The sequence below is a fragment of the Anser cygnoides genome, chromosome 11 (genome assembly GCF_040182565.1).
Source record: "Anser cygnoides isolate HZ-2024a breed goose chromosome 11, Taihu_goose_T2T_genome, whole genome shotgun sequence".
NCBI classification, from domain to species: Eukaryota; Metazoa; Chordata; class Aves; order Anseriformes; family Anatidae; genus Anser; species Anser cygnoides.
Window position 1 is genome coordinate 8,334,519 of NC_089883.1, and position 272,122 is coordinate 8,606,640.

The window sequence follows — 272,122 nt, forward strand, 5'->3', positions numbered from 1 at the left end:
CAGAGGCTGTTTTAATAGCCTGCAGCCGGGCTTGCACTCACAAACACGCCTGCTTCCTCCCCGCCACCTCAACTCCTGCACCAGGAGGTAGAGCTGAACCCCCCCGATGTTCTCCAGCTGACCTGCACCAGGTTCCTCCTTCCCCGCCTGCAGATGCAGCACCTTTTCCACCCCATCCCTTCTCCTTGCCATAACCAGACAGCTCAGCAGTTCGGCTCCCCCTGCCACAGAATTTGTGCTGCCACTTATTCAATGTTTTTTTCTCCCCCCAGTTCTCAGATCTTGCTCCTCGCTGACAGGTCTGAGCACCCCTGTATAAAAGGCTGCCATATGTTTTACTTCTCCTTCCCAGCAAGCGGGCAGATAAGAGTTTGCTTTGCTGTGCTTTGTGGCGGTGTGCTGAAGAAAGCTCCCTGCTAATAGCCAGGTCAGAGAAATCCCCAACAGCCTCAAGGCGCTACGGTAAAAGCCTTGCCTGGAGGCTCAGCACTGCTCCACTGCTTATTTTCCTGCAGTTTGCCTGGGCCCACGGTGAGCAGACAAGGTATAACTGGAATCAATCGGACTGCAATTGCGTGTAATCAAACCCAAACACATTCTTCAAATACTTGGTTAAGAGGCTGATACCGGAAGTTTATCTAATCAGCCTGTCTTGCGGCTTGATCATAGGCATAGCTCAGCAGACCTCAGCCCAGCCACGTTAACGCCGTGTTTAATAACCACCACGCACCCTGGGCATTTTTACAAGGTTTGTTAAAGGCTGAAGATGAGGAGTTCGGCTCCTGCTTGACCGCAAGGTGCGGGATCGCTCCTATAGCGAGGAGAAGAGGCACTGAGACGCTGCTGCTGTACCTCTTCCACCTTTTTCGGCTCAGCAGTCCCCGTGCTGCCCTTCCCCGAGCTCCCTCCTTCGCGGTGACTCAGTGCACGGCAGTTACTCATCTCTCCAGATACACAACTCTCTGGAAAATGTGACTTGCGCCCTGAAAGCTTTCTCGACGTAGGAAGCTCCAACTGCCGGTAAACAGAGGAGACGAGATGACTGAAATCAGGGAAGGGATTTTTCCACCCAGTTACATAAAGTGACCAAAAAACATAGCTAGGAACAGCTGATGCTACTAGGACTGTAACATGTTGCCCTTTTGGGACACTCTGAGAGGAGCAAGTTGATAAACATCGCATTGCAGACATTTCTTTCGTTATTATTTGTTTTCTTTCTGTGCCTAGACCCGCAGGCTGTTTTTGGATGGGAGGATTTTGCTGTCAGCGAGCCATGCCACCCGTCCTGCGGGAGGCAGCCGGATGGCTCCCCGGTGTCTCTGAGCGGCCAGGAGCCCTCCTCGCCCCTCAGGGTCACGTTGGTCACGCCAAGGTGGGCCCCTGGCCATGCACTGTCCTGGTGGAGCTGCAGCCACCATTTTGGAAGTCCAAAATGGAGCACATCATTCTCGCTGTAACCACCTGAAAGGAAGGTGTGGGGAGCTGGGGTTGGGCTCTTCTCGCGGGTAAGTAGCAATGGGACTAGAGTGAATGGCCTCAAGTTGCGCCAGGGGTGGTTCAGGTTGGAAATGAGGAGACATTTCTTCTCAGAAAGAGCGGTCAGGTGTTGGGATGGGATGCCCAGGGAGGTGGTGGAGTCACCGTCCCTTGGGGTGTTCAAGGAGAGGTTGGACGTGGTGCTTGGGGACATGGCTTAGCGACAGTGGTGGCAGGGGGATGGTTGGACCAGATGACCTTGGAGGGCTTTTCCAACCCCAATGATTACATGATGAACCCTAAGCGACCATTTTTAATCGCCAGGCAGCCCTACGCCGCCAGCACTTCACGAAGGAACAACCTTTATTGCACACCACCACCTCACACCCCACTGGAGCTGCTCTGCTCCCTCAGCAGAGCCCAGCCCTGGGGCCACCGACGGCCGGGCGTGCCCCGGCTCCCTGGGCTGCCCTCCCCAAAACCGGGGTTCAGGCCCCGGCGACAGGGAGCGGCCAGCGGCGAGCAAAACGCCCCAGCCCCAGCTGCCGCCTCGCCCCGCGGCCACCCCCAGCCCGGCCCCGCTCTGTCATGGCGGCGGCTCCCCACAGCCCCACTCAACCCCGCCCCTCCCCCGGACGCCAATCACGGCCGGACTGACCGCCGTCCGCACCAATAAACCCGCAGGTCCCCGCCCCCCCGCTCCTCAACCACCCAATGGCAACCGAGCCGCTCCAGCTCCCGCCCCCTACCCTCCTCCTTCACCAATGGGCGCGCGAGCGGCGGGGCGGCGCTGCCAATGGGAGGACGAGGGCGGCTGCTGAGGGGCCGCGGGCGGCGGGGCGGCCGCAGACGGGCGGGAGCGGTGGCGGAGGCTGTGGGGCCCGCAGGTGAGGGGGTGGTGGCGGGGCTGGAGCGGGGCTGGAGCGGGGTCCCGGCACCGTGATGGGGCCTGGGGGGCTGCTCCGGCCGGGGGCATCCCGGTTTCGGTCCCGGGAGGGGTTTAAAGGTCCGCCAGGCCTGGGGGGTGGAGGCTTCGCGGCGCTGCGGTTTGTAATAAGCGGCCGTTTCCTCCTGCTGGTGCTCGCTGCGCAGCCTGCTCGGCGTCCTGGGGGCTCTGCCGGGTTCTTCTCACAAATTTAGGGGCGTCCCGGGTGGCTTGTGCGGCTACGGGGCGGGCAGGTGGCCCTATAGCAGGTATGGTACGTGTATAGCCGGTACGCTGCGCCTGGGGACAGCCCGCACCCCATACAGTAAGTTTTTAAGGGGTCTGTTACCGGTGGCTTTACTCCTACAGCTGTCCTTGGAAGGATCCCATCCCCTTGTTGGAAGGATCACGCTGTCATTAGAAGGATCTCCTTGGAAGGCTCGCATCCCATCATCGTGCTCTCAGGTGAGTCTCTTCCAAAACCATCCATCAGCTCCCTCTCGCCCTTGCTTTACGCTTGTCCCTGCCGTGGTGAGTTCCAACGATTCCTCTCTGCCCCTTGCAGGTTGTTGCTCACTTCCACATCATCAGTGTCTCCTAATGTAATAAATGTTTGTGGGTTATTAATCAGCTCGCTGGCACAGTGGGTTCACGGTGGTTTACGTGCCTCATTTATCAATGGTTATCACATTGAGCCGTGTCCGTAGTACTGCTTGGGTTGGCATGTTCTAGTCCTCGCTGATACCGTGTTCCTAGAACGCAGCGTTGGGCTGTTTGCGTTCTTAATATCTCGGTTTCACACCTTCCATAATGTTTATTTCCTGCGCCTGAGTGGGGAGTTTTGTTACTGACATCGCCTTTGTTCCATTGGTCCCCTTGCTGGGTTACCTACTTCTCTTTTCTGAGATGCTTGTTCCTGTCTCGTGTCACAGGAGCAGCTTGAGTAAGTTATTGTCTCTTCTTGGATCAGTGGGCATACAGCCTTCCTTAGAGCAAGAACAAGAAGGATGTTAAAGAACTGAGAGGTAACGTTTGGGTTCTCCTGTCTTACTCTTAAAAACAGTCATTTTTCAGCTTTTGCCTTGGTAGGTCCTCAGTGTTCCTGAGTGAATTAGCTGAATAGGGCACGAGGCTGACCTCGGATTCTGCCAGATTCTGTCTTTTCTAGGGGTGGAATCTCTTCCCTCTCTGACCGCCAGAGAGCCATGGAGGTTGGGGATAACACTTTCCATCTTGCAAAACCGTTTCTGAAGAAGTTAAACTAAAAACCGGTTTGTTCTACTCCTCTTGTAAAAGCTATGTTTTCCCTTCAGTGAATAAATAGCAGCTTAAGCTTTCAGCGTTTCATAAAGCTGCATTATTAAACTTGTCATGTGAAAACCCAGAGATTAACACAGTGAAATGGTCACTGTTTTGGGCTGTGGTGTAGAGAAGAAAAGATGGCAAAACAACAACACTTCTCCTTGACAGGCACATGGAGAGGTTGTCCAAACACAAAGTTTCAACTGCATTTATAGATGTCTTTTGATGCATCGTAGAAAATGGTGGCTTTAGAGCAATGATTCAATCATTCTGTAGTCTGACCTCACCCAATAATGGAAACGTTGGTGCTGCTTGTCCTTTTACTCATCTTTCTTGCTCTCTCCTACCTCTTTGTGCTGCCAGCCCTGGCAGTGCTGGAACTTGGATTAAGTTAACAAACAACAGGATTTACCAAAGTCTGTAGTAGGGGGTTGCATGCTGAGGTCTTTAGTGTCCCAGCTGAATGGTGCTGACACTACCTAGACCCAGCAGATCTTATTTGTTCAGGCTTTGGGAAGCACGTCAAACACCACACAAGCCACTGTGTATGGTGATGAGTTGGGTGCAGAAGGGAGCTGCATTAAAACCAGATAAAATTGGCAGGTACGAACCAGATCCATAGCATAGCTGGCATTATTGAAAGTTCTGGCTTCTCGTGCCTTCTTGTGATTGTGTTGTGAGTTAGCAATTTAATATTTAATGATACACTTCACCTCTCTGGTCCTTGTTTGCAACATGTCTAGACTAATGCTGCCGTTAGTGGATTAGAAACGGCCAAGTGCTCAGCTGTCTACCCTACCACGGGAAAAGCAAGCTGGCTTTCCTGCTTGCTAGGAATGGCTCCCAGTGCTCTGAACTGGTGGTATGGACTTCCCAGCAAAAGCATGAATCTTCAAAGATCTGGTAGCGTGTTGGAGTCTGCATTTATATTTGCTGAGCTTCTCTGGAAGATCTCGTTTCGTGGTGTGTTAGAGTACAGCTCTGAGCAGCTATTTGTGATGTGTGCTATAGATCAACTGTTTCTATATATGGCAAATGAACTTCCCTACAAATATTTGCACTTCCTCATCCCAAATGGCTCTTGAAGATTAAGCTTATAGGCAGTTCAAAGAACAAACTGATGAAACTCGTCTGACTTTTCAGACATTAAATTTAAGACTCGATTGACTTCGTTACCAAGCAGTTTATTTCCTTTCAATGTGCAAGGGCAGTCTGACCTTATGGAGAAGACGGTCCTGCCTGCCCAACATACCTGTCGTCTGGTAACGCTGCTAACCTAGCCAGGCAGACATCACAGCCTCTTTCAGCTCTAGGAAGCCTTGTGTGCCCTGAGGCTTGTCTCTTCTCCAGCTCTATCAGTTGACTTGATAATAAAAAAAATAATTGTCTGGCTGCCAGCTTTGCTCATCCAACATTGGGCAGCAATAATCAAAATTGCTCTACAGAGCAGTTTTGTACAAACCACCTGCTTGAAAACATCTTTGCCTGTGCTCTGTTAGAGGTAAGGGCGGTGGAAGAAGCGTTGCGCTTTACAACATGCAGATGTCTTCATCCGTATCTCTAGACTCACCAGGAAGTGCAGCTGCCTAGCTCTGGAGACCTGTTTTACTGTTGAGAAATATTTGAGTTTCTTGTTGTCATAGATTCAGTCCGACAAGAATAAACAGCAATAGCAACTTTGTCAGTATGGACTGAGCTCCGGCAAACACCAAACCCTTCTGAAACTCCTGTTGTACTTGTTGCTCAGATACTTGGTATAAAATTGTGCTTTCAGGGCACCGAGTGCTTGGTGTGATGTGGGCTCCCTGCAGAAAGGGCCAGCTGGGGCAAGTGGCTGGCTGCTAGTGAGGGTTTTGCTGCTTACCCATTCACCCTGTTTCTCTCCTAGCTTCTAAACTTATTTACATCTTCCAAAGATGCTTTTGCATCAGGATGCAGGTTCCAGAAAGATTACACCGAGGGCATTCAAATCTGGCTGTCCCTTAACTGGAACACCCTGTTCTGTACAGTGTGGGCCGGGCATATGTGAATGTGGAAGGTTCGTACCAGAAGGAGCAGATGCACAAAGCCAATGTCCTGGTAAGAGGTAGAGAGAAATCCCTAAGAAGTGTGGTTGTAATCTCCCTAAATTCCCATTCCTGCTCAGCAGGACGGAGGGCAGTCGAGCTCTCCAAGGTTTGAGTTGTGGTGACTGCTCTGATGCTCCACAACCTGCTTGCTTTAATCAACATCCTGATAAAAGCTGCGTTATTTTTCAGTAGGGGTAAGTATGTGTTGGTCAGGTCCTGCCTCCTTGTATCCGGTTCTTTTCCCCTGAAGCTTTGTTGTTTAATTTTTGAATGCAATGATGCGAATCAGCCTTCTGTCTGTTGTGGGCAGCCTCAGCGTGAATGACTCTGCAAATCTTCTGTGCTGCCGTGGAGCAGAGCTGCTCAGCTGGGGGAGAAACAGGCAGGCTGCCTGAGGACTTCAGAGCACAGTGGCAGCTCAGCTTTGTTTCTGTTCAGGTAGAGGTGTTTTCTGACTGCGTCAGGATTAGACCAGATCAAGCACTGTTGGCTGGCTTGACTCGTGCTTTGCTGATGGATGGTGTTCCCTGCTGTGCAGCTAAAGTGGCGTGGAACAGGCTCTGCTTGTGCAGCTGTGCTCCCTGCAGCTGGGCGAGGAACAGCTGGGATGTGCGTGGACTTCAGGCTGCTCTTCGAGCTCTGACAGTGCGGGGACAGAGGGAACGAGTCTGAGGACAAACGAGGCTTTGACAGCGTGATGCTGCGTTTCAAACCGCAGTGAAGGAACAGAGCCGACTCCTCTGGGGCTTTTCAGTCTAATGCAGTTCATAGCAGCTCATGTAACTGTTTGTGGCTTGTTGGTAGTATTCCTCTCGCTGAGTGGGGATCATCAGGTTCTCTGCAATGTTATTCAACTTCTTCTCTTGAGCTTAAGGCTGCCCGCTGACCCCGGGCGATGTGGTAGGTGACACCTGCTAATGCTGTCAGACCACAGAAGGGTGTTAGCCAGTATTTTTCCCTTCCTACAGTACCTAAAAGTAAGCTTGACCGCTTCTACGAAGAGCTGAACCCCTGCAGCTTGACGAAGCAGTAGTTAGGGTGTGACAAAGTTCTAAGTCTCTGCAGTAAGCAATGAATTATGTTTGTTTAATAACATAAGCCTTTCTCTTAAGATAAGATGCAATTAATTGATTTCTATGGAGTCATCAGAGCATTAATGGTCTTGTCTGAGTTTAATCTTTTATATCAGGTGTGTGTAATAAAAGCTAATAAAGTTTTTTCGATTCATCTATGACAAACAGGATCCAGCTAGTTTGCTGTGCAGCCTCCAATATGTGCCACCTTTCCTCTGAGGTAAGATGCAGAAGCTGCCTGTCGTGCAGCAGAACTCTTCTGATCAGCTGAAGAAACAAAAGCAGTTCCTGGCAATCGGAAGGAAGTGAAATTGAAGGCTCATTTGACTGTAAATTAGTCGTCTTGGGGAAGTGAAGGAGCTCTGGAGCCTTTGGCCCTGTGGGCTGTAGAATTATTTTCAAGCGCTTTCTCAAGCGAGCTGCCTGGGCACGTATACCCAGCCTTCTGAGGGGCTTGGCTTCTGCTCTGCAGGTGCTGGATTTTTCAGAGTCAAAGAAAAATAAAAGCTCCAGTTAGAGGCAGCTGTCTTTCTGGCCGCACTGATGGTGCCTCATGCTATGAACTTTGTCCCTGTAGCCTCACAGTACCTCTAGATTTAGTGCATGAGCCAAATATTGTATCTGGTGAAAAGGTCAAATTCCCATGAAGACAGCAGCCAACAAATTCTTGTTGGAACAGGGTGTAAACAGTACCTGCTGCTTTGTACACTCACCAGCCAGCCAAATCCTGGCCTGGGAGCTGGCTTTGGCACAAGGCAGAGGGATTTGCACTGAGGACCTGTGTGCTGTATAAATAATGTTCTAGTAAGCATCCCGGCGATGGGACATGTCAGCGTGCCCCATTTGTTTGGAGATAAAAACTTGTCTGATGACAAATCCGCAGTGGGCTTTGCCAGACTCCTGATGGTCTGGTGACTTTCTCCCTCTTGGTCACATCTCCTGAAAGCCTAAGTGCTCAAAGTGCTCCAAGTGCTCAGCTAATGCTTAATTAGTCCCTCTGTGCTTCGAGGTCTGAAGCTCAGTTGGCTCCTGTAAATGGCCAGAAGTACTGAGGAGCACATCATGATGATCTCAGTGGTTCTGATGTGTTGTCTTCTAAGCCACCCCTGCAGATATCAGGAGGTTCTGCGGTGTCATGCCTTGCTTTGTGCCCCTAAAATGATGGGGTTAGTACTGGTGTGGCCCTAAAATATTTGTATTTGTGTAATTCTTTGGAGAGCTGAAAGTAGCAATCTAGGCTTAATGCTTTTTGCTGAAAAAATGAGCACCTTTTATATAAAAAGTGCTCAGTAGAAGACAGGATACTGGGCTGTGCAGTAATGCTTGAAGCTCTTTCATTGTTCCCCTTTCAGATTCCTGTACTCGGGTAGCTGCTGTGACCTCAGGCTGTCCTCCAGTGCTTTACAAAACCTTAATCCCGCAGTTGTTCTTGTCAAGAAACAGCGCTTCAAGCTCTTTCCCTACGTACATTTTCATCTGGATGGTCTCTAAACATCTCCCTCTGCATTTAAACATCTGGCTGAAAGCACAGCACACTGACGCTTCTGTATGCTTCCTGGAGTGAGTTTCAAGTAATCCTCTGACGTAAAGCTTGGCTTTTTCCCTTGTAGTGCCCTGAGTTCCCACCCTTTCCATAGCGAAGTTCCCTTCTCCCTAATGCAGGCCTAAATATCCTACGTGATATCAGCAGGCCTGTAACCTCTGGTTGTGCGGTATATCGTGTGGGAGAGGTGTGGGCTTTGACTCATTGATTTCCTGGAAACATTTCCTAAAGAACTTCAGTGAAGTAGCCTTCCTTCTCCCTTCGGGGCGGGGGGGGGGGGGGGGGGGGGGGGAACAATAAACCTTACTTCTGATATGAATCTTTCCAGGCACAACTCTGTAAAGGAGAGTGTTTTGCTTCCCTTGGCTAGTAGACTTGCTTTCAGAATTTTCTTCCCTGTGCAAGCACCAAAACCAAATTAAACTAGTCCAAGAAATGCCCGATAAGTTAGTTAACGAGGTCTGCCTGCTTAATCCATTTAGACACAGCCTCTTTGGCTCTTTGAATCGTAGTGGGGAAGAAAGGGCATTGTGATTTTTGATAGAAGCTCTAAAAAAAAAAAAGCAAAGTTTTTTTTTTTAATGCTTTCCATCTTTGCCAGACATGCTTCAGTGTTCTTCTGTCAGCTGAGCTCCGTAAGCGCTAGCAAGCTCGAACGCAGATGGTTAGAGGGTATCTGGGAGGGTTTTGTATCAGCTGTCCATCCTGGAAACTGGATTCCTCCAAGATCCTTCTGTAAATGAAACAGAGTATAAAATAACTTACTCGTAGAGTAAGTAACGAGCTGGCCCCTTGTTTGGTCTGTGGACACTTCCACCCAGCTGCGTCTTCCCTTCAGCCCAAGGTATTTCTAATGCTTTGGTAAAACGGGTGCCAGGCTTCCAGTTCCTCGTAGGAAGGCCCTGAGGGCAGGCCCCTCTGGGAGCGGCGTCCCTTCGTGCCTGTGGCTCTCCTGCACGCAGGGCTGGGTGCAGCTTTGGCACGGGTGGAGGAGCTGCAGAGCTCGGTGGCTACCAAATCCTGTTTGGGCCTCCTTGAGTCATGGGAGTGAAGCGACCTCTGTCCCTGCAGGAGTCTCCTCTCCCCAGGGAAGTTGGAACAGAAACGTGTGCAAGTCCAGTGCGTTGTCAGGCATGACTTCACTGAGTATGCAAGTAAATATCTGGGTGGTGGCTTTCCCAAAGCCCAGCATCTTTGAAGGCATACGTAAGGAATTTGCTGTAGCTTCTTGGTACTTCCTTTTCTATCTGGAAAGCGAGATGTTGCTGTTTTTTTTTCTCTCCTTACACTGGTACAAGTGAGATGCACTCTGTTAACAGTAGTGCTAAAATAATTATTTCTTGCTTGGTTTAAAACTTTTTATTCTGTGATGAAAGAGCAGATGAAGACTTCACAAATCTAGCACTTGTTTTCCAATGATGGATTTTTAAAGTTAGTCCTAAGTCACAAACAGGACTTAAGTATACTGATTAAAGAGCTGTAGTTCATTAGGGATGTCATGCCTTTAAGTGATTTATAAATAAATAAAAAAAAGGAATTGTATACTTCAGGTTCATCAAAAAATAACATCCTTGGCCCTGAGGGCTTCAGCTTCCTGGTGTTCCTCCTTGTGGCTCTCAAACCCCGTGATGGCTGAGAAGGCAGGCTTGATTGCTTCCAGCAATGCACTTATTGTCCCTCGCTAACTTTGGCTAGCTTGCTAAAAACGAATCCCATGTTGTGTATACAGAAAAGGGCAAATGTCTGTTTGCTTGTATTAGTGCTGACCCATTTAGAGGAGATTCGGGATTAAAATTTGACTGGCTCAACGCTGTAGTTATCTGTACTTTTTCGTAAACCCGCAAGTTCATTGGGTCAGTGCAAAAAGGGTTTACCAAAACCGAAGCAAGGTGACCTCATCCCTGCTCGTAAATAGAGAGACATTTGTCCTGTGTGATTAGAGGCAGAGCTCTCAAATCCATTTCAGTAAGCTAAACCTTTAAATTTCTAGAGCCTGAGTACTCTGGCTCAGTTCCTGCACATCTGCTGTGGCTGAGGCAGGCCTAGGTAGGTCTTCGGCAATACCAAAGCCTCGAGGAAGTGCCCTAAGTGCTGCGGGTGGGCTCAGGGGCACCGAGCTTAACCAGCCTGGGCTTCTCAGGCTAGTTTCATTGCAGAAATCGATCTGCGCAGCCAGCCATCTGTCTCCGTGTTGCTCGTACGCACTGATCTGAGCCTGTGGGTAAAGATCCTGGCAAACACATCACCATTTAGCACGTGTCTGAGGTGTCTGCATCTGCTTAGAACATGTTCGGTGAATGTGGCTTTAGACTCTGAAGGGGAAGAATATTTGTGTGTAAGTGACGAGGATAGCCCTGCCTACCAACCAGCTGGTTTTCCTCTAAGCAACTCCAAGCTGGTATGCTTTTAGAAGGTAACGACAGGCAAAAACTGAACCCAGCAGTACCTTGAGGTGGTGTGTCTGTAATCTGAAGTCTGGGAGAGGAGACTCGGGGAGGTGCAGGCTAGTTGGGTGAGTTACACTGAGTCACTTTTACAAAACGCTAATGACTAATTGTGCCCAGTTTTATTTTTAACAACTTCACTAATGATTGAAAGCTGTAAACAGCAAACCGGCCTGAGATCCGTGTGGCAGGAAGGTCTTAGGTTAAGTTTGTCTTGGTGTCTCTGTTACTTTTCTGAATAAAACAGCGAAGAGAAGAAGCCAGCAGAACATTATACTTGGACTCGCATGATCTTCTGATGAGAAGGAAAGTGTTTTTTTAATAACCTACTCTTTTCTCCCCGCTCCTATGAAGCTTGGGACTGGAAAACCAAAGCTTCAGAACTGTCCAACATTCAATGTCTCTGCAGTCCTCACCCTCTGTTCTCTTGCAGCACAGATGGCTGTGGTGGCAGAAACTTGTGGCTCTCCGGCGTGCTGCTGATCAATAGCTGATGTCAGCCTTGTTTTCTTACGAGGGCTTTTGGTGTAGCTGCATTGAGTACAGCGAGTACTCCTGAGATTTTTGTCATCCTGATAGGAAGCAGAGTAAGGCTTCAGTACGGCCTGTCCTGTTGGCATGTTTTCCAAGTCAGGAGGAGCAGACAGTTCTGGAGCTTTATCTTGGAGGTTCCGATGCCATATCGGTTTATTGTGTCTGTAAGGAATCCAGTTCTAACTGTACATATTGCTTCTGCTCTGCAGTCACAGGCTGGCAGCACTCTTTTATTGGTATTATCAAATTTCTGCAGCGAGCCTTGTGCATGTGCAGCAGTGTTAATTAGGTGGCTGTGTCTCAGCCTCCCGGTGGCTCTCACCTTCTTGTTGAAGTGTGGCATGTGTGATATGTTCTAACTCCTCAAAAAGCAAGTGTGGAAACAGACAGAGGCTGTTTGTAAACTTGTCTGCAGGAGGCTGCCTTGCTAAGCCTGCCTGAAAGTAGCAGGAAACTTCTTTCCGCCTGGCTTTGCACTTCAGTAATTGTGTAGGTACTACAAAAGGCTGAGAGGAATGGTGCTGTGTTTCCTCTAGTCTTCTAAAGGTGCAGAGATTTGGGCAGCTGTTGGAACTAAGGAGAGTGCCACCATCACCATCTGTGCAGAGATAGTGACTGCGTGGTCTTCTGCAAGTTCATAACCCTCTGAGTCGCTTTATTTTTCATTGCTGTTGTCTCTTCTCATGAAGATATCCTCATGCTGCAGAGGAATTAGTATGCTGTAAGCAACCGAGCTAGTCTGGAAACTCTGCAGGCAAGAGGTTTGCAATGCAGATGGGTCAGAGTTGAAGTGGCTATGACTGAACACACAAATCAATTGCAAAGTCTGTGAGGGGGCCGCTGTATAAATTTGTGTTCTTCCCTTGCAGCCAAGAGATGCAGCCTTATTAGTAACAATCGATTTGTTTTCCCTCCCTTTGCAGGATAGCTCGGCTAGCACGTGGATCCAGACAGTGAAAATTCAACAGAGGACTGGCTATTATTCCTTGTTTGAAGAAAAAGTGACACTGGTAAGACTTCACTTGTCAGTTGCTATCTTACTTGCATTACCCATGTGGCAGAGGAGGGTCCAAGGGGAAAAAAAAGCGTCCCTTCAATACAGATGAAATATCTCTGTAATAACTGCATCCAGTTATTTGAACCATATGTTCAAAAGCAGCTGGCTCAGTTCAAGAATTTGATTTCAAACTGGAAGGATATTGTTATATTGCATTTCTTTTTAATTCTCCCTCCCACCCGTTCCCCGCTTCCTTTACTCTGAAGCCCTTGAAGGGCTAGATCTTAATCTAGTCCTCCTTTAACTGTGGAAGAACAGTGAATTAAATGCTGAACTCAGTGATATATATACAGTGACCACCTTAAACACATGCGGGAGTTAATACCAGTATAGCTAAGGACCTACCGCAGTAGTTCTTTCAAGTTCTCCTTTTCAAGCCTGGCTTGTGCATCTGGGAAGAAGCATCTATCCCAAGCAGCCAATATCCCTTTTATAGCCTGGCTAGGTAGTCTTGGCCAAGATCCCGAAAGCATTGACTGGCTGCAGTCTGCAGGCTTTGACACCTGAGATACTGTTACAGTCCTAGTCCAGCACTGATTAGGAGTAAATCTCCTTTCCAACGGGTCATCCAGTTTCCGTTCCTTTTGGTGGTCAGGGTGTTTAGAGCAGTACAAAATAAGTTTCCTTTCATCTTCAGAGTTGCTAGACTGAGCTGATATACTAGGATTTAACTGACAAATTAAGGTGGTTAGCACAGTTTTGTCTTCAACATGGCAAGTGATATTCGTATCCAGCAGTATACTGTAGAAGGCTTTAATATTGCTCTTTATCTCCAGGTTCAACATGAGTGTGATGCTGGAAACCCCTGAGCTGCCAGCAGTGTTTGATGGGGTGAAGCTTGCTGCAGTCGCTGCTGTTCTCTATGTTATTGTTCGCTGCTTGAATTTAAAAAGCCCAACTGCCCCTCCTGAACTCATTTACCAGGACTCTGCTTTGTCCCGCTTCCTACTCAAATCCTGCCCACTTCTGACCAAAGAGTAAGTAGGAGCTTTTTCCATGTTGTCCTGTGTTGTGGGGAGCAGAGCTGCGCTTAGGCATCCTTCTGCCTAGTGTATTTCTTAATTATGGATACTAATGAATGGCAGGGTATTCTCTCGAAGAAATAAATGTCCTAAGTGCAGCACTTCATTACTGTTAGTGTTCCAGGTAGCTGGGTTAAGACCGACCCTTGTTGTGTGGGGCTTTCCACAAATATATGGAAAAACATGTCTGTGTCCCTCTGTATAGAATCTGTATGCTGGTACTGCAGTGTACAGCCTGCTGTCTGCGGAAACGGCTGAGGGATGGATGCAATCAGCACTTGTTCCTGTTCATGTACTCTGCTATCTAGTAGAGAAGAAATCTATCAGGGCTCGCAGAAAGGAAATATTTTCAGTGTGGCCATGTGCTTGTAATGAAAATGGGGATGGCTCTCAGTTGTAAAGTGCCTACTTCTATCTGAAGTGCCTTAAATTGACTGAAGGCTAATGAAATCTATTACTGGATAAAGCACATCATCATAACTAGTTTAATAAAGTAACAACATACTGGACAGCTCTAAGAAAATCCTGTTGAATTCACCCTCAATTTGAAGATTATATCAACTGTATATTTGAGCAGATTGATCTTCAGCTTCCTGATCTAGGACCTCCAGAACCAGTGCAGTTGCCCTTACCTTCACCAATAATATGAAGCATTTACTACAACTTCATGAAGCTGTAGAGGGCCAAGGGCTTTGACACCGCAATCACCCTGAAAACTTGCAAGTCCTTTTTAAAAGCCCTAAATGCATCAATTATTTAGTAAGTGCTAAGTGCTGCCAGATGGACCTTCCTTTTGGATTGCTGAAGTCACGCTGACTTAAAGATAGTTATTTCAGGGAAGGTGAGTCTTTTAGCAGTGCTGTTGGGTACCTTGGTTACATAAAGTGTTATGATCTTAGACCATAGGGTTTGTAAACTCGTAGAGAGAACAAAGTGTTATCTGTTTTAAATTGGAGCCCAAAGGGTATTCCCTGATGCACTCTGACTTCGGTAGTAACGTATGTCTGAAGCTGAGCATTGAAGGTGAATATTATTTCTAGTACCATAACTGCAAAGCAGTTGCTTCCCTAGAAAATGTCAAGTTGCTAGAACCTCCTTAGTCCATTTTAGACACTTGTCATTTAAGAGCTGGCACTCTGGATGGACGTGTCCCTAGTCACTGAAAGAGCAAGCATTAAGCTGTGCTGATTGCCGGTCTTGAAGATGTATTAATAACAGGGTAATCCTTAGAAACTTAGATGGATGTGCTTGTTGTAGAGTATTTCGGAGTCTGTGTTACTGCTATTCCAGCACCGTTCCCATGGCACGAGCTCCTAAGTAATACCATATTAGAGCCATGTTTTGGACTTCCACGCAGTTGAAGAACAAAGCATTCCCAAAGGAGTGAAAATGCAGAACATGTCTAAACATTGTAGTACATCTGTTGTGTATTAGTTACAGGCGTGAAGAGCTTCTTGCAGAGCCCTAGCATTGTGTTCATTGTGTGCACCCTCGCGTTGTTTGTTTTTCTCTGGATCAACTCGGAGCTCACGCTTGCCAGCTCCTCTGAATACTGTAGCCGTGATTTCCAACACCTGGTTCTTGGGCAGAATGTTGCGGGAAAGGCTTGTACCACCCCGGGAAACAAACAAATTAGAATAAAATACGTCAAGTAGTCGTTCAGTCTTGCTAACCTGTATAGCTCTGCTCAAGCAGAGGGGGATACAATGCTGTTGGTGATTGAAAGGGCTTACTGGAAGGAGAACTCAGTTGTAAAAATAATGTTTGAGACTCTGCTATTCTGTTGAGGTTATCGCAGACTTTTTTTAAATGCAAATATTGAAATATCAAAGAAGCCCTGTCTTTATGCATCAAAGTCACCTGGAGACTAATGGGGAACAAATATATTTAAATTCCTGCAATTATGCATGAAATGGTTTGTAGTACTAATTAGGAAGAGCTATGTGGAAACATCTTGTGCTATACTCCACTGAAAAATCTTGTAAGGCTTTGATTGCTTGCTAATTATTCAGAGTGTTAGGAAAGCTGATTAAGCAGCTCTTTACAAATTCTACCATGAAAGCAAAATAAGTAGCCCAGCAATCCCTTCTGTTAGATTGGTGCTGGGTTTGTTGTAAGATCTCCCACTGATTCTTCTGCGCAGATGGAAACTGTCTTTCAGATGTGGTGTGTTCAGTGCCCGTATGCTCAAGAGAGGAAGGAGTGAAGGTACCACAAACAGGGTGCCAGGTAGAAAGAAATAAGCAAAAATTATTCTCTCTGTGCAGCTATTAAAAATAACTGGAAAACACTTGTATTGTATTTCCCCTTCGTTGCATCATCCTTACCTATGGACTTACTCGATAAGTTGTAAACAGAGCGTCATTCAGTAAGCCAAGTGACGGTGGATGAATAATTTAAGAGCTTTGGATAGTAAAACTGCCCGAGATGGCTGTGTGCCAGGTACCTTGTACTTGCAGATGTCAGTACTGCTTTTTACAGTTCTCTGAACTGCTGGGAGCTTTCTACATATCTATCAAACACTGGTAAACAAAAGTTTTTTCCTAGATCAGAAGGAATTCTCATCTGTTTCCCTTCCTTAACCAGTGTCCAGCTCTGTACTTTTGCTCACCAAGTGGAGTAGTGTAATCAACCCCTTTTTTATTCTAAGATCTGCTTCTTGCTAGAAACCTCTTGCACATCAGTTCAGCTACTGGTACCCTCAAGCACTCAGGCCTATCCACTGGTGCTCTACTTTTTGTGTCTTTCAAATTGGTACAAAAAGTCTGCTGCCTCTTATTCCTGAAGAAATGCAGCATTGACTCTTTTGCCTCACAAAAATAAATTTGGCCAGTGTTTGCCTTCCTGGGCTAGAGATTTTTTGGCTGTTCCTAATTCTTCTACTGTCAAGTGTATGTGTGTCTAGTCCTGCAGAGCCATGGCACAAGCATCATCCTTATGGAGAATAATTTTCCTTGCCTCCTGCACACTTATATCCTTAATAAAGGATGAGGCTGAAGCAAGGCTTGATTTGTAAATCATCCTTTAAATACCTCTGGATTGGTCTGCAAAGGGGAAGAAATCGACCTGTCACCTGTTGTAATGCAGGTGGCAGTTCTCAGGCTGTCCCCTGATGGGAACAAATTGTAGACTGCTTTCTTGTCGTTGGTATCCGATGTACTACAGCACATCAGAGTAGATGCAAGAGTTAATGTTTAAAGTGTTAATCTCCTCGGTTGAAATGAAGTAATGCTCCAAAAATAAGCCTGTTGCTGAACTTCCACTTCAGATCTTTGAGGATCTGAATGCTGATGCTTGCTAATAAAAATAGCACGGTTTTTATGTGCTTTGTTTGAGCTGCTTATGCAGCTGCTGCTTTCCTAAATTCCTGTGTGCTGGGAGATGTACGTGCTCTAAAATCATAATCTGCTGTCCGACAGCCGCTAAAATTTAATCTACAAGCACAGATTGGAATTATTTTTAATCATAAAAATGCTAGGAGAATGTTTTTGAAACACCTAGGAGCTGCTGCTCGCAGGGACTGTTGTGGATAAGATATCCTATCACGACGTGGGGATGGGCTCTACAGCTAAAATGAATCACTTGGAGATAAAAACGCTCGCATTTGTGAGCAGATTGATGTAACTGTGAATTCATTTGGCCAGTTAAGGCACATGACATGATGAGTACATAGTTCACTAAAATCGGTTTCCATAATAAGTAACTGCAACCCCAGACCTGCTCTCCTGTCCGCCTTCTGCTGCAGAATCCCGCCACCCAAACACTGAGTCCAGTTACCAGAAGTCGTAGCTGCGGGAAACCTGACCTGCCTCAGATGCTTCTCTTCTGCCACAGTACCTGCTGTCTATCGCAGCTCACCGAATCAAAATGGGAAGTCACTCAGACACGCTAGCTGAAAGCCTTTGGATCTCGAGCAAACCGGGAAGCCATTTTTTTCACGGAAGCTGAGATTTTTGTTTCCGCCACAGCGCAGCTTTGTGTTTACATCTCCCACGTGTCAGCATTTGGTCGTGTGCTCTATTGTGATATGTCATCCTCGTCCTCGTGCAGGCAAGAGGTCTTCTGGCGGCTGTTCCCCGCCCGGCTGTCTGCTCACACCTTGTTGTCTTGCTCCAGTAATCTCAAACTGCCGCTGCAGAGCGGTGGGAGTGCTGCCCGTAGGTAGACGTGGTGCCTGTGCCTGTGAACAGCTCGGCTGTAACAGGGCACGCCGAGGAGTGCGTGGTGAATCATCTCCATACAGTGAAACTTGCTGGCCTGAGATAATCCCTACAGGATAATGGTTTGTTTCAAAACTATTTTGGTCTGCAGCAGGCATTACGGAGGAGCTGAGGAAGTCTGTCTTGTCCTTGAGCACTTTTCCTCTTCCTGCTCTCAGTATCTGAGGGAGGCCACCTGCTTTTGTGAGTGAGAGCCCTTGTTTGAAAGACACGGTAAAATTTAGCAGTAGTGGTAGTTCCTTTGTTAAAACCTAAAGGACAAGGCTTGAAGGCTTCTTGAACTGAACACTTATTTGCTTGCCTTTAAGAGCCCACATGATACCTAGCACATGTTTTCACGTGTCCCACCCTGCTGAGCTTGTTTGCTTAAGGTAAGCCACAAGAAAAACAGCCTGAGTACACGCTCCCCTGCCTACAGGGGGATTGTTTCGGAGGAGCATCTTTTTTGAGCTGTTTGCCATGAGGAATGTTGGCCTCATTGTAAAACAGACTGCGCTAGCTATAGCTATCAGCACTGGATATGGTTAAGTGTTTTCAGCTGGATTGAGTATGAAAATATTTCTGGAACTGATCTTTACATAATATGGCTGAAATAAAATGTAGCTTATCTAACCTGCACTTTTAGAGGGTAAGGACTCTTGAATAATTCCTGGCTAGTGTTTTTTTTTCTCACCGGTGTGGTTTCATTTGCCTTTGAGATTAAAGAATTCTTTCTATACTCTTCAGTAAAAGCAAGCTGAAAGTCTGCCTAAACCCTGAATAACGACACAGGTTTTGTCCTTCAGTCCTGTGCAGTCTCGCACTGCAGTGCTCAGTATTTGGTCTTAAAAGTTCTTGTGGACTTCCTTCCATTGAAAGATGCAAAGTCACTCACAGGAAGACTTTCAAAACCAGGTTTATCTATTGCCAAAATAGAGGGTCAACAAAAAATAGTCTCAGATCTTGTGCTGCTACATATTGTAAGGATGCTTTGCAAAGTCCAGCTTGCCCATCAGCTGAGCACAGCATTTTACTGGAATGCATCAATATCGACACATCCCTTTGCTACTGCCAAGGCTTTATAGGGTTTTGTAGTAGGTCAAATTGGCAGCTTGTTGTCTTGGTTAAAAAAAAAAAGTCTAATATTTTAATCACTGTACTAGCTGGCTGCTTTTGCAGCAATCTGTTCTGGTGAGTTTTAATCTGGTTTAGTTTTTCACTAACTACGCAGGATTTATGCAATCTGGGCAAATTCTTTCCACACTCCCCGTTGAAGTCTTGTGATGTTCAGTCTCCTGGAGGCTGGAAACTAAAGGGACTCAGAGGTTATCTATCTTGTTCTATCCTGTAGCTTAAAGGTCAGTGGGCAGTAGTAAAAGAAAAGGTGGGTGAGATAACAAGCTGTTGCCATAACACTTGTGTGTATTTCAGAGTTGTAACTGGTTCTTCTTAAATGCGAACACCAGAAATTAATGTATTTAAGTAAGACTAAGTGGGAGTAACAAGTCTCTGCATCACAATAGTGTCCTATGTACATTACTCACGCTGGATTTTGACCTTTGAATATTCATCTAGAAGTGTAGTTACACGCAGGGTGACTAATGCTAGCACATCTCTGCTGCAGGCAGAGTCATGCTTAACTTCTGTCAGCTGTTTAAAAGATAAGCTGAGCATTTTTCTTCCTCTGTCTATAGGATGCTCAGAAACACTGGCTCGTGCTCTCTGAAGGGACCAGGCAGTGAATTCACCCTTTTCTGTAAGGCTTTGCACAGTTTTAGCACAGATGGAAATGTGAAACCCATAGGCAGCCGCTGTCCCTTGTTATAGATGGAGTCGTAGGGATTCCTGCCTTGTTCTCGGTCCTGTAACAAAGGATCTATCAGGGAAACGGCGTGTGCTCTTTGCCTATCAGAGAAAAAAAATGGCATAAAGCTTTGACTTATTGAAGATCAGTACTTCAGGCAACTTCTATACTCAGATTATTTGAAGGCAGTCTTATTTTTTCCCCAAAGAACCCAGCTGTGAGTTGAGGAAGCAGGCTGCACGCTGTTGATAAACAGTACTCTCGAAGCCATTTGTCTGCGTTTAAACTCCAGCAGTGGTGGGCCTTGAAGACTCTTCTAATTTGCTTTCTAACAATATCCTGTGGTATGTGCGGCTGCAGCTGCTGCATCGATTGCTCTGGAGCACTGTGACTTACAACCGGAAACCGAACTGCAGATAAATGAGGAGGGATTTGGTGCTTACACAGATCTTTGGATTTTTCATCAAAGTGGCAGCATTAATCAGTCACAGCTGTATAACTTAGCTCCTGTAGCTGGAGAAATGGCTTTACTATTAGCCCTGCTGGGTAAGACTTCAGATTCTACATGGGATAATTTTGACTTTAAGAAGTGCTGTGTAGAAAATCACCCAAGCTTCCAATGTCCGTTCTTATCCTAAGGTTAGAAACAACGCGCCGATGTTGATGTCAGAGTCTCTTCTGGAGGAGTTGCAGATTCTGATGGGTTGTATTTGGGGGGTGGGGGGTGGGGGGGAAAGAAAGCTACTAGCAAAATGCATCAGCAAAAGACTTCTGTAAAAAGTCAGGCGCCATCTAGGTATGGGGTACAGCTACTGAACTGCTTGTGACGTAAATATCTGGGGTGAAAGTAGCTGCTTTGTGGTCTTCTGGAAGAGCAGTGTCACCTCCATCTGGTGTAATAGTTACAGGAGCTGCTCAAAACCCTCTGCAGTGAGCAGTATGTGACCTGAGCAGAGCCATCCGTAGTCCTTGTCCCGCCTTGTTCATACTAACTCTGTCCCTGTGTGTGTCCGCTTCGTGTTAGGAGACAGTCCGCTCCCTTCTCTTCACCTCTACCAGCAGTTACAGAGGACGAGCTTGCACAGTCCCCGTCGTTGCTGGGAATCTGCATGGCAGGCGTGCTGCTCCTGGCAGGCGCCTAGCTGCAGTGTGCCTCCCGGTGTAGAGATGTGGGGCTGATAAAAGATGGGTAGCGCTGCCAGTCTCATTTAGACTGTATGAGAAGCCTTCCAGGTGAGTGAGAGAATCCAAGAGGCACTGGGGGCCGGTTTACAAGGTTACAAGCATCAGCTGGCAGCTCTCATAGCTTTTTTTTTTTTTTGAAGGGATATCTACTTCTCTGGAAAGCTGTTACGGGTTTCTTTGGGAACTACACTGGTAAAAACTGGGTGAAACTGTACAATGGGCTATTGCTGTGTTGCTTTGACTTGGAGAAGGCGCCCTTATGGATGAGGGAAGAGAATGGAGAACAATGAGTATCCTTCTGCAGGAACTGCTGCTCTTGTCTTGCTAAACAGGCACTGGGAGTTCTTCTGTACAAAGTTATTTTTAAAGGGTATGTAAGGGGGACGGGGCTACAGATGTGGCACTAAGAGCTGCCATGGGGAAGTAGGTCCAGTGGTGATCATGTCAGAATAAAGCAAGGCTTCTGTTCAGTCACACCCTGATGGGTTACAGCCTTAAGGAATAAATTGGATGAGCCTAAAGCTGCCTGGTATGCTGTGAACAGGGAGAGACATGAAAGAACAGGATCCCTGCTTCATGTGGTCCCAAGCAGTAGATGGGAATAAGTGCAAGAAGCCCTAAAAAAAAAAGGGGGGGGGGGGGGGGGGGCGGGAAATGTGTTGCTGATCTCTCGGGATGCAAGGTGGTGGGGGCAGCTCTCAAGTTTGTTCTGGATACCCAGCCCTGTGCAGCAGAGACCACAGCTCCTTAATTGGAAGCATGTTCCCTGGGGCAGCTCTTCTCCTAAATAATGAATCATTCACACTTTCCTGTCAAGAGCTGATGTAAGCCTCATTTTCAAGGCAGTGGCTCAGTCTCTCCTTTGCGGAGTGGCCAGGTGAGTGCCCCACCAGCAGCACCTCTTCTGTTAGACCACTTGCAACTCTGCTTGTAGCAGCGGAGCAGAGAGCCAAGCTTTGAACCCCTTCCAGCTAACGGCTGCTTACACCAATGTCTTTTTGGGGACCGCTAAAGCCAGAAAGAAAAAGGCAGTCTGTTTGGGCACCTAGCTTTAACATGCCCTTGGTAAACAAGGTTGGTGGAGTGCCCCTCTTGTGGTGAAAGGGGTGGATTTATTCAGTGGTGTTTTTCTTGGTCAGTTCTTACAGGTCCTTTTGAAACTGGTCCTGCTTTATTACCAAGCCCTGCTTGAGAGGCAGAATTTCCCCATACCGTGCTCCTCATTCAACTGAGAATATTTCTGTAGAAACTTGTCGCAATGAGCAAGTCTTGTGGCTTTTAGTCTTTCAGACCTTGCTATGAATCCTCTTGTTTCTACTGCTGACTTATGAAATCGAGTGCTTACACAAGTCCATGTGGCTCAACCCAGCAGGCTTCGGTGCTTCAATTAAAACAGATTTACAATATTTGACAAGTTCTGAAGGTCAGGTTGGTTGGCTAGCAACGTGCTGTTCCAGTCTCAGTAAGACAGCAGGTCTCGGCGTAGTCTGTGAGAAGCATTTGTGCACGCAACGTTTCAATGTGTAGGAATGTCTGTGTCTGCGTTTTGGCCTCTTCTCTTAGTGCTGATCTCTCAGCAGGGGTAGCGTATCAGTCTCTCTGCTCTAGTAAGACTGTGAAGAGCGGTGCTGTCGGTTCAGTCACAGCAAAAACAGTTTTGCGTTTGTTACTGTGTTTGGAAATGAGGGGGAGATTTGTTATGGGATTGCTTGTGTGTTCTCAAAGCTTGTTAACGCAGCAGGGATGTGTAACTAAGTGACTCCCTCTTTCAGGTACATTCCACCCCTGATCTGGGGCAAGAGTGGACATATCCAGACTGCCCTTTATGGAAAAATGGGGAGAGTGAGATCACCACACCCGTACGGACATCGCAAGTACCTCACCATGCCAGATGGAGCAACAGCAACCTTTGATCTCTTCGAGCCGCAGTCTGAGCACTGCACCGGAGGTCAGTCGAAGCAGCGGCTGGCTGCGTCTAGCTGCTGACCTGGGTTCTGTGCTCTGGGGCACGGAGGGGGATAGATAAGAGCCCTGGTGCTTGATTCTCAGAAAGGATAGCTGTTAATTTTGGTGGTAGGAAGGGGGCAGCCACGCAGTACTAGCCAACCTGTGGAGGCTGTGAGACCATCTTGCTGTGCACTCGTATCTCAGACAGCGGAGCAGGACCCACTAGACTATTAACCTTGTGTGGCGAGGGGTGGACATTAAGGAGCAGCAGAAGTGTTCCATAACCCCTCTGTATGAAAACAGTCCGTGTGCTTAGGATATGAAGGAGTCTACACTATAAGAGAAATCTATGCAAAAAGTAGAAAATCCCGGTGATCTACTGCATTACGTATATATACTCAGAGTGAATGTCAGATTTAAAATGCACTATTACTAGTGGTAACAGCAATACTTAAAATTGAGTTACTGTGACTCGACTTCAGTAGTACAATCTAACCTCTGCTGTAGCTGATTTCATTGTAAGCCCACGACTCCCATTTGGCCTTCAGAAAAGGCCAAATTCTTAACATTATCGGAGTTGAGATCTTTGTGGTATAATGCTGTGCTGCAACAGTTTCTGTTGTCCTTATCACTGAAGAGAATCTGAATAGTGCTCTCCTAATGAGGCAAAAACGCACAGTGGGTAGAGTTAGAGCTTTGCACGTAAGTGCAAAGAGTATGATAGCTAATTGGAAGTACATATGCTAATCCTGAATATATTTTACTGTCCTCACTTGAATTACGGTAACGGCTTTCTTAGCTGATAAAATGATACCTTGTTAAATTGATGAGCAGTGCCAGCAGATCAGATGTTAGATTAGCATCAAAGCAGGTGATGGCTAATGTCAGTTGGTCAGAATTTCTGTGCTTAGCAAAGCTTCATTTTGAAGATCTGGGTTGTGCTGGATTCTGAAAGGGAAATGAGAAAAATAGCTTAGTGTGCCTGGTGCATGAAGAAGCAGTGGGCTCTAGTGCTTCCACACGCTTAGCAGTCTCAACAGGGGCTGTCAGAAGGCAGAACGTGTGTGATGTCAAACATCTTTCTTCAAAGGGAAGGATTTTCCCTTGGTCACTAGGCAGTTTCTGTAGAACTGTTTGGTCAGCCTTCCCCGAAGTTAGAAAATTGTTCACCTTTATAACATGAATTACTCGTTATACATCTTTAGCAATAGAGCTGCTAGTCTTCTGTCCCACACCAGGCTTTTTGAAAGAATAGTAGGGTTTTTACCTTTCTTCTGGTACGTGGTTTCCCATGGATCTGAAATGGAAAGCTTCTGAATTTCTTAATTTGCATGAAGTGACATTTACTTAACTTCCCTCTCTTTCTGTGCACAGAGGATGTCACGATGGTAATCTGCCCTGGGATTGCTAACCACAGTGAAAAGCAGTATATCCGCACTTTCGTTGACTACGCGCAGAAAAATGGGTACAGATGTGCTGTTCTGAATCACCTGGGGGCCTTACCGAACATCGAGCTCACTTCTCCACGCATGTTCACGTACGGTGGGTACTGCGACAGCTGACGGCTTTCGGTCTTGTGGAATTTCTAGGACTTGATCAGGCTCCTTCAGCACACCACAATTGCCATAGGGGAATTAGGCTGATCATTTTATACTGTTTCTTAGGATCTAAACCTAACTGATGAGGAAGAAAGGGGCTAATACCAGGATTCAGTTTTTCTTTCTTACATATGTTAGGACTAGGATAATTAAGGAGACCGTTTTTGAAAGAAAAATTGGGAAAAAAAGCACTCATGGCTACTGTGAGCCTTCTCAAATGACTGGAGAGATGCTTAAATGTCAGTTTAGTGGGCTATGAACAAACTTGGCTCTGTAGGATAAAAGCTATTTCTGACACTTTGGAAAATGTAGTATGAGAAGGAGTGTGTACCAGCTTATCCAGAAAGTACATTTCTGTTGTAGGAAGGACTTGGTCAGATTGGTCCCTGAATGTAACGCAAATGTCAAGGAATGGCAGCAGCTCTGTGGTCTGACAGTAAAACTACAGAAGCGGTAGTGCTTATCTACTGTGATGTGGGGCTTTCATCTTGAATATAAGGAAATCCTTCTTAACCTAGAAATCAAAAGGAATGAAGTACTTTGAGGTGGGTTAAGAGTGACTCTAGTTATTCTTAACTGCCCTGATAGTGTGTGATGTGATCTTGGTAGAATGTGGCCCTCTTGCCAGGGACCTGATCTGCTTGTTCCTGAGTTCTGTTGAGCCTTCATGTCCTTTACCACAAACATCTATAGTTACATCAGGAGTCAACTGTGGGTACAATAGACTGGTGTTGGGTTTCTTTATATTTTTTTAAAGGTAACTAAGATACTTACTGCTAAGAGTTTGGATTAATAGCTTGAATGTTGATCTTGAACACTTGAATTGCCAAAACATCTTGTGCTTGGAAACTCTGGGTCTAGCAGGCAAATAGGCAGTAGGTGCTTCGTTGCTTGTTTTGTAGCTATTAAATCTGCTCCTGAGACGACAAACACTTCAGGAATACCAATAATACCAATAGCCTCAATTTGTAATGAGGTCCTAGACTGGTGGTAGTTTTGAGTCTACCAAGCTTGACTTCCCTAAAGCATTTGCTTTTTTGATAGAGTTTGAGAGCTTCCTTCCAAAAATAGTACCTTCCTAGGACAAGGTACAATCCCCCAAATTTGCTGGCTGCTCTCTGAAACTTTCGGCAGTGTCATGCTAGCTTGATACCTAAAAATAATGCCATAGCTTAAATTTTTGAATAATTAGCTGAAATAGTTAATAAGGGACTGGGGAGGAAGGGAAATAACACCACCATCAGGGTGTATAGATCTGCTACCACTCTGCCTGGTGCTGTTTTGAACAAGATGGTGCTCTAACTCTTTCTCTATCTAGTGTCAAATGCAGTCTAGATTTCCCAATCCTCCTCTAATTTTCTGAGAGTTTGCTGGAGCTGATGGCAGATTGTTCATTTCATGTAGCTGTCCTTTAGACCTTAGGGAGCTATTTTGCAGTGTAGCTCTGAAGATATGCCTTTCTAAATCTTTTACAGCCTTGGGAAGGGCAAGGAATGTCTAGCGCTTCCTTTGAGTAAGACAGTGAATCACTTAACAAGCAACTCTGCCAAGTGTTGTGCCAGCAAGACCCTGCGCAGACTTTACTCTGCCTCCAGCCCAAATACCCTGTTGTCCTTCCAGCTTATGCTGGATTCCTGTTGCATTTGTTGGGGAGCAAGTAGCATAAACTTGATTTGCTGAATCCCCGAGCCTTTATATCGAGCTTGACCTGTTGCTGTTCTAGCTTCAGGTTTCTGAAAGGGCTGCCAGCTGCTGTCAAATCACGACAGTCAAACACTAGTGTTTTGACCACTGGCTTCTTCCAGAGGAGACTAGAGCGATGCAGCATTTGTCATCTTGAGGAAAATTGTCTATTACCAATGTTCACAAGGAAGTGCCCAAGCTGTGATGAAAGGCTCGGCCAGAAGCCTCCGATTTCACTGAAGCAAACGCAAACTGTAGTGCTCAGCATCTCCTCCAGAGCTAGCCAAAACCTGTGCCTGATGTCCAGCAAGGATGTTGCTTTTGGGGTCAGGGCATACTGGAGCAGCACTTGGGTGGCACAGTGTACAGTCCAAACCCTTTGGATTTACCTTCCTGGAGCAGCTCCGCAGGACAGAGCTGAGATTCTGGCTCTAAACCGGAATAAACAGCTGTAGTTTTATTGCTTTTGTTCATGTGATGCCTTCTGTGCGGTTTGAAGCACTGAGTCCAACTGGAAGGCTAACAAAGCGCATAGCCTGTTGATACCATTGTCCTAATACCCTCAGTTTGGGAGCTGCTTCTCTTTGTCTCCTCTTTCCAAACTCAAAGGCAGGAGAAATAGCTGTAGGTACTGATATGCAGAGTTTTTGCATAGCAATGTCAAAGCCAGGGTTATTTGACTTCACTTCTTCAGTTGCTTTAGAAAGGAAGAGTTTGGATTGTCAGACTGGCTGTTCCAAGGGTTAGATTTTTTAGATTTTATCTTTGGCAGTCAGTCAGACAGGCATGAGCTAAGGTCCACAGGACTCATAAAACAGACATGAACATGTGTGTGAATCAGAGCCCTTAAAATCTTGAGGTTATTGAAAAGTCAGAAAGGGGAAGAAGCTGAGCTTAAAGCATGCAACTGGAGTTTGAAGTAGAAATCTGGGGCTGTTGGAAGATGACTCTTGACATTGTCCTTATTTTTCAGGTTGCACCTGGGAATTCAGTGCGATGGTTAATTACATCAAGAAGACCTACCCTCAGACCCAGCTGGTTGTGGTAGGCTTCAGCCTGGGTGGAAACATCGTGTGCAAGTACGTGGGGGAGAGCCAGGCCAACCAGGAGAGAGTCCTGTGCTGCGTCAGCGTGTGCCAGGGCTACAGCGCGCTCAGGTGAGTCTGCAGTGTCTCTGCTGGCCTCTTCTGGGTGGGGAAAAGCATGCTGGTTCTCTTGCACCTAATCAAATTAGTCTGAAGGACTACAGGATGCCACCTTCCTGAAGCAGCAGTCAAAGCTTTGTTGATCAGCAGCACAAACAAACAGTGTCAGCAATACAAATTAGCTTTCTGTACCTGGCCAGGTAAACGCTGGCAGCTTCTGCGCGTGCGAGTTGGCCTGCCTGTGTCGTGGCAGAACTGCTGGTGTCATAAGGAGAGGCATTCCCCATGCAGTCCTGGTTAATTAAGCAGGCAGGCTGGGCAGTGAGACAAGCTACTGAGCTGGTGCCAAGTTGAAGCAATAGTTTGCTTTCTCATCGCTCTGAGGAGTATCACTTAGTCCATAATAGCTTTCCTGGCTTCGCTGCGGAGTGTCATCCGGCAGCTCTTATCTGGGGAGGCTGGAAGGACACAGCTCATACTCTCAGTCCATGCTCCCCTCTTTTTGGGGGTGCCACTGAAACAGGCAAGGGGCTGTTGGGAGGATAAAGAGGCTCTTGCACCCTCTGCTATCTGCCTGAAATGGGGAAGGTGGGGAGGCTAAGGCTTATAGCCCGAAGGGCTGCCTAAAACATTAACCTGTTGTTCCCTGCCTGGAAGCCGAGGCTGTAGCACTTCACAGGAGCTGTAAGGGCTCCACCTAGCGTTAGCACTGACATTCACTGATGGGGGGGTTTGGGCACAGCACTGCTGCTTGAAAACCGGCAGCCCAGCTAATGTGCAATAACTTCCCGTGTGCACAGTTACTGAAGATTAAAACAGTGTAACTCGTTAAGCTAATGCTCCCAGTTCTTGCTGTCTCCCCATATGGACAACTACTGAGGTATGGCTGATTGTACGGTAACTTAATATTTGAAAAGCAGAGAGGCAATTGTCATTGCTCAAGGGGCTGTTGAGGGCAGGGTGTTTGTGTCAAGATCCTTCGGGCAGATAAAGATGGAACTGGCAGCACTGCGAGGGGCTTGCTGTAGAACTGGGCCTCCCAGCCTGGTGAAGCTAGCCGGAGCTCTCCGTGCTGCTGATGCTCTACCTCTGCTGTGACTGGTTTGGTATTCAGCAGTCTGAAGGCACCTTTTGTAAGTTAAGCTCTTACAGGTGAAAGTAATAAGTTTTTTCTGGAAGCATTAGGCGTGGCTAAAAGTTTGATAGACAGTTCAGTAACATTCCGGGGTACCTCATGCCTTCTGAGACTTCAGATCAGGTGTGACTATTGCTAACAGTGTGCAGTCTACTGCTAGGTCCCCAGGAGTTCACACCCTTAGAAATCCGAACAGATGCGTTCAAGAATAGTCTGTTTTTGTTTCAAGTAAAATGTTGTTCGTTGTCTTGAGGTTCTGGCACAGAGCATCCTATTGAAGCCTGCTCCTGAAACTGTTTTTGTAGCCATCAAACGGGGTTTGCAAGGATTGCATCTGGCCTTGGCCGGTTTGATTTATCTTACACAGTTATGTAACGTTGTATTTCTGGTCTCCAAAACGTTCTGAGTAATTCTGTTCCCTGAGCTGATTTCTTAGTAGTATGTCATGATGTGCTGGTGAAATGGCAGGGTAAGGACAACCTGTTTAACAATGCTGCACTTGGATATCTGCGTGGAAAAATAACAGCTGCTCGTGTGAGTTTAATGCAAGTCTTCTGTGGGTTCTTGTGGATTACTGAGCTCTTGACTCCACCTGCTGGGTAAACATCTACTAGTAAGTCTCCGGTCACAAAACATCTGCTGTGCATTACCATGCACTCAGCAGGAAGGCTTCTCATATCTTGTGTCTCCCTACCTAATATTTAGTGCTGCTTTTAAATGCTAATTAGACAAAGAGCTAGGGGAAAGCAACATCAGTAAATATCCACGAAGTAAACGACAGCATAGGGTGGGCCTTGTACCCCTGGCTATAGAAGGGGGAGGGAGGAGGTACAAAGCATCTCTAGGTGGAATGGATAAGCCGTAGCCTTCCTGGACTTGGTCTGCTAGGTGAAAATAACTGGTTTGTTCCCTCTGAGCTACACAAAAGTGGATTGCCCTGGTTAGATTACAATTCCTCTTTTTCTTAGCTTGTACAGCCTTTATCTGCAAATATCTTTAGGAAGTAAAGGGGAAAAAAATAGGAAAAAGTGGTGTTGAGCAAGATGAAGCAGGCACTCGAAATTTGAAAGCCTTTCCAGGGCGCTAAGCAAGTGTCCCATAGAGGGGCATGGTAAAATAGAAGGCTCTGCTGGTAGAAAATGGGTCTCAGCTTAATGAATTAACACAAAGTCTGGGGAATTTGTTCCCTGAGGCTAAGCAGGGACATGTCTCCTTATTCCTTAATCTCTGCCTGCACAGGCTTGATTCTGCTTCTTGATCTTGTGGAATGCATCTTTAGTGTAGCTACAGGCTGTGGGGAGAGTCCCCACCTTTGAAACCGGTGCAGTCCTCAAAAATACTGGAAGTTGCATTTTTGTCAGTGCTTGCAGCCCTTCATATTAGGAGCCCTGTTGTCTGCCATAGTAATTGTGGGGAAATGTGGTAGTTTTAACTTTAGTTGTCTTGAAACGACTTTAAAGATTTGCTTGGGAAATCTTTTCCTGTCTTTATTCCCCTGTCCTGGTGTAAGCATGGTAGCTATAGCCTGGTTAGACAACAAGTCCATATTGCAGCATGGCTTGCAATTAGGCAGCTTCCTTATGCTCTGCTAGGAAACCTGCAGCTTGTGGCTTGGAAGGTTGTGATAAATCCACTGTAGTTCTCATGGTATGTTAATGTTTAAATGGGAGTACTTCAGTAGCTGAAACTGCCTGCTCCCAGCATTCTTAGGTGGCTCAGTAAATGATAGTATGTTTCCTCAGTAACAGCAAACCCTGGTAAGAGTAAAGCTCTAACCTGCCCATGACCCTGCAGAGCCAAGGAGTGCTTGTATCTGGCAAAGCTCACAGAAGTCTGGACGACTTTAATTCTGTTTTAACAACAGATAAGCTGTGAAGTGCTGTTCTGCTCTGAGAATAGGTAAAGGCTTCAACTCTGATGCCACTTGCAGCTGCAACGAGTATTTATCCCTGCAGTTCCTGCCAATGAAGGTAAAACGATAATAGTGTATGTAAATATTGCAAACATCTGCACAAATGATTTCCTTTGCAAAGCTATTACACACAATTAACTTTTTTTCAGCAACAGGTTTTAGTCCTTTCCTTGGTGGTTCCATTAAGTAAATTGCATTCAACTTATGCGAAGGGATACCGAAGTCCTCTTGTCAGTGTTGCAGATCTTGACTGATGGCTCCTAAATGCTCTGATCAGGACAGCTAATTGCATTGTGCAAAATGAGACTGCAGATCTGTTCTCTGATACTACCGAACTTCATCAAAGTAGAAGTCATTTCCTGGAAAAGGTTAAGCTATGGCAGGGAAAGCCTGGAGATTTGTTTACTTAGCCTCTAGGCTGCAGTGAGATGTTACGGTGTATTACTCTGATCTTTCAAGATCTCCATTAACAGCTTAGATTGTTTTGCTGTGTTTTTTCTAGGGCACAGGAAACCTTCATGCAATGGGATCAGTGCAGAAGATTTTATAACTTCCTCATGGCAGACAACATGAAGAAGATCATCCTTTCTCACAGGTAAACTTGCATTGGTGCTGCTGATTGGGTCAATTGCTCTATTGGATTTATCTTCTCTTCTCAGTCAGACTTTGAAAATCAGACTCCTGAAAGATTACGCACAAATCCCCTGCTCAGTGTCTTTTAAGTGCAGCAAGAAAAAGAAGGGGAGCCCATGCCAATTGCGTATGCTGTAAAATATACAAATAAGCTCTGGTGATCCTGTTAGAAGAAAGCAAGCTTTGTTGTGGTTTTTTGCCTTCTGAGGAGACTTGCTTAATGAATAAACAAGATGAGCACAGGAAAACATTGTAATTAAACTTCAAAGTAGAGTATTGTGCATCTGTTTCACTTCTAGCTAAAGAATCCTCTATTCAAGGAGCCTCTGGTTCTGCCACCTACTGGAGGTAGGATTAATCTTCAAGATCTGCTGCAAGGGGCTGCTGCTTATCAAATAAGCAAACAGTCATTCTGTAGATCTGGCTTCTAGTTTTCTTCTCCAAAGAGCATGTAGCCAGCAGAATACTTAGTGCTGCTCTTCCTAGAGTGCTACCGTCCTTGCAGTATCCCTGTGCTACTGTTGTGATCTGTGGCTCTCAGATTCGAAAGGAGTGTGTTTGTTAAACAGGTGACATGCTCCGTGTTGTTGTTTCCTAGACCAAAAATGATCTGGGTCCTTCTAGGGCAATGACTATGGAAGTACCTCATCTGTGGATGCTAATTAAGGCCCATTCCAGTGAGGAGCATGTGTCACTTGCCAACTTTTGGTTCATAGCTAACACTCCTGTGCAGTATGAAATACTCGCAGGAGGAGTTAGGACAACTGATGTGTAGGATGATCCACGTAATTCACTCCAGACTGATAAATATTTGGACAACTTGACCAGATTATACATGTCAGGGTATATAAGCCCCCATGAAATGGTGCTTAGATTCATAAGCCAGATAAAGGCAATGCTGGCTTGAAGGAGATTCAGTTAAGTAATCTTTTTTTCCACAATCGTTTGTGCTCTAAGGCAGCTCCCCCAAGTCAAGCCTAGTCTCCCTCCTGCTCTGCCCTGCAGCTGCTTCTAAAAGGGAATAAAAATCCTCTCCAACTTGTGGCCTTTGTTCTATTTGTTAAGGGAGTGGTTTGTTCTGGTGAAGAAACACATCCTCTCCTGAGGGTAATAACTAATTATGACAAGTGTCCATAGTAAATAGCTTTCTGCTAAGGTAATGCCCCCAAGTAATTTCTGCTGGATGAGCTAACCTAATATCTGTGCTGGGGAGACTTCAGGACCAGATGGTGACGGGGCTGCTATGCCCAGGACTGCTAGTGCTCTCCCTGAGCCACCCACAGGTTTGATCTGAAGCCAGAGGACCCTCCCTCCAACATGAAGCCTCTGTTCTAAATCCCCCTAGTGCTGTCTGTTCTGGGAAGGCTCTTTTTAGAGGCACCTTTTGCAGTTTTTCAGTATAACGAGAGCGTTTTTCTCTGAAGTGGCTGTTAGTTTCTGTTGTACCTCATTGTGAAGGGAGGTGGACAAAAAAAGCTGTGCTTGTTTCCAAGAAAGCCTCATGTATGTAGCCCACTTCTATTCTTATCTTGTCAAGGATTTGGTAAACTCACTTGCCCTTGAGCAGGTCATGGCCGTGCTGCACTCGTTATGGTGTTTGGATATTTATCTTGTTATTCCTCTTTCAGGCAAGTTCTTTTTGGAGATAACGTGAAGAAGCCACAAAGCCTTTCAGATGCTGATCTGAGCAAACTCTATACGGCAACATCCCTTATGCAGATCGATGATAATGTTATGAGGTATGAAGGGGGACTCTGTGCTTCTCCGTGGGTCTCTAGAAGTGCCTTCTGTTTTAAGTGTTACTTTTGCATGCCTCTCGCTGTGCCTGTAGGAATCTGCTGAAATGCAGTGCTTACAACCCCAAATCCTTCCTCATCTTTACATGGAATAAAACTACAAAAACCAACCAACCTTTATTTTTGACAGTCACAGCTTCTGTAAAGTCATCCAGGAGGCATTTATCTGTAACATCTGAACCTGCAGCCCAGAATAAACTAGGAAGAGGCAAGCCCTTGCCAAGAGGTCTACAAAAAAAAAGGCAGAATGTGGAAAGCATCTCAGAACTGTTCATGAGTGTTTTTAGTCCTACTTGAATTTTCAAAAACAACCCTCCCCCCCCCAGAATAATACCTTCTCTGTGAACATTAGGACTGGATGAGATAACACGAACTTTTTAACTTGTCATACTTACACCTAAATTAAGCTCTCTGCATTATTAGGCAGCAGTCTGTTACTGCCTGTGTCCTTGAAAACAACTTAGTACTTTGTTCAGTGGCTGTGATCTTGCTGTGGCATGTTCTATATCAGGCATTGACACCTTTACAAAACGCTGAAGCTGTATGCTGTCAGCTATACAGCTAAAAGGTTTTTGGAGGACTAGGAATATTGCTGTTTGTTGTCTTTCTGAAAGTGATTCCTAGGGGAAATATACTTGTCCTTCATCTCTGAGGCCTGTCTACTTTGGGCCTACAGCTGCATCTGTGTCTCCTACCCCAGGAAAAATAAAAGCACTTGAGTATAGGCTTACCGAATCCTTGGTTCGAGATGAAGGGCTAAGGATATTGCAAAGAAATGGAACCACAGTGAATTCTGGGTGGCTTGTAGGCAGGCCCTTTTGTCCAGTATCTTTGAGGTTTGTAAGCTGTGATGGTTTTATATTTGTAAAGGCTTTCAGGCAGTGAATAAGTTTATAAGTAATTCGTACAGAAGAAAGCAAATTAAGTTTAAAAAAGATGCCTTTAAGGCTGCTAGACTTCCACTTAAATGTTTAACTTGGTATGTGTAGAAGAAACAAATCCTGCTATCAGTGTTTGTGTAAGCACAAAGCATAAAGGCATGTGCTGCCAAAGGTGAATTTTGCAGAGATGCTGGGTAGAAAAAGGCATCGTCCTTAAAAATACGGGTCTGGGCATGTATGTCCTTACCTGCAAATGGGAGTCAGGTGGATACTAGAAACATGATGGCAATGACACTGTCCATTCCAGGAAGTTCCATGGATACAGTTCCCTGAAGGAGTACTACGAAGAAGAAAGCTGCCTGCACTACTTGCACAGGGTAAGCTCTTGCAATTGACTGCTCTTGTACTGTCTTCTTCCTACTGGAGATAAAATGCTCAGGGCTTTCTGTTGCTGATACATAGACACAGCTGTCTTAGCTTGGACTTTTAGAAGTATTCAGACATGGTATTTTGGAGTGGGATTCCAGTTCTTAGTACTCCCAATACTGGTTCTAAATGCTCTGGGCTCTTTAGAGAGTGTAACTCTGGGTAGTAGCATCCAAGTGACCTAGGTAAAGCCAGAAGTTCAGCTGAACCCCTCTGAGTGTAGGTGCATAATGTGGGAAACGGGTGGTGGCATACAGCCTTCCAGACAGAAAGGACTGGATACTCTGGAAGAGGCTCAGCACGCTATCTGGAAGGCAAATGCCTAGCAGGCTGAAGTGCTGCAGAAGCAGAACTGGAAAATTAATTCCTTCTTGATTTGCTGAACCAGAGGATGGAGACACTCCAAGGGAGTTTCCTGGACTTTAACCAAGGTGTCTATAACAGCTGGCACTAGCTGCCTGATGTGCAAAGCAATGTAGAGTAAAAAGGGTGTAGCTATTTGAATTCTGAGAATGGGGAAGATCTGTGACTTAATCTGTGTTTGCTCTGTTACACCCGTATCACTTTTCATACAATTGAATTGGAAAAAAATAAAGTGCTGCAGAGTACTCCATTGGTAAAAAGCCACCAGTCTGAATTTTTGACTGTTTTGCTGATGGATCTCCAGATAAAGGACAACTCTGAAATAAGATGTCTGAATTGAGCCAAGCTAAGAAGCTTTATAACAGTTGATAGAAACTCAAATACCAACCCCTAACTGTTGTTTTTTCTCTTTACTATGTTTCTTGATGCAGATCTATGTTCCTCTTCTGTTGGTTAATGCTGCTGATGACCCTCTTGTGCATGAGAGCCTTCTATCAATCCCAAGAGCTCTTTCAGGTATGTTGGAGCAGTCTGCTCCAGCAGTGCATATTTGTGTACCTGCAGCTTCCTTATCTCATCATGATCCGTGATTACAAAGCAGCTTGACTTGCCTTATTATGTCCGTAATCCTGTGGGAGGTGTACTAAGCCTCTTTAAAACACCAGTTGCTAGAACTAATGAGGTTCTTTGTGAGGAGGAAGAACTTGAGTCCTCCTTTCGGGCATCTTCTGCTGTTTAGGCTTGTGTTGATAGCCAGCAGTTCACATTCAGGTTACTTTCTTGAATGGAGAAAAAGAAAATGCTTCATGTTTTTTTCCTCATAGGGATTTACTAGAAAGGTGGGTTATTGCAGTGATAGTTTTGAACAGCTATAGATGAACAGTCCCCTTCCCTGATGAATGGAGCCCATGCCTAGTTGTGTTATTTGATAATGAAATAAAGTGTGTCCTTTGAAAGGAGTTCTGTCAGCTGTCTATCTTCAGCCAAGAAGAAGTCAAATAGCCTTTAGAAGCTCAGAAGAGCGAGCCAGTTGCTGTTTCTCTGCACAAATAGTGCACAGGGAGGAAAGCTGGGTTCGTTCTTTTTCTTGTTGAAAGCTATGAGCAGAGGATTCATCTACAGCTGCTTCCAGACAGATGCAAGCACAGGGATTTTTTCTGCTGTATGTAGAACAAAGTGGATAATACAATGCCAGGGCTTTGGTGCAGCTCAACATCATGCTAACAGTCCTAGTTCCAGTGTACGTGAATTAAGAGAGATGGAAGGATGTGACCTGTATTGCCATAAGGGCCCAGCCAGCAGCACTTCGTGGGCAGCCTGGTTCCTGTTGACCATCTTGTTCTGTGAAGTTGTAAGGTTATGTGCTTTTGACTTCATATTAGCTGTGGCCTTTGTCAGCACACTTCTGCTTCCATCATGGGATTGTTCCTTTTCGTTCAGGCCCTATGCCGAGGATCGGGTTGATTATCACAATTTAAGGTGGTTTAGTTCTCAGCTCCAAATCGCTAACCTTCTGGAACTGTGTGCTTCCTTTTGTTTTACAGAGAAACGGGAAAATGTCATGCACGTGCTGCCCCTTCACGGAGGTCACCTGGGCTTTTTCGAGGGGTCTGTACTATTCCCAGAACCTCTTACCTGGATGGATAAGCTCGTGGTGCAGTATGCCAATGCCATCTGCCAGTGGGAGAAGACAAAGTCTCATTGCTCAGACACAGAGCAGGCGGTATCTGGCCAGGAGTAATTGACCCAAAGACTCTGGATCACTTCAGTATATCTCCCCCTTTGGGAACTCTTTGTTCCCTCACCTGCTGCTTCAGGTTTCCATTCTCCTTTGATATCCTATGGCTGGGGTTTGATCACAATGTTTCCCTCTGAAGTGGAGTTAAAACAGAGGTTAATGTCTGGTCAGAGGATCTTTGCTTATATAGTCACTTGGGTTTGTAATTTACTGCTCTGCTTGAAGAACTAGATTCTGACTGTGACTTGTTACAGGGTAATTGAGCTAAAGACAGTTTGTTTTGATGTAACAGAAGTTTCAGATGCCAAAAGCCTTTCACCTGTTGGTCAAAAACTTGATCTGAAGCATTTGTTGAGGTGTAGATGACGAGGTAACTGACCTTTTCAGTCCCTGTGCTGGAAAAACCCTGTACCAAGCCACAGGCCAGTGAGTGGTTCAGTCCATGAGCCACTAAATAGTGGCTTGGAAAAACAGATGCTTGACTGTCAGTGGAGTCCTAATCTTACACCATCTTAAGGGAGTGTTTTACTTCCTGGGAGTGCAGTTACACAAGTCAATCACTTTGAAAATGCTTAACTTTTCCATGCTTCAGATATCTGTGGGTTGGAGTATCTTTACGCTGGGACTCCAGGTAAAGAAAAGCTGCGGGCTGATAATACCAGTTAATGTTTCTCTGTAACCATATTCTCACACCAAGACCAGACCAGTCACCTTGTCATATTTGCCTCTCTTTTAAACATAGTCATGTTTTTAGTACTGGATTTCTTGTTTGACCCAGGGCTTTTTAAAATTGGCTCTGGCTTCCGAATGGAAACCAGTGATTAAGAATCTGCAGGATCTTTTTGTGAGCTCAGTATATTTTAAGAATATTTCATAGTTATGTACTCTGTTAGGGATTAAATTGTAGGGTGGGGGGGGAATATATCTAGATTTACTCCCCTTCCGTCAGGGTAGATTATACCAAAATTCTCGTCCTTAATTTTCAAAACATTGAATGGTTTTCAGACATGACTTGCCTTACAGTTGGTGGGAACTTGATGGGTCTAGCCCTGTGCAACTAAAATACCTTTGACTAACTACTTCTGTATCTGTGTAAATGCTGCAGGATTTTACTGGCTCCAGTAAGACATTGGGCTCCTCACGTGAATTCCTTTCTACATGCCCAGACATCCTCTTCTAGTTGTAATGTGCAAAGTGAAGTGCGAAAGCACCTTGCAGGAGCGATGCCTCAAGTGGCTGTTATGGCCGAGGTGGTTATTAAGGGCTCTAGTCTGTCCCCTGGTAGGAAAGTTGCTCCATGACAATCTGGAAACTGAATTTTTGTGGTCACAATCTCTTTTTTTTTTCTATTTGCTCTGTCAATATTGTAGTCTCATTAATCCACCCTTGAGACTTCTTTGTCCCAGTGTCAGTGAAGTTCTTTTCCCGTCACACTTCCTGCATCCAGCGAGCACTTTATTGCTTTAGCCTTGGTTTGTGTGCCAGGCACTTCAGTTTATAGTTGAAGGGTGAAACAAGCTGCAAGACGTCAGTGTGGTAATGCAGGGGAACAAGCCTTCTGGACTGCCCTGTCCCTGAACTTCATTCAGTAGGTTGCAGAGGTAGCTTTTCATTTTAATAAAGCAATAATTAACTATTGTAGCAAAGGTGCATTATCATATCAGGAAATTCCTTTCAGTTTGCCTTAGGCCAGACACCGCAGCCTGCTAGAATGAACTGTGGGTATCTGCGCGTTGTCCGTGTTAGTAAATAAATCCAGGTTTCCTTTTGTTCCTCAAAGACAGAGACGTGGCCAAGTAAAGCTGTAGCAGTACTTGGCCGTGCTTGTGGCTGTTCCTTAAGAACTATTTTAGGGCATCAGTTAGCAAGGATATTCTTAACTGATGGATATCTTGTCTTTGTGTTGTTGTTCTCTCATTCATAGTGCACCTGTATATCACTAAAATCTGTCATACAAGACATTCAGAGTTTTGCTTAAGTAGCTGCTCATGCAATTTTTCCTGGATGTGATGTAAATGTATTCTCATTTCAACAGAACTGGAGTGTAAACAACATTTGTATGCATCAACTAGCCACAGTATGAATTTAGGTGTGTAGGGTATGTGTTTTTTTTATCTCTAGTGGGTCACAACTTTAGACATGTCTCAGTTTTCATGGCATACTACAACTGCAGCTTCACAGGTCACGGCTGTCTGCCTTGAGGAAGCAAAGCTGCTCTTCTCGTGGTCTTTTAAACATGCTTCATGTCCTGCTTCAGTCCAACTTTACTGTGCTGTGAGTATCAACTCCGAACAGGTTTAGGGGAACAGAAGCTTCCCTTGGTAGTGATCCCACTGTTGAGGTGAGGAGCTCATCATATGACCCAACATGTAACTATGAAGGAAGGACAGTGTGCATCAAGCCTCCTTGGAGATCAGAATACCGTCCTTTCTCGGATTTCCTCAAAGTTCCTCAAAAGCAGGGGCTCCCTGCCCAGCTCCCCACGTGGCTGAAGTTCTGCCTCCCTCCCAGGACCCCAAACTTGCAGAAGCAGTTCAGCTGTTGGCTGCCCCAGGCAGGGAAGTTGAAAGTGAGACAACGGTGGTTGGCTGCTGTCTGGAAAGTGAATGTTGAGGCAGAGCTGGTGTTTGCTTGCTTCTGAGTTGGGGCTGGGGAGCAAACTGCTTTTTGGCCAAGACATGCCAGAGTAAAGCTCCACTTTCAGAGGAACTGGGAAGGTTTTTATTGAAGAACTTTTCCTCATTCCTTTTTGTGAGAACTGTTCTTGACAGACCGGGTTTTGAAACATTTCCTGTTTCTGAGATACGAGGAAGTTACCTTCTCAAGTGTACCTTTATTTCAAACTGACTTTGCTATAGTAGATGGTCAATCAGTGACTTTTTAAAGCAAATCTTTCCTAAAAAAAAATGAGGTGAGCAGCTGGGCAATTCTCAAAGCAGCAAGAGCTTTGTCTAATCAAATAGGGATTTTGGTCTAGTGTTTGAGTTTTTTTCAAGGAATACTATATCTTCCTGCCCTATAACTCATGAGCCTTCCTATTTCAGAAGTGCCAATGCTATGGACTTTCTGAAATTCAACTAGAGAAGTAGTAGGGGTCTGTCCTGCTCCTTTGACCTGTTTTTGCACTTGCATCTACAGCTGTTTAAACCGCTTGTGGCTTGACCAACTAATTCTAGTCTGTTTGGGGAGGAAGAGCTTTGTCATAGCTTGGTTGTGCAAGGGTTCCAGAACCCGAGAGTCACCTTACTAACCTTATTGTAGACAGAAGCAGTAAAAATCTGTTCTCCCCATCCCACCCAATGTGCTGCTTTTAAAGCAACTCATGTTGTCAAACCTGCAGCAGCAATTTTGAGATCTCAAGGAAGCAGGAGAGGAGGAAGTGAAGCTGCAGTGCATGTTATCTAGAGACCTTCAAAAAAGGAATCATGTGTTAAATATTGCTGCTGACAGATTGGCAGCTGATGCCTAGTGCCAGTACCACAAGCAGGAAGGGACTTTGTCCAATCCTTACCTGAAATGCTTTTCTCTCCCAGAATAAGGTAATACTGGTTTTGTGATGTTGGCAGATGGTCTTCACATGCAATATGAACTTTTAGATCGTAGAGGTGGAGCAGTGTTTTCATCTCTTGCGAAGACACGTGAGGTGGTTGAAGTGTGTGCTTGTAACCCGTTACAGTACAGCCTGGTAGTGCAGTTCAGGACTACAGCATGATGAATCTGTCATGAGCTCTGTTTAGTTTCAAACTGGGATTAGAAAAGGCATTAGCAGAGCTCTTCATTTATTTTCATGTGGTAGACACCCCTCTTCCTCATCACTGTATGTAAAAGTAACACTCAAACGTAAACCCCAAGGACCGTCTCAATCAGATAGCAAGTTGCAGAACTGTTACTTTTTGGTGGTTAGGCTGGTCCAACCATCTTCGTCAGTGTCTGGAGACACCTGAAACTTGGAGGTGAGCAGCTGGGACTTGCTCTTATGGACCACAAGGAACTTGCAGCTTCCACGACACCAGATCTGCCAGCATGTTTAATGATCCCTTGGTTAGATTCTAAATCGAAGGTGTTTTCAAATGGGTCAACAGTGTAATAGTTGCACTGTAAAGACAGACACTTGAACCTCCCAGCAGTCTTGTCCTGACCGTTTTTCTGCAGTTCCTGTTTTATGAAGGTGCAGGTTACAAAGACGGGGCATTAAGCAGAGATGTTAAGAACTATTATCTCCAGTACTGAATTTAGCCAAGCTACCTGTGTGTCATCTGTCCTGGGTCTGTCACAAGTTCCTAGACCTCAGCCCTTTGACACGTGGTGCCTTGCCCTTTTTCTCCTCCTCCCTTGACATCAGCATATCTAGAGACTTCAGCAACAGCTCTGTCAGAGCTTTTGGGCTTTGCATTTTAGTAAAGGATTTCTCATACACCAAACAGTGAGACCCCTCTGGCAATGTACACTGTACAAGCGTGTGCTGACTTAAAGGACCTTTGTGGGCAGCCTACAACTAGATGGTCTATTTTAAGGCTTAAAATAGCAATGTATGTAAGCAGTGGATCACTTTTCAGCTCTGTTCCTCAAATTTGCCTCTAGCCATAGGGATTGAGTCAGAGGGAAGGTTTGCTTAATATGTGACTTGTTACCTTATGATCCCCAAGTTCTTGTGTCTGACTCTTCAGCAACGGAGCTGGAGGTGAATTGTGTAAGGGGCTACATCTCAAATGAAAGAGCAGAGTGGTAACTTCAAGAATTAATTGCTGAATGGCTCAGTCACCTGGTTTGCTTCCAAGGTTTTTTTTTTAGAAATATTATGCTTCTCCGGAGGTTATTGAAATTCTTCACAGCCTTTTTCAAAAAGACCAGAAAAGGCCCTAGTCTTGTGCCGTGTGTGTAAGTCATTTGTTGTGAAAAGCATCGTGTCAAGTCGTGCTCCACGTGTCCTTAGCCCTTTGGCAGCTCTGTCAGTTGGGTAGATCCCAGAGCCACGGTGATTCAAAGCAGGGTCTCCTTCAGGGCTTCTAGTTCTAGGCAAAAAGCAAACAGCGCTTCGTGGTGTGAGGACTTCCTGAATTGTCTACCAGCTTAGAACGCCTCAGAGCTACCCAGACCTGAGGAGGGGGGTGCCTTGTACCTGCACCCTTTTATTGCTAGTAGTCTCTTACACCAGCCTGGACTTCTCTCAGCTGGTAGGGAAGCTCAGGCACAAGTGTCATCAGTGAGTCAAAGCAGCTGCCAGCTTTCCACGCTGCGGTGGAAAGGTTTCTGGGATTATCCTGAACTATTGCATTTCAAACATCTGTATTCTTGTATTTTTTTCTGGTTAATCAATGGACAAAAACACTGCAATCCAGGGCAGCATTTATCTGGTTGGATCTGCTGGTATTGAACAACCTTCTCCAAGTCTGTCTGATAACACTCTCCAAAAGCTCCAGCCCTGCATCCCCTGTGGATAAAGACCATGTTTCTCCTTCTCACCCTATGGCCTTGCCTAACGCAGGTGACTTTAATACCAGCAAGGAGCCTGATGCCACGAGTGGCTCAACACAAAGCCTTTTTGCTTTTGTCTGAATGACGAGCTTGCGTCGCCTGCCTGCAGTCATGCAAGAGCTTTGATTAGATGCAGAATTTCCTTGTGAGCTCTCTATTATAGCTCTCCTGGGATGCTGACCCTTCTGTGGCTCCTGCCAACTGGGATGTCTTTAAAAATAATAACAATGAAAAGTGTATTTCATGTAACCAAACACTACTGCTTAGCCCACGTCAGCAGCTTTCCAAAGGAACGTGTTTTCTCATTCCTGACAACTTGTCCCAGTTTCCCAATGATGAGAAATCCTTTTGAGAAAGCGATAACCTCTTTGCAAGAGGGGCCCTTTCTCTGGAGATGCCAAGTTGAAGAGGTGTGTGGAGACCTGAGGAAGGCAGACCTGTGCCCTTCTCATGTTGTTGCTGCAGCTGTGTTAGAACAGGCTGAGTGACATCTGATGTTCTTGGTGAGCAGTGCGGTTCATTAAGGATATATTCTCCAATTGGCAAAATTATCCTCTGGAACAATCTCTAAATGCTGCCCTGAAAAAGCGTGTATACCGAGATACCCTCCCTGCTGCCACGTTCTGAGTCAGATTCTCTGAAGCTGACAGCTACAGGGGAGATGATTTGCAACTAGCAATGCAATTTTTCTATATCTGCTGATGTTTACCTTTAAAATTATATATATAAATATATATTAAAGTGTCTTTGATTTTTCTTTTAATTTTTGTTCTTCTGTGTGGTGTAAAATGGAAGTCATTGCACAACAAAATGTAATTTTGTTATCTTTGATTCAGTGGGATTTCTTTATTTAAAAATAAAGGACTTATTGAAGTCAGTGCTACGTGGAGTGCTGCGTCCAGTGTTATTGGGTGGGAAAGTCCAGCTGTTGTTCTTGACAGGTAAAGCAGCCCTACTGTCTTGTTTTGTCTTCAGTGAGGAAAGGATTGTCTGATGTGGGAATATACTGGGCCAACAAGGTCATCTTCACCAAAATGCAGCTGGGTATCTGAACACCTTCCCTCAGTCACAGCATTTAGATTAGCTCAAGGAGGAACTGGAGCAATCCTTTGGCCCTAGCCCTTAAATGTGAATTTAGTGTTTGATGTTAAGGCTTCTGTTCATTAGTGGTCTAAAACACGAGTACCTCAGAGAAGGGCTGTCCACGTGTCCCTGTGGTGTACACGAAAGCAGGAGCTGCCTTGCTGCTCCCTCTCCTGTCTCCCAGGCAGGAAAAACCCTTGTCAGTAATTCCCATGTCATGAACTCTAGTCCTGCATCTGGGTTTCTGACTACTGCTTGGCTCCTCTGGAGGTGAATGCAGGGGAGCCGATTGTTCCAGGAGGTGTGGGTGGCTGCCGCCTTTGAGACAGAAGCCTCAAGCTTGCACTCTTCTTCCCTGCCTTGGGGAGAAGCTCTGCCACTCCTATATAAATATGTATATAGATGGGAGCATCTCAAATAATTGCCCTGGCTCGAGCAGTAGCTAAGCATGGGGTGTCTAGCTGTCCCCTGAGCAAAGCCATGCGTGGCTTTATTAGCGGCTGGTGGCTGTTTTGTTCTGAGGCTGGTGGCTCAGCCTGCCCCGAGACTGAGCGTGGGGAGCTAGCTGTGAGTTTATCTTCTCCCTGCCTTCCCTTCCAGCACGTGTTGCAAGCACAAGTAATGCTCAAGCCTTTCCTAGTTGCTTTTTCTTTCCCCAAAGGAGGTGTGATTGCTTTGCGCCCCGAGCAAGCCGGGCTGTTGTGTTTTTCACTGGCCCGATGGCTGCAGTGGTTGTCGCGCGTGGCTTCCCTGGGGCTGCTGCGGCTGGTTGCTGGCCCTGCAGGGAGCTCGGCACAGCGAGGAGCCAAGCGGAGCAAAGAGGCGCCTTTCAGCCTTCTTCGGGGCCTTCGCACAAGGTTGGTGCAGATCAGGCTGGGGTTGCAGCAGTCTGTGGTGCTCAGCGAATCGGCGGCGCTGCTGAGGCTGGAGAAAAGGGATTTCACCCAGCCCTCTGCCCAGACAGGCCCCGTCCTCCCGGCGGCTTTGCAGCCGACGTCCTGTTTGGTTTGAGCCTGAGCCAGTGCCCTGATGAATGCAGCTCTTGTCAGCACCCTCCGGCTCTGGATGGGGCTCTGGTCCTCCGCTTTGCTAATGAAAGGCGCTGGTGTGTGGCTGTGGGGCTGGGGGCCAGGGAGGAGGGGGCACGCCGCGCTACCAGGTCGGCAGAGGAGGAGGTAAGCGTCGAGTCCTGGGCAGGGAACGGCCACTTGCTCCTCTCCGAGCCCTGCTGCTCTCAGGGCTGGTGGCCACGTGAGAAGATGGGCTGGGAACAGGTACCTGATGGGCTCCTTGGATGAGCTTCTAGCTATAAACCAGGGCGCAGTGCTCTCCCCGGGAGGAGGCTGCTTCCTCCTCCTCCCCGTGCCATCACCTGCCCTGTGCTGACTCCAGACCAGCAGCGCTGCCACCCCTCGCTGGTCCTGAGCAGCTCTCGTGCCCTCCTCCTCCTCCTCGGCTGCTCTTCCTGGGGCTTTTCTGATGTGGACAGCTTTGATCTGAGCTCCTTCTCAGATGCAGTGCTGGGAGAGGCGGCTGTGTTAAGGCTTTCAGGGGATTTGCGAGGGCAAGATCTGCTCATCTTTCACTGTCCTGTGGTTAAAATTCATCTCTGACCCTCAGTGGCTGCTGTTCTTTCTCCCTGACTGCCTGACAGAGTGAGGATTAGGTAGTCAGCTCCATCTGGGCCTCTGCTAGGGTTCCTTGCATCTTTTAGGCTGTTTTCTCTGGCTAGAGCAGAGGACAGAACTGGGGGTCCTGGTCCAGCGGAAGGAGAACCCTGGTTTGGGATGCAGGGAGGATGGAGAAGGACGGTTCCTTGGCCTCTGTGCCAAGAGGCCTGTTCACATCAGGGCTGCCGCTCCACGCCTCCTAACAGAGCTGTGCAGCCAGTGCCTGTGCCCAAAAGCTTCCCCCTGTCCCTTGCCGTGTGCCACGAGGGACCCAGGAGCTCTGCTGTTAAACATGTCTTTATTTCTCTGCGTACACCTTTCAGCCAGCCCCTGGCAGGGGCCTCCTGCTGTGATGGCCTCCAGCTGCGTTACCCGCACTCTCCTGCCTGTCCCCCCTGCTTGCGCTGCTTCCCCTCCAGCTGAAGCCACCCCAGGGGCTCCCCAGTGCCCCGCTGCAGGTGCGCAGGGCTGGCCGTGGAGCCCCTCTCCGGCTGCACTGCCCCGCAGAAGTAAAGGCTAAGGCTGAAGCAGAGCAAGGCACGTCCTACCTGCATCCGAACCCCTGCGGTGTGCTTGGGGCAAAGGGACAAAGGGAATTCTTCCTTGCTGTCACCACCCCCCCTTCCCAGCATGGTCACTCCCCCGTGCCCCCTTTTTTTTTGCAGGAGCAGACTGGTGGCCAGCTTCCTCTGCTGGCTCCCAAGGAAAGGACCCTATTCCAGGAGGGACAGGGCTGCCGGGTCTGGGGATGGGGACAGGCACGGGGCAATGCACCCGGAGCGCCTCGTTCCGAGCAGTGACTCAACCAACGCTACGGGAAGGAGGTGGTTGGGGTTAGGGGACCACCTCTGAGCCTATGTTACGGGGGAAGGGGAGCGGACCCCGCCTTAGAGAGCCGTGTCTTCAGCTTCGATGCAGGGCCCAAAGAGCTTCTCTGCAGTTGCTTTGCCATCGTACTTGGGCAGGTTGCCACCGAAGTCTGCCGGCAGGATGTCGGCGTCGATCTCCTGGTAGAAGGACTCCAGCTCCTCGCCGTGCACAAAGACCTGGCAAGAGAGGAGCGACCCTCAGCAGAGAGCCGGTGACCCTACACGTGACAGAGGTAGCTGAGGGACACCAGCAGTGATGCGAGGGCTGCCCTCCTTTCTCATCAGCGCAACCGCAGCCGTGCCTAGCTGGAGGCTTGCCCCTTCCCGGGGGAGCCAGCAGCAGCCCCTGGCTCTTCCACCTCGTCCCCGTGTCCCCACAGGCTGGGCATGCAGAAGGCGACAGATTTCCCCGTCTGCTCAGCTTTACCCAGCTTTACCCAGCCATTCTGCTGGGTAGCCAGTCTGCTCAGCTTTACCCAGCCATTTCCCCCGGGTCCCCTTCCCGCACTCACCCTCTCCAGCAGTTTGCTTTTCAGGAACGGTTTGACCACGTTGTAGGTCGTGGTGAAGTACCAAGGCTGGTGGATGAAGTGCACGGCCTTGAAGCGTGCTGGGAAGGAGTCCTAGGATGCCAAACCCAGACGGGGCCAGTTACAGACCGTGCTGGCCGCGTAGAGCCAGGAGAGGAGGTGGGCAGCAACAGAAACCCCACACTGCCTCCGCGCCCCTTCCCCAACCTCCCTTTCTCCCTCCCGTGCTCCCTCTTTTGTTCTGACCCAGAGGTTGAGCCAGCCCAGTCCCGGGAGCAGCAGGGAAGCCGCAGAGCCTCCCAGATGGCTCACTGCTCCCATCCCACAAGAGAGACCACATCTCTGCTGTCCTCTCGCCCTGGGCAGAGCCAAATGTCCTCGGCCTCTGCATCCATCTTGCAGGATTAAGCCAATTAACGAGCAAGGGAAGGAGCATGTGATGGGGAACAGCCTCTCCACAACGGCAGTCCAACCCCCCTGCTAGCCCCGGGCACGTTCTCTTCCACCTCACCTGTAGCATGTCCACCATCTTCTTGAGCTCGGAAGGTTTGATCCCTGATGCCTGCTGCATGGTGAAGCCCTTGAAGTTTTCAATGATGCAGAACCCGTTGATCTGGGTCTCTTCGTTTTCCAGCAGCTTCTCCAAGATAACGCAGTAGGCACGAAGGATCTGGATGGGAGGAGGGACAGCAGGGTCTGCTGTTAGTGTGACAGCAAGGTCTCACCTCCCTTAGACCCCAGGATGTTCCCTGGAGCAGTCCCATGGAGCGTTAGGCTGGATCTGCTTAACTCCAGAACTTGTGATCACGTGCCTGGAGGCTTCTTTGTCAAGAAGCCCTTTCCATGCTCTGTGCCTCCATTTCCTCCTTTGCCCTGCGGGTCCTGCTTTTCTAAAGCCCCCCCGATTTAGCGGTGTGGTGCCCCCCTTCACCCCGTGAGTTATCTGGGCTGGGAGATGCACACCCTGTGCCCTGCAACCTGCACCACATCAGGAGGAAAGAAGGGGAGCTCTTTGGGACGGACCAGGATAAATTCAGAGTTTTACTTAAACCCGGACAGCCAGAGGGTGTGAGTGCCCACATGTATGCATGTGTCTAAGGGGTGCTGTGCTCAGACTGAGTGGAACAACCCCAAAAACAGGCCTGCTGACCTCGTCGAAGGTGATCTCCTCGTAGTCCCAGTTCTCGATGTTGAAGAGCATCACCACCCGGCCGTACTTGTCCCTGCTGGCCAGGATGCCGGGGTAGCCCGCCTCGATGGTGCTGCGCACAGCCTCGGGGGTCAGGTTGTCGAAGAGCTCGGGGTACTGCTGGCGGAAGTTCACGTAGCCTGCAGGGAGACAGAAGCTGCTTGCCCGTCCTCGGGAAGCCAGCAGAGCACGGGGTGAGCTCCCCGCCCCAGCTCCCCTCCCCTGGCACCCCGCAGGCACGAAACGTAGAAACGTGCTGGGAAAATGGGGGTGAACAAAACAGCTCGTCCGCGAGCCAGCGCTGATAATTACAACTCATTATCCACCCGGCAGACACAAAGGAGAGCAGAGCGGAGCCAGGCAGGACAAAGCCCATGGCCAACCCCGGGCTGCCTCCTTGCTCCCCGTCCGTCCCTGTGTGCCACCCCTGGTGTAGGGAGGGGGTGCCACAAGCCCCCCCTGCCCTGGAGCGGTCCCAGGGGTGCTGAGCCCACCAGGCACCATGCACAAAACGCATCAGGATGCGTGCAGAGACCTCCAGCCCTGCCTTTTGCTGCTGATGCTCTCTCCAGTGCCCTGCCTGTCTGGGAAGGGGCAGAGGGGGATCAGGGCACCCATCCCCACCCAGCACCACAGCCCCCACCTTTCAGCAGGTCGTAGGCCCTGTGGACGTCGAACTTGCGGGCGCGGATGAAGCGGAGGAAGAAGGAGTCGTCCTTGCCCTGCATCTTCTCGGCCACCGCCTTGCAGACGTCCTCGCTGCCGGCCCGCTCCTGCACCAGCTCCCGCAGCGCCCTCACCGCCGCCTCCCTCTGCTCCTCGGTCTCGTTCAGCTCGTCCTTTGCCTGGGGGGGAGCAGGGAAGGGCCCTCAGCATCCTCACAACGCCCTGGGGACCCTGAGCCACCCGCGGAGCCACCGGACCCAGCACCATCCCCGCTGCCTGAGCACCCCGGTGTGCATTTTGGCACAGAAAAGCAGCCGGACGCGGTGCCGCTGACTGCAGGTCCCCCCCTGCCTGTCCTGCCCCGCTCCCAGCAGGTCCCCGGGGGGCTGTGCCTCACCTTCTGCAGGGTGTGCGGGGGGATCTGCTGGCACCTCCCAAAAACGGGGCCGTGGTCCTTGGTGGTGAGGCGCTCCAGCTTGGTGCGCAGGGCCTGCTCCTCCTCCGAGACGATGCGGAAGGTGCCCGTCTGGGGGCGAGGAGAGGATGGGGGGCTGATGAATCCTCCGCTCACGGCCCCCCACCTCCCTGCCCGCCAGCCCCACGAGGCTGGGGACAGCCCCAGCGCCATGCGGGTCCCTCTGGGCTGCACCCCGGGGGACACGGAAGGGCGAGGGGTGCCGCAGCCCAGTGCTGCATGGAGGGGCTGCTCAGAGCCCGGGGGTGGGCAGTACTCACAACAGCAGACATGTCTTCCTTTAGCCTTTATCAGCTGCAGGACACTGGAAGAGAGGAGGAGGAATTACCACGAGGATCTGAAGTCCCTGCAGCCCCCGGTGCCCCTGTCCCTCCTGCCCTGATCCCGCTGCACTGGGGTGGAGGTGGGTACCCTGCGGGCACAGCGCCCTCAGCTCCATCGCCCACTGCCCGTGTCACTGCCTGGGGGAAGCTGAGAGTGTTTGAGAAACACCAGGGCTGTTTGCAAAAGCAGATTAAATACGTGGGTATTGGTCACCTGCCGCCTTCAGCGTGTTTTTTTTCTGGGTCTGCATTTTTGTGGGGGGCTGTGGGCAGGAACACCCATGGGTCATGGGGACCCACGGCCCCGTGAGCTCCTCCAGCACGGTGTCACCTCTGACCACATCCAGAGCAGTGCGGGGAGCACCAAGTGCTCCCAAAGACCTGGCTAGAGCAACATGCCCCAAGCAGCACACAAGGTGCGGGTCCTGCTGCCCTGTGGGTGCCAAGGGACATCGTGCTGCTCTGGGGAGTCCCTGCAGGATGGCCCAGTGCTGCCACGGCCCTGCTGAGCTGGTGGTTTGGGGATGTTTGCGGGAATGGGGTGTCCTCCTGCTCCCCAAACGCTCCCCTTGGCCCTTGGGCTCTTCCTGCACCGCTCCAAGGCTTGAGTCATTGAGGGCAATGCAGAACGACCTCAGGCAATGCTCCCACCTCCTCCTCTTAACACAGAGCTGCCTTCCCTGCCCACCCTGTTGCCTTTCATTCCTGGCACGCTGTCCCCACGATGTCTGACAGACACCGGAGCCCCTGCAGCTCCAGAGCCCGTCCCCAGCTGTGACACCAGACCCCAAGCCCCTCAGCATCTTCCCAGCGCAGCCCAGAGATGTCCCTGCCGGGCTGCAGAGCCCCGCTTGTCCCATCACCTCCCACGGGCTCCCCCACCAGCACCCCCTTTTTTGAGGCACGGCAAGCAACCCCAGCCCTGGAGGTGCCAGGTCGAGGAGGGCTGGGCTACAGGGTCTGATGCAAAGTATTTCAGATACAAAACGTCCCCCATACTCACCAGGGACAGGGAAAACCGAATCGCCTGCAGAGGGTCGCTGCACGAGGCTGGGAGTGCCGGAGTGCAGCCGGGCAGCTGGGCAGCGAGGCCGGAGTGGAGCAGCAAGAAAGCCAGGAGAAAGCTTTGTAGAGTCACCGGGTTGGGATTAGGCCGTCACAAGGCATCAACTCGCTGCAGCTTTATAATTAAGTCCGTGCAAACCAGGCAGGAAACCCCAGTAAAACCTTACAAAAGGCAGATGAGGAGAGGGAAAGACGGAGCAGGAGGGCTGCAGGCCGGGTGCACGAAGGGGCGGGATGCTGGGCCCGATTAACGAAGTATAAAAGCTTCTCATTGTGTAACTCCCTCATTAGCGTGGGGCCGGGGGTGGGCAGCGTGCCACCCCCCGCCTCTGCCCCCAGCTCTGCAAGCGCCTGGAGAGAGCACGGGGTGAATTCGGCAGGGGTGCTTGTGGGGCAGGTGCGGATGCACCCATATCCTTTCCTTCTCCGCCGCCACCTCCCTGCAAAGCAGCGTTTATTTGATTTTTAAAATAAAAATATGTGGGCAAACAGTGTCCTCGAATGGTGGCTGGTCCTGCGCAGTGTGCCCGGGATGCGGTGAGGGGACAGCCCCAGCGTGGAGGCTCACTGGTGGCATCCCGCACAAGGAGGAGACAGCCAGGGGACAGGGATCACGGGTGATCCCGGTGATCCCGGTGCTTGGCTGCTTTGGGAACTCGAGGGCAGCCCCCCCTGGGTCCATGCTGCACACACCGAGCTGGGCAGAGCCAGGGGGACGATCTGGGGACAGCGACACGAGGCTTTTTGGGGTGTCCACATCACCTTGTGCCCAGGCTGCTGGGCGCTGGGGAGCTCTTCCAGCCTTAGCTCTCCCTTCGGCCAGGCTTTTGGGGTCAGGACGAGGACGGTGCCATGCACGGCTGCTTTTTGCAGCCCCGTGGCTCCTCCAGCCGCTGCCTGGCGTCGCGGGGAGGGAAGACAGGAGCCCATTGAGAGCCCGGGGCTTGGCCGCGCTCCTGCAGCGCTGGGGATTTGGGGGGGGGGGGGGTGGCCAGGAACGAAGGGGCTTACACAAGGCATGTTTTGTAACGCCGTGAGGATTTACGGATTTGGATTTCACCGCGCTGCCCCGCCAGCAGAGCCGAGACCCCTCGGTGAGGGAGGAGGAGGAGGAGGAGGAAGGCACGAGGCTCCCGATGAGGGGCAGGCAGGGAAAATCCGTGCCTGTAGCAAGCCCCCAAGTGACGCCACGCTCCACCAGGCCTCACGCCAGACCCACCAACGGCCCCGTCCCTGCCCCGTGCCGACCCCACACGGTCCCGGCTGTGCCCTGGATCTCTCTGGGTGTTTCTCCACAGACAAACCGGGCGCCTCACGCCCTGAGGGGTGCAGGGGCCTCCCTCCTGGCCTGCTGGGCGCCCTGTGGGGGCAAACCATGAGGATTTTTGAGTCTGGAGCCCCTAGGGGAGCACCAGGACAGGTCCGAAGACCTACTCCGAGCTGTGTGACCCCACTGAGGGGCTCACAAAGCTGCTCGCCCGGCTCCAGCGGCCAAATCCTTCCCCAGGGGGAATCAGGGCATTGCACCAAGATGGTGCCCCATGCACTGCCGCTCGCAGGTGACAGCGCTGTGGCCAGGGTGGGGGACGACGCATGACAGGTCGCTGCGTGCCGAGGGCTCGGCGTGTCCCCACGCACCCCACAAACACCCAACGCCACAGCCCCGCACCCCGCACGGCAGCCGGGGGCGGGACTCGAACCCGCGACCTTGGGGGTTGGAAGGCGGGGGGGGGGGAGGAGGGGGTCGGTCTCCCTCAGGCCAACGGAAGTGAAGGGCGGGGGGCGGGAGCTGTTGCCCGGGTGACGGGCGGCGCTTCCGGGCGGGAGTTTCGGGCTGGCGGGCAAGATGGCGGCGGCCATGGCGCAGCGCGTTCTGGCGCTGGCGGCCGAGGAGGGCCCCGAGCGGCTCCAGGAGGCCCTGCAGGGCCTGGGGGAGGGCGAGGTGCGCGGTTGTGGCCCCCCGTCACCCCCTCCCCCGAGCCGGGGGCCGTCCTGGCGGGGCCCGGGGCGGCTGGCAGCATGGCCTTCTCGTTGCAGCTGGGCGACATGGTGACGAAGCAGGCCCTGAGGGGCAGGGAGACGGCGGCGCTGCTGAGGGGGATCTTCAGAGGTGGGTGGCCCCGGGGCTGTGTCCCTGCAGGCGGGCACGGTGAGCTGGCCGGCTGGGTGAGGGCAGCGGGCAGCAGCACGGGCTGTGAGGGTCGCCTCTGGTGACGGCTAGGCGGGTGTAAGCGGGATGTGACACCAGAAGGTAGTTATGGGGGGAACGGCGAGCTAGAGTAACGCGTTTTTGATGACCGTATTCTATATGGGTTTTGCTTTTGCCAGCACGGAGGTGTGTTTCACCAGCTGGCCGCTGAAGCTCAGTTCCCAAGTGGTTCACCTCAAAATGCTGCCACTTCCCGAGCCTGGAGGGCAGGTCGGCAGAACCGGTGTGTGATAAGACGGCTGAGTGTTTCGGCGGTTTTATCCAAGAGATTCTCATTTCCTGTACTCTGTTTTTTATCTGCATTGTCAGAGATATAAAACGGGGAGCTGCAGCTGAGTGACAGTTTAGCCCTGCAAATTTCCTGTTTAGTAACGCGTTGTTATTTGTGTAACCTTGTTTCCATTCTTTGTCTTCCTTTGCTTTCTCATTATTAAGGCTCCCCGTGTTCCCAGCCGAGTGGCGTTCTCAGGAGGCTGCAGGTTTACAAGCACTGTGTCCCGCTGGTGGAGTCGGGGGATCTGCACTTGAGCAAGGCGTCCGAAATCATAGGGCTGCTGATGCTGGAGGTAGGAGCTCCTTTGGGCTGGCTCTCCTGGGGTCTGCCGCCTGTCCCCTAGTAAGTACACTGAGTACTTCACCACTGAGAAAAATGAGCTGTGGCCTGCCCACGGATCTGCCCTGGATTAAGCTGGTCTTGGAACTTGCCGTGTGTGTAAATGTGATTATCTTTGGATATCTAGACTTAGACTCCAAAATCGTAATTGCCTTCGCTTGATTAACTGCTCTGTTCTGTTAAAGACAGCGTGAAATAGAGGTCGTGGGGCGAACTCCCCCTTTAGACAAGCTGCACTGTGAGAAATGTCGTCCTTTTCTGGTGTTTGGTGACCACGCGGACACGTATGAGGAGTGCTCCTGTGTCTGCCCTAGGCTCTTTCATGTTATTCCATCTTCTCCCAGGTTCGCCAGCTGCCAGGCCACGCGTTGGCTGAACTTGCCACCCTGTTTGTTGATGTTATTAAGGGAGGCAGCCTGTCTAATGGGAAATCCTTGGAGCTGTTTTCCACTGTTCTTACTGCATTGGCCAGCTCGAAGGAGAGCCTGGCTTATGGGAAAGGTAACCTCCTCTTCTCCTTCTGCCAGCCTCTCCTCTCTCCCTCTGGAGTGTACTCCTAAAAGACTCTTGCGTTTTTTAGGTGAGCTGAATGGGGAAGAGTTTAAGAAACAGCTGATAAATACTCTTTGCTCCAGCAAGTACGTACCTCTCTGCCAGCTCCGCTGTGTGTTAGTTTGGTAAAAACTCAGTCAGGGCCTAGTTCTGTCTGGGCTTTTTACAGAATTCCCTGTGACACCCAAGAGGTGTGGTGAGAGCCAAATCTGCAGTTGCTAGATGTGTCCAGAGCCCCGTCATCCCCTTAGTTACGGGTCAAAACGGTGTGTTTCGTGTTGTGCTTTGAGAAGGACACCGTGACGAGTTGGATGGCACTGTCTGTGTCCTGTTCTGTCGTCTTTGAATCTGTGCCCTCTCTGACAGTGTCCTCTCTGGCTGGAAAGGCAAAGGAACACCCTGTTCCCAGGTCTTGTAACAGTGTTGCGTGAGTTGGTCTCAGGAAGTGTTTGTTTTTATTCCTTTCTTGATATTTGTTGTTGTGGGGGCCAGGGCAGTTGGGAACCATTCTAAGTCTGGGTAATTTGGGTGACAGTGGTGATTTCGGGTTGGAAATTTGGCTCCTGATCTTAATATCAGGAAGTAACAAACAGGGAAACTGAGTAAAGGGATAAACAGTAATTCTGCTTCCACTCAGTTTTCTGGCAAACTTTTGTTTTATCAGGTGGGATCCTCAGAGCGTGATACATCTTGCCAACATGTTCAGGTAATTCTTTTTTCCTTCAGCAAGCGTCAGTGCTTTCTTGTGCTGCAGTTGTGCCTGTGTCCCATTTCACAGGTAGTTTGGGGAAAGTACAAATTGTCTGAGCATGCCAGGCGTCACCCCGTGGATGTTTCGGTCAATGAACGTCCACATCAGATTGGTTGAATGGTATCCTGGGACAGTGCTTGGGTATCGGGTGGTCTGTGTTGTGGCGAGAACTTTGGGAGCACTTGCTGCCTGTCTGTACGTTAACTCTTTGTCTAGTTATGGGTTGAATCTACTGGGGGATTCTGAAGGAAATTTATGAAAATGATCAGGCTGCGTCTTTGGCCCAACAGGGATATTCCACTGTCAGGAGAGGAGCTGCAGTTTGTGGTGGAAAAGGTCCTTAGGATGTTCTCCAAATTAGACCTGCAGGAAATTCCCCCCCTGGTCTATCAGCTGCTGCTGCTTTCTGCTAAGGTAAAGGCTCACGGGAGATGGCCTCCTCCTGAGCGTGCATCACAGGAAAAAATATACACAAGCTGAGCTACAGGCTGGATTTTGGAAGGGGTTTTGATTGCTCCCAATGTGCTGTGGGGAGCAGGACACAGCAGGACATCATTGTTTTGTTGTTGTATTTTTTTCTCCTCTATCTCCCTCTAGCCTGAAGAAGCTGAATGCTCAGAGGAAGAAATAACCTTGTTCTTCCTTATGGGGAACTGTAGCAGGGAACCTTTGGGAAGTAAGGGATGAGCTCAGAGCCAGGAGACAGCAGAGTGGGTTGTTTTCAGTGTTCTTAAGCGTGGCTCTGCTCACTCTTTGTGGCCTGCTCGCTTCTAGTGTAATATTGGCTCGTGCAGTATAACTCTTTTGGGTTGTCCTGTGACTCGTACTGGAAATGTCTCACCTCCTGTGCTTGTCCTGCAGGCGGAGGCTGCCAGCGACGTATCTGCCCTTTGTCAGAGCGATCTGGCTCTTGCTTTGTTTGTGACTGAGTACATGCCAAAATGGTCCAGACAAAGACAAATTACCTGTGTGTTACAGGAGGTCATTTGTGTCCACTGGCCAAAATGTGATTAAATATATATGAAGTTAGGGGTTTTAAAACCTTCCTTATTGATTATAATATAAAGGATCCTTTCCAATTAATAAAAAGTTGGAACAAAACAAAAAGCTGTGAGAGATTCAGCTTCTGCAACTCTTCAATAAGTGCGGTCAAAAGAAGGGGACAAACTAAAATCATCATTCGTCATTTCATCTGGAAGCGAGCAGTGCAGGAGCCTTCCAGCACCTCAGCAATTTATGAAGGGAAATAAAGGATACCATGACATTTGTAATTGGTGTGGGAATAGAGTGTAGCTCTCCGGGATCTTGCAGACCATGCAGCTGCATAACGTAATGTCCTTTCTCGCAGGGCAGTAAGAAGACTGTTTTGGAAGGAATCATCAGTTTTTTCAATCAGTTGGACAAGAGACAGAAGGAGGAACAGAAGGTTCCACAGTAAGTTCTTTCTGTCATCCCCTTTCTTTACAGCCTGGGTATTTACAGTCACCCTTGTCCTGCCCAGTACTCCTGAATGTGTCAGATGTCGTACAAGTACATACTCCCTGATGCCTAAGAAATAATTTGTGGCATTGGATGGCTCTTTTCTTTTTTTTTTTTTTTTAATCTGATAAACCTTACAGATCAATGGACCTTGAGGTAGCCACAGTGCCCCTAGACCAGCTCCGCCACGTGGAGGGCACTGTTATTCTCCATATCATTTCCGTTATCAACCTGGATCAGGACCTAGGCGAGGAGTTAATCAAACATCTAAAGGTACGACAGAGATGGAACAGGCGCTGTTCTTGAAGGTGTTGAAGCAGAGCTTTTAAAATCAACACTGGTTATCTTCAGAAAGGATTTAATCATTTTTATGGGCATTTTATGATTTCATGAAGTGTTATGTGTAAAGAGACATGTTCCCATCTGTGCCACAACAGCAGTGTGGTAGGAGCCTGATAACTTTCTTCGATTTGCAGGATGCTGCAGGTAAAGATAGCATGTTTTCTAACTATTGCGTACTATTTTCTAGACTGAGCAACAGAAGAACCCTGGTAAAGCTCTGTGTCCCTTCAGCGTGGCTCTTTTGCTGTCGGTTGCAGTAAAACACAGACTGCAAGAGCAGGTACGTGTGATAAATACACAGAGAACTTCAGTGGCAGTGTACACAGCCTTGTACAAGAAGGGAAGAGCAGTTAGATCATAGTCTCATCAGGATCAGATTAAAAGTGTTTTTGGGATGCTAGGAGGGAGGCAGATCATCAGTACACTGTAGTTTACCAAACACTGTAAAAGACTCGAGAACAATATCAGAATTTTCCAGAATCATGATGCCTGTGGGCCAAATGTAGGGTGAGAAGAAAAGCATTGTCTTCCTTCTCTAACGTTTTGGCTCTGTGGTAGACACCTGAAGTGCATCTGGCAGCAAATTACCTTCTCTGAGACACTTAATGAGGTTGGTGTATTTGTCCTGAGAAAGAAGTGAGTTAAGGTTTTTGGCGGGTTGTACTGAGACTTGTATTCTGCCTGGTGCTTGTACTGGAACGTGCCCAAGATTATACAGATCCCATTTCAAAGATTATTTCCTCATGCTCAGTGATTTTATGTTCCAGATATTTGATTTCTTGAAAACATCAATCACGAGAAGCTGCAAGGACCTGCAGTTCCTGCAGGCCTCCAAGTTTCTGCAGGACTTGTTTCCTCAACAATACGATATAACAGCTGTGATTCTGGAGGTGGTGAAAAATAGGTGAGTTGTTGCTGTGTGCTGCAGAACGCTCAGCAGGCTTGGGGAGGGAGAGTGTTCCAGCCTTGCTGGAATGCTCTGGGATCACATGTTTGGTGCTGACCTGTTACCAGCAGGGACCAACGTCAAAATCCAAAGTCTCTATCTTTTTGCCCAGAGAAGCTGTGGATGCCCCATCCCTGGAAGTGTTTAAGGCCTGGTTGGATGGGGCTTTGAGCAACCTGGTCTAGTGGAATAGCAGGGGGGTTGAAACTGGATGATCTTTGAGATCCCTTCCAACCCCAACCATTCTATGATGTTACGATTCTATCACAGTTTTCTACTGGTGAATTTAAACAAACAAACAAACGTAGATGTATAAATGTGCCTCCTCCACCCCAAATCTCAGCATCTGGTGGTACAGAGGACTACACTGATCAGAACCCTGTCTGTTTCTTACTAGGAAAGAAACTGATGGTATGAGTCATGCTGCCTGCTGTAGTTTGTGTTCTGATCAAGGGATGAGTGATAGGTTCACTGTTTACTTTCCTCCACATGGTTATTCCTTTAAACATCCTGTGGGATAGCTCTGTGATCTGTCATCAGTTGTCCTTTAGTTTGATGTAAGGCATTCCACTTCTGCCTTCCTCTGTGCCTTGAAGACTCAGGATCTGTAGGATCCGTGCATCCAGACTGCAGCCCAGTGTCTCACTGAGATGAGATCAGAGTGCACACCACTTCCCAGAGGAAGGAAACCTTTGGATTGGAAAAGAAGTCTGATGGCTGAAGAACCAGGAACGCAAAATGTGTGGGCTGAGCACCTGCCCCTCAACCTAAGGATAGTCACAGGGCTGAGAGGGATGGTACCTTCCCTGGGGTGAGCAAGCATCTCTTGCTGCTGCTCTGCGTCTGGAATGACTAGAAGATTTTAATACAGACTGCTCTAATACAAGTATTTTCTGTGACTAAGTTGTTTCTTTCCTGGTCTGTTTAATGTTTTCCCCAGTGCATTTGGCTGGGACTATGTTACTCAGGGCCTGGTGGATCTCGGCTTCAGCCTAATGGAATCGTATGAACCAAAAAAGCCCTTTGGAGGGAAGGCAGCTGAGACCAATTTTGGCCTTTCAAAAACACCAGCCCAGCAGGCTTGCAGACTGGGAGCAAGTATCCTGCTGGAAACATTTAAGGTAGCGTATGGTTTGGAGAGTTTTTTGCAGGGGGAAACTGTTCTTATTCTCCCTTGGTAAATGGTGTCAAAACCTTGCCTACAGTATCCATCATGAGCACTTCACAGACAGGATTTGGTTTCCTCTTTATTCCTGTCCAGCAGGAAGAGGTCATCTTCATAAAGACCGAATCCTAATGTGTTCCATCTAGCATGGTGCTTGTGTAATCACTGTTACACAAGAGAGACTGCAGAGAAGGTAGAGAGATTCAGAGGCACAAAGAAAATGTGGCAGATGTGGGATTGAAACCAGCATCTTCACTGAAGTGGTAAATTTGCATCCCACAGACAATTTGACCCGATTGTTTCAAGTGTACTGTGTGTGCCTCGCTGATGGGCTGGTTCTGATTGGACCGGGATGAAACCTGAATCAGCCTGTCTGAATTCAGCTGAAAAAGGGACTTCTGACAACCAGTCCCAGTTTAGCCTTTAAATCTGGATGGATCTGCTTTGTACAGGACAATGCTTGCGTTCTGGTGTACAGGAATATCTTACGTTTGTGTAGGTTTTGATTTTATTTGTTGTTGTCTGTCATTTCAGGTCCATGAGCCCATCAGAAGTGATGTTCTTGAGCAGGTCCTGAACAGAGTCCTCACGAAAGCAGCATCTCCTGTCAGCCACTTCATAGGTAACAGGAAAGAGAGAATTGTGTACTGCTCTGTGAACACTTCAAAACATAGCTTCTCAGAAGCTAAGTTCCTGCTGAAGTGACCCGAAGCCAGGAAAATCTGTTGTTGCTCCTCACTGAGGTGTCAGCCTCGGATCACCTTGCGTTTGTCGCAGGTGAAAAATGTTTTCGGGCGGTTGCCGTGGAATGGCTGACGCACAGAAAGTTGGTGGCCATCAGTTCCTAGGCTTGCCTTCCTGTCAGCCTTGGGTAGGTGCCTGGGAGTCCCTGGGCCTGCCGAGAAGCCTGTGCTGCAGCCTCTTCTCTTATACCTTAGTGCCCTCTGGTGGGGCGAGGCCCTGCAGCCAGGCTGCGAGTGTGTTGCGCTTTGTGCCTGCCGTAGAGCTCAGATTATCAATGCTCATCCTATTACGACTTCTCCAAGGAATGGAAGGGCTTTGATTATTCTGTAATTGTTAACCCTACAGAAATCTTTTGCTCTCTTTCCTAATATAGACTTTTCTGGCCCCTTGGCAGCAGCTGCTCCTTTTGTCATTTTATTTTTCAGACTTGCTGTCCAATATTGTTGTGTCTGCTCCTCTTGTGCTTCAGAATTCATCCTCCAGAGTCACAGAGACCTTTGACAATTTATCTTTTCTGCCCATTGACACAGTGCAAGGGCTCCTCCGGGCAGTACAGGTAAGGCTTTGCATTTCTCCATAAACGCCCTTGTTAGTTTAGTTCCAGCGATAGCTCCAGGCCACAATTACACGCATGATCTAACAACCTTTCTTGTAAAATAAACCTTAATGCTCTGCTGTAGGTTGTTCAATGTAGCACGGAACTGTTCTTCAAGCATGGGTATGCACGTGCCCTCTAGCAAAAAACATGGTGCCGTTTGGAACGGTGCTGGAACTGCTCTGTGCTGACCTTTCATCTGAAAGATGCCCACATGCTCCACAGCGTAGAAACCTAGGTATATCGGTCCAGATCAACAGCTGAAGCTGCCATTGTTGTTTTTTTCTCCTTCCAAGCTCCATGTCAGTATTTCTCTTTGACTGGGCTGAGATATTGCCCTGGGGTTCAACTTCTACCTGTTTAGTCCAAACTGGTTATAGCAGTCATTTCCCAAACCCTTGCACTGTGTCCTCACTAACCTGCTAAGGTGTCCTGCTGCTACAGCTCTCTGGGTTTAATTTTATATTACACTGTTTTGACATGTTTTGGTTTCCCTACTGTACTGATGACAGTATTGGAAATGCAGGGCCAGATGGGCCTGAGGAAGATGAGCTCATATGCACCAAGGGCTTGGCATGCCTTAGTGCTTTTCTCTCCAAAGTATATTTTCCTTTCCAGCCCCTGCTCAAAGTCAGCATGTCAGTGAGGGACTCCCTGATACTGGTTCTCCAAAAAGCTATCTTTTCCAGGTAAGCTGGGAAGGTCATTCTTTGAAAAGATTTCTGCAACTCATATGTGTAATTTTTTGGAGCAGAAGAATTTTTTGTTTGCTTTGGCTACGTGTCGTCTTACTGTGTTCTTCCAATAATTAATGGTGACATCTGTCCCTTCGGCCTTAGGGCTGCAATACAGTCACAGCTCTACGCGCTGAGAGATCCCAACCCCCACATGAAAGGTCTTTGGAAATTCAGAAAGTTGTTGGGAACTCCAAATAAGAAGGCAAAATTAAAACCAATCCTATGCTCTCTACAAATGAGTACATCCAGATGCTAGGGAGAGTCTAGAAGGCACCACTGACTCAGAGGGAAGGTGGCATCTCAGCATTCTGATCTCTTACAAAATGGTAGAGAAGCAGGCTTGTTGTCTTGGTAATGCTTTGAGCAATAAATACATCCTGCTGTCTTCGTAATGCTGTGATCGTAGACTGGGTTTTGTGGGGCAGTGGCTGCCTGGTTATGAAAACAGAATTCATAATTCAGCATTATTATTCAAGGCAAGGGACTTGGTCTTGGGAAAAGATCTCGGGTTTCAGTGAGCAAAGCAAAATAGCTTTTTTTTTTTTTGAGGAGTTTTGTACCTCTGAGAAGAGCTCTGCGAGATGCTCCTATTCCAGTTTTCAAGGGATGTTCAATGCTTGTGTCTGGGGCTCTCCCTCAGTGTGAGCATTGGAAGGGCAGAAAGGAAATAAAAAGCTGGGAGTGTAAAGCAAAGGAGTTCCCAGCAAGCTCCCAACCTCTTAACTGCTTGGGGGTGTGCTGTCCTCTTGGGGAATACAGAGCCAGTGGGCCCGGGCACTGTGTTTTTGTGGACCCTTTTTCATCGCTGAGTTGTTCTTATGTTGTTGTTCTTGCTTCCTTTTTTCCTTATGCTTCTCTTTTCTCCCCCTGACTCACAGGCAGCTCGATGCTCGTAAAGCTGCAGTTGCTGGCTTTTTGCTTCTGTTAAGAAATTTTAAGATTCTGGGCAGCTTGACTTCTTCCCAGTGCAGCCAGGCCATTGGTGCCACTCAGGTAAGTGCTGTTCTGCAGTCTCTGGTGCAGGTATGCGACAGTCTTGCATCTAACAGACACAGTTTGAAACAATTTGGAGTGCTGTGTTTCCCCAAAATGGAGATATAACTTGAGTAAGGGTTAGTCCTGGAAGCGGAACTTTTGGAAATGCAGCATGCAGAGACAAGCTGGTCTGGGGAGGTAGTTTCTCAGAGTCATTATCTCTTACAGCACGCTGCCGGGCAGCATGCTTATTTCATGACTATTTCAGTGACTGTTTAGGGGTCAGGCCCCTTTTCACCTTGCTTCTGTGCTATTTGAGAACCGTAACCAGTATAACGTGACTAATATTCCATCTCAGGTCCAGGCAGATGTTCACGCCTGCTATAATTCTGCAGCTAACGAGGCCTTCTGCCTCGAAATCCTGGGCAGCCTGAGGCGATGTTTGAGCCAGCAAGCGGATGTCCGACTCATGTTATATGAGGTAAACACGGTTTCTTTGGCCTCCTTTTAAACAGTCAGTAGCTCTTCTGTAGTCTGGTTCTGCTGTAGCCCCAGGTAAATAATGATTACGTTATTGTAGAAAATGACCCATCGTCTCAGTTATGTTCTTCTTGGGACACGTACTTGTACCAGGGACTGGATAAAAAAAAATACATTTCTTTTTTCAGTCCTTCTGCTGTTTTTTATTTTGGACCATCATAAGCCCAAAGGCATGTTAATGTATTTTCCTTGTCTTGTGCATTGCTTAAGAGTAAAAATCAAAGTCTCTCTTCCTTTGGCGTGGCCAAGGAAATGGGAAGCATGTTTGATGCCCAGTGGGGAGCAGTGTTATGGCAGGCACTGGATGGAAGCAGTGTAGCTCTGTTAACACCGGGCTCCAAAGAAAGCCCTCCTTGGAGAGTATGGGGAAACATCCTTAAAGATTGCATCAGGGATCTGTTTTTTCTCCTGTCCTTTTGCAGCCTCCTTTAAAGGTTTGTTTTTCTCTTAGATTTCTCGTGACAACGGGCCTAATATACAGAGCAATTTGTGGGTGCATAACTGAGGTAACTGTGGGGTACCAGCTTGAGAGAAGTTAAACTGTTCAGATGAGAGAGATTTTGTTTCCTTCTTGACTTGGTTGGACTGACCTTTAGTGAGCTGCAAGTTCTGTATGTGTTTTTCAGTGTTGCTATAGAACTTGTGCTTGTTTTATCCATCCACTGAGATTTCTCAGTCTAAAGGATTTTTGCCTCCTACAGTTTCCCCACTGACTTGTTTTGCCTTTGAAGCAGGATTTCACAGTTTGAAGTTGGATCTAGTGCTGGTGTTAAATAGCAATGAAAGTCACTCTGGGCTTGATGCCACTGCTGCTAGGGAGATACAGCTTGTGAGAGGGCTCCTGCAAGGAAATATATGCTCTTTCTGATTCATACCTTCTTTCTGTCGAGTCTTTGCTTTGCCAGGTATGGGGTTTTACACTGAGCGCATTGTTGTTTGCTCATGGTTGCTGCTAAAGGGTCATTTCTGTCTTGTGACGCAAACTGCTTTTGCATATGGTTCCTTTTCTTTGTCAAGTAAGCCAAGTTGTCCTTCCTTCCTGTCTTCAGGGTTTTTATGATGTCCTTCGCAGGAACTCCCAGCTGGCCAGCTCTATAATGGAAACACTCTTGTCTCAGGTGAAGTACTGCTCTGTGGCCGTGGCTGCAGAGGCACTAAGAATTCCGCACTGCGACCGGCATAGCAAGCAATTTAGGTTAAATATCAGGAAAACAGTTCTCCCACGCACTCAAAAGATGTGTAAGTGCTGCGGCACTTCTACAGAGAGGTGTTTGAATCCCTGCTATATTGAGAAAGCGGACTAGGTAAACATCTGTGGAAACAGGTTCATATCCTGTCTCAGGACACAGGATGGAAGAGAAATGATGTCTTGGAGCCCTTTACAATCCTTGACACTTCTTGCAGCATCTTGGAATTGATGCCCAGAGAAGTGTTTTGTGTGCTCCCCGTTCCATAGCAGTGCACAACAGTCAGCCTCCCATACATCCCCAAGGATATGTAATTATTATTGCTGTCCTCCCATAGGGAGAGTACCCAAGTCCTTGTAGGATCTAGGAGGATTAACTCATCCCCCAACAGCGTTGCTCATGGCAACAAGGCAATCACATTTCCTCAATCCATTGGACAGGCTGTGCTTTCTTTGAGACAAATAATTTTCTTCCCCTTAATCATCCATAGAGTTCATGCTGACTAATTCCAGCTTTCCCACACCAATATAGGGCCTGAGAAGGGAACAAGAACAGAGCCAAGGCAGCTTTTGGGTAGCAGAGGGCAAATAATGGGAATTTGGTGCAAATGGGTACCATTTTATAGCATCATTATATGCCAAACTTTCCCTATTTGGTTCTATTCCTACATCAGTACTTGGAGCATATCTCCTTCATGTGCTGTGCTGGACAGCAAGGACCTGGTGCAAGCACGGTCTGTCACAGATTTGTTGTAGAGCCAAGTGTAGCCTCCATATCTGCCTGCATCCTTGGGCCAGGACGCTTATGTTATACCAGGGCCAAGCGTTCAGTATTGAGGTCGGACAACGGGAACAGTTACTTTTTCTCACTGTTTAAAGGGTGGATAACACTGCAGGTGAAACACAAGTGGCGTTGCGTGTTGAAGCAACACAACAGGAAGTGGTCAGATAGACTTGTTTCAGTGCAGTGACCTGGCCTTTTAGCTGAGAGGCATGAGAGCAACTGGAGAGGGGATTTTAATTACTAGCAGAGCAGATGGTGTGGCTGAGTTACGTGTATGGTCCCATTACCATGGTGCTGGTTTCTCCTTTGTAGAATCTGAGATAAAAGATCATCGTATTCTGTATTCAAACAACTCAAGAGGCTCAGTTACTAAGTAACTGGTTATTTTTATTTCGTGTTTTCTGTGGCAGATAAAACAATATTACTTGCCCCAGCCAGACCTCCTACCTCCACTGAAACTTGAGGGTTGTATTATGGCTCAAGGAGATCAAATCTTTCTGCAGGAACCGCTGGTAAGAGCTATATTGGCTGGCCACAGCTGCGAGTTCATCTGTTCCATAGGATTTTAGTTGTGCTGCTACATGAGCTGAATACCTTGTATTTCTTCAACCTCTTCTAGCTTGGAGCAATTCTTTTAATGACAGTAGAGCTGGGCGTTTCACCCCTGCCTGAGGCTATCTATCAGAGCTTTGTTAGCAAAGTGGTTTGGGGGACCTGTGTGAAAAATGCACGAGGAGTAGTGTCCTTCTGTTATCTTCTATCAAGCTCACTCTGTTATTTTTCCTCCTTCAACTTAATTCTGCATAAAATAGTCGTGCAGTGTGTGATGTGGGGGAAGAATCTGCCCTTTGATCTTATTCCTTTGATATTGGTGCAGATGAGATCTCGATTCATAGGATTTCCAAGGGAACAAATTCCAATTCATTGCTTTGTTTTTCCCTAAGGAAGCTTCCATGCTGTGCTGCAGTAGCACACCCAGGAAGGGAGCAGACACTTCAGCTACAGTGAGGGCCCTCTTGGAAATTCCCTTTCTGTCTCCTCCAACAGTTAAAGTAGCAGGGTTGTGGGAGCTAAGTCTGTACATCCTGTGTAGGCAAGCTCACACAGACAATCTTGTCTGAAGCTAGAACTCTTTAACTGTGTGCAGGGTTACAGAAAGCCTCTTCTGGGAATTAGGCATATTCTTGAGACTGACATGAACCTCTGAAGGCACCTATGGTTCTTTGCATCAAGCTATAATGGTCCAGCCTGTGACGTTGAACGGGCTGTCCTTATCTGACAGCAGTCTCTTTCTAGAAGGCTGAATGTGACTGTGTGGCTGCTTCCTTCAGGCCCATCTGCTCTGCTGTATCCAACACTGTCTAGCCTGGTATAAGAGCACCGTGCGTTTATGCCAAGGAGCTGAAGATGACGATGAGGAGGAGGAGGATGTGGGATTTGAGCAAAACTTTGAGGAGATGCTAGAATCTGTCACACGACGGATGATCAAGAGTGAGCTGGAAGACTTTGAACTGGTAAATCAGATTTTCAGTTTGACTCAGTGACAGAAGACATTGAGTTCTTGTCAGGTTTTGAAATGATTTTTTCACTTGTTTCCTTTACTTCTTAGGATAAATCAGCAGATTTTTCTCTGTCTTCTGGTGTTGGTGTAAAGAATAACATCTATGCCATCCAGGTGATGGGAATTTGTGAGGTTCTGATTGAGTACAATTTCAACATAGGGAATTTCAGGTAAAACATCAAATCTTACCCTCTAGCACTAGCTGTGCTATGCTGTGCCTTGCTCTTCGGAGTGCAGGACACAGACTCTGCAAGCACAGGGTAATAGTCCCAATGCGGAGTCAGAATGATGTTTTCTGAGTGTATGTGCCTTGTGGCACAGATATTCACAGAACCTTGGGAGTGTCTTCTGAATGTCATGTGTTGCGGGAGATGTGATACAACATTTTGTAGAAGGGCAGGTCAAGAAGGAGTGGATGAGGTATACGCTGTTAGGGAGGCAGGGAGATGTCATGTCATAGTTTTATCATCTAGAAAGTATCTGTGTAATTTGGCAGCTGAAGCTTCAAATGGGGAACCTTCAGAATGGATTTTCTCCTCTAATGCTTTCCTTTGCTTTATTGCAGTAAGAATAAGTTTGAGGATGTCCTAGGCCTGTTTACCTGTTACAACAAACTCTCTGAAATCTTGAGGGAGAAAGCTGGAAAGAACAAATCCGCCTTGGGCAACAAAATTGCACGGAGCTTCCTGTCCATGGGTTTCGTATCTACTCTGCTCACAGCTCTGTTCAGGTGAGAAGCTGTCCCATCTGGAGTAGCTTTCAGGCCTGCTCACGAGCTGCTTCCATGGTGTCTGCATGCTGGCTGGTCTTGTGCACTGTGTACACCATACAGACGTTTTCATTTCTGTACAAAGCCTCTGTGGTAACAGCACTTAGTGTCTGGAGGGCAGCATCATAGTCCAGGCAGGAACTGTAGCTATGAAATTTATGGTACTGACCAACCAGCTTTGCTGGATCTTGCTTATGGCTTAAAAGGTTTGGAGAGTTCCTATTCTTACAGTCCTGGGCCGTTCCCAGTCAATAAGTTCCAGTGTTTGAACTCCAGTCTTCTATGGAACAGAGTCTGATATCAATTTGAACCGTGCCAGTTAGTGTACTTGGAAATGCTGGTAGAGCTCTGTCTTGCAAGTGTTCTCTATAAGCTACCAAAACAAAGGGTCTTTTCCACCCTGGATTCAGCTAGTGAGGTTTTTTTTGTGTAAATGCATATTTAGGGTTTGAATTTAATGTGGCAAACTGAAAGCAAGCAGTAGGTGTAGCGGTAGTTCTGTTCTATACGGTGCTTTGCTTGTGACTTGAGCTCTGGTGTGAAGAGACGAAGTGCTGATAGGCCATCCCTGTGCTTTTTTCAGTGCATCCTCAATTCCCTGACAGTGCTCTTGATTCTTCAGGGACAATGCCCAAAGCCACGAGGAGAGCCTGGCGGTTCTGCGCTCCAACACTGAGTTCTTGCGCTATGCTGTCAGTGTAGCCCTGCAGAAGGTGCAGCAGCTGGAGGAGACAGGACAAACCGACGGGCCAGACGGACAAAATCCTGAGAAGATGTTTCAGAACCTCTGCAAAATCACACGGTGAGTCACTGTGGAACGTGCAGTCATCAGCCCTGAAAAGCAGCAATGCATTTTGGGGAGTTTAGATTCTCATGGTTTTGAAAGAAGAATGCAGTCTGTAACTGAAACAGTTGTTATCACTGGAATTAGATTGTTGCCTTTCTTTGCTTCTGAGAAATCAAGTGGAGCAACTATGGTTTTGGTGCCAGAGTGAGTGATACAACTCTTAACTTTTTACTTTAGCCTGGAAGAACCAAACAACATCAAACTCTCATTTTAATCCTCTTTCTGACTTTCGGTTCATCACTTATAGTCACAGGGGAGGTAGCGTGGTTACAGGCTAGATTCTTGAGGCCTCTGGAAAGCTATGAAATTAAAATTCACTTCACTGTAAAACAGGTATAAGAGGGACACCAGCTTCAGAAAACATTTTTTTTTAGGACATTTGCAAGGTGTTTGAAGATACTCAGGCATCTAATCTTTTGGAAATCTGAGAATGTTAAGCAACTAAATGTCTTTTAGGATCTGGGTCATATGTGCAAGTGGTTGTTTCAGATCCCCCTCAGCAGAGAGCACAAAAAACAAATTACCTGTCTATTTTGTGTCTCATCCCATAGATGAAACTGTTTTTGTTGCAGTCACTGGGGCTAAATATGAGCTACATGTTTGCGTGATTGGATATGGAAATAGAGTAAGTTCATCTACACAACAGAGAGAACTAATGAGAAGAAAGGAGAGAGAATAAGAAAGGGAACAAGAACAGTTAGAGGGGCAGGAAAAAGGTGTTTGCCTGCAGATAGAAATGTCTCCTCTAGGCCAAACAATTTAGCTTTCTTCGAAGCTTTTCACTTTGCTTTGCCTGCATTTACCTTTCTGATTTTATTTATATAGAGCCCTGTGGAGATAACTGACATTTCACAAATTTAAACTGCCAAGAGATGAGCTGTTCTTGTCATTGACGGATTTGACACCAGTGGTCAGTGTTTGGGTAGTCTGAGACAGAAGGAAAACTGCGTGAAAGAAAGGAGTCCTTAAAAATGGACTTGGGATTGGAAGGTCCCTTGGCATGTAGGAAGGATTAAGTTATTTAGCTGTGCAGGCAGAAAGCAGTGGCTGTTTGGCTCACATTGAAACAGCCTTTAGAGTGGATCTCTTCTCCCTCCTCTTCCTTAAACGAAAAAGACTTTCCAGTTTAGTTATATTAAAAATATGAACTGAAGATTCTGTGATTAGCCGAGTTCTAGGCTCTTGCAATGTGCAGCCAGCTTTACTGGAGTGTGTGTTGTCAACTCCTCTCCCATCCCCTAGGGTTCTGCTTTGGAGGTACACTTCAATTCCCACTGTTGTTGAAGACTCTGGGAAGAAGAAAGGCAAAAGCATTTCCCTGCTGTGCTTGGAAGGTTGTCTGCGGATCTTCAACACGGTGCAGCAGCTGTACGCTGCAAGGATCCCCCAGTTTCTACAAGCCCTGGGTAGGCATGTGGTACAATTCTGCTCTGGTTTCTAGCCTTCATGTTCCAGCCCATGTGTGTTCTTTATCCGTAAATAGCTAGAGAGGTCCAGTCCTGGTCCCTCAGTAGCAAGGAGGGCTTAGTAGCCATGGATTTTCATGCCAGTTCCAGAGATATGTTTACCTGCTATCACTCTGTCAGCAGAGGATAGTTGGGGTCTGATATAGTGTTCTATTTGAGGTTTGCCTTTAGCATGTTTTTGTGCTCACCACGGTTTTACCGTCTGTATTCCTTCCCTAGCTGCGAGCAGTTGCAGTCTTTCCTACTTTTGGAAATAAATCCTGTATTCTGCTCTTGGCATTTAGCTCTTTTCTGCACCTCTCTGTCTGCCAGATATTACTGATGGTGACGCAGAAGAAGCGGATATTAATGTCACGGAGAAAGCTGCCTTCCAGATCCGACAGTTTCAGGTAAGTACCACTGTGTGCTGCAAGTGTTCCAAAGCACTTGTAATTCTGGCAGAAAATGCTGTTAGTTCTCGTGCTTGACCATAGAATCAAGTATACACTAGCAACTCTGACACTCTGAGTCATTGGCTGTTCAGAAAAGTTTCTGATCCTTAAGGAAGGCTTCTTCAGGGCAGTGTGCAGAGCAGGATTGAAGTGCACGTGTATTCAGAGAGCTCTAAGGTCCTGCAATGCAGCACAAAGCATACCTGAGTAAATTGTAGAAGTCACACTGAATCAAACGTGGACCTCTGAGTAAGCACTCAAAAAAAAACATCTGTGCTCCTTAGAAGATTCCTCTCTTTATATTCTTTGTCATTCTTGAACATTGCCAATTCTTTTATATGATGCAGCTTCTGATTATTTACTTCTTAAAACGTCCCCGCAACAAGCATGCATGCTCAGTGTCTCTGTCCTTTCTTCCCATGATCAGAGGTCTCTGGTGAACCAGTTCAGCAGTGCTGAAGATGACTTCAACCCCAAGGAAACACAGTTACTTGTCACCGTTCTCTCCACTTTGTCCAAACTCCTGGACCCAACGTCTCAGCAGGTACTTCATAACCTTCTTGGGGTGGTGAGGATGTGTGTAGCAATCATAGGTGTGGGAAGAACATTACCAGATTGAGTTGATATCTGAGGGCTTTGATCTGGGCTTTGACGTGTGTGTGTGTGTTCATGTTCTAGCCTCCTGCAGACCAGACCATGTCAAAACAACAGTTTTAGTAAGCTGTCAAGCATTATCTTGTCAAATGCCTGCAAGCACAGTTAAGAACAAGTTGCTTTCCCACCCTCCCCCTTGCACATTCTGATGCTGCCTTTGGGCATCTGGAGCCCGAACTGCTTGTTTCCATGAGAAGCAACTCCTAATAGAGCCTAGGTGTGGTTTGGCTTCCACGTGGGAGTAAAGTCAAAAAAGGCCAGCAGATCTGTGACTAGTCCAAGTACAGTTTTTCAGAAAGGATTGGCCGAGTGCCTAATTTACTCCATGCAAGGGTGCGTTTTCTAAAGCACAGATGAGAGGTGCCCCAATTTTACCTATTAGGCACTGCACTAAAAGTGTGCTAGAAGTCTGGAGTCATCATTTACCTTAAATTAAATGGAGCAGTTACTCTGTCGGAGGGAAGGTATAGCCATTCCTGTGTCCTGCATCTCAGCTTTTGACTTGTTAGTAGGTTAAGTGTCTCTTGTGGAATTTAACAGAGCATGGCTGAGTGCCCTTCTGCCAGAAGGGGACTCTGCTGGTCTCCCGTTGCTGTGATTCATTGTCTTGAATGACCTCTTTTTGTGTTTTTGTTTGCTAGCTTGCTTGTTTTTGTTTAATTTTGTGTTTTGAGTTCTGTTTCAAACCCTTAATATTTTTTCTCCTCTTATACAGTTCCTTCAGTTCCTGACATGGACAGTCAAAATTTGCAAAGAAAATGCTCTAGGTAAGTAAGCTTTGAGGGGTGTGTTCAGATGTGATGTCTCAGGTCTGTTACTAGACTCTTGAATGCTCTGCTCTTTTTTCTGTTTTCATCTCTTTCTTGCAGATAGATTCAGGTCCTATTCTGTGGCAGATTGCCATGACTTTGTGTTTATTAGCATGGGTATTAGGAAAGAAACTTCATCTCTATAAATATTAGAGCAGCTGAAAAAAGAAGCCACTTGACTTTTTTTCTCTTGTTACTTAGTGTACCTGTTGTTCAAATTTGGATTTGTATTCTGGAAAAACATTACTCTTGCCAGAGTTTGTATTGTGCTTACTCGGTGCTTCTGAGCACTATTTTCCTGTGAGACGAGAGCTCTGATATTCCCCCTTGTAACATTATGTTCAGTGCCCATTGTTGTAAACTCTGCTGTTGCAACTAGAGCATGTTGATAGGGTTTTCATTTACTGTGTATTGTTTCTGGGAGCGTAGACTTAAATCCATAATGAATCTGAGGCTTTCCCTCAATGGATGTCTGATGTTCCTGAATAGTGAAAGGAGTTCTACATCCGCTAACATCCTGCTTTACTTCCCTTCCCCCACAGAGGACCTCTCTTGCTGTAAGGGTTTGCTGACTCTCCTTTTCAGTCTCCATGTTCTGTACAAGAGTCCTGTCAGCCTGCTGCGTGAACTTGCACAAGATATCCATGCTTGCCTGGGAGACATAGATCAGGTATGATGCAGAGTCCACAGCAGCTTACCCTCTCTTCACTTAGTTCTGTCAGGGCAGAACAGATAGAGCAAACCACACAATAGGAGCTGAAGTTTTGCTCACCAGAATTTTTCTCTCCCCCCACCAGGACATAGAAGTCGAGAGTCGGTCCCATTTTGCCATAGTGAATGCCAAGACTGCAGCCCCTACTGTCTGTGTGAGTCAAAGCTGTGTGGACGGAGCAACCAGCCACTCTGCTACAAGTGGCTTGTAGATTTCTGTTGTGTCAAACTCCTCCAAGAACCTGTTTTGTTATTGCTGTTTCTGTCTTAGCTGCTGGTTCTGGGTCAGGCAGATAAGGTCCTTGAAGAGGTGGATTGGCTTATCAAGAAACTCACCAGTCTGGGATCGGACACATCAGGTAATAGCAGTGGCCCACTTCTTACTGTTACACCTTTGTCAAAGACAGACGAAGACAAAAAGGTATTTCAGGATTCCCAGGTAGCATCATCTCAGGGCGGATAAACTCTCCCTTGAGTTGGTTTCACATCAACAGTGAGAGTTGTCACAACCCCTGTCCCAGTTATTTTCCCTGTGCCACACTGGTGTGTTGTGGTTTAACCCGGCTGGCAGCTAAACACCACACAGCCGTTCGCTCACCCTCCCCCCTCCCTCTCTGGGATGGGGGAGAGAAACGGGAAAGTGAAGCCTGTGAGTTGAGACAAAGACAGTTCACTAAGACAGGAAAATAATAATAACAATAACAATAATAATAGTGATAATGGTAATAGTATTAACAATAACAATGTGCAAGAAAACAAGTGATGCACAATGCAATTGCTCGCCACCCGCTGACCGATGCCCAGCCTATCCCGAGCAGCCGGCCCCCCCACCCCGGCCAGCCACCCCTATATATTGTTTAGCATGACGTCAGATGGTATGGAATACCCCTTTGGCCAGTTTGGGTCAGCTGTCCTGGGTCTGTCCCCTCCCAGCTCCTGCTGCACCCCCAGCCTGCTCGCTGGCAGGACAGAGCGAGAAGCCGAAAAGTCCTTGGCCTGGTGTAAACACTGCTCTGCAACAATTAAAACATCAGCATGTTATCAGCGCTCTTCTCATCCTAATCCAAAACATAGCACCCTACCAGCTACTATGAGCTACTTAACTCTGTCCTAACTGGAACCAGGACATGGTGTTATGTGCACCTGACAAAAAGTGGTCTTTTGTGTCTCCCACCTGCCTAATTTGGCTTGTTAGACACACATTTATATAGTATTCCTTTCTTTCTACTAGAAGATTCTTCTCAGGCATCAAACCAAACCCAGGCTCTGGAGAAAGGCATAATTCTGCAGCTGGGAACTCTGCTGACGGTATTTCACGAGCTGGTGCAGACAGCACTTCCTGCAGGGAGCTGTGTGGACACGCTGCTGAGAAGCCTCAGCAAGACCTACACAATCCTCACCTCCCTCATCAAACATGTGAGTGCAGCTCTGCTGACAGTGGGCTGGCTGGGATCTAAAAACTTTTTCCCCATCTGCCTCAGCGAGCTCGCAGTGACCCCTGGCAGCAGCCATGCTCAGGACTGGGCTGTTCATCTCTTGTATAAAATGAGTCCTTATTCTGTTGGCTTTTATGCATTCAGTTTTGTGACCTTTCCACATCAGTGATAGGTATACCAGGGGAGATAAAGGAAAGCTTTTCTCCAGCTGACTTTGACTGCACTTGGCTTAGACTGGTTCTTTCCAGCGTCTCTTGTAGGCACTAACAATATTCTCACAGTGCTCAGCAATCCTGCCCTTGCCACTCATTCCCATGTAAGGCTCAAAGCGTTGGACCTGGGGCAACTGGGACATGAGCTCAGACTGGGGAACTCATCTGAGACAAGATGATGAATTCCCTGGAGCTCTCACAGCTCTGGAATGCAGAGGTCATTTGGGCTGTAGCAAGCCGCTGGGGAGGATAGTTCTTGCAAATGCTGCCCTCCTCACTGCGAGCGGTAGTGCTACTCCTGTAACCTCTACAATACTGTACGTGCTTCAGCAGTCATGGTTTCAGAAGAACCCAACTTATGTTCAGGCAATCTATGGTGTTCCTCATTTCTTTCTGAACATTGGCATAGGAAAGAGTTTTTCTTTAAACAAAAACAAGACTTGGATGCTCTGGAAATGATACCCTGCTGTCTTCTGATTTGAGGACAGCCGGCAGCCCTCTGAGCTCCTCATCCTTTTGTCAGAACTTCCTTTCTTAATTGATCAGTGGCAATTGAATGAGCTGCTTTGAGCCCGTGCCTGAAAGTACAGGTTGTTGGATGGGAACAGTGCTTCTAGAAGAGACTCATTCATGTTTTCTTTGCAGTATATTCAAGCTTGCCGCAGCACCTCGAATACGATTCCAGGAAGGCTAGAAAAGCTGGTGAGTGTGAGCAAATTGCTGGAGGAAATGGCTCATTGCCTTGAGCTGGGAGTAACACCAGCCTCTGCTTCTTTGCAGGTGAAGCTCTCGGGTTCCCATTTGACCCCACAGTGTTACTCATTCATTACTTATGTACAGGTAGGATCTAAAATAACTGTGGCAAAATCATACTTCATCTGTCTGATGCTGAGTGGTGAATCAGATGCAGTGCATGGGCACCTTTTGGGATTATTAATCTTCTTGACATGACTTGAATGTCTTATATTTTAAGTTTTAATATGTCAAATAATAGTGTAAGACATTTCAGTACCATTGGGACCAGGCGTGTTGATTTCTGTTTGAGCAGGGAAGGAAGAAAATGTTTAGGGAACTGGTTTTTAGCTTTCTAATTTTTTATTTCCCCTTCTGTTCACGTGGCTTTTTTGTACGCAGTTGATACTGCTGTTAATCACAGTGGCAAGTGAAGGTCAAGGACACTGCGGTCGTCACAATACAAAGCCCTGTGGGTGCCAAAGACAGCAACCTGGGATGAGATTTGTCTGTTTAGACACGAAGTGGGTGCTTGAGCGAGGACCAAAGGACTTGTAAACCAGACCTGGCATGTTGGGGAAAATACAGTGGCATGCAAAGCTCTTGTTCCTGGGGATGTCTCACACATACGTGCTTCTGAATGTATAAACCATGAAGTTATTTTCTTCCCTTCCTTTTTTTGTGAGATTCCATCCTTACGTACTGCCTTTCTGTCATGTAGCTGGTAAATGCTGTGTTAGCTGGCTAGAGCAAAGCCTTCTGTGGCCTTACTTGGCTGGCCTTTCCTTCCCTGTTTACCCTCTAAGGCCACATCTTTTGGCTTCCTTCTTTAGAACATTCATAGTGAGAGCTTAAGCTTTGTAGAAGAGAAGAAAAAGAAGAAGAAAGAAGATGAAGCTGCTGCAGTCTCCACAGTCATGGTGAGGTTGTCTTGCTCTCTATTAGAATATGGGCTACATTTGAACTTGGGATCATACCTCAAGGCTTGCTTTACCTGGTGGCTTCTTAGAGATCACCAATGGCACATTGTCATTGGGCCTTTAAGCAAAAATCTAATTTCTTCAACCTGAACTTCAGAGAAAAGTTTACGAAAAGTGAAACAAACAAAAATACTAAATGCAGGCTAAAAGCTCCCAGGGATGGAAAAAGGTCAAGTCTGGATAGTTTGTGTTGTCTGACTATTCTCTGTTTGGGGTAAGCTATGAAATTACATAAATGGAATAATTTATTGGAGCCAATACTCCATGCTGTTTAAGTGTTTGTTAATTTTATCAGTAGTTTCAAAGATAAAATACTGGATTCCATTAAAGTAAAGCAGCTGATAATGTCTGGCTGATTTTGTTAGGAGCAGGTAAGCAGCAGGCTGGCAGGTTCCTGGCCTTTTGTGTCCTCTGTTTACGCTCCTTGTTGGTGTCTCCTGTCTTGTCTGTTGTCCCAGACATTCCTGTGATGCTAAGTGTTTAAAAACCACAAGCCTGATCTTTCTAGCCACTTCCTGAGTGTGTGGAAATATTAAGAAATGCTGCACATCCTTTTGCCACTCCCCTGTCAGCATGGGGAACAAACATTAGTGGTGTAAAATATACAGGGCAGAAATGTGATGAAACAGCAGTGTGCTCATTGCCTGGAAAGCATAGGCTTAGAATGTCTTTGCAGAGCTGGAGCAGAGCGAGTTCTGCTCTGGCTGTCAGGCATATCAGGGCTGTGGACTGAGGAAAAAAATATATATACTTGAAAGAGCCTCACTGCAGAACCATTCTGGGAGGCAGTTTAAGCCCAGTAACAAACTAGGCTGGCAAGGCTTGGTGAGGCAGGACTGCTATGGAACAAGGCTACTGAAGGCAATTCTCTGAACTGGAGTGGTTGTGGCCTTCGTGTCATGCTACAGCATCACTGGCTTGTAGGGGAATCTAAACTGCTGCTAGAAATACAGGTGCCATAGCTGGGATGCTTGTTAGTGATGACTATACCAGGCAGACTTCATGCTGTTCGCTTCAAATCTGCCCTGTCTCCCACCTTTCTGCATTTCAGGCTAAGGTGCTTCGGGATACCAAGCCAATCCCCAACCTGATTTTTGCAATAGAGCAATATGAGAAGTTCCTTATCCATCTCTCCAAGAAATCAAAGGTAATGTAAAGCAGAGGTCTTCTGTGATACGATCTCAATGGAACAGTGGTACCATGGCATGGTAGAAGGCTACTGCTGTTTTCACTTTATAAAAAAATAAAATAAAAAATCTCTCCATTGCTGCTCAGATTAGGAAAGTGTAAGAACCTCACCCTTCTTTCAATCTTTGCCCAGGCTCCTGGCTCAACTAAACCAAATTGCTGTCGCCCTGATATCAGCAGGGATCAGTGGCAGTAGTGCCTGTGACCTGTTATCTTACGGTTTCCGGGAGAGCAGAAACATAATGCTGGCTTACCTCATCCCACCCCCCCAGCCTGTTCCTTGAACAGGAGAGCAATGTACCAAGATGAGGTACTACGTGAGAGTTAGAATAATTGGCAAGCAGCGGACTCTTTTAAAAACATAAATGGGCCACTGGATTCCATAGGGGCAGGTGCTTTTTCACCTACTTCTTGCTTCAGTCCTACATCATTATCACGATAGACTTCATTCTAGTTCTGTGTGTAGGACTAGGCAGGGTAGAAAATTAAGCTTATGCCGTATGTCCTGCCCCCCCGGTTGCTGCAGGTGAACTTGATGCAATATATGAAGCTAAGTACCTCCCGGGACTTCCGCATCAACGCATCCATGCTAGACAGCGTGTTGCAGGAGCATAACACAGAGGATGCTGAAAATGAACCAGACAATGACCAGGTGAGAACTCATTTAGCTGCTGTTACTGTTGGGTTTCTGCTGTCCTGCTGCCACGTGTACGTGTGAGCTGTTTAGGTATATGTAAAACTAGGCCAGTTTTGTCTCGCTTGGGTTAGCCTTCGCTTTAATACTGAGCTAACGGGAGTGAGCAAATAGCCCTGAAGTGTTCCCTACAGTCCAGCCCTCTGCCTTGAGTGACCTTTGTGTCCATGTACCAGTTGGCTGCATGCCTGGTGTTAAGCAGGACTGTTTATAAACCTTCTTGTTTGCCTCTGCCTGTCTCAGCAAGCAGAGAAGTCTGTCAGCATTGCCTGAGGCCCGACTGGCTGGCCTCCTCCAGCAGACAGTGCTGGGGAAGGTAGCACAACTTGTGCTGGACAAAAGATACGCCACTTGCCTTTGCTGATTGTCCAGGTTTTTATTGGTGCTTTTGCCTATATTTCCCAGAGTGTAATCAGCGTCAACAAGCCAGGATCCAGCACTGAACAACCAGGCCTTGTCTTGTGCCGTTCAGAACCTGGGGTCTGAATTCCAGCATGAATTAAAGAGGTCCAGGGGGAAAGTTTCAGTGGGTGAGAGGAGTCCCCTATTTCAGGCCATTTTTGCTAGGGAGGAAAAAGTGCTCAATACTGTTCTGTCAGTCTGCTTTCCTAAAGTAAACATTCATTAGAGTACTCACACAAAAACATTCATACTCGGTACTGCTACTCTCTCCTGTCTCCAGTCCACCACAGCAGAGCAGCCAGATGAGAACCAGGAACCCAAAAAGAAGAGACGGCGAAAAAAATAAAGGTGTGGTTGCCACTGCTGCCCCCTCCTTTTCTACAGTGCCTGTTCTGTGGCATTCACCTTGGTCTTGAAGAACCGTGTGTACAGAGATAGTAGTTTGTTGTTTCTCTTGTCAAATACTTAAGACTTCTTTCTTCATGCCCAGGGATGTGCAAACAGTGACTCTTGTAAAGCGTCGCAGGTATTAAAGCTGGCTGCTGCCCTCAGAAATGCCTCTGCCATTCAAACATGCTGCTACCACAGTTCTTTTCTCCAGGAACATCCCTTCTTCCAGCAACAAGCAAGCAGCTCAACCAGGATCAGTCCCTGACAAAAGATGTGCTCCTGAAAGGACAGCCAGGTTCTGGCACCCTCTCTGGACAACTGTTGTTCTGGCACTCGAGCGTCATCACTTCTTCTCCAGCGAACCTTTGGTTATTTCAAGAAGCTGATATATATCCAGTGCTTCTCCTGGAAGACAATGGGACAATGAGTTCCTTGCATTCTGCAGTACAATTACAGACTGTACAACATACGAATAAGAGAGTAACAGTAATTATTTGCTTTTAGCTCAGAGCATGTAGCACAGAAAGCCCTAAATTTATTCAAACTTCTGGTTTATGTGGTGCTGTGAGTGCAGAAAACAGCACCAGTAGGACGCAGCAAAGAGGGGCTGTTCTCCCTTGGAGCTGAAGCTCGCTGCTGTGCGTAGCGCCCAAGAAGCAGAGAGGTGCCAGCTTCCTCTGGAGAGCCAGCAGTATGGGCTGTGTTACATTTCTGCTGACCTTGAGGCACTTATTTGCTTTGTTCTTGATGAGAACACAAGTACCCTTTTTGCCCACAGAGCCCAGATTCTTCTTCTGAAAGCACACTTCACCTGTAAAACTCCTAATAAATGTTGCTTAAGGCTGAACTGTCTGATGTGTTCAATAACTGACAGAACAAATCTGAGGGCAGGTTCCTCTTATCTGGCAAAACGTTGCTGCATAGTGAGGAGGTGCTATTTAAAGCAGCTCCCAGCCAACGATTAAATGTTTGTTTGCAGCAGTTAGAGGGTTACGTCAGGTGCAGACAGGGACAACTGTACGCCTCGGGACTGCTGGGGAAGAACACAGCCCTGCCAAGGCTGAAGCGTGCAGGATAGGCTGGGCTCTGAACCCAGCTCTGCTGAGCTGAGGGAGAGGGCGGAAGGAGAGAAAACACTGAAGGCCAGAAATGTTTGGGCCTGGAGGATAAAATATACACAACCGTAGAGCTATCTCATTTCAGAGAGGGAACAAGTCCATCTTGGGCTGTATTTAAAAGACTAGAGGAAAGCGCATCTCCCTCTGAGGGGCACAAAGCGAACCTGTGCACGGGCTAACAGAGCCAGCCCCTGAGTTCTTTATCAGAAATAGGTGGAAGCAGCAGCACAAACTGCTCGGGCACTGAGAAAGGGGAGCAAGGCAGAGGGGCTGGCACCAGGGTGTAGGGGCCTGAGGCGCTGGGGCTGAAGGGATGAGCCCCTGGGGAAGGGCTCTACCTCCAGCAGCAGTGCGGCTCCTGTAGGGCCTCCAGCTTTTATAGGGGATGGCGCTCGAAGGGCTGCTTGCTGCTCACCTTCAGGGATGCCGTATTTCTTCTCCATCCCCGTGGGGTTTGACGGAGTCACGCAGTTCATGGTCACCTCCTTCCTTAAGCACCGGTCAACATCCACGGCGCTGAAGAAGGCCACCGACTGCGGCAGGTCCTGGAGGCCCAGCTTGTAGGCAAACATGCACCTGGAACCACAAGGAGAGCAAGTGGGGCCGTGCCACACCGCACGCGGCTCCGTCACACCTGGGCTGCAGCAGGCAGCGTGGCACAGCCCTGCAGGGGACAGAACAGGGGCGCCAAATTATGTCCCATCGGGTCCCAGGCAGCAGAAAATTCCTTGTAGGCAGCACCCCTTGGGGAAAAGGAAAAAAAAAAAAAAAAAGCCAGGGAGGTTGCTTAATGGAGAAGCTTATTGCCCAGCCTTTTCTTTCACCACGAGCACCGCTGGTTCTCCGCTGGGGAAAGAACTCCGTGGCCTTTTTTTGAAAGGCAGAAACCAGCCACCACTTAAAAGTTAGAGCGAGCCTGCTAACTTCTCGCACGCTCAGCCAGCTCTCCTCTTACTGCACGCGGGGGGCTTTGATCAGCCGCAGGTTCGGCTGGAACAAAGGCGGCCTCGCAAAACACCGGGCAGCCCTCGGCACAGATTGCTTTGCACCCATGTCAGTCAGCGGCTGGAAGACAAAGTGCTTTGTAAGCGCCGGGCAGCGGGAGGGGCAAGGAGTGCCACAGGAGCGGTGGGAGGAACGCGGCACCGCCAGGTTCAGCCTCCTAGGAAGAAAGGACAAACCCAGCCCTTCACTCCTGCCTAATCCTCCCACGCAGAGCAGATGTTGGATTTTCCCAGCAGGAAGCCCTGTGCTCGCAATAGCTGGGATAAAGGCACAAACATCAGGGCGGCTTCCCCCGCTGCGAACGCTGCCTGGGCACAGAAAAGCTGTTTGCTGTATCCTTACCTCAGCCCGGCAGAAAATAGCTCTGCTTTCGGCCAACTCCTCTACAAACCACATGCCATAAAGCACGGGGAAGGGCATTGTGTAGAGCTGACGGGAGCCACAGCCCCGCGTAACGGGAGGAGACGTGCTCAGGATTGGCCCCGGGAGGGGTCCCAGCCCCACATCTCTCTCCTGGCCCCGTCTCTCTCCCTCAGCCCCCCAGCTCACCGTGTCAGCAGGTTGGTGATCTGCAGGGCCAGGGCCGCCCGGTAGCGGTCCTGCTCCTGGACCAGGTAGCGCACCTCGTCGTGGATGCTGATGCAGAAGCGCCCGTTGATGTCGAACTCCTCGAAGAGCCACTTCATGGAGACCAGCATGAGGTGCAGGTAGTCGACGGCCGAGCTCTGCACCACCCAGTTCACTCTGCTGGTCAGAAACTGGGGAGAGGAAACGCAGAAATGCTGCTCAGAGAAACACGTGGAGAAACACCAGGAGAAATGCTGTGAGAAACATGAGGAGAAATGCCCAGAGAAATGCTCTGAGAAACGCTCGGGGCCTGGGCCCGTTCCTCTCAGAGGCGAAGGCTGTTCAGTCAGGGTTCCTGTGTTTCCCCTGGCACACAGATAGAGAAAAGGGGGACAGGACCCAACACCTACGGGTTTCTTCTGCGGCTCCGAGGGGTTCGCAGGGTTTCCCACACCTCAGGAGGGCAGAGCTGGGGTTCGCCACAGCAGCACCGAGCCCCGGCCTCACCTCCCCCTTGGCCACGGCGGGCTCCAGCGCCCTGCTGATGTGGCAGCCCAGCACCGGGGTCTGCGGCGAGGAGGACAAGGCGATGCTCTCCAGCTTGTTGAACATTTCGGATTCGGTGCCTCCAGCCCACAACCGGTGGCCCACCACGTCCCACTTCTTCTTCCTTCGGGACCTGTCGGGGCAGAAGGCGGGTTTGCTGGAGTCTCAGACACCCTCTTCTGGTTTGGGGGCAGCCGGGGGAGCCCCCGCAGCCGTCTGCTGCTGCTCACACACTGGGAGAGACTGGGAGCACCCCAGTCCCATGGACAAGGACCTGAGACAGCTGGGACCATCCGGCCCCTTTTTTGCCCACCAGCCGTGGCCTTCCCCGCCTCACGCCCCTGTCCCACGAACACCGTCTGGGGTCACAGCATCTCACTTTCTCGCAGCTTCCCTCTGGAGCCGGTGGACATCCCGGGCTGACACCGAGCCATCTTCCGCCCTGTCCACAGCCAGGTCCAGCTCCTTCACCAGCCACTCGCCCTCCTCGCTCAGATGAAACCTGGGCAGCAACATCCAGGCGGGGGTAACCCACAGCCAGGTCCCACGGGGACACCGTCCCCACGCACCCTGCAGCCCCCGGGGCAGCACCCACCTGCGGATGCCCTTGGTGACCGCGTACATCTGCTGGGCTTTCTCACGCGCCTGCTCCTGCGTCAGCCGGTGGTTGAACTGCATCAGCAGGCGCTCGGCGAAGGGCTGCCCGGCCCCGTAGATGCGCCCGTAGTTGAAGACTTTGGCGTGCTCCCGGCTGATGCCCACCGTGGCGGCCGTCTTGCTGTGCAGGTCCGTCCCGTTGCTCTTCTTCCCCTGCAGGGTCATCCAGCCGAAGGCCGTGCACCCTGCGGCGAGGAGGAAGGAAGGGGCTGAATGCCGAGCGTTTTGGGGGTGCTGACGCCCCACCGGGGGGCGCCCCGCTCACCGTGCATGCCGGCGAAGTGCGCCTCGCCCAGGATGGCGGCTATCCAGAGCTCCTGGGAGTCCACGTCCGCGCCCACCAGGGAGTAGCCGGGTGGCACCTGGACCATGGCTTTCAGCTCGCTGCCCACGCGGTCGGCCTGGGGGACGGGGTGCCCAGCTCAGCATACCCCGTGCAACGCCCCCTCCTCCTCTGCAGCATGAGGACAGCCTTCCTCCCCCTCCTCTTCCTCCCCCTCCCGCATCCCAGCACGGCTCCCACCTTCCCCAGCTCCGTCTTCCCATACAGAACACACCTGCCACCCCAAAACCACACAGACGCCCCCCTTGCCGTGCCCCAAAATCCCCCGAGCGCAGCCGTACCCGGGCATTGCTGGCTGTCAGCCACGTGGGCTCCACGGCCCGCCGGGTGATGGTGCCCGCGGTCACCACCTGCGGCAGGATGGCTCCGTAGTCGTCCTCCTCGTTGTAGTCCGGGTGCCTGGGACAGGGGCAAAGGGTGAGCCCCAGCCCGACGCAGCCCTCCCGGCACCATCCGTTCCCCTCCATACCTTGTCACGGCGCGAGGCAGCTCCCCTTTCTTCAGCCACACCACCATCTGCGAGCTGCGGAGGCACATAAGGGCATATAGGGTGCTGAGCACCCGTGGCTACACGTCTACAGCACCAATACAAGCTCTGAGCACCCGTAGGGACTCAGACACACATATACGTACTCTGAGACGTGTGGGAAGGTGGCAATCGGGCCGGGGCTGCTCACCTGATCCGCTTGTGAGCGTTCCTCCAGAAGGAGATCATCTTGTTGATCTCCAGGGCTCTCGTCCCGTGGGTGCGTCCCACGGCAGCCCGCAGGGTGCCGTCCTCCATGCGGGGCAGGAAATCCTTGGCAAAGGGGCTCCCGACGTTGTTAGCGTTCCCGTCCTTTAGCAGCAAAGAGATTTTGGGGCTCAGCGTGCCACCACTCGGCGTCAGCACAGCCCCGTGAGCCCTCATGCCCGCCGGGAAGGGATTAAGGATATTGGAAGAGAGAGCAGGACATTAGGGGGGAGCCGGGCCACGGGGCAGGGCGATGCAGCCCCATTTGCTGGGGAGGGCTCAGCACCAAGCCCCCGCCTTGCCTTGTGGGGCAGCTTGAAGAACCAGCACCCGGGGACGTCGACGTCGTTGTAGGGCCCATTGCCGTGGTGGTACGAGGGCCGGCTGTCCGCCTCCACCAGCTCGCACCGCTCGTCCCCCTCCTCCTGCAGCCGGTGACACGAGGCGTGGGGGGCACAGGGCCCTCCTGCTCCGCGCAGGCACTCGCTGGGAGCCCCCAGCACGGAGCAGGGGGGGAAATCGAGGAAACGGGGATGGATGCACGGTCCCATCCCCGCAGCAAAGCCCGTTTACCTGCACCAAGCTCTGGTCCGCCCTGCCCACGTCCCCCTCCAGCTGGCTCAGCTCCTCCACCTGCGGCAGAGAGGGGCCGCCCCAAAAGGACCAGGTTAGGCACCTTATTAAAGAGGTTTTCTCACTGCTGGTTTTTACGGGTGCATTGGAAAAAAGCCCAGCCCCGGCACCAGGAAGCCTCCTCCCAGCGGGGCCCCCCCCCAGCCCGTCACCTTCTGCCACATGCTGCTGCCGTCCATCACCAGCAGCTCGTCCTCCACGCTCGCCTCCTCCGGGGGCTGCTCCCGGCCCTTCTCCAGCCGGTGCTGCCGGCACAGCTGCTCGATCGCCCTGTAGCCACGGAGCCACGATGAGGACGCGGCCACGCGCCGCAGGAGAGCCCCCACGGAGCGCCCCCAGCATCCCCCTCACCTGTGGGGGCACACGGGACCCTCAGTCTCCGGGGGGGCTGCCGGCAGGTTGTCCTGCCGCCCCGGCACCAGGTAGCCCCAGCCGTGCTTCTCCGAGTAGTGCAGGGGGAACCCGTCCCAGGCCAGGCGCATCAGCTTGGGGGTCACCCTCATCTGCAGGCTGATGAGGCTGGGCCCCGGCACCCAGCCCTCCTCCTCCAGGCGCGGGCACAGCTTGCGGTACCACCTGGGGGGGGGGTGACACGGGGGGGTGGCGATGGGACAGGGAGCGCGGAGCGAGCCCCCCCGGCCACCCCCGCGGTCCCCAACTCACCCCGGGTGGCCGGGGAGATGCTGCAGCTTCTTGGGCTGCAGCGTGACCGTGTCCTTCAGGCGCTGCAGGAGGGCACCGCCCTCGGGGGCTGCTTTCAGCTCCTCATCCTCGCTGGGGGGGCCGGGGTCTGGCAGGGCACGGGGGGTGGCCTGGGGCTGAGCATCCCTCGAGCCCCGGGTCCCCCCCGAGCCCCCCCTGCGCTCACCTTCCTGCCACTCCTGCGCCAATCCTGCCCCGGAGGCTTCGCCGCCGTTCACCTTCTGATCCTTCTTCTTCCTCGGGGGTTTCTTCTGCTTAAACTCCTGCGTGTCCCACTCCAGGTCCCACAGCCAGGGGTCCTCCTTGTACCTGCCGGCACGCCGTGGCCGTGCTCCAGCACCCATGGGTGGGGGCACGGCGCCGCGCCCTCCCCTCGGCTGGCCGTGGTACCTGTCCCCGTGCAGCAGCTGGCAGGCGTCGTTGGCCAGGTTCATCAGGGACTTCTTCATCTCCTTCTGCAGCTCCTCGTAGGTGCCCTGGGCGTCGTCCAGGTACCTCTGCCAGTTGCCGTTGACCGGCAGGTAGGACACCCCCATCTCCAGCATCCCTGCGAACGTCACGGGGTGGGGGCACCTGCAGCCCCAGGCAGCCCCGAATTAGGTTCCTCCCGGAGGGAAGCTGCCCCCCAAGCAGCAGATCGCAGCTCCAACGGCTGCCTGCTCCTTCTCACCCACAGACGGGGCCGAGAGCCCCCTGGAACGGGGCTCAGCACCCTCCCGGCCTCCCCAGGGACGGATCAGCCGCATCCCGTCCCCAGCAGACCCACGGAGCCCCCGCCTCCAGCCGGGACCCCTCACCTCTCCATGAAGAGCGGCAGCTGCTCCTGGAACACCTCGTGGGTGGCCCGGACATCGCGGGCGCAGTACGACATCAGGTCCTGGGGGCACGGCACGGCGTCACCGGGAGCAGGAGGGACCCACGGCCCCCTGCACGGCTCACACGCGGGCCCAAAGCCCTTGCACCGAGACGGGAAGCACCCCACAGCTCCTCCCGCCCCGCTCCCATGCCCAGCATCACCGCCCGCACCTGAAAGTGATCCCTGATGTCGGCCATGGTCCCCTTCACAAACAGCTCCCGCGCCTCCTTCTCCAGGGGCTCCCCGCCCACGTAGAGCGCGTGCACGTCCGCCAGGTTGTTGATGCTGCTGACGTGCACCCAGTCCCACGCCGTGACCTGGTGGGTGCAGAAGACAACCGCGTTATTTTATTTTCTTTTAGCCCGTGCCCGTCTGGACGGCGCTGGGAGCGATTCGCCCAGCAGAGCCGCCCCAAAATCCCTGGGCACCCCCGGGCGCAGGAGGCGGGCAGCGGCGCGGCCCCGCACTCACCGCCGGCCCCTCGGCTTTGCTGCGCGTCTTCTTGATGTGCTGCTTGACCTGCTGCAGCCCCTTCCTCTTGCCGTGCTTCGCGGCCATCCAGAGGCTGCGCTGGAAGCCCGTCAGCCCCGAGATGGCCATGTGCATGCTCATGGTGTCCAGGAAACGCACCCGGGAGCCCTGCCAGGAGAGAGGAGAGGTGGTGCCGGGCATGCTGGAGGAGAAACGTGCTGCGAAACTGCTGAGCTGCGAGGCCTCGCTCAGGCTGCTTGTGCCGGGGCCAAGCTTTGCCTCCCAGCACCCCTCTCCTGAGGGCACGGAGCTGCCCGTGGCCACCTCGGAGCTTGTGATAACCTCACAGGACACACGAGCACCTCCCAGTAAATCCTTCCCACTACGGCCCCTCGTGCGGGGGACAAATGCAAGGCACGGGGCTGGCGCTGCCAAACAAGGTGAGCGCAACCCGGGGCCACTTGTGCATAACAGCACTGCCAAAACCACCCCGAAGAGCGGACACAAATTATCTGGGAAGCAGACCCCAGGTGCCAGCACGAAGCATCGGCACGGGTCGCGCCCAGCCCTCGTTACACGCAACCAGAGGAGCAAGGCGGGCAGGATGAGCCACCAGGGGACAGGGCACCTGGATGAGGTACTGCTCCTTGATGAACGCCCGATCGAAGGCCACGTTGTGCCCCACCACCACGCGCTCCGGCCAGTCCTGCCGCCCGGCGCAGCCGGCGCCCGCCGCGCTCTCCAGCGGGATGAGGTCCGCCAGGGTCAGGCGGCTGGACCAGGAGTAGCGCTGCTCCAGCAGCCTCCTGCTGCACCACGAGTACCTGCGGGGCACACGGCCGTCAAAACGACTCAGGGGCTGCGCACCGAGACCCACAGGGGACCCAAACCCCCCCCCCGGCATCTCACCAGGCGTGCGGCGAGACCGCGACCGCCAGCGTGGGGCACTGCCCGTCGGCCAGGCACACCTCCACGTCCAGCACCACCGCCCGATCCCGGGGGAAGTCGACGGGCTCCGGCCGGCCGTCGGGGCCGTAGCGGGTCCAGCCGAGCTGCCAGGCCCAGCTGGGGGGCGCGGGGGGCAGCCGGCAGCGCAGCAGCTCCTCGGCAGCCTCCAGGTAGGGCAGGCTCTGCTTCTGGGCCAGCAGGCGGAAATGCTCGTCGATGTTGTCCCCGTACATGCGGGGCAGGCGCAGCTCCACGTCGGGCAGCGCCGAGGTCTCCTTGCCCCACAGGTCGTGGCGCCGCAGGTGCTCCACGCTGCGCCGCACGGCCGCCTCTGAGTAGCCCACCCGGGCCCCGCGGAAGATCTGCTCGTGCAGGCTGCGGGACAGCATCTGGATGTTGAGGGGGTTCACGCGGCGCTGGCCCTTCTCTGCGTCCTCAGCCGCGCCCTCCGGCAGCGGGTGGCCGGCGAAGGAGCTGGAGGCGCAGCTCCGGGGCACGCTGCTGGGGTGCAGCGCCCGGCCTCGCCGCAGCGCACGCCGCATGGTGCCCGCTGCGGGGGCCTCTGGCCGCAGGGCCCTGCGGGAGGAGCAGCGGCAGGAGGTGAGCTCGGCACCGCTCGGCCCCTCGCGGGACAGCCCCGACGGCGGCTGCGGCACGCGCGGCCGGGCCGCTCGAGGCGGCGTGCGGCCCCCCCTGGGCCGTGCACAGCCCGCTGCAGGCGCGCGCCCTCCCACCTCTGGGCGTTACTTCGCGCACCGCCCCACGCAGCCCGCCTGCGGGCGTGCACGGCCCTGGGAGCCCGCGCCCGCACCTCCCGCAGCCGCGCATCCACCCCGCAGGGGCGCAAACCCCCGGCAGGTGTGCAAACCCCCCTGCAGAAGTGCAACGCCCCCGGCGGGAGAGCAACCCCTCGCCGGCGTGCAAACCCCTTGCACGCATGCAAGCCCCCCATGGACGTGCAACGCCCCCCCCCCCCCCCTTGCACGCGTGCAACCCCCTACAGACATGCAACCCCCCCTTGCACGCGTGCAACCCCCTATAGACATGCAAACCCCCTTGCACGCGTGCAAGCCCCCCGCAGGCATCCAAACCCCTTGCCCGCGTGCAAACCCCCCTGTAGACGTGCAACCCCCCCGGCAGGCGTGCAAACTCCTTGCACGCGTGCAAGCCCCCCCATAGACGTGCAAACTCCTTGCACGCGTGCAACCCCCCCCATAGGCGTGCAAACTCCTTGCACGCGTGCAACCCCCCCCATAGGCGTGCAAACTCCTTGCACGCGTGCAAGCCCCCCCATAGGCGTGCAAACTCCTTGCACGCGTGTAACCCCCCCCATAGGCGTGCAAACTCCTTGCACGCGTGTAACCCCCCCCACAGGCGTGCAAACCCTCCCACAGCCGCACAACCCCCCATAGACGTGCACACCCGCCCCCCCCCGGGCGTGCAACCCCCCCCGCACACGCGCACCCCGCTCCCGCCGCCCCGCCCCGCACGCGCCCACCTGGGCCCAGCGCGCGCCGCCCGGCCCCGTCCCGCGGGCGGAACCAACCGGGAGCAGCGCGGGGGAGCTTCCGGCTGCCGCTGACGTCCCCACGCCGCTCGGCGCTGCCCGGCCCCCTCCCCCCCCCCCCCGCCCCCGCGCACATCGCACGGCCCGGCGGTGGTGCAGTCAGGGGGGCGCGCGGGGAGCGCCTGGTAGAGGCGGCCGCGTGGCCTAATGGATAAGGCGTCTGACTTCGGATCAGAAGATTGCAGGTTCGAGTCCTGCCGCGGTCGTAGAGAAATCCGCCTGAAAAATCAGGCTGATCATTTTATTTTTGCCCCTCCCTGCTTCTTTTCTTCGGGATCTACAAGAAAATCAAACGGGGCAGGCACAGGGGACGCAGGGCTTCCCCCCAGGCGTGGCTGTAGGGGAGCCTAAAGCTGCGGTGCCCCGGGGCTCCTGGTGCCTCCCCGCCCCTGTTATTGCCCCGAGCGCTCCGTGCGTTTTGCTCCTTTATTTAAAAGCAGCGCGAAAAAAGGCGGCTGCTGACTCTGCGGGGGAATCTGTGGGATCACCCGTGTCTGTAACAGCAGCGGGGCAGGGGCTGCTGGGGCACCCCAGGGGCACAGCCGGGGGGGCTGGCAGGGGGCACAGCCCCACCCCGGGCGCTGCTTTTCTCACCTTTTTGCCCCCATCCGACGCTTACGGGGTGCTCACAGCCACCAGAAGTGCTCCACGAGGGCACCCCAAAACCTCCCAGCTCTGACGCCTGGGGGCAGCTTGGCACGCAGCGGGACGCCCCCAGGACCCCATCGCCCGACCCAGCTTGGTTGAGGGCCGTGGGGCTGCACGGGTGGGAGCTGGGCACTGGCTGAGCGTGGCACTGGGGTCCCCGTCACCAGGCTGCGTGGCACTGGTGGGGACGGCGCGGCGAGGGACAGGGCGGCCGAGAGCCCCGGGGGACCGCGGGTGCTACGGGAGGCAGAGGGGGACCCGAGGGTGCAAGGGGACAGGGGACAGGGCAGGTGGGAGCAGGCTCCCTGGCCCTATAAGGGTTTTTATGGAAGCGATGGGGCTGGGAAGGTGGCTCCTGAGCCGGAGCACTGCGGCGTGCCGAGCCGTGCCGGGCCGTGCCGAGCCGTGCTGCGCCGGGTTAAGCCGTGCCGCAGGGCGTCCGTGCCGTCTGGTGCCGTGCCAGGCCGTGCCAAACCAAGCCGAGCCGAGCCGAGCCGAGCCGAGCCACCAGGTGTCGCTGCGGTCCCGCTGCTGGCGGCCGCTCCGGGCCGCTCACCCGGGGCAGGGGCCGGGGCCGGGGCCGGGGCCGTCGGGGCGCCGTCCCTCCGCTGTCCGACGGCTCCGTCCCCGCTCCGCTCCCCCGCAGGGCGCCGGGGGGAGGCACCGGGGACCCTGCCCCCGATCCTCGGATCCCCGCGGAGCGCTCCGAGGGCCGGGGCAGAGCGGGGACAAAGCCCCGGCTCCCAGCACCAGCCCCGACGGCAGCGCGGGGGCCGGTCGGGGCCGGGCCGGGCCGGGACAGGACGGTGTCACCTGCCCGGGGACCGGCGGCTCCTGGCACGGAGCTGTGCGGGGACACGGGGACAGCCCCGGCCCCTGCAGCCCGCTCGGAGGAAGGCGAGGCTGAGCTTCGGGCGTGCGCCCTGGGCCCCTCTTTGTGTCCGCAATTGCGCCGCTATCGCGACCGGCGCGACATACACCGCGCGGGGGGGGTCTCGTCCTCCCCTGCGGTGCTTTGTTTTCACGCCGATCTTCTGTGCGGTCTCCGCTCTGGTTATTTCTATCACGGTCGAAAAAACAAAATTAAAAAAAAAAAAAAAAAAAGAAATCACCCCACTAAAAAAAAATCGCTCCCTCCTCAAACGAAAAAAAAGAAATAAATGAAATAAATTCTCCCCGAAACGCCGCCGCCACCGCCGATTCCTAACGCGCGGAGGGGGGGGAAAAAATACTACTAATAAAGATAAATTGGGAAAACGCCCGCAGGAATTTCCCCGGGGCCGGGGCCGGTGGGGATGCAGGCACAAGCCGGGGCAGGGCGGCAGGGGGGATTTCCCCCCCGGGCCCTTTGTCTGCCCGTCGGAAGCCCGCAGCCCTGCGCGCCCCGTCGGGGCCGGGCACGGAGCTGCCGCCGGCGGGGCTGGGGGCTGCGGGCCGCACAATGGGGCGGCGGCGGGACTTTGTTTAACCCCACCGCCCCCCGGCCGCCGGGGCCAGGGGTCAAGGGCTCGCCAGTCGCCGGGGGCACGGCCCCGGGGGAACGCCACGTCGAGGGGGCGGCCGGTGCGGGAGCCCCGGACCCTTCCAGAGAAGGGCACCGGGGGTGGGGGGGGGGGGGGGTGTGCGGAGGGCTCCGGGAGGGCGTTTGGGGTTATTTTTAGGGGGGGACAGAGCGGGGCCACGCGTTTCTTTAGGAGAGGGAGGCGGAGAAGCGGCCGCTGCCCCCCGGCACCCCCCGGTTCTGCCTTCGCCCCCCGGTTCGGGGGGCGGCCGTGGGGGGGCCGCGGGAGGAGGGAGCCGGCTGCCGAGGCGCGCAGCATCTCCCCGGGCAGAGAGGGGCTTGTGCCGCCTCTCCAGGAGCCGAGAAATGGGCATTTTATAGGTGACGTACGGGCTTACGTGGGAATCCGTGCCCGGCACCGCGCTCCCGGCGCCTTTTCTCCTGACACGACACTTCCCCGCAGCTCGCACCCCCCTTGCCAGCCTGGGGGGAGCGGGAGGGGGGCAGCAATAGGGAAAAGAAAAGCAGCCCCCTCTTTTTCCTGCTCGGGAGACCAGCCCCGGAGCTCCGAAAGTGAGCGAGGGCGAGGGCGAGGGGAGGCGGCCGGGAGCCGGCTCCGAGCCGAGGGGCCGGGGGGGCTGGCAGGGGAGGAAGACCCCCCCAGAACCCCCTTTATTTTTATTTTTTTATTTTTTTTTCTGGGACTAGGGGCGAGCCGGCGGGGGAGGAGGCTGGCACCCGAGGTAAGTCCCCTCCGCCCGGAGCTGCGGGCACGGGCGGTGCCGGCGCTGCGGGTTCGCGAAGGAACCGGGGGCTGGGGAGCAAGGGGGGGGGCACAGCCGGGCCTGCCCCATCCCCGTCCCCTTCCCCATCGCGGGGCAGGGCCCTGGAGGGGCTGCGGGCTCCGTCTTAGGGCCGGGGGGAGGTTGGAAGCGGCCGGGGGGGGACAGGCGGTGGCGGTGGTGCCGGGGGCTGCGGGCAGCCCGTGCCCCGCACCCTGCCCCGTCCGTCGGGGCTGGGCCGGGGTCCCCCGGGAGGAGCAGCCCCCGGAGCCCGCTCCCAGCCCCGGGCTCCTCCCGTGCGTGTCTCAATTCACTCAGGCTTGACTTGGCAATAAGCTCTCTCAATAGGGTGACAATAGAGCCCCAGTGGGACCCGAACAAAGAATTTGAAAGTAGTTAAATTGCAGGACACGTCCATCGCCTGGGTGCTTGAATTAAAGAAAAAAAAAAATCGGAGAAAAGAAAAAGGGGAGAGACTTTTCTTTGGGCTGGTGAGAAAATGCTCAGGGTAAAAGTTGGTTTGGCGTCTTCATTTCAGCGACAATGGAGCAGAGCTAATTCAATAGGAAACGCGGGGATTTTTTAATGAAAAGACCGCCAGGGTTACACCGAAGTTAAGCTCTTGTGAATTAATTATTAGGGCAAATAAACTGGGGAGGGGGGGAGCGCTCTGGAGGGAGTGTTGCAATTTCTTAATATTCTCCTTTTCGTGTTTAACGACAATGCCATTAGGTTTCGACTCTGGGTGAGCAAAAGGATTTCTTACACTCCCCGGGAAGAGGAGAAGACGCTTTTTATGGTGTTACTTAATTGCTTTTAAAATAAAATACTACGGAATTTGGCAACGAGCTCCGGTTTCTGCTGGCGGTGGCGTTTGGGGTTATATTTCCTTTCGTGGCAACTCGCAGACGCAAAAATAAAAAAAATAAAAAAAAAAAAAGGGAAAATAACGGGGAAATTTAAAAACCCCAATGTAAAGGCGAGGCGGCGAGTTCGGCTCTTCCAGACCCCTCGGTCTCGATCGGTTTATTTTCTCCTACAGAGAAAACCCGTCCGGGGCTGGCTGCGTGCTCGCCAGGGCGGCGAGAGGCTCCCCAAAGCTGGTCCGGGGCATTGCTTTGAGACAATCCGAGATAAAAAACCAGCAGCCGGGTTAACCGCAGGAAGGAAGACGAGGAAAAAGAAAGAAAAAAAAAAAAAGGAAAAAAAAAGGTCGGAAGCGAAGTAAAGGTGTGCCAGGAGGGTGGTTTATTTTTTTGTCGTTGTTTTATTTTACATTTTTTTCCCTGCTGCAGAGGCTGCAGGCGAGGCGCTACGTGTGTAATTATATAAAAAGGGGGAATTAAGCCAGGGAAATATGGAGAGGGGAGCAAGAGGAAGGAAGAGAGGGAAGGAGAGGAGCGCAGGCGGCACCTGCCGTGCCGGACGGCTGCCAGCTCGCCTCCGCCTGCCGCCGGGCTACCGGCGGGGCAAAGCATCGCCCGGCTCGGCCTGGCCGTCGGGGCGGGATAGCACGGCTCGGCACGGCCCGGCACGGCTCGGCGCAGGAGGGACTCTCAGCCTTTTTCTCTCCCCCCGCTGCCAGGGCCGCGGCCGCACCCCGGGGAAAGCCCGAGGTGCTGCTCTGCCCGACGGCCGCAGTGCCGAGCCGTGCCGAGCCGTGCCGTGCCGAGCCGTGCTGAGCCGTGCCGAGCCGTGCCGTGCCGAGCCGAGCCGTGCCGAGCCGTGCCGTGCCCTGCCGTGCCCTGCCGAGCCGTGCCGAGCCGAGCCGAGCCGAGCCGTGCCGGGCCGTGCCGAGCCGTGCCGAGCCGAGCCGTGCCGCCCCGCCGCGGGGAGCCGTGCGGACTTTCAGCACTTGGACAGCGGTGCGGCAGCGGGGCCGGGCCGGGCCGTGCCAAAAGAGCCCGGGGGCAGCGCTGGGCAGCGGGGCGGCCGCGGCCCCTTCCTGCTCGCCTCGGGGCTCTGCTCCTGCGGGGACCGGGGGGGCGACACCTCGAGGGGGCTCCGGGGGGCTCCGTGCCCCGCCGGGGGGGGGCAGAGGGGAGGCCCCCGGCCGGGCAGGGCAGGGGGGAGGCGGCAGCCCCGCAGCGGGACAAGGTGGCCCCGAGGGGGCGGGCGGCTCGCCGGGGGGTGGGGGGGCTGGGAGGGGGGGATAAGGGGGTGGATGGGGGGGAGCTGCCCCCTGCCCCTCGCAGCCCCATCCTCCGGGGGTAATTACGGGGCGAGCTGGAGGGGCTGCGGGCTGTGCTCGCCGGAGCCTGGCAGCAAGCAACCCCCGCCGCCGCCGCCTTCCTCCCGTCCTCCTCCTCTCCCCCTCCTTTCCCCCGCCTCCTCCCCTCCCCCTCTCCCTCCTCCTCCTCCTCCTCCCTCCTCCTCCTCCTCCTCCTCCTCCTCCTCCTCCTCCTCCTCTCCGCCATGGTTGGAGTGAATCGGAGGCTGCCGGGCTGACGTCAGTGCGGGCAGAGCCTGCCGCCGGCGGCAGCTCCCGGCCAGCAGCCACAACCGGCACCGGCAGCCGCCGGGAGGACGGCGGGGAGCCCGGCAGCAGCCGCCCCCATCGCTCCGTGCCCGGCCACCCCCAGGGGACGGCGGCCGCGGGGGTCGCTGCTCGCCCCGGGGCAGCCCTGCCCGCCCCTCTGCCCGCCCGCCCGGGGAGGGGCTGGGGGGGGGGGGGGTCGCCGTCCTTCTTCCCCCCCCCACTCCCCCCCCCTCCCCAACGCCGCCTGTTTCGTCCAGGGACGGCCGCCGCTGCCCTCGCCCCGGCTGCAAGCGTGAGTGTCGCGGCCGGGCGTCGCCGCCGCCATCGGGGGTCCCCCGGGGGGCTGGAGGGCGCGGGGGAGGGGGGGGGGGGGGGGACACGGGGACGTGGCCCCGGGAGGAGGTTGCTGGGGTGGGGGGGAGGACGGAAGGGAGGTGGGAAAGGGGAGCTGAAGTTGGGCCGGTCCCCGCGGGGAAGTTGCGAGGCTCTCCCGGGGGAGCGGGCCGCCCCCCGCCGCTCCCTGCCCCGGCCCGGACCCCCCCGTCGGGGCTGAGCAGCCCGCGGCGAGCGGCGGCGGCCGGGGGGGGGAGGCGCAGGGGGGAGGCCAGCGGGGGGAGAACGGCCACGGGGCGACCTTTTGCTGCCGGGGGCGAGTTGGCTCCGGGCAACCTCTCCCCGGCCGGCCGGCACCGGGCAGCCCGACGGGGCGGGCTGTGCCCCGACGGGGCGGCGGGGAGCCGGGGCCGAGCGGTGCCGGCGGCAGCCAAATTGTCCCCAAATGTCCCCGCTCGCCGGCCGGAGGGGTGGGCGCCGCAAAAAACGCCTGACCGGGGCCGAGCCTCCCGGCACATCCAGCTTTTAGGCCCCGGGGGCAATCCCCGGCTCCCCCAATTTCTCCTCCGGGCACAGCGGGGGCTGCTGCGGGGCCTCGCTTTGCGGGGAGGGGGGGGCCGGGGGGGGCACCGGGGCACCGTGCGCCCCGCTCCCCTGCTCGGATAGAGCGGCACCGGGGCGCCGCTGCCCGTGCTGCGGTCTGCCAGCGGCTGGAGGCTTTTTTTGTTTCGCATTCGCTTCTCTCTGCATCTCCGCTTTATTTTTTCCCTTTTATTTTCTTTCCTTTTATTTTTCGCATTTTTTTCTTTCTCTTTTTAATTTTTCTTCAATTCTCTCTTACTTCATTTTTTCTCCCCTATCTGCCCTCTTCTCTCCCTTTCCCGCGGACTCTTATCTCCTCGGCTTTTTTATTTATTTATTTATTTATTTTTCCCGTGTCTCCCTGGAAGTGAAACGCATTTTAGGCCTCAGCCTTAAGGAAACCCGACCGGGAGCGGTGCAGGTGCCCTGGGAGCCTGCACCCGCCCGGATCCCCCCCCCTCGACGTGCCCGGCCCCACCGGGCCAGGAGCGGCCGGGACCCCGGCCCCTTCCCCGCCTCGTCCCGGCCCCGGGAGCCGCAGGAAAGAGCAGCCGGGGGCCGGGCCGCTGCGGCGGAGCCTTTTCAGCGCCGGGGCTGCTTTAGACGTGGCTTTTAATTGCTAAACAAAGCAACACGTTTCCTCAACGCCCGTCGGGAGCCGCCGCTTCCGCGTGAAGTTGGCGAAGCCCCGGTTGTGGGAGGAAAAAGGGGAAAAAAAGAAAAGAAAAAAAAAAAACAACACACAATTAAGAGGAGATGCGGCTCGGGGCGGCGAGGCGCGGGGGGTTACTCTAGGTTGGCTAAAAATAACTTCTCCTAATTAAAGAAAAGTGACGTCAGACGCGCGGGGCGTAAAGAGGGGAAGGCAGCGGGGCTCGGGGCAGGGCGGGCGCCTTCGGGAGCCGCGGGGCCGCCCGGCAAGCGGCCGGCACGGCCGGCGGGGCCCTTCCGAGGGGCGGCCGGCGGGGCCGGGCTGCCCGGCTGCGGGAAGGGGAGCACCGGCCGCTCCCGCTCCCACTGCCCTCGGGGGTGCCCTACAAAAAGCGGGGGGCTCCGGGGCCGCCGCCCCCCCCGGGGGGATTTGCGCGGAGGCTCCGCGGGCGCGGAGCGGCGGCGGCTGCAGCACCATGGCCAGAGCCTTGCCCGCCCCGCCCCGTCGGGGAGGCAGAACCTCCGCCTGGCCGTTTGGGAGACCTCCCCGCTTTTTATTTTTTTTTTTTAATTATTATTATTTTAATCTTTTTTTTTCACCGTCCTTCTCGGCTAAACCGGGCCGCGGCCCGGGGGGTCGTTTTCCCCCGTTGTTCTGCCTGTGAGTGCAGGGAAGGGCAGTCCCCGGTGCCCCCCATCCCGGTGCCCCCCCCCCCCCGACCCTCCCGGTCCCCCAGGTGAGGCCGGGCGCTGGCTGCCTCCGGGCTCTGCCCGCTGCGGCCTCCGGAGCCCCCCGCTCGCTCCCCGCTCCGCTCGCCGCTGCTTTGCGATGTGCCAAGGAGCCATTTTGTACGCGTCCTGCTTAAACTGCGCCCTAAATAATAATAAAAATGATAATAATAATAAAAATAAAAATATATAAACCAACGCCCAAGCGGTAGGAAAAAATCCCCCAAAGGCCAGCAGCGTTTTTCTCCTAGGTGCCGGGCCTCCGCCTGCACGGAGCGGGTCGAGGCGGGGGGCTCGGAGCCGAGCGAAGCGTTGCCGAAAAGCAGCAGGGAAGAATCCCGGGATTTATTTCTGCGGAGAGAAATCCCTTCCCTTACCCGGCGGAGAAAGGGGGGCCCGCTCCCTGTACCCCAGCAGGGGGACCGGGACCGGAGCGGGGCCGCATCGCCGCCGCCGCCGGCAGCCCCCCGGTGCTCCCCGCGGCCGGGGGATAACGGGGACACCCCCGGGGGGAAACTGAGGCCGGGCCGCGGCCCGGGAGAGCCCCTTTCGTGGGCACCGGGCTGCGGGCACCGCTCGGTATCGCCGCCACCGAGGGGCAGCCCCGGGGAGCGGGGCCGGTGGGCACCTTCCCCGGCCCCGGCCGGGGAACGCACGGGCAGCAATCACCGTAACGACGGCAGCAATAAATTAGGGGAAAATCCACAGCCGGAAAATTAAGGAGATCCGATTTGTAGTGGATTTTTATTTTTATTTTTTTTTCCTCTCTCTCCAGGGCAGGTTAGAATAACCTCAGCCAAGCCCCCTCCCGAGCGGCTCGGGGGCGCGGGGATGGCACCGAGGGGCTGGGGAAGGAGCAAAGATTCCTCCCCACCCGCCGCAGCCCCGTCGGGGTGCCCGGGGCACCCCCGGGCCCGTTTCTCGTTAGGGAGGAGGAGGAAGGCAGCCGGGAGGCAGGCAGGGCGGCTCGGCTCGGCTGCGCGCCGGGAGCGCGGAGGGGCTGCCAGGGCTGAGCTTTGAGCTTTCAGCCTAATTGAGCTCCCGTATTTTTATTTTTATTTTTTTTTTAATTTTTATTATTTTATTATTATTATTATTATTTTTCAAAGGAAAGGCGGGGAGGGGGGAAGCGAGGAGAGGAAGAAATAAAGAAGCCGAGCGGAGCTCGCCGAGAGCCGGAGCTGCCGGGACCGGCAGGCTGCGCTCAGCCGCGGCTGCTCCCGCAGCGATCGCTTCGTTCCGCGGCTCCCCCGTTTCGCAGCAGGTCACGTTTTAGCTAAGCCTCAGATTTAAGGCAAAGCAACGTTTAGGAGCGGCGACGGATTACAATTTTTATTTTTATTTTTATTTTTTTTTTTTTTTGCGGGGCAGGTCAGATAAGCATCCCAGATAATCACATTTACCTCCCGGCATTTTATTATTCTTATTGCTGCTGTTGGATTTGTATGCGCCGCGTTCGTCGCCGCACGCACGGCGCGCTAAGAACCGGCGAGGGAAAGAGCAAAACCTAGAGGGGAAATAATGAAAACGGAGGGGAAAAAGGGGTGTCGAGAGGATCCGGGCGGGATCGCAGGCGTATTCCCGGCCCGGCTGCTCCTCGGCCCCGCGTTGGCTGCGGGGAAGGCGCCCTCCGGGCTGCCCCGACGCCCGGCCAGGTGCAGAGGCCGGACGGGGCGGGCGCTGCTGCAGGAGGAGAGGCTGTGAGGGACGGGGGGGGGCAACGGCGTGCTGGGACCGGGGAAAGGCAGAAGGAAAGGGGAGGGAAAAAGGGAAGGAAAATGTACGGGGAAGGGAAGGGAGGGGAAAAAGGAAAGGCCGGGGAAAGGGAGAGGGGAAAGGGCGAAGGGAGGGCGAAGGACAAGGAGAGGGAAGTTAGCTGCAGGTGGGTCCGCTGTGCCGTGCCGTGCCGTGCCGTGCCGGGGTGCTGCCCGCCCGTGCCCCCTCGTTGTTGCCGAGGGGGGCACTATGGGGCTGGGGGGGGGGGGCACCCCACAACGCGGCTCCTCCAGCACGGGCGGGGAGGCGAAGCGCGGCGGGCGGGGGGCAGGCGGGTGCCGGGGCGCCGCGGGAGGAGGGTGCAGCTGGGGGCGTTCCGCTGCGCTCCGCGCCGAGCCGTGCCGAGCCGTGCCGAGCCCGCCCCGTCCCGCCCGCCCCGTCCAGCAGCGGGGGCTCGGCCGGGGCCGGGGCGCCAAAACGCGGGAAAAGGGGGCGCGGATTTAAATGCGGGGCCGCCGATTGGCTGGGGGCCGCGTGACGTCACTTCCCAAAGGGGGCGATTACCATGCGAGGGGAGTAGAAGTTGGGCGGCGGGGCGGGAGCGGGAGCGCTGCTGCTGCCGCCCGGGTCGGGACCGCGCGGGGCTCGGCTCGGCACGGCTCTGCCCGGCTCGGCACGGCTCTGCCCGGCTCGGCACAGCACGGCTCGGCTCCCCGCAGCCCCTTACGGTGCCTTGCTCGCTCCCGCAGCGCGGCTCCGTCTCCTCCGCTCCTCGTATTTATCTTTTTTTTTTTTTTTTTCTCTTTTTCCCCCCTTTTTCCCCCCTCTCTCTCTCCCTCTGTGGCTCCCCGCTGGCAGATCCCGGCCGCTCTGCCTCCCCTCTCCCCCCCCCCCACCGCCGTGTGCCCTCTCCCCGCAGCCGACGGCAGCCCCGCCGGAGGGATGTTTCTGTCTTTGGTTATCTAGCTGTATGAGTGTTGTGGAGCCATCATAAAGCTAGATAACCGAAAGTAGAAATGACTTCCAAACCTGCTCGCCCCCGGGGAAGAGGCTGCAGCAGGACCGGCGCCGCTGGAGCCCGGAGCAGAGGCGAGTCGCGGCCCCGCCACCTCGGGGCTCCAGGTAAGCGCCGCGCCCGCCCCGTCGGGGCGCTCCCGGGGCTCCGGGCGGCGGGACGGGAGGGCGGGGAGAGGCGGCCGAGCCCCGCGCACACGCCCGCAGCGCTCCGGGGCTCAGCACGCCGGGAAGCAGCCCTACAAACCCGCTCCCGGCTGCGGGCGGCCGCCGGGTCCGGGTCCGGGAGGCTGGAGGGGGCGAGCGCCCCGGGCGCCTGTCCTAACAAAGCCTCCCCCGTGCCCACCCCGCGGGTCCGACCTCAAAACCCCCCGGTTTTGGGATATTTTCCTTCTCTCTTCCTCCCTGTCTCTCTTCTCTCTCTCTCTCTTTTTTTTTTCCTTTTTGGCTTGATTCTGGCCTCCCTCTTGGAAGGTCAGCTCGCTGATAACGCGATCGCTCTCCCCCCCCCACGCGTTGGCTCTCGCTTTTGTCCGTAGCTGGGGGTCCCCGGGGAGGGGGGGGGGTCCCCTGGGAAGGGAAGGGGTCCCGCTGCTGGGTGCACCCCTCCTGGCGTGCAGCCGCCGGCCCCGCAGCTTCCCCGGGAGCCGAGCAGTTGGCAGGCACAAAGCCTCCCTCACCTCCGCTGCAAGCCCGAGAAGTTGAAACATAATATGTATTACAATGTCTGGCAAATAAAAAAAAAAAAAAAAAAAGGAAAGAAAGAAGGAGAAAAAAAAAAAAGCAATTGGCAAATCTGCATTCCGTTCCCATGGCGACACAAAGCACCGCGCTCTCCGCCGAGCCTCCCCAGCACGTTTCCCCAGCCGGTGTGGGGCGAGCGCCCTCGGCCGGGGTTGGGGTCTCCAGGGCCCCCCCCAGCACCCCGGGGTCCACACGGGGCATTGCCGCCAGCCCCTCGCCTGCATCCTGCGGGGATGGTCCGCACGCCGCCGTCAGCCCCCGTGGGCTGTGACATCCCCGGGGAGGCCGCAGGGAGAACCCTTCCCGCGGCTCCAGTGGGCTCCTCGCGGGGTCTCTGCCCCCCGGGAGCCGCAGCGGGAGCTGGGGGCGCCGCGGCCGCGCTCCCACCGCTGGCAGAGGTGGGCTGCGGGTGCCCGGCCCGGGGGCGAGGGCAGCGTCGGGGGGCTGAGCCGCCCGTGCCCACCGGGGAGGCGAGAGGAGGGAGCCCCGCGCAGCCCCGAGGCAGGTCTTCCAGCAGCCCTTGCACGGGGGAATGGCGTCAGACGCCACGTAGGCCCGCAAAGCTAAATATGCCTGTGCACCCTTCCAGGGCCGGCAAAGCGTCGCCATAACCGCAGTAAGGAGAAAGGATCTCAGCCTGAATTGGGCTATACCGCGAGAAAGAAAAGTTCTGAGGAGCTGTTGGTATTATGTATTCTAATGAGGAGTCATTGGAGAAATTAAAAAGGGCAGAGAGAGACGACGACGGCAGCACTAATTCCGCAGGAAGCCTCCCAGGGAAAAGGCTGTGTGAGTGTGAACGCTGAAAAGCATGAAGGCCTGGAATTAGACTATCATTTAGAGAGCGTTACTAATCCGAAGTTACAGCAGTAATTCCATGATTTGCTGGGTCCCACACGCAGCGCCAGAATTAAAGATACGGATTTTCTAGAAATGTAACTCAACTGTGGCACCGAGTCTCGGCGAGATCCGAATGAATCATTCATTCCAAAGGCAGCGAAAGACGTGTCATTAAGAACCAACCTCCTTCTCTCCAGCCCATCTGGAATATGTATGCTCAATGCAATCCCAGAAATTGTGGAAGAGATCGGAGGTGGGGAGGAGGGAATGTAGTGCTTTCCCTCCTTTATCATGGTGGTTATTTTTAAGAAATAATTTTCCAATTATTTCCACGATATTGTGAGTGGCACTCGATTCGATTCTTCTTCTATTTATTTTTTTTCCCCCTTCCGTATGATAGCATCGAGTCAGGTGCAAACGGTTTCGGTGGAGATGCTTTAAAACTAGAGCGAACAAAGCAGGAGAGAACCGAGCAAGGTGGTTGATGAATGCATTTATTCCGGAGTAATGATTTGATGGGGGATGGAGGAAAGAAACATTCAAATTCCTAATGAATATAATTCAGGAGGAATCACTCGACCAGCGTGGTAGAGAAAATCTGTTTGGTGGGAGTGTTTCTGCGCTGGCAGAGCCCAGGAGGTATTTCTGTCCCTGGCTTTTGTAATTGCAAAAGGTGAAAATTTAAAAAGAGGATTGGAGGAAAAAAAAATTATATATATATACACGCATATACTAAATGTGTTTGTATGTGTGTATATAAATACATATTATATATATATAATTTTACGAAATAAAATGGAAGTGTGGAAATCAGTGTCTACATGTAAACTCTTACAAAGGATCGAAGCAAGCTTTTTCGCCTTGCTATTGGATCCGTTGTTCAGAAACCACCCTTGGCTCCTCAGTTTTTTCTCCCCCAGAGCCCGCGTTCTGGGCGGATTTTTCGGGTATTTTCGCAGGCTGTGGGGCTGGTTGGTGTAACCCACAGCAGTCCCCCCCCAAAATGGGGTTGAGGCGGGGACGGAGCGGTCTGGCCTTTAGTTTCCAGCGGGGAGAAGCCGTGGTTGAATTTTTGCTAGCGCTGAATTCTTCCTTTCCGCCCTCCCTGCCTGCACGTTTGGGGGAGGCGCGGAGGCAGCCCCGGCCTGATTAACAAGGAGGCTGAGGCTGGCAGTGAAGGATGGGGACCGTGGCAGGAGCCTCGCCAGCTCGTGCGCGTGGGCGGAGGGCAAAGATGCGGATAAAGCCCCCGGGTAAACCCATCCTCGTGCAAAACCCACCGCCTCTTTCCTTCCTTGCAGCCTGGTGCCAGCTCCTCGCTTTGTGCCCTTTTTGAAGCCCTGGCGGAAGGGGGTCACCAATTCATTTCCTTAGGGCCGGGGGTGGATTTTGGCGAGCGGGACCTCAGCCGAAACATCCCGGCAGCCCCCACGGGTCCCCCCGCATCCGAGCCTTTGCCCTGCTCGTGTAGCTGTTGGCGTCAGCGGGATCCTTCCTCCCACCCCGAGGAGGGAAGGGGTCTCCTGCTGCTGCCCTGCCCCATCGCTTGTGGGGCAGGGGCGATGCCGTGGGCAGGGAGGAGAGCCCAGGTCCCAGGGGGCCGCCCGGCGCCCTCGGCTCTTCCCTCCTCGGTGGGGCTCTGGCGGAGGAGATGGGACGCGGCGCAGGCCAGGCGCGGGTGAGGTCTCTGGAGCTGGGCCCTGATGTCTTTGTTCTTCAGGCAGTGCTGGGGATGGGCAGAGGGAGCCAGAAGCGTAAAGGAGCGGCGTGCGTGGTTTGGGGGTAAGTGGAAAACGTCAGCTGTGGGTTTACCCCAGGGGATCGACGCCCCGGGACGTCGAGTGCTCAAACTCTTCTCTTTATTTCTCCTCTTTCCCCAAAACTTCTCCCCCGTGCAGCGGGCTGGGCTCCCGGCACGAGGTGAGGGGGTTTGCACCAGGTAGCCGAGAAAGCCCAACCCGGTGCGGCTCCGGGGGCAGGTGGAGAAGGGGCTGCTCGGTGCCTGCCGTTTGAACCAGCTGCCTGTGAATGGAGGCAGGGCTGCGTGAGCCCGGCCGCTCGGTTCTGGATGAAATCCCATCAATGGGCATTTTTGTGGAATCGCCTGGCAATGGCTGGTGTGAAGCTGGAGGCCTGGCTCTCTCGTTTCTTTTGTCTCCCTCGGCTCCCACCCCCTCCGTGCGCCCTTGACGCAGGCGGACGGTGCCTCCGCTTACCTGCCCCTCGTCCCGGGCTTTGTCCGTGCCGTCGGGGAAGGGGCAGAGCCAGGGGCACAGCTCGGTGGCTTTGAGGGCACATCCTGCTCGTGGCTGTGCCCGGGTCTGCAGAGCACGGACAGCGGCTCCCTGACGCACGCGGCTCCGTGGGTGCGAGGTGCTAATTTGGGTGCGAGGTGCTAATTTGGGTGCCGGGAGTTTTTCCGAGGTGTGAGCGCGGAGGTGTTGGCGTCTGGCCGCGCGGCACCTGGGCAATTTGTCACCCCTTCCCACTCCAAGCCCCTGGGAGCCCTCGGGACCAGCAGTGTGAGGTGGGTGCGGTGCCACCAGGCACCTGCAGTCACTCTGCCCCGGTGGGTTTGCCGCTTTTCAGCGTTTCTTACCCGGCGGGGGTGCATTTGCCAAGAGCCCGGCTCGCAGAAGCGAGGTCTGGCGCTGCTCTCCCGGCCGGCAGCACGTGCTGGGGACCTGAGCTCGTGCTGGCCCGGCGGAGCCGTCGCCCTGCCGCAGCCAGGCTGCCCGTGTCCGCCGTGGGTGAGGGCGGACGGGGCTTTGGGGTCGGCGTTTTCAGGTGCCGCCCTCCGTGTTTGTTCAGCGGCTCAGGTTTGGTTAGGAGCGTTCGCCTCGAAAGCTCAGGAGTGGGGGGAAAAAAAAAAGAAAATGGGGGGGAGGAAAGAACACAATCTCCGTCAGTTAGCTGTCTCTTGGAAACTCAGCTCGCTGTTCCTATAGAGGCTTTCTCTTTTCCTTCACCCTGGTCTGGCCTTAAGTACCACTTTAAGTGGGCTTTGCTCATTCACATCCAGGCTCCTTAGAGCAATTGAGCCCGCGGGGGTTTGAAAAGAAGGGACAGTCCCTCAATGGCAGGACCTTGGGCCAGGCTAATTGGTTTTGGTTCAAGGGGATACTGGATTTGTGAAAAGCCCAAAGACATCTTTCCCACGCCAAATCCCAGCTCTTCAGAGGGGGAAGTGAGGGGTGCCGGGTGGGGAAAGGAGCTGAAAGAAAGGTGGGGTGGTCGGACCTCCGAAACGACCCCAACACCCACCGGCCTCAGCTGGGACAGGGCACCCAGGGGTGGCACGGGGACGGGGTCCCTCCTTCTTGGGGCAGGTGGAAGGCAGGAACGGGCCTGGCGGTGGCTGGGTGCTGAGCACACCGTCCGTGGTGGCCTGGTGTCATTAAAACCAGGCTTTTTCTGTGCAAGACTACCATGGAGATGCCGGGAGGAACAGGAGGATGGGACCTGGGGAGCACCAAATCGCTTGTGTGTGCGTGTGTGTGTCCATAGGGGGGATTTGCTGAGGTCTTTTGTATCTCGTTTTGGTTTGGGATTTTTTTTTTCCCTTATGCTGAATGTCTCTGGCACCATTCCAGCAGTCCCATGACCTTTACTCTCCCAGATCCATAAAAATCACTTAATTATTGGGCCGAAAATCAAGGCTTGGAAACAAAGCCAGCTTATGGGACCATCATTTCTTGATATATTTCCTGAGAGGACATATTTCTGGGCACCTTCAGAGCAGTGCGCGCAGCTTGTTGGATATGAGATATCAAGGCATTATTTATTGAGGAAGTCTTCACACTCCCTCATCTGTTATAATTAACTGATGACATTTTTTCTTAGGTTCAAAATATGGTGAAAAAGTATAATTAGCACGAAGCTGAGGCACTGCATTAAAATGTCTCCTATAGTTAATGTAAGATAGCCCTGCTATTTATTATAGGAGGAGCTGGCTCTGACCTCTGTGTTGCCTAACACTTTTTATTGTAAAGATTCTTGAACTTTTTTTTTTTCTTTTTGAGAACCTCTGACACTCCCATTGTTTGCTGCGGGCCCTTGAAATTCGGCGGGGGGAAGCTTTTCGGCTAGAGAAATGCCTATTCTTTGTCCCCGAAATTCCTTTCAGGTTTAGCTGAATTATGAATTGTTCGGGATCGCAATTTCCCTTCGGTTGCCTCTTTTGTGGGGTGGGGGGGGGGGGGGAAGGAGTAAAATCGGTGTTTCACTGAAATAATCACAGACCGGGAGCAGGGTAGAGCGCTGCGGTGCGCTGGCACGGCTGGGCTGGGCGGGAGGACAGTCACGGCCAACTCCACGATCCCTTTCCACATCCAGCTGATCTTCCCGCGCCGTGTCCCAGCCTCCCGGGAACGAGCTCCTCCAGGTCCTGGGCTGGGGGGGGAAAAAATTGCGTTTGTGTGCGTGCGGGGCCTGGGTCCTGCCAGCCCCAGCGGTTCACCTTCCCTGCACCGCCGGCCCCGGGAGAGCAGCCTTCTGCCGCTGCCAGATAACATTAGCCCTGCATTTCCCAGTGGCAGAAAGCTGTGCCGAGGCTCGGGGCTCCAAATCCCTCTCCCCGCGCAGGACGAAGGCGGCGATGGGTGTGGGGCAGAGGGAGGGGGAATTCGCCACCCTCGCGTACAATTGTTTTTCTTTTCTTTTTTTTTTTTTGGCTTATATAAACAATCTATTATTTATTAGCCATAAATAATACATTTTCTGTATGTTTAGAATGCACGTGATTGCTGCGGATTAAAAACGTGCCCGGTTTAAGGCGCCGAAGCAGGTCGGGGGCACCCGGCTGCGGTTTGGCCACGGGGTGTGAACGCAGGCTGTGCCCGCAGCGGGCTGTGATGGCTCGGTCACAGCCTATTTTTAGCTCCCTCCCTCTTTCCCTGGCCAGGGTGGCTGCACAGCGAGGTGGAATTAAGGTTGCAGGGACGGCCATAAATTGAGCATTTCTGAACTTCTGAAGTGCCCGACCACGCGGTCCGAGCGAGGCCTTTTCAGGGTAGGGTTTCTGCGCTGACCGCCTCGGTTGGGGACAGCGAGCGCAGGGGTAGAGGAGCAGAAAAGACCCATCAGAGTATTGAAAGTGCTCGTCTGAATAGGTGGGGGAGTCACCGGAGCCTACACTTGATCTGAGCTAAATGGCCAAGAAGATGTCTCCAAGCTGAAAGGGGGAAGCCTTTGTTCCTCCAGCAGCGGCCTTGATGTTTTCTTTGCCTTTGGTTTTGCCTCATTCACTCCTGGGGAGGTTCGGGCTCCTTCTCTTGAGGAATCTTCAGCACGTTCAGTGAATCTGCGGGCTGGTGGAAGCGAGCGTGTCCCCAGGAGCGTGCACGCACCCGGCATCGCCCGGCCAGACGTGCACTGCCAGCTCGCAGGCACCGCTGCCTGGCACCCTGGCCTTGCACGCTCGTTCTTCCCCGTGACACTACTGGGAGCCGTCGCACGTGGTGGAGGGAAAGGGGAGGCCTTTGTGCATTAAACGGGAGATCTAATCTCTTCTTTTAACTGCCGGAAGAATTTCCTCCACTTTACCTGGGAGGTGATTACATGCAATGCAGATTTATCTGTGCTCAAGATGGCTTTTTTTTTTTTTTTTCCTTTGTTTACTGGGAATTTCTCCATTCTGGCTCGCGATATCCACCAGGAAAGATTTGGCTCTTCCTGCCCTGTAGCAGAGCGGACTCTAGGTGAGCAAATTTGTCTGGGGAAGTAGGCGGCCGCTCTTTTGTTTTACTTTCCTGGGTCTCGTCCAGTGTTGTCCCCTCGCACACACCCGGTGCTGACACTGGCGCACACTCTCCGGCCAGCAGTGTATTTGCTCTGGGTTATAATTGTACGACCTTAGGGTTTTTTGCCTTGTGGATTCCTGGAGCCTGGTCCCTGCTGGGGGCTGTTCCTGACACAGATACCTACCTACGCTTTGGGTTTCCATTGTGTGGGTACGGCCTGGTGCTTCACGGGCTTCTTTTTCATAACTTTCCCCCTCTCTCCTGCATCTCAGTTCAGCAAAGGGCCTGTCTATCTGGATGCAGGCAATAAACGTCTGTTCTCACCCTGACTTCTATTAATGAGATAGAGACAGGTAAGCATCACACATACCAACTTTCCTGCTCTCAGCAACATCAAGGAAACGGTGACAAGCTATTAATGGAAAGTGATGGTCTGGGTGCTAATTAGTGCTTCCTTTTCAACTTTTACCTACATGTCTGCCGCGATGCCCACCCCAGCCTCTCCTCTCTCCTTGCATCCCTTTGTTTCCAGCGCGTTCTTCGTTCACCGCACGCATCCCATGTCGAAGGGGCTTCTCTCTTTATTTATTTATTTTTTCTATCAATTTCTTTCTGCATCTCTTCATTCCCTTTTTATCCTCTTTTTCCCTTGGTACTTGCTGCCTGCACCCTCTTCCTCCCGTGGCTGCTCCCAGCAAAAAAAAAAAAAAAAGCATGATGTTGTAGTGGGATCTGAGACCTCGGGGATGGGGCTGCACAAAGTCGCCCGGAGTTTCTCATCTCCATCACCGGGTAGCAATACTCGCTTGTGGCACCAGTGCACGGGGTCAAATCACCCCGGGGACGTGAGGTCAGAGATCTGTCCCCTCTTCCCACAGGTAATGCTGTAGGGAGGCTCTCGGCAGCTCACAGGTCTTGGTCATGGAGCAATTAGTATTTAAAGCAGCTCCTCTGGTGATGCCCAGAGACCGAGGAGGAGGGCTCTCTGCTGCATGAGCCTGTAGGAGATGGCAGGTCCAGCCCCACAGAGCTTGCGGTCTAAACCCTAAATGCACTCGCTCTCCACCAGGCACCAAAGTGGCTGGTTTTTGAGATCCACCCTGATTCCTGCTGCTGCAGCAGTGTGATGCCTGGTCTCAGCTCGGTGCCCAGGCTCTCCCACATCTCTTTCTCCCGACCCTTAGGCTCTGCCCCTTCCCCGAGGACCCTAACCATCCCCTCCTCGCCTTTTTCATGGGCTGCGGGTTTGCTGTGTCCCGAGGCGTGTCCCAAGGAGCTGCCTAATCTGCCCCTGTCATTCCCAGTCACAGGCTCGGCACACACCGTAGCTTTGCGGGGAGCGCTCGCAGGGCAGCGGGCAGAGGCAGCCATGGTTTGCATATTAGCTAATTAATTTTCATGACTGAACGATGCTGCCTGGTCTCCTGCTTATGCTCCTCGCCGCTCCCCTTCTCCCCCCGCCTCGCTGACACACACACAAGACGACACATCTCGGACGAACGTCAGCATCCTTCCACAGCCCCGAGACGCGAGCGGTTATTCTGCTGGCTTGTCAGACGCGGGTTTCCCTGCTTCATGGTACACAGGGGCCCCCTGCTTCACGTTTGCTGATTCTTATTAGACCCAGCGCGCGAGGGCCCCGTCTCTCCCAGCAAAGCAACGCGCTGCATCCCATCCATAAATCCAGCCCTGGAACAAAGCCTCCTCTACCCTGCCCCATATTTCTACCCAGCCTGCCCGCTTTCCCCTCTCTCTCTCTTTCTCTCTCTCTCTCTCTCTCTCTCCTCTCTCTCCCATGCTGAAGGTTTCCTAGTGCCAGGGAGATATGATAATTCTTGTGAAGAGAGCATGAAATGCCTCTGCTCTTTGTGTCTGTTTAATTCAATGAGAATCCCAGCCCCAGATGTCATGAATGGTGGGCTTTGTGCTGGCCCTTCCTAAGCCCTAACCGCCAGCCCTGCTCTCTGTCTTTCTTGTTTCCCACCACTGGATACTGATTAACAAACTAAATTATTTTTCCTCCCTAATGATGTTTTCCCACTTTGCCCACCAGGCTGGAAGAAGCCACGGGGAGGAAAGAGTTTGTGCAAAGGATGAGATAGCCAGGGAGAAAATTAAAGAGACAGTGTTGCTCTCTGGGCTCTGGCAATGCAGGTCCGCTCGGCTTTATTTCCTTATTAGAGGACGTGGCCGTGTCTGGCTGTATTTTATGTGGCCGTGTGTATTTCAGCTGAGGGGACGGGCTTGAAAGCGTCTGCACAAGGTATGCTCTGAAGCATGCCAAGCTCCGTAACTCAATTGCAATCGTGTGCGTGAGTTTGCACGGTCCCAAATTTAAGGTCTCTTTTCCAGCCATTTCTTCATGAGTGACACTTGGTAACTGCTTGACACCCGTCCGTACGTGTGGGAGCCTCTTTCTAATTGAGACAAATTCTCTTTTCCTTAATCAGACGTGACTGCGAGTTCACGGAGTGGGATGCCTTGGGAAGGGCTGGGACGTCTCCACCTGAGCGAGGAGAGGTGAGTCCCTGGGAGTCTCGCTGGAGGACCGAGGCCAACCTGGGCATGGGGGACCAGCTCTTTTACCTGATCCCTTCCTCCGCAGCCAAATTTCCCAGCTAGGCTTTTGAAACAGGGCCAGTTCGCTGCTGCTAGAGAAGGCCAGCAGCGATAATCCAGTGAGCCTGGGTGGACCTGGAGGCAGGCGGCCAAGGCAGGTCCGTGCAAAGCCACCTGCTTCCCGGCCTCCTTGCTGGGCACCAACCAAGCTGTGGCCGGCAAATTCCCTCCTGAAGCAGGGAGAGAGGATGGGTGCAACCGTTGCGAGCAGAAAAAGCAATAGGGAGGGTGAGAGCCTTTCAAAAAAAATAAAAATAAAAATGAGGGTTTGAATTGGGTAGCTGGGAGTTACTGAGCGGGGGAGTGGATTTGGCATTTTGTTTGGTTGGTTTGTTTTGTTCAGAGAAAGGGGGCTCACGCAGGCTCAGCCTGTACAGCAGCTGCTGCCCTCAGTGCTTCGGTGCCCTGCCATGGCTCCCGTTTTCCTCCGCTTAGACTCAGGCAGGAGAAATAAGCAGGGAGAAGGGTGTTGCTTGTCTGCACCCACCAAGCCCCTGCAAGCACAGCCACCGCATCCAGCAAAGTACTGCCTTGTGTACGGCCTTTGCTTCCCGCTGCAGTCACATCTGACCCTTATTACTTCTGCAAGGTAGAACAAGGCAGGAAAAATGGCTGTGCAGTGAGTTTCTTCATGCGCCAGGATTTATTAAGAACAATAGGGGAAATCAATCCATCTATGTAGAATACATCGCAGGCTGCAATGGGATAAAGCATTTATTCCGCTCTTGAAGGGTAGAGCTATAACTCATGGGAGGCAAAACCCTTAGCGCTCCGGAGTCCCTTCCCTTCATGTGTGCAAAGAAATGCTTTAGCCCATGGCAACCTACCAGCTATTGAATTTGTGTGGAGAATCTGCCGCCCTTCCCCTCCGCTGGCCCCTTTTTGGAAGGCGAGTCACTCATTAAAACACACCTCTGGAAAAATGAAGGGGCTGTCTGTTCGAAGGCATCTCTGCATCTCGGCTTTACTTAAAACAGAAAGTCAAGGCAGAGGAGAGAATAGAAATGTCTCGGTGACGTAAAAGCAACCCCCCACCAATTTCGAACAGAAAGATTAAACCGGCGCTGGTTTTGCTGAACTTTCTGCTGATGCCCAAGAACCAGGCATTACAATTACAGCGCAGAGGGACAGGTTGGGGTGTTGTGGCAGGGCGAGGTGATGTGCAGGGAGATCTGTGCTCTGTAGCAGAGTATCTCCACTGCTGACTACATGTGTGTCTGTATATGTCAGCACTGCTCTCTGCCCGGCTCTCTGGCTCGCAGTAGACGGCGTGCAGTGCAAAGACTGGAGCAGTAGTTAGCAGGGGCAAAAGGTGACCGGGATTTGTTATAATCTTTCTGGGTGTGTGAGAGTGCGAAGGCGGGGGGGGGGGCATTAATAGTGAAATGGTATTTTCACTAAGCCTATTTTCACTGGGTCTAATCTATCTTGTGGGAAGAGGATCTCTTCAATAGGGCAGACCCAGCGAGGCTCAGGAGCTGTTTGGAGGGGGTCTGGAGAGCCGAGGAGCATGGGCAGGGGGAGGCGTAGCAATTGAGCGGACACATGTCAGACGGTCTTCCTCAGCAGAGATGACTTGGTAGGTAGCGTGCTGTTGGGCAGATGGGGTTAATTCTTACACCCAAATCAAAAGGCGACCGAGGGGGGAATGTTTTATTAATGAAAGCAGCCCTTTGTGAGTATTCCTCCTGAGGCACGTTCCCTCCACCCGCTGCCTTCCCCCCTGGCTGCTGTCTGGCCCCGCGTCTTGCTCAGTACCTGCTCAGCTGCCACTCACCCACTGATGGGTTTCATCAAGAACTGTCTCTGCATGTCTGAGTTGTGGGCCCGGGCGAGCAAGGCCATGCAGGAGGAGGGACCGGTCCTCGGCCAGCCTGGAGAGAGGACGCGCCACAGGCAGGCAGAGCTCGGGCTGTCACAGGTTGCATGTCAGCCCATCGATTGCTGCAGGGTCACTTTTTGCTGGTATCAAAGAGCGAGGGACACCGTGGTTTGCAGAGCACAAGGAAAAATGCAGGTCAAAAGCGGGCACCTCAGTGGGCTGCAGATGAAGGGGACAACTGGAGGCTGGGCTGGGGAGGTTCAGAGTGCCTCACCCACCATCTAGCCCTCTTCCCATCCCACTGTCTTGCTGTCCTGACAAGAAATGGGCTCAAGAGAAAGGGCAGAGGAGCTGGTTTCTGTGCACCAGAATGCATTCCTGCCTGCTTCCTCAGGCAGACTGGGCAGCTTGTGCTAAAGGACCGGGCTGTGGGAGTGGGAAGATCTGTGAGCAGAATTTATTTCTGTCGCTTTGTTAAAAATAAAACAAAAGCTGTTTTATGACAATTGATTTAGAAGAAGGAGGAAGCGGAGCTCAATTCCCAGAGCTCCTTTTAGAAAGGCTCTGCATGTGTGCGTGCGCGTTGTATGTGTGTCAGAACAGAGCACCCAAGGAAGGTCGGGTCGGGAAACCTCGCATGGAAGCGGGGAAGAGACCCCGGTGCATGGCTGCTTCCCTGAGGGAACCCCCGCAGGGCTAATGTTTGATCTGAGGCTCGGCTGTACTCCTCTGAAACCTTGGGATGTCAGGAGCTCGAAGGGAGCCTGGGACGGAAGAGGATGCTATTTGCATTTTCCTATGAATGCATCTATGTGTATAAATATGGTGTCTCCGTGCATGCGCACACTCCCCTACGTATGCATTTGTTTGAAGAGCAACGCACTGTCCCCGTGGTGTTCTCTGCTCAGGGCCAGAATTGGTTAGCCTGAAATTCAGACTCTTCCTGGAGGAGCTGTAACTCCCCTCCCTGCTCCAAATCTAGCGATGGCTATGGACGCAGGAGTCCCGAGATGTTTTGCCGTGCGATAGCAGAGTTTCATTCTGGAGGATTGCAACTCCCCCTTTCAAATTTGCACAGACATCAAAAGAGTCTGGAAGGTTCAAACAGATCACAACGTAATCAAAATGCCAAGCCACCGTCTGTTTCTGCCTTTGGGTTGACAAGCAGGATTAGCACCCAAGGGAAGCAGGGTGTAATAGTGTTTCACGGGCACTGTGAACAGCCCAGAAGTGCGCAGAGTACAGAAAGGTTAGCCGAAGGGCAGGTCTAGCTACAGACTTATGGTTGGGGGGTGGATTTTAAAGCAACGAGCTGTACGCATACAACCTCTGTGGATATTTACTTCAGCAGAAGGCAGGACTGTCCTGCATATGGTTATGTCATGCTGGAAGCACTTTAAGCTAAACTGGAGAAAGCTGGTCTTGGCCTGGAATATGAGTTGGAGATGTGCACCGGAGCAGCAAGCAGCAGAATCGGTTGACCTATAGGGCTGTCATGATAACGGTGTGGCTTTCCGTGTAGACAACCCCAGAGTGGAGTAGCTAGCCTGCCATCCCTTATGTTTCACTGTCTAACTGAGATGTATAACACAGCTTGTCTGCGTGCGGCTGTAATCGCCCTCTTGCCCGGGTAACGCGTGCTCTGGTTCTCAGCAGTGTAGTGGAGCAGATGCCAAATTTTCTATGTGTGTCATGTGCCTGTTTTGCCACGCGAAATAGCCCCATCTTGGCTAAAGGTACATGAAATGCTTCCCAAATACCGCTTTTATGTCAGTAATTGCTATAGCCATCCTGAGGACAGCCCATGACCACGGATGAGAGTTCCTCATTCGGTATTTGAGCTTACTCATTTGGAGAGGAACAACATTGATGTTTCCACTGTAAAGTTCTCATGAAATGGGAAACACCAGGTGTAGCATTGTTTGCGTCATCTGTATGACCTTACCTTTACGTTTTTATAACTGACTTTGTTTTAAATTTTTGTTAAATTGAAATTTGGGAAGGTTGTGTGTTCTTTACGGGTGCCTCTGCAGATTTAGCTTGGGATTTGTTTTGTTCTGCACAGGAGAAAGGCAGGATTTGCCCGTGACTTGTTCTGGTGGCTGGGCAGGCCATGGTTTCCCTCATAGCTCTCAGCCCAACTACCTGCGCTGCTGTAGATGTCCACAAAACCTTTCCCTGGGTCAGACCCCAGTTGGGACACAGTCTCCAGCAGCTTACGGGATTTATGGGGCACATCCAGACAGGCAGCTGTGTACTGAAAGCGCCTGCCTGTGTGCAGGGTGGACCTGAGGCCCGCCTCGGCTTCAGCAGGTGCCTAAAGGGACAGGCATTGTGAGGGCACAGCCACCTCTATAATCACAGGCAGGTTCCTGGCAACGTGCACTGCCTTGTGAAGGAGAGGTGTATTGTAGTGAATAGCCCCACGAGCTGAATTTTCAGGTCAGAAAGGCTCGGGGAGAAGCTGTGGGAGCGCTATGCACCTGGCGCCTCGGCCCTGTGAGCGAGCGGCCTGGGCTAAGATGGCCGCTCGCCCCGCCTGTGGGCACACTCAGGCCCGTGATGGCGTCTCCCTGGCTCCCAGGGCCCCCCTTTTTTCCCTTCAGGGCTGCAGGCTGGCTGCCCATGCTTCCAGCCCCCGGTGCCAGCTGCCAAGGGCCGGGCAGAGAGGAGCCCGCCGGGGCAGGCCAGCCGCAGCCCTGAGGCAGCGTGGGCCCTGGCGGCCATTTTGAGGGAGGCAAGCGCTGCCTGTAAGATGGCCGCATGGGCATGAGGTGGGGTGCAGCGCTGCCTCGTCTTCGCCACGCTGCCTCCCTCACGCCGTCCCCTCCTTATCTTGCTAATTACCAATGAAGGCAGAACAATAACGGGAGCTGGCATGCCCCAGTTCTTTCTCTGCCACCTCCTTCCTCGGGCGGAAAATCTGCACGCACAACCCCCCCCCCCTTCCCCCCCCGCCCGCCAGCCCCTCTGTGATATTAATTGAATTAACATACTTCCTAATTTGCCCTGTGTTTTCTGCACGCCGGCTCCCAGCCGCCTCGTCATGGCTTATCCAACTGGTGGGGAAGGAGCGAGCGCATTCTTCCCCTCCGCTCGTTTGGTTGTATGCGAAAAATCCTTAATGACATATAAAAGGGGTGGCGTGGGGGTGGGGATGGCGGGACAATAGCCCATGAGGGATTTGGCAGGAGACGTGCAATATTTACCGAGATAGACCATCCTTGCTGTCGTTTTGTTGGTGGATTACGACGGCCGTTTTCACCGCGTTCCTCCATTTATTTATTTTTCCGATGGCAGGGGGGACGCGTTGGCACGCTGCTGCTTTGTACGCCTTGCTTCACCTATGAAAAGGACACATTAAGGTGTTTCCATAAACCCCTGGATGACAAAGAAAGCGCCTTTCTGCTCGGCTCGTATGCAACAATGACAGAAGCCTTTAAAACCATGATTTTTCCCCCCCAACGATTGCAGAAGGCTTCCCCTAAAAGGAACTTAAATACATATCATTAAATCTAAAGCACTAAGCTCCGCTCCTGCTAACTATGCCACGCTTTTTGTTTCTGATAGTATTTGTCCATTGCACAGAGCAAGCGATGGATGCGGAGCCTCCCCCGCCCTCCTCCCTTTGTTTAAATGACAAAATGTTTCTATGTTTTTGTTTAGAAAATAAACCTTTGTGTTTTTTTCAGCTTTTATTTTTATTTTGCGTTTATCCTGGCATGAAATCCAAACTCCCCCTCTTCCCAGATCTTGGGAATCCATGTTCCTTGTGATCGTTTTTCCCTCCTTTATCTAAAAATGCAATGCTATTTTACAGTATTTCTCTGAAAACGCACCAATAATATTTTGAATTTGAGTATTTGGGGCTTCAGGATATTGCTTTTTTTTTTTATATATATATAAGCGATGAATGAAAAGCAGTGATTTAAGTGTGTAATGCACAATACAGATGCCATGCATTGTAAATACATTTCAGGGGCATAAAATCCAACACAGAGAGCCGGTGTTCCACGAAAGCCGGGAGTCCAAAAATAACTGTAAAAATGAATTGTCTGTCGGGACGAATCTCTCAGATCCCATCCAATATTTGCAAGGTTACAATATACAACTGGGTTACTTATTGGCATACATATCTCATTTTAAAATGCTGATGACAAACTAAAAAAAAAAGAGGTGAAGGAGATATTTGACTGATTATTGAATAACGTGGATTCCTTGCATTTAATTTCATACTTACATGCTATTTGCTTATCCCATGTTTATGGGTATGTGCTTTAGCTTCATATAAATCTCTCCTGTCTGTCTGTCTCGCCGTGTTCTTTTCTCTTCTGCTATCCCATCTGCTTCTCATGGTCCTTCTCCTGAAACCACATCACAGGGTCCGATGGGGATAAAGGGAATCTGCCTCTGGTCTCTATCATAAACATGCCAACGTGGGCTATTGTGTCGGGAGCCGGCGGTCACCAGATGGTGCTTGGTTGCCCAGGGTCTGTGTCGCTGGGTTTGGTCTCTCTGTAAGCCAACAAGCCCTTTAGTATTGTGTCCCCTCAAGATCTACCCGTCCTGTCCAAGGACGATGTAGGGACCTTGGGTGATGTATCCCAGAGAGGAGATGCTTCTGGAAGTGCTCAGCGCTTTGCAGCCTCAGCCATGCAGATACGAGCTACCCTTGCAAAGCTGAGATTTGTTAATCCCCGTGCTCAGCCGTGTTCACCCCATCTGCATTCATGGGAAGGAAAATTAGCATGTTAGTTTGTGTAGGACTAAATGCTGTCCTCATGCAAAAAAAAAAGGTCTGTGCCAGCTTGAGCAGACATCTCCCCTTGGTAGCTTTAAGCACCAGGCTTGGGAAGACAGGGCAGTGATACCTCTGCATCTGTAGGGTGCAGACAAAAATCAAGGTATCTCATCTTGCCTGGTGTTTGCAAAAGGACTGGCTTGTGTGGGTATTATTGAGAAATGGTTACAGAGAGCAGCTGAGGTATGGGGCTTTCCCCGAGAAAAAACGTTCAGTGCGTCCAGCCAGGAGAGACTTGGGACAAATCCTGCTCTTCACTTGGTGTCTGCACATCCTCAGGAGGTCCTGGACGTTGTTGTGCATGTAAGCTGCAGAGGGGGAATTAATGCAGAAATAAAGATTGAGAATAAAAACACTGAATGCAGACAGATGGAGAGAGCCTGGCATAATTACATTTAGTGGAGGGCCGCCATGAATGAAACCAATTAAAGGAGAAGCAATGCTTCTATGAGAGAGAGAGGGGGGAAGATGGCCACCTCTCTGTGACTTCTTAGGCATCCATCGTCCGGTGGGGGTGAGTCCCCAGGTCACGAGGGAAAATGTGCACGCTTAGCGGGACTTCACTTATCTGCTAGGGCAAAAAAAAAAAAAAAGGAAATGGGAAATGGAGGACACTGGCAGGGCAGGAACGGAGCTGGCTTGCAGCCAGCGCCAGCCTCGCGGTCCCCATTGTCTCATGGCTTTAATGCGTGCCTAGAAATCCAGTATTTAGGATTCAGGTTGCCGCTGTAAAGCAGAAAGGTCGTGCTCAGCGCCGCTTGGCTTGGATTCCTCAGGCAGCTCTTTTGCCTGCATGCCCCACGTTGGGGCTGGCTCAGCAGAAGGGCTCAGGCCAGGCGTGTGCAGCACCTCGCACGTGGCTGTGGTGGCTTCGTGGTTTGGGGAGGGCAGCAGGAGGCGGAAGGAAATATCCAGGAAACCACACAAGGGAGAGGGTGTTGGGGTATGTGTGCATAGGCTGAGCACGCCTTATGGACAAGCTTGGCTGAAAACCTTGCAAGCCAGGAGCAGTGCTTCTCTTCCTCCGGTTCCCACCCTATCAGACACTCAGCCAAGTTCAGAGGGAGCTCTGCAAGTCGTTGCTGCAGGTGGCCAGGGCTAGAACAGTCTTTTGGGGCTATTTCTTCTGGTTTAAGCAGCACTAGGCAGAGCTTTGAGAAGCTCTGCCCGTAGAAGGCATCAGTGCCCTCTTCTAGGGTCTGTGCCGTACCCTAAACAAAGAAATAAGGAATCGATGCCCTGCTCAGGAAAGGTGGAGGTGGGAATGCCCCCCCTGCACTCTGGGTTGGGTGCCAGAAATCCCTGTTTTCCAGCTTTCTTCCCCTCTTCCATCCCTCTCTCAGGGGTGGATGCCTTCTGGGTGGAACGGCAGCTGGCGAGGCTCGGCCAGAATGACTCTCAAGGGGTTTATCACACGGCTTGGGATTTGAGATGTTTGTTGTAAAACCCCATCACCTGGAATCAAGGGCTGCTTGAAAGTTTCAGTTTTCACTTAAAAGTAATAAAATGGTGCTAACGAGAAGTGTATTTATGGGCGTCATCATTACAGGGGAAGCTCTGGAAACAAGGCAAAGACATGCTAGGGCCTGGAATTGCCAATCTGAAAAAGATCCTCCAAATCCTTGGGTGTTTCTGGAGTCAAAATTAATGGTTTTGAGGAGTCAGATTCCTGGTATTCAGAGCTTGAGGCTGGAAGCATGAAATGCTGCATAGCTTTGACTGGGGAGTGAAAGAGAGCCTAGCAAATTCAAGTACGATGGATTGCATTGGGTTGGATGGGGTCTGGCTTGCTCCTGCTGGGTGTACTGATGACTCTCAGGAGCGGTCCAAGCCACTGATCGTAAAGAAACTTGGAAGTGAATGTCTGTGGTGTGTGCTTCAGCCTCTGACCTGTAATAGTTGGTGATGCTGGTGAAGGCACCCTGTTCTGCAGGAGATCAAGTCAGGGGTGCCCACATGTGTGTGTGCTCGTGGAGCTGGTGGGGGTGAGGCTGCACAGAGGCAGACTGGCTGTGCCTGTGGACCTGTACTGGTCTGGCACACTCTGGGGACAGCTGGCAGAACATTATTTGACTTCCCCACTGCCAGGGCTCAGGAGAAAAATGCGTGGTTTTTTCATTACTCTGGTCCTTGCTTTAACTGAGAGGTCAGTGCTGTGCTCAGTGCCATGGGGGACTCTGCTTAAGAGCCAGGGGAGAAGGCACTGTCCCTGTGCTGTCCTCCTGGGGCTGTGCAAGAGCTCCCTGGGTTGCCACAGCCACGTCCCAGGTTGCCACTCAGACCGGTCTCAAAGGGGCACATGCTCCTTCAGTCCGTTTGTGATGCGCTGCACAGGCATCACCCTCACACCAGTCACCACTTTGTCTGAACGTGCTGTAACCAGCGTGGTTTTTAATATATCTTATGTGGAAATGTGCTGGAGCTCACCGAAATGAAGGGGAAACTGCAGGCACGAGTCAGGACTTGTATGAGCTGGCCCCGTGGCTTCTTGAGTTCTTTTGGGTCTGGCTTTCATTACCCCACACAGCCGGCTCTGCTCATCCACAGCATTTAAAGCAGCTCCGGTCCTGCACCGTCCCCGGGCTGGGCTTTTCCCGGCGGTGTGGAACTGCGGAGCAGAGTGGAAACACAGAGCGCTAATGAGCGGGTGCTAGGCCGGGGCCCATCGGGCTCGTTTTGCCCGTGATCAGGCTCAGGGGTGACGTGGCAGAGCAAGCGGAGAGCTTGGGGAGGAAACAAACGGCTCACATACACGGGCTGGCTGGGGAGCCCCTTAGGGGACCGCTGCCTTGCGAAGGGGAGATGTTGCCTGCGGCTTGCTGGGCTTCTGTAGGCTGGTGGGACCTCAGACTTGTGTCTCTTTCCATCCTCACGTGCCAGAGGTTAAATGAGCGCCTGCTCTTGCTGCGAGAGCTTTAGGATATGGTGGCTGGTCTCCGGTCCCTAACCAACAGCGCGCAACATGGCTGAGTGCTGGGGGAGCAAAGGCTCTGCTGCTTCCCTTCGTTTGTGGAAGGGCTGCCCTGTGTGAGCACGGGGCCTGTGTCTGTCGCAGCTGGCCACAGATGCCCGCTGCGTGCAGGGTTTGCCTGCTCCCCGTCCTCTGGGGGCAGCCTGGGATTGCTGGCACTGGTTGCTCGTCCTGCTGAACCTTCAGACCTGCGTCCCCTGATCAGACCTGCTCGGTACGTGTCACCCGGGCAGGCACGGGGACGCCGGGCTGTGCAAACTGCACACCGTGCCCCTGAGGGACCGGCTTCACGGCTGTGCGGAATTAGTCTGCATTTTCTAGGCCACTTCTGGAAACGGCTGAAAATTTGCTTTCCTTAGCCTAAAAACCGAGCTCTCCCGTTGGCTCTTCAAGTGACGGGCAGGGACTAGAGGTCTCCTGTGACCCGAGAGCCTGACGAAGCTGTGAACGGCTCAGTGAGGGTGGAAATGGGTTTTGCAGGTCGTTCTGCACGCAGTCACGCTTGAAGCTGTTGTTCCCCTGATTTGGGCACGAGTGCCACGGTGCTGTCGCCTTCCCCGAGCATCCCCGCTCCCCTCTGCTGCCTGGCGTGCTCCCGTGGTGCCGCGTCAGGGGGAGAGCGTTGGTGGCAGGGGGCACCTCAGGGCTGCTGAGCCCGAGGGAGAGAAGGGACGGCTCTGGTGACGACCACTCGCTCTGCCACGCAGCCCTGGGGAGCGGGAGGCTGCGTGACAGCCCGCCTGATGCTCTCCGCAGGCCCTCCTGCCCGCGGAGCCGGCGGTGACACATTTGTGACATGAACGGAGAGGAGATGCCAGCGTGAGATCCTGGTCGTGTCAGCCGGCATCGGGTACCGGGCCCGGCCGTGGCTGCCAGCAGCTGCCCTGAGCGCTGGCGAACACGATCCAGGGCTGATCCCGGGGCGTTTGCTCCACGTGCACGCCTGCGGCGAGGTGCTGTCCTAAAAGTCTCGTGGCCCCCGCTCCTGGGGCTCTCCGAAATGCCCCTGGAGCGATACCGTGGCTGCCGGAGGGACACCGGCCGCGGATGTGACAGGCTCACGCTGGGCTTGCAGTCAGACAACGGGTGCCGGCTTCGTAGGGTGCAGGTGCAAATGTTTCGGGGGGGATTTGCTTTCCTACAGATCCTATTGCTTCTCCGGAAAGACGGGAAAACTCTGGTCCTGAAGGGATGAACACTGCCTGCACTTTGATGGCAGCCGTCCCAGGAACCGTAGGGAAAAAAAGACACCCACTGCTTTTTTCATATCTCCTTGTTTCTGTCTGCCTATCAGCCTGTCAGCTAGCTAGATGCTAATCCACATCAGCAGCAGCACAAATAAAGCTAGACTGGAGGGATGCTAATTTATGCCTGGATTTCATGCTTTGTTTTACTTCCACACTTTATTGGACAGGGTAGGCTTTGTGAGTGACGTAAAATGTCGTGTGCGCTCTCCCCGTGGCAGGTTCCTGCACATGCAGCAGGAGAAGTTCATTTCTCTGCGTCCCCTGCAGCTTTGCACATGCCTTTCTCTGCCTCCCCTGGGTGTTTTTTGGGGGGGTTATTTCCGATAAACTCCCATCCGACGAGGCCTTGCGCTGAGTTTTGCTCTGCCGCATTTAAAAGCCGGGGATGCGTTTCCAGCCTCGCCTCGCTTTCCGTGCTGGTGCAAGCATTTCTGCATCTAAACTGTAATTTTTTATGCTCTTAACCGGGTAACGGGACTGCAGCCTCTGTAATTTGCATGAATAAATGTCATGTAAAATCATCTGCTCGTGGATAGTGACCAGCTGAAAAGTTATGTTGGGAGGCAATCCGTTCTGAGCGCTCCGCGGGTCGGTTTAATGAGACGTTGAGATTTGCACGCCTCGGTGTCTGGGAGGAGAAGCCTGGGTGGGTGGATGGAAGGTCGCAGGGGCGCCCCGAGCCTGCCGCTGCCAGGGCCGTGGAGGTGCCCTGACCTGCGTGGTGCGAGCAGGGGAGGAGCTTTGTCTCTTGGTGTCGGTGAAACCCGGAGGGTTGGTCGGGAAAAAAACCCACAGCACTTTGAAATGCACTTAGGAAAAGGGGAAATGTAAAGATTATTCAAACAAGAGTTAATAATGAAGGGTCTTGCGTGGTTTCTTGCACAGGATACACGCTGTGACCCTTGGGGTCTTTGACAAGAAGAGTCAGCCCTCAGGGACAGGGAATTAGGTGTGTGGAAGGACTTCAGCCCCTGTTAAAGGGTAGGAGATGCCCAAATCCCTTTGAGTCTCTGTGCCCAAGAGGCTGGCACTGACTTTCCCCTGCAGCCGAGGCTTCGTCAGCAAAGTGGCAAATGACTGGTTAGGGAAAGAAGAGCCAGGCCAGAGCTGGAGAGGACTTTGAACTGGCCGCGTTGGCTACCAATCGCCCTACGTCTTCACCCAGCTCCCTCACACCTCCCGCTGCCCTCTGCGATAAAGCCAGGGAGAGGAGCCCAGAGGCAGGTCCTGCACCGAGCTCTGCCCCCAGCTCCCCCGGGTTAAACCCCAAGTGGGGAGTTAATTGCGGTCGGTAAAAGCCGCCCAAATTTACAGCAGGGAAATGAGAGCGGAATCGCGTGTCCTTGTTTCTCTGTGCCGTCAAGTAGCTTCCCGCAGCCCCGCGTCCCGGCACGCTGATCTCTGGTGGGTTTTATCTCATGTGGTGTCTGCATCGCCCCGTTAAAACCAGAGCTCTGTTCCTGGTCCTGTACGTGGCACTGTGTCCAGTGCCTGTCCCCGTGTGCTGGAGGAGAGGGATGTGGCCCTAAAACTGTTCACGACTACTCGTGCGGATAAAAAGCCCAGGTTTGCCTCCTTGGCAGCGGCTTCCCCTTTCTAGCAGAAATATTTGCGCTTTCATTGTGGCACAGCGGTCACGGGAAGGATGCTTCACCCTCACTCAGGTTCTGGGGTTTCCGTGCGAAGTTTTGCCCTGCCGTGCTGGTGGCGGGGTCCAGAAACCTCTCAGAGGACACAAAAAAGCTCCGGGTGGTGGGCCTGCCTGCAGGAACAATGTCACGGGAGCCGGGCTTTCTCCAGCTCCCAGGCCTCTGCCGCAGCGAGGCAGCTCTCTTTTCGGGTTTACATCACGGCTTTTTTTTTCCCGATTAAGCTGATGGCCGGGAATAGTTTCTTCCTCCCGAGGTGCATCTGTTGGTGGAGGAGGACGTGGGCTGTGGCATTTGTGTCGGCAGCTTTCGCCGGGCCCCTCCTTTACAGCTCCTCCAAAGCAGACACGCGGGGCTGGTGCCTGCTCGGCTTGGGGGGGGACACCTCCGAGCATCGCTCGGCTCTTCCTTGGGGAGCATGGGAGGTGGATGGAGGTGCTGGGCTTTGTGCGCCTGCCTCTTGGAGGTCTCTTTGTTTTGTCTCCCCCTCGAGTACCTTGTGCAGCCGCATTTGCATATATGGAAAATGCTGCCACCATCTCCTCCCCCTTTCCCCAGCCCCGCGCTGCCTTCGCTCCGCCGACTCGTGGGCATTTCCAGCTGAACGGTGTCTGCCGAGCCCGGCCAAGCGTGTGGTGGGGCTGGGGGCGAGCCCTCCTCCGTCTGCCGTTCCCTTCCCTAGAGGGCCGTGGGGTGGTCGGGGGGCGGGCAGGACATCAGGGGGATTTTTGCTTAATTCCCTCTGACTAGCAAGGAAGGCGGTCAGGTCCTGGAGGGGGGTCTGCTCCGCTCCCCGAGCCCCCGGCCCCGACACCCTTCTGCTCGCCGCCTTCCTCCCGCCGTGGCGTGGCCGGCGGCAGCCCCGCGGGAAGCATCCGACCCGCGCCGCCGCTCTGCTCTCCTCCTCTCATCCACCAGGCCACGTTTAAACAATTTTCCTCCCTCTCTGGAAAGCCTGGGAGCGGGCGGTTCTACTGATAAATCCCCTGCTCCACCGGCCAGCCGTCCAGCTCCCCAAAGATGTCCTCTGCGGGACATTTTAAGTCACTAAATCCCCGCCGAGGTGCTGCAGGCTCCATCCCTGCGGTCCTCGGGCTCAGGGCTCGCTGCACGGGGACAGCCCGGGCCATTGGAGTGGCCGGGGGCGGAAGAAGGGGGTGGAGGAGAGCCGGGGCAGCTGCGGGGCTTGTGTTAGTAAACACTTCCTTGGGTTCACATTTTAATTCCTTGCCCCCCTTCCCCATCTTCTCCCCCATCCTTTCCCTTTTCTGTACGCTCACACAATGAGACCATTGTCAAGGGGTGATTTGAATGAGGGGTCTCCGGGCATGTTCCCAGCATTGTCAAACAGAGTGGGAAAAAAACCACAACTCCAGCCTAGCCAGGAGGACCAGACCAGACTGAGACAGATGCCTAAATTAGTGACAAAGCCTTTTGAATGTCCCCCCTAGACAAGGGTTGCCTTGTGCGTGTGTGCGTGTGTGTGTGCATGCTCGTGGGTGTGTGTTTGTGGCTGGGTGGCAGCTTGCATGTCTCCCCATGTTAATTAGTTTTGCATGCATGTCTGATAAGGTGCCAATGAATATATTTGTCCTCCTTCCATTGGCGAAAGCTGTCTCGGCGGCGGGGGAGATGCGGGGCGCTGGGAGGCGGCGGGGGGGGGGTGCTGGGTGCAGCCCGGGGTGATTGAGCTGTGCGGAGCCGGGAGAAGCCGGGGTAAAGCTGGGCTTCCCAGCGATGCGAGCGGCTGCCCTCGCTGCAAATTGGGGAGAGTTTAAAAGAGAACCGAAGCTTTTTTGTTTTTTTTTTTTTTTTTTTTGGTTCACTGGGTCTTTCTGTTCATCTTTGCTGATTGTCTGGCTGAGGGGCTGTGGGCTCTTTCTTCTCCTTTGCCCCTGCGTCTCTCTCTCGAGTCCCTTTTTTAAGGGTGTTTATTTCCAATGGGTTTGTATCCATCTTTGTATGTACACACACACACGCAATCACTCACACAAAGCCCCGCACACAAAACCTCGGCCTGCTTCTCCAGAAAGGCAGTCGGATCCAGTGCCAGCCACAAAACACGGGAAGGAAGCAAAACGGCTGGGCGTGCGGGATGGGGCGGTGGAAACAGGGGCTGGGGAGACAAAGGGGTGGGCGCTATCAAGGGCTTAAAGGATTTATAAATGTTGGCTCGGGGTGGAGTTACTAATTACCGAGAGAAAAGTCTTTCTGCACCCCCAGTGTATGGACCAGCACATAATGCTGTTCCTAGAGTGCTTTTATCATCCGTCCGTCCGTCCATCCATCCATCCATCCGCATTCGATAGGTTCACCCAAGAATCCGTAGCACACTTAGGGAAAATTAATTTCTTGTGCAATTTATTTTTTTTTTTTGCATCCTTTCCCTTAAATCACCAAGACTTCAGAGCCCACGTACGTTTCTTGAGCAGACCGAGAAGAGGCCCTAGAAAGGCATGAGATGCCATCTCTGCCCGTGCTGCCGTCCGCCTCTGAGCAGCTGCTGTGCTGAAAGAGCAGGGAATGACGCGGCTGAGCAGCGCCCAACGCAAGGCTGCTCTGAAGCCGGGCTCATTTGGGGAAGTTCTGCTGCACGCAGAGGTTTGGTGGCTTTGCTCTCTCTTCCACGCTGGGGTCCTGGTGCTGGCAGCGAAGGCGTGGAGGAGCAGCAGGGTCCTGCAGGAGCCTGGGTGGGAGCTGGCGGGGCGTGGGGTGAGTGCTCCGAGATCCGCGCTGCCGTTGGAGCAGCAGGCACAGCGGGCAACCCCGAGCACCCGTGGGCAGCGCGCGGGAAGAAGGGACCCTTGCGAAACGCAGGTCATCCAGTTGGAGAACAAAGGCAATTTGGTGTGACTTAAAAGCGGCGCCTAATTGCGCGGGGTGAATAATGAGCAGTGGGGGAGGCAGCCCCGCCGTCCTCCCAGCGGGCTGCAGCCAGTGGCCAAGCCCCGCGTCTGGAAACCCCGAGTCGGTGCCAGCAAATCGTGGGTGTCCTTGGAGAGAGCCAGCCCGCTGCTCGGCATCTGTGCCCCTTTCAGGGCCGCTGGGGCTCCTCCATCGCAAAGCCATTGTGCTGACATTAAGTTATAAAGCAGAGGGGAGGCTGCTGGTAGGAGAAGTCGCCGTGCAGGTGCTTGGACCCATCGTTTGCTCACGGGGTGAATCTGATGCCCACAGCTGAACCCGGTGCATCGTGGCCTTCAGTCACAAGGACGAAGAGGGAAGCAGCACCCTGCAAAGTGCGGGCAGTTCCCTCCCTGCGCTTCATCCCCAAGCAAAATCCTTGCTGGAGACCCCTTCCAGCTGCTCTCCCACCCCTCCGCGCATCCCTGCCTCCTTCATCCTGCTCCCAGGCCCCACGCGGGGCTATGGAAACCGCTTTGTCAGAGCTCCTTGCCAGGCTGAGCTGCAGAAGGGTTGTGTTTTGTTTTTTTTTTTTCCCTTTCCCCCGTTGGGATGACTATTCCCACACAAGCAAAGCCTTTTAATGAATCCGTGGCAGCAAAGTAGGTAGCGCGCTCGCCCTGCCAAGGCTGCTTGGCACAGCCGGAGGCACGTAACCGCCGTGGGCTGCCGGCCGGGGACAGAGCGGGAGGAGTTAACGTGGGGACAGAGCGGGGACAGCTCATCCCCAGCGGGAAGAGTAGCACAGGCCTGTCCTTCATCGGCCTCCCCCTCATCCACGCGCTCTTCCTCCCTCCGCACCGCATCCCACCTCTTTCTCTCCCTCTCCCACCTCCTCCCCTGGCTGCTTTCTCCTTGCACCGCTCCTCTGCCGCGTCGTTTTCTCACTCCTCCCCCGGTTTCGCTCGTGCCCCTGCTCTCTCCGGCGTGTTCCCCTCTCGCGAGCGCTGCCGTGTCTCCGGAGCTGGCTTTCAAGTGGGAACGAGGGGCCGGGTATTTGGGCTGCGGCGGAGGTCACAGCTATATGGGGATTGTTTAAAAGAGATTTGCCCACATCCCAGCCCATGTGACCAGCCTCAGCTGCAGGTCTCTCTTTCTTAATCTGGAGATAAGCGTGATTATCCGAGGAAGGGCTGTTCGGAGCTTTGTAACTGTGACAGGGGAGCTTTCAAGTCGCACTTTGCTGGCAGAGCAGCGTTTAAAGCCGGGGAATCAGATTCCAAGCGTGGCTTTGCATCTCTTTTCTGCTGGGAGCATGGCGCAGGGCCGGCAGTGGGGATGGGAGCTTTATTAGGACTTTGCTTATGATGCGGAAAAAAGAGCTGGGGGAGGGAAGCGTTGTGGGAAGAGGGAGGCGAAAAAATCCCAATTCGCCATTTCCCAGAGTAACAGAGATGCTCCTGCTCAAGGGGCCGGGCCGGCAGGAAGGGCTCCGTGGTGGCTGGGGAGGATTTCGGTGGCTGGCTCGGCGCTGCCGTGGCGGCACCCGGACGGCGAGCACGTGGCTGGGAGGTTTCACTTCTGGACGGTCCGCTCCGGGTGCGAGGCAGCCAGGCGGCGTTGGGTGCTCCTGCTCTCCCGCATCGCCCCGACAAGCCCCTCGCCCAAGAGGCCTCCAGGGCCCCGTTTGGAAATGAAACGCTCCTCGGAGCCGGGATCAGCCCGTCCTGCCCGCATCGTGCCCCTGCTGCCTGTCCCCATCCAGAGGCGGGACCTTCGCGGGGCAGCTGTGCGGGGAGGATGGCGGGGACACGTGGTGGTGGTGTGGTTTAGTGTCACGGCGCTGTCCTGCGCCGCTGGAGGGGGAGGTCATTACAAGGGCACGGTCTCTGAAGGTTTCTTTCAGCGGGGCAGGCATCAAACTAGGGGTGAGTGGGAACGTTCAGCTGAGGAGCGGGGCGCTCCTTTGCTTCTATTTGTAGAATAGGAACTCGTAGCAGAGACGCACCGCGGCGTTGCTTTTGATGGAGATGGGTCAAGGAGAGAGAAACCTGGATCCACGCCAGGGGCTGGAATCTGGGTCGAGGCTGAATCAGGACTAAGTGCCAGCGCTCCGGACTGCCGCTTGGGCAGCACTCGCTGTTCTTGCCGTATCCTTCTTGGACGTGGTTCAGCTTCCAGCGTGGCAGCTGAGGCCAGCCTGATCCGAAGGACACCCGGAACAGTCCCCGCCTGCTCCCCCCGCCCCACGCACCCGCTTCTGGCTGGTGGGAACCTGCAGGGAGGGCACCGAGCAGCCCCTTCGCCCGGCTTTGTTTGAGCAGGGGCAGTTTCTTGCCTATGTCATGGCACCGAGGGGCGGCAGATAGCCCTCTTCTTCCTCTTCCCTGGGGGCACGTCGTGTTTTTTGTAGCTCAGCCCTGGTGGCTATCCAACCTTACGGCAGCCCAGGTGAGAGGTGAGGCAGGTCGCGTACCTTCACCTGAAGGTAGGGGCATGGAAATGCGTGTCGGCAGGGCTGGTGGCTCGCTTTCCCTCCGCCACTTTCAGGAGGGGAGCGATTGCAAATGCATCATCCTGAGAGCAAGCTCTGAAATATCTCCCACATTGTCTGCCTGTCCCTGGAGCCCCACACAGCTGGTCTGTGGGTGGAAGCTCTGTTTTCCTTGTACCCCCGTGAACTTTATTTTTTGCTATTTTTCTCTGTGCGCCGCTTACATGAATCCTCTTCAGTGCCTACAGCTGATTCCGGGGCTTTACCGAGGATCTGGCCAACATATGTAGCCTTACTCCAGGGTACGGCTCTTGAAGAAACTGGGAGCTGGACATGGCGTGCTACTCGCCCAGCCACAGCAAGGCTGAGCAGCCCAAATCCCTGCCCGCAGCCGTGTTGCACGGATAACGCACGTGCCCCGGGTGCGGGAGAACAAGAAGAGCTCCCCCCGAGCTCCTGGCAGCCCGGCAGGCGGCAGAGGGAACGTGGGCAGGAGCACGGAGGTGTTGGCGTGTGCAGGCAGGAACACGCGCACGCTGGGGCACGCGTGCCCATCCGCACCGGCACGGCCACACGTGTGCTTGCACGGCAGCACGGCCCCGTGCCCCGTCCCTGCCCGAAGCCCTGGGCTGCAAGGTGAGGGCAGGGCGGCCCTCTGAAGGGCCTTCTTAAAGGGGTTTGGGTTTTACTGGCGTTGAATCGCAAGGGTTGATTTATTTGCTGGACGTTTCTGCCAGCTGTCAGGGCACGCACGGGCTCAGACTGGCCGGGTGGGAAGGAAGCAGCGAGCGCTGGCGTCTCAAAGCAAAATATTAGGAATTGGAGGCTGCGTCCCCAGCTCGCCCCAGCCTGGCACCGGGGGACATCTCGGTGCTGCAGTCCCACCGGGGCGAGCTCCTCGCCAGGACTGCCTCTGCCTCCTCCCGACCTCAGGTCCCCAGCAGATTTATTTCTCGCCAACCCGCAGGAGCACCCACACGGGGCGTGATGCCGGGGACAGACGGACAGACGGACATGGGGCGGGTGTGCGGAGCCTGGTTAATGACTGCCCTGCCGGGGCACGCCGAGACCTGATCAGCCCCTTATGGAAAGCTTCTTAGCACGGCTCGGGGCCGATGGCAAGCGGAGGGATGCGAGGTAGAAGGGATTAGTGGGATGATCCACGTGGGGAAGTGTCCTGATGGGATGCACGGGAGAAGCAGCTAAAAAAAGCAAGTGGAGTGGTCGAAGGCTGTGATGGGAGCAAGGAGGAGAAGAGGTGGCAGCCAGGAGTGGTTTGTGTGCCTGGGCTTCGGGCGGTGCTGCACAGAGCGAAAGGGAAAGCACCGATGTGTCTCAATGGGTACAACTGAATGGAGATATGGGGGAGACGGGAGCAGGATGGACAGAACCAAGCCAGGTGGTTTCCCAAAGGTGAGCCGAGCCCAAAAGCCAGGACCTGAGCAAGGTTTCCAGAGAGCAAGGAGGAGCTCTGAAGGAGCCGTGGCCATGCCTGAGAGGTGGGAGAGCCGTTTCTTCTCAGAGCTCTTCTCCAAAGCGGCTGCAGGCAGGAGGAGGAGCTGACACGGATGTGTCGCGCACCTCTTGGCAAGTTAGGCTGGTGCACGCAGGGGGAAGGCAGCTTGCGGTCGGGAGGGTGAGCTGGGTGACTTACCTGCTCCCGAAATGCAGCAGCCCTGGGGAGGGAGCCCTGGGGTGCTTCTCCCCACCGCCAGCACCGCGGGCAGGGAAGAGACAAGGAGTTTCTCCGGGCACCACGTTAGTCCCAGCCTGGCCTCCAGGCTGGAGTTCGGGCCCAGCACAGGGAATAACGCACACGAGGGTCTGGAGGGTCCGTTTGCTCCCCGTCCTGCACAGCGTCCCCGTGCCGCGCTGGGGCTGCAGCTCTGCCCGCACCCAATTCCCTGCGGCACGGGGACCCTGGGGGGACCGAGGGAAGAGCTTCCAGGACCGGGACGGGAAGAACTCTGGGGACCTCCCTGTGACTTTGCTGAATTCACCTGGGTGTCACCTGGCCAGCGGCTGAGACCCAGGGACAACTCGGGGACAACTCAGGGACAACTCAGGGACAACTCAGGGACAACTCAGGGCTTTGTTATTGGTGCCGCCCTTCGGGGCCATTTATGACGAGGCACCTTGGTGCATCAGTCCAGTTTTGGGGATTGATAAAAAGCAAAAACCTTGACCAAAAAAAAAAAAAATTTCTTTGCTCACTACCTCATTGCCATAGTAACAGAGGTCCTGAGGACACCTCTGCCAAGTAGGTCACCGCAGACCCCGTTTTGCTGCCTCTCCAGGGCCAGGGCATCCCCCCGGTAGGGCACGGGAACAACGGGGCTGGCGAGCTGCCCTTCGGTGGGGCTGCTCCCCGGGGCCAGGGCTGCCAGCACCCCGCGGCGGTGCCCTCGTGGGGGACACCAGTGACAGCCCTGAGGTGCCACCGAGGGCTGTCCCACGCCCGGACACCGAACGTGGGAAACTTCTGTCCCTCCTGCCGGCTCGGCTGGTGTCCCCTAAGTCAGGGCTCCCTTCCCGGCCTCCCATCCCCCTCCGCCTCCCTGCCTCCCTCCCCCCTTTCGCCGGAGCCTCTCTCCTCCCGATTTGCATAATTTTCCATTTTCAGTGTCCCCTTTTCTTTTTTTCCTCTCCATATGGTGCGTCCCCCTCTCTGCCTGGCGCAGGAGCCTTCCTTAACAAGCTCGGCAAAGCCCTCTCTCTCAGGGGCTGCACATGAAAGATGCTCTGTAAAAACAGAGGCCGGGAAGGAGCCCTCCCCCTCTCCCCCTTGATTTATAAGGGGCCGGGATGTGGGAACGTTTCTGGGTCGTGCTTTGGAGCCGTCGGGTGCTTGCTGCCGTCTGCAGCGCCTGTTTTCCCCCCGCCATTCAGCGCAGACCCCTACGGCCAGCTCTCCCCGGCTCTTTGATCTGCAATGCAAAAAGAGCGGCCGGGGCGAGCCCGTGCCCCTCGTGCCCGGCCCGACCCCTGGTTTTGGGGTGCTCCAGCCCTGCCACATCGGGGCCAGGCCCTGCCCTTGCTCTGGCTTCACCGTGCTGCACCTCAGCAAGGCTGGGACACAGGTGACACGAGCGACACAGGTGACACATCCGAGCGGCTTTCGGTGTCATCTCCATCCCACCGTGGTCTTTCCCACCTCCGGGGCGCCTCACAGAGCTCCGTCCCAGCAGCTCCGAGGCTCCGCGAGGAGCGGGACCTGGGCTCTCCGTGACACGGGGACCCCGTCACCACCCCGCGGGGAGCCCGACGGCTCCGCCAGTGCCGTGCCACCGGGCTGGGGGTGCCGGCCGGCGGCGCCCGCCCAGCTTTTAACGGGTTAAGCCGGTCTCCAGCTAATTTCTCCCGGCGCTCCCCTCCTCCTCGCACTTCTGTATGCAGCAGGCAGGGCCTCAGCGCAGGTTCCTGCACTGAGCTGTTGCCAGGGGAGTAGTTAGGCGAGTCTGAGCTATGCGGGGAAAAGGCCCGGGCTGTCAAAGTGTCTGAGATGAACCATAGCCCGGTCCCCCTGCAGCTGGGCCCAAGCATGCATCAGCCCTTGTTTGGAGCCTGGGAATGGCAAAGCCCAGGGAGGTTCAAGGGCAAACTTGCTATTCATTAGTCAGGGGTCCTTGACGTTCCCACTCTCTGTCTCCCTTCTTCTTCTTCTTCTCTTTTCTGTCCCTCTTTTGACAGATTCCTGGGTGCTCTGGGGGGAAAGCTCCCCTCCTCCTCCTCCTCGCCCCGGCGAAAGCCCTCCACATAAACTTCCCCAGAAGACAAGGCAGGAGGACAACAATGACGGCGAGCGGCAGCCGCATCCCTCGGGCGTCCTCCCTGCCCGCTCCCCGGCCCTGCCCGCGCCGCACGCCTCCCGCCCGGCCCGCAGCTCGCCCCCGTTTCATTATCTTGATGCTTGCAGGAAATTGTAACTTGAGATAAGAAAATGTCAGCGGCGTTCTCCTCTCGCGGAGCCCCGGTTCCTCGCTCGGAAATGTAAATGCTCGCCCAGGTGCACAGGACAAGAGGTGGAGGGAGCCTCGAGAGGCCGTGCGCGCGCCCGATGCCGGGCAGGAGATAAAACTCGCCGCGGAGGCGTTAACGCGGAGCCTCCCTCCCGCCCCGCCGCGCCGAATATTCCCTTGCTCTCAGAAGCTGAAGCTCCCTTGTAATTATCCAAAGCAAACAGCACGTGTTATTAGGTTAAAATGATTTTTTCCCTCCCCAGGCCCCCGGAGCAGAATGGAGGTGTAATTGTGCTAAGGAGTTAGCAGGGGAGAGCGCAGCTTTTGGTCACATTCAAGTTGGAGGTCTTGAGCCAGGGAGGAGGTATGAAAGGCTTGTATTTGCATAAGCAGCATGCATCAGTACAAAAAGAAAGATATCAGGGGCTTGCAAAATTCAATCAAGGCTGGGAGGGAAGAAAAAGGTGGGGGGGGGGGGGGAAAAGGAAGGGAGGGAAAAAAAAAATGACAGTGAAAAAGGTTTTTCTAAGTAACACCCTGGCGAGATTAAATTGTCCAGAAAGTTTCTCCGCGCGAGCCTGCGAAGCGGAGGCTGGGCTGAGGGGAGGGGAGGAGCAGAGTCCCTCCTTCCCGGCCACAAACGGGGCATTGGCAAGGGATGGGAATGCCATTAGGCAGAGCCTCGTGCACCGGCGTGCTGTTATTTGGGGGTGTGTGCCCTTCTCCCTGCCCCGAACAGCCCCGCGGGGCAGGTTGTCGGCGTTATCTCCGGCCAGCCGCGTTGGTCCGGCGCCTCCTGCCCCCAGTTTCTTACCAAGCGCTGGTGGACATCACCAGGCGGGGTGATGTCTCGTACCAGCGAGCATCCTCCCCATCTGCGCATTAAATGGGGTTCTCAGGAGCTCGTAGCAAGCTCAGCCTGCCCAGGTGGAGGTCAGGGGCACCCAGCAAGGGTTTCCCCTGGCAAGCACAAGGGTGCACCCTCCTCCTCCTCTCCTGGGCCTTGGGAAAGCGCCCAGCACCCTTCAGCTCCCATCCGTGCTGCCCTGCCCACCGGGATGTCAGGATAAAGCACAGCTGAGCTCACCTGGGGTGGAGCTGCCTCCTGCCCCTCCAGCTTCTAGGCTCGCCTCAAAGTTGTGAAAGGGAAGGGATTTTCCTCGGATTCCCATCAAGCGCTTTATGAATACTGTAATAAAGGGGTTGCAGAAGATATCTATTTTTAAGAGGGAAAAAAAATACCCGTGAAAATTGCAGCCTGGACCCCAGAGTGCGGAGTATTTGCACAGTTCAAAGAGTGACGGCGGTTCAGCCACTCGCAGCCCAGGAACGTCGCTGTGCGACCTACAGCACATCACATGCCAGCTACTCCCAGGGCGGCTCATTAGAGAGCCACACGGAAGATTTATCTCTCAAAACGGGCTTGCAAATATTTTATAAAATTTGCAATATTTTATAAAATTACAATTTGGCGCAATAAGAAGAATAAATTAGCCGGCTGATGGCTCCTTTTGCATCCTGGGTCCAAGAGTACTCAGGAACTGGGGGGGTATTTGGCTTGGCTCCTTCCCGCACGGCGGTTTAGAAGCAAAGCAAAGGGAGGACAGCAAAGGATGGGACTGGGTTCAAAAGCTGTGCTAGGGGATCTGTGCTTGCCATGGGGAAAACAAAAAGGAAATGGAGGAAAAATCAGGAAAAATCAGGAAAAGGGGGGAAGAAGCTGCTACAAAGTGTGGGGCAAAAGCAGAAGCGCAGGGAGAGCCGCGAAGGGGACGAGACGGCACTTTTGCCCAGCAAACAGCTTTGGCTCCAGCTCCGAGGCTCAGTATCACTTTCTACAGACAGCCAAGGGCGCTGAGGGCAGGGAAAGTTAACGTGAAGATTAAAACATCAGAGGGCTGTTCCTTTAGTGGCTCTGACATGCAGAGTAATCCCATGCCCCAAAGCCTACGGAGGAAGGACAAGCGGCAACCCCTCCCCGGGCTGGCGGGGCAGGGGCGGACGGGGGTCCGGGCGGGCACGGGGGGAGCTCGGCGTCTCGGGGACCAGGGGGGACCTGGGCAAGGTGGCACCGAGCTGCTGGGCTGGAGGGGCCGGGCAGCGTGGGGTGGGGAGCTTTGGTCCACCCGTGATCCGAGGTGTTCAGCCCTCAGCCGAGCGCTGCTGCGGTTCTGCATGCTGGTTCCGTGCCCTGCCCTGCTGCAGGCTGTAACCTCTCCGTGTTTTCCTTTCCTTCCTAGATCCCAGTGAGTGGAGAAGGGATTTCTCAAGCCTGTGAGCTCCTCGTCGCAGTTGGCTGCCGCCTGCCTGGGCTCGCTGTCTGATGCCTCCAGGATCCTCCAGGAGGGTCCCAACCTGCTGCAGCGATGGCCCTGGCGAGGAGGCGGCTTTGGCTGGTGAACACGGAGGGTTCCTGCGGTGCTTTGGATCACAGCCTGCAGCTGCGGGGAGGGACAGGGAACCAAGGGACAATCCCGCCTAACTCCTGTACGCCTCCAGTACCCCAAATACCCCTGGCAGAACCACAGCGCTCAGATCTGAGCAAGCCACTGCCTCCACTGGCAAAATGCTGGGTGCACGAAGGGGGCGGGAGGGAGGTGGGAGCTGGCTGGACCCTGCTTCCAGCAGGTTTCTGCAGGTTGGGCTCTGCTCATGGAGCAGGGCTTGGCCCTTGCTGCTCATCCACGGGGCTGCGAGGGCGCAGCCGTCCTGGTGGCACCGTGCGTGTGGAGCCCACGGGACTGTGACTGCGTCCGGGCCGGGCAGCCCTGCTGCCGTTCTCTTGCACTGTTAAAAAAAAAAAAAAAAAAAAAGTACTGTCTGTAATTGTCTCCCATTAAAACCAACCCCCACCTCTTGCACTGTTGAAAATAAACACTCCTTTTTGCAAAAGCGAGCTGTGTCATCTGCTGCGCTCTCGGGACGGAGGAGGTGACTGGCCAAGAACAACCCCAGGCGCCCGCAGACGCATCGGGAGCGGCCCAGCCCAGGCGCCCGGGCTGCGTGGTGCCCGAGCGAACGCCTCGCAGCCGAGGGCGATCTTTATTTGGTCTGCACCCTGTCTGGGAAGCAGCCGCTAAACCCAAGGCAAACAGGCCCTGTGAAAGGGGATAATGAATATGTCTCTAAAATGATTTGGAGCCCTTCTGCTTGCGGAGCGGGGTTCCCCATTGTGCCCGGCTCCCGGCGTGCTCTCGGCAGAGCGCGCGAGGTGGCTGCTTTCCCAGCTGAAACCCGAAAAAAAAAAAAAAAAAAAAAAAAGCAAACAATGGGTCAAGGCCCGCATTGTGCGCGCCCAGGCAGGCAGAAGGAGCGCAGCCCGGCATGGCCAAGTTCAAGGCTGGGCAGGGGGCCGGGCGCGCGGGGATGCTAATGGGGCTGCCGAGCCTCGGGGCCGGGAGCAGGGGGGCCGGGGGGCTCTGCGTGCCGTTATCCTGCGCGGCTGCCAGCGCCCCAAAAGCGCCTCGCAGGGAGCGCTGGGGATGGATGCCCGGGGGAGCGAGGGGTGCTGGTGATACTGGGAGGGGGTTGGGTTATCGGGGTGCTGGTGTTATTGGGCGGGGGGGGTGTACGTGCTGGGGAACCGGTGTTAACTGGGGGTGGGTTAGTGAGGGTCTTGGATTAGAGGGTGAACTGGGGTCGCTGGCGGATTTTACTGGGGAAACTGGTGCTGCAGGGAGAAGGGGCACGACAAGAGAGGAGATGGCACGGCGCGGGATCCAGCCAGCCCGTGTGAAGTGCCTGGCACGGGCATCGTGCGGGGTGGGGGCGGCTTTGGGATCCCCGCAGAGGACGAGGCTCGGCCTCTCGGAGGATGCAGCCCAGTGGCAGCGGGCTCAGCCGGGGCCCCCCCGGCCCCCCCCCCTCCCCCCCCAGCCCCTCTTTCCCCGCCGTTTCCCCCCGGCTCCCCCCCGGCCCGGATGAAGTGTGCGGAGACAGGCGGAGCGGCCCGTGGAAAAACACCATGGAGGGCCCGCACAAAGGGGGTTTTATTCAAATTTGTTTAGAGTTTAGCGGATTTGCATGAAAAATGTGTGAGAAAAGCCGGCTCCAATGACCTCATCCCCAGCTGCCATTAATGTTCAATTAAGTGCTGAATAGCGGCAAAGGGGGGACCGGCCGGGACGTGCAGAGAATCCAGGCTCGGGCGCAGACTGTGAGAACCGGGCGGCCCCCCCCGGCCGTCTGGCCCCGGCCAGCCCCGACGGGGTCCCCGTCCCCCCCCCGCCGCCCCCCTCGCAGCGGCGCTCCGGGAGCTGCGCTCAGCCCGACGGGGTCACCCCCCCCCCCCCGGTCTAAAATAAGGGGGACCCCCCCTCCAGGGGGATGTCTGGGTGCTGCTGGCTCTCCCCTGCAGCCCCGGGGGGGGGGGGGGGACGGGACGACAGAGCCCCCACCGCCCGGCCCGGCCGGGCCAGAGCCGCTCTCCGCCTCGCAGCCGGTGTCAAAGCCCAAGTTCAAGTCCACGCCGAGGGGGCTCTGCCCCGGGATTCCCAGCTCCTTCCCATCCTCCGCCTTTTGTTCGCCTCTGACAATTGCTCTTTATTTCTTACACACCCCCAGCCTCCCCCCCGCAAGCCCCCCCGACCCCCCCCCCCCCCCTTCCCGCACTTGGCACCGTTTAGCTGCCTGCCTTGCAAACTTAACAGCCCCGGTTCTTGGTTATAAGCACTCAAATTCCCCTTCTTTCCCCGTATAAACACGGCCCGGGGTGCGCGGCTCTCCCCCGGGGGCTGCCCCCCCCCGGTTCCCACGGCCCGGCCCCGGCCCGCCGAGGGCAGCCGCGGAGTTGCCGCTCCGGGACACGGCGGGAGCACAGGAGCGAGCCGGATCCTGCACAAATCCCCCCCCCCGGGGGCTCCCCCAGGCCGCTGCTGCCCCGGGACGGCGCTCAGGTAAGGGACCCCCCCCACCCCCCCAAATTTAATCCCTGGGGGCTGCCTCTGCTGCGGGGCGCGCCGGTACGGGCAAGTGTGGGGGCTCTCTCACTGCACCCCCAGCACCCCCCCAAAAAATATATCCTTTCCCAGGGCTTGCCGGGGGGTTGCAGTGGCCGTGGGTCCCCCCAGGAGTGCCCCCCCCCCCCGCACCCCTTCCCCCGCAGGGGTGCGCGGCGGAGGCCGGGCCGGGGTGCGGGGATGCTCGGCGCTGCCTGGCGGGGGGAGGTCGGGAGGCCGAGGGGGACTTCCCCAAACTTCCTCCGCCCCCCTCGGGAGGGGAACACCCACCTCGGAGCGGGCCCGGGGGGCTCGGGGGGGACCCCGGCGAGCCGGCACCCCCGGCGGCTTCGCACCTGCAGCCGGGGACCGCCGGTAAAACCGGGCCCGCTGCCGTCGGGGCGATGGGGGAAGGGGGGGGGGGGGGGGCGATGGGGAGCAGAGGGCTCCCGGAGGGGGCTCCGGAGGGCAAACCCCACCCCCGGGGCCTCCTCCGCCCCCCCGGGGGGGCAGGTGGGCCGCTCGGGGCGCCGTGGGGTCGGGGTGCCCGTGGGGAGCGCGGTTTAACGGGGGGGGGAGGTGGGGAGGGGGGGTATAAGGGGGGGACAGCAGCGGAGCCGGGGGGCCCAGCCCCGGGCTTGGCACCTGAGCTGGGGGGGCACAGCTCCGTGGCCGTGCCCTCCTCCGGGGGGGGGGGGCTTCGACCCACGCAAAGCACCCCACGCGTGCCAGCACCGCGCTGGGATGCGCTGGGGGGGAGCGGGGTCGGAGCGGGGCCGCGGGGCCGCAGCTGCCCCCAGGCCTCGGGCACGGGCGGGCAGATTTGGTTTTCCGCTTTTTGTTTTTTTTTTTTTTGTATTTCTTCGAAGACAAATTTGGGCGAAGGGGGTGGAACGAAGCTCCCCTCCCGCGATTAAAATAGAGATAAGGCAAGGCGGGAACGAAAACACCTTACCTGGGCGGAGAGGGCGAGATTCGGGGGGGGAAAAAAAAAAAAAAAGAACAAAAAAAAATAAAAAAAGGGAGGCGAGAGTCTGGGATATGGCGTGGGGAAGGCAGGAGGGGGTCCCGAGGAGCCGGGACCCTTCCCCGCGCCCTGCGCAGCACCGCGGGGGCCCTTTCCCCTCGGGGGCGCCACGTTTCCCCCCCGCGCAACACGAGAGCCGTTTCCCCACGGCCGTTATCGCCCCGTCGGGACGGGGGGGGGATTTTTTTTGGGGGGGGGGGGGGGTCGGCTGGGCACAGCCGGTGCCCGTCCCTCGGCCCTCCCCAAAGCACGAGCCCTGCGCTTCAAGGCGGCGCACGTTTGAAAATAGCAGAACTGGCGCACATCGGGGCGCGGACCCGCCCGCTGATGTGGGAGAGGCTTTATTATCGTTATTTATTTTATTTTTTTTTTTCTGTAGCTATTTTTAAAAAAATAAATAAATAAAAGCGCCCCGGTGCCTCTAATCTCCGTCCCATCCGTGCGCTGCCTGGCGAGCCCCCCCCCCCCATTTCTCCGCCGCCGTGGGGACCCCCACGCGTGTTTGTACCCACGGGGCTGCGTGTCCCCGCGGGATTCCCCCCCCCCAGGACCCCGCAGGGATAAAACCACCTCTGGGACCCCCACCCGGGGGGCTCCGGGGGGGGGAACGCGGCCGTGGTGGACCCGCAGCGGGCACGAGGTGCTCGGGGCCGGCGTCGCAAGGCGTCGGAGCCCTTCGGGGGGGGGGCAAAGCGACTTTCCCCCCCCGGCCGGTCGGCAATCAGAAATCCCCTGCGCATGGAAACAGCCCTTCCCCGGCGGGGGGGGGAGGCGGGAGGGATGGAGGGGGGAAGGAGGGATGGGATGCAGGGGAGAAGGAGGGATGGAGGGAAGGAGGGATGGAGGGGGGAAGGAGGGATGGAGAGCTGGAGGGGGGGGCGGGAGGGGGGAAGGGTGCCGCGCCCCCCGATTGGCCGCTTAAGCACGAAAATCCAGCGCTGGCTTTGAGGGGAGGGGGCCCGGGGGGTGCTGGGGGGCAGAGGTGGGCGCTGGGGCCGCTGGCGGGGCCCCCCCGGCCCCCCCCTCCCGGCAGCCATTTTGCGGCAGTGCCTGCCGTCGTGCCAGGGCCGGGCGGGGCGGGGGGGGGGGGCGGGAGGTGCTCGCTGCCCTCCCCGGCCCGGCGGGGCTGGGGGGGCTCCGTGCCACGGTGGGAAATGTATTGCCTCGCCCGGCACGCTCGCCCATTGACAGAGATAAACATGCAAATGTGACGATTTGCATGTGATTAACATACAGGCAGATTGGGGGGGGGAGGGGCCGCCTGTGTGCGCACTGCAGCGTGTGTTAATGCAACACCCAAACAGCCATTGCTGATGGCTCCCGCCAGCGGCACCTGCGGGCCCCTTTTCGCCCCCCCCCCCCCAGCTCCCCCGAAGCTGGCACCGTCCCCCCCCGCGCCCCCATCCCCGACCCCCTCCGGACCCCACTCCTGTCGCCCCTTTTCCCGAGCCCGGCCGGGTGCAGGAGGGAGAAAAGCGCAGCCCCCCCACCCCGGTGCGGAGCCACCCGGCCCCGTTGGGCTCGGTTCAGCCCCGCGGGACGCGGGGACACGCGTGGGTCACTACAAGGCTGCCCCGAGCCGGGGATGTGCTGGGGCTGGGTTTTCACCTTGTGCGTGGGAAGGAGGCGGAGGGCTGGGGGGGCTCCGTTCAACCGCTGCTGCTTCCAGGCTCCGCCACCGCCTGAAACCGCGCGGGGAAGGGGAAAAGGGGGGCGTGGGAGCGTGGCCGGCGGGGTCCCGGGCCCGGCAGTGGTCCCCGAGCGGCCCCGGAGCTGGGGGGGGCACCGGGACGCACCCCTCGGGGTGCTCCCATCGCGCCGCACCCGTGGCCGAGCCTCCCTCGGGGGGTGTCCCCCCGTCCCCCCGCCGCTGTCCGTGCCCGTGCGCGGCCGCGGCCCCAAATTTTGCACACGCGTGGCCCCAGCCGGGCTCACCCACGGGGGTGTCAGCGATTTCTGCACGTGCCGCACCCCCCAAACCCCCCGGCACCCTCACACGGGGGGTGTATCCGAGCCCTGTGCACCCGCACCCACCGAGGGCACCCGCACCCACCGCCTGGGCCCACACCCACCGTGGGTGCCCGCTCCCCGGACACCCGTGGGTGCGTCCCACGGCGGGCTGAGCCCCGCAGCCGCGGCCCCAGGGGTGCGGGGAAGGCCGTGCCCCCCCGGCTCGTAGCTCAGCCGCCAGGAGCCCCCCAGGCCGGGCATCCCCTCTCCGCCGGCTGCGGTGCGGCGTGGGGGGGGCCGCGGGGCGCCCTGCCCACACCCCCGCGTGTTTTCGTTGAAGTGGGAACCTCGCCCTGCCCTGCCGGCACGGCAGGCGAAGCAGCGGGCCGCGGGGCGAGGAAAAAGCATCCACGGAGGGAGCCGGGGGGGGCGAACCCAGTCCGAAATTGGGGGGGGCACATCCCGGGTACCCGTCACGGTTCCCCCACCCCCCAAAAAAAAAAAAAAACACGGAGGTTTTGGGAGAAAGCGGGGGCGGCCCCGGGGGTGCGGGGGGCGCAGCGGGCAGCGCCCGTTCCCTGCCCCGGCTGCGGGGATGCTGCGGGGATGCTGCGGGGATGCTGCGGGTCCCCGGCTCCCCTCGCTGCTCTCCGCACCCCGGGGTCCCCGTCCCCAATTTAGGGCTCCCCGGCCCCAATTTAGGGCTCCCCGTCCCCAATTTAGGTGCCCCCGAGCCTCGGCACCGTCCTCCCGCAGCCCCCAGCAGCAGGTCCCCGGTGCGCACGGGCGGTTTGCGGGGCCGGGAGCCCCGCGTTCCTCCGCCGGTCCCCGGCGGCACCGGGGGGGGGAGAGGGCTCCGGGGCCGGGCGTTATTTGGGGAGGGGGCTCAGGACCGGGGGGCTCCGGGGGTAAAGCCAAGTTGCGGCTGCCGGGGAGAAACCCAACCGCGCCGCCTCGTCCCCGCGTCCCACGGCACGGGAGATTAAAGCGCCGCCGGATTTTGTTTTCCAGCACAATTTTGAAAAGCTCCCGTGTATCTGCCCGCGTTTCCTCGGGAGAGAGGGAACACGCGGAGCAGCCCTGCGATGAATTCTTCCTGCTGAAAATTCCTCCCAAATAGAGTTAATAGATTATTCTTACAAATAACGCTGCCTCTTTTCTCAGCGCCTCCATATACAATCGGAACTTAGAAACACCAACACCGTTGTTGTCTTTTTTTTTTTTTTAATGTACCTGAAATATAATTAAGGTTCGGAAGCCCTTCAGAACAGCCCGCTGGATAATACCCAGCGGTTCCTTCTTTTAAAACGACAAAAACACCAGGTGAAACCTCCAGGAGAAGCATCGTGCCAAGGACAATGCCGAGCGGGGCTGAACGTGTCCAGCCGATGCCACTTACGGGAATCTTTTTTTTTTTTCCCTTTTTTTTTTTTTTTCATTTCGGTCAATTTAGGAACTACCGGAGGGTGGAGGGAGAGTGGGAAAAAGCGAGGCACGGGGGGGACACCCAGGGACCTGCGGCCACCGCGGCTGCGGGGCGGCACCGGCGGCCCCGCTCCCGGCCGCAGCCCGCAGCCAGACCCGGAGCCCTTCTCCCTGCCCCGTTTTTATTATTTTTTTTATTTTATTATTTTTTTATTTTATTCCCCGTGCCCGATTTCCCCGGCGGACGGTGGGGGCGACCCCCGCGCTCAGCCCCGGGCTGCGGCAGGGCAGAGCCAAGTTCGCAGCGCCCGGCGCTGTTAGGGCGAGGCGCGGGGTGCAGGATCCGGCCCGGCAAAATCCCGATACCCGGAACGGGATTTTTTGGGGGGGGGGGGGGGGGGTCAGAAGCGGTACTGCTTCGTGCCGCCCGCCCAACGCACAGCCCTGCCCCGCAGCATCCTTAGCTCCGGTTTTGGGGCCAGCGCGGGAGAAGGGGAAGCGCCGGTTAACGAAAGGGGGCTGCGTTTCTGGCAGCAGGGTCAGCTTTTCGCCGCCGGGCTCGGGCAAGGCGAGCCCCAGGCTTGGCCACCCCATTTCCCCGTCGGGGCCCGTCGGGGCGTTCACGGGGACCAGGGCCGGGGGTGCCCTTCCCTCCCCGGCCGCGGCAGCAGCCCGGCACCGGGGAGAGCGGCGGAGGCTGGCGAAGGCTCTGGGCGTTTATTACCGCGGATAATAACTGCCTTTCCCCTATAAACCCTACAAACCTTTATTAACCCTACAAACCATTTCCTCTCCCAGCCGGTTCGTTCCGCACCGAGCCCGGCACCGACCCGCATCCCAAGCGCGGCCCGGGCGGGGGCCGAGCCCAGCCCGGTACCGACGGGACAAGGGCTGGGGGGGCAAGGAGCGGAGCCCCGGGACAGCCGCGGTGCTGCGGGGCCGCTCAGGACCCCACGGAGCCGCCCCCCGACGGGCGGCCCCGCCCGGCCCCTCCTGTCCAGGGTCCTGAAACCGCCCGCTCGGCGCCGACGGGGCGGGCCGGGGCAGCCGCCGACGGGCCGAGCACGGGGCCGGGAGGCGCTTTAGGGACGGGGACAGGGACGGGGACGAGGGGCCGGAGCCGGGCTCCTCGCCGCGGCGGACACCGGGGGAGCCGCCGGCTCGCTTGGCGGCGAGACGGGGCGGCAGCTGTAGGGCTGCCCCGACGGCGCCTTTGCAGGCGCTATTCTTCCCCGATTTACTGCTTGTCACCGGCGGCTCAAAGCTTCCCCCCACCGGCTCCGGGACCTGAGCTGCCTTCCCCCTCCCTCGCCCGGGGGCTGTGCAGAGCGGGGCCGAGGGGACCCCCCCGTTTTTCTCTCCCCCCCCCCCCCCCCCCCCGGGCACACGGCGCTGCCCGCAGCCCGCTCCCCTGCGCGCCCGCCGCTCCGGGGAAGTTCAAGAAGTTGCTTGGCCCCGCTCCCTGCGAGCAGAGCCAGCCCAAACACCAGCGTCTGCCCCGGAATATTTCACCGTCGGGGAGAGGGGAAGCGGGGGGGGGGGGGGGGAGACAGCTTAAAAAAAAAAAAAAAAAAAGCCCCCTCGGGCTCTAATCTCCCATGCATCGTTACAACTGTCCGCAACGAGGCGGGGGAGGCCGGGCTGCAATTAGCTATAGAGCCGCTCGCCTTGCAAACAGAGGGGCTCGGATTATTGCAAATTCATTTCTATTTTCCAGGCCAGCGCTTGTATTCTCTGTTAGCATAAGAATAGAGCCAGGCCCTGTGAACTCCTCCGACCTACTGACCCCTCTCCCCAGAAATGAATAGCAGCACTTTCCGTCCCCCCCCCTCGCCAGCCTCTCCAGCAGACTCGAGCCACGGCCTAAATTCCTAATCAGGGTAATTTAATATATCTTAAGCCCCTGGCTGCTTTATTTTCGCTCCTTTTTTTAGTTTGTTTTAGGCATTCACTGGCTCTCACCCCGTCATTAGAGATCCTTATTTGACGGATATAAGAAGCTGTTATGAGACTACAAGTCTCTTTTTATCTTCTAAATAAGCTGTGCTTCCCTGTAATTAGAATGGTATTCCCAGCCTTTGAGGCCTTTCAGGACCGCCTAACAAAAAACTTGCAGGAGATGAATAATCCCGAAGGACAAACTCCCCGTCCCGAGTGAGGACCGGGACAGAAAGCAGCGCTGGGCCGGGGCGGGGGGGGGGGGCACAGTGGGGGCACCCACGCGTGTGCAGGGCCGGCCCTGCCCGCACCCCCCCCCACCGTCCCTGGGGGCGCTGGGGGTCGGTGGGGTCGGTGCAGCCGCTCGCCTCTTGTCCGGGGGTCACCCGGCGACACCGCTGTCCCCGTGTCCCCAAAGCTCCTTGCGGGGCACCAGGGTCCTTCCAGCCCTAAACCCCTTCGGGGGGGGCTCCCTCGGAAGCCCTGGGGGCAGGCACCGAGCCCTCCCCCCCTCCCCGCAGCACCTCGGGGCCACCGGGACCCCAAGCCCCGGCCACCCCCAGCCCTGTCCCCACCCCCCCCGGGACCCCGCTCCCCATGTGCCCGTCGAGCCGTCGAGGGGATGGCGCCACGGCCGCTCCTCTCGGCTCTCGTTGGCCAGCTGGCGATGACGACACGAGCCAAACTCGCCAGAATTGGCTCGGATTTATGACGTCACGGCCGCTCGACGGGGGTCCCCCGTCGGGGGTCCCGCCCCGGCACGGGAGACCGAGATTTTTTTAGGGGCGGGGGGGAGAAATGAGCCCCGACGGCTCTGCCTTGCCGGGACCGGGGGGGACACCCCGCCACCCGCCTGCTTCGCGTCCCCACGCGGCTCCGGAGGTTTGGGGAAAATATCACAGCTCCACACGTATAGAAAATAGATGTGGAAACGCAGGGAAAGTGGCTGCGGGATAATTAGCCTTCTTGATGTGGTTGGAGAGTTATCTAATCCAGAGGAGCCTCAAGGCATCATTACGGAGACAATATTTCAGGAAATCCAATTCATTGGAGCAAAAATATGACATTCATTTTGCTGGTTATGTTATTACAAATATCCTTCAAAGCCGACATTTCACGGCCTTCCCCCCCCCCCCCCCAAAAAAAAAAGAAAAAAAAAAGAAATAAAATAAAATAAAATGACCGGCCCGAGAGCCCCTAAGCTAGGGGCTGGGTACGAGGAGGAGGGTGCTGAGCCCGGCGGCAGAGGCTCCTCGCCTCCAGGAGCGGGGCTGGGGCGGGCGGGGGGGTGTCTGGGGGGTGGGGGGGGAGGATTTGAGGCTGGAGAGAGCTCCCGAGGGGGCACAGGGTTGAGGGGGGGGTCAGCCAGAAGCAGCGGCAAGGCGAGGGCAAGCCCCCCGGCCCCGACCGGCGGACACCGGCGCTGCAGCCGCCCGGCTCGGCGGAGGCTGCCCCGGCTTTGCCTTGCGCCGACGGTGCGCGCTATTTTCAGCTCCGCGCCGCCTTCCCGGGCGGCGGGCGGCGAGCAGAAAGGCTCTGCCTCGCCCGGTGGGGCTGCGGAGCCCCAGAGCTTTCCCTGAAACGCCGCTGGTGCCGCTGGTGCCGCTGGTGCCGCTGGTGCCACTGGTGCCACTGGTGCCACTGGTGCCACTGGTGCGCGGCGCGGAGCGGCGCTGCCGGGCGGTTCGCTGCCTCTTCCCCGCTGCCTGCGGCTCCCCCGGGGTTTCCCTGCCCGGCCCCGGCCCTTCCCACCTGTTTTAGTTTGGGGTCGGGGAGGGGGAAAGCGGGGCCGGAGCCGGAGGGGGTGCGGGTGTCCGTCGGTCTCTGCCGGCGCCGGGGATGTCCGGAGCGGCGACTTCCCAGCCCCTGTCAACGAAATCCGCCCCCCCGAGCGCCCCTCGACGCCCGCCCCGCGCCCCCCCCGCGCCCCGCAGCTCCCCCGGCCCACGCAGGGGCACGGACACGCGTGGCATCCCCCGCGGAAGGTTTTTTTTTTTCGGGGAAAAGACGGCGTTTCCCGTCCCTAGACGGCAGGGTCCGGGTGGCTCCGGCACACCGGGGCCGGGCCCGTCCCGCTGGGGCGACCGCGGGGGTCGCCCCCGAAGCGCGCCCATGCCGGCTCCCCCAGCTGCCGCCACGTCTCGGCTCCAAGTGGCAGCCCGGTTGTTTTGTTTAATTAAACTCAATGTCAGTGTTCATTTTCCGCCTGGCCGGGCAGCCCTGCCTTCGCCGGAGCCGCCGTGTTGGTTACAGATGTCAGGACGCCCCGTCGGGGCTGCGCCGAGCCCGTGGAGCCGCGTGGCGCCGGCCACGCGTGTCCGCGGCGGCGGGCTGGGCGCTGGAGGAGCAGGGAAGGGGCTTCCCTGGCAAAGCTGCCCCCCCCGCCTTCACCCGCACCTCGGTCCCGCGTGGGCAAGCAGCGTGGCGTTTCACCAGCTTTGTGACAGGGGCGCCCCCTCGGCCCCCTACGGAGCGCCCCCGTCCCCTGGCTGCGCAGGGACAGCAGGGCAGGGGGTGCTGCGGGCGGGCCGGGGGGGTCAGAGGCACTGTGCGGCTCTGGAGGGGGGCACAGGGGAAGGACAAGGAGCTGGAGAAATGTAGGTGCTGGGGGGGTAACACGGGATGGGGTCCGTGTAAGGTTTTGGGGAGCGGTCGTCTGGGAAACGTGGGAACAGGGTTTGGGAGCGGGGAGTTGGTGCCGTCCGGTGCTTTAGGAAAAGAGCCTCCTTCCGAGGTGCTGTGGGGGACAGAGATGCTCTGGGGACGAGCAGGGGACACTGAGGCACCCCCAAACCCACGGCAGCTCCAGGGATGAGCCACCCCATCCCCACAAGTGCCCCAGCCCAGGACAGGGCACAGGAGGGTGGCAGCGAGGGATGTGCCCTCCTGCCTGCCCGCACCCAGCAGAGCCCCCAGCCGGCTCCCCGTCAGCCCTCCCAGCAGCCAGGCACCTCTCTGCTCTTGATTTCCCCAATATTTTTCCAGCCCCTCTAAACCTGAGGCCCTGCACCCCCCAGGTGAGCGCCAGAGCTGCTCCCGTGCCGAGCGCCCAGCCGGAGCATCCGATGCCCTCTGCCTCTCCTGCTGAGACGAGCAGGGAATAATAAGTGCCCGGTCACCTTCTCCCTGCCATTCATGCTTTCACAGCCCCCTCTCTTATCCCCCTTCGTCAACTCTTTTGGCAGGCTGAAGAGCCCCAGCCTACTGAGTCCCTGCTCTGACCGCAGCTACCGCGCGTCTCCAGCCGCCGGCCTCCCCGTCCTTCCCCGCAGCCTCCCCGGCTCCTCTCCTGCCATCGCCACGCTTTGCTCTGCTCTTTCCCAGGTCATTTTGCCTCTTTGCCCCCCTGCCAGCTGGCGATGCGAGCTGTTCAAAGCCACGTCCACAGCCCGGAGCTCTCCCGCAGCCGCCTCGTTGTTGCGTGGGCAGCGGATTTGCGTTCTCCGTGCACGCTCACCACCGAATCCCCTTCTCATTTTAAGGCTTTTATCAGCGCAGAGCCCCTTCTATCCCCCTCCGCACAGTGCTAGGGCTGTACCAGCGCTGGATGTTGGCACTTGGCAGCTTCCTCCCTTTCCCCAGCCACTTCCGAGCCTCCCGAGCACCGCGCTCCTGCGCCGCGGAGGCTCCCGCGGTGACCCCTCCGCTGCGGGAGCCCCAGGTTTTGTTACGCCACTTTGTCTCCTAACTTTTAACCGGTTATTCATTCCCGAGCTGCTTTTCAAACTTCCCTTCTCAGCAACGGGACCGGCCTTATTTACCAAACAATCAGGTTTATTGCTGTTTCTACTCATTCTTTGTTACAATTTCTATCTGTTTTCCCCATTAAACTCGGGACGTTGTGATTTTCCGGACCCCCCGTCGAGCCCTTTTTCGGAAGTTGGCTATCCTCCATTCCTATTTACAAAGACCGATTCACACAGGAGGCTATGCTCCAGCTACTGAAATAGCCATTTCATATTTAAGTCCTTCCAAAACTCCTGTGGAAATCTCATCTTTTGTCGCTATTTATTTCTGTGGGAGCAGCTTCTGCGACCTTTTCCACCACTACCTGGCCTGCGAGCGCACCCAGCTCCCGTAAGAAAGCCTCCTGTGGGGGAATTTCTTTAAGGTCTTGTGAGCAATTGCCAGGGCAGGGGATTCATCTGGTTTCCTTCTTCGGCTGCCCGGCTGCCACCACCCAGCCCTGCCTGCACGGCCACCTCTGGGGCTTTTTATTTGCCATTGGCAAATTGTTCCCGGGAAGCTCTTTGTCCTGCCTTGCGGTTTTACATCCGTGCTGGGCGTTGCTGCTCCTCCGGATTTTCCCCAGTTCCTGCATTTTCAGGGCACGTGTTTGCTTCTGCTCTTCTGTTTGACTGCGAGATTTCTCCGGGTGGCCTTAAATCCGCATTGGCCCACAGCATGTTTGTTATAATGTGGGATTTGGATGGGCTCCCGTCTCCTTGCCCATGTCCCAAAACCCTGTGGGCACTGATGGGTGCCGGTCCCACACATTTTGGGCAGTTCCTGCCCTTGCTGCTCCTTTCCCCCCTGCCACAGCCACCGTCCCCACCCCAGCGTCACCTCCAGGCTTGGCACGGAGCATTCTGGGGACCTTTACAAACCCACAACCATGCACCTGCCCCATCCATGTAGGGGGGATTTACACCCCGATCACCCCTTTGGGTGTTGGCAGGGTACAGGCCATGCCTGCTAGCCCCGATTTCAAGGCGGTCATCAAATCCCGGGAGGGCGACGGCGGGGCAGCGGCAGGAGAGGCGCGGGGCCGGCGGCGCGGAGCGGAGCGAGCCCCTTGGCAAGCGTCCATCCCACCGCCTGCTGGAGGTGCAGGTGGAAACGCCTCGGAAGAGAAAAACGCACCCGCAGCAGCGGGCCCGGCGTTATTGAAGCCGCTCGTAAACAAAGCCACTTGAGTGGAGAGTATTCAGGGAGCCCAACAGCCGCAGGAAACTATAATTACGTTTAAATATTGTTAGCGTCATTATCTTTTATCCGCGATCAGATTAAAACAATTATGGGCATTTTCAGGAATTGTCCTGGCATTCTCTTGACCGGCGTTATCTGTCAGGCAGGAAATGTGATTTTCTCCCCGCGTGCTGGGAGAGGCGCCAGCAGCCGCGCGGTCCCCGGCACACCGGGAGGAGCCGGCAGCCCGTGCGAATTCCCGTTTTATGGAGAAAACTTCCCTCATCCCGTTCCCATTTGTAGGGCACGAGCCGCTCCTTCCCCATCGCTCCCTTTCCAGCCTCTTGCTCTGGGTTGTGCAGCCCGGGTCCCCTGCCCGGGTGGCAGGGTGGGGACGGAGGGGGACGTGGTCCCGTGCCATCGCCTCTGCCGGCGGCGGTGGCGGCGTGCCGGAGCGGGTGGGCTTGGCAAACACGGCTCCGTGCCTGAAAGCCGTGGTGAGCAATTTACCCGAGGAACTCATTTCAGGAGATCTAGTCTAAGTTAATTAAAGATGGCTGGCTGGGGTCATCGCCTTGGCAACAATTAAGGGCAGGAAAGACGCCTCATTAGTAATAGTTTTTAACAAAAACCATAATTTTTCATATCAGGACAATTGCTGGCACACAAGGTGGGGGGGATGAGGATGCTTTGCTCTCTGTCCGTCTGTCTGTCCCCACCACGGCTGCTGGTTACCCACAGGGCAGGACAGGGACCCTCGGCCATCGCCACCCCGAGGCTTCCCGAGCATCCTGGCCTTGGACAGGGCCTGGGGCGGCTGCTGGTGGCAGTGCCACCCCCGCCACCACCACGGCTCCATTCCTCCAGCTGTGCCCTTTTTTTTCCTTTTTTCCCTTTTTTCTCCCCCCCCCCCCACCTTTGTAATCCAGAAATCTTAATGCCTCTGCCTACTAATGCCAGGCTGGGCAGAGTAGCTTTATTTTCTACTTAATTAACTGTCATCCTGTGATTGATCAATTAATGATGGAGCCATCACGGTAATGCTCTGGGAGCTGGTGCACGAGGGCCAGGCCGAGGCAGGCGCTCGCCTCCCCGCTCCTACCTGCCCCGGTGCCTGGGCACGCTGCCCTAAATCCTGCCCTGACAGCAAAGGTGATGGGGGCAGCCCTTTCCCCCAGTAGTTTTGGCCCTCTGCAGGGCAGCAGCAGGAGGACCAGGGCCCAGGAGCGATGCTCCTGCCCTGTTATCCCCAGCTGGGCAGCGGGGGGTCGCGTCCTCCTCCTCTTCCTCCTCTGCCTCCTCCTCCGCCTCCTTCTCCTCCACCTCCAAAGTTGCACAAATGGCTCAAACAGGAGGGATAAATATAAACTCCATTCAGATATCCATAGAAACAGAGCTGGAGATGGAAGACCCCATGCAGCTAGAACCTTCCTCCTCCTTCCCACACACTGACATTCCCAGCGTTATTCCAGAGCCCTTTACAAAACCAGGCGGGCTGGGCAGGGGCCAACAGCGATCGCCACCAAGGTGCTGCTGGAGAAACCCCGGAATCGGGGAGCGCTGCTCCCGCTGGATAATTTATCCATCGCCGTAACAAACAACAAAAAAATAATCAGCGTTGTGCTCTAAAAGCTGTGAATCCACTCGGCGTGGATCTGCCCGCTTGCACGCGCGTGTGCACGGGTAAAGCGGGCGCACCACAAGCGCGGCGCGAGTCCCGCCGGCTAATTGCTGCTTCTCTCCTGCTCCGAAAAGTGCTGAGGTACAGATCCGACGGGCTAAAGGCACCTGGCGTATTGTGCACCAGCCCGTCCCCGCCGCCCAACAGGTGCTGAATACGGCCCCAACACGGCCCAGCCGGGTACCTGCACCCACAGCACCGCCGCGTGTGTCTGTGCATCGGGGACAGCTCTTAGGTGTTTAGCCAGGCGAGGCGCCCCTAAACCCTGCTGGCTGGTCAAAAGGGACTAAAACCACGGTGCAGGCAAGCAGCCGCTCCTGCGGGCTGCCCCAGCAGCTCTTGTCCTGCAGGAGCTGCGCATTGAGCTGTTTGTCTCACTGCAGCGCTGCGCACACCCCCAGGCCCACACGCGTACACACACATATATATATATATATATATAGTCACGCGCGGACAGCCGGCATGGAACCTTACATAGTGTCGCAAACATAATGCTATTTTTCGAGTTAAAGCTCCAAATTGTTCATCGGAGATGACACACGCTGCGCGTTCGGGGCCGAGAATAGGCCAGGCTTGGAAGCAGCTCTGGAAAATATCAACGCCATCAGCACCTCCTTGCTTCCCAAACCCAGTCAGACGCAATTCCCGCTGCCGATAATGCACATCTATGGAGAGGAGATGTTGGAAGAGGCAAATCGAAGCAGCAAAAGCGGTCTCTTTTCATAGCCCCAGCTGCTGAGATGCTGGCAAGGCCCCGGCTGTCCGAGCCCTCCCAGGCTTGCTCTCCCTTCCCACTGGAGGTCTGGCGTGGAGGCCAGCACGGCACAAAGGCTGTGATGGTTTGAAGATAAGGTCCCCCACAACGAACCTGGTGGCTGAATTCAACCCCTGGCTGTCTTTGGGTTGGGACCGGAGCCTTTTCTCGGTGCCTGCAGGCTCTGGGTGCCCAGCAGTGCCCAGACGCTCGTGGCCAGGAGGAGCAGCAGGGACAAAGCTCCCGTGGTTGTGCAGAGCCTAAAAAATATCCGGGGCTTGGGCAGCGAGGGGCTTTGTGCAGCGTGCCGTGGTGTGGGACAGGATGGGGAGAGGGTGGCAAAGCAAGTCTCCCTGTTGGGGAGCACTGAGAGAAAAAGGAGGGGTAGGTAGCTGGAAAAAATGAGTACGTATTTACAAAAGCAGCGGCTGAGCATCCTCAGGGCTTCACCAGCTCCTCTCCCCTGGTTGCATCCTGGTTGTGGGGCCTTGGTGCACAACCGAGCATAGTATATGCATACCATAAGTATATGATCATGTACTTAGGGGTTTTTAGCTAAGAAAAGTCAGGTTAAAATACTAGCCTACCATGCTCACGCTTAAAGACATTTGCAGCAGCCACCACTGAAGCCGGGTTAAGAATACCAGCTTTACAGGCAACTGGAAAATGCGGGAATTGAAGGTTTCGAGTGGTTTAGTGAATCTCTTGATAAATTAAAACATTTTTAACGTGCACAAGAGCAGACCTACGTCCCGAATTTCCACGTGCTGGAAACAGACTCCCCCTGTGCAGCTGCCGGGGCTGCCCCCGTGGCTGCTGGTCCCGGGAGCACCGTGGCCGTGCGGGAGGAGCGCAGCACCCGGGGCCGCCGTGCCCGCCGTGCCCTGACCCTGTGCATTGTGGCCGGCTTGTAAAGATGCTCCGAGATGGAGCTGGAGCCATTTAAAACCAATTAATAAGCAGTAAACTGCCCCGGCCCTCGCTGTTCATTAGGCAACCACAAAGAAACTTTATTTTAGAGTTGCAGCCCTTTTTTTTTTTTTTTTTTTTTTTTTTTGAGAAGGAAACTTTTTAAATATGTAATTGGCTCTGGGAACCAGGACCCAAAGGGGTTGCAAAAGCAAGGGAAGCAATTGCCTTAATCAGTCCAAGATCCCTGATTTATTTATGTATTTATTTCTATTTCAAAGCGGTGCTGCTCATCATATCAGGGCCTTTAGAAGCACAATTATTCTCTCGACGGAAGACCTAACCTAGGCTGTGATTATTTGCCTTGCTGAAAGGCAGCGTGCACCCCCCCCCAGCCATCGTCCCCCCCCCCCCCCAGCTGAGCGATTTCGGAGCCCCCAGCCAGCCTTCCCCCGCCAAACCGCCCCTGCCAGCACGCGGCGGAGCTCCGCGGCTTCAAAGGCCGGTGCAAATGTTAACTAAATAACGCTTCTTTATTCATCTCCTTTGGCCGCTTCTCGAGTTGCGTGAGATAAACGGGCGCCCGTCCTCGCGGCTCAAACAAGGCACCCGAGGTCACCCGCGAACCCAGCCGGGGCTGCCTCGGCTCGGAAACCCGGTGGGTTTCGTACCGGGGAGCCTGGCTCGTGCCATGAGAAGTGTTTTGTTTAACCGGTGGGAGAGGAGCGGGGCGGGATGCGGAGGGGGTGAGCTGCCAGGCAGGGCCTGCCAAGGCTGAGCGTGTTCGGGAGATGGAAGAAAATGAGGGGAAATGGGAAAAAGCAGAAACTGGGATGCTCGCAATGGGGCGAGGCCCCTCGGAGCCCAGCCAGCCCTGTCTGTAGGGTCAGGGTTTTGGGGGCCAGTGCTGGCATTTTGCACACATTATCAGGGCGGGGGGGACTTGCATTTTCCCCACCGGCTGCAAATTTTGTCCACCAGCATCCCCATCCCCACGCGCACCCCGTCCCTGGGAAGTCACCGTGCCGGGGCTCGCGGCGATGCCACACCGGGCACGGGCTCGCGAGAAATTCTCCTTTGCCCTCCCCCCCCCCCCCCAACTCCCGCAATGCATATTTTGTGGACGTTTAATTGGCTGCAATTATTAACTAGCACGGACACTGGAAACCTGCCAGTCAGGAAAATAATGAACCGTTTTAATACAAATTCAGCCCGTAAACAAATGCGGCTGCCAGCGCCGCTGCGGCCGCCTGGTGCTCGGCGGAGATGCTCCAGGAGGGGGTTTGCCTTGGTGGGGACCCGGGGTGGGGAACCCTCCATCCCCATGGGACCACGCGTGTCCTCGTCCCCACGGGGACTCCACGTCCCCCCGGAACGGTACCTGCACCCCCGGGCATCCCCAGAGCATCCCTTGAGGTGCAGAGCCCAGGCCTGGGGAGGGTGCTCAGCATCATCCCCATTCATGCGGGGATGAAGCCGCAGGAACCCCCCCAGCAGAAGGTGCCTGTGCACCCCCGAGCTCTCCCTAAACATTTCTGCCCAGAAAAATATTCCTACCAAGGTGTGGAGATCGGCTCTGCCTACTTTTGATTTATTCCAAAATTCTCAATTCTCTATGCTTCTAAAAATTTTTTCTCTTTCTCTCTCTCTCTCTTTTTTTTTTTTTTTTAGTAAAATGGGCTGATGTTCCTTTTAACTTTCAGTAATTTGTAGAAATTAAAAAAAAAAATCATTTGCTACGCGACCCAGATTTTAATAGCACTCTGAAATTAATGTCTCGGGGCTTTGTTTTATTTTTTAATTTTTTTTTTTTTTGGATGAACTCACTCCCTGAATGGTGAAAAACCTCTCAAATCTGGATCATGAAAGTAGTTCTGAATTGTTTTCCTGATTTTTTAAAATACGTCTGACAAATTAATTGTTCTGTATCTGAATGGAGATGAAAATCCTCTTCCTCTTGCACGTAGTTCGCAGAAGCATATTTTAGCATTATAAAATAAAGCTAAATTTTATAAAACAGAGAGATTTTCAAAATCTAAATTACTGAAGAGGTGGAGCTGTGTTTCTCTGTTCTCAGGGACATGTGTGTAAAAAGGCATTTTTCCATGTTGTCTAGGCTGAGAATATTGATGCCTGCCTTCACAAGTGACTCCTTCCCCTGAATTAAGCAACAAGGTAGTAAAGATACAGCATTTATAAGCCAAAAAAGCAGGCACAATTTATTAAACAGCTACAATGTGACAATAAATAATTTTAATGTCAATCAAAATCTGATTATTGTCACTGAAATTTGGATTGAAAAGATAAAAGCCTGAAAAGGAGAACTGAAATCAAAACCGCAGAGAAGATTCCAATATCTTTGTTCCTTGCGATAAATATTTTGGGTGATGATTTAAAACAGATAATTCTTAATTTTTTGGGGGAAAAAGGTTGAATGCGATAGGCTTTTAAGAAAGGCGGTAAGAAAATATACACAGGTTTGGGAGGCAGTGAGAAGAGCTTTTTTTTTAATATTTTTTTTTTTGAAAAAAAAAAGACAAGAGAAAACAAACATTATTATTATTTTTTTTTAATTGAAAAAGACTGGTTTTAAAAATTTTCTGTTGACTGCAGGGCAATGGTGGGAGAGGGATGGCTCGCACTCGCTGTACAATATTCCCCCTCCGTCCTCCCAGCTTGGCAAAAACAAACAAACCACCCATAAAAACCCTGGGGACGCGCTGGCCGAAGCCCAGGCTCTCTGGGTGAAAAAGCCCCGAATTAGGGCCACGCATTTATCCGTGCAGCAAAACTTCAAACGGCCGGGGAGCCCCTGCTGCTGCGGGGCCGCGCCGCCACCGCAGCCCGGGCTCGGGGACGAAGGATGCTGGCGGCTGGGGACACGGCGTGCCGGCAGCTGGGGTGGCAAACGCCGGCCATTTCTGCTCGGAAATCATTTTTTGTAGGGGAAATAGAGGTGGTTTTTAAATACTGGGGGGAAACGGTGTGATTTCCAGCAGCTTTTTGGGTGCTGCGTGTGTGGGGTAGTGAAAAAATGATTTCCCTCGCTGTGAGCTTGTCAGAGCTGAGGCCAAGGATGCAGCTGCTGGGAGGCATCCGCATCACCCTCTTTTACCCCAAAATGAGGATGCTGAGGGTGCTGCGGGGAGGATCCTTGGCATCCCTGGGGCGCCGCAGGGTGCTGCAGGGCTGGTGGGCTCTGCTTGCTGCCCTTGAGGGGCCGGGCGAGACCCTCCAGGAAGGAGAAGGGTGCCCTGCATCGCCCAGCTTTCCCCTGCACGCCTGGGCAGCAGCTATGGCTTGGCACCATGTTCAAATGACGTCTAATTTGGGGACATAAAATGCTAATATTTAACAGAGTGGCTAAGGTCGGAATCCTCCGTGCACCGTTTCAGGCATTCAGTTTTATTCTGCACCCCAACCATGCCTAACTCTTCCTTCAGACATACTCCCAATTATTATTATTATTATTATTGCAAGGATTTAGGGGCACTACACAAATATGTGCACCTGTGAATATATATCTGTATCTGGGTAGCCAATATTGGCTCAACCCCTGGCAGCAGAGCCCGTGGGTTTGGAGGTTTGGGGATGTCCAAGTGTGTCCCCAGAGCGGCTGATGGATGGACGAGGAGGAACCGGGCGGTTTTAATCAGCGTGTGCGCCGCAATAGTTGGGTGAGGAAGGGACCTGACACCCGGATCCTGTATTTGTTATAAATCACACCCATAAAAGCAGGGAGGGGGAAAAAAAAAAATTAAATCGAGGGGGGAATCGCGATGCTTTCAGTGCCAACTCACTCCCCGAGCTGGAACAAAGCTTTGCCAGCCCAGGAATAAATGACGCCGCACCTAATGGCTCTTATCCCTTCCCCGGTGCCTCCGACGAGGCAGCTGTAGGGGTTTAGAGATTCGGAGGTGATAGGAGGCGGCGTCCGGGCCTGGTGCTGGTTTTACCGGCGTAGGTGCTGGGACTGGCGGTGGGGCCGGGAGAGGGGCTCGGCCCCGGGTCCCCGCTCGCCCCGGCTGTGCAGCCGCCGGGCTCCTCTCTCTGCTCAATTGCACAGCGCACAAATGGAATCGCTCTCCTCGCTGTGTTTGTGGCCACGGGAGTGGAAGAATTACATCGGGCTGAAAATAGTATTTACTTTTACTGATTGAAAAATAGATGTTTGAAAAAAAAATGCAAAAGCAGGAATTGAAACTATAATTACAACAAACCGTATGTAAACTCCCAGGTAAACACTGATTATACTGTGTCATTTCAGCCAGACTTTATTAGCAAGGGAAGAGAATCTTCTCTCTCTCTGCCTGCGGCGGATGTGGTGTGTAGGATCCCACCGCCTGCCATTTGCAGAGCACTTTTCACCCTAAAAAATCCCACGTTTACGGCCTGATCCCGCATGGCTCTCGTCACCCCAGCTCCCTCGGAGGAGCCGTGCCGTCGCCTTGTGCACGTGCATGGGCGCAGCATGGGGCTGCGGCGCGGGGGCCTTGGGGGGAGGCTGGGAAGCGGGCAGCGGGTGCTGGGGGGATGAGGAACTTGGAATGGGGTCCTGAGGGGTGGGGTGGGGTAGGGTAGGGTGGGATGGGGTGGGGTGGGGTGGGGTGGGGTGGGGGCGTGGGGTGGGGTGGGATGGGATGGGATGGGGTGGGGTGGGGTGGGATGGGGTGGGATGGGGTAGAGTAGGGTGGGATGGGATGGGGTTGGATGGGATGGGGTCAGATGGGATGGGGTGGGATGCCCCAGCTGCAGGATCCCCTTTCCCACAGGCACCACCCAAGCACCCGTGGGCCTGGTGGGACCCATCCCTGGGGAAAGGCCGGTGCCAGCCGCAGGGCCCCCCGTGCAGCTCCCCATCGCTCAGCCACACACCACTCCTCGTCCCTGGGTTAGGCACCGTCTCCCCTTGCTCGCTGGCTCCACACCCAGCCCCAAACCTCCAGGATTTCCCCTCTCCCCTGGGCCCCACCGGTGCCGGGGGCTGCGGCCCCCGCTGCCCCCCGGGGCAGTGCCAGGCAGCCGGGGGGACGCCGCAGCACCCCTCCGCCACCTCGGGCCGCCCGGCCTCCTGCTCCCCCTGCTCTCCGACCTTCGGGGGGGAGCTTTGGGGTGGCGGTGGGGTATGGGGGACACACACACACACACACACAACGAGAAAAACACGGGGAGCTCCAGGTAGCTCTTACACAACAGCGCTGCGGGCCCGGCGGCGCCTACAGCTTTGCCATAGTGGCACCCTGTGGCAAAAGGCGTTACTGCAGGCCTCGGGGGGGGGGACACACACACACACACACGGGGAGGGGGGCTTGGGGAGGGGGACAAGGCCCCTGGGGAAGGGGAGAGAGGGGCTGCTGCCCCCCCGGGGGGCTGGGGCAGGGGGGGGGCTGCTCTTTGTCTGCCCGCCGCCCTCCCGCCACGGCTCCCGGCGTCTGCCACCGGCAGGAGAGGGGGGCGAGGAGAAGGCCGAGCTGCCGAGAAGGGCCGGGGGGAGTTATTGACACAGAGGGCACGCTGCTAAAAATCAAATCTCTCCCTCGCTCCGGCAGTGTTGACAGAAGAGGATGGGCAGGAGATATCAGCGGCACACACGCGCGTCCCGGGAGAGGGCGCAGGACGGCGGGCATCGCGCTGCAGCGAGTGCGGGTGCAGGAAGGCTCTGCCCAGGATCTCTGCAGGAAAGAAACCCAAAACCCTGTTTGGAAGCTGGGGTGCACCCCCTGAAACCCCCACCCCACCGGGCACCGCCGGGGAGCCAGCAGCAGAAAATCTCCCCCGACTGCGGGCTGAGCCGTGGGGGCTGTCACCAGAGCTTTGGCTGCCCAGTCCTTCCAAAAAAGAGATGTGGAAGAAGAGAAACGGGACTCCTCCGCACTGGGGGGCTTGGTGCAGGGATGCTTCCCCCCCGTGGGCCCTCTTGGCTGTGCCAGATGTCACCCCACGCACAATTGCTCCGTCACCTAGAGTAGAGGCCTGCAGGTTATAGGTGTGAAGCAAAAACAACCTGGGCTCGTATGAGAGAGGAAAACCCATTTCTGGAACACCTCCAGGTTCAAGCCAGGGCACCAGGCAGGTGTTTCTAGAGAGGAATTGGACTTTACATGGATTGCAGGGACAGTCAGGGTTTAAACAGTTGGTGCTGAAGAAGTTCTGGGAGGGATGGAGTTGGGTCTGACCTCCACTTGAGATACTTGGGTGAGGAAGGGGTGCAGGAAGGCCGGGGCTGCCTGCAAAGCCTGCCCCTACAAGCTGCATCCCTCTTTCCCCAAACATGCATTTCTAGACCTCAGCAAATGCGAGGAAGGGGGGGGGGGGGGTGAGGAGTGGGCCCTCTCCAGGCATTAACCAGGTCCGTGGCTGTGTGACTTTGCCCCAGGGCTTCCCAGATGTCAGCCACCTCCCAGAAAAAAACATCGGGGAAGAAAGGGGAAATAAAACCCTGTGCGAGCAGCGCAGGACAAGCCCCCGGTTTGCCTTGTTCCTGCTGTCTCTGAAGGCTCGGTTGACCCCCTTTTGGGGAGTCCTGATATGAACCCCAAATACAAAGCAAACACCACATGGGGGCCCTCATTTCGCCTGCAGACCGGGGCACCCCCAGCCCCAGTTCCCACAGCAGCAGGAGCAGTGGGTGCAGACCCCTGTAGGTCCCCCCCAGGGGCACCACGGTCACCCCATTGCAGCCCCTGGTCCTGGTGAGGGTGGGCACCAGGAGCAAGAGGTGTCCCAGCCCTTCCCTGGGGTGACCACGCCATCCCCACACCCTCCCTTGTCCCATCTGGCTGTCTTTGGGCTCGTGGCCCCCCTCCACCCCCAAGCTCAGCACCCCTTTCTGCTATTAACACCCTCTGGCTCTCCGCACACCTGCAGACAATCGGGTCCCCAGCCACCTCCACCTTCCCCCCGCCTCAAAAGCTCCCCTCAGCTGTCTTTAAGCCGTATCTGAAATATGCGGTATGTAGGAGGAGAAATTCAGTCTGACAGCAGTTTAAAACACTGCACTACTTGGCAGATTTAAATGCTATTTTAAATATAAGCTATGACACAACGGACAAAAATAGCATTGAAAATACCCTGTCATGTTCCATATTGCGAGGAGTAGAGAAGCAGACCAGGCTAGAAAGGAGCAGAGAAAGAGGCCAGATGGAGAGGAGAGGTTATTTTGTTTGTTTTAAAGAAACTGGATAAATGTATTTTGTATGTGACTGGGTAAATGTGTTTTATGGAGCATGGAGCCAAAAAATAAAAAATAAATAAACCTTCGCATGAAAATCTACGTGTTGTATTCCATGTGGGATCTGCCAAGCAGGTTTGCTGGTAAATAATTGGGGCGAGGATGTATTTATTACACGGCTGTGTTGGTAATACTCAACACCAGCAGCCACCGGGCTGCTATTGGATTGCACTTGGTCACCTCTGAGCCTTTTCTCCCTCTTTATTTATCCACGATTTAATAGGAATTTGATCTGCCCAAGAAAAAAGGCGCCCTGAAATAGCTGGAAGTGACGTTAACTTGCAGCCCCGCAGCCGGGCGCTGTGGGACATGGGGCGGTTTTCCTGGGTGTTCTCCCAAACACGGGCACACCTGCGGCCGGGGAGGCGAGCCCTGGCCACCTGCTGAGGTCAGGAAACCTGCTCACACCAGGGGAAGGACGGAGCCAACGAGCAGGGGAGCTCATTTATCACACTGCTAGGCCGGGGGTGCTGCCACGGGGCTGTGGGGGGGACGAAGGATGGGGCTGAGCCACCGCTGATGCCCCGGGGTGTGTGTGTATGCTGGCAGATGCCGGGCACTGGTGTGGCTGCAGAGAGCCCGTGTGGCTCTCTGTTGGTGCGGGTGCCAAGCGCTGTGGCCACCTGGGCCCCCAGGGCATGGAGCTGCAGGGGGAGGCTTCTCCTTCTCTGCCCTTTCCGAATCAAAATGCTGCGCTCTTCTCCCAGCACCTCATTGCCACGCGCAGGGCAGGATGTGTTACATCCGCCCCTCTTTGGTCTTCTGCTGGAGGGGCAGAGTTTGGCCATGCAAAAACCCCCGGTGTGGTCGCTCCATCCCCAGGGCCAAAGCAGAGGCAGGGCAGGGCCGGCACCCTGCAAAAAGCAGCCTGCAGGAGGGGCTTTTTGGGGCAGCGCGGCGTGGCTCGGAAACAGCATCACTGCTCCCAGCACCAGGCAGGGAGCGAGAGGGAAGAAAGCTGGCTAAGCTCCCAGAGCATTACCGTGACCTTCACCAGCTCAAGGCTAAGGCAACTGTCAGGGAAGGGCAGCCACGCCGCTGCATCTTAATAAAGATTTCGGAGACCTCCCAGTCGCCTCAGAAGCCCCCTGGAGCTGGGATTTGGCCCTGGGGCTCCCCAGGGCTCAGCACGATGGCCAGGGCACTGCAGCCACGCGGGTACAAAGGGCAGCAGAGGTGCTGAGCAGGGATGGGACGTGTCACCATGGCCTGCGTGGCCACCCTGCAGCCAGAAATGTCCCCCCAGGTGCACTGCAAGCCCTGAGCACACGGCACTGATGGTGCCCAGGCTTGGGCAGGTAGCAAGGGGCTCGGAGCTGCGTGCCGGAGCGGTGGCCGGTGGCATCGCCATCCTGCCTCCTCCTGCCGCCCTGCCCAGCTGCAGCGGCAGCTCCGCTCCCTCCCTCGCTCTTTGTTAAGCGCTGAATTCATCTGACAACTCAAAGAGGGGAGAGACCTCGCGGCCGCAGCGGCCGCAGCGGTTCCCCGGCTCCCCCTCTGCCCTCATTTGCAATGCTTGAGTGGGGATTTCTCTATTTACTAAGCTAACAATGTGGGTTCCCAGGGCCGGGGCTGATGATGACATCCCGGCGCTGGTGGGTGGTGGGGCCGGGGGGGGATTGCATAATGCCGAGGCAGGCGTGGGAAACCCAAGCATCTGCGAGAAAAGTCGCTGCCAGCCGCTTTGAGCGGGGCTCAAAGGGCTCCCGGGGACCCGGTGCCGAGGGCCTGGCGTGGGAGAGGCTGGGGGCTGCCGCCCTGCGCCCCGGCCCGGGCCCTGCCGCCGCCACCGGCTCTGTCCCCGGAAGGGTTAAGGCGGGCCGCGGGGTCTGCTCATTACAGGGCGAAGGGGGAGATGGCACTTGCAAATCCCTCAATTACCCGGGCCAGAAGGCTGCTCAGGAAGAGCTTTATTAACGGTCGCCGTCTTCATTAACCGCTTCTCCACAGCTGCCTAATTACGGCCGCCATTAGACTTCGCGGGGTCTCCCCACCACCGCCCTGACCCCCCGGCCCCCTGATTAACCTTAATTACCCCTCCTTGGCTGGGCGCTCACCTGAGCGGGGCCGAGGCCGGGGGCTGCCTAATTGCGGGCGTCCCCGGCGGGGGCGCGGGGAGGGGGCCGGAGGCGGCCGGCGGCCGCCCGCCCGCTGCACGCCAGATGTTCGGGGCTGAAAAGCGGAGGGCTGCCCTCGCACTGAGCTAAGAGGCGGCAATGAGATCGGTAGCAGGGCATTGAGGGAGGCGGTGAAAGGGTTTCCCACCTGAGCCGATTGGGGCCGAGCGGGGTTTGCTGGCGAGGGAAGGCCGGGGACGAGGGACGCGGTGCTGATGTTTGTCCCCGCTCGGCGTCGGGATGTTGTGGGTCCTCCTCCTCGCTCCTCTCCTCCCGTCGGGCTGTGGGGCTTGGGGATGTCACCTGGGCCTGAAGGGACATCCAGCCCTGGAGGTGGCCTTACGGCGTGTGTCCGTGTTAAATATTTCGGGCTGTCCCTTGCTGCAAGGCCATGGTCGCAGTGGAGGCCACAGCAGGGTGACACCCAGAGCCCTGCAGCTCTCCCACCCATGGGTGCAGCCACCCCCTCCCTGGAGGAGCCCTGAGCACCCCAGACGAGCCTCAGGACACCCCAATCTTCTCGTGGTGGCCCGTTCACCATCTGCATGCCCGGGCGTACCTCCTGGGGACCCGGCGTGACCTGGCGCAGTGATGCTGCTTGCGGCCACCAAACCAGCACGGACGGCAGCGGGGGGGCCCAGGCGGGTGGGGATGGCCCAGCCCGAGGGCCCCGCACCCCCCAACCGCCCCTGCCCTCCGGGGCCTCCTCCCCGAGGAGCTGCCACAAAGCCGCCGCCGCCGCTTTTCTTCTCTCTCTCGCCGAACGCGGCGAAGCACAGCTCCTTGGATGCAGGGAAAATGGAGCCTCTTTCTCCATCTCCCGCTCGGCGAGATGCCCCCACCACCTTCTTCTGCCACCCCCCCAGCCCCCAACACACACCTCCCTTTTGGGAGCAAAAAAAATAGATAATAAAGTTCTTATTTCCACCACATTTGCCATTTCCTGGTCTAAGTAAAGAGTGTCATAAGAGTGACAAGCTAAAAGCCACTGATTACTGTGGATTCATGGCATTTATTCTCCTCGTGAAAAGAGCAAACATCAGAAATAATGTGGTCCGGCCTGCCTCAGAGCCTAACCCTGCAATTAATCAGCATTCATGTGCAGAAGGTGCACGAGCATCTGATATGCAGAGAGGGAGTAATTAAAGGCAGATGCAATCTCTGCTTCCCGCGGGCCTGGGGAGGGCAGTGCAGCCCCCGCCGGGTGCAGCGCCCCAAACTCGTCCCCCTCTCCCCCGCTGCTCCTGCTCGCCCTTCTGCTGCCTCGGCCGGAGGCTTTGGGGATGAGCTCTCCTCCGTTGTAGGAGCAGGATTAGAGACCCCCAGCCCACGCCGCGTCCGTGGCAGCGCTGCGTGCAACTCTCCATCCGAGTGCTGCATTCCTGCTCCCTCCCATCTTTTACAAATGACGTGGCCATGGCCCGAAACCCCCGAGGGGCGCGGGGCCGCTCGCCTAGCAAAGCGAGCGGGAGGATTTGGGGAAGCCGGTATTTAGCCGAGCTTCCGATGCCTTGAACCCTGACACAGCTCGGTGACACCGTGAGGAGGGGGTGAGGTCCCTGGGGATTGCTCCGGGCTGGGGCTTGCCCGGGACTATCAGTGGCCTCCTCCCGCCAGGGTCTGCACCGCTGCTCCCGCTGATCCTGTCGAGACCTTTAATCCGTGGGGGATCAGCAAATTAATCCACTAAAGCATGAAGGGCCTGAGCTGTGTTTAATCGCTCCCTTTTGTGTCAGGGGACGGCTAAATGACCATACAAGAGAAAAACCCACAGAAGGGTCAGAGGGGAGGCGGTGGGCGATTAACCCCCGTCACCTCCCCGCCGGCTGCGGCGCGGGGCGAGACGGGACTGACCCCGTGCGCAGCCTGGTCCCCGTGTCCCCGGGATGCTGGCGGTGGGTGCGCCATGCTCCGCAGCCCCCAGCGGCACGGCCACGAGCTGCCCATCCTTGGGTGAGACGAGCTGCGAGAGGTCTCAGCCCAGCTCCCAGCGGACGAGCTCTTATCACGGCAATTACCCCCCAACGCGCCCTTCGGGAGCTATTTCGGCCGAGGGGTCAGCAGCAGCGGTGACGGGGGCCGCATCCTCTCTGTGCCCCCGGGGAGGAGGAGCTGCAGCGAGCAGAAGCCTGCTGGATCGTGCCAGCGTGTGGTTGAGCGCAGCAAGCGCTCGCAGCCAGCACCCTTCAAAAATATTGCTCGGGGAACAAGTGACACCGCCTCCCCCTCGGTGTCCTCGCACCCCAACGCCCTCGCCCCAGCAGGGGCGGCCACGCCAGCCTGGGTGCTGCACCCCCCCCCCCCCCCCGCCTCAGCCCTCCTTCCCCCCCCCAGTTTGCTTCAAAAGGAGAATAACCTGCAATATATATATATTTTTTTTCCTTTCTGGAAACTAATGGACTCCTTAAATAGCAAAAATTGCACCCTGTAATTAAGATCTTGCTTTTTAAATGATTAATCATTCTAACCCCTTCCAGCGGCATCCCACTTACTGCTGCTCTCATATTGAAATGCAGATCTGAGAGGGAGGGAGCCGAGCAGGTCTGCGGAGAGGAGCAATTAAATCTTCCAGCTGTCGCTGGCCCACCCCGTCCTCCTGCTTTTCGGGAAGCCCTGGGTGTTGTCCACGGGGCTCGCTCACAGCCCCACTCCGCATCCCCCCCGGTTTTGGCCCTCTGCTCTCTTCTCCCCACGTCCACCCCTCCTTTTTCTGTTGCCTCCTGCTTTCTGGGCTCAGAGGTACTTCCTCAGCGCAAGGTCCGGCCTTCCTTTCCTGTGGAAATGCTGGCGGTTCCCCCCAAAAGCCACCTGTCCTCCTCTTCCCAGGTGAAAGGGGGAAGGAGGACATCAGGGCCACGGAGAATTGGTGACGCCTGCACCAGGATACGCGGTGCTCCCAGGTCTCACCTCCTGCCCTTCTCTTGGTCACCCTCAGAACAGCACCTGGTCATAAAAAAATAAAATCCCACAAAAGGTGCTCATGAACATGGGCCACCTCCCTGCACAGGCTTCCCCGCAGCCTTGACGCATCGCCTCGCTCATCCACGCTTCCCTGGGACAAACCATGGGTTTCTTGTGAGAAAACTGCTCAGCTGTGTAGAAACCACAACCGAAAGTAGCCCGAAATCCCTCGTGCAGATCCTCCCCGGGCTGGAGGGAGCCCTTCAGGGGGTTTCTGTGAACACGCAGGTGGTTTCTCAGCCCGTCGTGCTGGACGAATGGGTGGGTGACAGTCAGCCAGGGTGCTGGCCTGCTGTCCCCTCCGGAGCAGGCTGCCACCGGCCGCAGGGGAAGGACCTGGGGTGTGCATTTTGGTTGTAATGTTCTCCAGCAAATCCCCCTTCCCGTCCTCCCCTCAAGCCATTGTATCTCAAGGGGTGAGGAGAGGGTGCAGAAGGCAACGCTGTGGTGAGGCCTAGTCTGGTTACAGCCCTTCGCCCTCATCCTGCCGTGGAGGTATCCCAGAGGGACAAGGTCCCTAGGTGCCTGGGCACCTTTCTCCACACAGAAGATCTCTTTGGTCTTCGTGGTCATCAGGATGGCTTGTAAGGGCATGAACAGCTCCGATCTGGGGCTTCATTCCCCGCAGCTAGAGCTCGGAGGCCTTATTGCTGTGACAAAATGGGGATCACAGCAGCAGAACGCATGACAAGCAGTGGGGAGCCGTGACTGCCCTCCCACAGGCCGCTCTTAGCACCACTCTCATGCAGCCTGGGCTCCCCAAAGCACCCGCTGGTCCTCGGGGATTTTGAAGCATTAAATGCCCGCTTTGCTGGTGTTTTGGCCTTGGTTTTGCTGGGAAAAGCCTTAAGCGGCCTGGCATGGAAAGACCCTCCAGAGCCCCAGCAGGAAAGTGGGAAAAATCCACCACGCTCCCTACTTACGGGTCCCCACTCCTCCGCACGGCCCCTTTCTTCCTTGCCTTCGCTTTCCCCTTTTTACTCCCTGCCCCGAGCTCCAAGGCTCAGGACCCTGTCCCGTCCCCGAGCCCCCTCCACACCGTCATTTGCATTTTCACCAGCCTTGATTAATGCCGGGGCCTGTTTATAGAGTTACAATCTCCAAATTAGGTTGCCGAAGGCATCCCGGGCCAGCCCTGGAAAAATCTCAGTGGCTGAAAGGAGCCATAACTAAGCCTTAAGCAGACGTCTTTATTCAGCTGTAATTGACGTTTAACAGACGTCTGTAACTTCGTCTGGACTTATAAAAAAAAAATAAAAAAAAAAAGTTCTCCCCTCTCTTTATGTTCCCCCCTTTTATCCAGCAGTCAAAAGTGTAAGAAACCACCACACAGCCCCACTCGGTCAGCGTGCAGCAGGGGCCGTGACAATAGTGGGGCTGAGACAAAGCCGCAGCCCACGCTGCACACACTGGCGCCTTGTATGTCTATTTACCTCCTAGAGTGGTTTATGCTAATTTATTGGCGAGCGGCGACCACTCCTGCATACTGATTCGCCTCCCCGTCTTTCTGAGCCGGGGGCCCTCGTCTGCAGGGGGGGAGTGGGGTGACCCCCTCCCGGCGGCGCCCCGAGAAAGGATGCTGCAGCGCCCGCGGGTCCCACCCCTGCCAAGCCACCGCTTCCACTGCGTGGTGGCTCCTTATTTCGGGCCCTTTTGGTGTCAAAAAGGATGGGGTGCCGGCTGTGTCCCCTCGTGCGGGGACCTTCCAGCTGCTCGAGCCGCAGCGGGGGGAACCAAACCTTAGGCTGGAGCCACGGGCACAGACAGCAATGCTATAGATAGCTGCGGAGACAGCAGGATTTTCATATAAATATCTCGCTGCTGTGTGCCTGTTCTGCTGACATGTGTGAGCATGGGAGGGTGCTCGCAAGTCAGGAAGACACTAGAAATCAGGATAAAATTATTTTCTTCTTTCCTGAGTGCTTACATTGTGTACTATTCTTTGCCGCACAATGGTTTATTTCGGCGCTGGGACGTGGATTCTCAGGTCGGGTTTTAGTGACTACTCCTTGAAGGCAAAATTTCCTTCCTCCCTTGAGAAGGTGTGGTGCTGGGGAAGAGCCCCGGTGCTGCCCGTGGGTGTTCCTCCAGGCAGGAGGACAGCCGGGCCCCTCTCGCAGACCGCTGCCTTCCCAGCTGAGGGTTTTACAGGGCATTTCTGCATTCCCACTACCCAGAATGGAAGAGTAAATCGGTCCTGGTGGTTCAGGACCAGGAGAAATGTAGAGCTATCACCACAGGACACCCTCCAAGCACCAGGCCAAGGGAAAGTCAAGATCTGGGGGCAAAGCCAGGAGAAGCAACCGAGGCAAAAGAAACGAAGCCAGAAGCAATTCCTTTGATGCTGGGGACTTGCCGCATGCAGCACGGGGAGGTCCCCGATGACTGGCCACTACTGCGAGGACGTGAAGGTTGGGGACAGCCAGAGCTGGGGCTTTACGCCCACAGAGGGAATATTGGGTGAGGGTTTTGCAGGTGGTACAGTGAATGAGAGGGGAGCCTATCCAAGAGGAAGGGTTTAAGGAAGAGCGGGCCAGTAAGACGTACGAAGTACATCAGACAGCCTTCAGCCTACCCAGGGGAGGAGGAAGGGCGGTGGGCTGCAGCCCCCCAGCTCTCCCACTGCTCTCCCAGCCCTGACAGGCAATTCCTGGCTGCACAGCAGGACAGGAGACCTGCCCATGCAGTGGGATGGCACACACCACCATCCCATGCCGGAGGAGAGCCCATCTCACCAGAAAAGTCATTTTTTTTTCATCTGCTTTGTGTTGCTCAAGCTCCGGAAAGGGGCTGCATCGCAGGCACGGATCCGGCCTTTTGTGTTCCAACCCCGAAGGCCGGGGATTTCTTTCCTTTTTGTGCTGCTCGGAGCAGCAATGACTTTCTCAGTCCTTCTGGCATCTGGTTAAGCTCACGAAGGAGAGCCCCCCGCTCCCCCCAGCCCCCTGCCCGTGAGGCAGGGCCCTGGGAAGGTGCCAGCCCCGAGCCTGGCAGCCGCAGCCCTGCCTGCACCGCTGCGTGCAGGAGAGGAGGGAGATAGATGTGAGCACCATGTCTTAGGCGAGGGCACCTCATGGTGGCAGCTCCAGAAATCGCCTGGGAAGCCTTTGTTTTAGCCATTTCCCTTTTTTCTCGCAGGGCAGTTTGCCCTGGCTGCGGCTGGCAGGGGGAGAGGGAGCTCAGGAGCAGCGTGAGCCTGCAGGGACCAAAAAGCTGGCCCCGGCCTGCAGATCGCCCTCCTGGCTCTTCCGCCACATGTCCCCTTCTCGAACCCATGCGCAGAGGCACCAATGTGTGAAGCCAAGCCCGGGTCTTGCTTGGCTGCCCGCAGAGCATCCCCTGAGGCCACATCCCCAAGGCCCCTTTGCACTCCAACCCAACGGGATACGGGGGCTGTGGGGGTGCGTGGGGCCAGGCTGGGGACACCCACAGGCGTGGCAGCAAACCACAGACATTTAGGGCTGAGGCCCTCACCCTGACACCCCAACCTGCTCTCCAGAGGCTTCTGCAATCTTCCCCTCCCCTGGGGCTCGCAGCACAGCGGGAGCATCCCCGGGGCTCGCCGGCGAGCTGTTATCTGCCAGTCAAAGGCGTGTGAGGAGAGAACCCCCCCCCCAAAACAAGATGTCTGGTGTGAATCTCCTGATCCCGCTAACCCGTGCAAGCGTGCAAGCGGCAGCCCCGGGTCTCGCTTAGCAACAGGGCACGGAGCAGCCCGCGGCTCGCGGGAGAAAAAAGGGCCTTTTCTTGTCGGTGAAAGATTCATCGTCGGGCTGCAAGTGGCCCCTCCCCTCTTTCAAATACTTGTCAGCGGGGAGAATACAGCTTAGATACTGGGCTGATCAGATCATGGCTAATCTGTTATTCCTGCCCGCTAAAACTGCCGGAAGACTTTCAAACAACTTCACTGGGAGCGTGTGCGGCGGGAGGGAGCGGGCGGAGGCGCCGAGCCGCGGGCAGCCCCGCGCCGCAGCCCCTGGGGGCACCTCCTGAGCGTGGGGTGCGCGGGGTAGGTCCCCTGGGGACGGGGGACGATGGGCTGGCCAAAGTGTCCCCTGCGGTGAGAACTGGGTCCTCCTGGCTGCGTGGCTCCTTCTTCCCAGTCCAGCTGTTTTGGGGATGTTTGTTGTTGTGGAAGGGTTCTTGCCCGGGAGCCTCAGTCACGCAGAGAGTGCCAAAAGGTGGCCAGCTCGCAGGAAGGTGCTTTCCTGGTGGTTCCCTCCCTCCGGGCTGACGTATTTGTAGAGGAAAAAAAAAAATAGACCAGACAAATCAAATAACTCATATTCAGTGGTTTGCAGGAATTTCACGTGGTGGCCTGCATTCTGCTCTCCCACATGCGGGGGTAAAGCAAGGAGATGCTGTTAGCAGGAGAGGAGGCAGCACACTCACATACACCCCCTACAAGCACTCCTGCGCCCAGCACCTGGGCCAGGATGGGCAGCCAGCCCAGGGGACAGAGGCGATGCAGGCAGTGTCCCCCGGCTCCGCTCAGCCGTGTCCTCGCCGCTCCTTTTCTCCGTGCTCATTAGATCAAGCTGCTGTCACGCCAGTGCCCTGAAGTCCCAGCCAGCAGCCCGGCTGGAGCGGAGGGGGACAGCGGGAAGGCAATGCTTTTGTCTGGGAATTGAGAACCAGAACACTTTGGCCAAAGCCATGGATTTTACAATCTTTTATTTAAAAAGTAGAATTTTAAAATTAAAATTACAATCACACGCTGCTCTGCCTCTCCCTAAACGCTCTGCGTGCCCATGCGCCTTGCTGATGCATCTTGCCCTGCTCCCTATCTCTCTTGCTGCCTTGCCCTGCTGCAAAGCCCTGCCAGCCCAGAACTAAGCCTGGATTTAGCCCAAATCTACTTCTGTTGGGCTCGGCACTAACCGTGGTTACTGTGCAGAACCTGCCATGGAAACGGACCCTCGGTGGGACAGCTGTGGCTGTGACAGGGAGGAAAACTCCCCTGAAGTGGTCAGAGCTCATGGGAGCCCATGGGAAGGGGATGGGGTGCTCAGCGAGCCTGGGTACAGGGTCACACCCCAGCAAGCTCCTCTTAGTCAGGAATAATTAATTACCTTCTCGAGGATCTTAGCTTCAGCCCTTCCCTGCTCATGCACCAGCCCAGGAGAGGAGGGAGGGAGGGAGGGAGGAGACGGCAGCGAAGAGGGTAGAGAATTAATTGGACATTGTGTTGGGAATCGCCTCCTGGTTGCTGTCAATCTTGGGAGTGAACAGCCTCTTGTCTCACTCAATAGGAACTTTATATGCTCCTTTAATCCTTCAGTCCGTATTGTCAGGGCTTCCCCCCTCCTCCTGTCTCTCCTTCCCACCGCAGGACTTTTGATGACCCCAGCTGTCTGAGGCAATACAAAGAAGCCCCTTAACTAACACCCTGTGATCTATACAGGCAATAAAGAGGCTCCCCTTGACAAGGATTTGCGGGCAGAATATATGCAAATGCCGGGATGTGGGTGGGTGGGGAGGTGTGTCGCAGAAGCCACTGCGTGCTTTGGCACAGCTCCCGGCCCTGGGACGGGGTGAAGGGGAGATGTGGTGCAGGTGAAGGAAGGTGGCACACAGGAGCTAACAGGAGAGCCCCTGGTCAGCCGGGCTGCACGTGAAGGCATGCAGAGGGGACACGCAGTGACACCTGTACTTTGCTCCCCGCTGTCCCAGGCAGGGTGGGGATGGATGCCTTGGGTGGCAGTGAGATGGGGAGTCCTGCTTGCGGCTCTTACAGCAGCATCTCTCCAGCTCTTGGATGCTTGCAGCCCATCCCTTCCTCCTACAGTATGGGCTCCTCTTGCTGTCACCCCTTTCTCCACATCCCCGCAGGCTCAGGACACATGGCAGTGGCAGCAGGCAGCTCAGCGTGTGCATGACCAGGCCCCTTGCCTGCTCACAAGGATGTCCGTGCAGGCAGCATCCCCCTGACCACGGATGGGTGGTGCCACCTCTCCTCCCCTTTGTTCACCACCTCTCCTTGCAGGTCTTGAGGTTTTGCTCCCTTTCCCAAGCCAGAGGGGTGAATCCCCTGGCACGGCAGCCCCGTGGTGGGGAATGAATCCCAAGGAGCAGCAACACCATGTCTTCACGTCCACAAGCACGTGGAGGCCAGAAGTCCTCATCGAGCTCCATGGCCGGGGCATGGGGTGTCTCCAGAAGCCCGGGGACACGGGGCTGGGTGCGGGCACCGCGTGCTGCTCCTCGAGAGGCCACGGCCACCTCCTGAAGTCAGGAGGCCATGCTCCTTCCCACATTAGCACATGAATGGGGCTGGGGGGGGGGGGAGGCGGGAAGGGGGGCAAGCCCCCACTGTCCACTCAAGCAAACAATTTGGCTAGCAAATTGACATAATTACAAGGGACAGAGAGAAAAGAAAGGCGAGCCCCCTCCCCTGCGCTCCAGAGGGCCCGACCCCTGCCGAGTTACTTAGACCCTTTGTGAGACTCAATGCTAGGTACTGATTAGGGAACGTATGCCCTTTTCAAGGGCCCTAAGTGATTGGCTGCCTTAATCTGATTACAATTTACAGCACTCCTGAAGAAGGGGCTGGAGAGCCTTTCACACAGGCGTGGACGCACCAGGTCTGACACGCACGCACTCGCACCGGCACAAAGGTGCGTAGACGTGCGGAGCCGTGCCGCAGCCAGGCGGCTGGCACGCGCCCCTGCGGGTGTGATGAGGGGCACACGCGCGTGCAACGCCGGCACGCACCCGCAGGCGTGCCAACGCCACCGGGCACACGGCGGGTGCGCTGCTGTGGCATTCAGTGAGCCAGGGCATGTGTGTACATGTTCGGAAAGGGTGGGTGGGTGTGCATGCGAGACAACACCCACACGGCTGCAGCGTGTGCACGGGGACAAGGGGCTTTGCACACGCTGGCACCCCACGCGTGGGACAGCCACCGAGGCTTTGGGCGTGCAGGGAGCCCACGCCAGCCCCTGTCTGGGGTTACAGCACGTACCTGCCCCCACACGGGCACACATGGGCGCAGACACAAGCACGTGCCCCTTTGCCACAGATGGGGATCCTCTGCAGGGATGCAGGGGTCCCCGCCAGTCCGCGCGGCCATTCTCCAAAATCTCTGCAGCAGCTTGCAGGAGCGGGAGTGTGATCTAAGCCCACCACCTGCCTATTAAAAGCAGGATTAAATGGTGCTGTTCCCCCCTCCCCACCCCCTTCCCGCTCTCTCTAACATCATCCCCTTGGGGAAACCACCATCTTTACATGAGATTTTCTTTCTTTTTTTTTTCTTTCTTTTTTTTTTCTTTTTTTAACCTCTTTTCTGCTTCGTGCTCCATAGCTCCCAGGGGATTAGCAGCCAGGCTGGCCCTTCCAGCCTACTTGAAGGCGGGTTGTTTCAGCCAGCCCCCCCATGGGAACCTGCCCCAGGACAGCTTTGGTCAATGCCTCCGGTGCTTCCCAGCCAATTTGTACCACCTAATCCCTGAGGGTATCAACAGCTCCTTTCTCACACGTCCTCCTGCCTGCCAGAGCAGGCCAATCCTCTGCTCCCCATTGAGAAACCCTCCGTCCACTGCTGGGGCCGTGACCGCACTTCAAACACGCTGGCCCGACCCCAGCATTGTTTGTCAGGGAATTAAAACTGCAAGGCCGGCCCCAGAGAGTGATTTAGGTACTGAGACCAGACTGAGCCCTGCAAGAGCACAAGCAATAAAACGCTTCACTGCCCAGGAGTCTGGGCAATTCAGGTGTCTTCCCACGAGGAGGAGGCAGAGCCCAGAGGACAGGGAGTGGGGTTGGGGCTCCTTCTGCCCGCACGTGCATGTGGAGCAGGACCATCTCCTGCTGCTCACAGACCTGTCCTGATGGAGATGTGTGCTGGCAGCCTTGTTAAAACAATAAGGGCTGCTCAGTTTTTTTTTTTGGTTACTGAACTCCATGGCTCTTTGCAAGCTGCTGGGAAGAGAGACCAGAGGCTGTAGGAGCTGGATGCGGCCTCCCCATGGTGGGACACTGCTTCCCCACCCTGCATGGGGCTGGCATGGCTGGACACATGGCTAATGGTCAAAGCCCCTCTTTTTCCCATCCCTGTACTGGTTCGGGTTGGAGAGGGCTAACTTGGGTGAGCCACCTGGCCAATCCAGGGCAGGAGCAAAATTATCCTGGCTAAAGCCTCTTGAGTTACAGACAACAATGTCAGTGCCTGGCATGAGATGGGGGGATCTGCTATTTCGGGATGCTGAACTGGTATATTGAGGGACACCCCAAGCTCGTCCCAAGGCGGGGGGGCTAGCCCAGGGACTAGGAATGCTGCATTTTAACAGCGATTTAGCTGAAATTTCCCTTTAGATAACAAAGCCCTTTCCCTGAGTCCCACGCCACCGCTGTGTTCAAGACAATTCCTGTGGAGGATTTTAGGCCTTTTCTTTTTTAGCTGCTCCTCTTTTTATCAACAGTGAGGTTGTCTCAGGCCAAGCAGAGACAACCCTGGTTCAGAACAGAGCATCTCCTGTGCCTGGCTGTCCCCGTCCCCTCGCCATGGCGGGGGAACACAGTGTTTCGGCGCCTCCTCCTCTGTCACAATGTTTTTCAGCTCCACCAAGCAAAGTGTCCAATTAGAGCAGAGCCTCTTGCTTCCATCTTTGCCGACATTTAATTAACATGCTGCTGCTGGCAGCCGCTGACAAATTCCAGAAACATGTTGTAAAGGGTTTTTGTCTTTACCCAGCATGGAAAATGAGGGTGTCATATCCCAAGGGGATGTGAATAGCTACTTTTGACTCCCCCCCTCAGGTGTGAGAATTACAGCTAGACGCGGTGAAGAGACCTATCAGCCCTCCCACCTCCTTTTTTATTTTTTTCCCCTTTTTTTTTTCTCCTGCTCCTCACACATCACCCTGGAAAACACACAGGTTTTAGGCCTGATTTTCACTCCTGTCTCCTATAACTCCGGCTGAAGCCTGATGGCCTTGCTGGCTGGAAGGAAGTGGGGTTAAGAGACGGGGCTGTGCTCTCTGCCTTTGGGCTCTTCCCACTAGAATAGCACTATGAAGTGGGAGGAATGGTATGATGAAAATGGAAGAAATGGCTGAAACTGAAAAAGAGGAAAGGGCCTTTTCAGCCTGTGCAGTACAAGCAAAAAAGGCTCCCAAAGAGCTGATGGAGGCCTCAGCAGAGTGATCAAGAGGAGGTGGCAGTGGGAAGCACACAAATGCATTGCCAGGCTCAAAAGCAGGCCTTGGGCAGCAGTCTGAGCACAGGGACAGCCCCTGCACCCCAGCACCACCTCCCCAAAAGCACCATCCTGTGCTTCCCACAGAGCTTTAGCCTTTGCCATGGACAACCTGGCTGCTGTGCCCTTGCCTTTTATCAAGGGGATACACTATGAAAGAGAGCCCTTAGAACAACATGTATTTATTTTATTCACAGGAACTAATTACAAAACTGAACCAGCGGGGCAGGGTAGCGGGGAACAGGGAGATTTCTCCAGCCACCCCCTGTCTCCACAGGGGCAGGGTGGCGGGGCTACCCTGGCGGTGGGAAGATGGCGACCGCCATCTTCCCGCCGCCGGGGTAGCCCTGCCACCCCGCTGAGGTGGCAGCCCCAAAAGCCGGTGGCTCACGGCGAGGCAGGCTTGTCGGGGTTGTGCATGTGGTACACATCGCTCTCCTCGTCCTCAGGCACCTGCGGAGCCATGCAGCCCCCTCAGCTCCGCCGCAGGCCCTCATGCGACGGGCGGCAGCGCCATCTTGTGCCTCCCAGCCCACCCGCCACCACCCCAGGCCTTACCTCCCAGTAGATACCATCCTCGAAGCAGTTCTCATCAGCCGCATCACCCCAGATGGGCAGCTTCAGGATGGCCCCTGGAAGAAGCCAGGGAAGGTGGTGGGCTAGTCAGGGGCACCCTGAGCACGTCCCCGGGACGCATTGCTCAGGGCTATCCCCGCCGATCAGGGCCGATTTTGGGGTGCCACCTTGCTCGTGAAAAAAGATGCCCAAGTGATGGTGGAATTTGTGTGGGAAAGGGGTGCTCCCCAATTCTTGGTTCTGAACTCCAGTGCACAGCCCCGGTGCTGGGCTCTGACCCTGCTACTCATGGCCCTGGGTGTTGCCAGAAGAAACCACGCTGGTCGGGAGATTGGAAAGGACATGGGGTTTCTGCTGTGCTCCCGCTGCCCACGGAGTGGCAGCAAGGACATGTTGGATGGAGGAAAGGTCCAGGTGGCCAGAGTCCAGCCTTCCTAGCAGAAGAGGGAATGAGCCAAGCCCTGACGTGGTGCTCAGTGCTAGACCAACACAAGCATCCACTCGATCTCCCTGCGAGGAGAAGATGATGCTGTGGTCTGACCCACACCACAGCGAAACCCCCATTCCTCTATTTGACCTTGCTGGGATACAGTCTTCCCTCTTCACTGCCCAGTTTGGGCTTTTGGGGTAGTCCTGTCTGTAGGGAGTCAAAAGTGATGTGAGCAAGCCTGGGGCTGCCCTTTCTGTACAGCAGATGCAACCCTTGCAACACCAGTAGGAAGGACTCATCCAGCCAAGGTGCCAGTACGTGGAAGTCTCCATTTCAATTGCAGGCTGGACTTAACCCTCACCTCTCCATGTTCTCCTCCTGCTTACCTACAAGGGCCCCCCCAGCAAAAGCCATCAGCAGAGACACGAAAATTCCAGCTGCCTGGAACCCTCCTTGGACACTGGGTGTCCGCGTCTTGTAGCTGCCAGTGAAGTCAAACACCTTAATGAACCTGCAGAGGATGGAAATGGAGAGGATTACTTCTGGCAGAGATCTATCCTGGTGGAGAAAGGTTGTGCAGAGCCAAGGTAGAGGAGCTTTGTTGCCCTGCTCCCTTGAGGGCTCCTCCCTAGCCCCATCCCTCTTTGACAATGGACCAGGAGAGTGTTGCAATGACACAAAACACTGTTCACTTCCTCCTCTTCTGGCCCCTGGCAAAACTTTACCTAGGAGGAGTCCAAAATATAAACATTTCTTTTGTTTCAGAACTTCAGCCTTACTGGAACCCCAAAACAATGCACAGATAGAGGAAGGAACATTTCCCCACCCACTGTGCCCCAGAATAATGCCAAGGAGTGGGGTTATGATTCACTTTTTGAGGACACCAGAAGTCAGCTTCAGAAGATTAGTCTTTCATACTTGAGTAAGCCCAACATAGTCAGCGCACCCCATGTTTTTGAGGGGACAAGGGACAACTCTGGACATAGAGCAAAAACTATTAATTGCTCCTCTTTTCCAGCCCATAAATCCCAGGTAAAATCTATTCTTGTGGATGAATTTCAAGCTTTCTTACCCTTCCTTTCCATATACATCCTCTGTGGCTGCAGCTGCAGTGATGGCTCCCACAATGCCCCCAATAAGGCCTGGCATGCCGTGGAGGTTGTGGATGCCACATGTGTCCTGGATGTGCAACCTGGACTCCAAAACAGGCTGAAGGGAAGGGAGGCAAAGAGATCAGAGACATGAGCACAGCCCTGGAAAGGATTAGTTCCTTCCATGGAGGACTGGGATAAGCAGAGAAAGACAATTGGTATTATGTGTCCTGTTCAAGAGTTGAGGGTTTTTAGAAAACGATGTGAGTGAAGCTGAAGATAAAATAAGAATTTATCCTCCAAACACTCTCCTGTTTGGAGACTGAGCCTTCCTGAGTGTTTTGAGGCAGTTAATGGAGTAAGAAGTGCATCTCCCTAAGGGACAACGGAAAGCAGGATCACTCAAGGGGAAGTGAATCCATTCCTGGTCTCCTTGGCAGGACCAGGGCTGCAGACCCCCAGAGCAGCACTCACCGTGAGGTAGACATACCCCACCGTGGACACGATGCCACAGATGAACCCGACAATGAGGGAGCCATATGGAGTCAGCATCATCTCTGCGCTGGTGCCCACAGCCACACCGCCAGCCAGTGTTGCGTTCTGAATGTGGACCTGCAGAAATAACCGCCCCGTCTTGGCATCTCAGAGAGATCCCGATTGCTCAGGGCTGGTGCAAATGGTAGAGCAGGAGAATCAGCTCTGAAAGTGCTTCCATAGGAAATATCAGGGCCCACTTTACTGCTCGTTGGTGAAAAACAAGAGAAGAACAGGCAGCCTCTGTCAGTAGCACAGGCACACACAGACTCCCACTCCCCTACCACACACGTTCTTTGCATCCACCAATCTGGGTGGGGAGTTGTGATGAGATGGAAATTGTCTCACCCATGTGTCATGCCAGCTCTGCTGTCACACAGCTGTACGCCCACACACATAACACGTACAAGTCAGCCCCCCGATTGCTCACAAGCTGCTGCACAGGCCCCGCTCAGCTTGCTGGGGAGCGCTGCCAAACGTGGCTCTGCATCATGCCCATCAGTAGCTCTCCTGGGAGAGCTGTGTCTGAGGTTCACCACGTGCAGGGCACCAGCCTGAACCTCATGACCACCAGGACTCACTTCCCACCTGCTTTTTCAGTGCACCCTTTGGGTATCTGGTTGGAGGCTGGTTGCACCGTCACGTCCCAAAACCCAGTTCAGCAAAGGACAAGTGTCACTTGCTTCCTGGGCCCTTGGTCAACCTCATTAAAAGTCCCCTGGGGAGCATAGGGCTCTCAGCTCCCAGCTTACCATGTCCAGCTTGCCTTTCTTCTGCAGCATGCTGGAGAAGGCCATTGTGGTGAGGACGCAAGCAGCCAGCGAGCAGTACGTGTTAATGGCAGCCCGGTGCTGGGCATCCCCGTGCTCAGAAATGGCTGAGTTAAAACTGGGCCAGTACATCCACAGATAGAGGGTACCTGGTGGGATGGGGAGGAGGGGGCAGAGAAGAGAAAGGGAAAAGAAAGAACACAGGAATTGAAAAAAAACTCTAAAGGAAGATCTTTTTATGCAGAGGGAAGTTAAATCCTTGAGTCCTGCTGGCCCAGAGCTGTGACCCCACACTGGGACCAGCACCAGGTGGGGCTGGCAGAGGAGGGGAGCCAAAACACTGCCTTGTCTTCCCAGACACCACCTCAGCTCTAGCACTGATGAGGGGAACTGCGTAGTCCCAAGGTGCTGAGAACTGGAGCAGAGTGCTTCTCAGCCCCTGATCCTGGTTTTGCTCTGTTTTTTCCAGTGACACAAGGAGGAACCAGCTCTCTGCAGCTGAGCGGTACGCACATACCAGGGAAGATGAGGCTGCCGCTGACTCACCGATCATAGCGAAGAGGTCAGAGTGGTACACAGAGCCCTGCTTGTCCTTGCTCTGCTCCAGGTTGGGTCTGTACAGGATGCGCGTCACGGTGAGGCCAAAGTAGGCTCCAAAGGTGTGAATGGTCATGGAGCCACCTGCGTCCTTAACCTGCAGCCATGGGAAAACAGAGGTTCGTTTCTGGAACCGCCACTCCTAGTGGAGGTGAGATGTGGTCTGCATCCAGCTCAGCTGGTCTGCCCACCCATTTTTCCAACCTGCATTCAGCCATGGGGAGAGGGGGACTGCCTAAAGCCTTACGTGAAGCAGGTTGAGGAGGATGTACTCATTCACCGCAAAGAGCGTGACTTGAAACAAGGTCATGACGAGGAGCTGTATGGGGCTGGTTTTGCCCAGGATGGCCCCAAAGGCAACGCACACAGAACCCACGCAGAAATCAGCATTGATTAGGCTGGAAAACGGGAAGAGAAATTGTGGTTTAGTAAGGAAATACTCTTCATAACTCACCCACACCCACCTCTAGAGATCCCACCCTGAGACATGTAGGTGGTTGGGAGCCAGCCCTGGGATTCCCACTGACCTTCCTCCCAGCCTGACATATTGTCCAGGCAGGGAGCTTCCCCCAAAACTGTTTCCCCTGGAACAGTACCATGGGAGGTGGCACCCCAGAGCCCATATCTCTCCTTACTTCTCCACTCCAATGAGGATCTTCCCGTTCTGGAAAGAGTGGAACCAGCCTTGCATCAGGAGAGCCCACTGGATCCCAAAGGCGGCAAGGAGGAAATTGAAACCCACGGCTCCGAATCCGTAACGCTTGAGGAATGTCATGAGGAAGCCAAAGCCCACAAAGATCATCACGTGGACGTCCTGGAAAGCTGTGTACAGGGAAGGAATCGTCAGCTCTGAGAGGATGGCAAGGCTGCGAGTGTTGCTTGAATTTGGTGGGGAAAGAAAACACACCACATCATGGCAGTAGGGAGGAAATTCAAAGGAAAATGTGTGTGTCTGTCCCGTGTCCCCACATTTCTAAGTGTGAAAATGTCTTAGCTTTTGGAAACTGGATTTTTGGTTAAAAGGTTCAGTCTTGAAAGACAAAAATGTTTATTAAAAGCTGTTTGCAAGAGAAGACTGGAGACTAATGGAGTGTGCAAAGGAAAACATTTTTCTATTCATGTTGTTTTCTTCCCCTTCTTAAAAAAACTCAGAAAACATCATGTGAAATGAACAGGGTCTGCCAAATATTGTTAAAACCACACAAATGGTCATTTTGGGTAGGCCCATCCAACATAGGGGTCCTGGTGATGGCTCAGAGCAAGTGTTTAGGGAAAAACACGAGAACAGGGGAAGTTTACAAATACATTTTTAATTGCTGCTGAAATCAGCGGCAAAATACCCTTGAGAACAGGATCCCACCTTGTGAGATTTTGAGTGCTTAAACCAGAGAGACCCAGTTCTTCCAAGAAGTGCTTATACCTGCGAACTGGAGCCCCTCAGATGCCCTTCCCCGGGGGAAACCATACCTGCATGAGCCTCTTGAGAGAAATACTTGGTGCAATAAACCTGCTGTACTTTTTAATGCTAAACGTTTCTTTCAGATAAGCATCACTTTGCAATTAAGTGAGCTGAAACGCTGCGTAATTACGAGTTAAACCATGCAGACCCTCACACTGGAGGCCACTGCAGTGAAAAAAAGTAGGACATGTAATAAGCTCAGGGCAGAAGAAATTCAGTGACTGAGGACCTGCTCTACCCCCGATCCTCTGCTGGCCCTTTGGCATCCAGCAGCCCTGGATCTGCCCCTCGGGGATGGTGGGGCTGTAGCCACTGCCTCCGCTATGGGCTGGGTGAGGGTTTGGGTGTGTGCAACTGCAGAAGTCTTGGCTCCCATCCTCCGGTGCTTTACAAGATCTTGCAACTTGAGTGAAGACGAGCGTTTGGACAGGCTCCAGTGATGTAGCGTCAGGTTGCGGAGACAGGTTAATTCGCTTGTTTTCAAAAATGCCTCCACCTATGAAGATACTCGTGAAAGATGGAGAAGACGAGATCTGCATCTGACCCTGCTCAGCAGAGGTCACTTCAAGCAGACTTCTCCCCAAGTCCTAAGAAGCGGTCTACGTAACTCTGGTTTTACCGTGCAGTCACACACGCTTTCTCTCTGCAGCTATATTTATTCTCTCCATCTTTTTTTTCTCAAGCATAAGCAGCACAATACACAGCTAGAATTATCTGCAGCCATTCGCATCATATACTCCTAATTTCATCCTGAAAGCAGAAATACACGGGTCAGAGGTAGGGCTGCGGTCTGTGTGCCCTCGGAAAATACAGAGGATCCCTGCTGCGTTAGACCCTGCAGACAACCAGGAGGAAAAGCAGGTCTTTCTTCAAACTGCATGCAGTCTAAAGCCTTTTTCTAAACCTTGCCTTTGTTTTCCCTTGAGAAGAATGACACTTGCGTTACATGGCAGTGCCATGCCCTAAAGGTTTTGTGACCTTGCTTCTGTGGGAGGGCAGTTGGTGTTGCTATCCACAGGAGGCATTTGGGCTTTGGGAATACCACCTGTGCCGAAGGGTCTGATTTCTTCTCCCTAGGGCGCAGATCATTCATTCGTTATGGAGTATCAGCGTGTGATACAAAATGAGAAGACAGTGTTGTGCTGCCTGGAGTCGATGGCACCAGTGACACGACTGCACGAACGCGTCCTGCATTTCCTCATCACTTCAGGTCGTCACTGCTCGCCCACTGCAACAGCTTTGGGCAGGTCCTACGGGCAGCAGCAGTCACAGACGTGTTAATACAAATGACCCTTGGGTGTTTAACCATCGTGCTCTCTTCTAAACAGAACTGGATGGACGTGGACTGAAATGCTTTGGTTCTGCCATCTTGCTGTGTTGGTCTATCCTTGTAGAGGGAGGATTTTTCTGATTAGATACTGGAGGAAAAAAAGCTGTTCTTTGGGTACCTGAGCCCTTCCTCAGGTGTGGAGCAGAAACAAAACTCAAAGCTAACCTGAGCTAAACAGCCGCTCGTAGGCTGATCTAGTTGTGTGAATCCGCTCGGCCATTTGAGGAGGAGATATCTGGTGCTGCGGACCGGCGGTGGGCGGTGAGGACAGCAGGGCTGCAACGCTCTGAGCTCCTACAAGCTCGTTCTTGGCCCCCCCGGTGCCCTCCCAGCCCTTCAGCCACGAGGGTTTCTGAGCAGCGGCTTTCTGCAAGCAGCTCGTTTCTGAACCAGCTAATCCTCAGCAGCCACAGGTTTCTATAGCTCCTTTGATTTAGCAGGTGTTTTTTAATGGAAATGTTCTAAATAGATGCATGACTCAGGCCCGTTGCTTCCTTGGAAACAATTGCCTGCAGAAGCAGCCTGTTCCCCACGGCTCGCAAAGGAGATGACCAGCCCTGGAGATCAAAGCCAGCCCAGGGCACTGCCTGGCCAGAAGGGCTTCAGCCACCTGGGCAATCCCCGCGGCAATCGGGCGCCGTGAGCGATCAGCCCTGGGAAGCTGGCAGGTTACGAGGACTCTGGCATCAAAATGGCAGCAGCTAAAGGGTAATTTGCTCATGAGGGGGAGGACGTAGGAAGGGGAGGAAGATGTCACAGGATCTCAGCAGCCGTTCCTCCGTATGCACGGGGAAGCTTGCTCTGATCCGGAGCCGAGGGAGGGGGCAGCAAGCCAAAACTTGCAGGGTGCTGGGAACACGCCAGCCCTATTCCTGGAGAAAAGACGTCACGTACTGGTGGCACGGCACCCTGCCAACAGACCCCCAGAGCACCGGAGGGCCACAAGGCTTTTCTGACACTCTTGGGTGCGCCCAGAGCAGTGTCAGGGGAAAGCCCAGCCCTCCAGCAGTCAGTGGAGACATCACCTCTGAGAGGCTCTGTCCCAAGCCAGATATAAACGGGCAAGACAGGAGAAGCACTTGGGAAGGGACTATCCAGCTGAAACCTCTCCTCTAACCTCTCCCCAGACACTTGGGGCAACAAAAACATCTTCTGGGTGGTGTGTGTGTGCTGGGCTTGTTGCAATGGAGATGTTGGAGCACTCACAGACCTGTGACACTGCCTATCCCCAGCCATGTCCTGCAGCTCTTTCCTCCTGCAAGCCCATCCTGGGATGGCCTGCCATTGAAGGTGGAAGATTAGCCCAGTGTCTGCTGCCCTTCTGGAGGTCTGCCCTTGCTTCCCCTCCTGGCAAGGGTGGTGGTCTCCAAAGCCCATCCTGGAGCTTCAGCCTCCACATCTGAGAGACGCAGTGCTGTGGGATGGGATGGGATGGGGATGGGATGGGATGGGATGGGATGGGATGGGATGGGATGGGATGGGATGGGATGGGATGGGATGGGATGGGGTGGGATGGGGTGGGGTGGGATGACGGCCAACCAGCACTGGGACTGGGCTTCCTGAATACTCACACGGGTATCGGAAGTAGAAATCGTTCTCGATGTCGCTGGTCAGGTTCATCTCGTGCTTCTCTTCCTCCCAGTGGGCATCGGCTTCAGGGCCGAAGCGCACAAAGACGCCGAAGAGGATGATCATGGCCACCTCCCAGAGGAGGCAGACGAGCGGGAGCCGCCAGCGCATGTAGGTGTTCTTCGCCATCCCCTGGTGCCTCGGCCGCTCCATCCGCAGGTACGCCCGGCGCCCCGGCACGGTGTCAGCCCGTGTCCCCGTGCCTGGCCGTCGCGGGCGACATATATACGTCGGGGAATGCGAGGTGGGGCCCAGGGAGGTGCCTCCAGCAGGATCACGTTTCAGACACGGAGACTCGCAGATTTGCTCTCTGCGAATCTCCTCCCTGGGAGGAGAGCCGGGGCTCCAGCACCTCTTCTCCCGGCAGCTCCCAGCAGCAATGAGCCCTGCCTCCCCGGGGGACTCCTAGCCGTGGAGCTGGCTGTCCTGCCCCCTGCTCTGCCCTGCCCCACAGCCCTCCCCGTCCCCTTCTCGGAGCGGGGCCAGGCGTCCTGACCCTGCCACCCCTGCAGCCTCCCTGCCCGTGCCATGTCCTGCTGCCCTCACCCCTCGTTCGGCTCTGCAAACGCCTCTCCCCATGGCCGAGGATGCCAGGGCAGCCTGAGTCACCGGGCGCAGGTCCATGAAGGTCCGTGGGACAGTCCCAGGAGGAAGAGGAAGATAGATGCTTCCAACCAAACGCCAAGGTCATGCACAGGCACGCCGTGGCCCTGCCAAGGCTGCCATGTATCTGCAGGGAAGTGGAGCTGACACATCGCATCCTTTCCAGGAGTGGGTTACGCAGCGTGTCCTCCTGGCAAGGCGAGCTGAGCTGGGGCTGCAGGAGCCGGCTGCCAGAGATGGGACTGGAGAGCTCAGCGCTGCGGGCTAAACATCCCCTTCTCCAGCACGGGGCTTCCTTTAGTGTTACTCTAAACACAACCTTCCTTTTTCCATCGTTCTGAACCAGGTGCTCTGCCCTCAAAGAGCCCGGCAAGTCCTTCAAGAAGAGCCCAGCTCCTTCCTCTGCCTGCGGATCCCGGAGATGCCTGTCAGTCTTCCAGAGATGAAAGACTGCAGCCCAGGCAAGCTGCCCAAATTTGCTGATGGCATCTAATTGTGGCCTGCAGGCTGAGCAAGCAGCGCTGATTTCTGTGTTGATTAGGCAATAATTTGAGTTTATTATTATTTCTTGTTTGCTTTCTTCTCAAACTGACAGATGGCAGAAAAATGCCGTGGATGGTCTTGAGAGACTGATGGCTGCACAAAATCGTTCTCCAGTCCCATTTGGGCTCCACGCAAGGCAGAGACAGCTTTGGAAAGAACCTGGGAAATGCAGCTCGGGAGCAAGGAGCAGGTTTCTGTGGCAGAGCAGCCATTGAGAGATGCACCACGGTGGGTGACCTGGGAGCACGTAACCCGTGATGCTGCCCAGCGGCTGAGAAATCCTCTGGGCATCCAACTACAGGGCATTTGCAGCCGTACACACCAAGAAGGGATCTCCGGCCAGAAAGAAGCCGAACCCCCTGAGCGACACCTGAGCCCTAATTGCCAGAAGCACTGTTGATAGTTGGGTGTCCTCCTGTCTGCTACCTGGCGGGACCAGTCCTCAGCCCTGCCCTGGAGCAGCTCTTAGAAACCTTGAGAAAGGAGACACAGAGGCACAAAGGAGCATTTCGTAACATAAGGGGACCTGCTACGGCCTGGTAGCCTGGCCCCAGCAGCTGTGCTCTATGTGGGGACTCTACTCTTTAGCAGAAGAAAGCAAACCACAGAGCTTTCCAGGCTGGGGTCTCACTGAATTGGTGGCATCCCCCAAAAAGCAGCACCAAAGCCCTGTCCCTGCAGAGCCCGGGAGGTCCCACGTGGTCTGTCCTGCGGCAGCTTCGTCCCCTGCCTCCCTCCTCAGCATCTGCGGGCAGAGCACGAGGGATAATAGCTTTTCCACTGGCCCGATAGTCTCACCTTGCTGCACCGCCTCGCACTGCCCCTTCCTTATCGACCTGCAGATCAGCACGCCGCCTCTGCCAGCCCGTCGGAGCCGGCACGCTCTGCTGGCTGCTGCACACGGGGCTCGGCCCTCATCTGCTCTCACCCGCCTGTGCCCTGGGAGCCTCTTCCAGGAGCACTGCTCCCCAGGCGGCTTTGCAGGGCGATACGGGAATTTCCACGCCAGGGTGAGCCGCAGCCGTGCCTGGTGGGGGCAACACCCGCCTAATGTGCCGCGGTCCCATCACGTCCAGCGCCCATAGTGCCAGGTCCATTGCAAGCTGCCCTTCCCCTCCCTCGCAGCAATTAACGCCTTCGAGTGTCAGCCACCAAATCCCCGTGAGCGTGCGGGTGTCTTTGAACGTACCCCCAGCCACCCTGCCCAAGGTTTGCTGAGGAAATCAGCAGGGCTGTGCAGGGACTTGGGGCAGGTCCGTTTGTCCTTCTGCTCCGGGACGTGGAACTGGGCTGGTGGCGGGCAGGTCCCGGTTGCCTTGGGAAGGCTCTGGGTGAGGGTTGTACCGGACTGGTCCCAGCTGGGTCTCTCCCAGTTCCTCACTTTTACGAGCACTAAAAATATTTCAGAGACGTAAAAACAAAATCTGGAGTGTGCAGAAATCCCTCCCTCTTGCCCGGAGGCCTCTGGGCAGCTTCGCCCAGGAGAGGAGGGCACGGGGACTCCTTGGTTCACTGCGAGCTGTCCCAGCAGATCTTATCGCTGCCCGCGCTGGGGCACGGGCGCTGGGTTGGTCCCAGAGGTGACCGCAGAAGGTATGTGCTGTGCATCGTGCTCCTCTGGAGGGAGCACAACGGGACACATCCCGCTCCACCCTGGAACTACGCCGGAGCTCACGCCAGTGAGCAGATGGAGACATCAAATTCTCTTCCATTAAGACGGAGAACCGAGGAACTGGCCCCAGCTGCAGGTATTCACAGCGCCCAACTGCTCCCCAGCAGGCAGCAGTGACCTCACCGTCACGCTGCACCCAGGCCAGTGACACCTCCGAGGACTTTAATGTCCAAGAAGCACCCAAACCTCCCTGCAGCTCCTGCTGTTGTCAGACTGCTGCCCAGAGGCACGTCGGACAGTAATGCCCAGCCCTGCTTGCTCCTCCAAAATTCGGGGCAAAGCAACAACAGCCACTACCAGCAGTGCTGGGCGCACAGGATGGACAGGGCACTGATGGGACACGACGTGGGGAAGCTCCGAAGCTTTCACGCAGCACAGGAGAGTCTCTGGGCTTCGTCCAGCATCTCAGGTGACTTGTTGTGTGCGGGTCCTTGAGGAGTGTCCTGGAAGCAAAGCACCTGAAGCGATCCAAAACAAAGCTTTCTGGCTGGCTCAGCGGAATGCAAAACAAACTTTCCACTGGGGATGAACAAAGCGTGGGTATGGTGGGAGATCAAACCTTGCATTTAGGTCTGGGCTTCCTCAGCCCGTATCTGAAGTGAGGCCTCACCATTAAATATTGCTCAGGGAGAAATGTCGGAAAAAGGTCAAAAGAAAGCAAGACTATTCTAAGTTCAGAAAAACACTTTTTGGATCAAAGTGCCAACCAAACGTGAGCCCAATCTACAAATGATTTTTCTGGCAGCCCTTCCTCCCACAAAACCACGTTTGTCAGCAAGTAAATGATTGTCCAGCAAGAGCCCAGTGGCTTTATTGGAAAGAGGAAAAGTCAGTGTCCTTGGGGAGCGGGCGGAGAGGGCAAACCGCTCAGCGAGCAGCACAAGCGCAGAGCAGCGCAAGAACAGCGGTGTGAGCGGCTCTGGCTGTCAGGCTGGGAAACAAGCAGGTCACTGGGGCTCAGCCAACATCTCCCACAGCTTCCCCAAGAGCTGGATCAGCTTCAGGAGCAAATACCTGGCACAGGCAGGGAAGGAGCAGGGGCTTGAGCAGCAGGGAGGAGGAGAGGTGGGTGGCTGTCCCCAGGGTGGGGCTGTTGGGTCCCGTGCTGCCACACTGGGCGCTGCCACACTGTCCCTGTACCCTGCACACGTTTCTGGTCCCAGGCGGTCCCTGGTAGGGCAGGTTTTGGTCACACTCTGCTAAGTGCCCTCTTTGGGCTGCTGGGATGGATGCCAGCTGCTGTGCGGTGGCAGTGGGAGCACCAGCGCCTTGCCTCATCCTCAGGGTACACACTCACCGGTGACTTAGTGACAAGTGGCACGGCCGGGAGCAGCCCCCAGCCACGGCACCTCATATGGGGCCAAGAGCAGCCCCCAGCAGGAGGGCCGGTAGCTCCTGGGGCCCTGGCCGGCAGGGCAGACCCCGAGCAGGCTGAGAAGCAGCTCCGAGGCATTCGGCTGCCTGAGCCGTGGTTCCTCCACTTCCACGCAGGAGGGAGCTGCAGCAGAGGGGAGCAGTGGGGCACCCCGGGCTGTCATTTGCCCCCCAACAGCGTGTGCGAGGGCACTGCCCTGATGCAGATGAGCGCATGCTGGCCTCGCGGGGCGTGAACGCAAGGAAGGTCGGGGACCGCGGAAGGTTCGGGGCCAGCAGGAAAGCTCCAGGAATGGGAGACAAGGCCGGGCATTTTGCACCGACCCCAGAGCTACGTTGGGCAGCGTGAACAGAGGGGCACAGCGCGGCTCCCCGCGTCCCCGTGTCCTTCCCGTGCTCTGGGTGGCCGCTCCCGGGGCCGGGCGGCAGTTCCGGCCCATTAACGGCGCCGGGCGCTGGTGCTCCATAAACACGCCCGGCCGGGCCGGTTCAGGCCAGGGCGCGGAGCCCCGCGGCCGCGGGGGGCGGGCGGCGGCTGCCCACGGGCGGGGGACCCCTGGGGAACGGCCCCGTGCTGGGCCCAGCGGAGCGGGACTCGGGCACCGCCGGGCTCGGGCAGCCCCCGCACGTGGCCCTGCCAACACCCGCCGGCGCGCCCCCGCCGCGCTGACGTCACCGCCACGGAGCCCAATGAGAGAGCGGCCATGCGATGACGTCACCGCTGCGCCCTCCCCTCCCGCCTTTAAGTTTGAAACCGGCGGCGGCCGCCAATCGGCTCGCCCCTAGCGCTGGCCACGCCCTCTCAAGCTCCTCCCCGCCGCTCGCCAATCAGACGCCGCGCCTATCAGGCGGCGCGCGGCGCTTGCGGCCAATCAGCAGCTAGCACCGTTCCGACATGGAGCGCGGGCCCGCACAACGCGCATGCTCCCCCATTCCTAGCGAGCCAATGAGAGGCGCGGATTCAGGGAGGCGGGCTGGCGGCGGCGGCCAATGAGGGAGCGCGAAGCTGAGGCGCGAGGAGACGAGCGCGTAATGGCGGCGGTGTCGTGAGGGGGCAAGGGGCCGCCGGGCCGTGAGGGGGCCGAGGTGGCCGAGGGGCCGTGACGGGGCCGCCGCCGCCGCCGCCATGTCGGTGCCGTGCTCGCCCAGCGCCGTGTTCCTGCTGGACACCGCCAGCCCGTGCCGGCGGGCGCGGCTGCGGCGGGGCGCCCTGCGCCTCCTCAACCACTTGTGCTGCCGCTTCGGGCCACCCCGCCTGCGCTGGGCCTTCCGCTTCTTCGACTCGCTGGGCGGCCGCGGCGGGGCCTCGCGGGGCGGCGGCTTTCGGCAGCCGGGGCCCGGCGCCTGGGCGCGCTTCGAGGAGGAGCTGGCCGAGCGCATGGGGGCCGCCGGCAGCGGCCTGCCCGGCCCCGCGCCCCGCGCCGCCCTCACGCACGGCGGGCTGAAGGAGACGCTGCTGGGCTTCCAGTGGGAGCGGCCCGAGATCGCCTCCCCCGCCAAGCCCCTCCGCGGCAGCCGCAGATCAGCGCCCGGGCCGGCGAGGGGAGAGGCCCCCGAGAGCCGGGCGGCCCCCGAGGGCTTCGCCAACGCCGTCTTCCTCTTCTCGCCCTGTCCCCACTCCGGCCGGGAGCTGCGGCAGTTCGTGTCCGGCAGCGCCGCCGCCGCCCCCCCCGAGCCGCCCACGGCCCAGGAGGTGGCAGAGAAACTCCTGCCCAGGGGCGTCCAGGAGCTGCTGGCGGACCAGAAGGTCACGCTGTACTGGGTGGACACCGCCGAGTGGTCGCAGGTAGGGAGCAAAGGCTCTGCTGGGCCATCTCTACACTGAGGTTCTGTACGAGAAGGGAGGGGATCGTGTTCTGTGTGGTGAGCTTTGGGTGGGAAGGAGGTCTGCAGCCACTGCCACGTAGTCCTGGTCGGTAAGATGCTGACAGCTAGGATCACGGAACCATAGAATATCCCGAGTTGGAAGGGACCCATAAGGGTCATTGAGTCCAACTCCTGGCACCGCACAGGGCTACTGAAAATTCAGACCATGTGACTAAGTGCGCAGTCCAAACGCTTCTTAAACTCCAACAGCCAAGGTTGCCCTGTCCCAGGTGCAGGACCCGGCACTTGCTTCTTTTAAACTTCATGCGGTTGGTGACTGCCCAGCTCTCCAATCTGTCCAGGTCTCTCTGCAAGGCCTTTCCACCCTCATCCGAGTCCACAGCTCCTCCAAGTTTGGTGTCGTCGGCAAATTTGCTCAAAACACCTTCTAGTCCTACATCCAAATCATTTATAAAAACATTGAAGAGGACTGGCCCTAAAATAGAGCCTTGGGGGACCCCACTGGTGACCATCCGCCAGCCAGATGTGGCCCCATTTACCACAACCCTTTGAGCCCTGCCCGTCAGCCAATTGCTCACCCATCGCATGATGGTTTTGTTTAGCTGTATGCTGGACATTTTGTCCAGTAGGGTCCTGTGGGAAACTGTGTCAAAAGCTTTGCTGAAGTCCAAAAAGATCACGTCAGCTGGTTTCCCTTGATTGACTGGATGGGTGATCTTATCATAAAAGGAAATCAGATTTGTTAGGCAGGACCTGCCCCTCATGGACCCACGTTGGCTGGGACCAATGACTGCATTGTCCCCCAGGTGCACTTCAATAACTCCAAGGATCATCTCCATAATTTCACCAGGCACTGACGTGAGACTGAGGGGCCTGTAATTACCAGGGTCATCTTCTTTCTTGCCCTTCTTGAAAATTGGCACACTTGCCAGATTCCAGTCCAGTGGGACCTCTCCAGATTCCCAAGATCATTGAAAAATAAATGAGAGAGGTCCCGCGATGACATCAGCCAGCTCTCTGAGCACCCTGGGATGAATCCCATCCGGACCCATGGGCTTGTATGGATCCAGGAGGAGCAGCAAATCCTGCACACGGTCAGGGTCGGTTGGGAGTTTGTCATTCCCACTGTCACGGTCCTCCAGCTCAGGGCACCTTGGGTCCCGAAGCCCAGCATCAGCATTGGAGGCTGAGGCAAAGAAGGCATTAAACGTCTCTGCTTTGCCTATGTCCTTGTAATGGAAGCTGTCCTTGTAATGGAAGTTCTCCTTTTGACTGAGATGTGTCAGTGATTTAGTAACTACAGTGTTTATTGGTGGGCTGTCTGTCTTGTCCTTGGAGTTAGGTAGCAGTGTGACGGTTCAGGTGTCTAGGTACTGTACTCAAAACCTCATCCTTGAAAGGACTGGCTACCTCTTAGTTCACTTGGAGTAGTCTTTTCTCTGTTGGGTGCCCCTGGAAGTTGGTAGAGTCCATGAAAACACTTGGGAAGAACTGAGCTGCTCTGTGTATGCTTGTTACACCACTTCTTCTAAAAACATGCGGTCTTTATTTGTCGTTTGGGTAGAGATTGTCTCACTGCCAATGGTAACTCGAGACCCCTCTGTTACTTCATTTCAGGTGATCGGATCCCCGGATCACGTTGGGTACTGGACAATGCTTGAGCTGCTCCACCAGATAGGAGGCACCATTCTGCCGTCTGAAACCTTAGTGCAGTGTCTGAGCCACCACAGGGCGCACCTTGGTCACGGCTTTCCTGAAGATCTAAGTTCCCCAGTGCCGCAGACACTGCCATGGACATCGCTTCTGCCACTGGACTCAACCTTGAACTGCTTGTTTTCGAAGCCCTCCGTATTTCAAGCAGCATTCCCCAAGCAAGAAGGGACGTTGTTTCTCAGCACACCTGGTAATTTTCTTTAAAGGCATAATAATAACAAGGCTGTTAGCCAGGGTGCTTGATGAGTTCCCCTTGTGTACAACATGAGTGGGAGTAACTTTAGATGTTTAAGGGTCTGTGTTTCTTATTAGCATGTGTGTTTTTAAATCTCCAAGTGCTCTTGTTCCTCTGGTACGAGAGCTATTGGCCTGTATTCCTGTTCGGGTCTCTTCCAAGCTTTCCAGAAGTTTGGATGCATGAGGAACTCTTTGCTGGTCCCATACTATATAGGCATACAGCCTTCTACATGCTTTAGCTCAGTTTCTTCAATCTGGCTAAAGAAGATGCATAAAAAGGCCCTTCAAAAGAAAACTTAGCTTTAAAGCAGCATGCAGTGTGCGTTTTCTTTCTTTAGTAGTCCCTTCATGAGAGCCTGGGGAGATCTTACTGAAGAGCTGTTCCCTGTTTAATCTTGGTAGTTGTTTTTCTTGTCTTGAAGTTGTCTCCATCCAGATAAAAGAACCTTCTACACAGTTTAGGGCTTTTGTTTTTATTTTATCGTTGCACAGGAGGAAAGAAGCAGGAAAACTGTGCTGTGATTCTGGAACCTCTAGCCATGAGCCAACAACAAATGCCTTGTCCGGTCAATATCTTCCTGAAAGGCAGCTTGACGGGTTGGAACTGGATGCAGGCTGGCAGCTTTCTAACAGAGAGCTGGATACTGCACATTTCCGAGGCTGACTGCGCAGAACACAACCGGGTACTGTTTCATCAGCTGTTGAGGAGTCTAGTGGCTGAAGAACTGCACATGGTAAATCTTTCTCTTTGCCATAACCTAGTATCTGTTGTGAAACAAATTGTGGCAAAAAGGGTGACAGTGTCACGTTGTGAAAACAATAATGTTGGTATTTGTTACACTGCAAATTGCTCATTTGGAGCTAAATTTGGAACGTTTTTTAGAAGATCACAGATGTCTACAACCAGTTTGTAAAATGTTTGTGCTCGTTAAGTCTTTGTATATTTCCAGAAAATGTAAACGTGTATTTTTTTTTTAATGTAGGTTGCTGACGTGTCTCTGTCTAAGACGTGGTGCCCCTGCACTGCTGTTCTGTCACCGCTTTCTGAGAGCGCCGCGGTTCTCACTCTCCTGCGTGCCGAGCAGACCGCAGAAGCTCAGCGGCGCGACCTTGAAGGAGCTGTGGTGGAGGACTCTTCCCAAGATCCCGCTCTGCATCTCCCAGATATTGTGCATAGTGTGTTGAGTAAAATTGACATGACAACGGAGGATTCTCTAGCTAGCACAGGTAGGCATTAGGAAATGCAAAGCTTACCGTATTTTGATCCACTCTAGCTTCAGAGCCTTCCACTCCGAATCAGATCTCATGATTTCCTCAGTGAGGAGTCTCGTTTTGTCTTGATTTCTGTGGCTCAGGCCTTTCAGTTTTATTGACAGCGTTAGTTTCTGTTGCCTTGTAGGTAAAGCACAGCTGCACATGCCTGGGGACAAGTTTCTAAAAAGTGTCACGTGGGCTATCTCTGTAAAACCTTTGCATGTGGCTGCAAGGAGACTGATTTTGGCTCGCCTCTTTTGTGTTACTGTGAATCTTACAGGTCTCCCAGCCTGATGTATGGCTAGTAAATTGTCCCTCCGTGAGCTGAGCTCTGGAAACCTCTGTCTTAGAGCCTCTGTGGCGGCCTCGGAGCCTTCTGCCATTTCATTTAGCTTCCTTCTAATATTTTTATTTTTGTCTGTTCAGAAGAAACTCCTATGCCAGACTGGGTCCAACGGGAGCTGTCCAGTACAGGGAGCTGGCATCCTTCAGCGCTTGAAGCATGGTATCGTTCATCAAACGTTTGTGGAGCGGGCTCAGACCTGATGGAGTCGTTCAGGTACTTTTTATGAAACAAGTCTGAGTAGCACTCAAGAATTTCTGCCTCCTTTTGAGGGAGCGTGGCTGTATTGTTGCTCAAAGTGCTAGAATGAAATGCTCACCTTAGTAAACTGAGCACAGAAATAAAAGCATTATATGCTTTTGCTTCAGTATGCCTTGGTGTGTGAGACAAAAGGGAGTGGGAACAGGATATTTGGGTAGCAGTCAGCTTGCATTAAGGTCTTGACAGCTTCAGGAGTGAGATAGATGGTTTAAATGACCAAAGCTATTCAGATCTGCCAGGTGGCAGATTGCACCTCTTCTGCTTCAGTAAGATTCGCTGCAAAGTATTGAAGACAAGTGGTTTTGTTATCGCTGTTGGTGTTTGCTAAGAACGTATTAATCTGCGTTCTTTAAAGGTCTTGCTGAATGCAACATAAAAAATGCATAACGTAGGACAGCCTAGGTAGCGTGAAGCTGCTCGTGTGCGCTTTTGACATGGATCAGTGGCATTTGTCGTACATCAGGCAACTCCTGCTGTGCTTGTTTCCAGTTTGGTGTGAATCTTTTAAGATGGTGGATTGGGTGGTTTTATTGCTTCTGTAAGGCTGTTAGGGAGCAGGCTTTAGAAGAGTACCAGCCTGTGTTACTTGCACTGTAGAATTGTGCTTCCCTAATGCTTAGAGGAAGAAAGGCTCGCATGTAGAAGCAGGCTCATGTGCAGTAAGAACAAGAGGTGTGCCTCCCCCTCTTTTTTGATACCTGCATTGAATTGCTCTTTTATGTAGGCTCCTGCAGGTTCCTTGTGCTAACGAGAAGGATGGTGCAGACCAATCTGAAGTGGAACTCTCAGAAAGTCTGTCTGAGCTGTACCAAAGAAAATTCAGTGAAATATCTGCCACAGCTGGACCAGGAAATAACAGAAAAAGACGTATGTATTATTTGAGATTATATGTGCATGTTACCAATTAAAGATGATAGAAATTTCTCAGCAGGCCTCCTTATTGTATAAACCCTAAAGATCCATCCTCTCCTGAGTAGTGGCATGCTTTAGATTTCTTTCTCTATTTAAAGACAGCGTAACTTAAATATTAGTATTGTCCTTTAGTACGGCCCAAATGGCTCCTAAATTCAAGGCTGCACAGCGACTGACGATTAAAAAGCAGCATGCAGAGCTCTGCACTTTCACTGGTTGTTGGAACAGGGACCGCTACAAGTTCTGCTAAATATTGGAAACCTCTTTATTTTTTCCTAATTTGGAGAAATTAAGTACTTTGTTTTCCAGAAGGGTTTCATCGTTACATTTTAGCATGCTAACCAGTGGTGCATGTATCCTCATGATATATCCCTGTTTCAGGTACTTCTATTTCTGTGACACAAAATTGCTTCAGGTATATGCTGCTTCTGATTCTACTCCTAACTTACATGGAGTGAAAATTTTCGGTCACTTCTGACTTGGAGAACTAGCTACCTCCTCTGCTGCCTGTACATTTCATGGAGAAATACAAACCTTTTAGAGCCTGTTTATTTTCAACTAAAAGTTACTAATCTTGCCTGATAGCAGCACATAACTCTAAATGATGTTCTCCCTTGGTGGTGTTCCTGCCTCATTGTTCGATGGTGGAACTAACTCGCTTCCTGTTGTGTTGCAGGTGGGGTTCCCCGAACTCCAGTCAGGCAGAAGATGAAGACCATGTCCAGATCCCTGCAGATGCTTAATGTTGCAAGACTCAATGTAAAAGCACAGAAGTTTCAACCTGATGGTGTGTCACCAACAGTGAGCGAGAAGGTTCCACAGAAGCTTTTGGCAAAAAGGTTGGATGAAAAACTGGAAGAAAAGGTGCTTAAAGTATCAATAGGTGTGTACTGACTTAGCAGTTCTGATATTTATAGGAGGTTATGTTGAATTTTTAAGGAAGGGGGAGAGAGAGAAAATAATGGAGTACCAGTAGGTAGGGAGCAGATTGTTTGGGTTTCTATATCTTCGTGTTGGCACACATTGGTTATTACTTCTAATTTTTCACCTTTCTCCCAGTTGGTTTCTGTAAAGGTTTACGTCATAATGTTATAACTTCTGGGATTAATTTCCTGCTCCATCTGAAAAGAACGATAAAGATCTGTGGTGTCCTCTGTTGTAGTTCTGTACCAAAAGAAGTAAAGGGAAGTACCCCTTGGTGATGTGTTTGGATCATTTGTTCTGGACCTAGGGCTACTTCTGTTATTGTTCTGTGGTCTGCATGCCTCTTTGTTGGAGAAAAGTCTTGTTAACGACCTCCTATAATCCTTTCTTCAGTTGGAATGGGGTTTTCATCAGTAGGGAGTGGTAAACTGGTATTTAGTTGACTTTAACCACTTCCCTTGCAGACTTCAAAACTGAGGAGGAACTGCAGGCCCACCTAGTTACAAGCTATCAGAAGGCTGTTGCTGAGGAAGTTCTTTCATCTGTGTGTGCCCAGAACATGATCATGGCCATTAAAAGGTTCTTGAAAGTACAAAATGCCAAAGAGAAAGAGGTAGGTGAGAATATGTAAGCAGGGTTGTTACTAATCTAGGAATTAGAGTTTTTGCTATTTCAGGCTTCTTTTTTCCTTCAATTTACCTTAATTTTTTTATAGTTTGTACTTGGTCAAAACCACTCACTCTTATCTGTGCTGAATCAGTAGTAAAAATCTGTAGATAATTGTAAAGAATGTCAGAAAATCCAGTTCAGTTATCAGTTCACACCATTGGTAAAAGATTGCAGCAGATCCTTTTTCATTTACATTGACCTCATTTTGAATTTTAATTTCGCTTAAAGACAGTATTTTAAAAAAATAGATTCTAACAAACCGTATCTTAAAGTTGTCTTCTGTTTTTGCTTTTCATGATTAATCTTTGCTAAGTCACTGAAATCAAAGCAATTCCGTCCTTGAAGGAGAAGAAAAAATCAAGCTATTCCCAAGATAGTGGCACAAAATTACAAACTTCGTTGTAATTGTCTTTACAGGTGGCCTGCATGGAACGAGTCAGAAACCATCTCCTGAAGACGAGCAAAGCGCTCAGACAACAGCATGGCTCAGAGAAAGAAACCAAAGTCAGAGAGTACGAGACACTTTATTTGCTTCAACTTCAGAGATGCTATAGAGTTAGTTAGCAATTCTTGATGGTAGCTTTTTTTTTGTGCAAGTGGAAAGGTATTTAAATGGGTAAACATTCCAAAGAATCTTTGGTTGCAGTAAAAACATTTCGTTAAATGCAAATATATATTATATGACGAGCATTGCAGCCAATATCTGAAATAAGACATTTCCCATGCCACCAAAAGGAAGTAATTAACTGATTTGGGTTGTCAAAAGGAGCCACTTCCCCTACAATATTTACTGTTTTTTTTTTTAGTAAACATTTTGAAGTAAATACTCAGTTTCCTCCAGACAAAGGGGGCGGTAAATGACTGCTTGTTTTCTTAGGTGTCAACTTCAGGTATTCCTGCGCCTTGAGTTGTGTCTTCAGTGCCCTTCACTACAAAGCAACACTGATGAAATGGAGCAGCTGTTAGAAGAGGTGAGTAAACTGTAGACCAAGTTGTGGTTTTGGATGGCACGAGGGATGTAGATCTGGAACTTGTAGCTTTCCCTTGATTCTACTGTAATGTTCTGTATTTCTTGTTAAAAATCTGATGTTAACAACTGTCGTGGCCTAATTAATTTTCTCACCTGGCTTCCTCCTCTTCCAGATGACAGATATGCTGCGCATTTTATGTCTGACTGAAGACCCAGCTTATCTTACAAAGTTTCTAGAGGACATACTGGAATTGTAAGTTTTTTGGGGTGACTCAGTTGTTACTGAGGACTCTGGTTTTAGTTGCATGCTCTCTGAGTAAACAGAAATCTACAGCTTTGATTTACTGCGTTATTGTAATTCTAAGAAGTTTAGACTATTCTGCTTGCTACACATTTAATTAATGGAAACGTAGCTGATAAGGATGTAAACTAATGGCAAAAAAGCATTTTTTAATTGATACCTAAAAATTCAGTTTAAACCTGGGGATTGTAATGTAGTTGGTTTTGTGGGGGACTTTATTTGATGTGGGTTCTCTGATGCTCTAGGTATATGAATTCTATACCGAAGACCCTTGGAGATCTTTACTACAGTCTGGGTACACAAATACCACCAAAGCTGGCATCCGTTCTGCCTTCAGACTTCTTCAGTGATGATTCAGTGACTCTGGATAGCAAATCTCCGGGCCTTCCAGAATCTTTATCATCTGCCCTAACTCCCAGTGCTGTTTGCCTACGCAGTGAGGGTGATCAGCTGGAGGAACTGCGCACCCGATCTGCCAAAAAGAGAAGGTAATAATCCCAAATGAGCGAGGCAGCTTGTTGCAGCCTGGCCCTGTGTCTGTGGAGCTAACTAAGCTATAGCTCTATCGTTTTGGTTTCTGTTGCTGAATGGCTAGCTGGGGCAAACTCTCACTTGCTGAGAGCTCTGCAAGCCTGATGGGAAATATAAAGGGCTCCCAGTTTTCATTATAACTTCCCATTGTTTTATTATATCAAAGTGCAATCCTGATTTGATTCTGTATGCCTGCTCTATGCGCAAGCAGAGTTTGTGGGCCTCTTCTGAGAGAAGTTCTACTACGCAGATAGGTGACCCTGTATCACTAAAGTGAAAACTGCGATTTACTGGAGCCCTCTGTGTTGGGGATTCTGTGTACATTTCTGCAAACTGTGAAGTGAGTTTAATACCAACCTTAAAGTTAATTATAGTAGTTATATTGCAAATCATTTTTCAATATTGTAACAAATGATGTACTAACTAATAATTTGCAGTCTGAATTTAGATAAAGGCTTTCTATCTCAAGAGTCAAACCCATGTTTAATTGTCGTTAGGTTGATAACTACACTTCTGATCTTATTTTAACTTCATCTTTGTATAACTTCTAAAGGAATAATATATTAGCCAGACACAGGAGCATGACAGAAGCATCACAGAACTTGCGTCAAATTGAGATTCCCAAGACAGCCAAGACTCCCATCAGAAAGGTAAAACTCTCACAGAAGGGTTGTGTGTGGGTTGCTCGTGCAGGGGTGCAGCAACATTGTGAAGTGACACTTGAGTGGGGAAAAAAAATATCTTGCTTTGTATTAACTCAGTAGGTATGTCTTGTATCAAAACTTCCAGTGAGTCTAATTTCTTTATTTGTTTTAGGAGAGCTCACGTTCTTACCTTGCCACTGAGAAATCCCAACAAATGCCTCTGCAGAAAGAAGCAGTGCAAGGTATATTGACTTCTAGCTTTTCCGTGGAAAGGTGCGTCTTCAGCACGTGCTATCCCTGTAAATTTCAGTGAGCTCATGAAATCATGCTGAAGCATCCTGGAAATCTGAAGGAAACTGCTGAATTCTGGAAAAAAAAAACTCTGAGGAGAAAAATAGTTGTTTTCTGTATGCTCACGTACAGAAAACTTGCATCATATATCCTGAAAAAAACACACAACCTTTCAGTTCTTCCTTGGCTGTTGCAATTATTTCCATCTGCTCTGAAAAAAAGTGAGGGCAGGAGAAAGCTCTTACATCTGGAAACAGGATGTTTCTCCTCAAAAATACATAATAGATTTAAATCCCACATCTGTTCCCTGAACCCACGTGTACTTCAGTTGAGACTTTGTAGCTTACTCAGTGTTGCTCCATCTGGGATGCTGGCTGGCTGCTTTTTCTGCTATGGCACCTGCTAGCAGCTTATTGCTGGAAAGTACAGATAATACAAATTTAATACAAGTCCAGGATGGATTTAGAGGATGACACAGTCCAGTAACAACTCTCCCTCCCCCCCTCACCCTGATAATCATACCCCGCCCCTGCCCCCCCCCCCCCCCCCCCCCCCCAAAAAAAAAACCAAAAAACCAACCAAACCACGCCACTTTTCAGTGTGTTCTGGCCTCTAAAGTACTTCTGACTTTCTACTTTTTCCTTTTAATCTGATCGTTTCTTGCTTTGTCTTGCCTCACAGAGGTTACAAAGGTAAGGAGGAACCTCTTCAATGAAGGAATACGTTCACCATCCAAAAGGTCTATGAAAAAGATGCCTAGAAGCCAGTCAGTATCTGCTGTGGAAGGCCTAAAATACAAATGCTCTGATGAAGGTGCTAAAGGTAGGTCATAACTTGCATGTGTAGGATAGCTGTGGAAGAGCTTCTGTAACTAATTGTGCAGTGTTTTCAATTCAGGAGAAAGCATTTTGAATCATAGCTGTGGTTGCTTGTATAGAGAATAGGATGGCATTGGAACTGAAACCTGTTTTTTACTGAATTCCATACACCTCCCAAAGAAATCAAACGTTAAAAATGCTTGGTTACAAAAAGATCTGTGAATGAAGGTTAAAGAATGAAAGTAATTTTATGTGTGTCACATTAAAGTTAGTGCTATTAATAAATTAAGAGAATAAGAAAGAAGTGTAGACACTGTACTCTTAAATATATAAAATAATTTGAGTGCTGGGAGGCTGATGCCTAGTTGTTCCATATCGGCAGTCATTCATAAACTGAAACCCGTGTGAAATTAATTCTTTCTCCTAACTGCTTTATAATTGTGTGGTGCTATATCCATTCATTGCTTGAATTTCTTTATTTTTAAGATCATCACAAGTTACTGACCAAGAGAGTTGCAGAAACACCGCTACATAAGCAGGTCTCTAGGAGACTTCTGCATAGGCAGATCAAAGGCCGGTGAGTAAGCTCTTTCTGAATTTTGTCAGTAAGCGCTGGGTGTTTAACGGCCGAGCACACGAACCAGATATCTTCTTTGTGTTGAAAGTGTCACCTTCGCCTAAGGTAGCAAAGAGAACAGAGAACCAGTGGAGGCTAAGTTTCATTGTGTAAGTAAAAGTACTTTAATTCCTGCAGCAAAGCGCTGTTTAGGTTTAGCTGCTGCTCTGAGAATTTCTGAAGAGGAAGCCTGTGCTGCAACCTGCGCAATCCAGGCTTAAACTTAGCAGTTTCATGTGGAAGCAAATGCTATCTATCCTACAGCTAGAAAGATGCGTATACTCAGTCATGTCCTAATAGGAGGCAGAGTGCTTACTGGCTGCTCCGAGTAGCGCCCAAAGCACTGTATTGTTGTAGAATATAGTACTGTGTTTCAGTTTTCATGGTAAGTTCCGTTTTTGTAAATGTGAACAGTATGTAAAGTCTAAATTGCTGTTTTTTTTTCAAGGTCTTCTGATCCAGGCTGTGACACTGGTGTTGTAGAAGAGTCTCCAGAGAAGGCCATAATTGGTAAGCAGTAAGGTTTTTTGATTAAAGGTATTTTTGCTGTGTTGTAGTCCTTAAGGCGAGTGTGCTTCAATTTAGGTAACTCACAAATAAGTGATACAGAAGTATTCTACAGTTCTTGGTGGAGCGCAGCCTCCTCTGATGGAACTCCTTGCAGCTTGCTGCTTTGAATACCCTTTGACTACCCTCTGCATTTTCACTTGGAAAAGTTGCTATTTACCTTTCTTAAGTGAAGGTATTTGAAGGACTTCATGGGTCAACAAGACCTTGAGCTGCTGTAATTATGGTCAAACTAGCACACAGGTTTGTTTTTTTTTTTGAATGTAATGTGTTAGTGGTGGGACCCTAAAACTGCTCTGACCTCTACTGTCACAGACAGGTGTTCTGCAGAGCCAGGTGGCTATGTCATATTGGCTGCTGCTGTTTCTCTTCTCCTGGAAGGAAGAAGAAAAGAGCATGGTTGGGCAAGTAGGAAGGTAAAATATAGTAAAAAGGGGAGAGTTAACTAACGTAATCTGGATGTAACTTGGAATGAATATGGATTTTTCTAGTATTCCTTCTTATGCAATTGCTGGAGAGGGAGGAAAGTGACCATGACTTAAGAGGACAGGAGACTATGATTTGGAGGGAGACTTGTGTGCATTAGTACTCCAAACATCCCAGGAAAGTAGAAGCGTTTTTCTTCACATACTTGCCTTTGTATGTGAGATAATGTTAGCTGTGTGGAAGTTTCTTCTTAGTGTGTTCTTTTCCATTGTGATCTGTTCCTGAAGATGTCCCCATTGTTGAGGGAGAAAGAAGGCTCAGTCTCTGATGTTGCCTTTCAGAAGCAGGTTTAAGAAGAAGTCCACGCCTCAAACAACTGTCTTTGAATAGGACCCACTCTGGTGTTTTCTATTCCGCTACGCAGCCCAGCTCACAGAATTCACAGCGAGTCCACCAAGGACGAGAAGAGGAGAGCTGCACTCAGCAGGACGTAGCAGGTACTGAATGGAACTTGAGCAGGCTGATACTGCTGATCTGAAAAGCTGGCATGGGTAGCTCTAAGTCTGATTCGTTCTCTAAAAGACTGTAAGGAGTGAAGAGCTATCATGTAATGCCTTCTGTAGAGAAAAACTCATCCCGACTGATTTTTGAACTGAGAATCTCCATCTGTAGGATGGAGGGGCAGCTATTTCTATGATGAACACACTGCCAGCTTCAGCTAGTCAGGCCCATCTAACAGAATATCACTGATTGCCATTCTGCATCCCTTAAGTGCAGTGCAACCCTGTAAAATTTGGGACAGGAATCCTAAAGCTACTTTGTCTCTTGGCGGCATAAAGCAATGACTGATGGGTTGTTCTTTGCTGGCTTTCTCAGTAGGATTATCAGTTGCAATGGTTTCACTTATTTCTTTATGTTTTACCTACTAGAATCCTTAGTCTTGAACTAGAACTTTCTGATGCTATGAGCTGTAAATAAAATAGGAGGCTGAGCTTTTTCTTCTTTTCAGGAGCACCCTTTCTATGGATGGATATTAGTTTTAGTTTGGGAAATAATAATTCTAGTGAATCTTAACATCAGGCTAGAAAAACTGCTAGGGCAGGCGGCTTTGTACACTACCTGTCCATACATCTGAAGTGATTGAGACAATTGTTCGTGGCAGGTTACTTGGTGTTAGTTGAATTGTGCTATTCTACTTCACAGGCATTAAGCTGCACTCCAGGAGCCCCACAGTCCAGACTCCCAAGAGACTTTTTTTTGGTGCAGTCATTGATAAGTGTAGCCCTGCAGAGAAGCATCCATCTGGAAGGACGAGAACAAGAAAAGATTCTTTAAACTTGGAGGAGCTGACGGCCTGTCAGGTAAAAACACTTGCCCCTCTCTCTTCCTTCAATCCCCTTACTCTATTTATGTTTAGTGAGACCTATACATCTTAAATTTAGTGTTTAAGTCTAATCAGTTTGCTTTAAACCTTGAAGTAAATATTAAGAAGGATGGATAATACTGTTGGAATAGAACAAGGCTGATTCCGTTTTTTTCCACTGCAGACTCCTAGAAAAACACCTCATAAATCTACGCAGAAGCTACTGAGTTCTGCCAGTAAACTACCAAGGAGATCACCTCGCATTCTCCACAGGACTCCCCAAAAACTGGAGAAGACTCCCAGCAGAAGTCCAGCTGCCAAGCAGAGTGCAGCTAAGTGTTTGGGAAAGTACTTTTCTCGTCCTGTACAAGGGGTCAAGTCCCCATCTGCGTTAACAGAAAGTAAAAGGGTTCGCTTACTGCAAGTAACATCGAAGGATTGTGCTCCACAACAGAAACTTTCCCCTCCTTGCAAAGAGGCTGGCTTACAAATGCCGGAGCGTAACGAGGCATCGAACACTGTGAACTCTTCACTACCTCGGAACAATTCAAATCCACTTGGTTCTTCCCCATCTGCCCTCCAGGAAAGTTTTCTTACAGAACTGCGAATACCAAGGTGTTCCTTGAGATCCCTCTCAAAATTATCCTCTTCAGTTGGTACTCAGAGGCATATCTTTCCAAGTGAAATCCAGGTGCAGTCAGAAGCAGTATCTCAAGCAACGGAAAGCACTCCCAGGAAGCTTGAAGGTTCAGGTTCAAAGTTACCTACCTTAGCTGCCAGCCCACCGACTGTAGGAATGGCTGAGCTCACTGTGAAGCTGGAGTCTCCCTTCAATTCTCCTCTCTGTAGAAATTCTGCAAGTGCCGCAGCAATCAGCTCTCCTTCTCATGTGCAGGCTAGCGAGTCTCACGGGGAATTTAATGCGCCTAAAAGATCTCTTCTGAAATCTCCAGGTATCTCTGGTTCTTTGCCGAAGTCCCCACTTGACACCTCCAAGCAAGGTGGATGTGAGCCAAATTCTGGAGGAGAGGACCTCACACGTGCATGTGAAACACCTTCCAGAAATAAGGACAATCATCGTGATAATGGTGATAACTCTTGTGTAGAAAGCCTCCAGCTCTGTACGTCCCACAGTCCTGAAAATACCCCTGTGTCAGAGAAAAATAAACCGATGGATGTAATGGCTCAAAACTCTTCTCCAGGAAAGGACCCAGGAAATGTGGAAGAGCATTCCTCTCCGAAGGTGCCTGCTGGAGAACATACGCTGAGTGCCGAGATGGAGCGTGAGCAGGTGGTCAAGGGGGGTAACTCCAGTGCGAGCACCTGTGAGTCCTTCCTGAGCAGTTCTCAAACAAGCAGCGATGAGGTGGAGCCAAGGAGCCTACTGAGAGAAGAATGTACGAGGACAAAGGCTCCATCTCTTAGGAGACGCTCCAGATGTGCCCTGAGTACTTCACCTCCTCTACCGAAGTCTGCTCCTGCCTACTCCTTACGCTGCACGGCAGACAGGAGGCAGCGGGAGGCCGCAGCACGGATGGGGAACCCTGAGCTTCCAGCCAGGTTCTCCACTCCTAAAAGCCATTGCAAAGTGCCTTCTGCTAGCCCACCGACTTACGAAGTTGAACTTGAAATGCAAGCTTCAGGCCTACCCAAGCTTCGCATTAAGAAGGTTAGCTCTTGCTCAGCGCTGGAAGTTCAACCTGAGGCAAACGCCAGCAAACCCAAGGGAGGAGAAAGCCCCTTTGGTGATCTTGCGATGACCTCGTGCAGCAAACACCCAGGGAAACTTGCAGCTGCCTGTGTCTCACCCTCCTGCTTCCGCTCTTTCCACAGTACGCCTGGGAAAGGTGGGGGACAGACCTACATCTGCCAGTCGTACACCCCAACGAGCTGTGCTTCGAACGCCACCTCCCCATCTCCCCTGGAAGCAGAAGTTCCCCAGACGCCTTCTCCAAAGCTGAAGGGGAAGAGCACCCCTGATGCTATCAAGGACTGGCCTCGGAGAAAGAGAGCAGCGGGCAGCACTGCTAACGCTAGCTGCGGTCGAAGTGAGAAGAATGCGGATGAAATAAGGATGTCAGCAGGCAGAGAAGAAGTGAAGGTCTTGGAGCACTGCAGTAGCAAAGTAATAAGTATGCTCGGAGAGTTTGAGCTGGAAGGGATTTGCAGGCTGCAGGATCAGGCGTCTCCTACCGATTCTGAACCCAGAGCTGAAGAGAGCTTTGTCGTGGGAACTTTCGGCTTAAAATCTCGGAAGCGGACCTTTACATCTCTGTCTCCAGAGAAGAAGGAGAATCATGAGGCTAAGAGAACTTGCGGTGATAAGCACAGTTCGGATCCCTGTGTCTTTTCCCCAGATGAGGGCAACAGAAGCAAATCAAGGATAGACTCGGTGCTTTCTGAGAAGCCCAGAGCGTGTTCACTCGTAACTCCTGTGCAGCACAGTTGCATGGGGGATGATGATGTCTTCCTTTTATCAGGTAATTAAGTGGCACTCTTGAAATTCAGAGATGGCTAGAAGTGTGGGGTAGGAGAGAGAAAAGGCACGACTACTTTCTTTCTATCTTAGGGAGACTGAGGTAGAGAGGAAGAGTGGGTTGCAAATGACACGGAAGCTAATTATGTGGAGAGGCAGATCAGATGTGAGGAATTCAGCTAATGGCATTGTTTGTGAGCATTTCATCAGTGGAGTAAATTTCGTCAGTGGAGTAATAATGATGCAAGAGATAATATGAAAGAGCAGGAGGCTGGAAAAATTAAAAGGAAATGTTATGAATTGCATCCAATTGCTCTCTGTAGAAGCACATAGTGAAAAAAGGTTCTGTAAGGTAACTACAGCACGCAGGATGGAATACAAACCATGACTTGAGGAAAGTGACAGCGCTTATGCTGCAGTACGTGTTGAAATTGGACCAGGCAATGGATTTTAAGAAAATGAAATGCATGAAGATGCAACTGCAGACTTGCTTGGTGCCAGAAACCCCCTGTTTTAGACAAATTCTAAATATTACTTGTGCTGATGGGAGCTTCAAGGTAGAATAAGGGCTGAGACTTAGCTAAAGGCACTCTCGAGCTGTCAGTTTGCTGCAGTGTGTCACTGTGCTTCTCCAGGCGCAACTCCACCGGTGAAGAGCGCGCTCTCTGCCAGCAGCCTTCTGGCACTGACTCAGTCTCCGCTGCTGTGTAAGGGGCAGACGCCGCCGTCTCGGAGGAAACGTGCTCGAGGTAACCACGTGTGCTGCAAGGGAAGGCTGGGCTTGAGCAGGCTGCCCAGCGTGCTCCCCTTGCCTGCAGTTAAATGAGAGCAAAAGCATGCTGGGCCAGGGCTTGGGCTTCGTGCAGAAAGCCTGTATGTGTATTGGCCACTTCTGTATCTGTCTTTCACGTTTTCAAGAAATTTGGCGTGAACTGGGAAGTTCGGAAGGTGGGGTGGCAGCAATGAAGGAAAGAGTAGCAGAACAGACGTTCAGCGTACTGCTCCTCTTGATACTGGGTTTCTTGGAGTCACCAGGAAGTAAATTTTTTGGCAGATTGTGGCTTTAATTTCTTCATCTCTTGTAGAAAGAGAATCGGATGCCTTTGAAGCTATTACCAGCCAGGAGCTGTCTCCATTCCACGGCGTGGCTTCCAGGAAGCGGCCCCTCAGCAGGACTTACTCACGGAAAAGGCTGCTCAGCTGAATTTGGAGCCATACAACATGGGATTGCTATTATCTGAGCTGTGCCATGGGGATTTTAACAAGGAACTTTTAATTGGTGCTGTCCTGGAGCTGTCTGTATTGGTGGGAGAGGGGATGCAAGGATACAGCAGTGGAAATAAGGACTGCTCTAAAGGTTTTAACCACAATTATGGCAGCTCTCTGTCCTTTCTGACACTTCTCCCACGTGTAGTAGCTGAGTTGTGCGGTGAAGGTTCAGTCCTGCTCAGTGAAGAGGGAGAATTGTCCACCTTTGACAGCTTTCTTGTAAAAATAAACTGATGCGAGTTTTCACAATGTCACTGGGTCGGAAGTCTGTCTCTACCCCACGTTGTGGGCAAGAGGTTGTGACTGCATGAAGGAGGAGGCGAATGTACAGAAAGCAGGCTGCACGCTCCTGCTCTTTGTCTTGTCCTCATACTAACTGGGTCCCTGTTCGTGGCACGCTGGATGCAGCTAACACAGGGACTCTTCTTTGAGAGGTAAAACTTGGGATGGGATAACTGGAGATGAGATCAGAAGGTGATTTGTGCTTCTGACTGCTGGCTTCTAACTCAGTTAATGTTATACCTCAAAATGCGAAATGGTAGTTGTGGTAGTGGTGCTCACACCTTCAACTGAAGCGGGGGGCTTGTTTCTACTCAGGAGTCCCCCCATCATTAAAGCAGGTACCTGGGCCTTCAAATCTGCCTCTGCCAGGGGCGGTACACTTAGGTACTCCTCCTCCACGTGAATGGGGTCAGTGCCAAGTTACCGGCCTGTATTTAACCTCCCTTACATCTGTAAGGGAACACTGCTTTATTTAAAGCAGTTTATAGGCAGGAATGGAAAACAATATTGAAGCAGGGCTGCTTTTATCCTGGATGCTTCAGACAATTATGCTGCTGTCTGCAGCTGCTTTTCCTACTTAATATAGGAAGCCTTCCACCTCAGGCTCTGTGGGCAGAGGAAATGCTGAACTGCTGAATGACAAGCAGCGTTGTGAACAGGTATTTGTCACCGTTGTTCCAAGCACTTACAAAAGCAGACACTCTTAAGTCAACAGTGGGGCAGTGAATGGCTAAGATCTCATGCACTGAGCTGTAAATAAAACTCCTTTCCTGCATACCCGGAGTAAATGACCACTGTAGCCTCTGGCAACTGCTTCATAAAACTCACTCTGCTTTATTAGAAAAGTTACAAAAAGTTACTACAAAAACCTATTTACAAGTTCTCCGAAACTGCTGCGCATCACCCTCAGGCTGCTAGGGCTGCGCGAGCCCCGCAGCAGAGGTTTCCAAACTGTAAACAAGATTTTAGTGTCAGAGGCCAGGGTGGGAGGCGTTTCCCCCTTCCCCCTGTTCAAGCTGCGGAGGGTGCAGGAGGAAAGGCGTTGGGTCGGTGCTGTCCAGCGTGGCAGCAACACGGAGTGTAAGCCGGCTGTCCTGCGCCTCGCACGCTTGTTTCCCGTATGAAAGTCCTGTCGTTGTCTTCCTTGGGCATCTGAAATGTAACAGCGTTGTAGCCAGGCTGGCGCAGGGGGCAGAAAGGCTGTTAAGCTCCTGTCAGCAGTACCTGCTCCTTCCTGCCCCGTGCCAGGGGAGTGCTAAGCCTGCGTCTAGAGTGGGTTTTTCCTAACGTCGATCATGGCTGGATGGTGAGGCATGGGGCTCACGTTCAGGCTGGCTCGGCGGGGCTCCCAGCGGGGCTTGGCAGGAGGCAGGCCCCGGGGCAGCTGCACCTCGTGGGGCTGCCCTGCCCTGAGCAAGTGCTCTGTGTCCCTCCGCGGGTCCCCGGGGCTGTCGTTGGGCAGGGACGAACGCCTCCAGGTCGATGGCAAAGGGGCGTGCACCAGGTCCCTGCCCTCATCCCGGAGGCGATGGCTTTCTTCAGCGGTGGCCAGAGGCACGGGCAGCTCCCCAGGGCTGGGCTCCTCGCAGGTCCCAAGCGCGGGGGGAGCTCTGTCCCCAGCCCCGTGCGCGTTTCTCTCCACGCCTGCAGGGAAGGAGTGAGATGAGCATCAGGATCTCCACTCTTACATCAGAGCGAAGCACTGCCTTGAAGTCCTGCCTTGATTGTGGTAGGGAAGGCAAAGCCTGGGCCTCCTCTCACCTTTGGTCCCTCCTGGCTGGAGACTCAAGTTGCTCAGCCTCTGGCTCAGCTCCTGGTTCGCCCGCATGTACCGGCTCAGCTCCTTTTCCAGCACCTGAATCCTCCCCTCGTACTGCAGCCTGCTGCTGGCCAGCCCCTCGTCCATATGCTCTGCAAGGGAAACCGAGGCCACCTCCAGCTCTGAAGGACAGACGCAGCGTCGCTGCCGCCCGGCTGGGAGCTGGGTGGTTACCGCGGCTCTGCTGGAGCAGCAGCTGCATGTTCTGCTCGTGCTCCTTCTGCTGCAGGGTGAGCTGGCGATCCATCTCCAGGCGCTGCCGCTCCACGGCCACCTCCAGCCAGCGCACCAGCTGCTGCTGCTCCTCCAGCTGCATCTCCAGCTCCGAGAAGGCGATGTGCTGCCGGTGCTGCTCCTCCCGCAGCGTCACCACCTGCCCGGGCCCAGAAGCGAGGAACAGCTCAGCGCCTACAGAGCCTGGGAAGCCTGCCTTGCCCCGCTGCGCCTCATCGAGTTAGTTGTTTGGTACAGCGTGTGAAGGTCGTTATGAAGGTTAGTAATCCCGGGGGGGGCACAGCTGCCTCGTGGAGGGAAGAGCAACGCGTGGCTGCGCTGGTGTGCACTGCAGGGGTGCAGGCATCCCATCGCTAGTACTTAAGCCTCTCTCCCAGGTGGTGGGAGAGGTAAGGATCTATGGGGTCTCAGATTTGTAGGGCAAAAGCACGGCAAGAGGCAGGCAGAAGGCTCGAGGCAGAGGAAAACAAGAGGTTGGTCAGACACCACAGCCCCCCCTCCCGCACTCCCACCTTGTCAAAGTACTTGCAGAGCAGAGCCCGGGTCTCGGAGGAGGAGAGGTAGCTGAGCTTGGCCATGAGGTTCATCTCGCACTGGGACAGCAGGCTGGCTGAGGCCCGCAGGACTCGCTGCCTGCACGTGATGGACTCATTCTTGTACTCGATGGCTGCATCCAGCGCCTCGATCGCCTCGTCCAGCTGGAACAAGATCCGTTCTTCCTGCCGGGGCAGAGCTGCAGTTACCAGAGAGCAAAGGGTTTGCTGCCTAACCCCCGCCCTCAACCTCCTTTTTCATCTCATGGCCACGACAACGCTGACGGGAGGTTGGGATGTGCCTGGTTTGGGGATGTGGAGGAGCATCTGCTGCTGACCCCATGCTCATATCTTTACTTCCAGCCCAAGAAGAGGTACCTCTGGGGACAGCAGGGTGCCCTGGCGCAGCTTGTTGTCGAGCTCCAGCCTCTGCTTGAGCAGCTGGTCCTTCTCCTGGCGCAGGCTGTTGATCTCCTGGCGGATCTGCTGCTGGTCGTGGGCGCTGCCGTGACGCAGTTGCCCGTTCTTCTCAGTCAGCTCCTTCTCCAGGTGCTCCAGGCGGCTGGACACGCGCACTATGTCGTCTGTCAGCGCCTGCGGCAGAAGATGCTCGACGGGATCTGCTCCAAAGGAAAGTTCCCAGCCCCTTTCCACCCCCTCAAGTGACCCCAGGCACACGTAAGCCAACGATTTCCAAACAACCAGGTCAGAGGCACAGCGCAAGCAGGCTCTCCTGTAGAGGCAGATTTCCCACCTGCTCTCCAACACCACCACCTATCCTGGTTCTGCCGGACCCAGGACAGCACCGATGTCTTTCAGCCTCCCGCCTCTGCTGGAAATCAAGCGAGGGGCAGAGGCGGAACATTCGTGTCCTACCTGGCTGGAGCGCAGTCTCTTGCTCTCCAGGCCATTCTTCTCCTGCAGCAGGGCTTCCTTTTTAGCCACGATAGCTTCACGCTTCCTCAGCTCATCCTCCAGCTCATCTAGGGCCCGGCGCTGCTCGAGAACTTTATCCATCTCCATGTCCAGCCACTTCTTCTGCTCCTCAATTTTCTGAGGGAAGGAGAGACAAAAAGCCATGCACATGTGCAGACAGCAGCAGCGCCAAGGACTGCTAGCCTAAAGAGCAGTGGGGTTGATTCCATGTCTGCTAACCCGTACGGCCCAGACTTCACTGCTTTTATCCTCCCAGCTTGCCAAAACACAGAGCTGAGCCAAATCCCCAGCTGCCAAGGAGCCCTTGGGGGGCTACATCTCCCACCACCACCCTTCTGTGAACAAATGCGATTTCAAGGCTTCTCTACTGATGATTTAGGAGAGATCCTGGCCCTGGAGATAAGACGTGATTTAAGATTTTTGCTAACAGATGCAAGTGACATTATATGGACTGTCCTCCTTAAGGGAAGGACGGACTTGTAATCAAGTGTGCCAAGTCTGGAGCTGAGGCACTGGCTTCCAGGCCTCCCTGGTCAGCCTGGCACAGGGCTGCCCCCTGGACAGGACGGACGAGGCAGGCTCGCTGTGCCCGTACCTGCTGCTGCTCCAGGCTGATCACCGAGCCGTTGCTGCCGCTCCGCCGCTTCCTCTGGAAAGCTGCGATTTCCTCCGTTTTGATGCGCAGGATTTTCTGGTGCTGCTCGTGCTTCAGTTCCAGTTCCTGCACGGGAAGGAGCAACCGCTAGCCTCGAGGGGGTGCAAGCTGCTTGAGAACCGAGCACTGCGGGCTGCTGGACAGGTTATGCTCCCAGTCAGCTCTTTGGGAGCTCTTAAAAAAAGAAATGCAGCACCCGCCGTCCTCCCTCCAGCCTGATGCTGAGAATCACAGACAGCATCAGAGCTACCTGCCCCTGCACAGCCCATCTATCACCTCCACAAATGCAGCAGTCGCACAGCTGCTCCTGCCAGCTCCTACCTTGACGCGGTGCTGCCGCTTATTCATCTCCGTCTCCAGCCGCCGCTTCTGCTCGCTCTCCTCCCGCAGCCGCCGCTGCAGCTGGCCCTGCTGCCGCCGCATCAGCTGGATGTTCCTCTCCAGCTCCTGCACCCGCTTCTCGCTCTGGGCCGAAAGCGACACCAGCCTCTCCGTCGCCTGCTTCTTCTTGCACAGGACCTGCCCGAGGGCGAAACCGCTTGGTGGCCCCCGAGCCCTTGGCAGGGTGTCCCCAGCTCCCACCACGGGGACAGGGCCAGGCGCCCTCTGTTCACACTCACCTGCGCCTTGCTCTGGGCAGCTGCCACGCGCGTGCGGTACTCCTGCAGCTTGCGCTTCTCCCCGGGGTCCCACGGCTCTTTGCCCTCCAGCTCCTGGAGCTGCTTCTGGCTGTCGCTCAGCTCGGCCCGCACCTGCTCTGCCTCCTGCTCCAGCTCGCTGATCTTCTGGCAGTACTGCTTGTTCAGGGCCTGTGCGTCCTTGCCTGCAAGGCAGCCCCTCCGCGATGACCTCCAGGTCCCCTTCCCTCCCAGCCAGGGCACACCTTCCCTCTCTGTCCAAATATTTTTGGCAGGTGGCTACAGACTGAGCGCAGGGACTTCCAGCCCTCCTCCTCCAGCTGCCTTCAGCAATTCTAGGCATGGGAATTTGGGTAGAAGCCAAGGGGAAGGGTCTTAGGCAGCAGGAGGCACAGGGAAGCAGTGCCCTGCTGCCAGCAGAAGGGACGGGGCGCCCAGCGAGGGAAGGGGAGGATGGAAGCAGGGACCAAGCATCCCACCTACGAGGAGATTTCGCAGGGGACGGCTGCACGTTCCCCAACCACCCCCTGCTTATCTGCCTCTCCGGCAGCTCTGCACCTGTCTTAATGAGCTCCGTGATCAGCTCCTCCTTCATGCGGATGTTGATGGCCAGCTCTCGGATCTTCTGCTGTGCTTGCACCAGCCTCCACTCCGAGTCCTTCCCTGGAAGGCGCTCCCTCCTCCGGCAGGCCTCTGCAACACAGATTCCCAGATAAGGACTCCCCCATCCTAGCCAGGGGACAGAAGGACAGTTAGTTAGCTGCAGCACTGCCCGGAGTCACCTGCTGCGTACCCCAGAGCAGGCAGCTCTTCCCACATCCCAGCAGGCCAAATCTCTCCTCAACAAAAGCAGTGAGAACTCTATCTGCCCCGCTTTGTCCCCTGGGTTCAGCCAGGTGGGACTCAGTGCCCTTCTACCAGAAGTACCCAAAAAGCGCCCCCAGTCCCACCACCTACGGTTGCCACTTGCCTTTTAGCAGCTCCAGCTGCTCCTCCTGAATCAGGCGGGGATTGCCTCCGCTCAGCTCCTCGCTCAACTTGCTGCACGCCTCCCTCTTGCTCCAGCTCTGAATCCCATTTCTGGAAAGAGCAGCACGTTAATCAGCTGGGGCTGGGCACCACCAGGGCTGTTCCCAGCAAGGACCTTGAGATCCACAAGGGTCGGAAAAGATCCTGGTGAGCTCCCCGGTGAGCAGGCAGCTGTCTCAGCAGCACCGCTGACCCCAGAAGTAGCATTTGCTTCTACACCCTGTGCAGAGGAGGCTGAGCTCCCTGTGGCAGCACTGTTGTTCCCAGCTCAGGTCAGGCCAGGCTCACACACCTACCCAGGCAATGTAGGGTACTGGGACAGCCTCAACTCACCGGCGCTGGCACAGGGACTGTTTCTGTTCCCACTCTTCCTCCTCTTCCGAGGAGAGCTCTGCCAGCTTCTCTGCGTCCTGGCTGAGCTCCCTCCTCAGCACCGTGTCTTTGACCTCTGCGTTGCTGGGTGGACGCTGCGTGTGATTCGGGTGACAGCCTGCCAGGTCCTCGTCCTGGAAGGAGGGATTGCTCTCAAGCTGCCAGGGCAAAGAATCAGATGAAAATATGCTGCAGGAGAGCCAGTGACCACAAAAGCAGCTGACTCTTAGCTGGGAATCACTACTAGGCACACAGGAAAGCCACAAAATAGTGTTTGCAGGAGAACTGAGTTTTGCTAGAGGCAGACAGCTGCTGCTTAGCTGAGCAAAATCTGGGACCTGCCACTAACATGGAGGTAAAAGCCTCAGTTTGGAAGCTTGAGCTTTTCTCGAGACAAGAATCCTTCCTGGTGTGCATGCTGAGTGTGGCTCTTTGGACTATGCCTTTGACCAGGTTCATGTTCAGGGGTGGAAATAACAATTCCTATGGCGAAGGGAATCACAGCAAAAAGGCAGCAGCTCCTCAGGGGCAGACCTGTGCTCTCACCTTCCTACAGAAGACCCTCCCACTTTGCTCGGCAGGAAGGAGCCCCGAGGGAACCACGCTGAGGCCGTGGGACTGCGCAGCAGCCAGAGGGGCCGTGTGAGGCCTCTGGGCAGCAGTGACCAGGTGAAGGTCTTCCAGCAGTTCCGGCACACACAGGTTTGGCATGGCCATCTCCAGGCGCACGTGCAGCTCGGAGATCTTATCCTGCTGTTCCTGCAGTTTGTCACTCTGAAAGCAACAAAAAAATGTCATTACATACATGTGGATCCCACAGCTGCTGCAGAGGAGCCCAAAGGCCGGGTTGTACCTGCCCTGTTGCCTGGACTGGGGCAGGTCCAATTTAAGAAAGCAGAGCCCAGAAATACCTGCAGTTTGTACTGCTCCATGGCATCCTCCAGGGCAGCCAGGAAGTCACGGTTCTCCTCCTCCAGGCGCTCCACTTGTCTCTGCAGCTTGGCCACATGCTCGTCTTTGATGGACTCACACCCCTTCTCCGTGTTCACCTGTCCCCAAAATACAAGAGAGACAACGTCAGCGTTCACCGTTGTCCGTCCCTCCCTGGGCTGGCCTCCATAAGGGCTCTGCAGGCACAGCTTTGTGGAGGTTTTGCTTGTGAAATAAATCTCCCAGCTGCAGCTGAGTCCAAGCTGTTGCTGTCTGCAACACGCTCTGGGAGGACCATGGCTTCCTGCCCCCCTGCGGCCTCTTGGCCACGTTGCTTTTCCTCCACTCCCTCTCCTGCTCCTTCCACCACGTGCTGTGGCTGCTGCTCTCCGCACCAGCGGTGGGACAGGGGAACATCACCTCCTTCCCACCTCAGCGCTGAAACACCTCAAAGACTTGTTACCTGGGCTTTTGCCAGCTTTGAGCCTCGACCTTCGAGGCTCTGATCTTCCGCGGAGGTGCTCTCGATGCCGCTATCCAGCCCGGCCGAGGTCAGCTCGCTCCTCTCGCTCTCCACCGCGCACAGCCACTCCTTCACCCGCAGGATCTGCTCCACCGTGAGGTTGCTGTCCTCCTGCAGCTCCATCAGCAGCCGGTACGCGGCGTCCGTGCAGGTCCGGTAGTGCGCACACTCAGCCAGCAGCCGAGCCGCGGGGTCTGGGGCGCCGCGTTTGGTGGTGTCGGAGCGGTTGATGATGCGGGTCTCCGAGCGGTGCCGCTGCTCCAGCGCCTTCTGCAGGTTCTTTATCTGCCGGTGAAGCTCCTCAACGTGCTCCGTCTCCTTGCGGCAGTTCACCACCGCCTTGTTCTGGATGTTCTGAGCTCGGCTGGCGTAGTTCAGCGTGTTGAGGCTCTCATCGAAGTCGGAGGAGGAAGGGCTGACGCAGGCTATCATGACAGTCTGGGCATTCCCCCCCAGGGAGTCTTTCAGGATCCTGGGGAGAGCACAGACACGTGTGATTAAAATAGCTGAAATGCAAAATAACGCAGGAACCAAAAGGTTTCCAGCCCTTTTCAAAGGCTTTCAAACCCAAGGAGAATGATATTCTCGCTCTGCAGCCAGCTCAGCACTATTGCAGTGAGCAGAGTGATTAAGCAGAGGACTAACAGTTTGCACCACGGCAAGTTTCCATCTGCGTAATGCCTGAAGCCGTGTGCTACCCAACTCTGTGTTCCTTGCTACGTATGTGCTGTGAAGGAACACGCTCGAGACTGCAAAGGGCACTTGCTCAAGCTAAAAACTAACCGCAGGGTGGCTAGTCACAGGCAAACCACCAAGCAAGCCAAACAGAAGCATCTTTAGTCACTGCTGGGCAGGAACGGCCAGGACACCCCACATGGACACCACGCCACAGATTCAGTAGCATGACTTAAGCAAGCCTCCTCTTCTGCAGCACCACCATGAGCTAGCCTGAAATTGGTAGCCTGGCCTCACTGTTCTTCAGCCTCCCCTACGTGAAAACCCCCATACACGGCAGACTCATGAAATGCCAGAGCAGCAGAGCTCTCGCAATCAAGCAGTCACACCGAGAGCTGTGGTGTGCGAGCAGAAGGGATGAGTCGCCCTGCAAGCCCCTCTCAGTTAGCTTGGGGTCTCCGCCACCAAACCTGGCAGGCTGGGCATGGGAAAGGCCACCAGCTGGCCAGAAAGCCACAGGCAAGCATCATGTCCCTCCTGCTGGGCCACCAGCCATGAGGTTGTGGGGTCCCGGTCCCAATCTGTACCTGGTGATTTTGGAATCCCTGTAGGGAATGTGGCTGCTCTTCCTCCGAGGGTCCCCCAGGGCGCTGATGACGTTGCCCAAGGCCAGCAGCCCGCTGTTGATCTGGATGCTCTCCTTCAGCCTCTCCCCCGTGTTTCCAGTCTTCACAATTCGCTCTGAGCCCGCCAGGTCCACGAAGTGGAACTTGGAGACCAGGACCTGGCCCGAGGCGGGGACCGAGGGGTGGTTGTGGAGGGCGAGGCGGGTGATGCGGCCGGCCCCGCGCCGCTGCTCCATCGTCACCGTGAAGATGGTGTGCGAACGGCTCGACTGCGCGTTGATGTGGGTGGCTCCTGTGTGCTTGGCTGTGTTGCCCATCTCCAGCAGGCTCAGCACCTCGTCCAGCCCCTCCACCTCTGACTCCTTCACGCCGCTGAGCACTGCAACAGCAAACGGAGCCACGGTCGTAAGTGACGGGCTGCCCGAGGAAGGCCTGGCCCTGCTTTCAGGTGCCTAACCCCAAAACGGCCTCGGGAACGGGGAGAAAAGGCAGCCCGAGAACAGCCACACGTACCGATGTTCCCCTTGTCATCCTCCCGGATCTGGATGTCTTTGCTGGCCGTATCCACCTGCAGCAAGTCCCGAAACTCCTCCTTGTACACCTCCAGGTAGGACACCCGCACTGTGTAGTCAATGAGGTCGTTCTCGTCGATGAGCCTGAAGGTCTCAGCCATGGCTCGCGGGATGATGCCCTGCTCATCTTCGTTGATGGAAGCTGGCAGAGAGACAAGGACACGGTCACGGGATGCAGCGGGTGCCCGTACTGGCCGGGGACAGAGGCAGGAGCCTGCCGCAGCACACATTGCTTCTAGAAAGGAGCAGCTTTGCTGCTTTCCCACTGGGAGCCGAGGTTAAACCTCCCTGTGGGTGTTTTATTTAAGACATGGGACCTTGGGGCAAATCCTATCCCCCTGCTCTCCTGCACAGCGGGAGCGGATTCGAGCACGCACTTCTTCCTAAGGTGCATTACCGAGCCAGCATCGCGCCTGAAGCTGAAACGTGCTTTCCTTTGAAACCAGCATTACTCCACAAACCTTCCTAGCTCGGAGGAGTTTTTTTGTGTGCTCGGAGACTGCTTTTACCGGGCCGTGGCACCGCGCCGTTCGAATTTCAAGTCATTCTGCTTTTGTCTCCAGCGGCCCCGTAAAACGACAGCCCCCGGAGCGGCTGGGAAGCCGAAAACAGACCGGGAACGGGGGGCGAAACGCAGCGCCTGCGACGGGTGCGGGGCGCGGAGACCGGCCGAACACCCCTGGGGGGGCTCCGTGAGGGGAGCGGGGGCTGGCACCGGGGCTGGGGCAGCAGCGAGGGGGTGGAAGCCGCCCCCCGCCCCCTCACCCTAGGCAGACCCCGAGCCCCGGGGGAGCCCCGGGGGAGCCCCGGGGAGCCCGAGGGCCGTCCGGGGGTGTCCGTGCCGCCCGGTACCCACCGACGCTGGCCTCGCCGATGGTGTAGGTCTTGCCGGAGCCGGTCTGCCCGTAGGCGAAGACGGTGGCGTTGAAGCCCTGGAAGAAGGCCCGCAGCAGCGGCCGGACGCAGGCGCTGTACACGGCCGCCTGCCCCGCCGCCTCGGGCAGCACGGCGGCGAAGCGAAAGCGGCGGCGGTGGCCCAGGGCCACCTCCCCGGTGGCGGCGTCGCCCCGCAGGCAGGGCCGGTGGCCCCGCAGCACCTCCTTGGGCAGCAGCGGCCGCACCCGCACCGCCACCCGCACCGCGGCCCCCTCCGGGGCCATGGCCGGGCCCGGCGCGGCTCGGCGCGGGGAGATGGCGTCAGGCGGCCCCGCCCGGCCCCGCCGCTGGGGGGGGAGCGGGGCGGGGGGACGGGGGGACGGGGCGGGGGGCGAGGGGGGACGGGGGGAGGGGGCGGGGGGCGAGGGGGGACGGGGGGCGAGGGGGGACGGGGGGACGGGGCGGGGGGCGAGGGGGGACGGGGGGCGAGAGGGGGCCGCCGTGAGGTGAGGGGGGCACCGGGCGGCCGGGGGTGTGCTCTCGCCCGGGGGGCCCCGGCGGTCCTGAGGTGCCCTGCCGGTCGTGATAGACCCCATCAGGTGGGAGATGCCCCACCGGCCGTGATATACCCACCGGTCGTGAGAAGCCCCATCAGTCGTGAGATGCCCCGTCAGTCGTGAGATGCCCCATCTGTCATGATATACCCCACCAGTTGTATCTCACCAGTCAGTTGTGAGATACCCATCCGTCATGAGATGCCCTGTCGATCATGATCTACCCCCATTGGTCGTGATATACCCTATTGGTAGCGATGTACCCCATCAGTCTTGAGATGCCCCATCAGTCATGAGATACCCCATTGGTTGTGATATGCCCTGTCGGTCGTGAGATGCCCCATCCATCATGATATACCCCACCAGTTGGGAGATGCCCCATCAGTCGTGAGATTGTGATATACCCCATCGGTTGTGAGACGTCCCATCGGTCGTGAGATGTCCCGTCAGTCATGAGATGCCCCATCCGTCTGCAGATGCCCCGTCAGTTGTGAGCTGCCCCATCTGTCATGATATACCCCACCAGTCGTGAGATGCCCCATCTGTCGTTATATACCCCCTCGGTCGTGAGATGCCCTGTCAGTTGTGAGACACCCCCTCCATCACGAGACGCCCCATCGGTCGTGAGGTGCCCCATCACTTATATGGGCTGCGAGATGCCCCACCGGCCACATCGGTCGCGACACGCCTGTCACGAGATGCTCCGCGGCTCACGAGAAGCCCCGTCAACTCGTGCGACGAGCCCGCGGGGAGGTGACGAGGGACGGCGCGGCCCTGCCGAGGGACGGGGCGCCTCGCGGGCAGGCGTGGGCAGCCCGCTGGGCCGCGTGCTGCAGCACTGCTGCGGGCAGCCCGTCACGCCGCGAGATGACGGGGCCAGCCCCAGCGCTGACGTACGCCGGGATGAGCCGATCGATAGCAAAGTTTTTAATCCCGCCGTCCGCAGCCCTGGCTGCAGCTCCCCTGCGGCTGCTGCGAGCGGTGTGGCCCCGGCGGGTCCCCCGGGTGCCGTGGGACACGCCGGTGGCCTCGGACACGCTGCCGGGACCGCTGGCAGGGCACGGCCGCGCTCGGCATGGGGCTCCGGCTGCGCAGGAGCGCCAGCTTCACCCCCGACCACCCTGCCCTGCTGGAGGTGCCCGGCCCCGCCGCCCTGAAAGCAGAAGCGAACGTGCTCGTGATGGGAGCGGACAGCGTGGGGAAATCAGGTAGGAAACGACCGCGAGCTGAGAGCTGAAACTTTACGGGCAGGGAGACCCCTTTCTACCACAAAAAAAAAAAAAAAAAAAAAAAGACGAGAGCTGCAGCAGATTTTGGAGAATAAGCTGCGGAGAGCAACCCCGCTGTGCTCCGGGCGGGAGGGGGAGATGGGGCTCTGCTTTCGGGTACCGGGCTGGGGAATCTGAGCACGACCTTGCAGGCAGCGGGAGAGCGATGGGGAAGGCGTTTTCCACCGCGCTGCGGTCTACTGGTGTGCTGGTTCGTGCTGTGCCCCCCCGCTGTTTGCAGACCAGTGGCTGGAAGGGAGGGAATCCGAGGTTTGTGGGGGGAACGCTGCCTGAGTGTGATTAGGGTCTGCACCGACCTTGGTCTGGGTTTACGCATGAATCCGGGAGGTTTAGGATTATTTTGTGATTCTTATTCTCCCCTTTGCAGCCCTGACTGTGCGTTTCCTCACCAGGCGCTTTATCGGGGAGTACGGAGACATGGGTGAGTGCTGGGCCAGGGCGAGTCCCGTTAAACACCCACTGGGGACTGGGAGGTCAGAAAGTGAGCCTGATCCCGATCCTGCTGCAGGGTTTGGTTCCTTCCCATCCCCTCCTGTGCTTCCCTAGAGCCTTCGCCTGCTCCTGGGAGACTTGAAGGTTGTGATTGTTCAGTGAGCCCTTTTTTTCACTTCAGAACCATTTCTTTGGGGTGCAAAAAGGTTCAGGTGGCACAGGTGTGTGTGGGCTGAGCGCGGGGTTCTTGTGGCAGAGGTAAATCTGTCCCACGGCCCCAGCTGCTGCTGTACAGAGAGAGCCTGAGGGCTGTGCCTCGGGGCTTGCAGTCTCCCAGGGTGGGCACTAAAGGCTTTTAGGGGACAAGACCTGGTGCAAGGGAACTGTCTCTGGGGTCTATGTGGGCAAGCATCTTTGTTCTCTTTTTTTTTTGGCAGAATTCATCTACAGCCACACCCTGACTGTGGACGGCCGAGAGATTCTCTTCCACATCTGGGATGTCCCCAACTCCCAGGTGAGAGGGCTGCACTCCTCACTTGTCTTCACCCCAGGAAGAAAACCCAGCCTTTGCTAGAAGCGGCACCCACGGGCTGGGAGCCCCAGCTACACAAAGCTCTCGCGTCAGGCTCGCTCAGCAGATGGTTTGTAGGATCTGAGCCCTTTTTGCCTGCTGAGTACAGGGCAGCCGCGTTGTTCATGGCAATAGGCATCGTAGCACACGGTTTTCTGACCGGGGAGGACAGTGAGGCACTGATATTACCCCTCTGGACTGAGCACAAGGCATTAATGCAGTGGGAGTGCCCCACGGAGGACCCCACGCTGTTATTACCTGTGCCAATTCCCGTCTGTGTGGGAAGGGGAGGGCAGCAGCTCTGACTCCAGTGTCCCTATCTGGTCACCTCCATACTGCTCACTGCCATTCCTGTCCCGATGGGTTCAGGATCTCCTCACCCTGCGCTAGCAGGCTGGCATGGAGGGGAGGAGGTGGATAAAGACACCCTCCTTTCTCTTTCCCTAGGACCAGGCAGATGATGGCTCCTCGGAGGAGAAGCGAATCCAGTGGGCAGACAGCTTTGTCCTGGTCTACAGCATCTGCGACCGCGCCAGCTTCAACATCCTGCCCCCCAAAATCCAGTTCATCAAGGCAGCCAAGGAGGGGCAGAGCCAGGAGAAGGTGCCCATCGTCATCGTGGGCAACAAACGGGACCTGCACCACCAACGGGTGGTGTCCAGCGAGGAGGGACGGCTCCTGGCCCTCTCTCTGGACTGTGGGTTCTACGAGGTCTCTGCGGCTGAGGCATATCATGGGGCCCTCATGGTCTTCCACGGGCTGGCCGAGCGCATCCCCGACACCAAACTGGCCCTGAAAAAGGGTACTGGCATCCGGGGCATCGTCAAGACCATGTCAGCGGTGTTTGCCCGCAAGCGAACGGACTCCCTCTGAGCCGCGGCCTGAGCATTGCTCCTCTGTGTGCTGCCCGGCTGGACGGAGCCTCCCCCAGGTGCCCGTGGAGATGGGGTGCGTTTCCACGAGCATGGTGGTTTCCTCGATTACCTCCAAGCCTCAGGATCTGGGTCTCCTGCCGCACGTGGCTGGCGCAGCCAAGGGTCTTCCCCCGCTAAATCCTGGCGAGCTCTTGGCTCTGTGGTGGCTTTGGGGCACAGTCTCGGCTCTTTGCCGTACCAGCTTTTTAGGTGCCCCCTGCATTCTCTGTCTGCCTCTGCAGGTAATTCCTGCTGCTCCAGGCAGTGCCATCCCCAGCTCCTTCTTTGGGAAGCTGCCCGGGTGAGCAGGGAGGACTCGCCGCCTCCGCCCCGCTCTGTGTCCCCAAGCTGTCACCTTGGCATCCTGCTGCTGACCCCGGAGGACATCAGGCAGGGTCCTTGACCCTCCCGTCCCATCCTCCTTCTCTCCGTGACTCCAGGCAGAGCTGCGCTGGTGACCTGCTCCTCCCGGCCGCAGCCTTTTGGTGGCTGTGGACATTTCCCTTGTGCAAGTGGCGCGCGGGCTGTGCATGGGAAAGTCAGGCGCCGGGCTCGTTCCCAGGATGTGGGATTGTACCGTGCGTCTCGTAAACCCAGACCTCTGTGAGCCTGCGGGTCCCCGGGGAGGAAGGGAGGTGGGGAGGAGGGCAGGGGAGGCTTTTCCCCTTCCCTGGTGTGCCTGGGAAAGCAGTGTGTAGGAAGGGGGTGGTGTGTGCAGTACAGACAGTGATTGCTCTGCTCTGTTCTCCTCTAAATGGAATAAATCTTCTTTGGCAGGAAGCCCCTGGCTCCTCGTGGCTGTGAATTTGTACTCCAGGCATGGGAAGAGGCACGTATGGTGCCGGGCACTGCCCGAGCACGGCGAAAGGCAGGGGCCCTCCTTCCCATGGTGTTCCCAGCCCTTTATGGCTCGCCGTGTATACCCAGTTAGCGCAGCCTCTGCAGGCACTTTCGGGATCCCCTTGTGTGACCAGGGGCTGATTTTTCCCTTCCTCAACCCATTCTGTTCCTGGGCTAGCTCTGGTAAAGCAAACTGCACCGGGGCAGGTAGGGAAGGTTTATTACTGCAGCAGATACAACCACAAGTTGCGGGAAGTGGGGCAGAACTGCAGGAGAAGGAGGTCCAGGCACTCCACCCGCTGTCACCAGTCTCATTTCTGACCCTCAACAAGGACCAGGGTGGCCCAGAGCCGGTCCCTTTCTGCTCTTTTCCACATCTCCTTCCCTTCTCTGGTCCCCTCTGGTCTCTCCTCCACCTACTTCTCCATCCCACAGCAGCACTTTTGGCTGCCTTTGCTCTCCCCCTCCTGGCCCCAGCGCACTCCTCAGGGAAGAGCCACCCCCAGGGCAGAGCGAGGACCCTCCTGTGTCCGCGGGGGGTGTGCGTGGCGGGGATGACCACAGGGCAAAGCGCCCCGTGGGTTCTCCTATGGTCTGCTTGGGCTCCAGCACAGGAACGGGGGGTTGGCACCCCAGCGGGACACAGCCATGGATGCGACCCACGAGCACGGACAGACACCCCCAGAGGGACGTCCCTGCTCGTTGGCGCACCGCTATCTGTGTCCGTGCGGGGCGTGGGGACGCAGGCAGCGGCGGGGCGAAGCGTGCTGGGGGGGGCGAGCCGTGTGCCCCCGCCATCTCAGTCCTTCTTGAAGGCCGGGCTGTAGAGGTTGGCGTAGTAGGCCCGGCTGTACATGGCCTCGGGGCCGAAGCGGTAGGATCCCTCGCTCACCCGCCGGTTGTAGGGGGCGAAGGCGGATTTCCGCGGCAGGGGGCACTCGGGCTCGAAGGCCGGGCTGCGGTAGAGGTTGTGGCGCACGAAGAGGGGGTCCTCCAGGCCCAGGAAGGACAGCGGGTGGTGGCCGCGGTACAGCCGCCAGTCGCCCCTCAGCTGGGACTTGTCCTCGGCGGGGGCAGCGGCGGGCTTGCCGTCCTCCTCCTTCTGCTCCGTCTCAGGGCCGGCCTTGCTGCCCCCGGCCGCCGCCTCGTCCTTCACCGACTGCCTGCGGAGCTGAGAGCCAGCGTGAGCGGCGGCCCCGAGGGAGGTCCCAGGGGAGAGACCTCAGGACGGGACATTTTATCCCCACGGGGGTCCCCAAAGGAGGAGGGAGTGGGCGGCCGCAGGACACGCGGCCCCCGGGGAGCGGCGAGAGGGGACGGGCAGGAAGGGAGGCGGAGGAGCGGGAGGGGGGGACGCGGGCTCGGCCTGAACTTTTGCCTCCCCAGGAATTTACGGTCCCGTCCTGGAGCACACGCGGGGCGAACGGCGTCCCAACAGGGACAGAAGGGCGTGTGTGGCGTGGTGGCTTCAGGGCCTGGTGTCACTGGGGTGTGCCCTGCCTGGGGGGTGTCACGGGGACTCCCCATCACAGGTTTTGGTGACTCTCTGGCCCTACACGGTGCCGTGGGGGGGGCTCATGGGGAGAGGTTGGACCTAAAAGGCTTTGCTGGAGGTGGATGGGACCTGCTCTGCGATGAACTCACCGGCACGTAGCTGTACAGGGTGCCCAGCAGATGCTTGGGGGCGCTGACGAGGGTCCCCCCCAGCGCATCCACCGTCTCCATGGCCCTGGACAGCCTGCGGGGGGTGAACAGGATCAACCCCTCGGCCGCGTCCCAGGCCACGGCGGGGACCTTCTTCACGCTGGAGATGCCGGAGGCGCAGGCACTCTGCAGGTTGTGGGCCACGCTGCCCACCAGCCCGGGGCCGTCCCCTGCCTGAAGAGAGAAGCCACCACAGCCACTCGTGCTGGCCCCCACCAGCTCCCCCCCCCTCCAGACCCTCGCAGCCCCCCGGGACCCCGCATTTCCGCTGCAGGCAAAGGCAAAGGGCACCGACCCCGACCTGCAGCTTCCCGTCCTCGCGTCCCAGCAGAGCTGCTGCCAGCGGGGAAAGTTCCCAGCCCCGGCTCTCTGTGCTGGCAGCAGGGCCCCCCCAGACCTCCATCCCCCCCCCCCCCCCAGGGTCCTCCTGCCCTTTTTTTCACTGCCGGGACCGTGCAGTGGAGGGACACTCGGTGTCGAGTCCCCAAAGCAACAACTGGGAGCTTGGTGCTGGGCCGGGGGAATTGGGGCACCTGCATCGTGCCCGGCCCGTAGCCATCAGATTTGGGGGGTTTAGGATTTTTTCCCCAAGGAATAAGCCAGGGAAAGTCAATCCTCTGGCTCATGCCCAGCCCCTGGGAAGGTGCCAGAAAAGGAGTGCGTTTATTCGTCTTTTTGGAGAGGAGAGTGAGGACATGTTGGGACCAGGAGGATGCTTTGGGATGACCCCATCTCACCGTCCTCCTGTTTCTCCGTACCTCACTGGCGTGGCTGTCCTCCTTCTTCCCCGCTTTCTCCTGCTTCTGCTCCAGCACCTTGCTCTGCCGCCGGCTCAGCCAGCCGCCCGCAGTGCCCTGCCCCTCGCCGTGGCTTTGTGGTGCCTGGGGTGCGCTCGGCTTGGCCAGGCTGCCCTGCGGGGGCAAAAACCAGAGCTCGGGGGGAGCCCTGGGGCTTTGGGACAGGCTGGGAAGGGGCTCTCACCGCAGCACGGGGTGGGAGAGGTGAGGCACCCCCTGTCCTGATGGTATCTGGTCCTCCCACGGGACGTTTGGTGTGGGGAGGATGTTATGGTAGGGCCATAAATCAGCTATATAGATTGCAAGCCAGCTAGAAATAACTCGTCCTGCTAACGTGCTGCAAGCTGTGTGAATGTGCTGATGGCACGGAGACTGCTGGCCCCAGCTCCCACTGCTGAGCAGGGGAAAACTGGCAGCGACTGCCCCTGCTGCCTATTGTGCTCTCTGGGAACATGGGAAAAGGGCTCTCGGGTTTTACCATGGGAAAAGGCGATGAAAATCCCATCCCAGCCTTCGGTAGGAATCCCAGCATTTCAGGTCTGGCCTCAGGGTGTGCGCGTGATGCTGCACAGGGGGGTGTTCCCGTAGCCCCCATTTTGCTGGGGGGTCTCTGGGGGGGGATTTGCGGCACTCACCACGATGGGGATCCAGGTGACCAGCTCCTGCCCTTTGGTTTTGGCACGCTGGAGGCTCTGGGTGGTTTGCTGGTAAGCGCGGTGGGAGACGGTGCTGACCAGGGCTCCGATCCGGCCCAGGGTGCTGGGAGCACTGGGAGTGCTGGGAGCACTGGGAGCACTGGGAGCACTGGGAGCTCTGGGAGCGCTGGGCTTCCTCTGGGAGACCTTTGCTGCTGCCCCACGAGTCTCTTTGGGCTTCTGATCTAAAGGCAGAGCAGCCCAGGGCCGGGCAGCAGGGGTTACAACCATGGGGGGGAAACAGCCCACCTGGCCAGCCCCACACCTAAAGCCTCCGGTGGCCAAATACCAAGCATCCTCCCTCCACCTGCACCCCATAAGCGAGGTGCCACCTCTTATAGGGCCAGCCTCAGGGTGCTTCCTCCATCCCAGCCACCCCCTTCCCTGCAGGGACACCCCTCCGCAGCCCCCCTGGGGGTGATTTGGGCATCGGGACTACCTGCTTCCTCGTCCTCTTCTGGCAGCAGGTACTCCATCAGCTTCTCCAGCCCGCCCAGCGCCGTGTCGACGCCGGCGGCCGCCATCTGGCTCACCGAGTTGCTCCTCGTGTACCTGGCCGTGGTCTCCACGGTGCTCTTGGTCGCCTCATAGCCCTCCACCGCCAGCCCCAGGATCTTGTCCATGGAGTTGCCAATGGTGCTTTTGGCACTTTGGATGGGGGTGGAGATGGTGTCCTTCAGTTCGGAGGCGAGCTTCAGGCAGAGAGATGGAGAAGAGCCCTGCTGGCGTGCTCCGGGTGGCAGGGGACAGCCAGAGGGACCACGGAGCCCCCAGCCGTGGCCGCACCAGCAGACAGCCCCAGGAGGGGCATGACAATTTCCCACAGCCTGGGCTGGAGGCGGCTGGCGGGGATGGCACACAGCACACCGCTGACCTATATCTGGGAGCTACCCAACCCTTGTGGCCAGCTCCTTGCTTCGGGGTGCCCCGGAGCAGCCCCTCACCACCAGCAATGACCAGAGGCAGGCGGGAAGCCAGCCCAGAGCCTGCCCCATAGGAGAAGCACCATGTGCTCCACAGGGGGGCTGCAGGGTCCCAGAGGCTGCGGCTGTCCCACCCATGACCTACCTTGTCGACGGGGTACTGCAGGGCAGGGATCTTCTCCTCCAGGTGGTCCAAGCCCCGGCAGGCCAAGTTGTTGGCTACAGTGACTGCCTCGGGCAAAAGCACGAGAGCGGGCTGGTGAGAAAGGCTGGGGGCTGCGCCGGGGGTGCTGTGTGCCGCTGCCAGCACCACGGGAGGCTCCCCCTGCCGTGTCCCCCCTGTCCCCTCCCCACCGGCAGCGTTGGAGGACTCACACTGGGGCTCCAGCCTGCGCACCACGGGCTCCACGCTCCACAAGGCCAAGGCGCTGGCGCCCTGCACGCCCCGCTCGTAGACCTCGCACACGGAGGCCATGAGCGGGTGGGCCTCCTTGGTGCTGGCGTAGGTCCGCTGGAGGCTTTCGCAGGTCGAGCTGACCACCGGCAGCTGCAGGACCCGCTGCAGCACGTTCTCCTGAGCATCAGAGGGGGACGGTTAGGGGTCAGCCAGCTCCCAAAAAACGTCCCATCACCTACGGACGTTTGGCACATCGCTGTGACCACCCAGGAGCTCAGCTCCCACTGGAGGAGGAGGGCACGTCCCCAAGCCCACTTTCCCCGCTTTCCGGTGTCAGCTCAAGGCTCTGCTGCACCGAGCAGCTGCTCAGGAGGCTGAGGGCCAGGAGGTGGCACAAGTGAGAGTCCCCCAGCCTCCTTTCCTATGGCTCAGCTGTGCAAAACCAGGCTGGCTGCTGCTGCTGGAGGAGCCGCGACCCCACAAACGACCCCACAAACGCCGTTGGAGCGCTGCTGGTCCCTATGCACCCCATCTCCCAAGCCCGACTGTTCTCCTTCCAGCTCAGGGTTAACTTCCCTGATTCTCAACTAGATAATTTCAAGCATGCCAAACGTTATCCTTTGCTCTGTTTTATTACAGGTAAAGATAACACACGGGGCAGCACAGGGTGCGACTCGCATCCACCTGGCGCAGCCCGTATGAGCTGCCTGGCGCTATTCACACTCTGCCCTTTCCTCTCCCTCTTCCCACACTCACCTTGGCACTTCCATCCTGCAGGGTCTGATTCTTCTTGGCCGTCATCGCGACACGTCCGCCTGCAAAGCAAAGTCCAGAGCCGCAGGCTGTGCTGTGCTGCCCCTGGGCTCCCCACTCGCTGCTGCTCGCCCCACGATGGGCGGGAGCTGGGCTGGGACACGCGCCTCCCCTGGGTGCCGCGGATGTGCCATTGCCCAAGGCATGACTTTTTACCAGTTAAACCCTACAGCCAACAACTCCACGTGCTCCTCCCCTGCTAGCGGGCCTCAGCAGCCGAGGATGCAAAGAACGGGCTGAGAGGCATCTGGTTCGGAGGAGCAGGGTAAAAGCAGGATGAAATGTGTTAGCAGGGCTGGAAAGAAAGCTCAGGGTAGCCAGGATGGGGGGATAGGTGCGGAAAGGTAGGAAGCGGGGAGAGGAGCGGAGAGAGGAGCTGCTGGCAGGATGAGGCGGGCTGAGAGGTGGTATTTGGGATGTGGGGCTGTGATGGGGACAGTGAGATCCCCCTGTGCACCACCCCATGGCTCAGCACCTTCCGCTCTGTCCCCGTGCACCCAGCTGGCGAAGCACCACGAAACCCCCAACAGTGCTGCTCCCACCTCGGTGACACCCACGAGCACAGCTCCGGCTCCCTTTTCTCAGCAGCAAACTGAATTCAGGAGATTTAAGGAATGCAGGCAATCCCTGCCCTCACCCCGACTAGTCCTGCTGAAGCTGTCCCCCCTGTGGGGACCGGAGACTCACCGAGGGTCTGCCTGTCCAGAGCAGGAGGTGGTGGCAGCGCCGTCCCTGCGTGCGGGTCCTGTGCCGGGGTGCGCGGTGCCCCGGGCACTACCACCCCCAGGCCCCACCTCCCAGCTGGGTTCGGAGCCACGGGTTGCTGTGGAAACTGGGCAAACAGCTCCCCGAGGCCACCCAAATTTGGGACGGGTGGCTGCAAAAATGGCCCCTCCGCCACCATTGCTGCAGGGCCTGGGGGCTGCGTGGGTTCCATCCTGCTCTGCCAAAAGGAGGTGGGAAGGTGCCATCCGCGGACCCGACCACCTCAAAAGCGGTAGAATTTGAGCAACAGGCAGCCAGAGAGAAGGCGAAGGGGTCAGGCAGGGTTTCCTGCAGAAAATGGGGGTGATGGCTGCAGAAGAGGTTAAAGCCTTCCTGTGGTGCCTGGCTGTGGGCTGTGACACGGCAGGAGAGGAGGAAGGGGCGTTGCAATGAAGGCCTGCAGCTCGTGGTTGATCTAACACCGAAAAAAGAGTTGAAGGAGGGAAGGAAAGGCGGATGTGATGGAGCCAAGCTGCAGGACAGGAGGATAAAAGTGTTTTGAGTGGGGATGAGCAGGACCAGGTTCCTTTACCAGGGCCAAAGGAAGAGACCGTCAGCACAGGAGGCACAGGCCTGGCTGGGAGCGTCACCTCTGGGACCAGACACGATGGCAGACACTCCATCAGGAAAGCTCCAGGCATTTGGAACAGACAGAATCAGACAAAAAAATCATGCTGTAAGTGATCTCTGGAGGTCACCTCCTCCAACACCCGCTCAAAGCAGGGCTACCTTTGAAGCCTGCTCAGGCTCCTTGGGGTCAGTCAAGCCTTGCAAATCTCCAAGGCTAAAATTCCCTTCTCCCTGGGCCCCTGTTCCAGTGCTAAGCCACACTCATCGCAAATTACTGTTACCTTATGTCCAGCTGGAGCTTTCTCTGTTATTACATGCGCCTGCCACCTCTTTTCCTTGCTCTGGGCACCTCAGAGCAGTTTGTGCTCCAGCTTGCACGGCTCATGCTGCAGACCCCTAAATGTCCTAACCCCTCGGTGATGCTGGACTCTTCTGACCCTCAGGATCTCTCCTGGGCTGGTGGGGCCAAAACAGGTCGCAGCCCCATGAATGTGGCCTCCAAGCAGTGCAGCAGCTCGGCCTCTGTCCCTTAACCCCCGTGCAGGACACAGAGGTGTGCGCCCAAGCCTGCGTGGCTCTGGGCTCCTGGCAGCACGGCTCGTTCCTCCTTTCCTCCCAGAGAGCCTGGATTTGCTTCCAGCCCTGCAAAGCTCGCAGACCTGCCTTGCTTGCTGGGCTCACCCCTTGGAAAGAGGCACACCAGTGTCCTGGGACAGAGGCACACCAGGGTCCTGGACGGGCTCCAGCGCCGCAGTGGGGTGAGTCACGGCTCTCCAGACAGCGGGACAAAGGGCAGCAGCCTGCTCACAAGTTTGCTCTCTTGGCACCGATGCTTCTCCCAGCTCTGCTGGCCGGGTAGGGGCAGTGCCAGCCTTCTCCCCCCCTTGGCATGAGCTGGGATCAACAGTCAGCGCAGCCTTTGCCCTGCTGTGGCCTTTCCCCTTCCCCTAGCTGCGGGGCAGAGGCTGCGCCAGCCCCATGACAAACACTTTCTGCAGGCAGCATTTAGAGCCCGGATCGGCCGGGTGCAGGGCAGCAGAGGTTTACATCCTTGTCTCTGCAGTCTGCTCCATTCCCATTAATATACCATGGTTGGGGGTGAGCTAGAGCCCTAAAGACACGTGAGGCATCTTTATACTCAGGTCTGGAGGGGGGCTGGAGAAGTAGTTAATTTATTTCCATGCCCAATGGCAGGATCACCATCCCCAAATCACTGCTGGCAAGTGTCTGTCCAGTTACTTCTTAAATACTGTCTTCCTTGGCAATCTATTTAGTGTTTTGTTTTACTTCAGTTCAAAATAACATCACCTGCGTGATTTAATTCTCCATTGCAGCGATATAAATGTACCTCTTGGATGGAGTTAGAGACCAATTTACTGCCTTCCACTTGGCAGAAAGCCTTTTAGACACATGAAGACCCTTCACAGCCTCTCTCAGTCACCTTTCCTCTACAAAGCCAGTTCATTTGATCCCTCCCTAGAGATGTTGGGTTTTAGACCTTTGATCACTCTTGCTGCTCACCTGGGACTCTTGAATGGCTCACACGTTTCTTGAAATATCGTGCCAAGCACGGTATAAATGCTAGGAAAGCCTTGTCTGTGAGCAGATTCCTTATCTCACATACCATTCTCCTGTTAATTGCTACCATTATGAAATATATATGAGACCAGTAATTCAGAGGGAAATTCGTGCTAAATTGTTGCCGAACACAACGCTTTGTACATTACTCAGGAAGTGACATTTTGGAGCTTTTAAATTTGCAAAGCTCTTACTGCAGGGGACAGGAGTAAACAGTAAGCTACCAGCAGGAGCTCAGTTTTAATGGCTATCCCTTCCCCATCCCTCCTCGCCTCAACCAGAGATATTACCCTTCACTCTCTGCCCTGAGCAGGTGTTCATTATTAAACAACCGCAGCAATTTGCCCTACAACACAAAGAGCCATCCAAACGACAGGCTGTTTATAAGGTATTTCAGTGCAGGTGTAGCCATTCGTTTCACCTAGCTGTGCCTATGCTGGGCTGAAGGCTCCAGCACTAACTGCTTGTACTCAAGGCAGCTGATGGCAATTCCCAAAATGCCATTTTTCAGGTGATTTCATGTGCACTTTTACCAGGTACTCACATGTTTACTTCTTAATGTTTTTGCATCTGAAATTGGGGTTGTAAATGAGCCTGTCAAATCTGGCTGCCACCCTGCTCCTGTGAAAGGAAAGCTCTATAACCCGAGAACAAACACAGGCAGTATCTCTTCAACAGTTTCGCCCAATTTGGAGATATGAGAGAGGATTCCTTCTTCGGCATCTCTTCTCCACCCTCTAAATCACACACAGACATGGTGTCATTCTTAGATAAGTTTATTGCTTGCGTTCAAACAGCTGTCCTTATTCCAACTGCTGGATTAGAAACATACAAAGAAAAGGCACTAAAAGGATCTTCTCCACTTGATCATGATTCTATGGCTTCAGTCACATCACGTTAAAGTACATTAAATTACTAGCCTCCAGCTGGGGAGCAGAAAGGCAAGTGTTAGTGCTTAACATCCAGTAAAGTTACTCCTGTATGCTCTGACCTGTTCTATACAGAATGGGGCAGGTAAGGCTGAGAAAGGCTGAAAATTCATTGCCCTGTCTCCCAGGTTAAGTCTGTACTTGTTAATCCACCCCAGTCCCTCCAGGAGAAACATCAAGAACCGGCTTGTGGCTTTGCATAGTGTTTGCTTGGCACAAGGGCAAAAAACCCACACTACTCCCTCTGCAGAGGGCAGAGCGAGGTATATCTGGCCAGGGGCCACATCAGCAAGTTAATCTCTTTCCCTTTACCTATGAACTACAAGGGAAAGAGAGGAATCAGCTTGCAAAACAGCGGAAGATCTATTTTGTATCCAAGAGGTCCCCTGAGAGGAATTCGTAATGCAGCTTCTTGCAAGAAGACAAAATTCTGTAGACAAAGGGTAGCCAAACCTCCGCTGCCAGGACATCGAGATTCTTCTCCTTTCCTTAGGAGAGGAGTTAAGAGGCTGTAGGGGTTGCTGCACGCTAGGATAAGGATCAATCTGACCGAGGGAGGGTCACACACTGCCAGCATCTCAAAGGCAAGGAGAGTAAAGGAACAAAACAACCACACTATTAAAAAGGGTATCAGGAGGAAGCCCTTGAAGGCAACATATCCATTATGGTCTGAACTGCCAGTACGCTCTGCTTTTAATGGTGTTCATTTCCATATTAAAAAGAAGAGCTGCTGCAGGCCATGTTTGGTCTTCAGACACACTTAATTATCCTGCTCAGCAACCTCTTTTTTCAAACCCTTCATTGGCAGCCTAAGACTTCAGATTCAAAGTGGAAGTGATTCCAGGCATGACCACAACGACTTAAGGTAAACTGGGGCACTGCATTACCGTGCCTACTCAATTCCACAGCCTTCTCCTTTTAATAAAGGAGACCAGCACCTTTTAATTTCTGTTTACAGACAGTATCAGGAATAATAAGAGAGTACCTTGGTCCTGGTTAGAGTAATCTCTGTTCACATCTCCTGACAGATGAAACAAGGAGTCCTTGCATCTGAAAGCAACAGAACACACAGGCCGAGCTCTGATGAAGAAAAGCGATAATTTTGTCTCCTACATGATGTGCAAATTTGTCTCAGACAGTGTGGTGTACTCTGCGAAGTCAGGAGCAAAGACTGCACGTCATGTAACTGTGAGACAGTTGGACACAGCATTTCTCCTTTAACCTAGATCAGTGCCTGGCAATCGTTCCCATCTAGGTAACTGAAGAGCAATCATGCTGTCACAGGGCAAATATAAGGCATTTTCAAATGGCAGAACCAGCGAGGGAATGCAAAAGAAATCTCATGGTTGTGATGGGAGGATAATGAGGATAAAGAAAGAAAATGTGAAACGTGAATGCCCAAATCCAGGTAATAAGCTTCTCTTCTCAAGGAGATTCTGATACGATCAAGTCCAACTCCATTCCCTTCCCTCCAGGAGCTTACACAACTGGAAACACACCCTTGCAGTTTGACTCGACAAGCTCCAAGACAGCCTTCTCTCCTTAAATACAGGTTCCAAAGCTCCTTATTACAGTGGATGTTTTCAAGTAAAATTAAAACAGAAGAACAAGCTGCTTATCACACTGCGATTAATGTAAAATGGTTGAATTGAGAATCATGGGGGCTTGGGAGTTAAGGTGCATGTGTAATGGGAAATGTAGTGCTCAGGAGAGGTTCCAGATTCACAGCTTTGGAAAGTCAGTTCCCTACAAATCACAGCATTATCGGCAATGAGAGCAGCTTTTCCCAGGCACTGTCCTTCACCAAAATCCTCAGCTGGAAAAGTCAGAGTAAGTGGCCAGCAGTCCTTGGCTCACATTAAGGAAAAGAAGAAGGTGCTGATGCCCTGGGACAAAGCTGGCACTCACCAGACCATAGGTCGAGCGTCAACAGTGCGTGCTCATGTAACGCGGAGATCACTGGAAGGTCAGGTAACACCACTTCTCAGTTAGCATCAAACCACCGCCCACAGACGTCAGGATCCAGCAGTCCAGTCCCATCACAACACTCCGGCTTCCCTTCAGGCCATTTAAGCAGAGTTCCTAACTTGACTGAACACGCTGTAGAAAATTTGACTGCAGGAACCTTTGACTGGCGAATTCTAGCTTTCCAGTGTAAACACGATTAATTATGAGTCCTATTACCTATTGCAGTAGTCTAGGCAGCTATTTCGTAACCCTGTATTAAAATAAAGGATCATCAGTAGTTCCTTATCTGGCAGCCACGTTCCAAGTCCTGTCTCTGTTTGTGCAATGTTATTCTGTCTTTTCCCATTTTCACTCCATTGGACACCATCTGCAAAGAGAGAGGGAAGGAGCAAGGGTGGAGTTCATTTATTCAGGGGACAAAACTCATCTTGAGGTTACTGTGAGATATCTTCATTTGTAAAGTGCCACAGGGAGAACAAAAACCTGTCAGAGGTTCAAAGCTGTTGGCTCACCGCACACCGTGCGGTTCCTCTCTGTCACTGTTTCAGCTTCAGATGAGGGCTTGCTAATGTGAGGATCCCCACCAGAGAGGAGAGGAGGCCACAGAAACCAATCACTCCTGGATTGGTCTTGTAGATCCCCAGTGTATCCAAAGGACCCGAGAGATCACAGAGATTCTTCACCATGTCTAGCACCAGCGGAGGATGATTTTTAAGTATCTGAAACAGGAGGAGGAAAAAACCATGCAAGCCATCACATTTCAAACAGTTTAGTTCCTGATTTCGTTTGTCCCAGGAAGAATTCTCCTTAATCTTTTCTTTCTGTACAGCGTGTTCCAGCCTCCATGAGACCTCATACCAATCCCTGGCCAGGTTCATCAGCAGCGAAAAGTAGTAGCACTTGGTAGCCCAGTTCCGCCACTTTGGCGCATCGATGTCAGGCTGGAGTCCAACGCTCTTCAACCACAGAACCGTGTCGCAGACGAAGTACAGGGCACGGGTTAGGTTGGAAGCTGTAAGGCAGACGCGAGGAACCACGTCTGGCAGCTGCGTAGTTCTCCTGGCTGCTACCAAGGCATGCACCGTGTTGCCCAGTCGGAACACTGCAAGAGACACCACAACGGTTAGCATGGCTACTGCAGAGACACAGCTCTAGGCAGGGAGACTCCGCACATCGCTGCCCACACGTACATTTCTTACATACATACTGCCCATATGTATATTTCTTACATTTGCATAAACTTAACAGGCTTTGGGCACTTGTATGCTTAAACATCTTCTCCACTCTTAAGGAGAGCTGCAAGTTCGCAGTGTGAGAGGCTAGTATTAGGGAGGAAAGGGGTGCAAATCCCTCAGTACTACTGTCCTAAACACAATTTTGTCAATAGCCAGGAGTTGCCAGCTTTTCCTGCTGCTCCATTTTCAGTGTGTGGGTGTGCTCTGGACCCATATGACTCTGAACAGGGCAGCGACACAGAGCCTCCAGTGTCAGTGGTACACTGCTGTGAATTTCCCTTAACGCTGGACAGGAGATGTTACGGCATAAACCCCATTGCCACCACGAGCTACACCTTTCCTAAGCTTCTGCAAAATCTGGTGATTTACATGCTGAGCACGCTGACACCCAAGTCCCTCCTCAGCCACGAATTTGTCAGAGGTACACATAGTTCCCTGCAAACAGGAGCAGTATATTCCACTTCAAGCTGTAACACTTAACAAACCCTATTTCATGCCCTGCACAGTTTAGGTTTCACCTCATGAATGTTAATACTGTATCACACAAAATACTTTTAATAACCTGCTGCGCTGTAACAGTGATAGATGTTGGCTGTACCCAAGTTTAGTGGAGCTACAAGCGCCCTGAATTTAGGCCTGAAGCCTACTAGAGGTTTGTTTAGCACAAACAAGAGAATTATGGCTATGCTGATAAACCAGCTGGCCTCTCTCCTGGAAATTACCATACTCCAGAGCTAATTGGCATAATAAAACGAATCTATGGTAACACATTAAATCAGCGTACTTGCCTCACGTATTGAAATTGTTCCAGGATTGAGTAATTGATAAGTAGGTGTAAGATCAAGCTGAAAGCAAACAGGACAACCGCAGCAACAAACAGCACAGCCCTAACAGATGCAGGGGTGACACAGAATGAAGTGATGCATACAGTTAGACCATGAGAAAAGTAGGGAAGGGTACATAATTCAGTAGAGTGTAAGTGCTAAAGGAAAGTCATGTGTGAAGTAAGATTTAAGAAGCCACATTGAATGATGGTTCTTCAGAGGTGATTTTCATGGCGTGGTGATCTTTAATGTTAAGATGCCTCACTCTGTTAGCTGGGAGGACTAATGGGAGTGCAGTAAGCCAGTTGTGTGTCAGAACTCCTTGTTCTGCCCCTAAATAGGGATGACAACTTCGATTCCTGCAGCAGCAGCTGGCTGTTACCTTACTTCTCCAGTTCTCCCAGCAACAACTCATCGGAGAGGAGGCTAAAGAAGCGATAAATGTCATTTTAGCCTTACTGATTCTGGCAAGCCAAGGCAGGGTAAGGATGTTGACAGCTCTGCGAGTACATTAGAAGGGTTTTGTGGCTCCAGGTGAGGCACAGAGAGGGCCAGGCGAGTTGGGTGGAGGTGCCCGTGGCGGAGGCCGTCCCCGGGACACCGGTACTTACTCTTACGGCCAGAGCTCATGCTGGCTTCCAGCTGCTTCAGCTTCAGCACCAGCTCCTCCTTATCGGCCTTACGCTCTATGACATAGCTCAGCAGCATGCACGTGTACTGCGTGGCTCTGCAGCGGCAAACACAGCAGGAACGCGGGGTGAAAACGCGACGGGCACACGGGGCTGGGGGGCGACAACGCCGGGGCTGGGGGGGCACCGGGGGCCCGCGGGGCGGCCCCGCACTCACCGTAGGAGCCGCTCGCGGCCCTGGCTGCGGTCGGTGAAGTCCACGAAGCGCTCCATGGCGGCGGCGGCGGCGGGGCAGCACCGGGAGGAGAACGGCGGCCGCCCCGCTCCGCTCCGCCCCGCTCCGCCCCGCCGGCGGAACCTTGCCGCTGCGGCCTCTGTTCCCCGGCCGGGCGGCGTCGCTGCCGGCCCGTTGTCATGGCGACCGGCAACGGCGGGGCAGGTGCGGGCCGGTGTCCCCGCGAAAAGCTTCCCCCCCCCCCGGTTGTTTTTTTTTTTTTTTTAATGCCTTCTCATAAATCTTAACAAACTCAGCCCTAAACTTTTCCTTTTTTTTTTTTTTTTTTTTTTTTTTTTTGTAAATGTAAAATATCAATGTCTGTGTGGCCGATATTCGCAGAGCAGAACAAAAACTATAAGTAACAGAGGGGCTGCAACAAGTGGAAATGAGCTACACAGAACAAGTTTGCTCTGCCCATGCCCAAAGGAACCCCCTTCCCTCTTAAAGATCATTAACCGTATTTTCTTTTTTTTTTCCCTTTACCTCATGAAAGTAGATATTGTGCGATTCTTCGTTCTCCTGCACCTGCTGTGGTTACTGCACCGGTGGTGTGCTCTGCACTGGGAGAGGCAGCAAGATGCCCGCGCGTGTCCGGAAGCATTCCCTGGAGATTCCTCCGCCATCTGAGGAGGACTGGCTAAAGGATGATGAGGAAGACTTCTTCCTGCAGGATCCCGAGCGAATACGTGATGCGTTGCCTCAGCCCTTCAGGATGGTCAACAAACTGGTGATGCTGGTTTTTGAAAATGCAATGGAAATCATCGAAAGAAGGGAGACGCTCTGAGATGCACAAAAACTGAAGGTCCAGCCCACAAAATGCTTTCCTACAGCTGAATTCCAGGTACAGAGCCCCTTACACCAGGGATAGCAGCAATTAGCTTGCTGGTTTCTCTAGAGAATATCCATTCAGTTGGCTTTACATCCTCCTGTTCATCACCTTCCTCAGAATCCACCACCATCTCCCCGATTCATTTCAAAAGGCTGCAGTTTCTCAGCTTGTCTGACAGGTTCTGCTTGCCACCCATCTATCACATCTCTCTGAAAAGAAAGAAGCAGGTATTAAAGAGTACTAAATTCACCTTCTGCTTCCTTGGCTGGCTCCACCCTTGTTGGCCCAGAAGGTAATTAGTCAGTAGCATGCAAATAAGCAAGCTTGGCTTTGTGTAATAGTGAATATGCTGTGAAAGGTGGGAGCAGTTTTTTATTTTTTATTTCTGAGAGAAATAAACTCTCTAATTCCTGACAGAGCAATCTCTGTGACAGAGGAGATGAGACCTTCTTCCCCTGCTCTTCTGATGAAAGCTCATGAAAAAGCTTTTCCCTTGTAGAATAATCAGCCTTTGCTATTGGTGAAAGGTTAGGAGAGTATTGCTAGTGTGGCTGATGTATCCTCCTTGTCTGAAGTGGGGTGCACACATCTTTTCCCTTTCTTGGTAGGTAACTGGAACAGCCAATTGCCTGTCAGTGTCTGGAAAATTCATCTTTGTTGGTGTGTCCGTGGGTCTGGCTGCCTTCAGGAGGTATGACTGTAAGCAGGTCTGTGTTTGGGATGCAGTCAAGACAGAGATTTGTGTCATCCGCTCCTCGGACTTGGGGAACGAGCACCATGTCCTGCTCACTGTGGATGAAGTGGGTAGGTGTGACGTGGGTTTCCCTGACCTGGCTGGTGGATGGCTGCGCTCTGGAGCTGAGGGGTTGATAGCTGCTTTATGGAAGAGTGCTAAATCAGGAGGAATGTGAGTGTGGCTGTTGTATTTCCTAGAAAGCCCTGCAAAAAAGAGTGTTAGGTAACGGGCTGTAGGGTGATAGAGTGGCCCTAAGGCCTTGGGATTAGGAAAGGGTGTGGGTTTGGTGTCATAGGTGCAGGGCTGAGGCTGAAGTGCAATAGGTTTTAGGAATAACTTGGACCAGATGGAAAGAAGCATTGCTAGGTGTGACCTCCTGCTTGTGCTTTGTTTCAGCACCTGTAATTGCACAGCCCTGTGGTAAACAAGTTTGTTTGTTGATTCATCTGAAACCTGTCATTTCTGGTGGAGGTGCTTTTCAGACTGTCTTATCCATCTCTGTGTACAATCGAGTGTTTGCTGGTGATGACAAAGGAAGCCAGTGAAAGTGTATTGCTGGAAGCAGTGGGGTATTCTTCCTTGAGCCCAGAAAAAAACAAAAACATAATCCTGTCCACTCTCCTGGACATACTGTAACAGCCCTCTCCCAAGAGCATGGCTACCATCTGTTCACTTTCCTCCTCCTACTTCTGTATTTCTATTGCAGGGCTTGTCTCGCTCTTCTGCTTTCACAGGGAAAGCTTCCTACTCATTAAGATCTTAAATGAGGTGGTAAGTACTGATTTAATTGCATAGACACTGCGTAAGGACTAGTAAATAATCAATCATGAAGAATACTAATTGCCTTCAGGAAATTCGGTCATGGGCAGCCACATGCTGACACCAGAGCTCATTCACTGAGCCAGAAGCATGCAGGTTGGCTGGTGGTGTGACATATACTCTCTGAGCGCCAAAGTCATCCCATGCCAACGTCCCAGAGATGTATCTGCAGCAAAAGCAGCTGCTGGAGGTCCCTGACACCATCCTATATGAACCAGAGGAATAAATCTTCATTTAGACTAGTCTCAGGGAAGTGATTTTCAGAACTACTGGCTTACATGCACCTTGAAAGGACAGCCTGATGCAAGGCGCAAACTAAACATCTCTCAGGTGTTTACACAGAGCACACAGGAGTAGCACTAAGGGCCACCAGACCTTCCTGCCAACCCAGAGGAAACCTGAGAAACAAAACCCTAGGCACAAGATACTTTACTGGGAAAGAATATTCAGTTCTGTTCTTCCAACAGTATTGAGAACTGTGTAAGGCCGTGGAGCTCTGTGACTCAGTGATCTTGCTTTGACGCCAGCCTGCTTTTCTTTGGCAGGAAGATATTAGCAAGCGAAGTACTTGTGTGGAGGTGGTGCTGTCCTCAGGAGGTGATTATGCAGGAGTCCTGCTGCAAGGCAAGTGCAAGAACACGGTGTGTTCGATGACGGCTGTTGTGTTCTAGCACAGGGGCCAGCAGCAATGCTTTTAAAATGTTCCAAACATTCTGGGTTCCCAGGGATCCTGTTCCTAGCCTTCCCAGTCCCTCTCCCAGCTTAGAGACATGCTTCTGCTGCTTTCTTTCCTCCCCAAAGGCCTGGTATGGATCAGCACTGATCTCAAAAGTTGGCTGACTGGAACCGGTCAGTGCATTTCCCAGCTCCCATTAGGCTTAGCAAAGCAGAGGCTCAGTGAAGGCTCCTCCTGTCCCCAGAATTACTTACCTCAGTTCTTCCTCTGGTTCACTATGGCTCACTTTTATGCTGCGAGCATGTAGACCTGAAGAAATTTCTCTGCCAATGTAAGCCAGACAGCATAGAGACAATTTCTAAAAACACTACAACCAACTCTCCTTGCTATACTGTTCTGCTGTTTCATGGCAGCTGCCTCTGTCAACTCATTTGCTGCTAACAGGTTTTCTGGACCCCTCTTTGGTGGTACCTGCCTGGATATGTGCTGAGAACAATTTATATTTGATTGATTTAAATATATATCTCAACCGTTTGTAGAGAGCCAGTGTGTGAAACCATGTCTCACTTTCTGCTTTACATCAGAGGCGTCAGGTCAAATTCCCTGACTGAATTGCTTGATGGAATTTGTTTGGTGGTTGTGGGGCTTTGAGGGGTTGAACTGGATGAAGGCTGTAATGTCAGCCTCAGTCAAGCATGTGAAACCCTAAGTGGGAGGAGAGGTGGGTTGTATGGAGTTCACCAGGATTTTATATTTCAAAAACTCTCCACATTTTGTTTTAATGATATAAGATAACAGAGGCTGCTTGCTTGAAAGACCTTTACTCCTTGTTTCCAGTTGCTCAACAAAGTTTCCCAATGCAGGCAGCTCAAAAGTTTGGCTGGAGGTCTACCGATTGCCTAAGGATTCCTGGCTGAAGGAGACAGAGAGGAGCCCAGGAGCTGCAGCAGGGCTGGCTTTCAGGGAGATGAGGTCAAGCTGGACATCTGTGGTACAAAACAGTTTCACCCCTCTCCATGCTATTTTTTCTTATACCCTTTTGCCTACAGGTCTTTCCCCAAACCTTGCTCTTGCAGACAGCGACAGCAAGATACAGGCTGAACAAGTCTGTCAGCCCAGGGGGATGGAGCATGTGTCTCTACAGCTGCCCATCCCACATTTCACAAGGCCTTTGTGTTATTGGGACATGTTTACTCTCCCAAGACAGGCTTTCCAATGAGGTTCCTTTGGTCCCAGGGCTAGCATTCCTGCTGCTCCTCCCTGAAACCGTCAGCTCCTTTCCCAGCAGTATTGCCCCATCTGAGGAGGCCCTGTGCAAGGGTATTCCCACAGGGTTTCTCCCTTATGTTATTAGGGGAAGGTGGAGGAGCACAGTGGGAATCAGGCCTGAGATCTCCACTCAGAAGTCTGGTCCTGCAAGGGCCTATGACTTGGGTTCTTGTTTTAGGCTGCCTACGAGGGGGATCTGGGCGGCTCATAGCTGAATCCACCTGAGCAAGGCAATGTCTCCGCCCTGCCTCAGTTTGTTTGAACTAACCAATGCAATCACCAGTTCGTTGGCAAAAAATCTGGAGCCGCATGGAGACTGTTCTACAGAGATAGTAACTGGTCTCAATGAACGTCCTGGGCTCTTGAGGGAAATCTTAAATGCTGAGTCAGTGCTTAACCCTCTCCTACATCACTTTCGCCCTTCTAGATTTCACCTTTCCACACACAGACACCTTCTGCCCAGAACCTCCAGCTAACCCTCTGTAATACCTGCCTCATACCTCTTTCTTCTCCTTCAGCAGAGACTTTTCTGGGAATTCAAGAGTGAACTCCTCCACCCTTTGTAATGGTGTTAAGGAACTAGTGGACTCCTTGGGTTTCTGTGTTTTGGCCTGAAGAATGAGCCTAAAATGAGTATCTCAGTATAGGAGGCAATGTGAGCTTTGCCAATGCTTCCTTCAGGAAGCATTCGATTCCCGTGAACTTCTGACAGGTGAAAACTTAGCAGCATTGAACGCAACACAGCTCCAGGGAAGCCACTTCTCGGGCTGACATTTTTCTGTCGCAGGAGTCTTTTGTGTCTGCAAACAAAGCTGAGGCAAAGCTGAGTCTCCCAGTGCTGCTGCTGAAAGTGAAACCACCCAAGCCCATTACAGGTCAGAGACAGTTTCTGTACTTAGAACATGCTGTCTTCTTCAGGTGGCAAAGGAATCATGACCCTTAAGTCTACAGAACAGTCAGAAAACTTCAGTAATGTGCTCATTTGTCCCTTCCTGGCCTATCTTTATTAGCACAAAACACTTCAGTGTGTCTGGAAGTGGTTATCATACACCCTTGGCTTCATTGTCACCAGAGAGGGAGGAAGCTGCTCCTGGATTCTGGCAACCTGACAGCACCCTTACTTTTGTCACTCTGACTCCTGGATTCAGGAACATACTGAAGCTTTACAGAGAGGATGGGGAGGGAGCAGACATTGTGCTGGGACGATGTCAGGGAGAATGCCACAGAAAGGCAAGGTGAGCTGGGTCCTCTGACTTGCTCTAATCCCTGCCTCCAAATACTGGGAGATGGGTTAGTGATATGGAAAGTCTCAGATAATACATTAATGTTGAAATACTTATACCAGGAAAATGCAGTGTGGTCCTCTTCAAGACAATGCCACCCTGAAGGTGGGATGGTAAAAGTGCATCTGGGACTCTCCCACATCTTCATGGTGCCTACTCCTCCCAGGGCTGTGCCTCTTCCCTTTATGTTTGTAATCTAGGAACTAGTTTTAAAAGCCCTTTGGATGCCTTGAAGAAAGTGGATGATGGCAGCGTGCTTGGCTTGGGGCACAATCACCTGATCAAGGACTCTCAGTGGGAGCAGCAGGAGGCAATCTTCCACAGCACTTATCGGGAGTTTCTGGAGGCTGAGGGTGAGAGTGAGAGCAAGGATGAGGTTCCCAGGTGAGTGAGAGTCCCAGCCAGCATTTCATTCCATGAGACTTCAACATGGGACACCTCAAGTGTAGATGGAAGCCTCTTTCTTAGCTCTGTTCCCCAGGGCTTCAGGGCAGGGGGCTAGAGCAATTCCAGAGCCTGTTGCATCACTACCTACTTATCAAGGCCTTTCTTTACTTGATTCCTTTTTCAGGCGTGCAACTTTTCATTTTCTCCTGCCCAGCTGGATCCTACAGGGGAGACTTGAAATAAAAGTACAGCCAGGTAACTCAACTGAGCAAAAACCTGTTAACATGTGAAGTTTGTCATTGCATGACATTGAGCTCCAGTTAGAACTCAGTGACTCTGGATTGGGTTGGCTCTATAAATTCCATCTTCAAAGGCATAAGTCTGGGTAAAATATCAGCCCTAAGACTTTAAAGTCAGTCACCGGCATGAAGTCAAACAAACTTGGCTCCTTGGTTTAAAATAACTAAATGAGGGGGACACATAGGCAAGGAAAAAAAAAAAAAGACAAGGGAGAATTTGTTGTGTTCTAGTTTGTGGGAGCAGAGTTTCTGTAAGTCTTGTCAGGGAAACCAGGAAAGTCTTGATAAGAGCTTTCTAATTGGGGTTTTGGTGTCCTGGATCGTTCCTTTCTTTGTCCCTTGATATCCTCTATTTTCATTGTCCCCATCTCCGTTCTAGATGTTCCAGCTAGCATCAGTGTGTACTGGGATGGAAGCCACAATCTCTGTTTCTATTTACTTAACCGTCCACTCAAGGAAAAAGTGGGTAAGGAAGTCTTACTTTCCATAACAGAGCACTTTGGGGATTGAGAGTATTCAGTGGCCGGTAGCTGTCTCAGCCAGATCTTCCACTATTTAGGGAAATGAGGAATGGGGAGGAGAGCTACCCCATATCTTGTGTGTTAGGCTGCCATTTGGATTGCAGGGTTCTGTGTTGTACAGGCTGACAGAATGTTTAGTGAAGCAACCCCATCAAGAGACTGCAGAATAGTACATGTTTTATTGGGAAACTGGAAGCTGGTACCATGAGAGAGAATGTTCTGCACTTTCTTATCTGTCTTTGTGTCCTGTTTAGATGCTGATCTGAAACCTGATGTTGTGTGGCCATGTGCAGCTCCAATTGCATGCTCAGCTGTCAGTTCCTGCTCCAGGTACCTGGCACTGGCATGTGAAGATTCAGCAATAACTATTTGGGATAAACACCTGGGTGAGCTTGCCTTTTGGTACTGTGCACTGGGATCACAATGGATAGATTGTTCCCTTCCTTAGGAGTGTAAGGCTCTGGCTTGGTGTGAGCAGGGAGCTGCCAGTGAATTTACAAGCAAATCTGAAATTAGTTTGGACTCGCTTGTTCATGGGATGCTCTGCTAGAAGTTGCCAAAGCAGCCTGACTCCATAGCCCTGATAGAACCATTCCCATGCACAGCAATGCTGGGGCTGTGAACTGCTGCAGCGAGGACTGACACCTCTCTCGTCCTGAGGCTGTGGGACAGTCACTGCTTTGCCACTGCATCCTCAGGCTATCTTTGAGGCTGTTGTGGCATCACAGTCCAGGGATACTTCCATCAGTGGAAGTATCATTCTGCCACGATGCGTGATTCTTCTGGCAGAAGAATCTTCCTCTGCCATCAAGGCTATTCTGGTAGCTTTTTTTTTCTTCTTAAACTGCTGCCTTTTTATTTATTTATTTATTTAGTTGGTTAATTTTTATTTAATGCCTCTCCAGGATATCCACTGTCTGTGACTGCCATGCCAGAGAAACGTCCCATACGTAGCATCCACTTCCTGCAGAGTGCTGCAGCTGCCAGCAGTGAGACACCTTGCCCTGGTGTAGATCCTCCCTCTCCAACCGTGGAGCTTTTAGTGCTGTGTACAGATGGGTCTTTGTATTCGTTGAGAGCATCCAGGGCCAAGAAGCCCAGCATCACGCTCCTGGCAGACAGGTGAGGTAGTCTCTGATAGATCTCACTCCAGACAAAGCTGCATTATAGTGCTCAGGTCCATCAGGGAGGCCCAGATCTCTGTGGGATAGAGGACTTTCTACTGCCTTCACCCAGATAGCTCTGCCATGTTGCTGTCAGCAACAAACACGGTTTTACTAGGAGTCAGTCCCAGTCCTAAAATCCAATGGTTGTTCCAGAACGATGGGTGTTCCTGGGTTCTGTGCACCAGAACACAGGGGCTTGTAGCACTGCTGATGTTCAACTAGCTGGGTCTCTGCCAGGTACCCAGGGCACTTCTTTCTTCTGTCCTTGCCAGAGTAACTTCCACTTGGAAGTCAAATTAAGCATTTCCTGAAATCTTTCTATCAACTTTACTTTCACTTATCCCCTTGGTTTGAGGAGAAGAGAGGCTGCTGCTGCTCTGGGAGCTATGGTTTCCTGTCTCCATGTCAGGCAGGGACTGGAATCTCCAATGTAGTTCTTCTGCAGCTATGCACATAGATAGGCCTTGGGGGTTCCTGCCCAGGAGGAAGCAGGCTTTGTATAGGGAAAGGACTTGGCTGGAACCTCATGTCAGCCCCTGTACCATATATTGATGTTGCCATTATTACAGCCTCTCAGTACATGTGATATGCATGAGACAGTGGCATAACCCTGCGTCTGTTTTACAGGCCTGAAGATCCAAATCTTGTCAGCGCAGTGGTGCCTGTCCTGGCATTCCCCAGTGCTGTGAGTATTGCTGCCAAGTTCTTTAAGAGCACAGGTCCATCTGGCCTAGCACCCTCTTTCCAGTGATGGCTTTAACTGGGTACCTAGAAGAATAAGAACAGGGCAAGCAGATGTTGCTCTCCTCACATTCTTTCCCAGCCTCCAGCTATTTTCAGCTCAAGGACTTCCTGCACTAGTTACAGTTCTGCATGTACCTTCTAACTCTCAAACGATTTCTCTTCCTTGATCTTACTTGGTATCCCCTTGTACCTTTCCCTTGTTCTCTAATGACCGCTGAGGTGGGAGGCACTGGAGGCCTGCATGTGGGAGCGTCCAGCTGCAAAAATGAGAGGGTCTGGCTGTGAAGCTTCCAGGATCAGAGTCAAATACAGGAGGGCATCATGGTGGGAAGTTGTAAGCACAAGTCCAGGCAGACCTTTCAAGTAGCCTCCAAGTTTTCAGGCTTGGGGAGAAAAGGACTAAAAGCCCTTCAGCAGAGTCAGCCATGTAGAAGACTGCATCTACTTAATTTCTGACTTGTCCTGCTGCCCCTTCCCAATCCCAGCCCAGCAATTCTGGTCCAAGTTCCCTGCACAGGCTGTTCTTGACTTGCTGTGGTCCTACGACTACTGGGCAAGCAAAGAAAACAGCATCATAGTTGGGGATGTCAAGTCCTGAATGACATTCCCTGCCCTTTCCAGGAAATGTTTTTCACCTCTCTTAGATCCACCTTTAAGTGTCAACTTGCTGTTTCAGGCCCTGGTTTTCTCCTGGGATGGCATGGTGTCCTTGATGAACACTGCCACATCGCAGACTGCTGCTTCAATAGTCCACCTTCTCATGCTGTAGCATCCCCCTGGCAGCCAGTGTTCACGTTGGATACTGTGAATTGGTGCCTGCTTCTCTGAGGTGGGTATCAAGATGAAAAGTGGGACCGTGCAGTGATGTGGCAGTGAGAGGGCAAAGGACACTGCTGGGCTGTGTTTCTTGGCAGGCAAATGTCTGGGGAGGGCACAAATTCTCACAGCATGACCTCATGAGTTACTCTACAAGAATCGCTCAGACCTGACAAGCTCTTGTATACTGGTACATCTCTACTAAGAGACCTACGCTGTTCTTGTCTATGTCTAGGAGACGAGCAGCAGGCAGATGCATTGGCACAGAGCAGAGCCAGTCACAGCACCATCTTCCTCTTTTACTTCAACTCCTACCCACTGGAGGAGGCTTTCAAGTCCTTACAGAACATGCCTTTGTTTGAGAGATGTAACATGTTCCTGCGTGATAGGTAAGAGTCTCCTGCCTGATAGGTAAGTGCATCGATGTAAGCTGTGGCATTGCTGAGGTCCAAGCAAGGTCTCGCCTTGGAGCTTCTGGGTTCTTCTGTGTACTGTGACACAGACTTATGTCTGGATAAAGTTGATGTTCAGCTAGCTGGATCCCTGCCAGCCACCAAGAACATGTGCCCCTTCCTCCTCCCCTTCTTTCCTCCATAGAATAATGTGCAACTGTAAGTCAGGATGCCTGGGGCAGGCCTCTCATTCCAGGTAAAGAGGACTTGCTAGTTCTAAGTTACTTTTGGGTAACACAGGTTGTGCAAGGTTGTCAGATAATATGATCCTTGCTTAACTGTTGTCCTCTTCCTTTTGACCCCATAGACAGGCAGAGCTGGGATCTCTTTGTACGTTGCTGCTCACCTCCCTTCTTGGGTTAATTTGTTGCTTAATTTGTAGGTTAGAGCTTAGCTGATGTGCTGAATTCATGCTGTCACTAGATGGCAATGCGACATCTCTTATTGGATGACTTTTTCCTTGAATCCTTACCTGGAGCCTGTTCCATGCCAGCGACATTCTGTTCTTTCTTATCACTCTGCTTTAATTCTCTGTTTTGAAGTGGAACAGGTGGGTACAGGTATGACCTTATAGGACTTATTAGCTAGTAGTCTTTTCTGATTCCTTGTTTCCAGGGTGAATCCTGTGGTGTTGTCTGATTAGTTAGAGACAGAAGTGTAAAAGTTTCATCCTATGCCATCGGTTCTGTCCCCCCTTCTTAAAAAGATGGAGAGCAGACTCTTGTCTGCCTCATGCCAGAAACACTGGGGAAACATCCTTTCTGGGTACTGAGAGCTCAGGCTAGAGCAGACTAGATATGACTGCAGTGAGACCTGTGTCTACAGACTCTCAGGCAAGGAGAAATACAGAGGCTACTGCTATGAAGAGCAGCCCCAGGGACCCTTGGGGAGCCAGGCTAGGGTTGTGTGAACACTGGGAGAATGGCAGGGACTGTTTTAACCCCCTCTTCTTCCCCTGCTAGGCAGAAGCACCTGCTAGGACTCGAGGAGCAGTTGCCTGAGTACTGGAGTCGGCTGCAGGCACGAGCAGCTGCCATGGACAAGGAGAGTCAGAAAATAAAGGGACAGAAGAAGCCATAGTCAGCTATGCATCCTGAGGACCAGGCTCTGCACTATCCTAATCCTACAGACCCATGATCCAGCACTGATATTTTAACAGCATCTCTATTCAAATCTATCCTGCTGCTTTCCAGCCTGGGGCAATTTGTTATCTGAACTATCTGCTTGTCTGCCACAGCCACAAGGATCTGCTCCCGACTCTCTGTTTATCTAACCTTCAGCTTGTTCCAGCAGGGTTCAGCTCTTCCTCATTGAAGATCAACACAGCTGATGGAAGAGTCTTCAAGTAGGAAAGAACTCTTACCAAGGTGGTAGGTGAAAAAACTTTGTGCTTCAGCTAAGGGTTTGTGCTGGATCTCTGAGTCCTCTCAGAGACCTGGAACATCAGAGCAATATGGTATGTTACAATGTCCCTCCTTAACAAAGCCTTTCCTCCAATAAATGTCTCTCACACTTCACAAGACTGGCTTTTTACCAGACTCTGATTTTCTGTCCTTCTGTTTCTGAGGCTCACCAGTATGTGTCGTCTTCTGTTCTAACCCAGATGGGCAGGCAGCAGCATCCTTGTGCTCAGCAAGGGATCTGGTCTTTTCAAACTAGGCAGCAAATCAGCCATGAAGGTGGGCATCCCCGAGCATACAGGGTTGCAGGGCTAAGCCCCAGTGACCCTGCAGAGTGTTTCAGGCCTGACCTAGGCTGCTCCTCAGTCAAGTTCTTTCTTTTGACTTCAAAGAAGGAAGATTTGAGATAAGACTACTTAGGATTTGCAGGCTGGAAATGTTCACACAAGATCACTGGGTTAAGTTAAAGATAGGATTGGTGTTAGAGCCAAATATTGATGTCACTGAGGAGCAGGACAGAAGCTGGGGAGTTCAGAGAAGTCAGGGCTGCGCTGAGCCAAAGACAGGCCAGGAGCATGGCCAAGCACACAGGTCAAAGGCCATAGAAAGCTGAAGCATCCCTTCAGCAGCACAGGACAAGGAAGTTCTAGGGGCAATGCAAGCATCTGTGCATTTGTTTCTTGATCCAGAAGTGCTGCATTAAGTTAGTAGTTTGCCCTCTATAAGCAAAAACCTGTGCAGGCTCCCTGATCAGTCTTTCACATCAGTGTTTTCAGTCCTGTGGCAGTATCTAGATGTTAGTTTCAGAGTTTGATTGCTCAGTCAGGGGCTAACTGCATTTTTGTACTTGGTGTCTTTGCTCGGGGCAGTCAAGGGTCTTCTGGAACGTGGGGGGATTTAAGAGAGGTCACTGAAAACATGCTTTCTTGAGCATCAACTAAATATCTCTGCCTGGCTCCTGGCACTGTGTAGAAGCTGTGCTGTTACAGCTGCCACCTCAGGAGGGGTTGTGTTAGTGCATGTAAGTAAAGGTTTATATAAAATCATGAGAAAGCCTTGGTCTTTTTACAACCAATCGTGCTTCCAGGGTTAATGTCTAATCCACAAAGAATCTTACAAAGCTGCCAGCAACCATTCCTGTGTGCAAGGGTGGGCTGTATTTTTTCCAGGTCTCCATCTAGTGATTCCCCCAAAGGTTCAGCAAAGCAGCAATACACAGAGCCAGAGATTCAGCACAGATTGAGCAATGTAGGCACTCCCATGCCAAAGTCCCACTTCAGTTTTTAATAGCAAATTGTCTTATTTTGAATTGAGTTTAGATGAGAGGTCTCAGCTCTTCTGGAAATAACAGCAACCAGTCTGTTTTGGAGGTAGGAAACAGGAGAAGCACTCCATTTGTTTCACAAGTTTCAGATGGCTGGTTTTGCTCTGGAGAAGTGCAAGCTATTTGTATTTAAACCTTCCAGTGTGCTACCTTTGTGAAGGGTTTTGAGGGCCACAGTAAAGTGCTTTGTGCTGTCATTTTCCGTCTGCCGCAGACTACAGCTCCACAGCTCATCTGATTGTTATGGATATTGACACTGGGTTGTGTGAGCACTTGCCATCTGCTTCAGTGCAAAGTCAAGCTGGTTAGCTCAAACTACCTTCAATGCCTGTTTAAACTGAGCCACCTGGTTTAGCAATAAAGTGATCAAGGAACAATCCTTGATCTTTTCCTCTGTTCTTGCTGTGGTGGCAGTAACAGCTAAATTATTTGGTTTCTATGGTAGTTTAAGAAACAATGGACCTTCTGCCATATCTGGGCACAGGGGATTACTCTGGGCAGGAAATCCTAGTTCTGCATTGCTTCCCGTTCTGCAGAGAGCCAGCACAACTACTGTGTGTCTGCTTGAGCAGCACTAAATCCAATGCTTACTATTTGTGCAAATGTAAGGGTTTGGGGATCTGTGCCCTCTAACCATACTGCGTCTGCTGCCTGCCCAGAAGTGGAACGGGGCTTGCCTAACATCCATAGAAGAGGCAGGACATGATCTGCTAAACAGTTAGGTGTACCGTGCACCCACCAGTTTGTGTGTATTCATCTAAAGATGTGCTTGTTTGTTTGCAGTTTGAATTTACTCTAAAACCCTAATCATGTGCTTGGCCAAGATAACCAGGAGCTGGCAGGCTCCACAGAGAAAGGAAAACAACAAGCAGCTGTGGGAGGCTGATGAAGAGCCTTTGTTTTTCCTCATGACTTCAGCAGGGGACCATTTGTTTCCTGCTTCTTGAAAGGATACAAAAAAATCGGTATGATCAGCGTGTTGACATGCGTGTTGGTCATGGAGCCGTGTGCTGAGCTCCACAGCATGTTCTGGAGAGGATCAGAGGCTCCTGATTGCTTATTCCAAAGATGATGCGCTTGCCAGCTTTTTTTTTTTTTTCATTCCTGGTCACTCTGTGAGCCTTAGACAGCTGTAGATCTGAGCCAATTTAAGCTGTTTTGATGCTGGAAATTATAGAAAGGCCTTTATGTTAGAGATACAAAGGTGAAAATCAAAAGATGAAACTGCTAGAGTTTTGGCTGGGCCAAGTCCTCGCTCAGTGACAAGTTCGGTGAACTCTGAGTTGCTTCCTGGGTATAACAGGAGCAAGTGGGATCTGTATTCAAAAAGGAAAAAAATACCGGTTGGATTGAGAAAGATTGTGTGCAGGAGGAAGAGGAGCCCAAATCCACAGAGAGGCGCTCGAGCAGCATCGTTCCAGCTGAGCCAGGTTGCTGCCCAGCCATGCGGAGATGGTTTCTGTGGGAGAAGAGGCTGTACTTTAATCTCTCTAAATTATCTGCTGTTCTCTGCAAGAAGCCAAATGTCATCTTATTTCTTCGCATGCTTGCTTGTGCTGTGGAAGCAGAGGAAATCAGAGGCCGATCTGATAACATTCTGCCGCTCCTGAGAGCCAGCAAAGGTTCGGGCTGTTTGGGTGAGCCATGTCTGTGGGGCTGTAAGGAGTGTGGTCCTCACAACAGGAGTACTGTGTGCTCTGGGAGCTGCGTTCCTTGCACCCGTGTTGCCAGCCTTGATTGAACAACCCTTTTATCCCCCAGTGCCTCACCACATACAACCTGAAGCCATCCTAAGGAGGAATCTGCAGCGATCCGTGTGTGCTATCTGGGGCAGGTAATGTCACTGCAAGGCACCGAGGGATGTGCAGTGGTGGCTGGAGCAGGGCAGCCCCAGCAAGTGCTGGTTTTCTGTTTACTCTGGAAGCAGGGGCATAAGAGGTTGTAGGGGCAGCCCTACGATGCTGGGCCTAGACACAGGGGAACCAGGTACTGCATCCCATTCCTAATTGCTCAGACAGCCCTCACTGCCCAAACTAGTGTCACCTGTAATGCCAGTTCCCTGTACCAGGCCACAGTTTCTTTTCTTTGAGTCCAGGCTATAGCTGGGGATGTGCTGCTGAGCCAAGCTACGGGGATTATGCTAATAATCTCTAATGCTTTGTGTCAGGCATCTCAGTTTGGTTTAATTTTGGGTTTCTGCCCAAATTAATTTTGGGTTTCAACCCCTTCTGGGTTGTCCGTGTTTCTGTCCCAGCTGGTGACTGTCTCGTGTTTCTGGTGCTGCTCTGTCTAGGACCTGGTACAGAATTTCATGTGCACTCTCATGGGCCACGGGGAGCCTGGCTCAGCTGTCTTTTATACATGCTTTTCCAAGAGCATGGCCAGTGGCTAGGATGAGAAATCAGCTGTGTTCTTGAAGCCAAAATACAGGAGGAAGTTGGCTGAGCCTCGCTGAGGGTGTTAGGAGGAGGAGATTTGCATGACTACTAGGGTGATGCTGGGTTCTGGCCGTAACCCCGTGGATTTACAGGCACTTCACATCAACGAAGACAGACAAGGCCTTGCTGTTAACAGCTTCCCTCTATGTAGGCCAACAGAGCAGCAGAGCGGCAGCAGAGGATTTGTCATCACGAGAGCCCGGCCTTCACGTGGCACACCTCTGCGCAGCGACTGCTGCCTCAGCCCCAGGAGAGGCCTTGCTCTGAGAGGAGTGAAGGCGAGTGACTCACGTCGCTGCTGGTGCTGCAGGAGGGAATGTACCACATCTGCGTGGCTAACCGGCCTGGGCTGCCGTGTGTGAAGTGCTTCTCCTGCCCTCAGCTCCTCAAACCGAAGGGCTTTGGGGTTAGGAGCTTGGTGCCAGCCCAGCTGAGCAAAGGGCAATTCTTCTTCATACACGGGGCTGGGTCATTGTCGTTCAAGGGTCAGGGGAGAGGGGAGTAAGTGTGTGATGTGAGGGGGTGTGCACAGGAAATGGGGCTCTGTGGGGGGAGAAAAACAAGTCCCGCGCTGAGCTATGAGGAAGAAACGCTAATTAGGCAAGGAGGAGGAACCTGCCAAGCTGCAATCCTGACCAAACAATCAAATAAGAGTATAATATAGCTTCGTAATGCAGAGTAAACACAGTGTAGAGGATGCTTCTGAATTAATTCCAGTTTGAAACAGTGATCATTTAAAAACATCCGGCACCCTAATTTTAAACTGCATGTCACAGGCTCCATCACAGCCTGTGGTAAATCGTCCCAGTTGTTGATCTACCTGTGTTGTTCAAAACTGCACCCAGTTTTTAATCTGAGTAGGTTACGTTCCAGCCTCCAGTCCTTGGACCTTGCTGGATCTTCGTCTGGCAGCTGAAGGGCTCACCAGCAATAGGTGTGCCTCATGTTTTGGGACTTACAAGCCCCGTATGTGTGCAAAGCTGGAGTGGGGATGCTAAATGCTTCTCATTGTCCATGGTGGAGCATAGTGGGGGGTCTGAACTGCAGTAAAGGAGGCTCAATTTGGGTATGAGGAGAAATTTGTAGTGGTTACAGGTGCAGCATTGGTGTAGTTCTGCTGGGGAGCCGTGCAGATTTCATCAGTGGAAGTTTTCTCAAGTATCTGCCAGGGATGACATAGCATAGATCAGGGAAATTCACTAATATAAGAAGATCTTGTGAGTTGTTTCCAGCCCAAATTTCCTGTGATTCTCAGTTTCTAGCAGGGAAATGGTCTGGGCTCCTGAAGCCTTCTCTGTACACTTTGTGTTCTGAGCCTCAGTCCCCACGAAGGTCACAACATACTCTTGGTCCAGAGGAAGAAAAAAAGAGAAGAGACTTTCACACAATTCCTGGGACAGTGCAGAGAGGCAACAGCATGGGGGGCAGACCAGGAAAAGGTCTTGTAGTTGCCCAGATGGGAATTACGTGGTCAGTTCTGTGGCAGTCTCCTGGCAGATCCTGCAGCCGTGATGTTTGATGTGACAAGGCTAAACACCTGCCATGTTGTACCTTCCTGCCACTTCGGCAGCCCTTAACCTACACAGCACTACTTTGCTGTGAGGAGGCAGTGGATGCTATGTTTTTGCCATCTCTCTCTCTCTTTTTTCCCCTCTTCCTGTGTTATTTCTGTGGAATTTTATATTTTAGCAGTTCATATTCCTAAAAATATTTCTGCTCAAAGCCTCGCTAGAAGGTACATTGCACTGGTACACGTTTGTGAAGGCTGGATTGTGTTGATCAGGTTTGTGGACAAGCATCCTTCCTGCAGATTAAATGAGAGCCAGTGCTGCTGAGTGGAGTAACAAGAGGTAAAGCAGGTATAAGTGATAAAAGGAGGAAGCCCAGAGTTATTTTGCTTTGCTGTGATCACTTTAATCAGCAGTTTTCAGGAACAAGTTGTATTTTTCTTCAGTGCACGTTACCAGTGTTGTAAATCATCATTCCTCTGGGATCAGAAGGGCTGAGGTTATTTTCTTGTGGGAACCAGAGTGAAGAGATAGACTTGCATGTTTCCTTTATAAAATTAATCGGAATCAAAAGCCTTCCTCTGTAAATTCTCCACCTCTTGAGGGAAAGCCTGAAATCCAGATCTGGATTTTACACTTGCATCCCTCTCTGACAACACCGATCCTAACCTTCCAGATCTGGGAAGAAAATATGGAGCCTAACTCTATCATTTAGGCTACCTGTTTTGCACGTGCACTTTCATTTAAGACCATCTTAACAGTTTCTCTTACTGAATACATTAGGGTAGTCTCATTATAACATAATTATTTTGCTGAAACACATGCATCTTGTTGCCTCATTTCAGAGCTTCCCGAGGAAAAGCACTAATACAGTTTCATTATCATCGTGGTGACAACTGTTTTCCCATCCAACTTTGAATTTACTTTCATTCTTTGGGAACAGGGCAACTGCTGGAGCCCCTCTCCCTTTTTCAAAGATGACATCCTGCAGTTAGGAAGTATTAACAAGGCACTGGGGTAACAGAACAGCTGCACAAAAGGCACACAATCAAATATAATGAATTGTTGGTGAAAAGATCAGCCAATTAATGCTTTCAGCTGCTGCAGCTCAAAAAAAAAAGACATATTTCTTCCCCCAAAGGTAGATCGAGCACTGTTATGAATTCCTAAAAGCCTCTTTAGAGAATTTAAATGCACCATCCAGCTTGAAGCTGTGGACTCACGTAGCATTCCAGCAATAATATTTTCCCAGGGATGAACTGTTCCTGAACAGAACAGCCACTGAAGTGCATTTCATATGGGAGGGATTTCAAGTTAGCAGGAGCTTATAGTTATATAAGTAAGGTAAGTATAATCTATCGGAAAGCGAAGTGTTTTGCCAAGAAGCTTGAAAAAATCCTGTGAAGATGTTTTCAAATTTTGAGTACAAACCCAGTATTTTTCACTTGCCTTTATTATCTAGTTAGAGGTGCAGCGTGAAGGAAGAGTAAGACCTCAAAGGAAGTAGGTTGTATTTTTTTTTGTTTGTTTGGCTCAAAGGAGAAATATTACCATATTTTTTTCATTCGTTTAAAAAAATAAAACCAACACTTTTGACTGAAATGGTCTTCTGAGCAAAATCTTGTTTCACTTAGCTCCGTGTACATGCTCAGTGTTTTGGGAAAGAATAGAGGCATGGTTTTCAAAATGAGCCATGATCTTGGATGTCTTTATGTTATAATATTCAGCTAGAGCTCCTTCAAATGGACCAAGGTTTCTTTGCTGTCCCCAGAAAGCCTACTTTTAGGATTTTTCATTTGATTATAAGATATTTTACTAGAAAATACAATGAAGATTTGACTGTCATTCACTAATGATGAGGAAACAACAAAAATTTCCATTGTGCAATAAAATTGCAGTGGACTGAAATTGTGACCACCTCTGTGATTGCTGTGCCTGCAGCCTTCCTGCCAGAGGTGTGTGTTGGTGACAAACAGCTCACATAAATAGGGTGGGCCAGAGGAAAAGATGCAGGGACCTGGAAGTTGCCTCCTACTGGCAGCATGTTGCCAAGAAAGTAAGGGGGAACCTTTGAGCTAAAGCTCCTGGGCACTCAGGGACCTTCTGGGCAGGATGCCAAGGAGGGCAGGGAGCTGCAGGACTTTTTCTTTTGGGGAGCAAATGCCTTTTATGCAATCCTTTCAGACTCCCTCTTGGCTTCAGTGCTCTCCCCATCACAGTGAGGCTGATTATTTGTGCTAATGTCCTCACCTCTGGTGAACAATATTGCCGCTATATTTAATATGAGTGAGGGTTATTACAGTATTATCTGGAAGAAGCCATGCCCATTATAGGTTGCTGTGTATTTCAAAGCTAGTTTTAATTAAAACTGCCAATAACTTTTGAGGTCTTCTGGAGTGGAAGTAGAGGACCAAGGTGCTCAGGTGGTTTCACTTGATTGTTCAACTAATTATTAGAAGGGAGGAACTGGGTTCACTGGCAGCTAAGCCCTGCAGTTCCTATGCTGGCTGTGAGTCCATCAGAGCCTGGCCAGGCTGGGCTTCCCAACATATGGGTATTTTTGGGACCAGGATATTATTGTCCGCAGAAGATGTTCACCCTCCCTCCACTTCCACATCCTCAGCTTGATTTATTATGAGACAAAAACGTCTGTGTTTGGTCAAACACCCTGAGAACCAGAAAAAGGATCTGGCTTTTCAGCAGTTGCTCACTCTGGATTAAACACAGGGTTTTCCTTCTCTGAGCAGCACAGGATGTGTCCCCAGCTCCCTCCCTGAACACCCGTGTGGTGTGGGTGTGAAGGATGTGAGGGGGAGAGCCAAGCACGGCCCCAAGCTCCAGGAGATGAGGACATCACACCTCCTGCTCTGCCAGTGAGTGTGGCAACATGGGGTTGTGCCTCCCCTTACCTTCGGAGAATAGAAAAGAGCCTCACAAGTGCGATATTAAAAGACTGAAATGAACATGCAATTAGAGATCAGAGAAGCCTTCTTACAGGAAAGTGCTAATTAGTACAATCAGAAGTGCCTGCGTCTGTCTTTCCCTGGGAACATCAGAGTTCAAGCTTTTGATAGTCGCAGTGAACTTGGAAAATTCATTTTTACCCAGCACCCAATGGTTGGTATAAGCCATGTGTTTGATCTCACAATGGGTTTTCTCTATTCACCTTTGTCCTCCAGGCACCAGTACACTTAATATTGTAATCACTACCTGCAGGAGAAAATCACCCCAGATTTACTCTCGTGGGAGATTTAGTCTCGGATTTGCAGCCTGTCCCTTTTCTCAGGGTGTAGAGGCAGTCCTGCAGTATTGTATGATGTGAATAGGCTGGAACAACACCAAGTCATCCATCCCGTTGCTGCAATGATATGATTAGAGGCCTCTGTAAGCAGCCCTGTGTATACTTTGGCATTATTTTGATACCTAATCAGTTCACATTGAATCAGAATTAGCACCATAATACAAGGAAAAAGACAGCATATTTGTCTGGGAAAATACAGGCAGGCAATGATGGTATGTGTGAGTGATATTCCTTCTTAATGGTGCCATGTAACCATTTTTTCTTGGTCTGGAACTTCAGTCTTGTTTTCCTTAATAGCCAGTTCTTTCACTCTGTTCTCCTTCTTCAGCCTTAAAGTTATTTACAAGGTACTTCTAAAAGTGGGTGATTTAGGCTGCTCTAATGCTTGGTTTGTTTTTGTCTCATCAAATTGCCTGCTGACCTGCAAGCAACGGCCAAATCAGACTGAAATTAAAAAGGTGGTGGAATATGCCCCAGTCTCTCCTCAATCAATACCAGCCTAAATTACCGCAAACCTGGAGCCATGGTGCATGTAATACATCATTTTGTAACCCCATAAATTGCTTTTAGCCAGTCTCTTCTGATTTCTTTTTAATGGCCTTTCAGCTAAGATCAAGTGTAGCATCAGTTTCGCATCAGCTGTGTAGCCTACCCAGGGACTGCCTTGTGTTGGCACTGGGATGATCTCAGCCAAATTGTTGTGACTCCTCCATGCTAGTCATTTCTGAGCCGCCCCGAGATGCCTCCCTGTGGTGAATTGCACTCAAAAAGGCCACAGCTGCCTGCAAATCCTGCCCTTGTTTATCTCTTTTAAAATAGGAAGCAAGAGAGGTGGAGAGGGGATGGCTGCGGCCTCCAGTGAGCGCAGTGGGGTAGCAGGGCCCTGAGCAGGCCCTGAGCAGGGCCTTGCTCCTGGGCCATCCCTTTGCTTGCACGGGGCTGTGTGAGACGTGGAGAGCAGGGGCCGAGCCTGCCCTCCTCCTGAGGCGGCCCGGGGCTTGTGTGGGGATGGAAGGTCCTCATCATCTGCTCGCCGGTCTGCTCTGTTCCCAAAACCTGCTGCAAACGCGGCCCTGACCCGCCTTCAGAGCAGGCGGCTCCACAGCTCAGCCACAGCCACGGTGGGCACTGGGAGAGCGACTCGGTCCCCTCCACTGATCCTCCACGTAGGATGCCAACTCTTCTGTAAAATAAAATGTATTCTGCCCAGGCTAGTTTCATGGGGGTTATCAAGGGCCCACAGAATAAGAAATTGCATCGCCTTCACATTATGCAAGTCCCACTGTTGGAGGCCTTCCAGGCCATGGCTGGCTGGGAAGAGAAATCAGCTGGAGGCCCACTGCTCCCCCTGTCCAAACATTAATTGAAAAAAAAATATATTTTTTCCTGTAATTTAAGCGACATTTCTCTCAGACTTCTTAACCTGAGGGTTGGAGGTCAGATTTCCAAATCAGAAATATCAAACACCCCCTCCTTCCACCAAAACACATCCCCTTTAAAAAGTACTTAATTGGAAAAACGTGCCTGTTATCAGAGGATAGAAATGCAAATGTCCTATTTCAAGCTGGCATTTTAGAATGAAATTTTCCATTTTGGTTTGTTTCTAGTTTTCTCATGGGAAATGCCAACATTTTTCTACTGGAACCGAGGGCTCCTTTCAAATGACTTTAGTTAGGAAGAAAATTAATTTTCCTCTTGGGAAAGTCACAACATCAATCTCAAAGGAAAGAAAATGCTTCTGATGCTCCAGGAGAAAGCACTGTGTTTTCCCTTGCGTGCCAATTCCCCCTTTACTGCTCAGCCCCTGAACCAGCTGCTCATGTCCTTGCACATAAAATAAAGGTGCACAGGGCAGCGGGTAGTTCTGGGGACACACTTGGGAGCTGTGGCAGAGCAGCCCTGGGTAGCTCTTTGCCCTCTTCACCACCATCTCCAGCCACTTGTGGTTACACCTGGACACCCACGGATGTCCCAGAAATGAACTTTTGCTAACGACCATGTTGTGAATGGGTATTTCATTGTGGAGAGCCATGAACATACTGTACATCAGCTGCGTGAACCAACACTGGGCTATGGGACTGAGAACTGAGGCACTGGAGACACCCAGCCCTTGATGCTGCTCTGAATCGATGAACCCACTAAGGTGCTCTTCTCTTAGGGCCAGATGCTGCTGCCCTGACCCCGTGGAATAGCATTTGCTCCATAAAGAGCAGCCTGAACATCAGCAGGACTGTCTGGGGAATAACTGCTCTCCCGGTCTTTATTTTAAAGAGAAAATCAGATGGCACCACAGGGCATGCCAAAAGCTCGGAAAGCAGCACGGCAGCTTGCTGGGGCTGCAGGGAAGCATCCCACAGGGTTCCTGGGATGGGGCCAGGGGTCTGGGTAGGGTGTACCCGCTCTGGATGCTAAATGAGAGAGCTGCCTAAACGCTTTGTGGCTCCACAGACTCTCAACAGGGAGCCTTAAAGCTCCTCAGATCTTCTGTAATGAAATAACGTGCACATCCAGCTGCAAAACCTGTGCTGTAGGTAGGCAATCCCTAATTATGTGAGATTGCAGGATTCTAAACTTTCTGTTAATAATAAAAAAAAACCCCTCTTAATTAATAGAGTCTGTAATAGCGACACTGGCATAACAGACCAAAATTTGACAAGAGGAATTACCTCAGCAGAAACGTAATAATGAACTTTTGTGCAGATCACAATACTGATAGGCATAATGTACTGCATCTGGTTTCAATTTGCTTTTTTGACCTTTTGTTGAAAATGAATTTTAATAGGCAATTGACTTAAATAATTGGTATGTGTTCAAATCAATCCTGGAACGTGATGGCTAAGTGGTTAAAATAATTGAGGTGTATGAAAGGGTTTTTAAAGATTTTTAGCTTCATATCAGAATGATGGTGTTATAGAGCTCAGCTCCATGGCTGCAATATGACTAAAGCACTGTTTGTCCATCCCTTGGGCACTACTACTATTTTACCTCCCATAGCCTTCCCAGCAGTGTTGCAGGGTGGGTGTTTCTCCCGACCACACAAAACTTGCCCCAAGGTGTGCTCCTGACCCTGTGCAGGGATAATGGAGACGAGGAGGATGGATTCATTTATAAAGTATGGATAAGAGCGGGGGACACCTCATTGCGCCCCAGTAGTGTGTATGGACGTGTATATAATGCTGGATATTACTAAGAACCTATTCTCTCTTCTGATATTAATGCAAACAGATTTAACCCTAGGAGCAGCAAAGTTTTCTCTTCAGCAGCATAAGCAGATACAACTCAGTGACACATTGCTGCTGAATTGCAGAAAGACATGGCTGCTCTTATTACATCTGTACACGTCTTATTTTTTAATGGAAAAAGTGTGCTTTGCTGCTGACTCTGCCTTGAATATCTTTTTTTTTTTTTTAATCACATAGAGATGTTTGTTTCTTTGTCCAGAAAAAAAAAAAAAAAAGAAAAAAGCCACCAAAAGCCTTTCCATTTGGACTCTGTCATCTCTTCCTCTAGGCTGGCCTCTCTTCTCTCTGCCATGAAGGAACACAAATGATTTGCCTTGAATGTCACATGTTTCCTACCTGGGAAGCGCATGCAGGAGGTGAAATCCAGCCAGGGAATAGCATTCTGCAGGGAGAAAAAGCAATGTGGTTGAAAACAGACTTAAAACTCCCCCAGAGCTCAGTGACAGCTTTTCCACAAGAGAGAGAGAGAGAGAGAGAGAGAGAGAGAAAGGGCCTTTTTTCTTCTATTTAAGAAGAAAAATATATGTAAAAAACAGATGTTTTGCAAAACCACCCACCTTGCTTTGTCAAAAATTCATGTTTTTGTTAGAGAAAATTTTTCAGTGGAAAGGGACCCAAAGTTCATCTTATTTCCCACAGTCAATTGCCTGCATAGAGAGCTGGCTAGCCCGAGACCCAGCATCTTTAGTTGAACACCTCGCTGTTTGCCACCTCTGGGAGTCTGAATTAAAGATCTTTAACTCCTTGGGAATTACAGTACGTTGTTGTACACATCAGTTATTACCAACCCATCCTATCTGCAGCAAGGTCTGTTCTCCTTTTCATGCAGCTCAGAGGAGCTGGGATAAGAGCTACATTTTATGAAAGCACCTGAGCTGTCAGGCTGACCAAAGCTGCAAAGCACAGAGATCAAGGTCTGCTTGTGGAACCCCTGTAGGAGTCTGGGGTAGGACCTTCCAGGTGCTGATGAGGAGCTTTTTGGGGTGCATTGAATCCAGACCACCTGAAAATCATTTAGGGCCATGAGTTTATAAAAGGCTCTTCCCCAACCCAAAATGATGCTGGGTAAGTCTGTTGGGCTGCAGGGTGAAGAGCTTCTGCAGAGGAGAGGATGACTGGGGGAAGAGGAGTTGCTTAGGGTATGGATTAAGGTCAGTGGGGTACATGCTCTGCTTTTTCTTGGAACAGCAGCTTTGCTTTGGGGTTCAGTCTCTCACTGTGGGATGCTGAGGAGCAGGAAAGGGCTTGTATTTTGGCAAATCAGGTAAGAAAACAAAGCTACTGAAGTATGCTGTAGCAACCTGCTCCTTCAGGGAGCTCATTTGGCTGCAAACTCTTGCAGTTCAGGCAGCTTTCAGTAGAGCTGCTCCAGCTGATGCCAGAGAAGCCCACTGTTGACTTGGGTTTGCAATAAACACCCAGGAGGCACTTAAAGATGTGAAATGCAATTCTGGCTCCACTAGTAGGTGGCAATGTACTTTGTGTCCTGGCACAACTTCTCTTCTGATATGTGTTTGCCCTAGGGAAAGAGGAGGCTGAGCTGGTTGAGCTGCCCTGCTCCTTAGGGTGAGCAGAAAGGGAAGGGCAATGGTCTTTGGTTGTTGTGCTCCAAACAATGCCTGCTCCTTTTCTTTTGCTGGCTGCAGAGAGATGACACTGAAACGTATGAGAATGTGTTTTAACTGATCAGGAAAGCTTAAAAAAAAAGTAGCAACCACCTTACATCTTGCGCTGTTGGTTAAGACTAGGCAATAAAGCCACTCCAAGACCTCCTGGTGGATCCGAGGGCAGGTCAGATGGAGTGCCTGGTGAGGCTGGCTGTCCTGGTACAGGGGTGGCCGAGGGGAGGGCCAGGGTGTTGCTGGGGACCACAGGCTCTTCAGTGAGTGATGCTGATGTGCTCAAGATCAGCATGGAGAAACCCTGTGCTCCCCCAGTGCATCTCTGGTGAGGAGTGGAGCCTTCCTGGCCAAGGAGGCATCTTGCAGTGCTTCGCTCCCTTGCAGACCAGCGTCATTCAAGCATGGTTTTGCTGCGTTGTGTTCAGCTAAATTTAAGATCTATTTAGGAAGAGTTGCCACTATTTTTAGCCCAGCTCAGTTCCTCAGTCTGCTTTTCTGTGCAGCTGCACATGCAGCTGTACCAGGGCGATGGAGGGAGTAGCACAGGGCTGAGGACCAGAGATGGACCAGGAGGGTATTCCTGTGCCTAATTCACCCCTGGGTGGGGGCTCTGAGCTCCCTGGGGGTTTGAAGCGGGTGCAAATGATAAGAAACTTGGGCTCTGTGGCTGGTGTAGCCCTGGGAAGAAGGTAACTGCTGTGGTCGTGCTCTGCCATGCCTGGCACCAGCATCTTGGCTCAGCTCAGGCTGGGTCAGGCTTGGTCCCACCTGGGAAACCAGTGCTTTGAGTGCAGGCTGGTGCCATGGTGCTCTCATCCAGCTCCCCTGCAAGGAGGTGTAAATCCTGATCACAGCTCCTGTCTTGGCTGAATGTGTAGCAACCTGAGTTTGGGTGACGTCTGGCTCCAAACATGATTTCCTTCTTTTCACCTGCTCCCAGTTTCAGAGCTGCACTCCCAGCAGTAGATTGAGCAATGACATCAACATCCTTGCCTGTATTTTAGCAAATACTTCATGCTTTTAAGACTTTTTGCCTTATTAAACCAGGCAGGCAGGAGCTGAAGGGCTAGTGAGGAGAAACCTGTTTTGTACACTTTTTTTAAAGTTGCAAATTCCATAGGTTAGAAAACATTTTTTGCTATATTTGCTCTCAGAATGGAGTGGCTGCCAGCTCAAATATTTTTGTGGTGCTTCTGTAAATAAGGCTCACAGGTAAGACTGATACAGCAATCTATCATTGTGCCAAGTGGCTGCTCCACTCTGTGCCTGCGATTTGATCCTGGTGCTGAGTAACTTCTCTAATGTATAGGGTGAATAGTCACAGCTTTTTTTCTCCAGGGTATCCCTTCTCTAGAAAGGTAACCCAAATCTTTCAATCAAAGCATGTTTCCGCTTAATTACTGCACGCCACAAGCCTTTCAGTGGCCACGTTTCCCAGATGTTACAAAGATGGCAGTGGGCAGCAGGTGGATCTGATGCTGATAGAAAGGCACACAGGAAACAAATTTACCCTTTTCTCTTTAAGTGGACATCCTCAGCGGCGTATCCGTCATAGCACTGCTTAGATAATCTGTCTTCTACAGTCTGAAATCTGTTAGGGTTTGAGGGTGATGGGGTGGAAAAAATGTCTTGGCACTGTTGAGCAGGCTGGGAGACCTCATCCTGGGGTGGCATTGGCAGCGTGGGGGAGCCAGATCCTGTGAGCGTCAGAAAGCAGCCACTGCACTTATACACACACGTCCTGGAGCTCAGGTGAGTGTTGGCCACCTACTGAGAGCTGCAGCTTTTGGGCCTTTTGCATTTCTCCTGGCAGAATTGGTTGAACTGCTGTGTCGAGGTAATTTTTATAAAACGCTTTCTGCAGCTATACATTATGTACTCAAACAGTTCCCCAGCGCTCAAGCAGTGCCTGGAGGAACAGTGCCTTCTGGAGACATCATTTCATTCCAATGTCTTCTGGAAAGTTCATTGCTGCCTTGACAAAATTCAGTTTTTATTAAAAATGATTAATGTCTAGAAATTTAATCAATGCGTATTCACGCAGCAGCTTTACTATAATAGTTTGATTTTAAACAGCTTGTGTCCTGATGCGTGAGGTGCATTATATTATTTGACAGCGGTGACATTTATATTTGTAATTACTAAACGGTGACAATCCATTGGAAAGCCTGCCCCACTTGAGGGAGCAAAATGGATGTGAATGCGTGGCACCAAGAAGCACAAAAGTCACAACACATCAGTGGATCCTGAGATTAAAAAGCAGGGAGTGACATTCTCCTACCAACAAAAGCACATGCGCGTTCCCAAATAAGTTGCTGAGTTCTAATTATTTCTTTTGTATTTGTGAAATATTCTCCTCCTGCTTGTTGCCTGACACCGTTACCTCTTTCCTAACATGGGAAGACCCTGAAAGCAGAAAATTTAGTACGCAGGAGTCATGGGCCTCTTGGGGTTTGATTACTGAATGCTGAAAAATTGGGTGAGTCGAGCTGGGATAGAGATCCCAAATTTGATATAAATCTTGATGAATTGGTCAGGGAAGATGTTTGGAGCTGCAGTTTTTAAAGCGTCGAGATGTAGGATAAACTTATCAGCTGGTGCAAGCTATTTTGGAAGCAGCTTTAGACTATTAACACTTTGCAGATACAATCCCTTCCCTGCAAGAGGAAGCTCAGTATTTATCCAAGTGCCTGAAAAACTAGGGTAGTAGGGAAAGGAGATATCCCCGGGCCTGCTGGTAATTAATAGGACTTATCTCCTAGTTAAGAAAGAGCTGTGAGATGAGAATTGCTACCCAGATTGTGCAGATATAATAACCACACGGAGCTTTAAATGAAATTCATAACTTGGATGGCTTACATCATCTGCTGGGGTGCCCGATGACACCGGGCTGAGTTTGTCCTTGATATGTCTCCTTTTTTCATCTGTAAGATCTCTTAGGGCACTTTCCATATTCCTTTTGGGGCTCTGGCCTGTCCACGCTGCAACCAATGGGAGGAAAAGACCTTGTGGGATGTGCTCAACAAGCAGAAAGCCCCTGCAGAACTGCTCCTGTACAAAACCTATTTCCTTTCCCTTTGGCCCTCCAGCAGCCCCTGAGGTGGTGCCCAGCTGTGGGGTTGTGCGCCCCTTACCCCAAAGCCGGGTGCTCACAGGAATGGGGTTTGCCAGATGTGCAGCAGTGTCTGGGCCAGGCTCTTCCATGTCAGACATTAATTATTAGGGCAAGACACAAGGGCTGGTGTTATCTTCATGTCACTGTGGGGTCTGACAAGGTGGTCTTCAGAGCTGGTGGGAGACAGCTGTGAGAAATAGGGGCATGGACAGGCTGTCTGGTGGCTGCAGCAAGCCCAGGGTTTACAGATCGAAGGTGTCTGGGATGCTGAGGTCCTACTCAGACAACAGAGCACTGGGACTAGGGATTAGTGAGCCCCCAGACGCTGGGACTCAGGCACAGTTAGGTCAGAGGCTTTATTCTTAATTAAATCTTTCATTACAATAATCCAGCAATGGCAAAAGTAGCACAAGGCTTATGATATCCTGCTTAGTTTAAATAAAAATGCCATCAAAAATAAGTGACCGATTTGTTATCCTGCCTTGGGTTCTTCAGAAGATAGCAGATGCCATCTTTTAGATGAGACCGAAGTTTTCCTCCCCAAGTGTTTTCCTAGTTTTTTAATCAAACTTTGCTTTCAGGAATGATCTATAAACTCTACCAGTATTTATGTAAAAAGAGGTTCATAATTCAAAATGAAGAAATGAAATATTTAGGTAAGATTAATCCTGAAGACATCAGTGCTTCAGCTGTGCAATCACTCATCTTATGTCATGGGCATATTTGTTTGGCTACGAACTTTTCTTTTGAAAAGTCTCGTTCCAGGGCAGCTTAAAATATTAAAGCAGGTGCAATGGGAACAAGTTTTGGATAGAAAAGGATAACAGTAGGGGGATGGAAGCTGATAGCCTTTAATCCAAAGGTAAACTGCCATAATCTGGCACAGGAACAAAAATAATTAAAATTGCCCTGTTTTGAGAGCAGTCTCTGACCATATGTGCCTACTCTGTGCGGTTCTACGGGTTGCTGTCTGAGATGTCCCTGGGGAGGCGGCAGGATGCTGCAGTCACATCGCCCCTGCCTGGGGGAGATGCTCTGGTGGTTCCTTTCATCCTGGGGTAGACTAAAGCTGCTGGGGCTAGAACTGTCTAAAGGGCCCTTTTGCTGCAAAGAAAGCACTGATCTGGGGGCAGTGTGGTGGAAGGAAATACAAGTACTTGCTGTATGACCCCAGAGACGGGTGTCCTGACTTAGAGCTAAATGTCCCATGGCTGCATATGCCTCAGGACCAGTTATTTCAGAAGCTGCTCCAGGTGAAGTTCATCTTGACTTACCATTAAGGAAAACACTGGCTTTCTACTGCCTGTGGTCCCCCCGAAGCTGAAAACCCTAACTACAACACAGCTGCTTCTGGTGCAAGTTGGGGAAAACCTACCTCAAAAACAGGGGTTGTGTGGTCTGCTTTTGATGCAGTGCTGCTGACCTGCTCCGTGCCTTCCCTTCATTGCCAGCTGGGTCCCTCCATCCCAAGGGTGGCCCTGTGCTCTTTGGGGCTGGGGCCACCACGGAGCCCTCCTTGCTGTGTGACTCCAGCAAAATGTTGCTGTGCGCTTCTGCCTGCGATGCTGTTGTGCCACAGTGAATTGCGGCCAGCTTCGTTAAATGAAATTGAATCTTGAATGTCCTGAGGCTGAGAGATATTTTGCTTACTTGTCTATAGTATTTCCAGACCTTAAGCCTGATTGCTGTTGTGGCAACCTTGAACTTTTGCTGTTTCTCATCTCGCAGCTAAAATGATTCAGTCTGGCAGGAGGCTGGTGAGGCACCGAGCTGCTTACGAATGCATAGCTTGTATCAATAAGGAAAATTAAATAATTCCTCAAAACCACACAACATGTCAGTTTTGCCACAACGTAGTCAGCTGTTCACTTTTTTTGTTGACTTTTTGTAGCTGAAGTTTTCTTAAGATGCATTGTGGAAGTGATACCCTGCCCCATTTGGGGGTTATGGTGACACATGGGCTGAGCAGGGAGGCTGGCAAGGATTAGTCCTAGTGAGAGGTCCTGTGAGTCCTGCTGGGAGGCTGATAAGGAGTAGAAAAGATTCACTGAGAAACCTGGTGTGAAACCCGTGTGTCAGGCAGGTGGAGCCACACGGATCTCCAAGGTGTTGATTCCCACCTTGGGGCAATCATAACTCAAGACAGGGCTTCAAAAGAGTAGGGACATGGGGCTCACAGGGATCAGCTGCAGCACTGAGCTCAGACACTGTTCAATAAATCTCTGCTCCAGAAGATGCGCAGAGCATCCATCATGTCCCTACAGGCTTGGGGAGTAAAGTACAGAAGGTCTTGGTCATGCCAGCTCTAGCATGAGCTGTCCTGTCTGCGTGGGTCAGCTGTGCTGCTTGGAAGTCTGTGAGCTTCTCAGGAATCAACTTTTGCATTTGAGCAGGGGAGAGGACCAAAACATTTGTCTTTGTGCTATTGATCGCTTGCCATGGTCCTGCGGTGAGTTGGAGAGGACTGGGAATACAACAGTAACATCAGACGCCCCGTTTCTTCTTCAGACAGGAAACGCGTGCTCAAGATTGTGACATGGGAATGTTCCCCTTGTTTGTAGTCTGGCTAATGCTAGTGAGGACTAGGAGAAACAAACAAAACAAAAACAAGCAGAGAGAACAGGAAGCCTGGCAAGTGCTTGTTACACAGCTCAGCCCTTTTCCGGGCACTCGGGCTGAGGAAGCTGGGTAGATCCCGAGGATGCTGGCTTCCCTCACCTGAACACCCTGCAGTGCTCGTGCAGTTGCCTGTGGTCTATGGGAACTCCTCTAAATGCAGGTAGGATTAATTGTGACTGTTTCAGTTTGATTTGCCTTTATTCTGTGATTGCTACTGCCACAGCAAATGTGAGCTTTGTGACTTGGATTTACACAGTCTGGAGAGATTTGCATCATGGCAAAGTTGCTCTGCTCCAGCCAGGCACGCCTGGGGGTTCCTGCACCTTCTGTGTACCCACTGCTACCTGCTCAGGTGTGTGGAGCTGAGCCAGGGCATGGGAAATTCAAGACATCTGTCCCAGGGCCTTCTCAGGTTTTAGCCTTTGGGATTACGGCAGCTGAAGCACCCTAAATTTCCTCTTCCTGCCTTGTGTTGCATGCTCTCCTCTCCTCAGCGTTGTGGTGCCACCTCCTGCTTCCCCAGAGGCCTGGATGTGAGGTCTGGTGAGGGGTGTAAATAGCCGGGCTTTGCTGTATTCAGAGCAACCGAGAAGGAAAGCAGAGGCCCTGTAAAATAGCAAAGCTGTTACTGCTGTTGGGATCCATCAGGGCGACCTGTGGTGATGGAGCTGCTGGATGATGGTGATGAAGCTGTTTGAGGGTGGCTGGATGGTTTTGTGCCCACTCAAACAGTGAAGTTGCTCAAAGCATGAAAGCAAATGAGCTCTCAGGTGCTGTGCTTCTGATTTATCATTAGCAAAGAGCATCCCGGTGTCAGTCCCACAGGGGAGGTGGCTGAGACCAGTCAGCCGTATTTACAGCCTGTGCCGCTCTGCAGCGAGCCTGACCTCTGCTCTGTAGCAAAACCTTCTTGTGATTCAGGGTTGTACTGGAGCGGAGATAAATTAAAGGCCTGAGGGTTTTATCAGACTAAGTATGAATGATAAAATTGTGCTGGCATTCCTGCAGTCTTATAATTTAACATAAGGTTCATTTAGTTTGATCATGCCCCTAAATTTTTAATTTTTCACTGTTAGATTTACTTCCCTCCTTCCTTTTCTGAGAAACTTGTGACTGTTTCATGGAGATATTCTGACAAATATGAACAGCTTTGCGGATGTTACTGGGGCTCTTGGTACCCACAGAAATTGCTGTCTGGGGTCAGGGATAAAGCAAAGGAGCTGAAGGCTTGTGAGCATCTTGGCTTGGGAAGGAACCCCAGCCCTGCTCAGGGGCTGCTGCTGGGATATGCTCAGACCACCTCATGGGGAAAGGTGGGCATCAGTGGGATGGTGAGATGTCGATGTCATTGAAGCAGGAGCAAATTAGGTGCGGAGCAGGCAGCTACTGGCTGAGCCTGTGCATTACTGACTCTCAAGATCTGTCCCTCTCCTCCCATAGGAAAGCTCTTCCAGCTTGCTTCCTCTAAGGCTTAAACACTTAACTGACCGAAGAGTTTACTCCAGAAATCATACACAAAATTCCCCTTGTGCCTAAAGATTCTGTCTTATGTTGCCAGTGGAGACAGGGAACATTTCGGATCTTGGGACTCAATGCAAAACCAGGCAGGGTCTGATGTTACTCTCCCTGACCTAGTTATAGACAGCAGTTGTACCCCGGTCTTTCATTTGCAAACCCAAGTGAGATATTTTTAGTCTCCTGTTGAGAGATTAGCTAAACAGCCATGCATTTTTGTACCTGTTCTGTCTTGAATTCAGGATGCCTGGCCCTGTCCTGATTTTCAGGTTCCCTACTGCTGTCTGAGCAGTGACACTAATCTCCAGCTTCTCCTGGGCAGATCTTCTGTAACAATTACAGAAACTCATTAGCCTCTCTGGTGGCCCGTCACATCATCGGCTTGTTCTCCTATCAACAAATACACAAAGGTTGTTGTCTTCCTGGGGGCTATCTGCTGGACTCTCATCAAATATAATTCACAGGAAAGAATAATTTCTGTCTCCTCCTGTCCATGGTACTTTCCCTGAAATGGAGGCATACTGGTTTCAGGATCTTTGTAACTTACAGCCCCCGTATCTCTGAGAGGCATCTCTGCAGCTGAGAGGGTGAAGGTTATCAGGTTAAATTTGGTATTGTCCAACAATTCTGTTGGCTTAATAGCTAATCAAAGCAGCCATGTTAATGTTGGTGTCTGACTGCCCTGCATAGTAAGAAATGGATGGGTTAGTTTACAGATGATGCTTCTGTAGTGATGTTTTTTCACTCCCTCTGGGTTTTTCTACAGGCCTTGCAAGAGTCTGGAGGGGAGGCTGCTGTGGGGTTCCAGCATCCTTGCCTGGTTTGAAAAACAGCTGGTTAGCTGACAAGGGAATCTGACTGCATCAAGGTGGATCTGAGTTTTACTGCTGTTAACTACCCTTGGCTGTTTGGAAACTTATTATTATTTTTGTGAAGAAAAATCAGAAAGTGTCTCTTGCTAGGGTAGCGTGGTTGTAATTGTAGGGACCTGAGTGGAGCTGCCTGTGTGTGAGATCCAGTTTGCCCCTCTGCACTTCAAGCTGCCACAGCTTAAAGCTCTTTAAACACCGGCTATTGGTTCTCCAGTCAAGCCAAATGAAATGCAAATATGTTGTACGGTTACTGTTAGCCAGCTGTAGTAGCTAGTGATTTCTGAAGGGTCAGGTCAGGCTGTCTTGGGCACTTAAAAGTGGCCTCTCAGAACAAGCCACAGCTGGGCTTTCCTTGCTCTGGGTAAAGCAATGCACAGGGCATCATCTCTAATCATCAGGTCAGTTCCTGCGAAAGAAAATCTGATCAAACCCTTAATTTATCCTCAATTGATTAGATAGCAACCGCATGTTGAGAAGACACTTACAAAGACCACTTCAACCTTAATAAATCCCAGAGCAAAAGACAGCTCTTAATTTTCCAGTTGGCTACGTAGAATTTGTTAAAGCCATATTCTGTGGAAATTGGTTCGCCCTAGAGAGCTTCCAGTCAATCACGTCGTGCCTTAACAAAAGGCCTCAGTAGAGCAGCAGATGAGCACTGAGGTCCTGAATGGTTAAGCATGGTAGGTAGCTTAAAAATTACTTATTAAAGGAATTATTAATGCCTGTGTGAGTGATACAGCTGCTCTAGAGCATTCAGTGGTCTCTGGAAAGGAGACCTTGGTACCACAACAGGAAATGCTAATTGATACAGCCAAGATGAATGTGCTTTGAATCTGCAAGTTTCTCTAACTTTCTAGGCTTATTCAGGAGTTTAAAATACATTTATTACTTTTTTTCCTCCACCAGCATCTTGCTACCCAAAGTGCAAATGGGGCTGTGTAAAGTGCCTGGTCCTCCCCACTCACGTGAAGACCTGCCAGCATCTGAGCCTGTTCACAACTTCCCAAAAGTCAATCCATGTGAGATGAAGCTGCTTGGGGCAAACCAAGGCTTTTTTTTTTTCCTAATTTCTGTTGGCTGTCATTCACAAATAAAGTCAATTTTCACTGACTTCAGCAGATTGCCTCATTCCTTAGTGGAGCAATTACCAGCAATGTGAACGTCCAAGTTCCTTGTGACTTTCTTTTGTGGATGTCTTGCTATAAGTCTGCTTTTTGCTGCTATCAGCTATGTTGTGACCCTTGCCAAGGCGAGTACCACATAGCGAGGCCAGGTGCTGTGGAAGAAGAGGGGTGCTTTATGCATAGGTACAATGCAGCCACCTTCCAGCTGCTGTTCTCGATCCCAGCGCCACGCAGGGCCGCAGTATTTGTAGAGCAATCCTTTCAATATTTGTTAAAGCTATCCATGGTATTGGGTAGGGCTTCCTTTTGTGTTGAAATAGTTACTGAATGTATGCACAGAGATGTTTCCAGTAGGATTACTGTATAAAGCAGAAAATAAACTGAAGAGCTGCCCAGCTTGAAAAACAGGATGGATTTTTCTTAAATACCTAAAGCATACGGGAATTAAGGCTATTCTTAGTGGAGAATTTTTTTCCTTGCAGGGGTCAGTTCTGGTCTTCAGGGTCATTTTTCGCTGATTTTGAGGAACATTTCGTCCTAACTTGTAACCACAAGCTTTCTGCTACATAAATTATGTGAAGTAATTATAATCTAGACTGTTTATTTCTGGGTGGACGTTATGGACTTTAGATACCGTAACTGCTGGGGGGAACATCTTTTAATCAACTGTAGCTTAACTTTGTTCCTGTTTAGGTCTAGGGCTCCTACCAGCCTCCTACTTTCCCATTCAATTTTGCTAAATCCAAGTGGAAAATTGAAGGTAGTGCACGTTCCTCCTCATCTGGTGATTGAAAAGATAAAGAGTGCAGGTGAGCACCTACGATAAGAAACTTAATCCCAAGAAAATCTTTAGGTGAACTGTGGCATGGCCTCGCTTCTGTCTTCAAAAGGTCTGTGGGGGAAAAATGATGGGATGGAGCCAGGACAGGGGAGCTCTGGCCAGGTCCTGGCCTGCCATCCTTCCCCATCATGAGCCGGGTGTTCTCAAAGGCAAGCTGGGAGCACCAGAGCAGCTCGCCTGTGCTGCAAGTATCACCGTAATGAGAGCGCTGATTGTCCTGGAGTTATGCATGGATATGAATTAAACTTTTTTCATTAAGAATAAATACATTTCTAGCTCTTGTTGTGAGAAACCTCGAGCTAAGTATAGCCTAAAGCACTTAAGCAGAAGGCAGATGAAAATAATGCAATGGGGGAAGCTTTTTAATAATGATTCTTAGGGCTTAATTCATGACTTTAAAGTTCTTGGGGTTGGAAGTCGGAGGACTCCTGGAGTCTGAGGCACATCAATAACAATAATGGCCTCTCTATGGATTGATGAGCTCAGCAGAAAGGAAAGAAACCAGCTGTGCTTGGTAATGGTGGCAGATAAGTCACAACTTTTGAGCAGTGCCTTGTCTGCATGTACCTGGGATGCTTTCACTTGGCAAACGTGAGCCAGGAGGGTTTAACCGGGTATCCTGACCCGGTGCAGGTAGGCTGCAGTTCTCAGCCAGGCTGAAGACCTCCACATCTCCAGTGAGCATGCATGTCCTTAAGGAAGGCAGGTGTCAGGGATGGTGTCTGGGCCCTTTGCAATGCCCCCAGCTTGTGCTGTGGTCCTGGTTTTTGCTCTTCAACCTCCATGTGCCAGAGCCGTTGCCCAGGTGTTGTCTGTTGCATTCAAAGGGCTCTGTTGGAGATGCATGGAAGTCAAAGCTCTGGGCCTCAGTGATTAATGGTAGGGGCTGCAGATGCAAATCCGTGAATTTTGTTCTGAGAATAGTAGTAAGGCAATATATCCTGGCTGTCAGGACAGTGGTAATTCCGGCAGGGCTGCTATTGCTGGGCTGGAAAGCTGTTCCTTTCCAGCAACCAGCCGTATGAATCCTTACTCCCTCCTCATCTGAATGGAGGAAAAAAAAAACACACCAACCACCCTGTTTAGCAGGCAAGTCAGCTTTCCTGCAGCCTGATAAATACTCCAGGCTTGATAGTCTTTCTTCCTCCACAGAAATGCTAGTAACCGTTTGCCAGCTGTTTGCTCTGACCTGCAGTCATCGGTGTCCATCAACATGCTTTTTCAGAGGTGACAACACGAGATCCGGTGGCAATCAAGTAATCTGCAGCACTGCCCCAAGATCTATTAGACAAACCGAGCGAGGCAGGAGCCAGGGCTGGAAATTGCCTTATGCTCCAAATCTTAACTGCAAGAGGTATTAAATAAAAAGGGCTGAAGTCAGATAAAACAACAGGGATAAGCTAGACTGCCTAGACACGGCTTCTACAGGGGTGTCTATTCAGGCTAATGTTGTTTGGGTTTAAATGAAAATATAGGAGGGACACGGAGCCCTAAGTGGGCTGTTATGTACCTTGCAATAGGAGCAGGACAACCACACATTCTTCCAGCTGATTTTCTCTGGTCAGGTTGGTTTGGTGAAGGGTTTGCATGCTGGATGAGGCAGTGCTGTGGCTGGGGGCTGCCTGCGTGCAGCCAAGTACTTCTTGTGCTGCTCCTGCTCTGTCCAAAGCCTCTGGGCAGCTCTGCTCCCATGCTTGCGGCTGAGCTGGCCCACGGGTGGGCAGTGGGGGTGTTGGTTTGTGGGATCCATGCAGGTACCATCAGGGCTTGGTCCAGACAAAACTTCTGGTTGGTAAAAGGCCTGTCCAGGGGAAAGGAGTTTGAGCTGTGCTGAATGCACAGAATTTTTCTGCACATCCCATAAATATTCTGCAGCAAATAGCAATGGCTATAAAACAAATGTATATGATTTTGTTATCAGCAAAACACTTGTGCTGTCACTTGAATCCTCCTCAATCAGAAACTTTGCCAAAGCAGCATTTTTTTTTTATTATTGTTGCAGACGACAAAGTTTCTTGGAAACAAAATCACACTCCAGAATTAATAAACGCTGATCTGGAAGTTCCCGTTCAAGGGGATGATTTGCTGGGCAGGAATTCAAATTCTCTGCATTGTCAGATACAGTTTGTTCTCTCCTGAAGCACGAAGCACATCCCTGCACACCTGTGCCACGAGCTGCCCCCAGGAGCAGGATGTAACAGGGTCAGCTCTGCAGAGCAGCTGGAGGTCCTGCTGCTGGGCATGGCTCGTTTGTTCAGCATCTCCTGCAGGAGGGAGGCAAAGCTGCTTTCTTCTTTGGCCAGCAGCTTTGGTACAACCTAGGAAAGTGGCTTGTTCCTCCGCCTTTCTTCGCTTTGGGTGGCAGTGGTCGGGATTGAACAATCTCTGTGTGGAGATGCACGCAGGCAGGACAGCAGCACTAACTGAATGCATTTTGCTGCAATCTATAGAGTTGTTTTTTTTTTTTTCTTCTCCAGTGACTGTAGCCAATTCCCACTACAGAAGCCCAGAACGTTTCTGGTGCTCAGTGCGCTTCCAAACCCATTCTTTCTGCCCATCTCAAAGCTCCTTGCACTGTCCCCATTAACGCTGCGTTTAGGAGCTGGCTGGCATGAAGGCAGTGGCCCTTTAGCTGCCATGAGCTTAAGGCTGAAATAGCTGTTTTCTGTCTGAATGTGGAGCTGGTGCACAAGGCAGCGTGACGTGGCAGGAGCAGGGTGTCTCCTGCTTCTGTATGGCAAGGGAAGCCTTTAACAAGGGCCCTCTCTGCTTTAAAAAAATTTTGGTGGTCAAAAAAATAGGTAAAACAAGAATATCCCAAAGCCACTGTCCTAGAGGAAAGTGGTGGGTTTTTGAGGTCATTGGCTGTTCTGTGTTAGATCCTTAATGAACTTAAATTTAATTCTCTGTATTTAAGTCAGCCAGGTGTCTCCACCTGTAATTAGGTGGTCTCAGGCACAATTACTTCCTCAGCTTTCTTCAATCCTTTGCTCTGTATGTTCCCAGGGACACCTGGTCAGGCCAGCAGCCCCTGTAAACCAGCACAGTTTGACTTGAGCTGTCTGCTGGTTTGGGTCTTGGACTGTCTGTCTGTCCTTTGGTTGCAAAAAGGGGCTCCCTACTGTAATGTCAAACCTGTCTGCCCCACAGTGGCCTTTTAACCCTTCCTGCTCCCTCTCTACCAGCTCACCGGGTGCTCTTGAAGCAGATATTCACCCTGGCCAGTGTCGACAAGCTGGCTGAGCCTCCTGGTCCATCAGCCGCGGGTGCTGACTGCCAGCCACTGTCATTTGGATCATGGCAGAAATTAGTTTACATTGGTAAGGTACAAAATGAGACCAGTTAGTGTTGCTGTCCCCTGGACACCCACACCCACCCCATGCCTTCCCATCTCCCAGGTAGAGTTGGGAGGTGATGGCAAGCAGCTGGGCTGGTCCAAAGGTGCGAGCCTCCCTCCTTGCAAGGCATTAACCTCGGCATGGTGAGACGTGGCAGGGAGGGGAGGTGAGAGCTGCTCAGCTGGGCTCTAACAGCGCCTTGTCTGCTGAGCTACAAGAGCTTGTTCAACAACCACGGGAGATTTCTTTGGTTTAAGCATACATCATAGCTCGTTTTCCTGAGTATCTGCTGGAGAGCTCTTGAGGTTATGGACTTACCTCGGTAATTCTGCTCTGAAGTGCAGAGGACGCATCTTTGATTTCTTGTTTTCCCTGATGTCTCCTGCTCCCTTCTTGCTCTCCCTGATAGCAGAACTGGCTGAACGTAGGCTGGAAGGATCAAAGTAATCTCCTGACAGGCCTGCTCACCTCGAGGGGCTGGTGTGCTCCATGCAGCACGAAGGTGCTTCACCTTGTGGCTCTCCTTTCAATGTTTGAGGTTGCTGAGCCAAGCTCACAGCAGAATTGGCGAGGAACTGCACTGGTGGCAACACCTCTCTGAGCTCCCACACCTGACAATAACGACAGCCTTGGTGGAAACACCAAGGTCCCACCTCAAGGATGGAGACCAAGGAAGCTGACCGTGCACAAAGATCTTTGCAGATGGGGCCAACGTATGTGTGCAGGGACCTGTGCTGGCAGGAGAGGCACCGTGTCTCGCAGTCACACCCTTGTCTTGTGCATGTCACAGCTCCTGCACTCTGCAGAAGCACTCAGGGCTTCTCAAAATATTTGCCCTCCAACAGCTATATATCAAATAATCCTCAGTAGCATGTAGAACAAACACATCCTTGTAGAGCAAATGAATCCTGGCTAAACTGCCTCATTTCGTGGAGTGGTACAGCAACAGCCACCAAGCTGAACAGCCATTGCTGCTTAATTCTTGGCTGATGAATGAGCCAGCAGATTGTTTTTTGGGTTATCCTCGTTTTTATCCTTTCCATTGCATTGCTTCTAGACCCATTGCCTACAGCAGTAGGTTAAGGGAAAAGCTCTGCCGAGGTGCAGCAGAGCCTCTGGAAGGCACAGCACGTGCAAATGGTGAGCTGATGTCTGTATTTTGCAGAGTAATCTGTGCCTAGTGCTTTGGGAGTGCTCTTGGCACTGGCTGTTTGTGTTAATTGGGCATCACTGCTGGAGCCCTAAGAATGCCTCGAAGACACAATTCAACTTCATAGCTTTTCTCTGTTCCTGTCTCATCTCCCTGACTTAAATGGCAGAAACCTGTAATGGTGTCGTGATGTCTTCCTGAGTTGCAAAGCCTTTAGCAGTGCCTGACAAGTCATCAGCACTGAGTAAGGGCCTGTCCTTGGGGGGTGAAGCAGGTATCCTCTACCTCTCTGCACAGCAAACCCACTGCTGAAATTTGGGCAAAGCAGCTGGGAGATGCAGGGGCTCAGAGGGCTTCCTACGGCTTCTGCTGCTGCCTGGGACCACTTTTCCTGCTGCTGTAGTCTCTTCCTTCCCATAGGCAAGGCAAAAGGACAGACGAGGCAAAGTGACTATTGATTTGAGTCTTGTTAGCTCCTCTCTGCCTTTCTCTGGGACTGTTCAGTGGCCCTTGCTGCGACGGTATTGCCCTGTTTGAAGGTCTGTTCCAGTTGATGGCATCTCGCCTTGACTCCTCATCCAGCTTTAATGACTTGGGCAAGCTACACTAGGGTAAGGCTTCCCACAGCTGACAGACTGCTCTTGTCCTTTGTGTGCTGCTACTGACTGCTAATGCAGTCTGTGCAAAGGATTTTTCTTTAGAGCAGGGTGTCAGGATGCTTTCAAGTGTTTGTGTGTAAACAGAGGACATACAGTGGTCACCAGCCATCCAGCTCTGAAATGCAACTCAACCAGTGGTTGTGTAATGTGCACAGCGGAGGGAGATCTAGCAAAAAGACCTCGATTTGGTCAGTTGGTGGCCAAGCGGGGAGCTCTGTCCCATAGCAGGGTAGAGAGGGGAACCCCAGGACCTGCGTGTGCTCAGCAGCAATTTCTGATGTGCCTGGGGACAGGACAGCCATCAAGGGGAAGCCCTCTGGGTACCCTAGGAAGAAAGATGAACCCCAGCCCTCTGCAAATATACCTTATTATCCATCCCTTATTTTAAGAGCTCTTTGGAGCGGTAGTGTTGCTCAAGAACTGCTCTCGCTAATGTTGGCATTAATTTGAAGGAAATGCTAGATTACATCTCCCAGCAGCGGGTTTTAATTTTAAGAAATATTGTACTTCAACCTATCAGAAGTGCTGTTTGCATACAAAACAAAAATTAAGTCCAGTGAAACTTACTGAATAAGCACTAATTACTTCAAGTCCATTACATGTGATATAGGTTATTTTCAAGAGAGCCTTAACTGAAAAAGGAGCTGGAGACTTTTAACTGCTTATCTGCCAGTCCCAGCCAATTACTGGCTGTAGACAGAGTTGAAAAGGTTTAGGTTAAATACCTTTTCACTGAAAAAATGAACGTGCAGAATATGGAGAGACTTGGAATATCCTTGCTTTAGCTTTCAAAGCTTCTAATTTGATAAGATAGGAGATACTCCTAGAGTACGACTGCCTCATTCAAAGCCTTTGAAATCAGCAGGGCTGGGGTGGGTACGTTGCGAGAGCACCCATAAAGTACTGCCATGATCCATCTCAGCACATTTGCTTGAGCACCAAAGTCAGGATTTTATCAAGGAAGAGTTTTGTCTTGTGCAGAACCTCTACTCCAACATTGAGCACCTTTGTACCTCCCTACAAGGGGTGCTGAACATAGAGGGTGTCTCACTGCTCTTGGGCTGAGCCTGGGAAATTGTTGGACTTGAAGGCACCCAACAATAATGTCTTCTTCCAACTTAATCTCCAACGTTTCCAAATGCACTTGGGCTCCTCAAACCCTTTAAATGTGTTTCAGAAGTGTCAAGCATTTTAAGGACAAACTTCTTTTATTTTCCAATATTATACGGGTTTAAATCTCCCTCATTCCTCATGTTGTATTTTCTGCAAAGCAGTTATCAGCCTTTGCTAACTTACCAGTATTTAACATTTCTGTGGCTTGTATTCTTGCTTTAAGTAGATCTTATATTCACCTGACTGGTCAACACTCCTAACATTTAAACCCACTCCATTTTAAACTCTGGTCCTGTTTTGCACTCGGAGCATGCCTATGCTGCCTTGATTGCTGGTTTGGCACCGGGGATGAACCGCTGGCACCTCTGTCGCACTGGTAGCTGAGCTGTTTTGTAAGGCCACGAGAACCCAGCCCTCAGCAGAGCCACGGGCTTTGGTCAGGGCTCAGAACAGCTCTCCGTGGTGCTCGGGGCGAGTGGCGAGGCTCGCTGGGGGCACCCGACCTGCTGCTGCGCAGGAGTTTGTGCCGCTCCTGCCCTCCGAGCCGACTCCGAAAGAATGTTTTGCCTGCCGTCACCAGGCTCCTCATCAGCACGATGTGCTGAGTAAGAAAAATGTAATTCGCCATATATTAGGAAGAATAAGCAATTATCCCTTGTCAATTAAGCCTTCAATCAGTGCGTATAAACAGCTGGTGATGCAGAACAGTCTTCATTTAAAATTAGCGAACCTTTTTGGAGAGCTTGTTAATTTCCATATATTTACCAAATTCCCTTCCTATAAAAATACTGTGTCTTCTTTAAAAATCTGTGACTTAATCCTCTTGGTCTCCGGGGCAAGCGAGGTATTTTTAGGAGTGACTAATTAGTGAACATGTGGAAATGGGGAGTGTGGGGGGGGACTTTAATGCTGCTCTGAAAAGAGCGCTGTCACTTGAAATGGTCGGGTGAAGGCTGCTGGTTATTATGCATCGCCAGCTGTTCCTAGCTCGGACAGACGAAGTTGGGCTTCATCTTGCTGAGAGCTGCCCCATGCG

The 272,122-nt window shown here is 53.3% G+C and overlaps 12 protein-coding genes, 3 long non-coding RNA genes and 1 other non-coding gene across 42 annotated transcripts; 9 read left to right on the forward strand and 7 right to left on the reverse strand.

Annotated features, from left to right (window-relative positions):
- Positions 1-2,227: 2,227 nt before the first annotated feature.
- Positions 2,228-42,248, forward strand: ABHD2 (abhydrolase domain containing 2, acylglycerol lipase). Of its 5 annotated transcripts, none has more exons than XM_067004028.1 (13): positions 2,228-2,363; positions 2,771-2,866; positions 8,198-8,405; positions 12,290-12,376; positions 13,200-13,400; positions 22,406-22,581; positions 23,955-24,122; positions 26,835-27,018; positions 30,556-30,648; positions 32,315-32,425; positions 33,671-33,740; positions 34,584-34,668; positions 35,697-42,248. In XM_067004028.1, the coding sequence occupies exons 5-13, from the start codon at positions 13,207-13,209 to the stop codon at positions 35,891-35,893; spliced, it is 1,278 nt and encodes a 425-aa protein (XP_066860129.1). In that variant the 5' UTR covers positions 2,228-2,363; positions 2,771-2,866; positions 8,198-8,405; positions 12,290-12,376; positions 13,200-13,206; the 3' UTR covers positions 35,894-42,248. The 5 variants fall into 5 exon arrangements, with proteins under 5 accessions (XP_066860129.1, XP_066860127.1, XP_066860130.1 ...); XM_067004029.1 differs by lacking the exon at positions 2,228-2,363 and adding an exon at positions 2,497-2,670; XM_067004026.1 differs by lacking the exon at positions 8,198-8,405.
- Positions 42,249-44,404: 2,156 nt separating this feature from the next.
- Positions 44,405-49,623, reverse strand: RLBP1 (retinaldehyde binding protein 1). Of its 3 annotated transcripts, XM_067004031.1 has the most exons (8): positions 49,174-49,623; positions 48,108-48,151; positions 47,770-47,898; positions 47,350-47,551; positions 46,668-46,846; positions 46,029-46,187; positions 45,500-45,610; positions 44,405-45,164 (listed from the first exon to the last, which is right to left on the reverse strand). In XM_067004031.1, exons 2-8 carry the CDS (start codon positions 48,117-48,119, stop codon positions 45,006-45,008), a joined length of 951 nt encoding a protein of 316 aa, XP_066860132.1. In that variant the 5' UTR covers positions 48,120-48,151; positions 49,174-49,623; the 3' UTR covers positions 44,405-45,005. The 3 variants fall into 3 exon arrangements, with proteins under 3 accessions (XP_066860132.1, XP_047928017.1, XP_066860131.1); XM_048072060.2 differs by lacking the exon at positions 49,174-49,623 and having other exon boundaries at positions 48,108-48,399; XM_067004030.1 differs by lacking the exon at positions 49,174-49,623 and having other exon boundaries at positions 47,770-48,399.
- A 1,407-nt stretch (positions 49,624-51,030) lies between these two features.
- Positions 51,031-76,982, forward strand: FANCI (FA complementation group I). Of its 4 annotated transcripts, XM_048071970.2 has the most exons (38): positions 51,031-51,177; positions 51,273-51,345; positions 51,880-52,010; positions 52,402-52,558; positions 52,638-52,695; positions 53,274-53,315; positions 53,651-53,774; positions 54,709-54,794; positions 54,980-55,112; positions 55,369-55,461; positions 55,949-56,085; positions 57,068-57,248; positions 57,827-57,914; positions 58,462-58,592; positions 59,250-59,320; positions 60,247-60,361; positions 60,702-60,824; positions 61,933-62,001; positions 63,264-63,365; positions 64,185-64,367; positions 64,463-64,584; positions 64,980-65,144; positions 65,806-65,985; positions 67,273-67,436; positions 67,809-67,885; positions 68,355-68,471; positions 69,297-69,348; positions 69,933-70,060; positions 70,188-70,256; positions 70,373-70,460; positions 71,333-71,517; positions 72,395-72,451; positions 72,530-72,589; positions 73,315-73,401; positions 74,513-74,608; positions 75,176-75,301; positions 76,026-76,093; positions 76,236-76,982. In XM_048071970.2, exons 1-37 carry the CDS (start codon positions 51,082-51,084, stop codon positions 76,089-76,091), a joined length of 4,032 nt encoding a protein of 1,343 aa, XP_047927927.2. In that variant the 5' UTR covers positions 51,031-51,081; the 3' UTR covers positions 76,092-76,093; positions 76,236-76,982. The 4 variants fall into 4 exon arrangements, with proteins under 4 accessions (XP_047927927.2, XP_047927930.2, XP_047927928.2 ...); XM_048071973.2 differs by having other exon boundaries at positions 76,026-76,982; XM_048071971.2 differs by having other exon boundaries at positions 71,336-71,517; positions 76,026-76,982.
- On the reverse strand, positions 75,700-86,305 carry POLG (DNA polymerase gamma, catalytic subunit). The gene is made up of 23 exons (XM_067003615.1): positions 86,213-86,305; positions 84,676-85,290; positions 84,395-84,590; positions 83,767-83,934; positions 83,466-83,612; positions 83,237-83,316; positions 82,830-83,012; positions 82,606-82,748; positions 82,401-82,527; positions 82,089-82,313; positions 81,890-82,007; positions 81,678-81,737; positions 81,407-81,529; positions 81,049-81,209; positions 80,841-80,894; positions 80,653-80,770; positions 80,294-80,429; positions 79,967-80,213; positions 79,751-79,873; positions 79,333-79,504; positions 78,808-79,016; positions 77,669-77,829; positions 75,700-76,540 (listed from the first exon to the last, which is right to left on the reverse strand). The coding sequence occupies exons 2-23, from the start codon at positions 85,254-85,256 to the stop codon at positions 76,479-76,481; spliced, it is 3,594 nt and encodes a 1,197-aa protein (XP_066859716.1). The 5' UTR covers positions 85,257-85,290; positions 86,213-86,305; the 3' UTR covers positions 75,700-76,478.
- Positions 86,306-86,414: 109 nt separating this feature from the next.
- Positions 86,415-86,487, forward strand: TRNAR-UCG (transfer RNA arginine (anticodon UCG)). The gene has a single exon. It is a non-coding gene; the product is annotated as a tRNA-Arg (tRNA).
- Positions 86,488-95,426: 8,939 nt separating this feature from the next.
- Positions 95,427-131,345, forward strand: LOC136791684 (uncharacterized). Of its 11 annotated transcripts, none has more exons than XM_067003762.1 (5): positions 95,427-96,824; positions 98,050-100,082; positions 106,492-106,561; positions 128,711-128,811; positions 130,688-130,905. In XM_067003762.1, the coding sequence occupies exons 2-5, from the start codon at positions 99,952-99,954 to the stop codon at positions 130,695-130,697; spliced, it is 312 nt and encodes a 103-aa protein (XP_066859863.1). In that variant the 5' UTR covers positions 95,427-96,824; positions 98,050-99,951; the 3' UTR covers positions 130,698-130,905. The 11 variants fall into 9 exon arrangements, 3 of the variants coding, with proteins under 3 accessions (XP_066859863.1, XP_066859862.1, XP_066859864.1); XR_010834177.1 differs by lacking the exon at positions 98,050-100,082 and adding an exon at positions 103,957-103,999; XR_010834173.1 differs by lacking the exon at positions 98,050-100,082.
- On the reverse strand, positions 131,021-135,154 carry LOC125183718 (uncharacterized). The gene is made up of 2 exons (XR_007166182.2): positions 134,340-135,154; positions 131,021-131,234 (listed from the first exon to the last, which is right to left on the reverse strand). It is a non-coding gene; the product is annotated as an uncharacterized lncRNA (long non-coding RNA).
- Positions 135,155-169,860: 34,706 nt separating this feature from the next.
- Positions 169,861-178,050, reverse strand: RHCG (Rh family C glycoprotein). Its single transcript, XM_067003850.1, has 10 exons — positions 177,840-178,050; positions 174,115-174,301; positions 173,727-173,877; positions 173,429-173,576; positions 172,865-173,031; positions 172,053-172,190; positions 171,560-171,696; positions 170,874-170,998; positions 170,040-170,113; positions 169,861-169,934 (listed from the first exon to the last, which is right to left on the reverse strand). Exons 1-10 carry the CDS (start codon positions 178,048-178,050, stop codon positions 169,869-169,871), a joined length of 1,404 nt encoding a protein of 467 aa, XP_066859951.1. The 3' UTR covers positions 169,861-169,868.
- Positions 175,442-179,146, forward strand: LOC136791694 (uncharacterized). Its single transcript, XR_010834232.1, has 3 exons — positions 175,442-176,976; positions 177,911-178,056; positions 178,847-179,146. It is a non-coding gene; the product is annotated as an uncharacterized lncRNA (long non-coding RNA).
- A 3,850-nt stretch (positions 179,147-182,996) lies between these two features.
- On the forward strand, positions 182,997-200,750 carry TICRR (TOPBP1 interacting checkpoint and replication regulator). 3 transcript variants are annotated; one of them, XM_048071998.2, is made up of 22 exons: positions 182,998-183,875; positions 185,534-185,819; positions 186,359-186,600; positions 186,850-187,093; positions 187,547-187,679; positions 188,449-188,591; positions 189,313-189,519; positions 190,025-190,173; positions 190,647-190,741; positions 191,107-191,200; positions 191,373-191,452; positions 191,746-191,988; positions 192,585-192,681; positions 192,848-192,917; positions 193,648-193,788; positions 194,271-194,361; positions 194,849-194,910; positions 195,738-195,890; positions 196,597-196,754; positions 196,941-199,236; positions 199,868-199,981; positions 200,318-200,750. In XM_048071998.2, exons 1-22 carry the CDS (start codon positions 183,216-183,218, stop codon positions 200,434-200,436), a joined length of 5,877 nt encoding a protein of 1,958 aa, XP_047927955.2. In that variant the 5' UTR covers positions 182,998-183,215; the 3' UTR covers positions 200,437-200,750. The 3 variants fall into 3 exon arrangements, with proteins under 3 accessions (XP_066859734.1, XP_047927955.2, XP_013037268.3); XM_013181814.3 differs by having other exon boundaries at positions 182,999-183,875; positions 195,735-195,890; XM_067003633.1 differs by lacking the exon at positions 199,868-199,981 and having other exon boundaries at positions 182,997-183,875; positions 195,735-195,890.
- Positions 200,751-201,594: 844 nt separating this feature from the next.
- On the reverse strand, positions 201,595-211,515 carry KIF7 (kinesin family member 7). Of its 3 annotated transcripts, XM_048072000.2 has the most exons (19): positions 211,182-211,515; positions 210,267-210,467; positions 209,715-210,132; positions 208,393-208,924; positions 207,911-208,048; positions 207,546-207,773; positions 206,961-207,157; positions 206,569-206,678; positions 206,157-206,291; positions 205,581-205,783; positions 205,282-205,479; positions 204,901-205,026; positions 204,246-204,422; positions 203,748-203,963; positions 203,349-203,555; positions 202,777-202,975; positions 202,545-202,694; positions 202,008-202,427; positions 201,595-201,935 (listed from the first exon to the last, which is right to left on the reverse strand). In XM_048072000.2, exons 1-18 carry the CDS (start codon positions 211,483-211,485, stop codon positions 202,051-202,053), a joined length of 4,116 nt encoding a protein of 1,371 aa, XP_047927957.2. In that variant the 5' UTR covers positions 211,486-211,515; the 3' UTR covers positions 201,595-201,935; positions 202,008-202,050. The 3 variants fall into 3 exon arrangements, with proteins under 3 accessions (XP_047927957.2, XP_047927958.2, XP_047927956.2); XM_048072001.2 differs by having other exon boundaries at positions 201,595-202,427; positions 206,961-207,133; XM_048071999.2 differs by having other exon boundaries at positions 201,595-202,427.
- A 178-nt stretch (positions 211,516-211,693) lies between these two features.
- LOC106036430 (ras-related and estrogen-regulated growth inhibitor-like protein) lies at positions 211,694-215,741 on the forward strand. The gene is made up of 4 exons (XM_013181834.3): positions 211,694-212,963; positions 213,412-213,465; positions 213,914-213,990; positions 214,495-215,741. The coding sequence occupies exons 1-4, from the start codon at positions 212,831-212,833 to the stop codon at positions 214,918-214,920; spliced, it is 690 nt and encodes a 229-aa protein (XP_013037288.1). The 5' UTR covers positions 211,694-212,830; the 3' UTR covers positions 214,921-215,741.
- Positions 215,742-216,004: 263 nt separating this feature from the next.
- PLIN1 (perilipin 1) lies at positions 216,005-223,070 on the reverse strand. Of its 4 annotated transcripts, none has more exons than XM_048071947.2 (9): positions 222,747-223,070; positions 221,074-221,132; positions 220,296-220,494; positions 220,066-220,148; positions 219,437-219,689; positions 218,938-219,182; positions 218,264-218,437; positions 217,446-217,679; positions 216,005-216,972 (listed from the first exon to the last, which is right to left on the reverse strand). In XM_048071947.2, the coding sequence occupies exons 2-9, from the start codon at positions 221,116-221,118 to the stop codon at positions 216,601-216,603; spliced, it is 1,605 nt and encodes a 534-aa protein (XP_047927904.2). In that variant the 5' UTR covers positions 221,119-221,132; positions 222,747-223,070; the 3' UTR covers positions 216,005-216,600. The 4 variants fall into 4 exon arrangements, with proteins under 4 accessions (XP_047927904.2, XP_047927901.2, XP_047927902.2 ...); XM_048071944.2 differs by lacking the exon at positions 222,747-223,070 and adding an exon at positions 221,818-222,116; XM_048071945.2 differs by lacking the exon at positions 222,747-223,070 and adding an exon at positions 221,818-222,084 and having other exon boundaries at positions 218,264-218,416.
- A 1,733-nt stretch (positions 223,071-224,803) lies between these two features.
- Positions 224,804-229,978, reverse strand: PEX11A (peroxisomal biogenesis factor 11 alpha). Its single transcript, XM_048071949.2, has 3 exons — positions 229,846-229,978; positions 229,611-229,726; positions 224,804-228,042 (listed from the first exon to the last, which is right to left on the reverse strand). The coding sequence occupies exons 1-3, from the start codon at positions 229,899-229,901 to the stop codon at positions 227,477-227,479; spliced, it is 738 nt and encodes a 245-aa protein (XP_047927906.1). The 5' UTR covers positions 229,902-229,978; the 3' UTR covers positions 224,804-227,476.
- WDR93 (WD repeat domain 93) lies at positions 229,827-241,422 on the forward strand. The gene is given in 17 exon segments (XM_067003720.1): positions 229,827-230,067; positions 230,402-230,746; positions 231,343-231,538; positions 232,177-232,241; positions 232,835-232,917; positions 233,833-233,956; positions 235,022-235,109; positions 235,718-235,901; positions 236,089-236,159; positions 236,583-236,669; positions 236,979-237,110; positions 237,630-237,846; positions 238,518-238,575; positions 239,311-239,368; positions 239,371-239,463; positions 239,686-239,839; positions 240,865-241,422. Coding segments are annotated over 17 exon segments (2,241 nt in total). The 5' UTR covers positions 229,827-229,899; the 3' UTR covers positions 240,983-241,422.
- Positions 241,423-253,330: 11,908 nt separating this feature from the next.
- LOC136791720 (uncharacterized) lies at positions 253,331-263,971 on the forward strand. Its single transcript, XR_010834282.1, has 3 exons — positions 253,331-254,266; positions 262,753-262,854; positions 263,768-263,971. It is a non-coding gene; the product is annotated as an uncharacterized lncRNA (long non-coding RNA).
- The last annotated feature ends 8,151 nt before the right edge of the window (positions 263,972-272,122 follow it).

What these genes read in the sequence shown, in the direction of transcription:
- ABHD2 (XM_067004028.1), top strand. Translation starts at nt 13,207, where the DNA reads ATGAGTGTGATGCTGGAAACCCCTGAGCTGCCAGCAGTGTTTGATGGG. An exon ending in ATCGATGATAATGTTATGAG is followed by an intron (nt 32,426 to 33,670) that starts GTATGAAGGGGG and finishes TGTCCATTCCAG; the next exon opens with GAAGTTCCATGGATACAGTT. An exon ending in GCCTGCACTACTTGCACAGG is followed by an intron (nt 33,741 to 34,583) that starts GTAAGCTCTTGC and finishes TTCTTGATGCAG; the next exon opens with ATCTATGTTCCTCTTCTGTT.
- RLBP1 (XM_067004030.1), bottom strand. Translation starts at nt 48,000, where the DNA reads ATGGCGCTGGGGCTGTCCCCAGCCTCGTGGGGCTGGCGGGCAGGGAGG. An exon ending in CCCCGCACACCCTGCAGAAG is followed by an intron (nt 47,552 to 47,769) that starts GTGAGGCACAGC and finishes GCTCCCCCCCAG; the next exon opens with GCAAAGGACGAGCTGAACGA. An exon ending in AGATGGTGGACATGCTACAG is followed by an intron (nt 45,611 to 46,028) that starts GTGAGGTGGAAG and finishes TTGGCATCCTAG; the next exon opens with GACTCCTTCCCAGCACGCTT.
- FANCI (XM_048071973.2), top strand. Translation starts at nt 51,082, where the DNA reads ATGGCGGCGGCCATGGCGCAGCGCGTTCTGGCGCTGGCGGCCGAGGAG. An exon ending in TAGGGCTGCTGATGCTGGAG is followed by an intron (nt 52,011 to 52,401) that starts GTAGGAGCTCCT and finishes ATCTTCTCCCAG; the next exon opens with GTTCGCCAGCTGCCAGGCCA. An exon ending in AGGCCATTGGTGCCACTCAG is followed by an intron (nt 60,362 to 60,701) that starts GTAAGTGCTGTT and finishes ATTCCATCTCAG; the next exon opens with GTCCAGGCAGATGTTCACGC.
- POLG (XM_067003615.1), bottom strand. Translation starts at nt 85,256, where the DNA reads ATGCGGCGTGCGCTGCGGCGAGGCCGGGCGCTGCACCCCAGCAGCGTG. An exon ending in CTGCCTCGCGCCGTGACAAG is followed by an intron (nt 80,771 to 80,840) that starts GTATGGAGGGGA and finishes CCCCTGTCCCAG; the next exon opens with GCACCCGGACTACAACGAGG. An exon ending in TGACAGCCAGCAATGCCCGG is followed by an intron (nt 80,430 to 80,652) that starts GTACGGCTGCGC and finishes CCCGTCCCCCAG; the next exon opens with GCCGACCGCGTGGGCAGCGA.
- LOC136791684 (XM_067003761.1), top strand. Translation starts at nt 96,719, where the DNA reads ATGACTTCCAAACCTGCTCGCCCCCGGGGAAGAGGCTGCAGCAGGACC. An exon ending in TGTAGCAGAGCGGACTCTAG is followed by an intron (nt 104,000 to 106,491) that starts GTGAGCAAATTT and finishes TTCCTTAATCAG; the next exon opens with ACGTGACTGCGAGTTCACGG. An exon ending in CTCCACCTGAGCGAGGAGAG is followed by an intron (nt 106,562 to 128,710) that starts GTGAGTCCCTGG and finishes TTCCCTCCCCAG; the next exon opens with GCCCCCGGAGCAGAATGGAG.
- RHCG (XM_067003850.1), bottom strand. Translation starts at nt 178,050, where the DNA reads ATGGAGCGGCCGAGGCACCAGGGGATGGCGAAGAACACCTACATGCGC. An exon ending in TTTCTACTTCCGATACCCGT is followed by an intron (nt 174,302 to 177,839) that starts GTGAGTATTCAG and finishes CCCTGTACACAG; the next exon opens with CTTTCCAGGACGTCCACGTG. An exon ending in ATCCTCATTGGAGTGGAGAA is followed by an intron (nt 173,878 to 174,114) that starts GTAAGGAGAGAT and finishes CCCGTTTTCCAG; the next exon opens with CCTAATCAATGCTGATTTCT.
- TICRR (XM_013181814.3), top strand. Translation starts at nt 183,216, where the DNA reads ATGTCGGTGCCGTGCTCGCCCAGCGCCGTGTTCCTGCTGGACACCGCC. An exon ending in GACCTGATGGAGTCGTTCAG is followed by an intron (nt 187,680 to 188,448) that starts GTACTTTTTATG and finishes TCTTTTATGTAG; the next exon opens with GCTCCTGCAGGTTCCTTGTG. An exon ending in CCAAGACTCCCATCAGAAAG is followed by an intron (nt 192,682 to 192,847) that starts GTAAAACTCTCA and finishes TATTTGTTTTAG; the next exon opens with GAGAGCTCACGTTCTTACCT.
- KIF7 (XM_048072000.2), bottom strand. Translation starts at nt 211,485, where the DNA reads ATGGCCCCGGAGGGGGCCGCGGTGCGGGTGGCGGTGCGGGTGCGGCCG. An exon ending in GGAGGGTCTTCTGTAGGAAG is followed by an intron (nt 207,158 to 207,545) that starts GTGAGAGCACAG and finishes TTGCCCTGGCAG; the next exon opens with CTTGAGAGCAATCCCTCCTT. An exon ending in TCTGCAAGTACTTTGACAAG is followed by an intron (nt 202,976 to 203,348) that starts GTGGGAGTGCGG and finishes GGGCCCGGGCAG; the next exon opens with GTGGTGACGCTGCGGGAGGA.
- LOC106036430 (XM_013181834.3), top strand. Translation starts at nt 212,831, where the DNA reads ATGGGGCTCCGGCTGCGCAGGAGCGCCAGCTTCACCCCCGACCACCCT. An exon ending in CGGGGAGTACGGAGACATGG is followed by an intron (nt 213,466 to 213,913) that starts GTGAGTGCTGGG and finishes TTTTTTTGGCAG; the next exon opens with AATTCATCTACAGCCACACC. An exon ending in GGGATGTCCCCAACTCCCAG is followed by an intron (nt 213,991 to 214,494) that starts GTGAGAGGGCTG and finishes CTCTTTCCCTAG; the next exon opens with GACCAGGCAGATGATGGCTC.
- PLIN1 (XM_048071944.2), bottom strand. Translation starts at nt 222,067, where the DNA reads ATGGAACCCACGCAGCCCCCAGGCCCTGCAGCAATGGTGGCGGAGGGG. An exon ending in TCACCTGGATCCCCATCGTG is followed by an intron (nt 218,438 to 218,937) that starts GTGAGTGCCGCA and finishes GCTCCCCCCGAG; the next exon opens with CTCTGGTTTTTGCCCCCGCA. An exon ending in CCCTGTACAGCTACGTGCCG is followed by an intron (nt 216,973 to 217,445) that starts GTGAGTTCATCG and finishes GCTGGCTCTCAG; the next exon opens with CTCCGCAGGCAGTCGGTGAA.
- PEX11A (XM_048071949.2), bottom strand. Translation starts at nt 229,901, where the DNA reads ATGGAGCGCTTCGTGGACTTCACCGACCGCAGCCAGGGCCGCGAGCGG. An exon ending in GGCCGCGAGCGGCTCCTACG is followed by an intron (nt 229,727 to 229,845) that starts GTGAGTGCGGGG and finishes TTGCCGCTGCAG; the next exon opens with AGCCACGCAGTACACGTGCA. An exon ending in CATGAGCTCTGGCCGTAAGA is followed by an intron (nt 228,043 to 229,610) that starts GTAAGTACCGGT and finishes TGTCTCTTGCAG; the next exon opens with TGTTCCGACTGGGCAACACG.